The 260,450-nt window shown below is 43.8% G+C and overlaps 16 protein-coding genes across 24 annotated transcripts; 8 read left to right on the top strand and 8 right to left on the bottom strand.

Annotated features, from left to right (window-relative positions):
• The first annotated feature begins 749 nt into the window (after positions 1-749).
• On the top strand, positions 750-22,604 carry LOC103190290 (RAB, member RAS oncogene family like 6). The gene is made up of 15 exons (XM_042337600.1): positions 750-905; positions 3,915-4,049; positions 6,332-6,379; positions 6,796-6,848; positions 7,072-7,163; positions 7,936-8,076; positions 8,494-8,599; positions 9,221-9,324; positions 11,525-11,880; positions 15,849-16,005; positions 17,069-17,266; positions 17,973-18,336; positions 18,899-19,076; positions 20,289-20,353; positions 21,673-22,604. The coding sequence occupies exons 1-15, from the start codon at positions 776-778 to the stop codon at positions 21,880-21,882; spliced, it is 2,337 nt and encodes a 778-aa protein (XP_042193534.1). The 5' UTR covers positions 750-775; the 3' UTR covers positions 21,883-22,604.
• A 14,635-nt stretch (positions 22,605-37,239) lies between these two features.
• Positions 37,240-48,812, top strand: ajm1 (apical junction component 1 homolog). The gene is made up of 2 exons (XM_042337407.1): positions 37,240-37,289; positions 45,757-48,812. Exon 2 carries the CDS (start codon positions 45,815-45,817, stop codon positions 48,785-48,787), a length of 2,973 nt encoding a protein of 990 aa, XP_042193341.1. The 5' UTR covers positions 37,240-37,289; positions 45,757-45,814; the 3' UTR covers positions 48,788-48,812.
• Positions 48,813-52,356: 3,544 nt separating this feature from the next.
• phpt1 (phosphohistidine phosphatase 1) lies at positions 52,357-54,644 on the top strand. The gene is made up of 3 exons (XM_042337697.1): positions 52,357-52,555; positions 54,035-54,159; positions 54,264-54,644. The coding sequence occupies exons 1-3, from the start codon at positions 52,405-52,407 to the stop codon at positions 54,354-54,356; spliced, it is 369 nt and encodes a 122-aa protein (XP_042193631.1). The 5' UTR covers positions 52,357-52,404; the 3' UTR covers positions 54,357-54,644.
• Positions 54,645-62,523: 7,879 nt separating this feature from the next.
• On the top strand, positions 62,524-75,417 carry mamdc4 (MAM domain containing 4). Its single transcript, XM_007900230.2, has 14 exons — positions 62,524-62,808; positions 63,319-63,444; positions 64,149-64,277; positions 65,467-65,594; positions 66,236-66,455; positions 67,019-67,156; positions 67,552-67,676; positions 68,489-68,579; positions 68,791-68,937; positions 70,019-70,147; positions 70,685-70,809; positions 72,275-72,383; positions 73,256-73,461; positions 74,618-75,417. Exons 1-14 carry the CDS (start codon positions 62,754-62,756, stop codon positions 74,666-74,668), a joined length of 1,779 nt encoding a protein of 592 aa, XP_007898421.2. The 5' UTR covers positions 62,524-62,753; the 3' UTR covers positions 74,669-75,417.
• Positions 75,418-77,574: 2,157 nt separating this feature from the next.
• trub2 (TruB pseudouridine (psi) synthase family member 2) lies at positions 77,575-86,049 on the top strand. Of its 2 annotated transcripts, none has more exons than XM_042337630.1 (9): positions 77,575-77,620; positions 78,901-79,160; positions 79,797-79,928; positions 80,348-80,422; positions 80,928-80,989; positions 82,354-82,435; positions 82,940-83,012; positions 84,910-85,046; positions 85,676-86,049. In XM_042337630.1, the coding sequence occupies exons 2-9, from the start codon at positions 79,043-79,045 to the stop codon at positions 85,993-85,995; spliced, it is 999 nt and encodes a 332-aa protein (XP_042193564.1). In that variant the 5' UTR covers positions 77,575-77,620; positions 78,901-79,042; the 3' UTR covers positions 85,996-86,049. The 2 variants fall into 2 exon arrangements, with proteins under 2 accessions (XP_042193564.1, XP_042193565.1); XM_042337631.1 differs by having other exon boundaries at positions 77,601-77,620; positions 79,029-79,160.
• Positions 86,050-86,123: 74 nt separating this feature from the next.
• On the bottom strand, positions 86,124-91,903 carry coq4 (coenzyme Q4 homolog (S. cerevisiae)). The gene is made up of 7 exons (XM_042337401.1): positions 91,753-91,903; positions 90,268-90,435; positions 89,497-89,593; positions 88,782-88,884; positions 88,117-88,246; positions 87,540-87,633; positions 86,124-86,475 (listed from the first exon to the last, which is right to left on the bottom strand). Exons 1-7 carry the CDS (start codon positions 91,901-91,903, stop codon positions 86,307-86,309), a joined length of 912 nt encoding a protein of 303 aa, XP_042193335.1. The 3' UTR covers positions 86,124-86,306.
• A 2,544-nt stretch (positions 91,904-94,447) lies between these two features.
• Positions 94,448-96,492, bottom strand: LOC103183017 (adiponectin-like). The gene is made up of 2 exons (XM_007900233.2): positions 95,756-96,492; positions 94,448-94,967 (listed from the first exon to the last, which is right to left on the bottom strand). Exons 1-2 carry the CDS (start codon positions 95,934-95,936, stop codon positions 94,489-94,491), a joined length of 660 nt encoding a protein of 219 aa, XP_007898424.2. The 5' UTR covers positions 95,937-96,492; the 3' UTR covers positions 94,448-94,488.
• Positions 96,493-101,020: 4,528 nt separating this feature from the next.
• On the bottom strand, positions 101,021-114,096 carry setb (SET nuclear proto-oncogene b). The gene is made up of 8 exons (XM_042337632.1): positions 113,880-114,096; positions 111,655-111,712; positions 109,695-109,837; positions 106,786-106,889; positions 105,992-106,105; positions 105,402-105,572; positions 104,663-104,818; positions 101,021-104,006 (listed from the first exon to the last, which is right to left on the bottom strand). Exons 1-8 carry the CDS (start codon positions 113,950-113,952, stop codon positions 103,983-103,985), a joined length of 843 nt encoding a protein of 280 aa, XP_042193566.1. The 5' UTR covers positions 113,953-114,096; the 3' UTR covers positions 101,021-103,982.
• Positions 114,097-114,750: 654 nt separating this feature from the next.
• Positions 114,751-126,749, top strand: dync2i2 (dynein 2 intermediate chain 2). The gene is made up of 8 exons (XM_042337634.1): positions 114,751-115,167; positions 118,787-118,896; positions 119,500-119,657; positions 120,972-121,081; positions 123,193-123,360; positions 124,715-124,947; positions 125,519-125,676; positions 126,370-126,749. Exons 1-8 carry the CDS (start codon positions 114,784-114,786, stop codon positions 126,603-126,605), a joined length of 1,557 nt encoding a protein of 518 aa, XP_042193568.1. The 5' UTR covers positions 114,751-114,783; the 3' UTR covers positions 126,606-126,749.
• Positions 126,750-127,084: 335 nt separating this feature from the next.
• Positions 127,085-174,696, bottom strand: sptan1 (spectrin alpha, non-erythrocytic 1). Of its 7 annotated transcripts, XM_007900240.2 has the most exons (59): positions 170,414-170,461; positions 166,165-166,241; positions 164,738-164,900; positions 164,383-164,508; positions 162,603-162,743; positions 161,947-162,093; positions 161,281-161,414; positions 160,553-160,697; positions 159,705-159,859; positions 159,160-159,295; positions 158,748-158,849; positions 158,492-158,629; positions 158,277-158,387; positions 158,106-158,183; positions 157,653-157,808; positions 157,018-157,222; positions 156,375-156,556; positions 155,657-155,900; positions 155,201-155,323; positions 154,685-154,902; positions 154,299-154,391; positions 153,941-154,075; positions 153,530-153,678; positions 152,412-152,471; positions 151,734-151,932; positions 151,289-151,390; positions 150,888-150,923; positions 150,438-150,473; positions 148,950-148,997; positions 148,125-148,216; positions 147,725-147,869; positions 147,107-147,288; positions 146,459-146,558; positions 145,791-145,988; positions 145,523-145,669; positions 144,835-144,938; positions 143,842-144,004; positions 143,381-143,395; positions 142,505-142,636; positions 141,701-141,838; positions 141,287-141,391; positions 140,083-140,291; positions 139,361-139,481; positions 138,950-139,071; positions 138,204-138,336; positions 136,975-137,073; positions 136,125-136,284; positions 135,106-135,182; positions 134,707-134,916; positions 134,250-134,546; positions 133,583-133,695; positions 133,233-133,250; positions 132,603-132,665; positions 130,419-130,473; positions 129,666-129,862; positions 128,880-128,933; positions 128,643-128,789; positions 127,676-127,823; positions 127,085-127,406 (listed from the first exon to the last, which is right to left on the bottom strand). In XM_007900240.2, exons 1-59 carry the CDS (start codon positions 170,444-170,446, stop codon positions 127,281-127,283), a joined length of 7,542 nt encoding a protein of 2,513 aa, XP_007898431.1. In that variant the 5' UTR covers positions 170,447-170,461; the 3' UTR covers positions 127,085-127,280. The 7 variants fall into 7 exon arrangements, with proteins under 7 accessions (XP_007898431.1, XP_007898428.1, XP_007898426.1 ...); XM_007900237.2 differs by lacking the exons at positions 132,603-132,665; positions 170,414-170,461 and adding an exon at positions 174,625-174,696; XM_007900235.2 differs by lacking the exon at positions 132,603-132,665.
• A 2,722-nt stretch (positions 174,697-177,418) lies between these two features.
• Positions 177,419-189,499, bottom strand: gle1 (GLE1 RNA export mediator). The gene is made up of 16 exons (XM_007900243.2): positions 189,336-189,499; positions 188,744-188,947; positions 188,539-188,652; positions 187,836-187,984; positions 187,520-187,580; positions 186,883-187,137; positions 186,156-186,372; positions 185,520-185,632; positions 185,282-185,351; positions 184,608-184,750; positions 183,645-183,835; positions 183,324-183,453; positions 181,651-181,755; positions 180,559-180,641; positions 180,245-180,308; positions 177,419-179,469 (listed from the first exon to the last, which is right to left on the bottom strand). Exons 1-16 carry the CDS (start codon positions 189,432-189,434, stop codon positions 179,401-179,403), a joined length of 2,067 nt encoding a protein of 688 aa, XP_007898434.2. The 5' UTR covers positions 189,435-189,499; the 3' UTR covers positions 177,419-179,400.
• An 8,389-nt stretch (positions 189,500-197,888) lies between these two features.
• odf2a (outer dense fiber of sperm tails 2a) lies at positions 197,889-213,363 on the bottom strand. Its single transcript, XM_007900245.2, has 20 exons — positions 213,291-213,363; positions 211,674-211,793; positions 211,157-211,276; positions 210,639-210,809; positions 210,096-210,283; positions 209,442-209,571; positions 208,515-208,646; positions 208,087-208,161; positions 207,271-207,342; positions 206,215-206,331; positions 204,806-204,991; positions 204,382-204,491; positions 203,821-203,956; positions 203,304-203,414; positions 202,701-202,805; positions 201,532-201,690; positions 200,829-200,929; positions 200,318-200,480; positions 200,020-200,145; positions 197,889-199,566 (listed from the first exon to the last, which is right to left on the bottom strand). The coding sequence occupies exons 1-20, from the start codon at positions 213,291-213,293 to the stop codon at positions 199,393-199,395; spliced, it is 2,499 nt and encodes an 832-aa protein (XP_007898436.1). The 5' UTR covers positions 213,294-213,363; the 3' UTR covers positions 197,889-199,392.
• A 917-nt stretch (positions 213,364-214,280) lies between these two features.
• On the bottom strand, positions 214,281-222,965 carry ptgesl (prostaglandin E synthase 2-like). 2 transcript variants are annotated; one of them, XM_042337127.1, is made up of 7 exons: positions 222,693-222,965; positions 220,370-220,564; positions 219,744-219,799; positions 218,808-218,960; positions 218,300-218,500; positions 217,558-217,675; positions 214,281-216,986 (listed from the first exon to the last, which is right to left on the bottom strand). In XM_042337127.1, the coding sequence occupies exons 1-7, from the start codon at positions 222,963-222,965 to the stop codon at positions 216,855-216,857; spliced, it is 1,128 nt and encodes a 375-aa protein (XP_042193061.1). In that variant the 3' UTR covers positions 214,281-216,854.
• Positions 222,966-223,827: 862 nt separating this feature from the next.
• Positions 223,828-227,244, top strand: bbln (bublin coiled coil protein). The gene is made up of 2 exons (XM_007900247.2): positions 223,828-224,211; positions 225,565-227,244. The coding sequence occupies exons 1-2, from the start codon at positions 224,145-224,147 to the stop codon at positions 225,750-225,752; spliced, it is 255 nt and encodes an 84-aa protein (XP_007898438.1). The 5' UTR covers positions 223,828-224,144; the 3' UTR covers positions 225,753-227,244.
• A 1,552-nt stretch (positions 227,245-228,796) lies between these two features.
• Positions 228,797-248,958, bottom strand: LOC103183024 (cip1-interacting zinc finger protein). Its single transcript, XM_007900246.2, has 15 exons — positions 248,822-248,958; positions 246,938-247,071; positions 246,361-246,530; positions 245,232-245,376; positions 243,656-243,764; positions 243,318-243,418; positions 241,884-241,939; positions 241,300-241,479; positions 240,761-240,885; positions 240,487-240,574; positions 239,443-239,556; positions 238,220-238,384; positions 237,618-237,669; positions 235,316-235,437; positions 228,797-232,022 (listed from the first exon to the last, which is right to left on the bottom strand). Exons 1-15 carry the CDS (start codon positions 248,956-248,958, stop codon positions 231,690-231,692), a joined length of 2,031 nt encoding a protein of 676 aa, XP_007898437.2. The 3' UTR covers positions 228,797-231,689.
• Positions 248,959-249,585: 627 nt separating this feature from the next.
• Positions 249,586-256,823, top strand: exosc2 (exosome component 2). The gene is made up of 9 exons (XM_007900249.2): positions 249,586-249,797; positions 251,258-251,359; positions 251,894-251,939; positions 252,705-252,794; positions 253,354-253,419; positions 254,378-254,446; positions 255,175-255,351; positions 255,913-256,041; positions 256,663-256,823. The coding sequence occupies exons 1-9, from the start codon at positions 249,676-249,678 to the stop codon at positions 256,741-256,743; spliced, it is 882 nt and encodes a 293-aa protein (XP_007898440.2). The 5' UTR covers positions 249,586-249,675; the 3' UTR covers positions 256,744-256,823.
• The last annotated feature ends 3,627 nt before the right edge of the window (positions 256,824-260,450 follow it).

The following is a 260,450-nucleotide window of genomic DNA, read 5'->3' as shown; positions in this document are numbered from 1 at the left end:
ATGATGATGATGATGATGGAGTCCTGTAGCTCAGTGGTTAGAGCACTCCCTTTGCAAGCGAGAGACCTGAGTTCAATCCCCGGCAGAGGGCGAAACCTCGGGCAAGTTTCCTTACTCCACACAGAGCCTAATAATAATCCCTCCAAAAAAACAAAACAATAATAAATTAGTCATTTTCAATCCATGACTGTTTGTGGGACATTGCTGTGCGCAATTGGCTGCCGCGTTCGCCCACAAAGATACAGTCAATTCACTTTACAGTGTGTTCTGTGAAGCGCTTCGGGACGTCCTCACGACGTGAAAAGCGCTATATCAAATGCAAAGATTATTATTATTATTATTATTATGATGATGATGATGATGACGACTTAATAAGACAGGGTCACACTTTGGCTCCCAAATGACGTCGGCGGCGTGTGACGTCAGCGCGCTCGGTGCGGGGGGGGGGAGGAGGAGGGGGGAGACACGTCACGGGGCGGCGCCGGCCCGGGGGAGGAGGGGCGAGCTCGGCGCATGCGCGGCGAGGAGATGAGCGGAGCGGCGGCGGCGCCTCTCAGTCACACGGTGGGGGGTTTCGGCCGCTTTCCCGCTTGTCGTCCGGGGTCTCGCCCCGGGGAGGGTCTGCGGTTGCTCGGGTCGGGCGGGTTGACCCCCATGGGCTAAGAGGCCGCGGTTTCCCCCGCCTGCCCCATTGCCAGCCGCTCGGGGCCTCTCAGCCGCCGCCGCCGCGCGGGGCCCCGAAGTCGGGGGAGGCCCGCGTCCGCCCACCGGCAACATGTTCTCGGCGCTGAAGAAGCTGGTGGGCACCGAGCAGCTCCCGGGCAGGGACAAGCTCATCCCGGCCGGACTGCAGTCCATGAACCAGAGCCTCCAGAGGAGGTTCGCCAAGGGGGTGCAGTACAACAGTGAGTGCGGCACCGGCGCCGGGGGGGGCGGCGGGGGGGACAGGCAGCTCCGTGATGGGACACCCACCCACCCACCCACCCTCTGGCACCTGGCAACGCGGACCCCCCCCCTCTCCCCAACCGTGGCACCCGGGAAGCCCCAACCGGTGGTCCCCGGCAACCGGTGGTGCCCCCCCACCCGTGGCACCCGGGAAGCCCCAACCGGTGGCCCCCGGCAACCGGGGTGCCCACCCGTGGCACCCGGGAAGCCCCAACCGGTGGCCCCCGGGAAGCCCCAACCGGTGGAGCCTGGCAACCGGGGTTGCCCTTCAGGTTTGGGGAGAGCGTGGCAGGGGTGGGGTGGTGGGGTGGGTTGGGGTGGGTGCACCCTTAGTCCAGGGATGTTCTCACCCGGCAAGTGGAAGGGTGCCCCCCCCTCCGCCCGCCCGCCCATGTTTCGGCTCGAGTGGCTTCCGCCCGTTTTCAAGCGACGGTCAAAAAGGTCCGTAACGCTTCTCGAAAATAGAAGGGCGTCTTTGCCTGGTATCGCGGCCGCTGTTTAACCCACCGTAGTCTTACGGCCGTTGGTGCGCCTGTGCTGGGCGGCACCACCGATGGTTGGTGTGCAATCTGGTACAAGTTTTTTTAATGTTAAACGGGGTGCCCCGGCCCCACCCCCACCCCCACCCCCGGTTGCCACGAATGGCCAGTGCAGTAGTTGCCAACAAATAAATGGCGAGAGCACTCGCCTCGCAAGCGAGAGGACCCGGGTTCAGTCTCCTTGCTCCACGCTCCTCTGTTTGCCCGGCAGTAAGTAGGAACCTGGTTGGCAGTTGATTGACGGATCACATTTCCGGGGGTAACAATCTAATAATAATATTTTTTTTAAAAAAAACAATCGCTCAATCCACGACTGTTTGCGGGACGCTGCTGTGCGCACTTGGCTGCCGCGTTTCCCTCGCAACATGCACGGCCCACTCACTTTGCAGTATATTTTTGTGAAGCGCTTTGAGACGTCTCGAGGACGTGATAAGGCGTGATATCAAATGCAAGTTTTTTTTAATTATAAATTGGCTTTGCCAGGTGGCAATCACTTTCTCAAAGGGATACCTTTATGGGACTTAGCAAAGAAGATCAAGCTCTTGAAAGGCCATGTCGATTCTTTTACGAGGTTGTTCTTGCTTGTAATGAATCGATCAATTATATTCCCAATTTTCAAGGTTAGGTTAATGGGTCTGTATTTGCGAGGCATGGCTGTTACCTTTATTGAACGTATTTGTCCCAACTGCCTATAAGGAGCTATGCTGGGACACCACTCTCCTTCCTCCTCGATGCACAGAATTCTGGTACAACTCGTATAAAGTTGCCAAACTTAGGAAGGCCATGTAACTGCTCCTTCCGTTTGTCCCCTTTCCTCCTCAATTTCCCGAGAGCTGCTGCTCTGTTTGTTTTGGTGGCTTTGTTTAGTTTGTGACTGAATCGCTGAATGTGCGATATCTACTTGGCAGCAGATCTTCAGTGCCTTGGAATGTACTGGCGGCTCCAGCAAAACGGGCCCGGCGCAGAGAACCTGATTGATACCAACCTCCCGCTCCTCCTCCTCGCTTTATTCAGTTAACACCCAGTTTTGGAATTAATTGTGCAATTAAGCGTTTGTGCAGAACTCTAAACTTGCCTATCGCCTCTTTCACCGTGTGTCCAGCTCATAGAATTCTACAATGACAACCACAAGATTACACTTGTATAGCATTCTACAGCACAGAAGGAGGCCATTCGACCCATCATGTCCATGCCTGCTCTTTGAAAGAGCTATCCAATCAGTCCCACTCTTCTGCTGTTTCCCCATGGCTTTGCAATTTTTTTTCTTTTCAAGTAACTATACAATTCCCTTTTGAAAGTTATTATTGAATCTGTTTCCACTGCCTTTTCAGACAGTGTATTCCAAATCGTAGCAACTCTGCGTTTTAAAAAAAATTTAAAAAAATAAAATTCTCATCTCTTTATTGGCCAATTATCTTAAATCCACCCGCCAGTGGAAACAGCTCTTTAATAACATTAAAAAGTTGATACCTCGAAAGTTCTCGGGCTGAACATTGGAGCAGAGACCAGAACTTCTTTGGACCTGCTGTGGTTGGTTGGGACTGCAGAAGAGCAATCCACAACCCTGCTCACAACAGTGGGGCTTCAGCGCGATTCAGTTCCAAATTGTGCTGCTCAACCCTGATTAATGCTGCACCGTGGAGGTTCCAGTCTCAACACAGCGGACTAGACTGACCCAAATTTGCAGCAAAGTTCCACTTGATTTATTTCGTTTCGACACTGTCACGCTTTTAGTCGAAGTTTGCCGATTTGCTGCTGAATGAAAAATTTATACAGGCGGTACTTTGCAAGCCAGGGACATTTATTTTTTTCAAAAAAAAAATTAGTCTTGGTGGGCATCTCGATGGGTACAGCTCTAACGGTGTTTTATGCAGCTACAGAAGTTAGGAATCTTCGCAATGTGAAACCCACACTTGCCTGGAATGCCATTTGCAGCAAACCTTCCAGCAGTCCAGAGGGAATGTATGTGGATTGACAGAGATAGGAAGGAGTGGAGGGGGAAAAATCGCCTATCAAGTTTGCATTTATAATGTAAGACTAGCACAGGGAATAGAGCGGTATGGGAGAGGGCTTAGGAGGAGTGGAGTACAAACGTTGACACAAGCGAGTTGGGCCAAATGGCCAGTTTCCGGGCGTAAATAATAATATTCAATGTGAAAGGTCGGAACGTGTCATTGCTCTATTTTGGCACCAGATTTCGACTCTTCAGGTGAGGCCGCGATATAAAAGCGGAGCTGGGAAAGATGGTAGTATAGAATCAACACTTAGTGATCTATCGGTAAACCTGGAAGATTAAACGCCATTGTCGCATCGGATTTCACTGCAGGACGGAAAGTGTGGCTGGTTGGAGAGGCAGTAGCAGTGGTAATTGAGGGCGATGCGCTAGGAAAGCATTCTGACAATGAGCCTCTGTGGTACTTTCATTCCTAGTGAAAATACTAATTCGCGGTGACAGGAACACGGGAAAGACAACTCTATGGCACCGACTGCAAGGGAAGAAGTTTGTGGAGCAGTACATCCCAACTCAGGAGATCCAGGTCACCAGCATTCACTGGAACTACAAAAGTAAGTACCTTTGAGCTTGTGATCTGTCCTCGGAAACACACCCGCTCTTTTCTCTCTTTGCTTTATTTCCCTTTTAAAAATTGTCTTCTCTTTTTGGAGAATACTTTCTTTAACAACCACCGTAAAGGCAGATGGAACCTCGGCTTAATAATGCAGGTGGATGGCAACGCAGTATGGTGCTCCCCAAGCGCTGCACTGAAACCGTCAGGGTAGCCTATAATCTCAAAGACTCAAAACGGACTCGTTCTCGAGATAAAATTTGTTTCAGGCCCCTCAAAATGCAATAAAAATACAATCTACGTGTATTTACAGTGCCTTTCAAGTGAGGACATCTCAAAGTGTTTAATAACAACAACAACAAACTGCGTTTGTATCGTGTCTTTCATGTCGGGAGGGCGTCCCAAGATGAAAGAACTGTATAATGGAGTTCCAAAGGCTTGGGGGCACATTGCTTGGAAAAATCTACATTTATGACCCCTCATGAGACCACACAAAAGGCTGGAAACATTTTGCCGCTCTTGGATAGAAATATATGTTGAATCTCTGTAATTTCATGACGGCAGGCTTACAAATGTTTTGTCTGTTGAAGCTTCAGGATGTAATTGTCTTTCACGCTTTCCTTGTATCAGTCTTGTGCAGCCACCCCATCAGCCATGTGACGAAAGGAATGTGACCGTAATGGCTAGTGAAAAGCCAGTCGCATGATTTGAATGAGAACATAATGCTGGCAATTCTTTTTTTAAAAAAAAAATAGCGAGTCTGTTTGAGGCTGTAACACAATCTCCTGGATTGACACTTGAAACTGTCCTTGTGTCATACGTTTGAAAGCTCGGGTTGAAGTGAATTGCAAGGTAATAATAATCCTTGCATTTGATACGGCGCCTATAATGACAAGACGTCGCAAAGCGCTTCTTGAGGAATTGCCATCGGGTGTATTGGGTGTGTACTCTTCAGGTTAATGCAGTTTGCACATAGCTGCAAGTAGTCAGGACTCTGGGAGAGACCCTTTTTTACAACTGGTGTTGTGAGAGCTTTAACATCCATCTCAACAGCCAGGTGGCAGTTCGGTTTAACATCACATCCAAAGGATGGCACCTCTGAAAATGCAGCACTCTCCCAGTTCTGCAGTGGAGAGAAACTCAAGACCCCAAGATCAAGTCCTGGGATCAAGTAAATGTAATAAACCAGCAGTTTCAGACCTTGTCCTACAAAGCTTTAGCAGTTGCCACCGTCCTCTCACCCCTTACACGTTGTGCTTCCAGAGACTCGAAACCCGACAGCAAACTGGAAACCACACCACAATCCAAACCTCTTACAATTTGATCCCAGTTCCCAAATTTGCAGCAAATGACATTCTGCAGAACGTCATTAGAAATGTGTTGGACATTCCTCTTCGACCGCGCTTACGCTCACCTCCCCCGGGCAGGCTCCGTCACTGTCGAGCATTCCAGATATTGTCATGTGAAGGGCGCTGTATGAACGCACGTCGTCGTTGTTGTATTGTGGGGATTTTTCAGCTTCACTATTGTTATTTGAACAGGAACTTTGGAAACCACATTTCTCGGTATGTTGTGTGACCACAAGGACACAATTCGTCTGATGCGAGAGCAACAGGAAGTCAGGCTCCGACCTGTTTTCGCCAAATTTAGAGCCATGAGATGGACGTTTTTCAATTACCTGTAGAAGCAGGCTTGCCTCAGGATCCAAACCCGTCAAAGCAGCACGAGTCCTTTCAAACAGTCTTTTGTATAGTGTACAGTTGGAGCAGGTGTGTTTGGAAGAGACATTGTTCTCTTCTGGTGGACGTGTTTCTGGGCTGTGGATATTCCAATCACGTGATGTGGAGTGCCATTTCCCCACATGATTTTAATTCAACTTAATGTCAGTGAATGTTTATTTCAGTAAATCCTGTGTGTATCAATCCAGCCAGTCTGGATATCCAATCAGTGAACATTGAGCTTTATACTTTAATATACCCTCTAGCTATTTATCTGTTGTGTTCTCCCCCAGTTTTCTCTATACGATGGCGACCTAACTGTTTAAGGTACATTTTTCTTGCTGTAGACAAGTACATTTAATTTCACTCTCCGTCCTTTCTCCCACTGCCCCCTCTCCCCATGCCCCACCCAAGTCTACTTCCATTTTCAGGCACATCTGACTGTTCAGCGCTTTGGGACATCCTCCCAACGTGAAAGGCACTGTACAAATGTAATTTTACTGTTGTTGCTTTTGTGAGCTCTCAGATATTCCTCAGATTGTCCCTTTTGTTACTTTTATTACAGCAACCGATGACATTGTGAAGGTTGAAGTGTGGGATGTAGTGGATAAAGGTAAGTGCTGTCTTGTTACTTTGATCAGAAATCAGTTGTTCCCAAATTCTGTTTAGCGCTGAAGCTTAATGGCTGACGGGGCTGTGTGGGCGACATTCTTACGCATTCAAATGGGTTCTCAAATCCAATGACTTGAGCTGTGTGTAATTTTGCTGGTCGTAAAGACAGGTGGTGGGATAAAGCAGAATGTCACACCGCGGGCTAATGATGGGGAAGAGTGAAGAGAGCTCCATTGACTGGTACGAAAAGGGACCCCACTGTTCGTGCTTTGGGGGGAGGTGGGGGGGAAGACTGCACCTCTGGGTGCATGTGCTAAAAGTGCTGTTATTTTGCACCCCCTCCTCGAGCTTAATGCTTACCTTTCAGGAATAACCGTTTGCTAGCATGTCATTAATCCAATGATGCTTTTTGTCTAGGTAAAAGCCGAAAGAAAGGAGATGGGTTAAAACTGGAGAATGACCCCCAAGAGGTGCGGTAGGATTTTAAGTAACATTTGCCCTTTAATAGCAAGTCTCACAAGTACTTATTTCATAGTAATTATCAAGTTAGGTCTCATTTTTTTTGTAGGCAAGACCTGTTGAATCGTATTCTTCTATGTTTAGTATTATGGCTAGCAATGTTGACACACGTATGACATGGAAGCATGATTTTGTTCCATTGAAACTCCAAAACCGTTTGCCTCTCTGTTTCAGTCTGATGCTGAGCTGGCGCTAGATGCCGAGTTTCTCGATGTCTACAAGAACTGCAATGGCGTTATAATGATGTTTGATATTACCAAGCAGTGGTAAGACAATGCCTTCTCTCTGTTTACTCCATGTCTGGTAGCTCCTGTGTTTGTCCCATGACAAAGTCTGATGATGTGTAACAGTTGAGAACGCTGGAGCTTGAGGCAGCGTCATGGTATCAGGCTTGTCTCTGCCAAACGCCCTAACCTAAATTGAGATTAATCGGTTTATGTCCATTATGTACTCAATATTGGACTTCAAAACTTGGCAGGCAGTCATGATTTCTTATCACACAGAATGGAGTGACAATGGTGATTGGCCAGCCTCCCAAATCGCTAATGAACTTTGACTCGATGTTCATTTGGAACAGTACTTGTTCCAGTCGTGCTGGGATAACCCTGATGCCAACGCCTAGGATGGTCAAGCTGGACTAAATGCAGGAAGCTTACCAATATATTACATTGTTAACTGTACAGTTTTAGCTGGTTCGAATGCAGCGGTCCCCTGCACAACGTTGTGTGCATCCTGTTGAGTTTGGGGCACTGAGTCTCCAGGATTCCTAGTAAATGTATAAGAGAGAGTCGATGCCCTAACACCATCACTTGAGACTTTTTTTTATTACATCATTTCAGTGGGCATCCTGAATAAGATTTACAACCAATGGGAAATTGGAGACATTTGTTTTTTCTTATATCATCTGGCTGTTTCCAATCTGAATTTCCGATGTGTAATACTCCTCTTTATGGTTTGCATTTGTGAAGAATGACATTGATTTTTAGATGAAGATTCAAACAAACAGCTTCTCAGTGACTTTCCCTTGGTTTTCTGTAGGACCTTCAGCTATATTATGAAAGAACTTCCCAAAGTGCCTAACCACATTCCCGTCTGTGTGCTTGGGAATCACCGTGACATGGGAGAGCATCGCGTCATCCTGCCCGATGATGTCCGGGAGTTTATAGAAAGTTTAAATAGGTAAATATGTTTAATGGTTTGTAAAATATCAATTGCATGATATCCCATGCTTTTCTGTTTGACAAAAAGTTTAGTAAGAAATTCAAATGCTCAAAAGATTGAAAGCGTTTACTTCTCTCAGGCAAGGTTTCTTTTCCCATTTTTTTAAACCGGTTTTGTTCTCTACCTCGGGTGGAGGGTTATCACATTTATCACATTTATTTGTCACATTTAGTTAAATCATCATCTGAGCAATTTTGGTTAAGCATTTCTGAATTTGTAAATAACCTGACATGTAGAACGCTACTGAATCCTGTGTCCCTTGATCTCTCCGCACCACTATCAGCAGTCATGCCATCTGCTGCTATACCCCTGACACCCTTCCTCAATTCCTCTGTTTTGACCGTTTCTTGGACATAATATTTTTTTTCTTTTCAGTACGCCCAGATTATCCTACATCCGATATGCAGAGTCTTCAATGAGAAATGGCTTTGGTTTGAAGTATTTGCACAAGTTTTTCAATATTCCTTTTCTTCAGTTGCAGGTGAGTGCTCTGGTCGTGAGTTAGAAACACCGAATGCGATTGCTCTATTGGATAGAATTGTACAAATTGCAGCACAAAAGGAGGTCACTTGCCTCCTCACACAAAATGACCGTGTTGTTAGCAAATAGAATTTTATCGAACAAAGTCTTCAGTCTTCCTTTATAAGTTTTCAGTAATAATTCTGACCTTATGCTCCCTAGCTGCTGATTCAGCAACTAGTGAAAATATTCTGTCACTGGTCACCATTTCATCAGTTTGAACACAAGGAGTCCAGATAAGATGCTTCGGATGAGATGTTAAACTGAGGTCCCGCTTGCTTGTTCGGATGTAAAAAGATCTTTTGTCCACCCACAAAACAGTCACTCTACTTTACAGTAAATCCTGTTAAGGGCTTGCTGACAACAACAATGTGATATCAAATGCAAGGTTAATTATGACACAGTATATTGAACTGCTTGTTACTAGGTAATGATTTACCCATTCCAGCAGTCTACGTCTACAATCTGCTTCTTAGAGTTGATTCAGGGATGCTGAGCTTTGCTCTCTATGGCCAGAGCATGCTTACAGTTCTGTTGGTGCCTTGTTTACTGAAGAGTTCACTCGGTTGGTTCTTTCCTACAGCGGGAAACATTATTGCGGCAACTGGAAACCAACCAACTGGATGTGGACGCTACGTTGGAGGAGCTTTCTATGCAGCACGAAACTGAGGACCAGAACTATGAGCTGTAAGTGCTTAATGTGTTTAATGTTACCAGTGAACGTCAGTGCAATATGCTGTTTAAAGTTAAAATTGTGCTATGTTTGCATGTTGTATAATAATAATAATATTCCCTCCATCATGTAGTGACTGTGTATTTGTAGATGAACGCAGGAGCCAATTTGGATACAGCAATGTCCCACAAACAGCCATGAATCAATGACCAATTTATCTGGGGTGGAGGGAATTGTTGGCCAGCCACCTAAGGAAACTCCCTTTGTGTTTAGTATCAAGGGATCTGTAGGATGGGTGAGGGAATTGGACAACTACAATAACAAATTACATTTGTAGAGTGCCTTTCACGTCAGGAAGACATGCTGGACAGTCAGGGATCTGCACCCGAGCTGGTGGTTGGGATTAGGAGGGGTGGAGGGCGGGGCGGGTAAGGGTAGGAAGGTGACCCAAGGGCACGGTCGAAGTGGAGGGTCTTGAGACGGGTCTTGAAGGAGGCAAAGGAGTATACAAGGAGTGTATGTTAAAGGGAGTATTTCCACAATGTACTATTGTACCAAGTGATTGCAGTTATAGTGTTCCATTTCCTCTGCTCATTCCCCATATCCCTTTACAACTTTGTGCTTTACTTGTATCTCATTTCCTTTCAAACACGATGGCGGATCTGGGACATAGATGTTGTTACACGTGGGCTGTGAGTGCTGTTGCATTTTTACTCTCAGTGGAGCCATCAGAGCATGTGGATGTTATTTTACTCTGCATTTCAAGACGTATAATCTGTTGGCCATTTGTTTATCCGTTAAACATAGTTCTCAAAATCTGCGTCCTCAAATATCAAATAGGATCAAGATGAGTTGCACAGGAATGTGAGAATATTGGTAACCGTATTGAAGATCATGTTTTATGTACTGAGTACATTGATTATTAAAAGGAGTTTTGGGTGGCACTGATGATTCCAGGCTGCTGATCACCTTACCATTGAACTTGAGTGTGTGTGAGCTATAACTTATTTATTTCAAGCCATTGTGATGCTTGAAAAAGGCCCTCTGGCGAAGATCACCTTTCCAAACCATAGGTATCTTTCAGCTCAGCCAGACGTGTTTCCTTCCAGTGCTGTGTGTAGTACAGAGACATTGAGACTCCAGCGCACAGAGATGTGAGTGTGCTGAAGGGAGAAGCTGTGTTGCTTTTTCCACCAGAAACTTTTTTTTAGATTTTAGCAAAGCTCTTGATGCACGAGATTGATCCAACAAAGGCTCGGAATAGGGAGGGAATTTCCAAAGTGCACCGGAAATTGGGTGAATCCTAAGAAGCAACCTGTAGTTGTACACGGAGCTGCATTGGCAGAGAAGGAGGTAATTGGTGAGATGCCTTATAGTTCAGGATAGGGCAGGTAGATGCTATTTACACTGTATATAAATTATTTGCAAGTGGACAGAAGTCAAGATGTCGGTGTGCCGGTATTGCTCTGATGTGGGGTGTTTCAAATAAACTGCAAAAGGCTGGTCAAATACAGAGGGATGTGGTTGATTCGGGAGTTGGTTTGACAAGTGGCAGTACTGTTTAACCGGCATAAATTCAGATTAATAAGATTGGGGATAAATTAGTGGGAATATAAAGTAAAGTACTGCGTTGAAAGAATGAGTGTTGGATGCTGAAATCATTGTCTAAATAGTGTGAAGCAGCAGTAAAGAGAAAGAACAAGATTTGGGGTTCAGAGGTAAAGGGATGGAACATGAAGTGATGATGATGTTGTCTGGCCTCGCTGTGAAACACCGGGATTAGCACATTTCAGTAAGGACACATTGACATTGGTGACTTTGGATTCAATATCCTTATCCTCACTTTCAAAGCCCTCCACAGCCTCAGTCCCCACTGCTCCGGCCACCTTACTGACCTCCAAAGGTCGGGCTCTGAGATGTCCTCCCAACGTGAGAGGCGCTCTATAAATGTCAATTAAATGTTTTGTACAATATAATATGTTTGTTAAAACTTTAACTACATTGGTGCTTTCCCACTGCTTCTCTTGCATGTTTTCATCAATTCAGTTTTGATGATGTTATAGTTTGCTGATATTTGATTGAGACAGAGGTGCAAAGGTGCATTCATTGAATCAATAAATTGTTGTAAAGTCTGACCCCCTACAGGTGTACATTTCCCCCATATCAACCACAGTTAGTGTAACATACATTAAATTCCCCTTCTCTCTGTTGCAGGTTTCTTGAGGTGATGGATACCAAGAGTCGGAGTTGTGCGTCTCCATTAGCAACCAATGGCCAAAGCCCATCACCCGGCTCGCAGTCTCCTGTCGTCCCCCCAAACTCAGCCTCCACAACCAACTCCAGCCCAGGAACTCCTCAAACTCCACTACAGGCTCTTCCTGCGCCGTCGCCATCTCCTCCACCTCCATCAGCGTCCCCCAGCCCCGTGCCGGCCCTCGATCCCCAGCCCACATCCCCGGGCATGCCTTCACCGACCATCCCCAGCCCCGCGGCTGCTCCTCAGAAACGCAGCCTCATGTCCCGGCTCTTTGGCTCATCGTCAACACCCGAGACGCCCACAGCCAAACCGGGTAAGGCACTTGCTAGTTTACAGCATCCAGCCGTTATTCTCTGCTATTCAATGGCATCTGTACAGCCTGTTGCGTACCACAGAGCGCTTCCCACTCACGATCTGGGGTCCGTTTTCCCCCTCTTCCCCCCATTCGCTGTTTCGGGGAGCTTTCTATTACTCAATGCAATTTATGGTGGGGGGGGGGAGAGTGCCAAGTAATTGCATGATGTGCATTTCAGCCTGCATGTGCACAGCATAGTGCAATTCCAGTTGACCTCCTTGACCTGAGCTCTAATGTTTTGTTGGGGTCCAGGTTATGCCCTGTTTTGTTTGGCTCTGCACCCAGTGAGCCAGCAACAGAGCTTTACTGCTCTATTCTTCCATTTAATAATAATAATAATGCTTACATTTGATATAGCGCCTTATCGTGTCTTTAGACGTCTCAAAGCACTTCACAGAATATACTGTGAAATGTAATGATTGTGTATTTATGTGGTGCTCCATCACCTCACAAAATTACTCCCTCTCTTCCCTCCCCTCACCCTGACCATTTCCCCCCTGCTCGGGTCCTGACCCAACTGTACAGCGCCTTGGGACGTCCTCCCGACGTGAAAGGCGCTCAATAAATGGAATCTTGTTGTTGTTGTAAGACGTAGTATAAACTGCCGCTTGCTAAGTTCATGTTGTCCAAATGGATGGCTCATGGTTTCCTTGTCACGGGTGGCTTGTAAGGCTGCTCTTCCTCAATCAGTGTAGGAATGAGCCAGGTTGTTAATGAGGACAAGTTGCTCTTACTGTCTTGAGACATTTTCGGTCTTTGTAATGATGGAGCACTGAGGTGGAATCCTGCAGCTTTCCCCACAAGGAGGATTTCCCTGAAGAAGTGCGACACCGCTCAGTGTTAGTGAGAACATGTGTGGCCGCGACAACAGGTCACAGCCTCTAAGAGAAACCGCAGGGGTTTGGGCGAAGGGGCAGGTAAATTTCATCCACAAAATGCTCAGTTATTCCACTTTACAATATATTCTATGATGCTTTGAGACAATGTGAAAAGCCGCTGTATCAAATGCAACAATTATTATTAGAAATGGGACAGAAAGGATTGCTCTTTAAAAATGCCAGCACGGACCCGATGGGCCAAATGACCTCCTTCTGTGTCTTGCATTTCTATGTTTCTGAGATAAAACATGATATTATTCTTCACAAAAGCATAAAGGCATGATTACCTCTGCTGGACACTACATGGTATTCATTTGCAGCTGAATATGAGCTGAGAAGAGTAGCTAAAAGCATAATTTAGAAGATAGGAACAGAGGAAGGCCATTATCCTTTCGAGCCTGCTTCACCATTTTGTTAGGTCACACAAAACCTTTTAAAACCATTTCCCCGTCTTTTCTCCATATCCCTTAATCTTTTGCACTTCCCAGTTATTTAGCTTTTAAACGTCCCCAATCGATTCTGCGTTTCTTCATCTACGGATGCATCTGAAGTAATGACTGCGTTAATCTTGGCAGGTTTCCCAGTAATTCAGTGAGTGGAATACTGACCAACGTTGGCAAAACATCCTGCCGTAATGTAATGATCCTGCTCCGTGAGGCAGACAATGATTTGTGAATTGCCATTCATTCTTTTTTTGAATGACTTTATAGCCTACTTTACAGTGCCTCAGAGTTGAGCTGACCAGGTTTTGTCCTTGATGGTCGATCCTTCTGGTAGCACTTAACACATATCCTCATCTGCAGGATCTTGTGGAAAAACTAAAATAATAATAATAATTCTTGCATTTGATATAGTGCCGTATCACGTTGTCTCAAAGTGCTTCAAAGAACATACTGTAAAGTGAATCGACTGTATAGAACCTAGGAATACATACGAATAGCCTGGCTCAGTTGGTAACACTCAAATCAGACTGTATCCACATAGTGATTTAATATAATAATCCTTGTATTTGATATAGCGCCTTATCGTATCATCACAGGATATACTGAAGTGGTGTAACTGTGTATTTTTGAATGAGGCTTTCAGCCATTCCTCTTCTGATGCGTTCTGATACAAGAGAGAAAAGATATCCTGGGTTCATCCCAGATACAGATTTATCTTCCGAGGAATCCACTTAAAGGTTTGTCTCTGACTGCTTTGACAGCATTTCTGTGCTGCTAGGCTGATCAGAGGCAGGCTTGAAGCTTGCCTGAAGGGGTTTTCTTCGGAAGAATGGCAACACTAAAGTCTGATATCTCTTTGGTAATTGGAGAATTGAAAAGTAACCAATATCAGTTATTTTGATGAAGCTGTTGTGGTCCAAGAGGAATGAGCTATGAGCAATGGTTAGATAACCTCGGGCTCCTCAGCCTTAAAAAGAGGCATTTCAGAGTGGACCTCAATAGTCTGTAAGATTTATAAATGGGTTTGAGAAAGTAAATCCAGATTATTACGTCAATACAGCAACAAAGAAACAACAACCTGCATTTTTATAGCATCCTTCATGCAGGATAGCGTCTCAGAGCGCTTAATGGTGAATGTCACGTGAACTAATGGGAAGATTGTTCATTCGAGATTAATGGTTCCCTCAAAGATTAATGGGCTACAGGGTCGAAAACGAGATACAAAATTGCATCAAAAACATGACGAGAGGGCAGCCAGGAATGCACGGTCTTAAGGATGGAAAAGGATTACAAAGACTCCTCTTGTTTATTCCATCATCTATGATCCAGAACTCTGTTCTCCTTAGAAGTCTGTCCTTGAAGAAGCTGGAAGCCTGCAGGAAGACCCATCAATCATTATTTTAGTAATCTTCTACTGGATTTTACATGCACGCAAACACACACACACACACACACATGCGCACAACTGAAGCTTTCAGAAAGACGTGTATTGCAACTGAGATAGATAGCATCAGGCATTATTATATATCGGAGAACCGAATGTAATGAAGACAGCTCCAAAAATTACAGGGTGACCAAAAAAAAGTCGTGACACCATTTACTTTAATAATAATTACTTTATTTCTTCAAAGGCAAAAGACTTATTATACATTGTAATGTATCACAGCCTTTTGGTCGCCCTGTACAGCACACAGGATCGGATGAAGCTCTAGAGACATGTTCTAGTCCTGAGGGGGTTCTGTGCCCATTATTCCATTTCAGTAATTAGCTTTTGCAAAACTCGGCTCATTCAGCGAAAACAGGCGTTCCTTCGGGGCATGTTCCTTTCTTTCAGTTAAGGCTCGTGGTGTTTTACCTTCTTAATGGGAGGTGCGAGTGAGCACTTCACAATGAACACAGCATCCATACAGGTTTTACTTTTCAGCTGGTAAAGTGCCACTTCAAATCAGTGTTATACTGGAATGCATCTCTTACACGCAATGTTTTTCAATGCCATTGTTAATCAATCCTGTCAGGTAAACCTGATGATATGCCACGAATACAAAGACAAAGTATTTGTCCTTATTGGAAAGCATATGGCACTGATTTCACTGGTGTAATGGAAATATCACAAATCATTGTTACTGAACATCACAAATCGAAAATAAATAGTTCAAGTGACAGGCTTAAACCCTGGCTGAAAATTAGGATGAGCTTCAAGAAGTGTCATTTTCTTTTAAACATGATCTAAACTTCTCTTAAAGAAACTACCAGTATACATACGTATCACTTTTCAAGCGAGAGGACCCAGGTTCCATACCCTAGTGGGGCGAAACCTTAGGCAAGTTTCCTTTCAGGGTGGCGAGCCACCTGTGGTGGAACTGAGGGTACGGAGGGCAAGTAGCAAGCCGGAGCCAATTGAGCAGAGGTAGTGGATTGGGGAGTAAGCAGGTCGGAGAGGTAGGGAGGTTAGGCTAAAATGCCACCACAGATGTACTATCCCAAATGGCTGCCTTCTATAAATTTCTACTGAGTGTTTGAGAATTAGCTCCCAAACTTGTGTGCAATTCCTTTCTAATACTCTTTGCCTCTCGGAGATTGAGTAACCAAGATCTTGCTTAAATAGATAAAGCAGTGACCGTGACCTCGGAGGGTCAGGAGAAGGTGCAGAGTGTTGATGACTTTGTTCCCGAAGAAGGGTTGGACAAGAGCTTTCTGGAGGACGCACAGTCTCAGAGGGGAAAAGAGAATCCAGAGATTCGAGAGGGACAGGAGAGCGACAGGTAAAGGATTTCGGATTCTAAATATTGAATTAAAGAGGGCCACCATTTAATAGCCGAGAGTGGGAATATAAACACTGCAGGCTTCCAATCCAACTCCACTACAGTGGCTGGTCTCTCAAATGAGAAGTCTGAGTTGAGGTGAAACACAGATACAGGAGGAAGCCATTCAGCCCCTCGAGCCTGTTCCGCTATTCTATAAGATCATGGCTGATCTGTTTCTCAAGTCCAATTACCCACCCTTATCCCTTAATACCCTGATCTAACAAATATAGGTCAGGGTGGGAGGTAGAAACCTAAACACGCATTTAATGGATGACCGCTGGAAAGCTATTTGCTTCTCTGGATCATACTTCCCCTTAATAGGCATTACACTCCATACTCTCTCCGGTCTCCAATGAGCTCCTTAATACACCTGCAAGAACGTAACCAGTTCTTAAGATTTGTAGGTTTCAAGAGGGAAGTAGACCGTTGTATGAAAATTAGAGGCTTGAAAGGTCAGGAGGATAGGGAAAGGCAGTGGGATTGAATGAACAGTTTGCTCTGACAGCCAGTGCAGACTCGATGGGTCAAATGGCTTTCTGTGCTGTAAAGTTTTATGATTCTATCCTTGTAAGCACTCAAACCAGTCCAGGCGCCTTGACTTCCTTTAATGCTTTTAGCCCGGCACACTGTCCCTTTCCAGGAGGACGAGAGTTGGTAGCCATTTCTTTGTGTTTTGGGCACTATCTCTGAGGAGTTGTAACAGTAATCTACCCAAATCTGCTTCTCCTCCAACTGCAACTCTCAGTCCGCTGATGTCCTGTCAGCTTGTTTGACGGACATCAAGACCTGGATGAGCGCAAATATCCTGCAGCTGAATGTTGGCAAGACGGAAGCCATACTCATTGGCTCCCGTCAACGACTTCTCTCCTGCGAGTCTGAACTCCAACCACCCGGGCTCTCCCTCATACTCACCGAACCTGTCCGCAACTTAGACGCTTCCGCGGGTGAAGGGTGCTATATACATGGAAGTTGTTGTTGTTGTAACAATCTGTAAACTTGCCTATTGGTCACTCCCGTGCAGTGATGGAGAGAGACGAGGCAATCCCATGGTTGACCGTTTCCAGGACGACTTGGATTTTGACGACCAGATTCCCGAGAAGCCGAAAGTGAAGTCACAAGTTCCTAGTAAAGATGTAACCTTCTCCAGCGACGAAGAGGACGGTGCGAAGGTTGCCATGATGACGAGCGAAGATATGGATTCGGAAGAAGAAATGAAAAGGTCAGCATTTATAACAAGGTGTCCTTTCACACTTCAATTTACAGTACATTAAGTGAAAATTGTTGTTGATGTTATCAGTGACCAGAAGACATCAATTTAAGGTAGTTAGCGAAGGAGGAGATTGTGAGGAATTTTTTACATAGTTGTTAGGCATATGGAATGCACTGTCTAGTGGTGTTGGTCGAGGCAGAAACCATTGAAGCTTTCACGGGGAAAAAACAGGCTAATGGGACTGAATGGATTGCTCTTTCAAAGCAACTCATACACAACGGAACAAACACCCTTTATTTAATCCTCTTATTTTCTGTGGTTCTGGGTTGACAGGAAAATAAAGAGCATGAAGGATATACACAGTAGTGTTTTCAGACACAACTGCACCTTCGGATAGCAAGTACCTGTGCTGCCTTGGGATCTGGGAGAGTGGCATAAAGGAGACTGGTCCTAACCTGTATGCGTTGCTGAGTGGAAATAATGGCAGGATTACTACGTGGTCATTTTCTAAGATTTCACCCCCAAAAATGTACACTCAATTCACTTCACCTTGTATTCTGTGAGATGCTTTGAGACGTCTCAAAGATGTGAAAAAGCGCTATATCAAATGCAAGGATTATTATTAATATAAGATTCCAGAGTCCAAAAATCCTAAAAACTTTCCTCAATTAAATGTTTTGTTTTGCTAGTTTCAAAATGGTCTCTTTGTTGCCAGGGCTTCCAAAGGTTCATCAAAATCCAAGAATGTCATGGCTTCCACCAAACTCAGTGAACAGAAACCTGGGGTCATGTTACCAAGCCCGATCCAGCCAGAGCCACTCAGCAGCTTAAAGACTGCCTCCCATTTGGCTGCTGACTCCTCCCTGATGCCCACCTCCTGTGTGACCACATCGGCTGCAGTTCCAACGCTCGCTTCAGCTTCCAAAGCGGGCAGCAAAGGTCCGAGCAAGTCCAAAGCGCAGGAGAACAAGGAATCTTCAGAGAGTGACCTCGAGGGCCCGATCGCCACTCAGCTGCTCTCCTTTGTGATGGACGATCCTGATTTTGAAAGTGAAGATTTGGACAAAAAAATAAAGACGGTAAGCTTCACTTCTGGCTCGTTCAGGTTGATTAGATGGTTGTGGATTGGATTAGATGACGGCCAAATGGCTAAATTTCTATGGTTGTAAATGGGCTGAAGGGTTTTCTTCATTCTTATGATCTTGGGTAAATGTAATAGTGTTCAAATATTGGCACCCACCAGAAAACCGACAGCAGTGATTCTTTCCAGTGCTGTATTGTTCACCTACAAAAAACATAGCCACTACACTTTGCAGTGAATCCTGTGAAGTGCTTTGAGACGTCCTCAACAGCACCTATGGTCACCTCCCCCTTCTCCTTTGCCCCGTGTTGAACCCTGCATAGCACTCTGAGACACTAACCTGCATTGAAGGGCACTAAACAATTGCAAATCGGTCTCCAAATGTGAAAGGTGCCATAATCAAGTGCAAGGATCATTTTATAATCCTCAATTCAAAGACTCAGTTTATTTTAGTCTCTTGTGCTCTTTCAATCGGGATTAGAATGAATACTGTTGGTTAAATATCTATCGGGTGCTCCCCTCTGCTCTATAAATGTTCTGTGTTTTGCTTTTCATCGCAGGAAGAGTTTCCCGTACGAGAGGACCCGTCCGAGGTCTCGGAAGATGACCTGACTCCTGTGAAGCTAACAGTTCCGCTGAATCCTCTCAAACATTCGCTAAAGCCGGCCAACGACTTGGATCTGTTTGGGTTGGGCGCCGAGGAAAAGACAGTAGCAGCACTCGAGAACAGCAGTGAAGGTGCCTTGAGGGTTGTGCTGAATAATGTGGAATTCTTAGTAATGAACTAAATGTATTTTGTCTCATGGCAAAACCAAAATCAGGCTAAGGGCCAAAACTAACATTGACTTTATGTTTCATTAAGTGTAATACGGAGTTCATGTTTACACTTCGTAGTCAAAGGAGGAGACACACCCACACACACACACACACTCACCCCACGCACCTACCCACCCAACCAATGTGAATTACTTTGTTCGCTAATCTTTTATTATACAGCTGTGATATTCACTGTGGTGCAGGGTTTGAATCTATTGGCGTCTTGTTTGACCCTCTGCTATCCGTTCTACCCCACATCCGTGCCATGATCCGCTCTGCCTTCCTCCACCTCCGCAACATCGCCCCACTACACCTCCTCGCCCACCCCACCATTGCGGGTTGACCTTCTACCACTCTACCCCACCCTCTGGAACTCCATCCCACAGTTCCTCCGCCTCGCCCCTTCCCTTGCCTCCTTCAAGACCCATCTCAAGACCCTCCTCTTCAACCATACTTTCGATCATCCTCCTTCCCCCCCCACTGCTTCCACTCTCCCTAATCCTGACCCCCAGCTCGCGTCCGAAACACTGACTGTCCAGCGACTTGGGACGTCCTTCCGACGTGAAAAGCGCTAATCAAATATAATTGTGTTGTTGTATTGAGTCACTAACAGGAATCCCAAAGTAGAGTAATGTATTTAAAGAGCCAAGTTATTAAGGAGCCAAATCACTCAAACAGCTCTTTAAATAATTTTATTAAAAATAAAACAAAAAGATTTCTGCTACAAGTTACTATATTGCAAGGAGCCAAGTGGATTTGCTCTTAGCAGTATCAAGGCAGAATTACACTTTCCAAATCGCTTGACAGTCTCCTGCAGTCCTAACACTGTAGTAGAGAGATTATTGACAAATCGTTTAATCCTGACTATTCTCCGCAAAATTACGTTTGAAAGCCTTTAGAACACCAGGGTGAATTTGAACCCTGATATTTCAGTCATCGGTAGCTGGTGAAAACAACTCATTATTTTCCCTCAACACCAACACTGAGCCTCGGATTTCTCCAGTGCTTCTTTCTGGATACAACATCATTCCCATCTCCTGCTCGAGGCCAGAGAGGATAAGAGTATATTTCTACCTTTTTTTTTTAAACCACTTTTACCACATGACAGACTTATCCTTTTCTTCTCCTTTGCAGATAAAACCAGCAAACTCTCCTCAAAAGACAAGAAAAAGAAGAAAAAAGTAAAAGATGTGAAGGAGGTAACGATTTAATTTAAAACTAGTGACGGGATGTAAGAAAGTTAGTCATTCGGTGCGCTCTAGTACACACTCGTTCCAGTTTGAATAACACTAAATGTTTCTTTCCCTTCTTTAGTTGACTGTAAAGCCATGGTGGAATATTCCAAAAATTGGTCAGCCCGTGTAAAGTCAAATGTCACTTACAAATGTTCCTTGACCAATTCCAGCCTGGTTAAGTTGGTAGCACTCTGGCCTCTGTGTCAAAATGTTGGGGTGTTGAAGCCCCACTTTGAGCTTACAGTTCAGGCTGACACTCCAGTGCAGTGTTGTGGGGGGAAGCACTGTACCTCTGGAGATCCGTCCTTTGGATGTGACATGTAAATTGCAGCCGCACTTTCCTCTTGGCCCAGGACATTTCTGTGCAAAAATTGGCTGCTGCGTTTCCTTACAAATGCAGAGTCACTGTTACGTAACAGCAATTACTGTAAGTGCTCGAGACGTTTCGATGTTATGGGCACTCTATAGGGATTATCATTTATTATTTCCATTTATGGCTTCTGGCCCCATTTTTGAGCTGGCTTTGAAGTAATAACCCGTGTTTACCTGCTCCGTGACATTTATTATTTGGTAGATTTACATGATTCCAGAGAGTTAAATCCCTTGTCTGTTTTTGTTGCTTTGTGTATTGCAGCTGGTGATAATTCTTAATGAAAGCTAATGATTAACCCTTTAAGGGTGTTACATTTTGAACCATCTTTCACACCTTCCCTTGCACTAAGATGTGTGCACCATTTATAGAAGACACTAGTCTCCGACAATGCTGTAAATCTTCCTGTACGACACTTGCCTTTATGATATTGAGCCTTTCAGGACTCTTTAGCATGTCAGCCTGGCTCAGTTGGTTGCTCTCTCAACTTTTAGCCAGAACATTGTGAGTTCAAGCCCCACATCGGGACTTGGAACTCATGGGTGGCTGATACTCCAGTGCTGTGGTACATTGTCGGAGGTGCCGTCCTTCGTATGAGACGTTAAACCGAGGTCCTCTCTGTCTGTTCAGGTAAACGCTAAAAATTCCTTGACACTAATCAAAAAGAGAAGAGTTTCTCCTGATGCCCTAACCAACAATGCCCCAATTAAAATTTGTCACTCACTTTCACGGCTGTTTGTGGGACACTTCTATGTGCAAATTGTCTGCTGTGTTTCACCCACATAATATTTTAATTCCACATTACAGGATAGCCTTTGAGGTGTCCTCTTGATGCGAAAAATCCTATATATAATTATGTATATATATTTTATACATCTCTGTCTAATGCAGGCATCATTCTTATTAATTTCAGGAGGAGGAAAAATTGGAAAAAAAGAAACACAGGCACAAGAAAGGCAAAGAGAAGGAGCCAGGTTTAGAGGAGGAGAAGAAGAGGAAGAAGAAACTGAAGAGTAAGGATAAGACTGACGGAGAAGTCGATGATTTGGAAATGTTTCTGGCTGGCAGTGGTGACGGACATAACCCAAGTGGTAGGGGCGCTGGAGACTATGAAGAGCTATAGACTTGTTTCTTTCATTATGTCTGCTGTATTATTTTGCTGTAGTTACTTACCTTGTTGTTTTTACAGTGTATTCCTCAAGGTTTCAAACGTCCCCAAAAGAATATCCCTTTCATTTGTGGTGGAACATTTGTGGTGTTCCTCGTGACATTTACATCCATTTTGTTTCTTTTTTTTTTGTCGTTAAATATTTTGATTGCTTTTCAAGAATGTTACATAGGACCCAGAGGTAACAGTGCGAGAGGGATTTGATGTTTGTTCCTTCTTCTGTTCTACATGAAGAATGGATTGGCTGGCTGGCCGGCAATGGACTTTTTATGAACTATTGATAGGCTTGACAGTTTCTGACTTGAAGTGGTAAAAAATTGTCATTGATTTCTCAAAAAACAGGAAAATTAATTCCCGTTGTTAAATACTGGGACTGGGTAACTTTTTTTTTTAGCCCTTTGAACTCTAAAAGTGACCAGCATCGTCAATTTCGCCGGTAAAACATGCAGTCGATTTACTTCACAGTGTATTCCGTGGAGCGCGTTGAGACATCTAGAAGACGTGGTAAGGTGCTATACCAAATGCAAGGTTTGCTTTGATGAGCATCACAAGCTGTGTGCTCATAGCAGCATCAGCGGCACCCAGGAAGTGGCATCGGTGATGACCTTGTGACTTGCGAGTCGGCCATTTGGTGGCTGAAAAGATTACAAAAAACATTGTGAGTAAAATCCCCCCCCTCCGTAAACGTCAGTATTTCACATGGGAAATTTTAAAATGATAAGAATCGAAAACCGCACAAGCCTAACTATTGATCAGTATAACTGAAAGCTGTAAGCAGCGCAAATCTGAGCTGGAGTCGATGACTTTGCTCGGATCTGCGAACAGATTCTTTCCGAGGAAATCAATCGGCAAGATTCGCTTCAAGTGGGAGCATTGCCGCTGTTCTAAATCCAATCAAGTTTCAGATTATTACGATCGAGTAGCCGAACCATTAGAAATGAACAGATTGACTGAGCTGCAGGCTTCTCTTGGGGCTAACATGCAGAATGTTGGCAGGGAGCCAGGTAGGTTGGCAGGTCCACTCTCCCTCCCACCCACCGCCCACACCGGTGAATTGAGTAAGATTTCCAGCTTTTACAGGGCGTGGTAAGGAGAGAGAGGGAGGATTTAAAGTCACAGGCACCTTGGAGAACCTAACCACCGTTTTCTCGGGGGGTGGGGGGTGGGAGACAGGGGCTTGAACTGGGGGATTCCTTTAAAATTTGCCATTGAAGCACCAAAATGGTTCAATCAGTTAATGTCTGTTCTTCCCCGTCCACTCCTCTCTGAGTGGACTTAATGTGGAACTGAGTCCACATCCTCCCATATTGTGATAGATAGGTTTACAACCCTCCGTCATAAACCACCTTTTGTGTATTGTTGACGGCCTTCTTCCGCCTCTTGTTCCCGGAGGTCCCGCTTTTCCCGGTGGTGCTCTCCTCCTCAGACACCGTGGCTTACCGCTTATTCTTAACAAGTCACCTGCTCCCCACCACGTGCGGCCCCTCTAGAAAACGCACGCTTCCCTATAAGGGCAGCTGCACAACAAATTATTCCACACACGTGACTGAGTCACTGGAGCTAATGAGCAGATCTGTTGCCGCTTCAATTAAATGAAACTTATCTTTTCGATCAGCCAGGTATCTTGACACCCGCGGTAACCCGTCACCTTGCTTTAAGAGTCTCCCGAGCCAAACTATTGAGTGTGGAAGCTGCTTCGCCTCTGGAATAGAGTGCGCATTCTCTTTCCAGAGGGACCTAAAAAATAAAAGAGAGGGGGTGGGGGGGGGGTAACTATTCTGAGTCCAGTGTGCTTCCCCTAGACTTTCCCTTTTAATAAGGCTGTACCAACCACTCCCTGTAGACGCAAGGTTGAAAGTGCAAGTCTCAAACTGGCCTTTTGACGGGTATTTAAAGCTGCTCACGTGAGGTGAAAATTCTGTACTGGGGAGGATGCACCCAGCAAGCAGATCCCAGCGTTTCCTGCCTGAGTTCTAAATCTATTAGAAATGGGTCAGACAGTTTGGAAGAGGGAGGGAGTGCGTGTTTGTGAGACTCGGGGGTTTCTAGCGATTGAGCCTGTTCTGCTGCTGCTCTCAAGGTGACTTCCCATTAAAGAGTGATGATGTGTCTGTGAAGGTACCAGCATGGAAGCAGCTCCTGATTGAACAGGAGATGTCTCATTTATAATGCATCCCGCCCGGGTGAGGAGACGCTGTTTGTTGAACAATGAGCTGTCTGACCCATTCAGTGTCTGATTTGAGAATAGGTCTGCGCTGATGTTTTAGATGCAAACTGTTTATCTCCAGTGTTCGCCTCTCACCTTGAGCATCATTCATTTTCGCCCACAAAATATAGTCAATTCACTTCACAGTATATTCTGTAATGCTCTTTGAGACATCTCAGATACGTGAAAAGGCGCTATATCAATGCAACGATTATTATTATTATTATTATTACATTGATCAGCCTTTGTGCTCATCTCTGCCTTCATCACAAGAGCCAGCCAGCAGCTACCTTTCACTTGTCTCGCATTCGCCCAAGGATTAATTTATTCGCTGGTGCTCTGCTCCGCACTGCAGCTACTCTGCAGAATGCACAGGACATGTGAGAGCAGCCGAGGGAAAGTGCGAATATCATGTAACCGTTCCAAATGGAGAACGGTTTGAAGTTGCAACAGGGCTCTGCAACCTTTTAACCCACAACCGATTTGGCTGCCTGTTTGGCAACGCAGCTTCCCCTCCGATCAGACTCGCAGTTATTACTGGAGAGTTAAATACGGGTTGGCCAGGCCGACGACTTTTGCAGCGGCCGTTAATTTACCCTCGTACCTCTGAAGTGCGAGAAGTCTTGAGGGGCGTGTGTTGAGAGATGGGATGGGGAGTGGGGAGGGCAGCCCCAATGGTGTAGTAGCCGGAGCTGTAGTTTACAGACTATGTAGAGTATAGTACGCTGGTTCGAATCCCAGTGTGCGCTGAGTTTGCTGGACTCAACGGAGAGCTGCACAGGGAGGTCATTTGGCTTCCCAAGGTTGGCCGTGGTTCCTGCGATACTGTAATCCACTTGTGTTTAATCTTGTTCACATTTATGAATCACAATCACCGATGTTGGGTGGGTGAAGGTTAGTGCAACTAAAGCACCACCTTTCTCTTTCACCAGCTTTCTTTTGATCTGCACCGTTCGGTTTGCAGGTCAGTGATCATTTTTAAAGCGTATCATGCATATTATATTTCGCCTATTCACCCACCCCCACGCGTGCACGCAGATAAACATACATACACGCACAAACACACACACGAGCAGCTGTTTAAAGGTTAATGAGATGGTGTGCAACATTGTTTAAAAATGAGACTGACTGCACCTCTATGAAAAAAAATCCCACTTTTTGCTGAAATTGTTTATTTTGGGGTTTCTGAGCTGATGCTCGCAGACTCTGCATTGCTCTCTCTCTCTCTCTCTCTCTCTCTCCATACGTGTAAACAGGTCCATGAGATGGGAGCTTGTTAGCTATGTTTGAGCTCCTTGCACAAATAGTAATAATAATTTGGTCACTTAATCCACGGCTGTCTGTGGGACACTGCTGTGCGCAATTGGTTGCCGCGTTTCGCCCACACAATATACTGTCAATTCACTTTACAGTATATTCTGTGAGGCCATTTGAGACTCTGTGAAGCTCTTTGAGACGTCTCGAAGATGCGATAAGGCGCTATATCAAATGAAAGGATTATTATTAAGGTGCAGCGAGCACCTGCTGTGATCCTGTCAGAAAGTGACTCAGCACAGAGGCAGAGCATGAACACTCCCAGCCAGCTGTTTTAGGACTGGCTCTTGAAACCTCTGGCTTGGGAAGCTTTTTTTAATCCGACTGTGCTGACAATTTAAAACCGCTACAATAGTGCAATACTTTACTAATCCTTTAAACGGAAACCTGGTTTTTATTTTGCCAGTGGGAATAGCCACCTCGTAAACGCTTGTACATATTCCGATTAGACTGTGCTTTGCTGATCGTTCCTCAGTACCCAGCTCGTCTGCCAGCTCCACCAGCATGTTGCGATGTGCATTTTCATTGACCATTTTTCTTGGTTGCTTTGGGAGTCCTGCAGAGTAGTAGTTAGCGCACTTGCCTCGCAAGCAAGAAGACCCGGGTTTGATTCCCGGACAGGGCGAAACCGTGGGCAGGTTTCGTCACTCCACGCGCCTCTGTTTACCAGTAAAAAGTAGGAACACGGTTGTCAGTCGATTGGCGGATTCCTTTCCCAGGGCTAATAATCGCTTCAAAAAAACAAATCGATAAATGATAATAATTTGGTCACTCAATCCACAACTGTTTGTGGGACACTGCTATGCGCAATTGACTGCCGTATTTCACCCACAAAATACATAGTCATGTCTCTACAGTGTATCTTGGGAAGCGATTTGAGACATATCAACGATATAAGGTGTTATATCAAATGCTAGGATTATTATTATTATGTTGGGTTTTGTTCTGGACTAGCGAGGGAATACTGGAGCTCGTCAAATACCATGAAGTCGTTCATTGTAAAATTTCAAAATTTGTGAACTATTCTGTTTTAATACTGTACACCTAAATCCATTTCTGTTCACAATAACTGGAACGTTAAGGAAGACTTTTTTTTCCCCTATCTTCCATACGCTACAGAGATTTGGTCACCTGCTATTATGGCACTTTTATTGGTAGGAACTGTTTGGAAGGTGCTATTTGAAATTGGCTTTCACAGTGCAGTTAATCCCATTGCTTAATGATGCTCCTGTAGCAGGAGATGCCCTGCTTCAGTTGGACTCCTGACTGTTTTGATCTGGGCTCCTAAGAGAAACTGGAATTCTAAAATTGTCCTTAACTGGTTTGAAGTGTCTGTCAGGTAATTCAATAAACCTTTATTTTTTTTTAAAAAACTTACATTATCTTGCATTTGCTGGATGTGAATTTCTGACTGTTGGAATTATTTTTTGTGACTTTTTTTAATTGGACTCGCACTACTATCCAGTATATCTGCTGCATGTTCTTAGTATTTTTTGTTGGGAGTGGGGGCTACGTTTAGCCCACCAAAAATACAGTGATAAATGACGTGATCAGGCGCTATATCAAATGCAAAGATTATTTTTATTATTACCACTAACTGAAATAAAATTGGGGCTGCTAATTTAGTTTGTTTGTTTGCTTGGCTGCATAGAATTAACATTGCTTTACAGTTAAAACTGGAGCAACTGGACTTAAATGCAATATGGTTCCCGAACAGTATCGTTCGATCAAAACTTTCGATGAATGGTTCACATTAGTTTTAAGACGCAACATCTTTTTCAGGTGAGGACAGTTGCTGATAGATAGATAGATAGAGAGAGAGAGAGAGAGCTAGAGCTTTGTCTCCTCTGGCTTCAAAGAGCCACAGTAGCATTTATATTCCCTGTTGATTCACATAATGCTTCAATCTATCCAAACACAATCAGTCATGAGAAGTCTGAAGAATCTGAAAGTATCTGGTCCAGTCCTTTCCATGTGCACTCTGTGTAAACCTGTGTTCAATTATGTATGTCTATTAAAGGCAAAAAGTATTTTCTTCTTAATGGCTTGTCTAATTTTTTTGAGGGTTTTTTTTTTGGTCAACACTGTGCGTGATACACGTGGAAACCCATCACCCTGCTTCGGAGTATTGAAACCAAACAGAGTTCCACGTGTCCCACCGACACCTGGAAATCCCCATGTATTGGAGTGGATGCACCCTCTCTCCTTGGAGGAACGCGTCCTGCTTAGTTAATTCCAAAGAGTATTTGGTGGTGGCTGGAAAGAGTCGAGGCTCGGGGACCTCAGACTGTACGTTGCGGTAACTTCTGGAGTCTATAACCAGCTAAAACCACACAGCTTGCCATTGCAAACACTCTCCCTGGCTCGGTGTCGATCTCTGTCACTGTGTGGAGGCGGCTATATAAAGGCAAGCTGTGAGGATGAGGAGTGTTCAATCGGGAACTGTGGTTGAGGCAGAATCCGTATTAGCTGTTAAGAGACAATTAGATAAATATCTGAAACAGGGAAAAAAGTGTGTGTAGGGGAGGAGGGGTGAAGGTGGGAGAATGGGCCTGAACAGAGCCAACATAGGCACCAATGGGCAGAACAGGCTTCTGTTACTCTGCTGTAAATGCTGACGTTTTGCAAAGGGGTTTCTTCTCGTGTGAAATTTTGGAAAGAAACTCGAATCCCTTTGGGATGGGTTGAGTTGTGCCATAGATCCCAGAGGTCAAAAGGCACCGTCCAAAGCCACAGAATCACCCAGTCGGCCCCCCTCAGCTCAAGTTTCTTCCGCAATGTGTGTTATTTTTTAAAAAATTGTCCTTGTACTTGCAACATCTCTGCCAGGAGATGGCACTCGTCCATTCTTCCAGAATGTTGTGCTCGTTGTTTGGTCCAATATCACCATCTGTTGGTGCAAAAACAGGGGACAAATGCCAGAACAGTGAAGCTTTCGCACACTGACATCGATAAACCTCAATTGTGTCTGTAAAATGAGCTGCAAATAAGTAAAGGGTTATGGAACACAGGGAAGAAAGTCCTGAGTACCACCTTGTGTCCTCTCCCGTGTCACCCTACCTCTGAGACCTTCTCAAACCCTTACCAATCCACCCGCTTCCTCCGCTCAGCGGGCACTGGGCTGCCCTGCCTGCCCGCAGTTGGACTTTCAGCCTATCTGCCTTTGCTTTCTGGAACACTCCCTCCACGGTTGCCTTGTCCCCTTTCCCTCGTTTCCTTCAAGGTCCGTCTCGAGACCTTTCTCTTTTTAGGGAATGAATGAATTTTATTAAACGGACATGACTTCGGACCTGAAATTTCACCCGGAGGATTTTTTTTTCTACCCTCTGTGATCCTTCGCCATTTCAAATTTTATGAGGCAGGGTGCAGGGAATCGCAGCAAACTCGAGTAAGTTACCAACGCTTACAGGTGTCTTGTAGCTTAATGGTTAGCGCGCTCGCAAACGAGAGGACCCGGATTCGATTCCCGGGCGGGGCGAAACCGCAGATAAATTTCCTTAATCCACACGTCTCTGTTTACCCAGCAGTAAGCAGGAACCTCAGTCGAATGGCGGATCGCTTTCTGGGGGTAATAACCCCTTAAAAAAAATGTAATTCGGTCACGCAATCCGTGAGTGTTTGTGGGACACTGCTGTGTGTAATTGGCTGATACGTTTTACCCACAGAATATACCGTCAATCCACTTTACAGTGTGTCCTGTGAAGCGCTTTGAGACGTCTCAACAACGTGATAAGGCGCTATAACAAATGCAAGTATTAATATTACTTTGTGATCAGCGCTACCTATTCAAACAATGCCATACCATAAGCAGAACTGACTGATCAATACTAATAGGCTTATCTCCGCACGTCCCTTTATAAATTGGGCCGCTTCTTAACCCCTTTCCCTCCCGGTCCCTCCTGTTTTTCGGATTGCTTTTGCCAGCTCTGTCACGTCTGCTCCCCGGCCTCCAGCCCCCTCCTAACTCTCTCCACCCCCACTCCACCCCCCCCCTCCCCCCCCACCCCGAAAGAGCAATCACTCCCTCCCGCCCATCACATTAAGTCTCGTCAGGAACAAGTTAAATTACTTAACAGGCCATGTCCGCACCGGATTCATCAGAATTCTAGTTGCTATGCAACTGGCAAAATGGGACAATTTGGTTGCTATATTAAGCCGCCCTCACCGACAGCTCCAGTGAGCTCTGTGCACATCAAACCCAAGCGTTTCACACGCTGTTCTAGTGTTTCACAGGCAGCTTCCACATGCCCTGATGTAGAGAGGACATAACAACACAGAGGGTGCGATCACAGCACGGGTAATGCTTTCCCATGTGGATGATAGGGAACGGTGCATCGTCTCTTGGTCCGTGATATAGAAGTGGAGGTGACGAAGGCGCAGTCAGAGATGTCGAAAAGGGATTTAAAAGAGACGGGGGGGCGGGGGGTGGGGGGGCGGTCAGCCTGGTGTCTTGACACATGCGAGACCCACCGCCATGCTTAAAAAGAGTATCCAAGCCAAGCTGAGAGTACCCTGCAACCCACCTACACATGGAAATTCCAGAGATAGACTGTCGGAATGGAATGCGCCCTCTCTCTCTCTCTCTCTCTCTCGCTCTCCCCCTGGGGGGAGGCTTTCTGCTTACCTAATTCCGGAAAGTATTAGGCACGGGTTCGCAAAAGAGAGCACTTCAGGAGGGAATCAGACTTATCAGGGGCACGTTTGAAAAGAATCATTTTTAAAAGGCTTTAATTGAATCTTATGAAGGGGCCATGGAGAGTCAGTGAGACTCATTGGCTCCCAAATGGTCTGTCCGCACACTCTTGTCTCAGAGCCTCAGCAAAGCCAAACTAAAGCACGTCCGAGACGTCTGAAAACTGACCATTCCCCTCGTCCGAACTGCTTCTGAACTGCTGCAATAGTGAGCCTGAACCATCGAGATGTTATTGCAGCACTAAACACCCTTGGCCTCACCAGCCCCTGCCGTAGAGAGACCGAGCGAGTGGCTCAGCTCATTGTGTACCATGAGACAGCTCATGAGATTTGACAAAAGGTTTGTGTCAATGCAATCTAACAGCAAAGCCATCGGCTCCTGGTTCTGCTACACCAAGAGAATACAAAGGAACGAACAGCAGCCTCCTCCGCAGCTAATGCTCCCCTCCTGCATTATGCTGTGCTTTTCAAACCATTTCATGGGAAGCTATGTAAATATGCTGCTTGCGGAGCAAGAGAGAGAGAGAGAGCACTGTGCTTTCCTCTCCGCTGCAGTAATCACCTGAATTTAACAGGGCTTACTGGTTCCATTACTGGTTTCCTTTATTCTTCCCAGTTCTGAGCCGAGCGGAAGCTAAATCGCGGCTCACCTCGGAAATTACATCCGATCACAAAGTGGAAGGTCACTTCGTGAAAGGTTATGTTGGCAGCCACACCGCTCACAACATGACAGCATTGCGCAGTTTGGTTTGGATTAAAGATTTAATCCTTAACGGGTAACAGCAAACCTTCATAATACTCTTTGCGTTTCCATTTGAAACAGGCACCTCTGGAGGTGGAAACGTCACTGGTTCACGAGATTGATTCGGATGGAGAAGGCCCTTCAGCTCATCTTTCCAGAATATCCCTTCGCCCACAAAATCTCACCCACGAAACATACAGTCGATTCACTTTGCAGTGTATCCTGTGAAGCTCTTTGAGACGTCTCGAAGATGGGGAAAAAATGGGATTGTGTCTAAATATTACCTTTAAGGATGAAAGCATCAGAGACCTGTGGTGAAGCAAAAAAAAAAAAAAATGTTTTAAGAGAAGACTTAATGAATACAAGAAGGAGAAGGGAACATAGATGAATAGCAAGGGTGGGGGAGGGGGGTTGGTTGGTTGGAGTATAAACACTGTCATGGACTAGTTGGGCCAAATGGCCTGTTCCGTGTTCTGTTGTGCTCCGCCACTGTCAAGTGCTCTGGGACCCTGTCCTGCATGAGGGACGCTATATAAATGCAAGTTGTTGTCACTCATTGTAAATTTCCCAGAGGTGAACAGCCTAGGAATGGGAAGAATATACGTTCCTACCTTCTGCCAGGCTGACAGAGCCATACTTACGCAGACCTACTAGCCTGACCTCGATAACTAGCCAACTAACACAACTAATCACTCACAGCGAAAAATAGAAGATTTCCTGTAAGAAAATAACCTAATAAATGAGAGCCAGCCAGTGGGAGACGAGACGAGAGAACATGTTGATACCCACTATTGTAGTTCGCCTTCGGAGAGTAACAGTAACGAGCACACAGATTAATGTCAATCGGCATCAAGGGTAAGACATGGATTAGTACCCGGCGAGAGGAAAGGACGCAGAGGGTAATGTTACAAGGTGCAGAGACAACAGCAGCAAAATTACATATGTACAGCACCTGTCAGGAGGACGTCCTAAGGCACTGGACAGTCAGGGATCTGCACCCGAGCTGGTGGTTGTGATCAGGAGGGGTTGGGGGCGTTGGGCGGAGGGTAGGGGCAGGAGGGTGACCGAAGAGGAAGGTCTTGAGACGGGTCTTGATGTACCCTGAAATGGATAGAACTTGTCAAGCGGACAGTGGAAAGAGACCTGGATGTCCTCCGACTGAACGCCTGGACAATGTGAGGTAGCAATACGCAAGGCAAACAGGAAGCTGGGTTTAATTAGCGAGAGTTCAATTTACCAGAAACAGGTTGAAGATTTACAGCTCACACCCAGAGAGTTGCATTCCCTTCTGGCTGCCAGAACACAAGTGGCCACTCAGGTGACAGAGGAGAGTAACAACAACAACTTGCATTATATAGCGTCCTTCACGACAGACGGCTGTAACACGTCCGATCCCCAGTGTCAGAGAATAGGGTTTTGAGAAACGAATAGATAAGCCATTACTGCTGAGGCGATTTGGCACCCGTTAGAAATCGCCGCATGTTAAACAACAACAACAACCACACCGACTTACAACAACTTGCATTTATGTAGCGCCCTTCACACGGGATAGCCTCCCAGAGTGGTTAAGCTCTTCCTCTCCCAACCTCCACCCCCGCTCCAATATCCGCCTGCAACCTGGTAAAGGCTCCACAAAGCTGTTGATCGAGTAGGAATCCAGCGTTCAAAGGGTCAACATGACGCAGTGCACTGCCTCTAACCTACGCTGTACATGTTGCAACTTGTCCAGCACATCATCCCTCTGAAGGAAAACAAGCATTAGTACCTCCTGAGCTCCTTCCCACCCCTGGCTCCCTGCCTCAGGCTCAGGCCTTGGCTTGTCCGACCTTCAGCTTCATTAATGTTTCCCTCCAGCTTAGAATCGTAGAATCATAGAACATTACAGCGCAGAAGGAGGCCATTCGGCCCATGGTGCCTGTGCTGGCTCTTTGGAAGAGCTGCCCGATCAGTCCCACTCCGAATAGTGCCGTGGGATCTTTGACGTCCACCTCAGCGGCCGGACAGGACCTCGGTTTTAACGATTCGTCCAAAGAACCTCAATTGCAACCAAATGCAGCACAAACCCAGCCTAGACTGTGAGCTCCAGGTTGTGACGTGAACCCAAAACCTTCTGCTTCGGAGGTGAGAGCACCAGCAGCCGAACCGGGCTGACACCAGATTATTGTGTAGTAAAAAGGATTATAATGATGATAATAATAATAATAATAATAATAATTAATAATAACCCTTGCATGTGGTGCAGGGTCTTCTTGCTGCATTGTCGAAATATCTCAAAGCGCTTCACGAGGATTTCAACGTTCAGGTCCACGTGGCGGGATTTCCTCGCAGGGGCCACTGTGACTTGTGTCGCAGAACTCTTTGCGAGGGAGCTGGGCACGGTCAGCCGAGCAGAATGTCTGTGGGTCCATGGTATGGCTCCATAACAAGCGATGCTTCACACATACACACACACGCATATAAACACACAACTCAGGGACATCCCAGCAGCAAGTTTCCCGGAAGCTCCCCCACGCTCTTCCCCCACCCCGCAAGGGTCGTTGGAACAGACCGCACTGCCACTGACGACTGCGATGGCCTCTGATTTCCAAACACGGACTCTGTGTCAACACCTCGCAGAAATTGGACGCTGCTGCAATGCTCTTCTGTCGCCTTCTCTCTCGGCACACTGTCGAGAAGCAGCGGGCGTCCCGCGGCTGTACTTTATTTACGCTTGGGAACTTTTTCATGGTTTGCTCAATCCTATTTCCTCACGGCCGAGGTCAGTGCTGTTCTCCGGCAAGGTCAGCACGAAAAATAAAGGGGAAACGTCATGTCACAGCGGGAGGAGGTTGGGCTCTGAGTCCAGCTATTTCAGGCTCTGGAATGATCTGGAATGTGGTTGGGAACATTAACCCTCTGGGATCCAATTCCATGGGACACTCTGGTGTCACAATCCAAGTCACCTGCGTCAGCCTGGCTCGCGTTCTGGCTGACAATTCGTCAGATAACACCGATCATTCACTGCGTGGCTGTTTGTGGGACATTGCCGCGCGCAAATCGACCCCCCCCCCGACGGACATCTCTACACAGTCACTACACTTTACAGTAAATGAAAAATCACGTGAGGGGCTTTGAGACGTCTCGTCGAGGTGGTAAAGCGTTGCACAGAATGCGGGAATTGTGATTATTATTGGTATTGCTGTTAGTAGAAAGTCAGTGGTGTGGCTACTGGATTGAGGAGGCCTGGGGACAGCCATGTGTTAAACGTGTTGAGAGATTGGTGATGTTCCACCTTTGGGTATTGCAGTAGGAAGATTCCTCACTGCGTGGTGCTGCAGAGACACCCACACAGGCTCTCCATCAGCACATGGCTGTTACAGCAAAGCTTCCCCCTCCTTGTTACCTGGTGTGAACATCGCAGGGGCGAGAACAGAAGTACGCTTCACATTTTGGAATGAAAAATACCGGGAGTGGTTGGGTGGGTTGGGGAGGGGAGGGAGGAAGGACGTCGCCACATTAGAAGCCGTTGACATTGGAGGCAAACGCTAATTGTGGCAAACGATGTTAGATTAGACAATGCTAATTCAACCTCTTTGGAGCTGAGCTGACTCCAGGGTGACACGCTTTGTGACGGAATGTCAGAATCGAGCCAACTCTCTGTGGCGGTCTCCAGTCCGATCCCTGAGCCGGACGAGTCCGCAGTACTCCAGGGCACTGCTGCTGACAGCACAGCCCAGCCTGGCTCGTTGGCAGGACTCGAAGGGGCCGACCGACCACTCACTGGGAGCAGGGAATCCTCCCACTCAGCTCCTGTTAGCCCTGCAAATCAAAGCCCTAGTTAGGGTGATCCAAGCTGTAGGAAGCTTTGGTCAGACATCGGTCACAATGGGAAGTCTGCAGTTTTAACTGGTTAAACTCCCAACGCAAACTCTGGGGTCCCAAAGCCTTGGTTCTCTCAGCCTATCTCCAAACCTACGCCAAACACTTAGGTAAGAAGGACGTATCCATTCTCTGCATAAATAGAAATTCCCAGAGTGCACATTCCGTTCCAGACACGGGAAATCTCCACGTGTAAGTGGTCATACATGTCATACAGGAACTTCTCAGTCTGATTTGGATACCCTATGGGCTGTACAGTGTATATTACACACAGGACACAACACAGTACAGGCTGTGACACTGTAGTTAGACACTCTCAGTGCACACGGTGCACAACTTATTTTGGGGAATTTCTATTTATGCGGAGAATTTGTGGATCATCTGTCATCCTGTTTCCATGGAGACCCAAGTCCTCCACATGAGAAGAAGGAGCTTTGGTTGTGTGGCACTCTCGTGTGCTGACACTTCACTGTGACAGGAGATGAGGTTCAGTCTTGCCATCGCTGAGTCTCGCAGTCTCGGAGACGCTTCACATCCACAGCCATTTCCGTGCCTCTCCTCCCCTCTCTCTCCCTCCCTCCCTCCCACCCACCCTCCCTCCCCCAGCCAGAACCATGTGTAAGTATACCAGTTGCCAGGGGTAACACGATAGATATATGGCAACGGAGAGTGGTGAGTAATAAGGAGAAGAGAGCAAGACTTAAACAGCAATGATACTTCAGGAGAAGCACATTACCGCTGACAGCCTATGATCATTGCTAACAACTGGTTTTCAGATAGACTCCCACGCAATATGGAAAGGCTGAATTCAAACCCTGTTCTTCTGGGCAATTAATGAGAGCACAAGCGCACTAACGAGGCGTCAGTTTTTAACAGTTATGTAACGGGCGAATCGTAGCTTCAAAACTCGTAACCGTTTCACCACCTCACCTGAAGAACTGTAATAATAATAATAATAATACTTACATTTGATATGATGTCCTGATCATCATTGAGATGTCTCGATGTGCAATGACTTGTTGCATTTTTGGAACCAATTCTTGAACAGTGACATCACACAAACAGCCATGAGATGAGTGACCAATTTTATTTATTTTTTTGCTGGGTGGGGGGAGGGGTGGGGGGGGGGAGATTGTCAGTCAAGGTACCAGAGAAACTCCCTTCTTTTTCAAACCTGGGATCCCTTGGTTTTATGTCTCGTCTGGAAGATGGCACCTCCAACGATACAGCCACACACCCCCAGCACTGCACTGGAGTGTCAGCCTCGACGGTGTGAGTTCAAAGTCTGGGGTTGGGGCTTGAACCCGCAACCTTCTGACCCAGAAGCGAGAGCCAGGCTGACATCAATCGAGTCAGACTAAGTTCTAACTATGTGTTGATGTGTGTCAGCCTGGCTCAGTGGTAGCGCTCTCTGAGTCAGAAGGTTGTGGCCCACATTCAAGCCCCTACGTTGGGACTTGGAACCACCTGGTCTAAGTGGATGCTCCGATGCAGTGCTGGGTGGGGGGGGTGGGGTGGGGGGTTGCATTGTCGGAGGTGCCGTCCTCCAGACGAGACGTTAAGCCGAGGTCCCGTCTGCCAGTTCAGGCGGACGTTAAAGATCCCATCGCACTTTTCCGAAAGAGAAGGGACTTTCTCTCTGCCGGCTTCCTGGCCAACGATCCCCCCGAATAAAACCGGTCGCTGACTCCGTGGCCGTTTTGTGGGACGCCGCAGCGCGCAAACCGACTGCCGCACCTCACCCACAAAAACACACGGTCACTCCACTTTACAGTCCAGTATTATCCTTTGAGATGCGACGTGGCTTTGAGACGTCTCGACGACGCGACATGATCAGGGCGCCGCATCAAATGCGAGGATCATTATCATCGTTAGCGGTGGGGGCGGCGGCGGCGGCGGCGACGATGGTGTCGATGGTACCAAACCGTCGCCGATCATCGCCTTTCAAAGTCGGACGTGAAAGCGCAGCTTTGGGGATGCGATGGGGTTCTTTCTTTAAGGCGGGAGGAGGAGGAGGAGGAGGAGGAGGAGAGGGAGGGAGAGGAGAAGGAAGAAAGGAAGGAGGGAGGGAGCTATAAGGCTGTGCAAATGGGAAAGCAGCCACCGGAGGCAGTGCAGTGTGAAAGGGGAATTCTGTCAACCAAAGCAGAGTTGGAGCTGAGCTGCGTCTCACCTCCTGCAAACACATACGCACCCAGAGAGGCAATGGGAGTGATGGAGATGGGAGAAGAGACACCTCTCTGGGGAGAGGAGGGGGGGATTGCAATATAAATATACACAGTGGGACAACTATATAGATGCAGAGATAAGAGATATAGAGATATAAATATATATATATATATATATATATATATGGAGAGAGAGAAAAAGAAAGGGAGCAGTTGTTAAATGGCACCAGGTACCAGGAGACGCCTCAACAGCAACAGGAAAGCAAATGAGAATCGACCAACGAGGATTTATCGCACAGAGAACATAACAGAGGGAGAGCTTTATTAGGGAGGGAGGGAGGGAGGGGAGGGAGAGAAGCTGTGCAGATGAATGTGGGCGAAGGTGAGTGAGAGTGATTTATTTCTCCCTCTCTCCTCTCTCTCTCCTCTCCCTCTCTCTCCTCTCCATCTCTCTCTCCATCCTCCCTCTCTCTAATGCAAGGGAGAGAGAGAGAGAGAGGGGGGGGGGGGGGGAATGGGGTTGGGGGGGGAGAGGGGGAGAGACCCCCTTTTTTTTGCATTAGATTTCAGCCTTTTCTGATGGTGCAAACCTGTGCGTTAGAACCCCAGTTTGTGGCTGTGAATGGTTTTCTGGTCATTTCAGTTAACATATGTGTCATTATTATTATTGTGATGTGTGTCGTGTGTGTGTGTGTGTGTTTGAGACGAATTGCAAAGGGCTTTGGAACACTGATCTGTGGTGTTCATTCATTCGTCTGGTACTGAAATAAGATTTTACTGCTGGAATGTCTGTGTCTGTCTGTCTGTCTGTCTGTATCTCTGTCTGTCTGTCTGTCTCTCTCTCTCTCTGTCTCACACACACACACACACCCATACACACACCCTTTGCGATGTGCCGGTGCTCACGGATCCATTTCGTTCCATGGCTGTGTCATCCATTGGGAATTTCATTGGGGAAAAGGTGTATCCCAGAGTGGGAAGAGCATTGGGGAAAGGACACAGTCAAGAGCGGGAACAGCATTGGGATCGGCACTGCCCAGAGTGGGAATAGCCTTAGAATAAGGCGCAGGGTGGGGAGGGAATGGCATCGGGATAGGCACAGCCCGCAATGGGAATGGCATTGGGATAGGCACAGCCCAGAGTGGGAATCTTGACATTCCCAGGCTCCCGCCGGCTGGTGTATTTGATGTGGATCTTGAATTAGCGATGCTCATACTGTATTTATCTCAAGTGTCGATATCTGTCGGTCATCAGGTATTAACCCAACTCCAGTGGGTTTGAGGATCTCTCCCCCTCTCTCCCTCCCTCCCTCCCGCCCTCCCTCCTTCTCTTTCTCTCTCTCTCCCCCCTCCTTCTCGCTCCCTCTCTCTCTGACGCCCCCCCACTCCCAGGCACCCACGTGCAGATAGATCACAGCCACCTCTGTTCTTGTGGAGCTTGTCTCCTCATCCATGTTGAAAGCCTGCTGATGGCGGGGGTGGTTGGGGGGAATGGGGATGGGGTTCTCTCTCTCTCACTCTCGCTCTCTCTAGTTCACTGTTTGAAGGATGTGGTGTAACAGGTGCGATGTGGTACCTGAGCCCAGTCTCTGTCAGCCTACCCTTTACATTAGCTCTGTGCAATTATATGAACAGCTTAAGCCGGACGCCAGTCAAACCCGGACCCCTGGCCCCGATTCACTTGTGCTCGCCCCCGTTTGAAATAAGATGGTTAATTTGGGCAAAAATTCTGGTTAATCCGTAACAAAATCCCTCGCTGTTCGCCGCTACATATGGTCACTCGCGTCTTCCGTGTCTCGAGCGAACTGTACGTGTTTCATCTACGCACACACACACACGCGCGCGCGCACACACACACACACACACACACACACCAGTCAGACATGGAAGCCCTTAAACCATTGCAATAGCTTGGTTGCGGCCCTGGAAGAGTTAAAGTATTATGTAATTGTGCACAAGCTAATTTGTATTCAGTTGATTTTGAGAGTTAAATGCCTCTCTCCCCCACCCCCCCACACTCCATCTTTCTCTCTCCATCTCTCTCTCCAACACTCTGCAGCCAGATTGGGTGGGTTTTTACTGTACTGTGCGTGAAAAAAACACTTTGGGCGGTTGCCTAACCTTTCATTTTTTTAATTTAATCCTGCAAAACGATTCCCCCCCCCACCCCCCGCCTTCCTCACACAGTTTTAATTTGTAACTTAAATTGGGGCACTCTGCTCCCCATAGGAGGCAAGATTTTGGGCTCGTTCTGGATGGACTTTGGACCACTGAATATGTTTTAATAATCTGGCAAACCCCGAAGCGTGTGCGGTGCGGTGCGGTGTCTGAACAGCGTTTGTCAGGGTTTCTCGTCGGTAAAATGTTGGTGTGTGTGCATGAACCTTTAAAGGAAACCCTTTGCAAACCTTTGAAGGACAAGCATGGTGTTTGGACGATGTGTAAGAGTCCATATTGTGATTAAGATTTCGGAGGCTTGATTCCCAGTAGCAGGCAGAAAGGTTGTCCCTGAAACCAATCAGATTCACGGTAGTGTTTCCTCTCCTGCCCCCATTCCCCCCGCCCCCGAATCCATTACCTTCCTTCCCCCTCAACGCCCCCTCAATCTGAGTCCTGTATTGTTGTGGGTAGAGCACTCGCTTCACAAGAGAGAGGACCTGGATTTGATTCCCGGTCGGGCGAAACCATAGTCAGGTTTCCTTACTCCGCACGTCTCTGTTTACCTCGCAGTGAAGAGGAACCTGGTTGATAGTCGATTGACGAATTGCTTTTCCGGGGGTAATAATTCCTTCCAAAAAAATAAATAAATTGATCACTCAATCTACGACTGTTTGTGGGGCGCTACTGGGCGCAGTTGGCTGCCGCGTTTCGCCCACAAGACATACAGTCAATTCACTTTACAGTGTATCCTGCGAAGCTCTTTGAGACATCTCGACAACGCGATAAGGCGCTGTGCAAGGACATCAGTTGTTGGTGGACCAACCTCCTCCTGGCATTAAGTACTCTCGGGGACACCAGTCTTGTGTTTGGGAAGACCATTTCGGGTGGGTGTTTGGTGGGTGTGCGCGTGTGTGTGGAAAGAGAGGAATTTCCTAAGGGAAAAAGTGTCTGAATTAAGTATTTTTAACCTATCTTCTCCTGCGAATTTAGCCCACAATCTCTACCTCCATCCCCCGCCCTCTCTCCCGCCTCCCCGTGGCTAAGGTAACACTCACATTGCCCACTCCCTGCGCTGCTTGTTTGCAATGTGATCGCACGCTGTCTGGCTGTGACATCTCTAACCTGCAGTTGCTTTTTGAAGGTCAATGTTTTTTTTAAGGAACTCCAATGAAATGGTTCATTAATACCGTTGCTTGTGGTGTGAATTTGACACTGTGCGTATTTGCGGTCGTCTTCACATGGGGCAGATGTTTGCCCCCTCCCTATCCCCTTGGCTCGGCGTCAGACTCCACCACTGCCAAGCGCTCTGGGGCGCTAACCAGGTGAAGGGCGCGATATAAATGCGAGTTGTTGTTGATGTGGAAGAGGAGAGGCAACACCGGGAATCCCAAGTCAGTGGCTATCCACGAGCATTCAGTGCTGCTGTGCATGGTTTGCCCTCCACAGTCTCTCGCTCCTCCCTATCTCTGTGACCTCCTAAAACCCTACCAACCTGTCCACTCCCTCCGCTCGGTGGGCACAGATTTGCTCCATGTCTCCCCCCTGCCCTGCCCGCCCCACCATCAGCGGTGGAGCCTTCAGCCTTTGTGCCACCACCACCCCCCCCCACCCCCCACTCTTTGGAACTCCAACCCGGAGGTATATAGCGGTTGGCAGCCGCGTTTTGCCCACTAAATATAGTCAATTGACTGTAGTTTCTGTGAAGCACTTTGAGACTAATTATTCTCACCCCTCCTACCCTCGTTCAATGCGTTTCCACTACCTTTCCTATGGTACGTCCTTCCCCCCACTTCCCACTCCTCCCACTCCTCCCACCACCAACTGACTATTCTTCAAGGGAAGGCCTGGAAGCTGAGTTTCGACGGGTTGTTCAATCATAGTGGTGGGGGTGGGTGGTTGTTTAATCATAGAGCTGATCCTGTCCTTTCTCTCTTAACGTCCGCGAATAAGGCTCGCTGGAAACGTAATAGGTTCCATCAATAGAACTGCTGCACAATGCATTACACACAGAGAGGCAATCACAAAGGCTAATGGAACGCTGGAATTTATCACAAGAGCTCAGGAATAGAAAAGGCAAGGAAATGCCCTACTCTTGTGGTTATAAAGAATGTTACTTATACTTGAATCCGGAAATTGCTCCCCCTGGTCAGTGCGGGAAACCAGCTCCCAAATCGGCTTTACGGAGATTTCCCGAATTCTCTTATCGTCTGAAATAAGACCCTGGATTTTCAGGCTTGCCTTTTATTTTTTATTTTTTTGGGGTGGGGGGAGGGGGAGGGGGCTTCACTCTTGGCCAACCCCATGTTAGCAACCGTGTACTGAGAGTAAATGCAGTGAAGGTTTGCCAGGAATGGAACCTGGTCCTCGCATTCGAAGCCCTCCATGCCCTTGCTCCACCTTACTCCTGTGACCTGCTAACTCCATACCGACCTGCCCGCTCCCTCCGCTCAGCGGACTCTCCATCTCCCCCTGCCCTTCCCCACCATCGGTAGTCCTTGCTCCACACGCCTCTGTTTGCCGAGCAGTAAGTAGGAACCCGGTTGTTAGTCGATTGGCAGATCGCTTTATGGGGGTAATAATACCTTCTAAATAATTAAAAATAACAATAATTTGGTCACTCAATCCCAACTGTTCGTGGGACACTGCTGTGCGCAATTGCCTGCTGCAGAGTATACAGTCAATTCACTTTGCAGTATATTCTGTGAAGCACTTTGAGACGTCTCGACGACATGTTAAGGCGCAAGGATTATTATTATTCTTATCTTCAGATTCTCTTAGGAACACTGAAGGTTATTTATTCCCATTGACACATGTGAGGTGAGCTGTGGGAATACACGACGTGCAATCGACAAAAATAGGTCCTTACAGTTCAGTTGTGACACACACCAGAACGTGCGTCAGAAGCACATGCAGCAGCTCATTAAGGGAGGAACGACAGGAGCCAGAAAAACATGTTTGTTTCTTCGTTCGCTTTTTTCTCTTCTCACAAACACGTTGACTCGTGTGAAAGTGAGAACCACGAGCTCCAGGTGTCTTATTTGCCTGCGGAGCTTAGTTCATAACACTCTCGCCTCTGGTCAGAAAGTTGTGGATCCCAATGGTCAGGACTTGGGCTCTTAGGCTCTGCTGACGTTCCAGTGTAGTGTTGGGGGAGCGTTAGCTATGTTGCCAGGTGCCATCCTTCAAGCGAGATGTTAACCCAAGCAGCTCCCTGTTCTTCAACGTTAAGGATGTTAAGGATCTCGTGAAACTATTGGAAAAGAGAAGGGAGTTTCTCCTGGTGTCCGGGCAGACAATCCGATGATACTGTTATAGAAGAGAAAAATGATTTTAAAAATCCTTGTGTTTTTNATAGCGCCTTTCATGTCAGGAGGGTGGCACTGTCAAATGTAAGGACCATTAGTTGCAGTTCTGGGATGGTAGTCAAGTCTCTTTTTGTGTTCTGTGCTTTAATAATAATAATCAATCAACCTTTCATTTGACACAACACTTCATCATTGAGACATCTCAAAGTGCTTCACGGCGTACGTTGTAATGTAATGTAATGGCGTATTTTGCAGAACGCGGCAGCCAATTTGCACAGAGCGCTGTGCCCCAAACAGCAGTTTAATATCTCATCCAAAGATGGCATCTCCGACAATGAGACGCACCCTCAGCCCTGTACCGGACCATCAGCCTAGATTATTGGAGTTCAAAGTCCTGACGTGGGTCCTTATAGAAGAGAATCATAGAATATTACAGCACAGAAGGAGGCCATTCGGGTCATCGTGACTGTGTCGGCTCTTTGAAAGAGCTGCCCGATCAGACCCACTCCCCCGCTCTTTGCCCACGTGCTTGCGAGTCTTTCCTTTTCAAGAACCTATGTAATTCCCTTTTGAAAGTTGTTATTGAATCTGTTTGCACCGCCCTTTCCAGGCAGTCTTGAACCAACAACCTTCTGACTCAAGAGGTGAGATTGCTACCAGATGAGCCAGGCTAACAGAAGGCGGTTTCTCCCAGTGACCTGAACAGCAATTGTCGAGAATAGATAAATTGATCACTCACCTCATGTGTGTTTGTCACACATTTGGCTGTTGGGTTTCCCTACAACACGGCAGCTGTAAACCCCAAACCAATGATCAGGATAGCACTTGGAGGCATCTTAATGTATAAAATGCTACCCCTTTCCCTCCTCCGCACAATCCAGTACCCCGCGTAAAGGAAGATTGAAGGTCTTGGGGAAGAATGAATTGCAATCAGAGATGACTTACTCACTCGAACGCACGACTCCGTCTGTGCTGAGAATGTGAGGTTGCGCCGTGACAGGAAGGGCTTCTGTTCTGTTAATGTGCAGGTGGCATGCGATGGCAGAACTGTCAACACTGCTGTGCCCGCCAGTATCCTGGCATCACCCCCACACACTAGCTTCTCCTTGTCCGGGCTGTACACCGAAAAACAACCAGTACTCACTTCCACTTGTGCGTTTGCACCAGCGAGGAGGTGTACTGCGGATGAGGTGGGTGGCCTCAAGATATATAATACATAAGCTGTAAATAATAATAATCCTTGCCTTTGATATAGCGCCTTATCACGTCTTCGAGACATCTCAAAGCGCTTCATAGAATAGAATTAGAAGAATAATGATCCTCGCATTTGATTTGGTGCTTTTCACGTCTTCGAGGCGTCTCAAAGCGCTTCACAGAATATACTATAAAGCGAATTGACTGTATATTTTGTGGGTGAAACGCGGCAGCCAATTGCGCACAGCAGCGTCCCCACAAACAGCCGTGGATTGAGTGACCACATCTTGTTTTCTTTTGAAGGGATTATTATCCCCGGAAAGCGATCCGCCAGTCGACTAACAACCGGGTTCCTACTTACCCCTGAGTAAACCGCCGTGTCATTTACTTTTAATATTTTTTAAAATCAATCCCTTGCTTTCTTCGGCTGAGCGAGCGAGGAAGAGGGGAAGGCGTTGTCGGAACAGCTTGTGACTCCTGCAAAATGGGGCGGGGAAATGTGAAGCGGTGCGAGGTGTGATCTGGATAGACTGTGCGTACTTGAGATGATTTTTTAAAAAAAAGACTCGTTTCACTGAACACAGGAGAAGAGTGTTTTTGCCACAGTTTTAATGCCGGGTTCGAGGCCGTGGGATTTCCTAAGTGGCGAAGGTGAGGATGAAGTAACAGGCCATGCTGGACCATCGCTATGGCGTACAATAATAATAATAATCTGTGCATTTGATGCAGCACTTTTCACAGCTTCCAGACGTCTTAAAGCGCTTCACACAATATAAAGTGAAGTGAATTGACTGTATATTTTGTGGGCAGCATGTGGCAGCCATTTGCGCACAGCAGCGGCCCACAAACAGCCAGTGACCAAATTATTATTTATTTATTTGTCTGTTTTTTTCTTGAGGGATTATTATCGGGCACGCGGACCTGAAGGCACGTGAAGGAAAGTGAAACTGTTATTTACGGAGAAACGTTAGCAATATTATTTTAAAAACGAACAAGGTAATAAATAGCAGGGTGACGCAAGGGGCAACAGGCGATGTGAAACGAGAGCGAATGTAACAGTGGGAAAGAATGTCTACGAGCAGCAATGATGGCAGAACTAAGGCAAATAAGGGCCAAGAGATATTAACGTGGATAAGTGCAAAATAATGCACTTTTCTGAACACAAACGGTAACGTCAGCCGAGGAGGAAAAAAAGGTTTGAGTCTGATTATTTGATTACTCATTGAAGGTTTCTAGTCTGCGTGACTCTAATCAAATACGAAATAAGTTTCACTGCTCTCCCGCAAGGGTTTGTAAGGACTAATGGCGCGGACATATTTGAAGCTTCGAGTGGTTTGGGACAAAATGGCATTCAAAAAGAGGCAAACCATGGTGGTTGAAGTTAAGTTAGACGCCGGTCTCACCGCAAAAGCAATTTGCGTTTACATCGTGTCTTTCTTGCAGAATAGCATCTGCGAGCCCTGCAAGATCACGAGGGGTTTAGATGAAGCCTGGTTCTGAACGTGCGTTTGATGTTGGGGTTGTGTTGGTGGGCTGACGCTCATGAAAGGCGCTGTCGCAAATGTAAGGATCATTATTATTTATCACTACGCCTTGATTTCTGATTGGATTCCTTAACAGCAGAAGGCAGTCTGCTCAGATGCGAGCGAGACTTGGGGGCGTTCCAGTGGTTCAGTGTGGTGAGCAGTCCAGCCCTGCGAAATGTAAAATAATAACATTAATAAATAATAGATAATAAAATAATAACATTGCATTTGCATGTGTCCTGGCCGACAATCCCCCAAATAAAATTAGTCGGTCACTCCATGGCTGTTTGTGGGGTATCTGCCACGTTTGCCTACAAATACACAGTCCCTCCACTTCACAGTAAATCCTGCGAAGCGCTTTGAGACGTCCTTCCGACGTGATCAGGCGCTGTACCAAATGCAAAGATCAGTGCTATTACCGTCAGGCGCGGCACCGTTTCACATCGTCAGTGGCTCAAAGAGCTTCACAGGATTTATTGCGAAGTGGAGCAGTCACTGGGTATTTTGTAGGGGAAAAGCACGATACATTTAGGCCAAGTCGGCTTGGTTGCTTTAAATAACCTTAATCGCAGGCTTTGTTCTAGGCAAAGGCAGGGTTTGAGATGCTACGAAAGGCTGAGAGGGAAACAGACCCCCCGATAAACGTTTGTGGTCTCTCATTGCAGGGTCACCCCGTTTTGCAAGGATCTGAGCGAGTTCAGCAAAGATTACAGTTCCTTTAAAATGACACGGACAGACCCGCCTGACATACTGTTATCTACCGTGCACCGAGATTTGAAAGTCAGCCCGATGCCAGGTGAACCCAAAGCCTACACACCCCAGAGAAAATGTGACCGCCTCACCTCCAGCGCTCTGCAGGACACTCAGCAATACGTTAACAAGCGGCAGTGCAGAAGCTTTGACTTCCTGGATTCGCTGGAACCTCAGCAGGAAGCTGGAAACTCCATGGAGGAACTTCCTTACAGGCAGACGGAGAGGCGGACGGCCAGCCCGGAGACGAGCTGGGATTCCTTGGGAAGGCAGGTCTACCACCGCTCCTCTGCTCCCGATCTGGTGGTCAGTCGCTTGTGCGCTTACAGCGCGGAACACAGGGAGGTCCCCAAACCAGAGCCAAAGAGGAGACTGAGGTCCAGGAGCGCCCCGAGGGTGAAGACCACCTTCAGACCTGTCCAGGTTGCCTCTCCAGAGCTGATGCGCAGAGGCCGTGATGCCCTGCGCATGCCCAGAGAGTCCCAGCGCAGGGTGGACACCTCTCCCAGAAGGGACGCTTATTACACGTCCAAGTACAGGATGAACGAGGTCCATCCCATCAAGCTCCAGCCGCAGAGAGGGGAGGCCAGCCATTACCCACCGCTCTACGTGAGTGAGAACTATGAGAGCTACGAGGAGAACCAAGCGGCCAAGCCTCACGTCAGATACCGAGTAGACATCAAGCCGGACGAGGTCACGACTCACCACCCCCAACCACCGCGGGGTCTGAAGACCCCACAGAGACAGGTCAACGTGTCCAACTGGCACATGCAGCCGGGCAGGAGCTTGACAGTGCCGGCCGGCCGCAGGTTCGTCAAGACGGTCTCGCCGGCCGAGAGTTACGGCGGCGACTACTGGACGCTTTCGACGCAGAGCAACTACTCTCCGCATCGTTACTACAGGGAGGACCGGAGACGGGGGGCCCCACAGGTGGTCCCCCCGCAGCCCGTGTTCAGCGAGTATAACTACCCGGAGGTCAGGAGACCTTGCCGTCAGTACGGCCAACCCAACGTCTACTACACCGAGGACTCCAGCCGGATGTCCCAGCAGAGGTACACCTCGCCCATGCATTTCCACGACTGGTGGGGTACCAATCGGGCAGCCCACCCCCATCAGAGTTACCCCACGCCCCAGATCCTGTCGCACTGGGACGGCAGAGTGGGCTCTCTGTCCCCTCATGGCTCCATGTACGGCATCATGGACCAGCAGCGAATCTGCACAGACACTCGCTCCTACTCCAAATCCTGGGACAACATCCTGTCTCCTGTAGGAGGGGGAGGAGGAGGACACCGGGAGTTCTCGGTGGCTCACGGGCTGAGCTACGAGAACCTGCAGCAGTCCCCCGAGAGGAGGGCTCCCTCGCCAGACGGCAGACGCCAACCCATTGTGGTCAACCTGTCCAGGTCGCCCAAGCGCTACGCCGCCCTGTCGCTGTCGGAGAGCTCCATCATCGAGAAGGTTCACGGCGACGGAGGCAGGAATGCCGTGGGCAGGTCATGGTACATCACGCCCGAGATCACCATCACCGACAACGACATCAGAAGCAACGGCTTGAACAGGGCCAGGTTTCACCCGGGCGGGGGCGAGGCCACCGACGCGGGAAACAGCCTGAGCGCCTCGTTCAACGATCTGCTGTCCTGCAACGCAGACACGGTCAGGGACACGGGCGACAACGTCGCTTACGGCTCTCCGCATCAGCAGCCGCAGCTGGATGACGTCCTGGCCGATCTGGTCATCGACACGTGCAAAACCCCGGCCAGCAGGAGACCCAGCGAGGCGGACACCTTGGTGGACCAGCTGAGGAAACTCATCACCGACAACGACAACCCTGCAGAGCTTGACCTGAGGAAGGGCGTCGTGCACACGACCGAACCCCAAAAGATGAAAGGGTTTCCTTTCACCGGTGGCTTAATCTCGTCGGATCTGGCCCGAGAGATCGGGGGGCACGCTCTAGGCATGCTCCGGAGCCCCAGTTTCCCCATGGCCTCCGACGGTCCCCCTCAAGACCAGAGCTCGGACGACGTGGACACCATGATGTGCTCCAATCTGAAGTGCGGACTGACGGAGACACTGTTCAATGCCCGCCTCTATTTCAAGTCGTGCCACAGCTGCTACACCTACTACTGCTCGAGGAACTGCCGGAAGAAGGACTGGGAGATGCACAAGGAGTGCTGTGTGTATGGTCGGGTCGGAAGCACCTGCAAGCGGGTGTTGCGCATCTGCCGGGAGAACCAGGATGCTCACAAGGCCTTTTCCCGCATTGCTCGGATGGGCTATCTGTCCCGGGGGAAGGGCGTCCTATTCCTCGGTTTTCCCAACCCGGGATCTGCCGAAAATTTCATCCAGTACGGCCTGGAGAGCCTGGTACTGGCCCCGACCTACATGTCCGTCAGGGAGCTCGAAGGCTACGCAGACAACTTGGGAGAGTACTCCAAGGAGATCCAAGACGCGGGCAAGCAGTACGACCCAGAGGAGTGTTTCCTGTTGAACGTGTCGATCGCCCTGGGGCAGAAAGTGCCCGAGAACCCTTCCCCCCGGCTTCAGACGCCGACCGTCCGGAGGTTCGCCAAGATCTCCCTGGCCTCGGCCAGCCCGGAGAAAAAGGTCTTCAAGGACAACGAGATGGAAACGCTGATCCTGACACCTCCGCCCGGCACGGTGGACATCGACAAGGAGGGGGAGGTGGGGAGGAAGGCCAGGGAGGTGTGCTTCATCAACGTGCAGCGGGAGCTTCGCATCCGGGGGGTCTTCCTGCGGCACGAGTACCCCAACATCTACCAGGATCTGTGCGAATTTGTAGAGAGCAACAAAAGGTTCACTCCCACCACCATTTACCCCATTGACAAAAGGACTGGGAAGCAGTTCATGTGCATGATTATGGCTGCCTCCGAGCCATTGACGTTGGACTGGGTGGGCAAACCCAACCTGCTGGAGGACATCATGTGAACGATCGATCGATCGATCGACCGATCGACCGCCCGGGTCTCTCACATCTGTCCCATCACCAGAATCTTTGTTGGAAACTTATTTAATATATTTGTACATATGTATTTTGTTATCGAGGGAAGGCGATTAATATATTGTACACTTTTTGCTGGATATATTATTTTAAAAAATGGCGGAGCCTGCCTTCTTGAGTGTCGGCTTTTTAAACCCGCGTTCTCCCCAGAGCCAGGAGTTTAAAGAATGGTTGTCACCCACTGCAAGAGTGGGAGGGGTGGAGGCGGAGGGGCTGGTTGGGTGGGGAGGGGGGGTGGGGGGGGGGGGCGCGATTCATACAATCAGGAATGGTCTGGGAGAAGTGGTTTTCCTGCCATTATTTTTACAATCAAGTTGATTTCTCTGAGCAGATTCCAAACTATAATCCTCACAATTAACGAACAAAAAGCTTTTCAAACTTGGGCTGACTGCCCTGTTTTATATGCAGTGGCCACTGGACCATATGGATTACACTGCCCTTGAGTTACCGACTGGTTTAGTCTACTTTAAGAAGCCTTCAGTTGTTCCCCCGATTTGGTAGAGACATCTTGTCCCAAGTGATGCCTGGGGATCTCATAGAGAAGTTCTCCTTGGAGCAGAGAAGGTTGCTAAGGGGAGATTCAATCGAGGTGTTCATAATTATGAGGGATTTGGAAACCGTTGCCACTGGCAGGAGGATACCGATTTAAGATAATTGGCAAAAGAACCAGAGGGGAGATGAGGAGACTTTTTTTTTTTTAAACGCAGCAAGTTGTTACGATCTGGAATTCACTGCCTGAAAGAGTGGTGGAAGTAGATTCAATACCTTTCAAAAGGGAATTGGGTATTTATTTGAAAAGAAAAAATGTACAAGGCTATGGGGCAAGAGCGGGCGAGTGGGATTAATTGGTTAGCTCTTTCAAAGAGCTGGCACTGGCACAATGGACCGAATGGCCTCCTTCTGTGCTGTAGGATTCTGTGAGAGTTTTACTCTGCCCCTAACTGTGCTATAAGTATATCTGAGCTGTGAGTGTTTGAAAGAGGGCACTAGACAGAGAGCTTTACTCTACCTATGTTGCGCATGCTTGAGGCTGACACTGATGGACAAAAAAAATAGGAAAAATCTTCCATTTCCCCCCCTGCACTGACATCCCTCCTACAGATATCACAGAGAGATATCACCTAGAGGTAGAGTACACTGCCAATGTCAACCCCTTCACTCTGGGAGCCATCTCCTGAGCACTGTCCAACTCCAGGGATGGGTCCCCAGCGAGAAAATCATTCCCCTGACCAGGTTCCACACAGAATTCCCCAGGACTCCACTAAGTTCTACGCAGATAACCATCTACCCAAATCCCTGCACCCCCAATTGTGTCAATAGAAGTAATCGTTCCCATTCCCAGTGCCACCTGCTCTCATGGTTACAAGGTAGTGGCTGGGCTGGCCTGCCCTCCTTGCCACTCGCAAATGGAGCATGTTCACGAGACCACAGCCAAGACTTGCGTTGATGCTAACTCATAAACAGTTCTGCTTTTATTATTACAAACACCGAGACCCATCGTATCATGGCTGCACGCAGAGAAGGAACAGACCAGTGCGGTAGTTCAGGTGTGTCATACCCCTGTGTCCTGGCCAACAATCCCTCCCCACTCACGATCCACAAAGAAAAGAAAATAACAATGATTGGTCATTCACTTCATGGCTACTTGTAGGGCATAGCTGTGCGCAAATTGGCAACCGCATTCGCCTACAAAATACAGTCACTAAACTTCACAGTGGAATCCTGTGAAGCGCTTTGAGGTGATAAGGCGCTGTATCAAATGCAAGGATTACTACAACACTTGAGACTGTTTCCTTCTCTAATTCTACGTTTACTCTTTAGCTGGTTCAGTTGTGTCAGATGTTGATGATGATGATGGTGATGATGGAACGTGCATACAGTATTTGAAAAAACAATGCAGAGAATGTTTACTGTCCAAGCGAAATGCCTGAAAATAGAACTTTATATTGCGTTGCGAGAGAGGTAAAATTTTGGAAGGGATTGGAGAGTTTAAAACTATCTAGTTTTCCTGGAAATTTAACCTTTTTTAAAAAAAAAAGAAATTTTAAACGAAATTGTGATTACGGTTCTTTAGTACCTGTCTGTTGCTTTGTCAAGACCTTCAGGATTCTTGTAGTTTATGGTTCTGATCAGAAATTAAAAACTCAGTACTGTACTTGCATCCGCGAGTTAATGTGTGTGTATGTGTGCGACACAGTCAGTTTGTGAATTGCGCCCTTCACCCCACCCCCCCCCCACCCCCCCCCGATCCCAAACCCCAGCTCGAGTCCAAATCCCTGACTCACCAGCGCCTTGGGACATCCTCCCGCCGTGAAAGGCGCTGTACAAATGTAATTTGTGTTGCCTCAGTTAGGAGCAATCTTGCCTCCGGAACTGGTAGGTGCCATCCCTCAGATGACATGTTAAACTTGGGTCCCTTCTGCCTATTCAGCCAGTTGCGAAAGATCCCGAGATACTGTTCAAAAAGAGGAATTTGCACATATTATTGGTATTGGCTCGAGAATGGATTCCTCACTAGGGCTTCACCAGCCAAACCCGTCTTCACATAGTTAAACCAAGGTCCCGTCCGTGCCTGTTTGGTGGACATTAAAGGTCCCATGTCACCATTCAAGACGAGAAGGGAGTTTGACCTGATGTCTTAGCCAACAATCCCCAAGCGATAACTAGTCACTGCTCTGTTTAATACCATAAGATGTAGGAGCAGGAGTAGGCCATTCGGCCCCTCGAGCCTGCCCCACCATTCAATAAGATCATGGCTGATCTTCTATTCCATTTACCCGCTCTATCCCCATATCCCTAAATCCCTCTATCCTTTAGAAATCTATCAACTTCAGTCTTGAATATGTTCAAGGACTGAGCATCGCCAGGCTTCTGGGGTAGAGAATTTGCCAACAAAATATACAGTCACTACACGTCACAGTAAATCCGGTGAGGGACTTAGAGACACCCTCTGGACGTGAAAAGCGCTTTATCCATTATTACATTTGTGCAAGTTGTTCCTGATGCCCAATAAACCAATTTCTGGTTCTAAAAGCACTCTTAATAATGGCTTCAAAAATAATAATAATAATAACAATAATTTGATCGCTCAATCCACGACTGTGGGACGCTGCTGCGCGCAATGGGCTGCCGCGTTTCGCTCCCACCAAATAGGCGGTCAATTCACTTTACAGCGTATCCTGTGAAGCGCCTTGAGACGTCCAGACGATGCGACCAGGCGCCGTATGAAATGCGAGGGTTATTATTATTATTATTATTATTAATGACTCGCAAAAAAGTATTTGCAATTTGTTCAAACGTTTAACAGAGCCTTTGTCCTTTAGTAAGGCGCCTGTCCCTTTAGTAAGGCGCCTGTCCCTTTAGTAAGGCGCCTGTCCCTTTAGTAAGGCGCCTGTCCCTTTAGTAAGGCGCCTGTCCCTTTAAAAGGTACCTGCCCCTTTAATAAGGCGCCTGCCCCTTTAATAAAGCGCCTGCCCCTTTTTTTCCCCCCGACGCGGGTTGTGCGCATGCTCCAGGAGGCGGTGTCCGCGCGGGAGCCGGAGTCATGGCAGCGGCCGAGTTGGCGCAGGTCCCGGATGTGGACATCGACGCCGACGGCACCTTCAAATATGTCCTCGTGCGCGTGTGCAGAACCGGCGGCGGCGGCGGCGGCAAGAAGGACATCGTGAGGGGCTGGTCCTGGGCCGAGTATCACGGTAACACCCCCCCCGGGAGGAGGAAGGGGAGATACCGGGGATCGGGCCTAGTGTCGCCGTGACGCCTGGGCCTGTAGTACTCCAGGGATCCGCTCAACATAGCCCGGCACCGCCCCCCCCAGCCCAGCCCCCCCCCCCCCCCCCCCCCAGCCCGGCCCCCCCTCCCCCCCCCCCCCCCCCCCCCCCCCCCCCAGCCCGGCCCCCCCTCCCCCCCCCAGCCCAGCCCGCCCCCCCCCCCAGCCAGGCCCCCCCCCCCAGCCCAGCCCCCCCAGCCCCCCCCCAGCCCAGCCCCCCCCAGCCCAGCCCCCCCCCCCCCAGCCCAGCCCCCCCAGCCCAGCCCAGCCCCTCCCCCCCAGCCCAGCCCCCCCAGCCCAGCCCCCAGCCCAGCCCCCCCAGCCCAGCCTGGCTCATCAGCAGAACCCTGGAAGGACAGACCAGTCACTGGGGGGGGGGGGGGGCGAGACAGGGAATCAGCTCCTAGTAACCCTGCCAACCACAGCCCTGTTGGGTGGGGTGGGATGGGGAGCGGGATATGGCACTCCCGACGAGCTGCGTTCCACGCAAATGGCTGCCCTCACCCCCTCCAAATAAAAACCCCTGACTCTGCGGATGATGTTGAAGTCTTGAGGGGGTGAGCAGCATCACCTCAAGGACTGTGGAGTCCTGTAGCTCAGTGGTTAGAGCACTCGCTTTGCAAGTGAGAGACCTGAGTTCAATTCCAGGCAGAGGGCGAAACCTTGGGCAAGTTTCCTTACTCCACACAGAGCCTAATAATAATCCCTCCAAAACCAAAAACAATAATAAATTGGTCATTTTCAATCTACGACTGTCTGTGGGACATTGCTGTGCGCAATTGGCTGCCGCGTTCGCCCACAAATATACAGTCAATTCACTTTACAGTGTGTTCTGTGAAGCGCTTCGGGACGTCCTCCCGACGTGAAAAGCGCTATATCAAATGCGAGGATTATTATTATTATTATTAGAAGTTACGTTACGTCAGGGCCAGTCTGGGGATTATGATAACCTGTGTCTTGAGCTGTTCTCTTTCTGAAAAGCAAATCGCGTGCCAGCTTACCTTAGATTTACTTGAACTACTTGAACTGTCACCCCCGCAAACTGCTCTGTGGCTGCTGTGTGTAAAAGCCTTTCCTGTCCTAACCTCCCTGTCCTATTCCCAGGCTACCGACAGCATCTCCCTGCATGAGGAACATCTCTCCTATCGGCAGCGCACAGACCCAGTAGGGGGAGCTGTCAAGAGTGGGCCAAACGCAAACTGGCACTGATCTCTCGGCCCAACGTATGTTATGCAGTAATGTGCAGACGCATTTTAGAGGGAAGAATGCCTGTGTTTCCTTTATTGAAAAACATCTAGCGAGTTAATACACTGTTTTGGATAGCGTAACAATGATTCTGGCTCAGGGTTTGCAGGGGTAGTTGGTGTTGGTGTAACATGGGCTTTTGTTTTTTTACCAACCACAGGTGATATATTTGATAAGGTGGTGGATCAGCTTGAGAAAAAGGGAATGAAGTGTGACTGCAAAGGAGGTGGTCGAATACAGCACAACAGCCAAGACAAGACCATCAATGTCTATGGCTATTCTGTGGTAAATATCTTTTCTAGCTAGATTAAAATTACTAGCTATTTACAGTAATTACAGCCTTCCCTCTTAACGATTTGACATACTTTGCTCTTGTTCTTTCTCTGTAGGGCTTTGGTAGAGCGAAACATGAAATCACTACAGAGAAATTGAAAGCCAAGTATCCAGATTACAGTATTTCATGGTCAAATGAGGGTTACTAACATTGCTGCAGTCTGACTGTATGCATAACACTGCACTCCGAGACATCCTCTATGTGAAGTGAGGGATTGATGGTGCATCAGGAGCTGAAATGCCTTTCATTGGCCTCAAGTCTTAAACCCTTTCCTGGAAATGTGCTGTGCGTCTTTCTCTGAGTAATAATGTAATGCTGTATTGTAAATTAAATTATGTCTGGTCCTCCTTGTTCTGTTTAACTGTGGCAGAGCATTTTGTATTGAGCATGAGGGTATTGCTACACATAAACAATGAAGAGACTGTTTCCATGAGAACCCTCTTTGCAAACTTGATGCTTTTTCAGAATTTATTTTGCCTTTGCGCTCTGAATTGGGACAATTCACAAAAGTTTCTATCCCCTGAGAACACGGAGATCAATTATCAATCCCTATCAGTACTTCCACCACTGTGATCAGCTAAAAGGGGATGATTACAAGGGGATGAATCTGGAAACCTTTTCATCTGTCGGTTTAATACCACTGCAGACAATGCATTAACTCACGAGCCATTAGGGAAGCCTGACGATTTCTATTTTAACCTGCTTTCCCTACCCGATGTTTCACCTCAGGTCTCCTGCAGTAGATGCTGCTCTATTGACGTCAGCAACTAACACACTTGAGAGGCTCTGCCAGATATCCTGCAGATCAGTGTTCAGGCTGTGTGCGCCTCCCAGTTATCCATGTGGTTTTGCTTCTGTTGCTGTTGCCATAAGCGTTCAATTCATTCCCAGGCTTTGCCAACCGCTGCCAGTAACGTCACCGTAAGACATCCGAAACATTAGGTTTCTTCATTCCTTTAATCTTTTTAATTGTTCAATGATTTTATTCTTGTATTTAAGCAGAAACTGTTGAATAGTGAGATTCGCTACATGTTAGTGGCAGTGTTGATTCTTTCCAGCAGAAATGCTTTGTGTCTTGTCTCAGGCGGTTGCGGATTTTGCTTTTGAAGTGTTTGAAATCTAGTCCCTATTCATATCACAATATCGTTGAGCATCTTCCTCACAGTGAGCAAGGCAGCAGCGTTCCCTCACTGTTGTCTCCCACACAGTAGAAACCCAAGAGAAGCAATCAGTTGCTTCAAGGACTGGAAAATGGCCACACCTTCCTATGAAATCCAACCCAGCACCAACCAGACCTGCTGAGACCTCTATACATCCCTCTAAATACTTCTCAGACCTACTTACACCCCAACCCACTACCTGGTGCCTCTACTGGACTGGCTCCAGCCTCCTGCTTGTCCCTCCTGCCGTCCATTCCACCATCAGTGACCGTGCTTTCAGCCCCTAAGCCCCGAAACTCTGGAACTCTCCTGCAATCCCTCCGCCTTGCCCCATCCTTCCCCAGCTTCAGGTCACGCCTGTCAACGATCACAGCCATGGTTAAGAGTACAGGTTGTTCACAAAGTCATGTTACCCCCACAGTGCACTGACCAACAACTGAAAACGTGGAAGAATGATGAAAATTGTGTTCAGAAGAACTTAATTGTGTTCAGTACAAGTGTTTTAACTGTTCAGGCGTCCAGAGGATCAGTGTGGGCGTGTGTGAGCACTGTCATTTTCATGGCAGATAATGATCCGTCGCCATGTTTGGCACAACCCGTTCTGTAACATGGATGGAGTGAGGAGGAAGTTACTGGTGTCAAAACATTGTTACGCTCGAGTCATTTGCAACAGAAAATAAAAAGCAATCATTGTAAGAAAAAAACAACAGTGGGGGGTGGTGGGTGGGTATATTGACTTTGTGAACAAACACCCGTATAATAGAACTTCTCCCAAAATGTGTGGAGAGTGAGTGCGTGGTGAGTGAGTGTGGAGGCGACTGTCTGCATGGGAATGAGTGAGTCAGTGAGTGATGAGGTGGAGCATTTTGAGACCACCTACTGTAAAAGGCACTGTATCAAATGCAAGGAACATTATTATTATTAATATTATTAATAATGCGTGGGTTTGACTGAGGGGGTAATGTGCTAGTGTTGAAAGAGAGAGTAGGCATGAAGCTGTGCTGAGGAACTGAGATGGCGAGTTGCTGATGCTGCAGTTAAAAAGTGATGAAGCTTGGTTTCCATTCCCAGTGATGCCCTCTTGACTTTTGATCACCGAAGTCCAAGTCATTATTTTGATTGCTGATAACTAGCTGCAGTTTTATTATCAGACTTGGTGCTCAGTTCAAGGTCAGTTGTTTAAAAAGTCTCCAAAAGTGAATGATTGTTAGAGGATTGGAATGAAACACAAATGCTGGAAACATCGAAGGAGCGTGTCGGCTACTCCTTCTACAACAGTAAATTGCACCTCTATATTTGTATATAAAAACATATAATGTACCACTGTTCGTGAGAAACTGCTGTGCACAATTGCCAGTCATGTTTCGCCTGCAAGTGCACAGTCACTCCACTTTACAATATATTCTGCAAAGAGCTTTGAGATGTCGCATCGAACTGATAAGGCGCTGTATCAAGTGCAAGGATTATTATTATGATTATTATTCACGTCAGGAGGACACCCAAGCATTTGCATTCCGAGCTGGGGGTTGGTGTCCAGAGGGGTGGAGGGGAAGGGAGGCGAGTGTGGGAGAATGACTGAAGCCATGGTCAAAGAGGAAGGTCTAGTGAATGTTTAACCCGGAACATTGATCTGCTTTTCTTTAAGATCCTGAACCACTGGTTTATTTCCAGCAGTCACTGGATTGTGCTTTTTATTCTTTTACTCCACAGTGACCTCACTCAGTCTGCACTGAGCCACTAGTTGACTTTGAAGGCTGAATAGTTTTTGCTTTCTTTTGTTCTCAAACCATTCACCCGCAATATTAGCTGTTTGATGAAGTTGAGCATCAACGTTATGCAAAACAATCAATAAGTATATGACCGCATGACTATAAACAAGGTGTTTCTTGTGTGAATTCTGTCTGATAGCTTCTCTGAATTAAGACTGCACAGGTTTGCTCCGGCTTCTGGTAGCTTAGGTCACTACAGACTCCATCAAAGTAGTTTTGGATGTGGCTGGAATTGCAGACGTTGAAAGTGCATGTTGTTTCAGCATGAATCAATGCAATGCATTCTTACATTTATATAGCATAGCTCCTTCACATCAGGAAGACGTCCCAAGGTGTCTTAGCAGTCCTGTCTTGGCTCCCTAGCTGGGGGTGGGAACCAAGGAGGGCAGGAAGGGCAAAGGATTGAAAGCTCAGTCTGAGTCAAAGAGGCAGGTGTTGAGACGGAATTTGAACAAGGTGATGGAGGTAGGGAGTGAAGGGATTCCAGGATGGAGTTCTAGAGAGTGGAGGCAGGTAGGTTGAACGCCTAACTGCCAATGGTGGAGTGAGTGACCAATTTTATTTGGGGGAATGTTGGCCAGGACACCGGGAGAAACTCACTTCTCTTTTCGAATAGTGCCATGGGATCTCCAACATCCACCTGAACAAGCAGACAGGACCTCGGTTTAACAAAGGTGTGCCTTATAGTGTCAGCTTAGACAATGTGATTCCAAGACCCGATGTGGGGCTTGGACCCACAACCTCCTGACTCCGAGGTGAGAGTGTTACCACTGAGCCAGGCTGACGCACTGTATGTTAGATCAATGTAGGAAGTCAATAAATATACAGAATTGCGACGTGTAGGTTTATTCTTATGGTTCTCTAGTGGTGGTTTGTATTTAGAGGTTAATGATATGGGGCTGCAGTCGTCTCTGAGGCGGTCTTTGTGAGATGAACACTGTTGCTAAGTAACGGCGTCTACTGATCCCACGTGACTTGAAGCGACATCTGCGGAAACATCTGTACGTGCCTGCACTTGCACAAGAAAAGCCTTTTAATCGTGTTGTCTCTCGCTGGTGAGCTCTGCAGAAGCCCATCGTCAATCCCCTTTACAGTATATCCTGTGAAGCGCTTTGAGACGTCTCATCGACGCGATAAGGCGCTATATCAAATGCAAGGATTGTTATTATCATTATTGCCTTTAGATGCTTTCTCCCAACATCAGAAACCTGCAACCGGCCATTCCCTTTCACTAGCTTGACCGCTAGTCTGACTCGGGAACGATGGGCTGGGGTCAGCCTCTGTGGGGCCTGCCCTTAATCCTGTAAATGGAAGATGGGTCATTTATTCCCAGTCATAATGGCTGATGACTTTTGTTATAATAAGGGCTTTGCTGTGCTGGAGTGTAGTGCTGCAGCAATCGCTCTCTCCTCGAGGTCTTGGCGGGAATAGGCTGCTTGATCAAAGCTATTTGTGGCTCAGGAATGGAAGGTCGCTACACTCTGCTGAATGTCTGAGCCGGGCAACAGGCCTGTTAATCTGCCTTCCTTCTTGGCCCGTTTGAAACAGGGGCCCGTAGTTCCTGATGTCAACCATACCAGGGAGGTGGGGAGCAGTGGTGGGTGGATGATGGATGGGGTGGGGGGGGGGAAATACTATGAGAGGGGAGCAGTGGGAGACGAGCAATGAGAGGAAATGTGACGTACGTGCTTTATATGGAATAAAGATGAAATCAGAGGCATCTCACACCCCTCTTTAATAACTGATAATAAGCCCTGCATTTGATGTAACAACAAGAATGCATTGAATTTATATATCTCGTTTCACAGGTGGATGGAATCTTGGTTTAATGTTGCATCTGAAGGACGGCACCTCCAATAATCCAGTGCTCGCTCCCCCGGAGAATATCAGCCTAAGCTGTGAGTTTCAAAATTCTGGCATGGGACGTGCAAATCGCCTACCTTCTGACTCGAGGAGCAAGCGAGACGGCTACTAACCGAGCCAGGTTTGACACCTGAAAGGCTATTTCAAGCAGTGGTTTGACATGTTGCCTTGCCTGCTCCCTGTCCTCCCCAATGCTGGAAACAGTGACGCCACATAGGGGCAGAAGGAAGGGATGGAGATGAAAGCAGATCCCCAGCACTGCTGCTTGACCTTAGCGGATTCCCTCCCCCTCCACCCTTTACCCCTTACCCCCCTCCCTTCCTCTTATTTCAATGTGGACATTGCTGCAGTCAGTAATTGCTTTTAGACTTTGTTTGCTTTGAAGTAATAAGGTTGCACACAATAAACCTCGATAAGCACCTAACCCTCAGCTCCAGCGTACAAAGAATATGTTTCTGATCTGATTGCCAGAGAATGGCTTTTGTAAGTTGTACTTCAGATTTGGATTTTGCTAATATATTTAAAAGGGCATCACGTACCCACAGGAGCGTGACCAAACTGCTTAATGGTGGTTGGGCTGGTTAGAGCAAATCAGTGCTAAATTTGTCTTAGTGTACAAAATTTCGCCCCAGGCAGGGTGAAACCTTAGGCACGTTTCCTTACTCCACACCCATGCCTCTGTTTACCTAGCAGTAAGTAGGAACCTGATTGTTAGTCGATTAGCTGGAGCTTTCCGTGGGTAATAATCCCTTCAAAAGAAAATAATAATAATTTGGTCACTCAACCCACGACTGTTTGTGGGGCACTGCTGTGCACAATTGGCTGTCGCGTTTCGCCCACGAAATACACAGTCGGCCCACTTTTGCAGTATATCCTGTGAAGCACTTTGAGACGTCTCAAAGACGTGATAAGGCGCTATATCAAGTGCAAGGATTATTATTAAAATAGTGTACAAGTCCCATAAAGTCAAAGAAACAGCAAGTGTGGAGGTTGTTCGGTTTGACATGTCTGTGCCATGATAGTTTATTCCCCACTATTAATCTCGCCGATTAATAAATCCCTGACCAGTAGCATGATTAATCCTAAAACGTGCTTCCCAGAATCAGCTAATACCCACAGTAAACTTCAACGTATCAATTAATCTTGATTAAATGCATTAATCTCTGATTGCTCCTGCTCTGCCATTGCTTGATCAAGGTTTCTGAATCTCTGTGTACAGTTACTGGCTGCCGCTCTAAAACCTTGCTGATTCCCACTTTGTTTCTTTTTTCCATTTTTGCTCCGTCTTTGATTTCCTCTTGTTTATTCTTGATCATTTTAATTTCGCTCGTTGCTTGTGGGACGTTACTTTTGCACAGCATGTGCCCACACCTTCACCTAAACAAAACACAGTCACTACACTAACACCAAGTCGCTAAATCACGTGAAGCGTTCACACACACGCTCCTGATATAAAAGGCACTATTATCAAATGTAAGGATTGTTATTATTTGCCTATATAACAACATTGCATCATTTCGAACCAGTCAGCTTTTGTAAAGTGTTTGAGCCTTTTATTTTCTTTAACATCTCTGTGTCAATATCGGTTATTCTTCCCATCACTTGCCCCACTTTCCTAACCTGTCATTCCCACCCACCTACAGTAAGAGCCCTTTCCTGGGTATATCCACTTTTACTAGAGACAGCCTGAGGGAGGCAGTAATGACCGGGAAAGGGGTTGATTCCTTAACTGCATAAAGTTAAATAATTTAAAAATATCCCCCTTTCAGAATGAAGGAAATGGGCTTAAATGTTCATGTTCAATATTACTGCAATAAACCTCTTAAAATAAAACTGGTCATTCAAACTTCATGGTGGTTTGTGGGATATCGCTGTGGTCAAATTGGCTGCCACATTTGCCTACAAAATGCACAGACGCTTCTTTATACAGTATAATAAGTCATAATCCTTGCAATTGATATAGCGCCTTATCACATCGTTGAGACAGAATATATTGTAAAGTGGATTGACTGTGTATTTTGTGGGCGAAACACAGAGCCTATTGTGCATAGCAGTGTCCCACAAACAGTCGTGGATTGAGCAACCAATTTTTTTTAAGGGATTATTATTCCTGGAAAGCGATCTGCCAATCGACTCACAACCGAGTTCCTACTTGCTGCTGGGTAAACAGAGACATGCAGAGTAAGGAAACATGCCTAAGGCTTCAACCCGCCCGGGTATCGAACCAGGGTTCTCTTGTTTGCGAGGAGCGCGCACTTACCACCATGATAAGGGACTCCTCGAGTATATGCTGTGAAGTGGCCCCCAGTACCGCCCTGGAGTGTTTGAGCTCAAATCCAAGTGCTTGAACCCACAACCTTATGCCCCTTCTCTGAACCGAGCCCAACCCGGACAGCAAAGCCCTCAGGTTTCTGCTGAAACGCCATTGCCATAACGCAGCTGCTAATAAAAGATGTTATTGCAAAACAGATCAGTATCTGGAGAATGTTCCATGTGATAACCTTGAAGTACAATCGAGGACAGCGACTATCTCTGTGTTCTCACATACAAGGTTACCCGGGAGCTGCTTCATTTTACCACATCAGTGGAAACACAGAACCATATAACAATAACCCTCGTATTCGATAGAGCGGCTTATCACACCGTCGAGACGTCCCAAAGTGCTTGTCAGGATTTTACCGAAAGCGGCAGTCCCATTTGGTCGTAGCACCGTTCATAACGATCGTCCATGAAGTGAGTGACATAACCACTGAAAATTGCAGCACAGAAGGAGGCCATTCAGCCCATTGTGCCTGTGCTGAGGAGACGTGCAGCTCCATTCTCTTATCCTTTTCCCCAAAACTCTTTTGTTAAATCCCACTCCTTCCCATCACAAGCCAATTCCTGAGATTCGGTCCGATTAACCCACGTTGATCCATTTCCACCATAAGATCTATATAATATATATTATATATATATATATAACTTTCTATAATTTGGTGCTTTAAGAAAATATAATTCCTTTTCTAAGTTGTTGCTGTTTGAGGTTTTGTATCGTAGTTCTGTTAGCTTTGTTTTTTGTTGCTCAAGTTAGGTGATGGTCACGGACAGAACTCATTTATTCTCTGCGGCTGGGGTGGTCCACTCCACAGGTCAGTGCTGATTAATTCAGTGCTTCGCTTGTTACCTGGTTTCTAGGAACTTCGGCTGTTCGTGAGACAAAAAAAATGCTGCGCGTAAATTGGCTGTCACGTTCTCCTACAAGTTACATTGCCCTGTATAGTAAATCCTGTGAAACACTTCGAGACCCGCTCCCTCTGTGAAAGGCGCTATATCAAATTTAACGATTATTGTATTGTAATGCCACCAAACTGCCTCGTGTGAAGGGTACTAGAAAAATGCAAGTTGTTGGTACTGATAATGAGCCTTGCTTTTGAATATAATGCCGTATCACGTCGTTGAGACGCCTCAAGGTGCTTTGCAGAATCTACTGTAAAGTTGTTGTTGTTATTGCTGTACAAAGTTCTTTTAGAAAGGCTCGTACCACAGAGGGTTAAAGGGAAGATGCAGCAGCAAATTCATGTGAGATACATTGCGCCAAGTTCAAGACAATTGGGAAATAGTTTAAACCCATTGATAGCGCGACTGAAGTCCACTCTTTTTTCAATGTGAGGAGCTTTGGCACACACACACACACACTGCGCTTTGTTGTATACTGCCTTTGTCACTGCTTTTATTCCACGGAGCTGATCGCACATCACGGAGGGTTTCCTCATGGGTGTCACTGCTCGTCTCATGCTGTTGCTGCTGGCCTCGCAAAGCCTTGACGGTAACTTTATCAACTTTTGTAAAGTAGCTTTTAAAACCTCGATTCATCCTGTAGCGAAGTACTTAAAGCACTCATCTCACAAGTGAGAGGACCCGGGTTTGATTCCCGGGCGGGTGTTAAACTTCAGGCAAGTTTTCTTATTCCACACGCCTCTGTTTACTTAGGAGTAACTGGGAACCCTGTTGTTTGTCGATTGGCAAATAGTCAGAAGCCCCACAATGATACTTGGAACCCATGTAGTCTATGTTGAAACTCCAATGCAGTGTTGAGGGAGTGGGTGTGGGGTGTATTGTCAGAGGTGCCGTCCTTCAGATGAGATAAAACAAGATCTGCCTATCCAGGTGGACACTGAAGATCCCATTGTACTATACTCTGATATGTTCTACAACAGTGTATGTTCTAGCTCTGTATACTATATATATGCTGTACATCCGATAGACTCTGATATATGGTCTCGCAAAGGAGTTCATGTTTGAAAATTAATAGTATTCTCTTTCCTCATCCTGACAGCAATTTCATGCAATTTTGAGGTGTTAGATTGCGATTGGAAAAACGACACCATGTGGATTCGAGACAATGGGAAAAACCCAAACCTGGCAAAGATTGGCCCCATGTACGATCATACCATAGGCACCGGTAAGATAAACACAGAGGGGCACCTTCTCTCATGACTGATGTAAAGGCTGAGCCAGATTTTGAAGGGTTCAAGCTCCATCCATGTCGAGGACTTTTGAGCTCACAGTCGCGGCTGACTTTTCAGTGCAGTGCTGAAAGGTGGGGAGAGCTGCATTGACAGATGTGCCGTCCTTTGAATTAGGCCTTAATCCAGTGTCTCATCTGTGCCTGTAGATGTTAAAGATTCTGTGACACTATTCCAAAGGAGAAATGTCTCCCTGTGTTGTAACCAACACAATGACCCCCCATCACCCCCCCACCCACCCCCACATATAAAAATGACCTACCTCTGTTTACTGGCAGTAAGTAGGAACGCAGCTGTTAGTCGATTGCTGTATTGGTTTCTGGAAGTATTTATCCCTCATAAAAAACAAATTGGTCGCTCAATTGTCTGACACTTTTCGCCCACAAAATTCACAGTCACTACCTTTACAGTATATTCTTCGAAGCTCTTTCTGACGTTTAAAACGACGTGATTAGGCACTACGTCAAATGTGAATATTATTATTATTATTATTATTAATTCCTGCCAAACACTTTAAGATGATATGCAATGATTGTAATAAGAATATTGTTAGGCCCTACCTCTAGCTGAAGAGCATGTAGTTGCGCATTAAAACCCCAAGTTCTTCCTCTCATTCGGTTTCTGCTTTTTCCTAATTCAGGTCATTACATTGTGGCTTCACAAAACTCTTCAGCTGCTCTCAAGGCTCGGGTGATCACAATCGATCAGGTAGCCACAGTAGCAGATCAGTGCCTTTCCTTCTATTATCACATGTACGGACCTCGGGTTGGTAAGTACAGTCTATGTGTTTCTATTCCCCCACCCCCTCACTCTCGCCATGCGAGAGGAAGAATGAGGAGGGCTGGAGCAAGAAAATACCCCAACGTATTGGTTAGAGGACTCGCCTCACAAGCCATATTACTTTAGTTAAAAAAAACTTATTTAGTGAGCTATTTATTTATAATTTTCTCCCCACGGAGACAAGTGCCTGACATGCACAACAGATGGAAGGACCAGGAGCAGGAACTCTGGCTGTTTTTTCCTCCCTAATCCCGGGAAGGCTGGGGGCCAGTGTAGCCTCCCGTTGATCAGCGCATTGATTCCCTGTAATATGGACTTCTCTATAAATGCGGAGTGCAATAGCGCATTGATTGGAACACTCGCCTCGCAAGCGAGAAGACCCGTCTTCGATTCCCGGGCAGGGCGAAACATTAGGCAAATTTCCTCACCCCACACACCTCTGTTTACCGAGCAGTAAATGGGAAGCTGCTGATTAGTCACTTTTCTGGGGGTGATAATCCCTCCGAATAAAAGAACAATAATAATAATTTGATCACTCAATCCACGACTGCTTGTGGGACCCCGCTGTGTGCTATTGGCTGCCGCATTTCGCCCACAAAATATGCAGTCAATTCACTTTACAGTATATTCTGTGAAGTGCTTTGAGACGTGATAAGGCGCAACATCAAATGCAAGAAATATTACTATTAGTGTTAGTATTATTTTCATCTTTAAGATGCAGCTCTATCCACTGCACCATCAGGGCTGCCCCCTGTAGCTGCTACGGCTACATTTCATTGCTAACAAAATTGATCCTCATCCTCGCCACGAAGGAGATCCCACGGCCTCAAACCCTGTATTAAAACTGTGGGAAAAACACTCTTCTCCTGTGTTCAGTGAAACGAGGAACATTGGCTCTTTTTTACAATCATCTCAAGTACGCACAGTCTATCCAGATCACACCTTGCACCGCTTCACATTTCCCCGCCCCATTTTGCAGGAGTCACAAGCTGTTCCGACAACGCCTTCCCCTCTTCCTCGCTCGCTCGCTCAGCCGAAGAAAGCAAGGGATTGATTTCAAAAAAACGCTAAAGTAAATAACACGGAGGTTTACTCCACGCGCCTCCGTTTTATGAGCCTGTGGAAAGTCGCTGTACAAATGTAATGTGTTGCTGCTGTTGTTGTTGTTCTCCCTGCAGGGACACTGAATCTGATAGTGCAACAGTTGGGGTCTGCCGAGGTGCTGCTGTGGACAAGGACAGGAACTCACGGGAACCACTGGCGCCCTGGATTTCATACAATTCCACCCCAGGCCCAAAGTTTCCAGGTAGGATACTCATGAGGATAGTGCTTGGGATTCGTTTGCAGTATTACACACACAGTGCTTAAGGTCTCTTGACAAACATAACTCGCGGATAATTTGTCACTCGGCTTCCCTGCTGGTTCTTTTGTACTAGTGAGGCACCGAGTCCTGGTCAAAGCACTCTGCTTAGCTCTCCACCCCTCTCGAACCCAACCTCTAGCCTCGGGTGCAAACCCTCGACTGTCCAGCACCTCGGGACGTCCTCCTGACGTGAAAACCGCTGGAGCTCCACTGCCTCGCCCCCTCCCTTCCCTCCTTCAAGGCCCATCTCAAGACCTTCCTCTTTGACCATGCCTTTAGTCAGTCTCGCACCTCCACCCCCGTTTACCCTCCACACTTCTTACTCCAACCGCTTGCTTGGGTGCAACGAACTTCACTGTCCAGTGCCTTGGGACAGCCTCCCGACATGAAAGGCGCTCCATAAATATAATTTGTTGTCGTTGCTGACCTCAGCCAAGCTACTGGTAACGTGGCTGAGGTGAGCAACAAGTCGTGGATTGAGCGACCAAATTTGGGAGTTTTAATAATGATCCCCGAGGAAGCCTTTATTCTAGTACAAAGAGGAAAGGCCGAGAGTTTTGATGGTTTGCGCACTTTGATTGCAGCTGATGTTTGAAGCGAGTTCCAAAGACGGGGCTGGGCACATCGCTCTTGACGACATCACTGTTGTGACGGGCTCCTGCAAGCCTCAGAGATTCTGCACGTTCGAGACAAACACCTGCGGGTTCACCGCAAACAACCTCCCGAACTGGGAGCGGCAGAACGCTGCCGGTGGGAGCATCGCAAGCAAACCACCGGCCGATCACACGTCGGAGACTGCTGAAGGTGAGAAGATGCTGGTTTCTCTTTCGAATCGTGGGTTCTTTCACATCCTCACAGCGTCAATATAAAAGAAAAAAAAGAAAATAACAATAAAAACATTGGGCAAGTTTCCTTACTCCACACGCCTCTGTTTCCCCAGCAGTAAGTAGGAACCCGATTGTAAGCCGATTGGCGGATCGCTTTCCGTGGGTAATAATCCCATCAGAAAAAAAAAAAAAAATAATAATAATAATAATAATAATAATGGTCACTCAATCATTGACTGTTTGCAGGACACTGCTGTGTGCAATTTCTGCCGTGTTTGGGCACACAAAATGCACAGCCAATCCACTTTACAGTATTTTCTGTGAAGCGCTTCGAGACGTCCAAATAATGTGATGAAGTGCTATATCGAATGGAAGGATTATTTTTATTATTATTATTATTAATGATAACCTCTCTTCTGATTATTTTATTAAAACCCCCAGAAAGACAAAACAAAACTCCTTTGATCGGATTGATGCGCCAAGCAGGTACGTTATGTGGCTTTGTTAGAATTTTACTGTCAATACTCTTGTTGTGTTTAGGATACTATATGATGGCGGTCACCGGCGACTACAATGTGCCGAACGGCTTCAAAAAGCTACTGACCTCAAGTCTGCAGGAGCCCACGCCACTGGGAACGTGTCTGCACTTCTGGTTCTACATGAACGGAAAGAATCCAGGTACCAGACTTTACAACAAACTGCGGAGAGTAGCCAAGCCCTCACTTAATGTAGAAAAATGGCTTCGGAATTTAGGAATTGTCCCACGATTCTGTGTGATCTTGAATAATAACTGATGTATAATAAAAATGATTCATTATTAATGATAATAATAATGTGGTCACTCAATCCACGACTGTTTGTGGGACACTGCCGTGCGCATTTGGCTGCCACGTTTTTTTCCGTGAAATATACAGTCGCTCTAAAAATATCTAACAATATATAAAAACATATAAAAATACACTTTACAGTATATGCTGTGAAACGCTTTGAGACGTCTCGAAGATGTGATGAGGCGCTAGATCAAATGCAAGGATTTTTTTTATTATTATTATTGTGGTTGACCATTTTCGCAGGGACTTTGAATGTCTATTTTGAGGAGAACAATCAGAAACGATACAGAATCTGGAGCGAGAGTGTGGGACAGGGAGATGTGTGGCAACTGGGCACAGCAAACATTAAAACGGCCTACAATTGGAAGGTAATCTGGCGCGCAAAGGCTGAAACAGCTCTTAGTCCAGTGAGCAGTTAATTTACTGGATGAGATCCAGTCAAGTATAAGCGCTATAAGTCCTGTAGGAGTCTTTGGGACGTCTTTGGGCGCTTTGGGACGTCCTCCCGACGTGAAAAGCGCTATATCAAATGCAAGGATTATTATTATTATTATTAAGTCTCTAATTATAGATTACGAGTGAGTTAATGAATCTCATTTCAACCAGGAATGTCTCTTCCCGAGACTGTGCCTTTCCTCCATTTCTGACCTAGTTCAGAACTGCGATACTGATGCAGTTTCAACCCACGAGGAGCCGATGGAAACAAACCACTTCCCGACGTGCTCATTGTCTAGGCTGACGCTCTAGTGCAATGCTGGGGGGCGCACGGCATTTTTGGAAGTGCCATCCTTCGGATGAGATATATAATAACATGGTCCTGTCTGCCTGCTCAGGGGCACGTTAAAGATCCCACGGCACTATTGGAAAAGAGAAGGGAGTTTCTCCTGGTGTCCTGGCCAACAATCCCTCAGATAAAATTGGTCATTGACTTCATGTGGGACATTTTTTGTGGGACTTTACTTGTGCGCAAAATGTTCGTTGACAAACGCAGGCACTGTCCTGATCATGAGGTAATGTAAGACCCTCCGAGACATTTCGACGTTACAAGCGCTGTGATCAGATACAAAGGATTATTCTTGTCAGAATGGAAATTGTCGTTTGGGAATGTGTGAGCGCAGCTGGTAATAAATGCTCTGGTGAAGTGCAGTGGACAAGGCTCACTGTCCATCTTGTTCTGTAGGTATTATTTGAGGCGGTTGGCGCAGGATCAGAGGACTCGTACATTGCGCTTGACGATGTGAGGTTCAGTGAAAAGGCCTGTCCCACACCAGGTACCTGACGCTTTACACCTGTACTGTACCCCCACTTCCCACCCTCCCCACCCGCCCAAACAAACAAGTCCATTGCTCATACGTAATCAGCCTCCTCGCCACATCCCTCAATCCTTCCTTCTCCCAAACATGCATCCAGTCGCTGCTCGGACCTATTGACACACTGTGTGCTTCGGTCAGTGAAATGGATTCCATGTTCTATGTGCGGCAGGAGTCTGTGACTTTGAGCAGAATATCTGTAGTTGGCGGAACAAGTTAGACCCTGGCCTGGATCAAGTCGACTGGAACCACAGAAAAAGCGACAGCCACAGCATCTACAAAGGCCCAAACGAGGACCATACGCTGGGGACCAGGGAAGGTACGTATGATTCATAAATCTGTCTTACTACAGATATTATACAGTCTTTACATACATTCGCATGCAGTCACTGGTCGTGTGATCGGTGTGGTTACTGTTGATGCTGTTGCTGTAGTAATAATAATAATAATCCTTGCATTTGATATAACGCCTTAACACGTCGTTAAGACGTCTCAAAGTGCTTCACAGACTGTAAAGTGTAGTGACCGTGCATTGTGTGGGCGAAAACGTGGCAGCCAATTGCGCGCAGAAGCTCAGTGTAGAATTTCCACCTAACAGTGTGTATTATTTGGATCGGTTGACACACACAGGAAAACCCAACACCGTGGTTAAGAGTTCCTCAGCCACCTACACACCTAGGTGTACATATACAGTACTTATTTCCCTGGGTCTAGCATAGAATGGGAAGAGGGATGCACCCTGTTTACCTAAAGCCGGAGGGTATCAGGTGCAGGCTGGCGAATCAATGTGAATTGGTAAACATTGGCAAAAAGGAGTCCTGTAGCTCAGTGGTTAGAGCACTTACCTCGCAAGCGAGAGACTTGGGTTTGATTCCCGGCAAAATGCTGGGCAAGTTTCCTTCCTTCATACTCCTCTGTTTACCCAGCAGTAAATTAGAACCCGATTGTTAGTCGATTAGTGGATCTCTTTTCCGGGGGTAATAATTCCTTCCAGAGAAAAAAAATAATTGGTCACTCAATCCATGACTGCTTGTGGGACGCTGCTGTGCGCATTTGGCTGCTGCGTTTCGCCCAGAAAATATACAATCAATTCACTTCACAGTAGATTCTGTGAAGCGCTTTAAGACGTCTCGAAGACACGATAAGACGCTATATCAAATGTAAGGATTATTATTATAAAAAGGAAAAGCGGGAAGGAAAGAGTTTTTGCGGGCCCCAGCGGTTTGTAGAGTTGCCGGTTTTGAGTTCAGTCTTCACAGATCCGGCCATCCTGGTCAGGCCTGACTGACTTAATAATTATCCCATCACTATAGCGTCCAGGAATTCAGAGCAGCTTGAGGGACGATTGCAAATATCTTGCTCCTCTGACCCCAGCATTTTGCAATGTCTCTTCCCTGCAGGTCATTACATGTTCCTGGACTTCAGTGCCATCAACCGCGAAGAGAAAGCATTGCTGATGAGTGAACACTTCCCACCAACCGAAGGATCCTGCTTTATATTCTCCTACTATGTTGACACCGTCTCTCTGAGTAAGTTCCTTTGTGACTCTGAATCGTCCTTCTTTAAGTAGCGTTTTACTTAACAGTCAAATGTCTTCGCCGCTTCCTCCCTTTCCTCCTTCAAGACCGGTCTCAAGACCTTTCTCTTCGACCGTGCCTTCAGCTCCCCTCTCGACTCTCTACCCCCTCCTCGCTCCCTCCCTCCCTCCCTTCCCTCCCCTCACCCTGAACATTTCCCCCCTGCTCAGGTCCCAACCCAACTGTCCAGCGCTTGGGACATCCTCCCGACGTGAAAGGCGCTCTATAAATGAAATCTTGTTGTTGTTGTTACCATAATCCTCAGCAGACTCCACTGGCTGCCTCATTTCCCAGCGCTATGAGATGTCCTCCTGACATGAAAGGCCCTGCATACATCAATGTAGATTGGATTTTGGAATGACTTTTAAGATCATTGTTCCAACTTGCCCTTGCTCTGCCCTGAAACCTGCTGTAAAATTTATTATAAAAGTTATTTGCTCTTGTAATATTATACGTTTTAACCGTGCATCTTATCTGAATTCCTCGTAGCGGACAGCATGCTCAAAGTGACCTATTACCCAGGAACCACAAATGTCATCTGGAGTGCAGCAAATTCCCGGGGAAATCGATGGGTAACTGTTAGAGCCACAGTCGAGAGCCCAGTGAATTTCCAGGTAATTGCTAACATACTTTAATCACTCGGGCTTAGTAGTTAGGGCTTCATTGCATTAATCGATGATGGATTTCAAGATGCTCACACTCATCTTCAAACCCCTTCATGCCCTGGCACCTCCCTACCTCTCCGACCTGCTTACTACCCAACCCGCTGCCTGCCGCCTCCACTCGACTGGCTCCAACCTCCTGCTTGTCCCTCATGCCCTTCCTCCGTTCCACCATCAGTAACCACTCTTTCAGGCACAGCGCCCCAAAACTCTGGAACGCTCTCCCTCAAACCCTCTGCCTTTCTCCTTCTTCCCCATCTTCAAGTTGCACCTGAAGACCTTTCTCTTCGACCGTGTTTACGGTCACACCCCCACCCCAATCACCCCCTGGCTTGGCGTCCGGCTTCTCCACATTTAAGGGCTCTGAGACGCTATCCTACTTGAGGGGCACTATATAAATGCAAGTTGTTGTTGATCTTTTAAAGCATGCTGTGACTGTATTGATGGTAGCACACAAAATGCCTGATAAAAGGACAATTTCATAGATGTCTCTTCGTGTGGACTAAAATGTACAGGAGTTTCCAGACAGCTCTTTGCTTCCAGTTAAAAACCTCAGAACCTGCTTCATTTAACAATTTGACTGTTGTTCCTGCGCAAGTGTGGCTTTTGTTCAATCCCCCGGTGGCTTAATGGACAAATACCCTGTGTGGCGTGTCTCAGCGACGTGTAGACCTGGAAGATCTATGGTCTGTGCTGATCTCAGCTGAGGGGATACGATTGACCTCAGCAACCCCTTGGCCAGCTGAAGGGAAGTCAGATTGCATTCCTGCTCCTCACTGCCATCTGGTGATCTCTGCTGAAAAGTCCACTTAATAGACATTGGAGGCAAACAGCATCAGTCTCAGGCTGGGTCAGTCTTCAAATAAACTGTTGCTGTCACATTTACATCACGTGATTTGGCACAGAAATTAGCCATTCAGCCCAACTCGTCTATTCCAGTGTTAATACCCCACACAAGCCCCCACCCCTCCCATTCCCCTCTCCAATACCTCTGTACTCCCTTCACCCTCATGTATGCATCAAGCTTTCCCTTCCCTTGCCTCCTTCAAGGCACATCTCCAGACCCTCCTCTTCAACCAGTCACTGCCCCTACCCCTACCTTCCCTGCCCGCCACCCCTCCTGACTACCAATGTAAAGATGTCAAAAAACATTTCCAACGTTTTTTGGGGGGCATGACTTTAGCATCCCTAAATGTTTTTACTGTATCTACATTTGTGCTAAAGGACTGGGCTGTGTGCTTTCACTCGCTGAGCTGAGACTGTGAGATCGTTTCGCCCACAAAATACACAGTCAATCCACTTTACGATATATTCTGGGAAGCGCTTTGAGACATCTCAACGACTTGGTGAAGTGCTGTATCAAACGCAAGGATTATTTATTATCATAATTATTATTATCCTGTGTTTATCGCGATAGATTGTTTTTCATGCCACAAAGTCGGACTTTGAGGGTTTTGTTGCCATTGATGACCTTGAGTATTACCCTGGAATCACCTGTGATGGGGTTTGGACGAATAATGCACACGGTAAGACAATTGGTTATAACTTAATAACAAAAAAAAGATCGTTCCCATGATAAGCATATGACTTTTAATCATCAGTGTAACATAACTCTCGTGGATATTCAGCTGTGACATTTTCGGTGTAAAAACAACTTGTGTTAATGAAACCCTCACGTTAAATGACCCAAGAGATTCTTCATCAAGTGGCAGTAACTTCCAATCCAACGAACCTATCCTGCAGCTTAAATAAACCCAGAGAAATAAACCCACCCATTCTTATCATCTGGAAAGTTAAGTTCTTAATGGAAACTCACTGAGCCCCAAAGGTAATCAGCAATAACACCCTTGGTATACATCTAAGCCCCACATCTTTGCTCTCAGACCTTGTCACCTTCCCTTCATAGGCCACAAACCCTTCCCCTGTCCCTGGATCCATCTATAACTTAAAGAGTGAGGTTGATAGATTTTTGGTAGGTCAGGGTAATACGGGATATGGGGAGAAAGCAGGAAAGTGGAATTGAAAGGATTGAAGTACAGATCATCCACGATCGAATTAAATGGCGGAACAGGCTCGAAGGGCTGAACATCCTCCTCCTGTTCCTATGTTCCTTTATTTTTAAGCTGATTTTACATAGATTCATAGACAGGAAAGGGCAAAAATGCAAGTACTCCTGGGACACTCCCTCTCATTATTATTGAGATCATCCAGACTTGACACACTTTGTCTCGGTCATCTCCTTCCTCCCCCCCCCCCCTCCTGCATTCAGCACTGTGTGAATGGGCTTTAGGATGTCCTACCGACATGAAAGGTGCTGTGTCAATGTAAATCGTCCTGTACGTGGCTTCAGTTAATGGAGGGAAACCAAGTCTGATTGCGGTTTCTTGATTCAATGTAGGTCACAACCATATGGTCGGGGTAGGAACCACGGCTGCCATTTTGATCATTGTCCTGATTGCCGTCATGATCGGGACTATTTACTGGCTAAGGAAAAGAGGGGCCAGCCTCTTAGCAACCAGCCCGAGAACCAGCACCGACACAGGCAGCGCGACTGGCAGTGGCCCCTGTGGATTTGACAACGTGATCTATGAAAATCAGAGCAAGGTAAAGGGGCAGTAAGCCTTGTGGCGTAAGCAGAGGATGCAGTTTGCATTTAGCAGGCACTGAAGCGGGCTGCACAATTGCATTTTAGTTGAAAAACACGTGAGCTGGATGCCTTTGAGTTAGATTAACTTTTCGACCGTGCCTTCGGTCACCCTCCTACCCCTATCTTCCCCGCCCTCTACCCCTCCTGATCCCAACCACCAGCTCGGGTGTGGATCCTTGACTGTCCAGGGCTTTGGAACGTCCTCCTGACATGAGAGGCGCTAAACAAATGTAATTTATTGTTGTTGTTTAACCAGATAAAAGTTTGCCATTGCAACTGATATCAGGCGAATTCCTGCTGCTTGTCCAGCTAATAGGAGCACCCTATAGAGCTTTGGCATGGAACAACATCAACAACTTGCATTTATGCAGCGCCCCTCTCGCAGGGTAGCGTCCCGGAGCGCTTGACAGTGGCAGAGCATGACTCTGAGTCGAGGGGAGAAGGGAGGTGACCGTACGTACGATCAAAAAGGAAGGTCTTCGGAAGAGGGATAGAGGAAGAGAGTTCCAGAGTTTCAGGGGGGCAGTGGCTGATAGCGTGACCACCGATGGTGGAACGGAAGGGACGAGGGGTTAACAGCACCGGTGTGGGGAGGATCCCAACCTCCAGGGATTTATTTGTCCTGACGATAAACCAGGCTGCCTGGATCAGGAACCGGACTACTGCTGCATTGAATCAACTTGTCTACAAGTCAAGACAAACAATACCATCCCAATCGAAGCCCGGCTGTACATTAATGCAATCAGTTGGCACAATAGAATTCAATGTATTGAACTAATTGTAAATATTATCTACAGCCAGGCTTCGTGTGGGAACTGGACGAATCTTGGGTTGAGGTGATGGAGGTAAAAATGTTTAAATGCAGAGACTAGTCACGATATTGCTGCAGTGGCAGAGGGTGAAGACTAATAGCAAAGCAATCTCCCTCCGCAAACAGATCACTTTCGGGCAGCTGGGTCTAGATTTGCTCTCGTTTTCTTAGCTTTCCAGAGTGTCCAGATGAGCTGTGTGGCCATACTATTATGAAGCGCTTTGAAGGTACTTTGACCTTGTAGGTGCCATTAGCAAATGCATGGATTATTAATTTTTATTGCGATTTCTTTTGCCCTCCAGGAGAGAGTCATTGTCGGCACTTTGCCTTCCATTGAACAAACAGCGCCATAGAGACCAGTGCAGCGGAGAGGGAGACTCAAATCACTACCTTGCTAGATCCTGGCGCAAGACAGTTTTTGAATGGTTTTCTCTTCAACACAATTAGCTTCCAAAACACGCAAAAGCAAACACACTGAATTCCCGACGCAGAATAATGACCACCTGTAAACCGTTCGCCCCACAAACCGTTACATTATATACTATACAGATATATACGTAAATGGCATTCCTTCCTTTCTGAAGGGAGCAAAGTGTGTTTTACACGTTCTGACGTCACACCGCATAACAGGAGTTATTTGTCATCATTGCTTTGCAATTTTCATCCACCTCAAGAAGGAATAGCTCTGTTTCAATTTCTGAAGTGCTTCATGAGTTGCCCGGAAGGAACTTCCACGACGACGACAACAACAAATTGCATTTGTATAGCGTCTTTCACGTCGGTAGGATGTTCCAAGGTGCTGGAAATGTCTGCTGGAAACACTTGGACTGACTGTGTTCTGTTATGCTATCATACACTACCTCACTTTATAACAAACCATTTTACAATAGCAAGGCTTCTGATCACACTAGTCACCAAATAGACATCCACCTCCCCCACCCCCTCAAAGAAAGAACAACTGCTCCCCGGACTGCTTTTTTCTCTTAGAATCAAGTGTTATACTATCTGGATTTGTTAAATCTTGATCCTATCCCGTGCTTTGGGAGCCTTGTTTTCTTTTAAATTCTGGTTTACTTTTGTGTTAATAAATTTGAGACTTGTAGATTTGGTTTGTCACAAGTTTAGTGAATGGGGTCAGTCGGGCCAGCGTCAGCACAACTTACAGCAATTTCCCTGCTTTACGTCCTCCGTCCTTCTGTCACGATGGGTGCTGTAGGAAGAGACGGTAGGAGTTTGACTAGGGGTGGGTGGGGTGGGGATGTATATTTAGGCTTCAATCCCCAAGGTCTTCACGTTCGTGTACAAATCACTTCACTCCCTGGCACCTCCCTACCTTCCCCACCTGCTTACGCCCCACTTCTCGACCCGTCCCCTTCGCTCAGCTGGCTCTGAGAACCGACAACTGAAACGCGCGGAAGAATGATGATAATTGTTTTTAGAAATACTTAATTGTATTCAGTACAAGTATTTAATTGTACTTAGGAGTCCAGAGGATCAGTGTTTGTGTGTGTGTGTGTGTGTGTGTGTGTGTGTAAGCTCTATCATTTTAATGGCAGATAATGATACGTTGCCAAGTTTGATGCAACGTCTTCTGTAACACAGATTGAGTGTCCAGGAAGTTACTGGGAACAGACATTGCTGCACTCGACTCAACTGCAACAGCAAATAAAAATACATCGTAAGACAAAAAAACAGGGGTAACAGGACTTCGTGAACACCCTGTCGGTGCATATTAAAGCATGGCTCAGCTGCGGCAGAGGCTAAGTGGGTTCTGACCCCAGCCTTCACTACGACAACAACTTGCACCTATATAGCGCCCATCACGCGGGGTAGCGTCCCAGAGCACTTGCACGCGAGTTTTCCTTGACAGCCTTTTGCTTATGAAATGCACAGTCACTACACTTCATCGTAATTCAAATGAGCTGCTTTGAGATGTCTTGCCGCTCGCACAGCAGGTCAGGTCAGGTCAGGTACGAGCCAAGTTCTCATCAGCATATCCTCGGGGTTCACAGCTGTAAATCTGTTCCTCTGGGTGGAAATACACCAAGCACATTGTGGGGGGCATTGTTATTAATAATTACTAATCCTTGCATTTGATCCGTTAGCCCCTTATCACATCGTCGAGAAGGCTCAAAGCAAAGCACCTCAAATGAATTACAGTGAAGTGTAGTGACTGCGCATTGCATAAGCCAAAGGCTGTCAAAAGGAACACTGAATTGACATGTGCTTGAAGAGGCAACACCGAGTGTATTCATTTGAGAAGAAAAAAGATATTATTGCATTACTCAGATTGACAGTGAAGCACTTTGAGACGTCTTGAAGATGTGATAAGGCACATTATCAAATCCAAGCATTTTATTATTATTATTATTACATTCTTATATATTTATGTTCTTATTATATTTATATTCTTATTATATTCTTATATTATTTTTTATTGTATTATTATTTTATGATTATTAGATTTGCATTGTTTTGACATTATTGTATTCATATTGTTATTCTGTTATTCTGTTATTATAGTTGTATTATTATTATTTTATTATCATTATTATATTTATATGATAATACTGTTATTCTATTATTATAACTATATTATTATTTTATTAGTATTAAACCATTATATTCATATTATTCTATTATTATTAGTTATATTATTATTATCATATCATAATAATTATGTTATAATTATATTATAATTGTTATATTATTATAATTGTGTTATAATTATATAATTATACATAATAATTATAATATTATAATATAATTATTATATTATAATTATTACAATATATAATACTATAATATATTATAATAATAATTTTATTATAATTATTATAATATATATTATAGTATTATATATTGTAATAATTATAATATTATAATAATTATAATAAAATAATTATAATATAATTACAATATAATTATTATATTATAATTATTACAGTATATATTATAATAATTATAATATTATAATACTTATTATAATGATTTTATTATAATGATTTTATGATAATGATTTTATTATTATGTTTATTAGTGTTATTGTTATTATTATTATTGCATTTCCTTCTTGAATTCTCACAATAAGACTGAGTGACCGACTCCAACCCCCTGACCCCCTCTGACTGGTGTTATCTGCCCCACCAGCACTGACCCCCCAACCCCCCCCTCCTCGGCCATGTGTCAGTCACTCCCCCCGGAACCCGGCGGCTGGGAACAGAGATCAGGGGAACGGGCGGCGCCCGGAGCGCAGTCAGTGTGACACCGACACTCACAGGGACTGACTGACTGACTGGAGGAGAGTAAGTGAGAGGGAGTGAGGGGGAGAGGGGGAGAGGGAGTGAGAGGGGGAGAGGGAGTGAGGGGGAGAGAGGGAGTGAGGGGGAGAGGGAGTGAGAGGGGGAGAGGGAGTGAGGGAGTGAGGGGGAGAGGGGGGGGGCGAGGGAATGAGGGGGAGAGGGAGTGAGGGGGGAGGAGTGGGGGAGTGAGGGGGAGAGAGGGAGTGAGGGAGTGAGGGGGAGAGGGAGTGAGGGGGAGAGGGGGGAGGGGGGGGGGGAGGGAGGGGGAGTGAGGGGAGGAGGAGTGAGGGGGGGAGTGAGTGAGAGGGAGAGGGGGGGAGGGAGTGAGGGGAGGAGGGAGTGAGGGAGGGAGTGAGTGAGAGGGAGAGGGGGGGAGGGGGGAGGAGGGGAGAGGGAGTGAAGGGGAGAGAGGGGGGGGGGGGGGAGGGAATGAGGGGGAGAGGGAGTGAGGGGGAGAGGGAGTGGGGGAGTGAGGGGGAGAGAGGGAGTGAGGGAGTGAGGGGGAGGGGGGGGCGAGGGAATGAGGGGGAGGGAGTGAGGGGGGGAGGGAGTGAGTGAGGGGGAGAGGGAGTGAGGGAGTGAGGGGAAGAGAGGGAGTGAGGGGAGAGAGGGGGGGGGGGGGGAGGGAGGGGGGAGTGAGGGGGGAGGAGTGAGGGGGGAGGAGTGAGAGGGAGGGAGGGAGTGTGGGAGGGAGTGAGGGGAGGAGGGAGTGAGGGGGGAGTGAGTGAGAGGGAGAGGGGGAGGAGGGGAGAGGGAGAGGGGGAGAGGGGGGGGGGGGGAGGGAGTGAGGGGAGGGGGAGGGGGGGGAGGGAGTGAGGGGGGGAGGGAGTGAGGGGGGGGGAGGAGGGGAGTGAGAGGGAGAGGGGGGGAGGGGGAGGGGGGAGGGGGTGGAGGGGGGAGAGGGAGAGAGGGGGAGAGGGAGTGAGGGGGGGCAGAGAGGGAGTGAGGGAGTGTTTATCGTGGTCAGGGGTGTGTGTGTGGGGGTCTCTCTGTGCCCTCTATATGGGGAGGGTGTGGGTGTGTGTGTGTGTGGGGGGGGGGGGAATGTGAGGGGGGGGCGGGGGGGGAGGAGTGTGAGTGGGGGAGGCAGTGTGTGTGGGGTGGGGTGTGAGTAAGTGTGAGTGTGTATGTTGTGGGGAGAGTGTGTGTGGGGTGGGGGAGTGTGGGGGGGGAAGAGTGTGTGTGTACGTGGTGAGGGTGTGTGTGTGTGGGGGAGTGTGAGTGTATGTGGGGAGAGTGTGTGTGTGAGCGTAACGTCACCGGTGTTTTTTTTCCCTCCTCAGTCGCTGCTGTAATTCCTCAGGTGAGAGAAGAGAGAGAGAGAGAGAGAGGGGGAGTGTGGGCTATTGAGGAGCAGTTGTCAGGCCCTCACCCTTTTCTTCCCCCCCCTCCCTGCCACCACCCCCCCCAGACCCCGAGGCTGAGATGAGCCGTTCGGCACGCTCCGTGGCCCGGGCTCTCCAGGGATTGTTCTCCGTGTACAAACCACCCGGAGTTCACTGGAAGAGGGTCCGAGACGCGGTGGAGACAAACCTGCTGCAAGGTGGGTCTGCGCCTGTGTCCCAGTGCGAGTGACAATTAGCGACAACAAATCACGTTTATATAGTGCCTCGCTCCCTCTCTCGCCTCCTTCAAGGTCCGTCTCGAGACCCTCCTCTTTGACCGCGCCTTCGGTCACCCTCCTATCCTCAACCTCCCCGCCCTCCACCCCTCCTAGTCCCAACCTCAGCTCGGGTCCAATTCCCTGACTGTCCAACGCCTTGGGACGTCCTCCCGACGTGAAAGGCGCTGTGTAAATGTAATGTGCTGTTGTTGCTCACTTTGGAAGGACGTTCTAAGGCGCTGGGTGGGTTGGAATCAAAAGGGCTGGAGGGTAGTGAGGGTGGGTGTTTGGCTGAAAGAGGAAAGTCCTGAGACGGGCCTTGAAGGAAGCGAGGGAGGGGCTGAGATGGAGGGATTCGGGGATGGAGTTCCAGAGAGTGGAGGCAGAAAAGCTGAAGGCCCTGACCACCAATGGTGGGGTGGGCAGGGGACATGGAGCAGGCCACTGCCCTCAGAATGGAGGGAGCGGACAGGTTGATGAGGTGCTAAGAGGTCGCAGAGGTTGGGAGGAGACCAACGGGACAGGAGGAGGAGGAGGAGGGAATAGAATTCCCCAATTTTTTTTGTTTTCCAATAGAACTGAATTCCCTGAAGCAGCCGGATGCTCGACAGCTGATCCGATTCCTCCCGGTTCACGCAGACGGCGAGAGTGAGACGGAAACCAATCTGACTGTCGTGAAGCTGCCAGCGCTGGCTGATCATCCACTGGGTAAGGGGCACAGAGGCAAACTGACCACAGTGTGGAAACACTTAACACTGGATTGTGACATAACTTTGTACTGTGTTTGTGTGTGTGTGTGTGGTGGTGGGGGGGGGGGGGGGGCCGGGGTGGGAGCGTGATTATCATAATTCCTTACATTTGATTCATCCATAAAATACACAGTCAATTCACCTTACAATACGTTCCGTGAAGCGCTTTGAGATTTAAATGACATTGGTCGCAGATTTCAACCGAACTCGTGCGTTTTCAACTTCGTTTCCCCCTGTTCCTGACCTGAAGCAGGTTCTCGTGTGCTGACTTGGACAGACACACCTGTCGTGCTTTTTAATCGCAAACTCCCAGCAGCAGCTAACTGGTTAATAAAGAACACCCAGCAGTGGAAACTGATCAGTTTTGTTTCCTTTCAGTTAAAGGTCCAGAGTTTGTTCATCTGAAGGTGGGAACTGGTCACCGACTGGATGTGATGTCATCCGGAGTCTTTGGTAGGTGTAGAGATGGCTGTAAAAGCTTGGTTATTATGTGAGGTTTGTGTGTATTTAAGATCGAAGAATAATCAAGGTTCCACTGTAATTCATAGCAATCTAAGCAGAAGAATGAACTTGGGTAAGCATCCAGCAGTGATGTGGGGGTCAAGGAATGACACCTGTGCAAAATACGGAGCTTCACTTTCTACCTGACCCAGAAGTGTTTGATACTCACCAATGTATTTCTCACTAATATGTGATGATCTATAATGGGGGCAGTGTGTGTGTTTATGGGGTGTGTTATGGGGTGGGTGTGTTGTGTCATGGGGTAGGTGTGCGTGTGTGCGTTATGGGGTGGGTGTATGTGTGGGTGTAGGGGGGAATGTTTGTGCGTGTGCCTGTGTGAATCGGAACACATGCTGCGTGATTTCCTTCACTGGCTCATCAGACCTCTTGCTGTTAGCAGCTGCTCAGTCTGGTATTGATTCCAAGTGATGATTCTCTGCTGTGTTGATCTCTGCAGTGCTCGCTTTGGGTCATGGAAACAAACAGCTGCCTGATCTGTACAACTGTCACCTCACAAAGGTAAACCCGACACAACCACAATGGGCTTTGAGGCCGCACTCGTCATGGATTTTTCGTCCGTCTATTTTTACAGTGACCCAAAAGTCGTGATATCTATCCTGTTATTTAAAAAGCAAAAATATTATCATTTCTTTAAGACTTGTCAAACATTGCAATGGTGTCACGATTTTTTGGGGTCACCCTGTACATATATATAATATATGTATATATTAATGCGCTTCTATTCAAATTCTGTTCAAAAAGAGTTGTAAGGGAGTTTCTCTCTCTCAAAAAAATTGATCACTCACTTCATGGCTGCCCCATTCACCTACAAATATAGAGGCACCGCACTTCACAGTAAAATGCTTTGAGACATCTCGATGATGTAATAAGGCAAATATAAATGAAATATAAGGATTATTATTAGTAGTATGTTGTAGAAGTAGCAGTTTAGAAGTCGTTTCTAAGTGGGTACCAGTGATGACTCAGGCAGACCCAATAACACTGCCATGTTACACTTGAATGGATGTTACTTTTCTTGATTATTTGAACTTTCCAAAATAACTACTTTCTGCCGGAGGTGGACATATTAAGCACTGGGTAACTTGTCAAACGATTTCTAAATTGTCTTTACAGTTCCAGTTGCACAACTAATTATAGGAACTGCGCCTGTCTTGTACTGCCACACAAGTCTGCACTTAATTTATAGTTCAACATTCCTCCCACATCTAGATCCTTATTTCATACATTGTAGTCACTTGGAATGACTACATCTATGATACTGCCTGTCCAATCTAGTTTTTTTAATGATGATTTATTATAGATTACCATTCTATCTTTAGGTACTTGTGAATCCCAGATTATAATATTAATAATCCTTGCATTTGATATAGTGCCTTATCACGTCTTCGAGGCGTCTCAAAGCCTCACAGAATATAAAGTGAACTGACTGTATATTTTGTGGACGACAGCCAATTGCGCACAGCAGCGTCCCATGAACAGATGTGGATTGAGAATCCAAATTACTATCGTCTATTTATTTATTATTGTAATGTTATTGCCGGTGTGGGGTTAGCAGGTCACTTTTGCTGGTTGACAAAATCTTATTAAGAGTTGGTCTTTATGTCAATATCGAAGTGTTTACAGATTGTCCAGTGGATATATTTAACTACAATGTGAAATATTCTGAGTGAATTGTTCTCAACATAAGAATAACTGCGTCACGGGAAAGTATCTCTGCAACAATTATGTTGATTCAGGTACTCCAACGGTACCAGGGCGGGACATGACAATTATTATTATTACAGAAGTGCAGTGGTATGCTGTAGCGATTCACCATTTGATTAAGAATAATCTGGGCTGTTTTCCTCTCTTCTGGCTCTCAGGACTACACTGTCAAAGGATTCTTCGGTAAAGCAACCGACGACTTTTCTGACATGGGCAGATTGGTTGAGAAAACCACTTATGGTGAGGAACGGAGCCACTGGTTACATCGCGGGCCAATCTCGGGGAGTGAGAACGTCAATGGAAAATCAGTCAGTGCCGCACTCTTCTGGGTTGGGGTGGCTCTGAATCGATTCCTAGGCGGGACTCAAGCTGCCACCCCAGTTCAGCTCAATCACAAGAAGAACATTACATTTGTAAAGTGCCGGAAGGACGTCCCAAGGCGCCGGACGGTCAGGGATTTGGACCCGAACAGAGGGTTGGGATCAGGGAGGGTGGAGGTTAGGGGAAGGAGGGTCTTGAGATGTGCTTTGAAGGAGGCAAGGGAGAGAGCAAGACGAAGGGACTGTGGGATGGAGTTCCAAAGGATGGCTTAACTGGTAATTGTGGTCAATACAGGCTCCAGCGCTAACTCCTGAGGAACCCCACTCGTCCCCCTCACCCCCCTGTGGATTTGATTGATAGCCAAACAGGATAGCAATGTATAGTGTCAATCTCTCTTTATTCAGACCGTGCATCTTGTTGCAGATCACATCACCCGGGACAAGTTGGAACGCATCGTTGCGGTGATACAAGGCAGCCATCAGAAAGCTCTGCTCACGTATGTACAGTACTTGAAATGGTTAACCTGCCGTTGGCCTCGTGTCCAGCAACAGGTTAAAATCTCGCTGGTCTCAGGATTCGAAATACAATACTTCATAACCAGGTAGAAAGTCACTGATTTTAAATGATGGCCGCCTGGGTATTGTATTGTATGTTACAGTCGTCACTGGGTGCATGATGTGATGTAGGCAACATTGCATATCATTGTACTCTTAGTAATAATGCTTGCATTTGATACGTCAGGAGGACGTCTCAAAGCGCTTCACAAGATTTACTGTAAAGGGCCGTGGACTTATTTTGTAGGCCAAAAAAAAAATCTGCACAGCAAAGTCCCACAAACAGCCGTGAAGCGAATGACCAGTCTTATTTGGGGGATTGTTGGCCAGGACACTGGGAAAGAGAAACTATGCATCTCTTTTCGAATAGCCACGTGGCTTCTTTAATGTGAAATCCAAAGTACAGAACCTCCAAACAATGCGCTGCACTCGAGTGTCAAAAGATCGGATATATTTAATTCACCAGCTGCTAGTGATAGCCTGGCCATGTTGCCCCACATGTGGCTCTGTTCCCGAAACCGTCTCCCAGGCTCCCGATTGATACTCCCCGCTGAGCGCTGCTCTGTTGACTGCTGCATCTTCAGTCTCATTTTGATGCAGTGATTACAGTAATTACACAGTGATTACAGGGCACTCGCTCGTTCTTTTCTGCCTCCCAACAGCACAAAACCGACAGCTCGTTTTTTCTGGTTTGGAGGACTGATCGGAATTAACAGCGAGAAGTAAAAGAGGGAAGAAATTATAATAATCCTTGCATTTGATATAGCGCCTTATCATGTCTCAAGACGCTGCACAGAATATACTGTAAAGACTGTATATTTTATAGACGAAAATTTAAGGTACAAGGGAAGGAATACAGGACAACACTGAAAAGGGTTCACATTTGCAATGGATGAGCAGAAGGGAATAAAAACTGTGAAAGGGTATTTATTTATTTATTTATTAGCCGGAGAGGTTCTGGAGGGCTGAGAATGTCTCACATGCCAGACAATGGCACTCATCATTATCCGACTGACAACACTGCCTGTTGCCTGCTGTGTTCATTTGCCTTATTTCCCAAGACGAGCAGCTGATGAGGAAGCTACTGATGAATCTCATTGACTTCAAACGATTTGTGTTAATTTTGTTTCGCCTACAAACTATACAGTTAATCCACTTTACAGTTTACTGGGTGCAGCGCTTTGAGACGTCTCGAAGACGTGATCAGGTGCTATATCAAACGCGAGGATTATTTTAATTATTATTATTAAGCAACGAAACTACTCTTTACCAAGTGAGAGATTTCTTTTAAAATTTAAATTAATATTTTACTCTGAGAATTTGTGTTGCTGCTAGTTAAGTGATAAAACCCAATGCTTTGTGTGGATCAGGAGCTAATTTGTGGGGTAGGAAGAGGTTCAATGGGCCAGATTGGAATTGATTCAGTGAGAAAGCCTGGCTCAGTTGGCAGCACTCTCGCCTCTGGAATAAGAAGGTTGTAGGTTCAAGCCTTTAAACGTCAGGACTTTGTACTGACAGTCCAGGCTGACACTCCAGTGTAGTGCTGAGGGGAGCACTGAATTTGTCAGTGTTGCTGTCTACTGGATGAGACACTAAACTGAGGTCCTGTCTGTGCCTGTTCAATTAAATATCGAATGGCACTCTTCAATCGAGATGGCAGTTTCTCCTGGTGTCCTGGCCAACAATCCCCCAGTTTACTTAAAAAAAAACTATTGTTACAATATGCAGTGGGAGGATGTGGGCATTTAAGCTGGGGGTTTGTTACCCAGTTGCTGGTCTCACTGCATGCAGATGTTGTATGTTCTAAATTATAAATGTGGTAAATCTGTTTTTCCAAAGATATTCTGGCATTGATTTCAAGACACAAGAGGCGTACGAGCTTGCATCCAGAGGGCTGTTGCGTCCCATGCAGAATTCTCCTCCGATCATCACCGGCCTCCGATGTGTACACTTCTCCCCACCGAACTTTACACTGGGTATGTACGGCTATTTGTTTCTCAGTGTATCTAATAATAATAATAATCCCTGCATTTGACATAGCGCCTTATCACGTCGTTGAGACGTCTCACAGTGCTTCACAGAACATACTATAAAGTGGATCGACTGTATTTTGTGGGGCCGAACACATCAGCCAATTGCAGACAGGTGCGTCCCACAAACAGTCGTGGATCGATTTAAGAAATTATGCGCGAGAGTAGACTTTGATAATCCCAGAGCAATTAAAGAGCGCAGAGATGTTTTGTATATAACGTGTGCCTTCAAACAGTTGGCAATCAAACCAAAACCACAGTTCCACCTGCTTTTTTGGGGGATCAGATGGATGACTGGATAACAAATGTGAATTTTATTGGTTTCTATAACAATGTGAATTTTACGTTTGAGAAACATTTCTTGCCTGTAGACTCCAGGTTGGGTGTTAGCTCCCGGCTTTACCCACAAAATATAGTCACTACATTTTACAGTATATTATGTGAAGCACTTAGAGACGTTTTATAGACAAATATATCAAATGCAAGTATTATTATTATTAGTCCAGGTTAGTGGCAAAATATCTAGTGTTTTCACCCAATTGTTTGGTGTGTGTTTTTTTTCTTGAAACGCACAGAAATCCAGTGTTTGCACGAAACCCAAAAATACCTTCGAAGGATCGTGCATGAAATCGGCCTGGAGCTGAAGTCCACGGCCGTGTGCACTCACGTACGACGGACTCGAGATGGGTTTTTCACACTGCAGGACTCCCTGATCAGAACCCGCTGGGACCTGCAGAGTGTGCAGGATGCCCTGCGAGGACGCGGGTCCAAGGGCAAAGCCACGTTGCTGGAAAGCGGTCTGGAACCCCCAGCTGGAGAGACGGACAGATTACAGGCGAGGGGGCAGCGCACAACTACCGGGACCCTCAGAACAGCACAGACTGGAACTCGCTGAGACACCGCTGCCTGTTAAAAAAATGTGATATGTGAGCTTTCCGTGCAAACGAACCTGCGTTCCAGGACTGACACGAGTCAAACCAGCTCTCCTGTAACAACTGCAATAGGTTCAGCTCTGCAAACTGATGACTTGAGCAACAATAATTCTTTATTCCGATATTAATTTACACGTTTGCGAGCTCCAGCTCAAAAGGTTATGCCCGCGAGAGAGAGAGAGCAGCACATTGTCTTTGATGCCTGTCGTTTATGAATTAATTCACTGAGGTTACCTTAATGGGTTCCTGTATCGGAGGATGGCTTTGCCTCTCCTCACTCCTGCAGCTCAATCTCCGGAGGCAGCAGAATGCCGATCTCCTCCCTCAGCGATTCCAGACTCTGTTCCCACCTTCTCTCGTAGTAAAAGTTCATCATAAACTGGGCGTTGCTCCCGCTTCGCACCGCCCATGGGATCAGGTCCGTTATTGAAACCTGCAGGTTCCTGGGGCAGACAAGAAACCAAAACAGCCTTAACAGAAATCGGTAGCCTGTGACTGGGCCTGCGGGCTTGACTGCTACCAGCGAGTGTAAAAAATCATGCTGAGTTATTTTTGTTGAGATAAGAAAGTATTTAAAAGGCTCGACGAGCAGCTCATTGCTTGTGGTGATCCCCGGCCACAGGTTCTGTTTCTCTAAATAAAACTAGTTTCCCTCCTCGTGATGTCTCATCACTATCATTGTCCCTTGAGATCTCCTGAATTCATGTACTGTACCTCATTACCTTCCTCTTCAACCGTGCCTACATCCACCCACCCCTCTCTCTTTGGCTCATTGTCAAACTCCAGCATTGTTAAGTGCTCCGAGACACAACCACACGTGTGAAGGGTGCTGTGTAAATAATGCAAGGTGTTCTTGTTATAGATAGTACATCAGCTACTGAGCTTTCCCTTGCCTGAAACTGCGTCACCACTTCACGAAATTACCTGCGTTCAGCCTGGGGGTGGAATTGAGGCAAGTGGCCTCGGCACCTTTTCTTTGCTACAGAGCAGTGATGGGGGAAGAGAGCAATCGAACCTGGTTTCTGACTCCTGTTTGCTACCCACTGACATCTGCTGGGAAACGTACGCACCGACACCTCTTGAGAAGAGGTTAGGCCCAACTCTGATTTTTACCTCTCGTCACACTTGCATAGGCTGCTCGTCGTGAGTTCACACACAGTGAGGAGCGTTGTGTTTGGGATGTCTGCACGGGCACCATATGCCGCATAGCTAGAGGAGGGGAAGGTAAACCGAATCCGGGGACACAAAAAAATTTAACTCGCCACCATTTCTGATGCTGGAGAAGCTTGTCGGATTAACGGCTGAATTTCTGTATCTGTTTGAGAATGTTATTGTTCTTGCTCAGTTTGTTGCTGAACTCAAGACGGGGCAAATTTGACCCCAGGGACGCACAAAACCTCACGTGGGGACAGTCCCAAGTAATGAGGGACTTCTGGTCATCTATTCTTTAAGAAAGGCAGTGAGGGCAGCACATTGAGAGGAGAGAGAGAGAAACACTGTCTCTTACCTGGCAGATAGTCGGAGTGGCCCAAAGGCAGCTCCAAGAATACACATGGGCATGCCAGTCTGCACGGCCTCAAACCACTTCACAACCACCTCACCTGTTTCACACACGCACAAAAACAATAGGAGTGGACTTTTTAAAAATGCTACTTACTTAAATTCAGAACATAGAGCAAGCAGCAAGGGTCAGAGCAAAGAGAGAATCTTCACAAAACTGCTGTATCAATGTACAACGTTATATATGCTTATATTTGGACAAGCTATGTGGGTCTGGGTTAGGGTGAAGGGCACAGGGTTCTGCTGCGTCACTGCAGGCACAAGTGAGTTCGGGCTGATTTAGTTGGGAGTTTAACGAGACTTGTTCGGGATACAACAGTCCAGGGGAGTGGGGGGAAAAAGCCCAAACAAGTCTCGGGATCACTCAATCGCAAGAAGTCAAAGCAGCAGACAAGAGAATCTAAACGTGGAGCAGCTCTTAACACTGGAGAACGAACGGAAAGCACAAGTGCTTCCCATCAGCAGCAGGTAACTGCTTACATTGCTATAAAAAAAAGGTGCTTAATGAAGGTTTACCTACTTACCCATCATGTTAGTGGGCATAGCCAATAAAGTGTGCATGAGGTCGTGTACCTCCCGGTATCGTTGCATCACGTACGCGAGTTCTTCATCATCCACGAACTTCACCGGCATCCGTGTGTCAGGGCTGACTCTCTGTGAAACGGAACGGGATTGATCTGTGTGTGAGCTTCCTGTCAGCCACGCACTATCTGCCAGCGACACTGGGGACAAGGAAGGGACTTCTGCCATTTTAATATAATAATCCTTGCATTTGATACAGCGCCTTATCGCATCTTCTAGGCGTCTGAAAGCGCTTCACAGAAAATGCTGTAAAGTGGATTGATTGCATGGTTTGTGGGTGAAGCAGGGCAGCCACTTGCACACGGCAGTGTCCCACAAACAGTCGTGGATTGAGTGACCAAATTATATATTACATATTGTTTTGATTCCCTCCCAAAACAGGGAACCCTGCACACGGCTCCTCGCATTTGATTTTGCACCCGTAATGTCGAAACGTCTCCCAATCAGTAATTACTGTTAGGTGTAGTGACTGTGCACTTGTAGCTGAATGCACCAGTCACTTTGCAAACATCTGGGCTACCCACGACAAGAAATGACCTGGCTTTCTGGTAATTTCTCATTTTGGACCCAGTTGTAACCACATTCGCTGTAAAATGACAAAACTCACATTGACATCAAGGAAGCGGATGTATTCTCGACCGAACGTGCCTTCTGGTAAATCTCTCAGATGGTTCATGTCCAAGGTGGACATCCGGATTCGAGGCCGTTCTCTAAAAAGGGCAGAACACACGGTTACAGCATTCAGAAGCCAGGGTAGAAAAAAAACTTCCCCAGGTGAGATCACTGTTGTTTGACCCCAGCGCGGCAATTTATCTCAGTTGGTCGCACTCTCATCTCTGCTCCTCAATCGAATGCCTTTTGGAAATCTAAATACACTGATTCCCCCCTTATCTAATCTACTTGATATGTCCTCAAAAAAATCTAAAAGGTTTGTTAAGCGTGAATTCCCTTTTGTAAAGGGAACCACGTTACGGTAAATTCTCTGAAGCGCTTTTGAGAACGTCTCAAACGACATCTAAAGGCAACATCAGATACAAGGATTATTATTATTAGCCCATTGAAGTGGACATTAAAGATCCCATTCAAAAGGAGAGGAGAGTTTCTTTTCTCCCAGCGTCCTGGCCCAACAATCCTCCCAATTCATGGCATGCATTCTCACTGGAAAACGGGCTGTTTGCAAACAAATACAGTCACTACACTCAACAACAGTACCTGTGGAATTTAGTCGAGACATACTGACGTTTGTCAAATGGAAAGATCATTATTTTTCCTTAAGCCGTGGATAGATTCCTATAGTGTGAGCAAAAAATCATACCACTTACTCCAGGACCTGGTTTCCCTCAGGGTCGTTTCTCATCCTGTCCCTCATGGATCGGATTGCTAACTCGCCTGTGGTTTCACCCAGAACAGCTACCATGTCTGGAACCGAAACCCAAACAAAATAAATTACAATACAATACAAAATGACATTTGTTTAGCACCTTTCATGTCAGGAGGAAGTCCCAAGGTGCTGGACAGTCAGGGATTTGAACCTGAGCGGGTGTGTGTGTGTGTGTGTGGGGGGGGTGCGAATGGGGGAGAGTGGGGGGGCAGGGGAAGGGTAGGGGAAGGAGAGCGGTCGAAGGCGCGGTTGAAGAGGAGGGTCTTGGAAAGTGCCTTGGAGGAGGCAAGGGAGGGAGCGAGGTGAAGGGAATGTAGGATGGAATTCCAAAGGGTGGGACAATTAGGCACAAATCTAAAACCGCAGCAGGTCCACTGGGTACCAGGGAATAGATGATTCGGTGTCTGTCTTGACCCCTGTCCCCGAGCAGCGCCCCACAAACAGTCGGGGTTTGAGTGACCCAATTATTATTTGAAGGCATTATTGATCCCGCTCAGAAAGCCACAGGTCAATCGTCCAATAACTGGGTCTCCCACTTACTACGTAGGTAAACAGAGGCACGTGTGCGTGGAGTAAGGAAACTTGCCTAAGGTTTTGCCCCGCCCGGGAATCGAACCCGGGTAAACCCTACCGCGCTGAAGAAACCACGAGCAACGAGTCACACCAGAAGGTTCGGTGGGTGGGAGGAGCGTTGAAAAACAGCCGCACTTGCCGTGTCGGTAAGGGTTGGAGATAGCCATGATGGAAGAACCGGCCGCCAGCAGCATTTTCTGCACGAAGTTGGTGGGGATGTGCGAAGGGTACAGACCGTAATGGCCGTCTGCGTCCAAGCCCTCGGCCCCCGCCGCCTGATCAGTGTGCAGCCGCGAGAGACCGCTACCTGTCACAGACAATCTCCGGTGAACACAGGGAGCCACCGCGCGCAAACGCCTTCGTAATAATACTAATAATAATAATAATAATCAGACGGAAAAGTGGATCGTTGGTTTGCACTCGTCAAATGAAAAGATTTATCGTTGTCGTCGTCATAACGTCACAAGAGCAAATCACAGTTGTTTTAAGAAAGGTAAATGATTGAAAATTAAATTAAATTTGTATTAGTGTTTTTTTTGGTTGAGGGTAAGACAGACGCAGATACGGATACGCAGAACACAGACAGGGAGACGGACACAGTGAGGCACAGACAGGGACGCACACAGACACAGACAGGGAGACGGACACAGTGAGGCACAGACAGGGACGCACACAGACACATACAGGGAGACGGACACAGTGAGGCACAGACAGGGACGCACACAGACACAGACAGGGAGACGGACACAGTGAGGCACAGACAGGGACGCACACAGACACAGACAGGGAGACGGACACAGTGAGGCACAGACAGGGACGCACACAGACACAGACCGGGAGACGGACACAGTGAGGCAGAGGCCGTGACACACAGACGGGGAGACAGACACAGACACAGACAGGGAGACGGACACAGAGAGGCACAGACAGGGACGCACACAGACACAGACAAGGAAACGGACACAGACAGGGAGACGGACACAGAAAGGCACAGACAGGGAGACACAGACAGGGAGACACAGACACAGACAGGGAGACACAGACACAGACAGGGAGACACAGACAGGGAGACACAGACACTGGCAGGGACGCACAACAACAACAACTCGCGTTTATACAGCGCCCTTCAGGTGGGACCGCGTCTCAGAGCACTTAAACAGACACAAAGAGACTCAGACAGAGACCCACAGACAGTCAGAGAGAGAGAGAGAGGGTCAGGGATACAAAGAAAGGAAGACACACGGGGACAGACACACACACACACACAGGGACACAGAGGGACAGACACACACAGGGACACACACACACACAGGGACACAGACACACACACACACGGACACACACACACAGGGACACAGACACACACACACACGGACACACACACACAGGGACACACACACACACACACAAGGACACACACACACAGACACACACACAGGGACACACACAGAGACACAGAGGGACACACACACACACACAGGGACACAGACACACACACAGAGGGACACAGACACACACACACAGGGACACACACACAGAGGGACACGGACGGGCCCCGGGCCCCGGGGCTGGTAGTTTGGCGCGGCGGCTGCCCCGGGGCCCGGCGCGGGGGCACTTTGCTGACCTTCTCCCGCTGAGGGGCGCGGGTGGAGGCGGCTCCGGGGGCCGCTGCTGCCTGTGGTCGGGATCCGCGCCGCCCTGAGCCCGAGCCCGAGCCCCGGGGCCCGCACCGCCCGCACCGCCCGGGCCGAGCCCCGCCACCAGCCGCTCGCCATCACCGTCTGCCCCACAGGCCCCGCACCCCCACAGGCCCCCACAGGCCCCGAACAGCCCCACACCCCGAACACCCCCACAGGCCCCACACCCCCAAATACCCCCACAGGCCCCACACCCCCAACACCCCCACAGGCCCCACACCCCCCACAGGCCCCACACCCCCACAGGCCCCGCACCCCCAAATACCCCCACAGGCCCCGCGCCCCCAAATACCCCCACAGGCCCCACACCCCAAATACCCCACAGGCCCCACCCCCAAATACCCCCACAGCCCCACACCCCCAAAATACCCCCACAGGCCCACACCCCGAACACCCCCACAGGCCCCGCGCCCCAAATACCCCCACATAATGCCCCTAAAATAATACCCCCCCAACTTCCCCTAAATAATACCCCAAGTAATAGCCCCAAATCCCTCCAAATAATATCCCAAATAATACCCCGAATAATAGCCCCAAATCCCTCCAAATAATACCCCAAATAATAGCCCCAAATCCCTCCAAATAATACCCCAAATAATAGCCCCAAATCCCTCCAAATAATACCCTAAATAATAGCCCTAAATCCCTCCAAATAATACCCCAAATCCCTCCAAATAATACCCCTGCACCCCCAAAATATTCCCCAAATCATTATCATTAATAATAATCCTTGCATTTGACACAGCACCTTACCACATCGTTGAGACGTCTCAAAGCGCTTCGGGGGATACCCCGTCGAGTGAATTAATTGACTGCGTATTTTGCAGGCGAAAACCATAATACCCGCCTCACCCCAAAATAACACTCACATTCACCCCCCCCCCAAAAAAAAATACCCCCCCTTACTCTAAATATCTCCTTCGCCCCCAAAATACCCACTTCACCCCCAAATTCTGGTGTAATTAAACAAAAATGTGGCCACTCAACCCATGGCTGATTGTGGGATGGGAAGCTGCTGCGCGCAATTAGCTGCTGTGTTTTCGCCCCCAAAGTGCACGGTCAATTCACTTCACCGTGTGAAGTGAATCCAGAAGCGGCCGGGAACACATCAGCAGGTCAGGCAGCATCTATGGAGAGAGGACGTGAGTGAGTCAGCGTCTCAGGTCCATGACCTTGCGTCAGTACGAAGGTCATCGACCCGAAACGTGCATTGTATCAGGCATTGATCGTTAAAGGTACTGATCGGTTAGTTGTTGGAGAATGTAGATTATAAACAATTAATGAAAGAAAGCTCCACTGTATACAGACCATGCCATCTTCAGGCTGTTACACGAGGCTCTCATCACAGGGTGGTGGTGTGGAGCATGTATTTTACTGTACTATATTCGTGTCGTTAGAGCTGTGTTTAACACTATTATCTTGTTTATTTTGCAGGTACTTCGGATCCGATTCAGAGAGACAAATTGCATTAATCAAAGGTCCTAATGATCCAGTTGTATGTGTACGGCTACAAAATAGTCACTACATTTTACAGTGCATCCTGTGAAGCGCTTTGAATCATCTTGACGTGAAAGGTGCTAGTATTCAAATGCAACGATTATTAATTAACTACATAAGTGTTCCCAGCAGCAGAAACGCCACTCCTATAGAAGAGAATATCCATGGAAATAAAGCCCACAGTGTGAGCTATATTTTAGGGCGATGGAGCGATTTTAAACACACTCTCAACTTTAGGAAGGTTGTTTTGGTGGGAACTAGGTTGGACCAGATTGACAGAATAAATAATAATCCTTGCATTTAATATAGCACCTTATCACCTCCAAAAGTCTCGGAAAGTGCTTCACAGGGAATTGCTGTTAAGCACACTGACTTGGATGTGTAGGCAAACCTGGCAGTCAATTTACACACAGTGAAACTCCTGCAAACAGCCATGAATAAGTGAAAGGTCGATTTTATCTGGTGCTGTTGGTTAGAACACCGGGAGGAACGCACTTTGCTTTTCCAATAGCACCATGGGATCTTCAGCATGGAAGCGGAGCAGCAGTCTGAGCTGTGAGCTCAAAGTCCTGGTGTGAAGCTGTGCCTCAGCAGCAACGGAAGGTATGATTTGGTGATTGCCTGTCCCCCATATGTTGGTGACCACCCACTGGTTTGGGCTCACAAGCTTTTGATCTAGAGGCAAAGAGGATACTCGGAAAATCTTTATACTGCTGCGAATATGAAGTAGCTCTAAAGCACCGGTGAGGAAGTACAGCAGAGAAAAGAGCATCAATGCAAAACAAACGAGAGAGATAACCCAATGCAGGATGTAAGGACACAGAGCTTTATTCAAATAGGAGTATGAATTAAAAATCCTGTATAAAAATAGGATTAAAATATGAAAAGGCTTCTATAATTGCACTGTGTTAATGCATTCATCTAATGACATGTTATGAATCGTTCTTCAGAATCTTTGTTAAAAGAAATCTCCTCCCGACATGAAAGGTGCGATATAAATGACGGGAGAATTTAGCATGAAAGCTGCGGTTCTTAAACGGTCTGAGTGACTTAACGTTTAGGGGGTTCATCTTAATTTATAGTATATTATGCAAAACCCTTTTGAGATGTCAAGAGGATGTGATGAGGCACTATATCAAATGCAAGGATTATTATTATTATTATTATTAAGGAAAGTCTGGATACAGAAGGAAGCCGGTGAAAAGGCTGCCAATGGAAATGCCGTCTTGCTCGGTGTTGACTTGTAGCCAGACCGTATCCCCAATCCTCAGGTGCAAAATGGTACCACTGGAGGTTATGGCTGTGTCAGAATTGTTGAGCTTTTGTGAGGTTCTTAACACTGTCCGGCTGTTGTGATACAGGTGTGCCACGACGCCCCTGCCATTCAGTTGGAGCTGGTATGCGAAGTGGTACACGCCGGGGATACGACACACAAATATCCCCGTGTGAGGATTGTAGTGGTCCTGCTCGTTGTAAATTAAGTTGGAAAACCTGATGGGTTTGTTTAAAGGAGGCGTGCCTTTGAAGTTCACTCGGACGGTGAAAGCAGAACGCAACTGCGGCGGGCAGGTGCACCCCGGACCGGCTTCTCCTTTTGCCCCCGGAGGTCCCATCATGCCCACACTCCCGGCTTCGCCCCTCGCACCTTTATGTGGAGAGGAAAGAGAGATTGCAGCTGAGCTCGGAAGTAAAGACGACGACGACAATTTGCGTTTATATCGCGCCCTTCACCCGGAGTACCCTTCATCTCGGAGCGCTTGTCGTTGAGCAATCCCGCGATTAAGAGAACCACCCAAAATCTGACAGACTTGTAGAACAGGCTGAGTGGGCTGAATGGCCACTTCCGATCGGTGCCGGTTTTCCAATGGATTTGGGAAAGGCAAAAAAAACCCAACCAGGATCCCTAGTCCTGACTGCTATCTAGTGGCCGTCCGGTGGAGGTACAACGTGTGGATATTGAACGAGGATAGTATTGTGGCTCAGATTGGGTGCCCCCCACAGGCAATCAATCCGTTATCTCGCCCGAGGGGTGGCACCTCTGACGACGCAGCACTGGGCCGATTGGCCCCTTTCTGCGCTGTAATACTCTTATGATTCCCCAGGCTGGACCGAGAGCTGAAAACCCCGACAGTGAAACTCTGTTCGTAAGACCCTGCGCGCAATAAACCTTTCGTGGCATTTTGTCCCTTCCAAGCGCGGAAAAGCAATCCCCCGAATGAAATTTACTCACTCCACGGCTGTTTGTTTGCTGTGCGCAAACCGGCTGACGCATTTCCTCACGAAGTACAGCGAACCCTTTAACAGTATATCCTGCGAAGCGCTTTTAAGACTTCTCGACGACGTGAAATGCGATTAATCAAACGCAAGGATTGTTATTATTCATTATTATCATCTGCGGTGTAACTGGAAGAAAAAGAAATTTTATATCCTCACCTTTCGGACCTTGTTCTCCATCTTTTCCAACAATTCCATCACGTCCATCCCTGCCCGGGATCCCATTGTAACCTGGGCTTCCAGGCATGCCCAGCGCATCAAAGCCCCCTTTACAGTCTGCCGTTTCTGCTTCACCCCGAGTAAACACCAGCAACAGAGGCAGAAGGCACAAGGTACCCATGTTCAGAAGAGTGCCCTTCAAGCTGGAAGAATACGAGGATATTCTTAAAATACTTGTATCGCCAAAGCTTTCACAGTGCGACTGATGTTTCAACGAGTCTCTCTGACGAATCACTGCTAGTTGTGTATGTCGGGGCTTTTTTAAGCTTTTAACTGCTTCAACAGTCAAAGCTATTTCTCACCCTACTGTCCAGTCTTTGGCATTCAGCTGCTGAACCAATCGAGGAATCCGAAAGTTTGGCTTCGGCCACTTGTCTGATTGAAAAGCAACTCTCGTCTCACGATTGGAAGCCAGATATAAATGCCTGAAGTGATGGTTCCCAATGAACAGTGCACACTGGCCAGGTTTCAAGTATTCAGATATAGTCAGGCGGATTTACACTGGCAGACATTCAGCTGAGCAGCGGATGGATTAATCCTATTTATACGACTGAAAAATGGGGCAAGTTTGATATCAAACAATAACTTCACATCAAATTATATTATTTAAATTGATATAAATATTGCAACTTTGAAGTCCCAGTGTTCCTAACCTTACCACTGACACTGTAATGTCAACCCAATTCAGGCTCTGTTCAATAATAAAATAATCCATGTAATCACACCTTTCACATCAAGGGAAAATGTTCAAGTGCTGTACAAAATTTAATAATATAGCAGTGATTATTTTGTATCCCAACATGTCTTTTGTGGTCCTCTAAAGACCTGAACTTTTTTTTCCACCAATAGTGGGCGTGTATTTATAAGTAAACATGTCTGTCAGCCAAATTTGCAGTGATGGTGTCTCACAAACAGCCACAAAGTGAGTGACCAACTTTATTTGTGTGGTCGTTGGTGTAAATAATGATTAGTAATGGTTGATTATGTTATCTATAATCGTGAATATAAGCGTTGAGTCATACGATTATGGGTAATGTATTCGCTGTTATTTAATAAGGAAAATGGGCAATTGAATGACCTATGAAACCCCTGAAGTCAGCAGTAAATTGAACCTAGCGGTCAGCAGGCTGGTACAAACTGGCTTAGAGCTATCAAAGAAGTTGGACGAAGTTACATTTTCCAGAACAAAGAAACATGTCAGAAAAAAGTTTCAAGGCTAGGACAGGGAGACTGGGACGAGGAGATTAGGAGTCAGGAGAAGAGTCACGAGGGGGAAAAGGAATGCGTGGGAACCCATCACTGAGGGGTACCGATGCAATGAACAGTATGTGCAGAATAAGATGAGTAGATCTGAAGAAGGTAACGGTCCAAAGGTGATGTGACTGTAAGAGTCAGTACTTTTAGAAACTGAGTGAAGCAGATCGAGAAGAGAACAGGGGAGGAGCTCTGTGGTCACCCTTGCGAAGGGCTAACCTCTCCGACCGAAACCTCAGAGACTCAAGATTGAGAACGACTCCTTGGAGGACGAGCAGGAGGGCTGAAGGAGGGAGAACCACACGGACTCCGAGTCAAAACTCAAGAGACCAGAGAGCAGGCAGTCTGCCCAGCTGATCACTGGGTGACTTGGGAGAGCAGGAGGAGGCTGAGAACGTCCGTCAAGACGATTACTTGACCTACCAGAGAAAGGCACCACGCACATTCCAAGAGGGGGAGCTGAGTGAGCCAAGTATCTGAGGGAGAGAGAGAGAGAGATCCTGCCTACAAGAGCTGGGCACCGACAGAGTGCACCCTGCAGCCCGGTCCAAGGCTCGTTGCTGGAATACCCCATCGTGACTCTGCCGAAAGCAGCTGCTAGGTGATGGTATATACTACTGGTAGGTAGTATAGTGATACGCACTCACGCATCCACACATGACACACCTTCCGTCTTGTACCCACTGTGTTAATCTTATATGATTTTATTATTAGTATACTTTTCTTAGATAGTATTTGCGATCGGGATGCTATGATTTCCTCATACATTACTGTTGCGAGCCAGTCAGGGTAATCATGATTACGATAGTCGTCTGCGAACATATTTTCAAGTATATTCGGAAACTTAATAAACTCTGTTGAACAACCATTGGTCTCCCGAGTCTTGAGCGTATCGATTCTAAGCAGCCCTGCGAGAGCTAACATTGACCGGGACACCGGGAGAGATTCCATTCTCTTTGGGATCTTTTAACGTCCACCTGAATAGTTAGATAGGAGCTCTAGTTAAAGTCTCACCTCTTTTAACAACGCATTGTACTGGAGTGCCAACCTGGACTTGTGAGTTCAGAATCCCGTTCTGGGGCTTGAACACACAGTCTTCCTGACTCAGATGTGAGAGTGCTACCAACTGAGCCAGCCTGACACCTGATACAGTAAGGAGAGAAAAGGGTTCACCAAAATTGATGGGCAAAAAGGGATGTCGTCTTAAAGCTCAATGTCGCCTATAATTGTGCTCATATTATCACACTGAATTTTAACACCTGGAGCTGAATTGTAAGGGAGTATTTGGAACAATAATATTCTCAGCCTGCTCCACAAGCCTAGTTTGTCAATCTCGCCACAAACATCTGTCACTGGAACCAATCCCGAATGGGATGCAGTTCCACATTTTTCTTTTAAAGATGGTGCCTGGCTCGTTGAGATGTCCACTTCTGTCAATTGTTTATCACCCAATTCAAAAGGAATGTGTGAAATTTTCTCTGAATGCAACACTTCCTCCGGAAAACGGATAATGTAATCAAATAATGTGTGGGAATTCTCAGGCCAAACAAGTGCATAGTGATCGAGGGAATTGGCCACATCTGGATGTACAACCCATTTTGGTGGGTCCTTTTCTTTAGAAGAAAACTGGCTAAGTAATCTATTTTTCCTACTTTTTACAACACTGATATTTATACAAACACATTGATTGTGACTAGTCAGATTTCCTCTTGCTATTTAATGGCCACCAAACAACAGCTGGACTGGGTGCTCGGATTGAGCTCGGCCCTGTGCGACCACAGCTTTTTGGTGTCTGTTTACACTCAGTTTGAACTCACCGGTTGGAAAACAACAATATTCTTCAACTCGCAAGTAAAATTCACACCAGGAGGACGACAGTTGGGCTTATTTATGAAAGCCATTTGGTTTCAGTTTGGGGTTTGGTTGCACGATGATCATTATCATTATGTATGACTAATTTGTCGCAGTATCATTTCAGTCCAAGGCTACAACCACTTTACTCTCCCTCTTCTGTCGACAAAAAATGATTAATAACTTGTAAATTAAGCAACCTGTAGCCTATTTCAGAACTTGGGTCACATTACAAAAATTACTATTCCGAAATTTTTGAGAACCCCCCCCCCCCCAATAACTCACGCCTAAAAATCGTGAAAATTAAATTTCATTGACAACCTTTTTTTTCTTGGAAACAGTCCTGTTCAAGTGGATGTCAGATACTTTGGCTCTATTCGAAAAAAGGGAGATAAATGCACATGCCACAAGGCACGGTTCCTGCATATCTGAACTCCACTCTGATGTTTAGACCAGAAAAGAACAAGCACGTGCAAACAGAGTGGCAAAAAGAGAGAAGGGCGCAAAGATTGACACACAGGAAAAACAGTGAAATACGTACAGCAATAAAACTTGCAAGGAGATGGGTTGAAGATAAGTGTGAGAGGAAATGAGGCAGATAAAAGCACAAACCACCGTGATGAAGAGATTCATTCACTTACGCCCACTACTAACAGCTTGCACCTACAGATCTTCAATCCGAAGACGAGACCTCCTGCCGATTACCCTTCTTGGGGCGGTCCACTTTACTAGTTAAATATACTGTTTTTTTGCCAGGCTTAGCAACACTATTGGAGCCTCTCAACCATCTGCTGCATAAGTCAGTGCCTATATCCTCATGGCAAGATGAATACTACAGCACATTCTAATTGGATTTCTGATGGAAAGCTCACACAAGCACATCAGATCTTCATCATCTTAGAGAAAACAAGGAGGGAATCTGTAAAGGACTACCAACCATGTTTGGGTCAATGCAGCCACTGGGCAATAATAATCCTTGCATTTGATATAGCGCCTTATCACGTCGTTGAGACTTCTCAAAGCGCTTCACAGAAGTAACTGTCAAGGAGCAAGCCTGATACTGATGTGGAGCAGTCGTATGCACGTAACTTCGGTCAGTTAATGGATAGCGATAGTACTGAACACTACACACCTTTGCACTTGCCTCTTCAGATAAGGTCACTTCATCTTCACCTTCCCAGATGGATGAACAGAGCTTTACACAAGGGATTAACTATCCCTATTACTTTGTCTGATGTCCTCCCATTTCTCTCCCGCTTGCTGGGAATTCTACAACCACTTCCACAAAGATCCTCTTTATTCTCCACGGCTGTCCACCTGCTGAGCCACCAGAAGGCTGAGCTTTCAGACTCCATTGTTGCCCCATCTGTTCAATATTCCACACTCCACAGTTGAGCAGACCAGCGTGCGGTTTATGTAATAAAACTATTTGTGGGCAGTGAAGCACTTAAGTAGAGCTTTCCATATAATTCCATCTTGGGCAAGCCAAGCACAAGGGAATAACTACCAGCACTAAAATTTTGCGCAGAATCCTTTCCTGCAGTTGGATTTCCTGAAAACAAGACTCCCCCGCGGTATCTACAAGCAGAAATGAATTCCTACAATCCAACAAAGACACTGAAGATATATCCCCACTTTTTGATTGAGGTTTCCCCATATTTTATAGTTAACAGTATCTGATCAGTGTTTATTTAGGTATATTGGTATAATGAGCACATTATCAATGTTAATTACTCTTCAGTTCTAAATGCCAGGCAAACTAACAGTTTGTGATGATTACTACAATAATTAAGTCAAGCTCACAAAGCACAAAATCATTTAAATGGTTGACCAAATCATCACAGTTCAAGTAATTGAATACCACGTGCCCGCTCGGATAATGTGCGTTGATCACAGTATGTGGAGTAAGGACGATTGCAACCTGGTGTACCAATGTCAGCTAATGTCAGCGTAAATGGCAATGTGCAGCCCAAGTGCACTCTTCAACTATCAACAAGTGTTCATTTGCCTAAACTGGACTAAACGGTCCAGCACATGGAAATCAATTTCGCACGTGTACTGAGAACACACAGGTAACAGTAATAACAATACACCGAGCACTGTGGCAAAACAGGTATACAAATTTTATTATAGATAACAGACCAAAGTTGGACAGGTTGATGAGAACCGGTTTTAAATGCAAGGTAAAAATCAGGACACCTTAGGCTGCAATTCACATACCCCAGAGCACTCTTAGCAAAAGAGCACAAACCTACATCTCAGAACATTCTGAAATATGGTCTATAGACAACCCTGTTCACAGCAGAACATGTCATTACGTCCCCAGCCAATATTTGCATCAAAGAAATAATAAAAAAAACAGATCCATTTGATAATTTGTGTGGTGGACAAATTTGTCAACATCTTAATTTTTGGCTACAGGTGTTCAATATCTGCAAGTCCATGGAACTGTAGGCGTTCAATTATTTTAAGCAATTCCATAATTAAAGCAAATTGAAAATAAACTCTTGCTCCAAGGGTTAGCATTGAGCACAGAGGGACACGTCGTCACCTTCAGCAGCACTAAACTGATTGTAAAACAAAATCATGCTTCTTCACAAAGAAAGATTGAGTAGAGATGGGATGCACTAGCAAAACGTATACAAATCAGTTTAGGACATTACTCGTGCAACATACTGAACAAGAATTCATGTTACAATATACCACTGTGCTGTACTGATATGTGAAACTCAGGTGAATCAGTTTTCTTTATTCACTATATAAAATAAGTTGGTGACAATTTAGATAATTTTTTGACAGCCGAACTGCAGATTCCCATTGAAAATAATGGGAAGTCAAATGTCAAAAGTGGGAATGAGTTAAGTCAATGAAATACTTTGCCAATAGATGGATTTTGCAATCCAGCTGAAGTCGGGGAGTGGGTGGGGGGGGAAATACAGAGTACAAAACATTGTGATGGGGAAAAAAAAAACATTCTGAGAATTCTTAATACAATTTTGAATCCAGTCAATTAGGATAAAATTGGATCAAGTTATTCATGGAAACATTGTACAATGAAAACTTAAGACAATCCAACAGCATTTCAAACGAGGGCAAAGTTACTGAAACAATACAGTATTAATATAGAAAACTGCCATTTTGTGGAAACAATTTATACAGTTGACTAATGGTGAAAGGCATATACACTAGTAATACTGCATCTAGCTTTTCTTTGGGACAATACACTGGCCCTAAAGAGGTGGGAATGGGGGCAATGGACACACGGAGGCTCCCATGTAGTTCCACAACTGTGCTCCTTTTAAAAAAAAAACTAGAATTAACTAAAATGGTCCTAGCAAATTCTACATTTGTTCCATATTTCTACTACATGTGTAAATAAACTTGTAATCAAGGGTGCAGAGTGTTGGGTCAGATGCAGAGGGAGGACTCCACAAACACTTGTGGGAATGATGTTTGGGATACTAAGAACTATCAAGTTTAGTCTCACAAAAATAACTGGATAGGACCACGCAGGATGTTTTCAGTTTGCAGTCAGTATCCCTGTGGCGATTTATAGCATTTGCCATTCAAATGTAAAACCAGAAGCCACAAGACCCAGTTTACAAAGGGCAAAACAGCCCAAATTTTCCCTTCATATAGCCAATCATATCAGCTGGTATATAGAATAGACATTGATTAGTCATGAGGTTTCTTACACAGATTCCACAGAAATTGGATAAGCCACATAAAATAGAACAAGGTCATTACTTCCAAATCAGTCCTGCCTCCATTACAACTGATTTAGATTAAACAGTTCTAGTTTACATAGATATCAATCCAGAATTCACCAAACAAACAGATTAATGCTCAATCAGGTTCATAAGTGTAAAGTCACTAGAGATCCAATCTTTTTGCACAAGAGTAATGGATTCAGGTGCCAAAACTACAGATAAGTTTAAAATTAAACTGCTATCTATCTCCCAATCCAATTGCATAATGGTAAGGAAATACTCTCACACCTATCCCTCATGTGTACACTATGGTTGGTCCAACTGATTTGCTTAAATGAAAAGCAGAAAAATGACAAGGCAAGAGACTTTATTCAAAGTACCCACATTCTCCAAAACAGCAAGATATCAATAAAAAAACTGCCTCATTTAAATGCTAGCAGCGGCAAGGTAAATTTGAGGTCTATGCATTTTTCTAAGAAGTAAAATACAAGCTCAAAGAAACACGGATCACCTTAGCCAGACACCCACCCTAAGTTAAAAGTAAACTCGCCACACACTTTTCGTGTACACATTTAGTTTTATTGTAACAAAGCAACTTGTACACTTTTAACGTTTAAAACTGAGCAATTTTTCTTTCCGGTGAAACAAAAAATTACATTAGAGAATGTAGATTCCAATAAGATTCTACAGGTTCTGTCGTTCCTCCATCTGCTGTAGGGCTCAAATCGATTAATATTTAAAAGTGTTTGGCTTTGGTTGCATGGATGTTGTAAAAATATACAATGCACCGACATGCTAAGTACAGCCACGTCCTCAAAATACCCAACAAACCCACCCATTAGAACCCAACTGTCTGCATCTACCCCAGGTGTCTCAGTCACACCCCAATTTATTACAAGAGAGAAGGAAACAAGGACTTGATGGTAACTGCTAATTGTCCACATCACATGGAAACACAGTGTAATCTCTGGGCCAGGACAGATAAGGGGAAAAAAAAGCCTATTCAATTTTATCTAAGTCACAGCACAAAGGCAGAAAGAAGCAATTGGGCTTCCAGCAGAGGGAGGCGAGAGGTGGGGTGTGGGGTTTAAAATAAAAATTAAAAAAATACAATCACATCACTACAGAAGATGGTGTGCTGATCAGCCGGCTGGAGGAGAATTTGCATCAGTTCATGGAAAATGGTAGAGATTGCCACTGTAGTTTGCACATGTAACTCATTCCGATTCATATGTGTATAATGGTTTAAGGACCTCAGGAGAACAAGAAAACTGAGCACAAAAAGACAGCAACTTGCTCCCAGGGACTAAAGAAAAAAAAAGTAGGGGAGGTGAACTTCAACACAAGCCTGATCATTCATCCTCTCCTTCCTCCTCCTAAAGACAAAAGCAGGAAATTAGTTGAAGCAAGTTAAAACCAAATTCAGAGCATAGAAACAAGCTGAAAAATCAAGCGCATTGCTCACACCTCTCCCCCCCCCCCCCACCACCACACCAATCCTTTTCCAAAAAAGCAAGTGTTGTGTAAGGTTTCAAAAAGGCACCTCATGTAAAGCCAACATTAACAGTTCTTAGCTGCTAAAAGTAGCCATATAATGCTTATATAATTAGAGACTATTAAAAGGGGAGGCTATTCAAATTATATTGAAAATTAGTTTAAAAGTTTGCAACAATCCTGATCCAGTATCATCTACAAAAAGGAGAATGTTCTCCACCACAAATAGGTAAATCCTGAAGACGATAAAGTATGCATTGCATTTTAAATGGGGGATATCACTTTATTTAGCAAAATCCGATGCTGCAATCTTAACATACCTTGAAAGTTACTATAATAATCATGGCATTTGATATAGTGTCATCGCATCTTCAAGACGTCTCAAAGCTCTTCACAGAATATACTGTAAAGTGTAGTGACTGTATATTTTGTGGGCCAAACACAGTAGCCAATTGCACACAGCAGTATCCCACAAACTGTATTGAGAATAAGCAGCATAACTCTAGCAGAGAAAGGATTTAAAAATGAAAGCTCTTACCTCAGCGTCATCTCCTTCCTCCTCTTCCTCTTCATCATCTTCTTCCCCTTCCTCCTCCTCGTCTCCTTCCTCATCAATATCCTCCAATCCCTCCTCCTCTTCCTCATCCTCTTCATCGTCCTCACCCTCTCCCTCCTCATCTTCCATGTCTGGCACCTGACAATACCCACAGTGATTAGCCATCTTATGAAAGAGCACATTTGTAAACTGATCTCTTTTAAGAAAGATAATTCTGAGTTCTTGGACCAGGGGCACAATCATTTAAGCACCAACGGGCCAATAGCATTCCAACTTCTGTATAACCATCCATTACAAATAAACAAGCAGCTCACCATACAATTTCATAGACTTTCTTGCTTCTTAACTCAAAACCCTCTCCATTTTCAAATCCATTTCTATGGCTGTACGTTCAGCCCCTCCCTCCTCAAAAATCAAACTATCAGTTAGCTTTGTGAAGGGCTAGGAGAAAGACATCTTCCTTACATGAAAGGTACGATATCAGAGGTTGCGTTGGTTTCCTATATACAGAGCCAATTCAACCAACACTATCCAAGAACAAAGCCAGATCCATGCAATCACTAACCTCACAAGCTATCATAAGCATTAAAAAGTAATTTAAAAAATACTCAACTATGACTTAAGTTTTACTGCAACTTTTGTTAAATGTACATTTCCACATACTTAACTATCAAATCAGATGTTCTTCAACAAACACAATATACACAAAAGAAACACTCACTAGGTAGTACTGCAGTGGGTTTGGCCAGATGTCATCCTTGATAACCTCTCCGAGTTCATCTGCACCGGCATCCGAGTGATCAGTGAACCAGGTGAAGAAACTTTCTGGTTCTTCATGCTGTCGCTTCCTCCCCGCTTTATTCTGTGACTGACTGGAGCGCTTTGTCAGGTCCTTCCGGAAAAAAAGGCAACATTTGATATTGTATAAATAGCAATGATCGTTGCACTGAAGTCCAGCTTTAAGTCATGGCATCTAGAAAGCTACTTTGCAAAGTTAACATCTAACAAAGTCACACTGCAAATAAACTTTTTTNCAGTAATTCCATGCATATGCTTATGACATGTGGAAAACCCTAGTCAATTTAGCTACAACCATCAAATAATGCTGCAGGAAATCAGGGGAGCTCCACAAACTTGTATCAAATAAAACGTTTTGTACATTTTAAAAGCTTATTTTAGTTTCTCTCAATAGCTCGTGATTTGCTCAAAGCAACTCTGGGTGTCTTCCCGATATGAAAGGAGCTAAACAAATATAAATTTCTATTGTATTGTAACTTAGAATAAGCAGCCTCAGCATAAACAATGTCTCACTTTTCCTGGTTTCCATTTGATCTCTGTTGATTTTGAAGATGGGTCCCCATTCTCATTCAGATGAAACTCTTTGGAAAGAACTTTGTTGTCGAAGTACGGGTTCTCATCAAAATACTGCAAACAAAATCCACTTATTAGCATTTTTAGAATAGCAGAATAGGCAGAGTTAATAGCTTAAAATTTCAGAGCAAATGAAAATCTTGTGAGAAATGTTAAACACATTTGGGAACTAGACAGGGAGTACACAGGAGTAGAACATAGCAATTTTTTTTAAACATTCACTTGATTTTAAAACATTCATTTGTCATGTTAGCCAAAATAGCTCTTTAAACAAACTAAACATCAATATCTAGTTTTTAAAAAATGTGCGAGGTACACAAATTTCTATGCACCAAAACCATAGGAGACTGAGAAGCTGGACAAAAATTGAGCTCAACTTCACATAAAGCTAACCATTATCCACAGATCCACCAAGGTGCATACTAAACAATTCATAATATACCAGGATAGTTATTAAAACGGTCCCGAGTTTCAACACTGACCAAAATGATGTTATTAAACATTAGTAACTAGTCTCATTTTCCAAGCGCCAAATCTTATTTTTGTAAAGAGGCAAATTTCAACCCTCTAAGAATGAGTACCATTCCTACTGGGGTACTAGGTAACAACACTGGCCTTCAGCTGAGCCAGGCAATAGGTTTGCATTCAGTACCCATCTACAAGGCTTACATACAGGCATTCCATTAATTCATACCTTCAAACCGGAAACAGTTTGATCTCTAACAAATACTTACAAAATCTATTCTGTAGCCTGATTTGATATCTTCAAATTCCGTCACCTCCACTCTAGTCAGATAATGCAATGCCTCCTCGTCTTCCTCTCCCAGAAGCGCAGATACTGGGAATATAATTTAAAATGTTACTTTCCACATGCCATTAGGAAAAGAATTAGGAACTCAGTTGTATAATGAATCGCATGCACCAAACAAGCTGACGAGCAACAAAAGTGCACATAGTGATGGCAGATGAGTCCATAATAACACTGGAGTGTATTAAAAAGAAAAGAGCAGGGTTTAGAATAGACAGCTCTACAAACAGAGAATCATTTAACTGAAATAATTGTTTACAAGATTAAACATTTAGAATCCCAGCTCTTAACAGTTTAAACTTTCTGTCTTGCAACTCCTGAGTTGCACTTTCTCCCACCCTCATTTTTCCTTGGAAAGGCTTTCAGATATTATCTTACATGAAGAACACTATATAAATGCAAGTAGGTATATATTCTCCTGGGCTTGGTACTTCCAGTTTACAATCAACAGAGGAAAGGCCCTGGCACATCAAGAAGAAATACCTCCAGAGAGCACAGAATAACCGTGTTGTTATCTACGAAGAGCAATAAAGGTAGAACCCATCACAATACATCTGTAAAACTGCACTAATAGTCAGTCTGCATTGAAGTGTGGACCCTCACCAGTCTAGCCTCAGAATGAACCCAAACTTGACTATCTGTTCAAACTAAAAGTTTAGATCTTTCCTGAAAGGAACAAGAAGCCTGATCGGATGTGAAATTAGTTAGAAACACTGAGAGATCGTCACCAGACTCCCAATGTTAGTAGTAGTCTCCTGGGCCAGATCATTGAGAATCTCTACTTCATTTCTCACTGTTTGTCCCCCCCCAATGTAATTTACCTGCAGGTCTGGATCAATCTCCATCCTAAGTGCCAGCACAGAGGAATCGAAGCCAAGTACTTGTCCTTTCTAACATTCAAATATTCACTTTACAGTGAGGTACACCAGAACCCATTCAGAAGTAGGAACTCTGGCTAAGATAGCCAGGACTCTCAACTTCAGCTGAAGAACTCCAGTGGCACAAGACATTCATTTCCTTGTCAAGTACAGCTCAGTTGGGATTGCCTGAACTAACAGAACAATTGTGATGAATCTTCCATACTTGATCTACAGTAAATACCAAATCACATTGAAACAAAGCAAATGTCACACACACAATTTTAAAGTGTAGGTTTCTCTGAATAAATTCAGCAAAAACAGGTTTTCAACATAATGCAGTAACACTGGAATGTTACTGCATTATGTAAAGTGCAACATCAGAAACTGGGATACAACCTCCAAACTCTACATCAATAAACAGTTTAGTATCACTAATCTATGCCTTCCTTTCCCCTACAAAGTTCTATTTCCAATGTGAACTAAAGGGCTACCAGCCTGGTATACATTTGCTTGGCTGCAATCTCAGAAGGTTAACAAGGTTGGTTTTCTATATGATCCAAATATTGCACAACGAAAATAATTCAAATTTCACACCTGCCAATTACTAAAAACCATGCTTACAACACAGACCAAATGCTGTAAAGGAAGAGTTGGCTGCCAGTCCATTTTGGAACCTTAAGAACTAATCAAAGACTTTAAGGAGCAGAAAATTACACTATAAAATGGAATACACTGGAATTTTCTAAAAGGTTTTCTCCTTTCCATTTTGGTCTCTTGAGATTCACAATGGCAGTCAAGCCTGGAAAGGGTTGGACGTAGCAAAGCTGCCCCACCAACAATGTACAACAGAATTATATATTTTTTTAAAAATCCTAACCTTAATCTTAAAACTACAAACAGACCACGGCGACTAAAAAAAGTAGAGGTTATGCACAAGCAACACTCATGTGTGCTTCAAAATTGTTACGATTTTTAAGTCAAGAGATGCAAATAATCTAGCAAATAGGTAAACATAATAACCCAAGTACTTTTCTTCGACCGAAAATTTGTAAGAAGTGTACTGATAGAACACAACCCCAGTCACAAACCACTGCGAGACTCGGGTGAATTTCTTACCATCCCATTGAGGAACAAGACTGGCATAGGATTGGGAGGAGACCACCCAGACCTGCAGATCTGCCAACATCAAGCTTCGTTCCCCTCTCGCCACCCACCTCACACGCACAGTTAAATTCAGTTCCAAAGGCACCACCAGCTATTGGTTTTGTGTGCAAGTGGCATTTTTCGTGTGTGTGTGAGCAGATGTAACAACCGATAAGCACTGCAATTTCACATCTGTAAGTTATTGCAAAGTTTGCAGGAAGCTTCAATCAGCCTTGCAGTCATCAATGTACACCTGTAGGGGTCACTGCCTAGAGGTACTATTGCTCATTTTAACTCTTTAAAATGAAACAAAAAATTACAGTGTACTCCTGATAACGTGAACCCGGTTTAATTTGTCACTACCAGTTATCATGCTGTCGATATACCAGCTATATTTATTCATATGTCGATTCATAAGGCTAACTCGCCACTCCAGATAACGAACGCCCTTTTCCCTTGGAGTGACAAGAAGCTATCAGCAGTTTACTGCAGCAGTTTTAAAATATGAATGCATCTAAGATCCTGACAAAAGCTTCTTCAAATTTCTCAAGGTACGAAGTTTTGCTCTCAAATAGCTGGAACTACTGTGATTAAAGATTAGTTGCCTACATAGTACAACATTTCATGAAGTGGACAGCAACAAACGACACCTACAAGAATTTGAAAACGTAGCATATAAACTTCTGCTTCTGGTAACGGAGTAATCAGTATTAATTCAGTAAATATGCACCCTTTCCAAATCGAAGTATTTCTAGTGTTTAAACCGACTAACATCCAACAAATTTTACTGCATCTCATTTGCAGGTTCAAATAACAGGCATACATCTCTTACCTTGTGGGTGGTTGACAAACGTAGTCACCCAGAAGTTGGGGATTTTGGCAATGAGCTCCGACCGCTTCTGGAAATATGGCTGGCGTAGCTTGTTGTATTTTTGTTCTACTTTCAAAATTTCCTCACTCGCCTGTTCATTCAGTCTAAACAGAACACATAAATTTCTAAATCACCAGAAACATCCAACACAAAAAAAGATTTCAGGGCAGAAGAAACTAAATGTACTCAAGGGATTCAATGGTACCAACATAACTAGATATTTGCACCCCAATTCCTGAGTGCCAAACAGCCAATATCTCCCTCAAGGTTGGATTGGCTGGCCAAAGCATACAACAAGCTTTTTCCTTTTCCTGACATGTGGAGAGGCTGTGGCTTCTTTATCTCTATATCTTGGAACGCCAAGTTAATTTGAAGGAATAACTCATTCTAAACATGTCTGCCCATATTATGATAACACAGCACCTTTAATTATCTATGGTTAAGTTTTAAGCATTCTGATCGAACCAATGGAGTGTGAAAAATGGACAATGGTGTGATAATATTCTAGACCTCAGTTAGTCTGCCAGTGGTGGTGCTCGTTCTATAAGTGGTCTTGGGAGTGCCATTCATGATCAACGCCCAGCAGCCCTTACTTGCAGAGGTATATAAATTCTGCGAACAACAAACATGTCTGTCTCCTCTCATCTTCCAATAGACAGGAGACACTGAGACTCAAGAAATAACCCATTGGAACCAGATGCACAGGGGTGACTGTCACTTGAACATTTCCCAGTCACCTCCAGGCAGAGGGCGAAACCTTGGCCAAGTTTCCTTACTCCACACAGAGCCCTAATAATAATCCCTCCAAAACCAAAAATAAATTGGTCATTTTCAATCTATGACTGTTTGTGGGACATTGCTGTGCGCAATTGGCTGCCGCGTTCGCCCACAAATATACAGTCAATTCACTTTACAGTGTGTTCTGTGAAGCGCTTTGGGACGTCCTCCCGACGTGAAAAGCGCTATATCAAATGCGAGGATTATTATTATTATCTATGAGCGGGAAGGGGAACATTTGTCATCCTTGAAAAATGGCACCCAAAGGGAATTAAATCTATTTGACCTGGGGAGAAGCAGGTTCCTTTGCTTTTTTTAAAAAAAATAAAAGGTCCAGGAATGTCCTGTTACTTGCTCCAGCTAAAAGTACATTTATCTAGGAAAGGCATGATGGGAAGCAAAAAGGTACCCTTCCTCTCTTCCCCTGTGCAAAAGCTTGCTGGTCTCACCATCTCAGCTTAAACGTACAAGCAGCAACATTTTTTTTACAATCATTTACAATTACAATCACTTATTCTATATTAAAAAACATACACTGTTGTGCTAGATTTATGTTTGGAAACCAGGTCACAGCAACTAACACTAAAATACTGTAAAGTATCAAAAATAATCCTTACATTTCACATGGCGTCTACATCAAGAACATCTTAAATTACTTCAGTTTGACTAGGAATACCATGTGGCTATCAGTGGCAAACCTCTGACCAGTACTACATATTTCCTCAAATGTAACTAACATATAGGTTCTAATCCTAGACTTGCAAATATTGCACTCAAACATCATGCATATTAATCCAACAGCACTAAATTTGTTAAATACATTTTACTGATCAATTTCAATGTTCAAATATTAATGCTTCGGAACCATTTCCCCAAGGGTATAGTTTATCAATGATAAAAATGAAATATTTATTCCTTGTAGGATGGTGTGATTTTTTTTAAAAAATCCACTATTACTGCATACTAACCCCCCCACCCCCCCAGCAAGGTTATGCAAGACATTTATGAATTTAAAAAATGCTTTAATTACAGTTGGGTGAAATAATGGAAAAAGTTATCATGCTTAACTTAGTATGAAAGTGTAGTGCAGACTGAGTACAGGCAACTGTGAATGCACATTTGCCCACGACTTCCTTTACCTTACCTGTCTATTTCATTCTGTACTTCATCAATGTGTTCAATGGCTTCCTGTTGCTCTTTTTCTGTAAAGGATAAAGTTTTAATTGCTTAAAAAGTAGTGCTTTATAAGCACAATATGTGGACAAAATATACTTTATTACCTCGCACCCCCCACGCATAGCTTTCAAAACTTCGCAACGTACACCTCAAACACGGGAGCAAGTACTGCAATGTCTCACCTTCAGCACCACTACACAAAATGATAACACTTCGAAATGTTTCTCAAATGCACAGCAACGCTGAATTGTCGCAGGAGACAAAAACGGGCTCATTCCAACAAAAAAAAAATCTCACGATGAAAGTTTTTCTCCCCCACCCCACCCCCCCAAAAAAAAGAGACCACAGCTTTCAAAACATTCTGACGCTCAACCACTGCTCGAGGGGGGTTTTGAGAAGATATTTTACTGAATCCGACACTGGCAAAAACTGACAATATCCTACATTGCAGACGTGCAAACAACACAAGCCGCGCAGAACACAAGAGTTACGAAGACTGAACGGTGTAACGAAACAACCACTCTCTGCCACACCTCGAAACTAGAATATTCTCACCTATCGTCTGGAATAACATTTCGTGGGGGTGGGGTGTGTGTGTGTGTGTGTGGGGGTGTGGGGGGGAGGGGGGAAACCAAAGAACTCGTGGTACAGGTCGAATTGAATAAAAACGTTCTGGGTCGCGCACCCCCTTTCCCGACTGCACTGTACTTTATGGTGAAGATGCGGGTCAAACAATTCGTTCTCCAGCCCACGTTTCTGTACCGCTTCCCTTTGTGTTGAATGAGAGCCTCTGCTACAACTACAGGGCCGCGTGGTTCCTTCTCAATAGGAAGTCGCCGCTTCCACCCGAGCGTTTTGTTCGGACGTTCAAACGAAATAAACACAATTTCTTTCTCTCTCTCTCTCTCTCTCTGCCCCCTCCCACCCCCCCCCCAAAAAAAAACCCCCCACGTTTAAAGATCCCTAACGTCGTCATTAGATTTTTCCACGTTTTTATTTTTTTTTACCTCCTCCACCCCCCCCCCCCCTTTTTAAATATTAAATGTACCGACCGACCTGCTTTTGTTTTTTAAAAAAAAAGCAGGTCGGTCGGTACATTTAATATTTAAAACGCTGGGTATTATTATTTCCAAGTAAATTGCAAATTCCAGTGCTTTTCACCTTCGTTTGTTGTGTTGTGTTGTGTGTGTGTGTTGTGTTGTGTGTGTGTGTGTGTTGTGTGTGTGTGTGGAGGGGGTAATTATTCGCGCGGGTCGAAACATTTCAACACAAATCATTACCTTTCTCCCCCACACCCCCCCACACCCCCAAAAAAAAAGACTCTCGACTGCACTCTCAGAAAGACGGGTTCGGGATTCAAACAAACAAACAAACAAGCGACCCCCCCCCCCCCCCCACCGTGTGTGTGTGTGTGTGTGTGTGTGTACAATATGTGAGGTGGGCCCTACTACTACGAATTCCACAGCTCGGAACTAAGAAATTCGCCTTTAACGTCGCGCCCCGACGGCCAAGCGTTTGATCCTTCCCCCTTACAATAAATAATAATAATAATAATAATAATAATAATCCTTTTCCTTCCTTTTCCCAAGCGCTAGGCCGCGTGGTTAGGCCTCGCTGCCCGCCCCAAAACCCGCCCAACCAGCAACCTTGCGCGATTCCTCTTTTTTTTAAAAAAAATAATGCGATCGTTCTCGAAACGTGGTGCTCCCCCGCCTCAAGTGTGTGTGTGTGTGTGTGTTGGGGGGGGGAGAGAGAGAGAGGAGGCCCTCTCACCTCGGGCTGCCAAACAGGCCTCACAGCGGCTCTATTTCGCTTTCCCCCGGTATCAATCATGGCGGCGGCGGCCGCCTCCTTTTAACAGTGAGGCACGACGACGAAGCAGAAGGAGAAGCGAGAGAGAGAGTGAGAGAGAGAGAGAAGAGAGGCTGCACCTCAACCGTGTGGGTTGATCACAACATGGCGCCGGAGTGAGTGGAGTAAAGCAGTTAACCCTCCCGCGCGCTCTTCTCTACCCCCCTCTCCTCTTCTCCTCAGCCTGACCGGGGGGAGGGGGGGGGGGGGGAGAGAGAAGCGTGAGGGGGCCGCCATTCCCCCATCACACACACTACACCACCCGACCCCGGGTTTTTTTTTGTGTGTGTGTGTGTGTGTACACACATATATATATATATAAGGTGCGCGTTATACAATCACCTGAGGTCTCGTCTGCTCCATCATGGTTCGAGTTCACCTCCTTTTTACTCATCTTCGTCGCCGGCACTGACATCTTTTTTTTTGTGTGTGTGTTTTGAAGGCAAAAAAAAAAGGGGGGGAAAAAAAAAAGGACGAGACGAAAGCCCCCTCGACCGACTCCTCGCGCTTTTTTTTCTTCTTCTTCTTCCTCTCCTTTTTTCCCCCCTTCCTCTCGCTCGCGCTCTCCCTCCCTCTGTCTCTCTCTCTCTCCGGGTCTCTCTCGCGCCTCTCTCGGGTAACAGTCAAGAAAAAAAAAGCTCGAGCTCAGTTTCCCCTCCAACACGCTCCCGCTCTCTCCCGCACGTTACGTGCCTGCGGTACGTGTCGACGTCAGCTCGCAAACCCCTACGTAACCCAGGCGCGCACGCACGCACGCGGCCCCAGGCCCGGCCGCCGACCGGAGGCGAGCCCGCGCGCATGCGCAGCGGGCGCCACTCGCCCTGCGGCGCGGAGCCCACTCGCTGTCGGTTAGAGGTCGCGAGAGTGAGTGAGGGGGGGGGGGGGCGGGGGTTGGGGAAGGGGGGAAAGAGAGAGTGAGAGAGCGCGAGAGTGAGGTGGGTGAGTGGGGGGGGGCGGAGAGAGAGAGAGAGAGAGCGAGCGCGAGTGAGGGGGCGCGCGGCGGCGGCGGAGGGGGGGGGTGTGACGTCGGGCGACGCACGGTGACAGTTGGATGGCCGGTCGTCATGGCGACGCGTTGGACATGAGCTCATGCTGCGCGGCGCTTTGGGGGTTTGCTTTGTAACCGTCGTCGTCGTGTATGTGTGTGTGAGTGAGTGTGAGTGAGTGTGTGTGTGAGTGAGTGAGGGGGCGAGACTGCTCCCCCCCTTCCCCCCACCACAAAAAAAAACCACACCAAGCAACGGCCATGTTCGCCGACGAGCAGCTCGAGGCCGTGGCGCTGGAGTCGCGGTGGAGGGAAGCGCCTCAGCTGCGTGACGCAGTTTGCCAGACGGCGGCGGTCCGGCGCGCCGAGGCCTCGGTGCAGGTACGGCGCGTCGCGGAGGTCAGCACGCAGACCGAACAGGTCGAACGGCGACAGCAGGAGGAGGGGGAGGAGCAGCCGCCGCCGCCGCCGCCGCAGCAGTGGCCCTCCGGTCCGAGCCCGCTCGGCTCGGCGGCCATCGACCCGCCGGGTCTGGCCCGCTTTCTCATGCGGGTGGAGGGCCTCGTGATCAAAGAGTTAAATAAAAATGTCCGGAGCCACGCTTTCGACGGCTTTGAAGTCAACTGGGTCGACCACCCTCGAACTGTGAGTTTTCCGGCTCCCTTTGGCCGAAAAAAAGAGAACCACCCCCCACGCACCCCCCCCCCCCACGCACCCCCCCCCCCACGACCACCACCCCCCCCACGACCACCACCCCACCCCCCCCCACCCCCCCAAAACACAACACAACAAACGACGACCACCACACAAAAAAAACACAGCCAAACAAAAAGCCAAACAAACGACGACAACGAACGCAACAAAACAAACGACGACGACGACGACGACAACAACGAACGCAACAAAACAAACGACGACGACGACGACAACCACAAAAACACAGCAAAACAAAAAGCCAAACAAACGACGGCAACACACGCAACAACACCAACAACAACACGACGACGACGACCACAAACGCAACAAAACAAACGACGACAACAAACACAACAAAACAAAAAGCAAAACAAACAACAACAACGACGACACAACGACCATCCCTTTTGCCACTCGCAAAGGCATCCATCCCCCCCTCCCCTCCCCTCCCCGCCGCGGGAGTGTGTGTGTCGTTAAAACAAAAAAAAAGCAGACGACCAAACGTGCAGTTCACTTCACGCTTTGAGGCGCCTCGAAGACGCGATAAGGCGCTGCATCAAATGTGAGGATTGTTGTTGTGGTGGTGATGTTATGTTGTTGCTATTGCAATCCTCGCATGCGATGTAACGCCGCGGCGCCCGTAACGCGTCAAACCGATAATAATGATAATAATAATAATGGATTGGTTTGTGGGGCGGACGCTGCTGTGCGCAGTTGGCCGTGCGCAAATATGCGGCCGATTCACCTTGCAGCGTTTTCTGCGAAGCGCTCGAAGACGTCGAGAGGACGTGGAAAGCGCGACGTCAAATGCAAGGATTATTATTATACTATTAGCGCTAGCAGGAGCAAGAATAATAATCCTTGTATTTTATTTGTCAATTCGTTGAGACATCTCAACAGGATGTAATGTAAAGTGGATTTGCTGTGTATTATTATTATTTTGTGGGTGAAACGCGGCAGCCGGTTTGTGCACAGCAATGTCCCACAAACAGCTCATAAAACAGACCAATTTTATTTTGGGAGGATTGTTGGCCAAGGCCCCGGGAGAAAATAACTTATTCGTTTCGAATAGTGCCATGGGATCTTTAACATCCACAGGCAGATGGGACCTTGGTCTAACGTCTCACTCAAAGGATGACACCTCTGACAATACAGCACCCACTTCCCCCACTCGCAGCACTGCATTAAATTGTCATCTTAGACTATGTGATACCAAATCCCAATGTGGGGTTTTGAACCCACAGCCTTCTTGACACTGAGATGAAATTGCCGCCAATAGACCCAAGCCGGCATCTGTAGATTTATTAGGTTTTCTTTTGAATTGGAAGTGTTTGAGGATCCCTCAATGTGTTTTGCCCACTTTTGCCAATGTTAGCAAGGTCCTGCACTTTTGAAAATACAGCATGACAACAGATGCTATTTGCAGGGAATACCATTCCAGGGACGTTGCACTTACATAGTGCGTTAATGCAGAATAACGTCTGCAATATTGATTGATGGAGCATTTGTACACAGTATTGTAGCCTACAGCATCTTGCATAAGAGGCATGTTTCTTCATATATTTATGTATTGAACATAGGTGGAGTCCTGTAGCTCAGTGGTTAGAGCACTCGCTTTGCAAGTGAGAGACCTGAGTTCAATTCCAGGCAGAGGGCGAAACCTCGGGCAAGTTTCCTTACTCCACACAGAGCCTAATAATAATCCCTCCAAAACCAAAAACAATAATAAATTGGTCATTTTCAATCTACGACTGTTTGTGGGACATTGCTGTGCGCAATTGGCTGCCGCGTTCGCCCACAAATATACAGTCAATTCACTTTACAGTGTGTTCTGTGAAGCGCTTTGGGACGTCCTCCCGACGTGAAAAGCGCTATATCAAATGCAAGGATTATTATTATTATTATTATTATTTATATTTTTGCTCTCCCAACCCAGAGGCTCTCAGGGCAGTTGGAGCATCCTAACTAAAATAATCTAATTCAACTCAGAAATAGATCTGTGTGTTTCAGATCTCTGTGACTTGGTGCTTTTATCTCCTGGTCTACTAGGAAGCCTTGAGCTGGTAACTTTTTATATGTTATATACACAACACAAACTGTCCTGCATCATTATACCTAAGGTCACCCAGGCCTTACACAGTTCTCTTTTGCCAACTTTTTCAATCCCAGCACAGTATTTGGTTTTGCAGATCACTTACAACTGTTTTTTGGCCCAACTCCAAAGATAACTCAAACCAACTGCTACTGTAATTGATCTGCCCCTGTATGTCGGAGCACTGCTCACTCTGCCGATAGGCTTGTGACAGTGCATGCAAGTACACTGTAAATTCTCTTCTCCGTATGTCTGGACTGGACATAACGAAGCCATCGTGGAGTCCTGTAGTTTAGTAGTTAGCACGCTCGCCTCGCAAGCAAGAAAGCTCGAGTTCAATTCCCAGGCAAGTTGAAACCGTAGGCAAGTTTCCTTACTCCACATGGGTCTGCTTACTTTGCGCTGGCACCCAGAGGTACATTGTGCAGCTCACTGGTTTAGAGGGCTTCATTGTAAAGGTGTCTGAGGTCTGGATTTTCCAGCCTTTTTATCCTAAAAAATGTGCATTTCCATTAACAGCATAACTACTCCCATGTTTAAAAGAGGATTTAAAACAGAAAATAAACTGGGACCTGTATCTAACTAAAGCTGACTCGTAAGCAGCGATTTAATTTAAACCTTATTATTTTTAATACTGAATGTACGTGAAACTTGCCAGGAGATGTTTGTGTCTACATTCCCTTGTCTACATTGGCAGTGAATGCTCAAAGAAAGGGTTAATGAAGGATTTGATGGTCTTAAGACAATCACCAAACCCCTTTTTACACAAAGGGCTGGAAAATATACCAACCAATCCTGTTGCATGGGCTAAACGGTGGTGACAATTGTCAGTGCTTTGCCTATGAGCCCAAATCGTTTTCTTTTTGATGCATTGACAAGTATTGTCTGAGCTTGGCAGAATGAATTAAACGCAAGACCGTGTGACATCGGGATTTCTTTTCATACATTTTGCCAAACTAATAGCCCACATTTGACACAGTTGAGCATAACATTCTGATAAAGAAACTGAAGGAGTTCCCAGTGAGTCGACTTCTTTTTACCATAGTCACGCTCGTTCCCACTTAAATGAAAATAAAGCGTCCATCTATAATACCATTCTTGAAAACAAATTGAAAACCATAACAAACTGCAGTTGTAACTGGTGATGTCATATGATTTCATGCCCCTGGCGTTTTCAACACCTAGTTGACTAACATGAATGATGATTGAACAAGTGAAGCCATCCACAAAACCAGTGCTAAGCTATAGGAAGAGCTAGACTGTGTTCATTGTTTTCCCCTTTGCCAATTTTATCCTCCATTTTATTCTCCCTCCCTTGCCTCCTTCAAGGCACGTCTCAAAACCTTCATCTTCGACCGGGCCTTTGGTCACCCTCCTATTCCTACCCTCCCTGCCCTCCACCCCTCCTGATCTCAACACCCTGCTTGGGTCCGAATCGCTAACTGTCTCGCGCTTTATTTTATTTGAATCCTGTAGGTTTCGTGCTTACACACACTCCAATATCCAGAAGCTGTGGAGAGGCAGCTACAGGTTACTGACATCTCGTGGAATGTGACTGGCTCCGTCATCGCCTGTGCATACGGCAGGTACAGTAATTATAGACCAGAGATGCTAGTCTGCTTGTGTAGCAACCACAACTAACTAGCAAGAGGTCTCTGACTCATCCAATAGCTCAGTGGTAAATCCACTATGTAATATGGGTACTGAGCTGGACAGATCAGGAAGGCAAGCGTTCCCCTTGCTTGTCCGGCTAGATCCACACTACAGTGTTACAAGGGTCTCTTTGCCCTCAGTGCTAGGAGTCAAAAATATTTTTTAATTGTATTAATTAATTTGAGAGATGTGAATATATATCTGGATCCCAGTGACACTACATTAACAGGGCAGTGTTACAAGGATGCATATATATATATATATATACACACACACACATGTCTCTGCAAACGCTCTTCAAAAGGAATAGCATTACACTGATAAAACTATTTACAATCAAAATGCAATTATATGAAGATGAAATGTTTCTTCTATAAAACCTAGGGTTATGGAGCCATTAATCTTTATGCTTTGCACCATAACCCCCATCAATTCTGATGGATTAATGGACAAATGCACATCTTTGAAGTACTGTCACTTTTCCGTGTATTGTGATTAGCACTAATTGTTGTGGTCACGCTGTCGTTGTATTGTAGGCTGGATGATGGAGACTGGAGCACCGAGAAATCCTATGTGTGTACATGGAATCTGGACAGGAGAGGACTCAACCCAAAGCTGCCAAATATTGTGATTGACGTTGCTGGTGCTGTCATGTGCTTAGCATTTCATCCAGTGGAACCTTGTTTGATCGCTGGTTTGACTTTCTGAAACTTATTTCTGCAAAACCATGGCAGGCTGGTGGTGGTGTGTGGGGGAGAGGAGAATGCAGCGAGGTTCAATTCCTCGCAGCACATTTCTAATCTGGAGCTCATTGTCTGGAAGAAGTGGAGAAGTAAGGAGAACATTCCTGACTTCTCTCCAATCTTTCGTAATATGTGCTCCCTTTGCATTGCAATGTACTATCCTGCTTGGGAGCACTAGGGGCTGGGATTCTTCTCACTCGGCTCCTGTTAACCCTGCAAGCCAAAGTGTGTAGTCTAGGTAGCATGCGGCTCCATCTGCACAAGCACGAGAAAAGCTTGCCAGACAGGGCTTTCAAGAGCTGTTTTAGCTCCAGCAGTTACCTCAACACACACTCTGGGATTCTCTTGCCAGTCTGCTCCTAATTCTCTCCGGAATTAGGTGAGCAGGATGCGTCTCTCCAGGAGGAGAGCATGCATTCCATTCCAATACACAAGAATTTCATGTGTCGGTGGGATGCATGGAACTTGGGTTTCAATACTCTTAAACGTGGTGATGGGTTTCTACACGTGGAAGACACGATAAGGTGCTATATCAAAAGCAAGGATTATTATTTTATTTGGGGGAAGAATGCAGCAACAGATTAATAATGCGAACCATCTTCACAACTGGAAGGAAAGTTTCTTTTGTCTGATTTTTATTGAAGTTCTAAGCAGATATTTCTATCGTCACTTTTGACAACGGCTGCTTATTAAATTAAATTAAAGAGCTCGGAGTTACTGAGGAAAAGATGCGTGCAGTGCCTTATTACTGCCAGTAGAGGGTGATAGTGTGCCCAGTGTTGCCGAGTTGTAGAATATCCGCACTGCACAAGTGAGCAATAAATGTACCACTGATACACTGATTCCACGTCATTCACACCAAGAGGACGTATGCAAGTGCTTCACAGGACAGGACACAGCTGTAAAGTGTAGTGACTTTGCAAGGTGCAAATTGGAACGATGATAATTTCTGAGTTCCTGATTGAATGCAAGTATCAAAATTACTTCCAACAAAAACATTGCATCTTCCTCACCACCCTCTGGGTGAAGACGCGTCAATGAAGTGATGAGGCGCTATATCAAAAGGATTATTATTATTATGCATATTGGCCCGCTGCACCATCAGTCTCCTTTACATCTTCCAACAAACAATGAAGAGATCCTGTAATCCTCGGCACAACAAGTGCAGAAGAATGTAGTGTCCTGAGAAAGACGCACATGGTTGAATTGTTTGTAGTACAAAATTAATGGAATATAGAAAAATAAGATTTGTTTTTGTTCTATAGGTAGTCTATATAATGGAGAGATTTTAGTTTGGAACACCAGCAAAATGGACGACCCATTAATTGCCAGATCAGGAATGTCTGAAGATACCCATCGCGAACCTGTCTATCAGGTAAGTGATAGATTCTCCAGGTCTGTCACCTTGATGCGATAGTTAGACATGCTGGCTGCCCTCTGTACCTGCAATGTTTTGTATCTTCCCTGCTGCTCTCCTCTTGAATCCTCTTTGCTGCTCTCCTCCTCCTCCTCCACGATGCGGCTCCTTGGCACTGCTAGCCTGTCATCACACTTCTGAGCTTGGAGTGTGTGTGTTCACAGGTTATTCAGCAGACCCTATCCTGCTTGTAATCTTGCGACTGATACAATATCTATAACCTCAAAATGTCTCAGGTTTAGCAATTGTTAGCACGTACAGTGACATTATGCACGCAGCAAGGTCCCACAAACAGCATGAAGTGAATGACCAATTTCAGGTTAGGAAGCCAGAAGAATCTCTCTTCTCTTTTTGAGTAGTATCAGGAGATTATTGTCTACCTGCACAACACATGCACACCTTCAATTCAGATGATTTCCACTCTCTCCCCCCCCCCCACTGTTTGTAGGCAGGGATTCTTCCTATATGGCTCCTGTTAACTCTGGAAGCCAAAGCGCTAATGGGTGGTCCTAATTGGACAAGTAGCAGGAAGGTTGCTAGACAGTGTTCATAATGGAAAGCTGCACAGTTTTAGTGAGTTAAACTCCAGCAGTCCCCTAACTAATGCACTCTCTGGGGTCCCCAAGCCTTGGCTCTTGCAGACATACAACTAATATTTCCTGGGATTGGTTAAGTAGGGTGTGTCCCTCCAAAGGAAAGAGAGAAAGATCACACTCCATTTCAGACAAGGACATTTCTAAGCATATCAGGTTTGGATCCTCTTAAGTGTGGGTTTCAGAATGGCACCTGGCTGACCCCAAACCTCAGAGCTGAGGACACATGAAACTAACACTAACTCCCTGGCTTAAATCAGCTGTCTAGGCACACACCAGGGGCTGAAGCTGCTATTTACCTTCTGTTGTAATAATTGATGGGGAGAAATTCCACCGTGTCTCGATTTATGCTGTTTATGGAGCATTGCAGAGCATCCAGAATTTGACAAGTTGTTAAATACAGTCTTAATTTTCAAGCAAATTTTGTGTAAGTTCACTTAAGAATGGCCTCCTGCACTGTAATATTTTATGATTCTATAACTGCAGAAAAACAACTTCAAAGTCCAATCTGAATTTCTCGCCGCAAACATTTTGAAACAAAATAAAAGCCATAGGGCAAGTGACACAGAGGGAGCAGGTTTCCCTTCTGTAAGAATTGGCCATTTTATGAGCAGAGGAATATTCCTCTATCTCACTGGCAATCTGCCAATCCAATCAGCAGTCCCACCAGTGAACAGCACTGACTGCCTAAGCAGGCCTTTGATGAAACCAATCTTCACATGATATAATTACTATCAGTACTCCTGACATAATGACACCCTTAGTAGAACTGAAGACCATTATTATTTACAGATTAGAGTTTGACTGTTGTGCTTTCACAGCAGTTTCAGCTAAGCAGGTGTGACTGACCTTTAGTAAATTGCTGGCATTTCTAAAGCTGGTTGTAATGAGCTGCTGAGTGGTGTTGAAAGGAATTGGTAAAGGGTTTGGGTGTGTGGATGCTGGGTCCATAGGCACCAACCTGACTTTGTAGTGGCATAAAAGGTTGCACCTCACCTTTTGTTTTATGCTGGCCAAACCAGGAAGGACTATTAGTCTAGCTGGATCTGCTAACCTTGGTTGTAGCAGCAATCCTGGGGCTACAATTGGCCTCAGTGCTTCTGAACTGGGAAAACTCAGGAAGCGTTCCTGCTCCCTATTCAATATTGTTAAGCATCAGCGTGCTTTAAGAGTAGTCAAAAGCTTGAGAGTATCCGATCAATATCAGTTGACCACCTGCTGGGAAAAGTGTGAGTCAGGAAGCTCTTGCCTCTCAAGGTGGAGTAACATGTCACTATCCAGGCAAACATTTGATGAAAGGCCACTTTGGTGAGATGTTGGAGGGTCCTGATGCTTGTGGAGCAAAGCCCAAACGCTATTCACTGCTTTGAGATGAGGATGGAAAATTGGAAGGAAAAATAGGAACAATTTATTTAAAAAAAATAAAATTTTGAGCTCTTCAAGGAAGCACGGACATATTTATTTGTGTGTTTACAGGTGCGATGGATTCCGAGCTCGGGCCGCAACAATCGGGTGCGTGTCCTGAGTGCCAGCACCGACGGGAAGATTCTGATCTGGCAGATGGATGCGCGAGGCAGGCTCACGGTGCAGGACGGATACGCTCTGATTGTCCAGGAGATGCCACGAAACGTGAAGCTAAACAAGGTCAGTGGCGTTTGTACTGTAAATAATTTGTTGTTGTTGCTTTCAAGTCCGTGTATCAGAGGTTCAGTCGCTGCCTCTCCAGCATGTTCCAGGTCCCTATTCGCCTGATACTTTCTTCCCCCCCATCCCCCCCAGTTGGGCCCTAATTATTAACTGTAGCTTAAAAGCAGGTAAAGGTCTAAAGCTTATATTTGTGCAGCAATAGTTTATTCTGAGCATTGGGAACAGCAAGAGAAACGATGGAAAGAACGAGTATCAGAAAGAGAGAGAGGTTTCAGGGATGGGCCTACATGAGAATTGGTCCAGGGAGAAGCCATCTTCTGCTAAGCGCTCTGCGACACTTCCCTGGGTGGCGGCATAGTGCAGGTTGTTGTTGTTAGGCTTGCCAATGATGCCCTTCATGCAGGGGAATATTCTGCCCTTACTCACTGTTTGAGGTCACACACAATGAAAAATTGGGAGTAAGAGTATAGCCCAACATGACATGCCTTTCAGGAGGAATGTGTGCTGTCCAGAGGAACATGTCTTCATCTGGTTACAAACAGAAGAAAAGCCGGTCTCTAACCCACTCAGCTCTTTGTTTTACTGTGACTTCAATACACTCGAGGGTGTCGCCCTGAGCAGCAGCTGTATTCAGCTTCTTTGTGCTCATGTTGTAACCTTTGGGGCTTTTAAATTGTACAATTCTACAATACCCGTGTTTGTAATTTACACTCCCTTAAATTGGGTTACTTTGCTACCTTATTTGTACCCTGACCAACAACCTGAACTTCATCTACTATTATTACAGAGTTTATGCTCTGAGACTGAAAGACTCAGTCCCATAACAGAGCAGTGCAGAGCGTGGTATTGCAGCAGAGAGCAGTGGGATGTGTGTTTGCTTATGTGATTTCCACCCACATTCCTAATCTTTGCCAACTGGATGTTGCCTCGGAGGAGAAATCTGAGTATCATTCAGCTGGTATGCGGCTCTTGTATTTAGTTTAAGAGCAGCTGGGGAAGAGATACTTAGTGGTGGACAAAGTACCTATTAGGGAAAAATAACTTATTAAATTGAGGGCTGGGGTATGAGCAATATCTCTGTCACTGATAATGGTGATCTGGGTTATCTCAATAATTGATGTGGGTTTAACCAATCTGCCCTGTGTTCATCATCCTGCAGAGGCACTTAATCTACTGGATAGGATTGGTTCTGAAATTGGCTACAATCCAACCTCCAACATGTTTCTGTGTAACTGCACAGCTTCAGCAATCCCTCTTCCAAGGAAAGGATTTCACTTTCTGTCTGCATGTGTGTTTTTGTAGAAATTACCTTCATCCTTTCTTTTGTATTTTATCTTTAACTCGCCCACAGGCTCGCGGAGAGACTCCAGTTGGTGTGACCGCTCTCTCTTTCTCTCACTGGGACCAGACCGTATTCGTAGCAGGTGTAGAAGGTGGTTACGTGTTGAAATGTTCGACAGAGGTAGTGACCCATACAGCACTGAGTTCTCTCACCAGTTCTGTCCCACTTAAAGCTCCAGCTCAGTTCACCTTCTCCCCTCACTGTGGTCCTGTGCACGCTGTTGATTGCTCACCATTCCACAGGTCAGTATCAAATACTTTCACTTGATCATAATGCAACACCACTCATGGTGCAGTGGAAGCTTAATGTAAACCGATGTTTGTTTTTAAAGAGCAGTTAAGTTGGAGTCCTGTAGCTCAGTGGTTAGAGCACTCGCCTTGCAAGCGAGACACCTGGGTTCAATTCCAGGCAGAGCGAAACCTTGGGCAAGTTTCCTTACTCCACACACAGCCTAATAATAATGCCTCCAAACAAAGCAACAAAAAAAATAAATTGGTCATTTTCAATGCACAACTGTTTGTGGGACATTGCTGTGCGCAATTGGCTGCCGCGTTTTGCCCACAAATATACAGTCAATTCACTTCACAGTCTATTCTGTGAAGTGCTTTGAGATGTCGAGAAGATGTGAAAAGCGCTGTATCGAATGCAAGGATTATTATTAATCATTGTGGTATTTAAATCTATTTACAACATGACAGACTGAATAATCTGTAATTCTAAGGTTGCACTGATGCGCAAGTTAAATTTAATAGGGATATTGTGACATTTCATGACCGCAAGCTTGTCTAATCCGTGTGGGAACTTATCTTCCAGAAACCTTTTTCTGACAGCGGGGACTGATGGTCACGTCCACCTTTACTCCATGTTACAGGCCGAGCCACTTCTCTCCCTCCAGTTATCCCAAACGTACCTGTTCAGTGTCCGCTGGTCATTGGTGCGTCCTCTGGTCTTTGCTGCAGTGACAGGGGAGGGTAAGTCAATGGATCACCCATCGTGTAGATTTTTGACTGGTTATTGTTTCAGGTTTTGTTTTTTAAAAAAAGATTCAGCTCCTTGTCCATCTCCAGCATTTCTGTTTTGATAAAAGTGGATGTAGAATGGAAAAATTGTTTTTTTCTAACTTACCTTACAAAACGGTTTATGGGTGAAAGTAAATGCTCGTGGAAACAAATCAAAACCTCAAAAAAAGTACATTTTAAAGATCTTTTTATGAAGGTTTTATTTTTCAAAATTTCCTTTCAATCCAGTGATGTTGTCGTCAGGGTGAAGCAGATATTTCCAGAGAGGGGAGGAAGGAAGGAGAGAGACAAAAGGGCAAGGAACACGAAGTGGAGAAAGGGAGGGACATGGGAAGGAGACGGGTTTTACCCAGGAGACGGCGCTCCCATTTTCTCTTGCGCTCTCGCTTTGTCCATTGCCTTATTACAGCTCGCTTCTCCCACCAGCCCGATGCATTATTAAGGAGTGTTTTTAAGTCTAGTGTATCTCCCTCTTTGGCCTTTTCCATCCTTGGCAACCATCGTAAGTCATGTCCCTAATTTAACCTCATATGTTTCCCATTTCTGCCTCGTCCCAAAACACTCAAGGCCACGCCCGCTTCTTACAGGATGAAATTTTAAACCCTGGAGCAGATTGCGGAAACCGATTTGCTTTGATTCCCACAGGAACGGTGTTGATTTTCGACCTTGGACAGAGCTCTCTGCGTCCTGCAGTTTCAATCCAGGGTGCCGAGAGGAAGCCAATGTACTGTTTGGAGTTTAACCCTAAACAACCCCAGCTTCTTGCCGCCGGTAACGCAGAAGGAAGTGTGAAAATCTGGCAGTTGAGTGCGGAACTGACAGAGCAAGGCCCAAGGGAAATGATCCTGCTGGAGAAACTGGCTAATGAAGTGGCTGATTGACAGTAAGGACAGGAAAGATTTGATGGATGAATTAACTAATGTAAATTTCATTTTTTTTTGTTCTATGTTCTACACGACTGGCTTTGTTTTATTTATATGTATATTTAAATATTAATTGCCGAATATAAAGATCAGTTCTTTAAATATTGTCCGTCATTGAAATTAAGTTGCCTTGACATTTATTTCGGAGGGGAAGAGGAGACTGTTCTATTCATTTAGGTTTATACTTACTTTTCATACCAACTTTAAAGTCGTTAGTAATCTGCTGGTTATTAATTTTACTAATAAGGGTATTAAAAACTTAAATGTATTATATAAAAGACCCACATTAAAATAAATGCTGTAATAATGGGAGGAGGGAAAATAACTGCACCTGTAAGATGCAATGCACTAACGCAGGAAATGAAACTCAGCAGTAAAACTGGTCTCCCGGCAGTACTGACCCACTCGTGTCTAACAAAACTGCAAACAAATTCCAGTTCGAGTCAGTAGTGTTTATTTGTTAAGCACACTGCATTACAGATTTTAGCAATAGTAAAAAAACAAATTTCAAGCAGAAGCACAAGCAACCTAGTTCAGTAAAGTTTGACGGAACGTTTTATAGATGCACAGAGATTAGACGCAGACATGCAGAGCTAATGTTAGCAGTTACGCCTAGATTCAAAGCCATTAGCATTAGTTCACGAAGAGTGATCGTGTGAATTCCACATAGTCGAAGGCTGATGGAATCTCTCTGCCCTTGCTGTCCGTGTAGGGCTTCATGTGTGAGATGCAGTAATCTGCCTGCTCCCTCGACAGGTTCTGGAAGGGAACAAAGTCATATGCCATTTTTAGATGAGTTTGAACCTCAGGACTGTAGTCATTCAAGCCAACTTCCACAATGTATGGTGTGCTATTACATAATTATCAATCTTTTAAAATGTAATTGCAGTTTTTATTCTGGAAAGCAAATATTTGTCAAACCTCAGTTGCCATAGGGGTTGTATTTTAAGGTGATGGAAAGAGAACAGAATGGCGAAAGAAACAAATGTTCACGATTTGTATAAAGAGTAAAAGTTATATACACTCACCTGGTAGAGTTCCTCACGTGTGACAAATTGTTTTCCTTCTGAACTCAGAGCACGGAAAGCACTCTCAATCTCCTCACTAGACTTAACGTTCTCTGTTTCCCTGCTGATCATGAACGCCATGTACTCTTGCAGCGACACATATCCATCTCTGAAAACAGAAACATACCATGGTTTTGCTTCCATGTCGTGAGACTTATTAAGCAACCGTTGAACTTGGTGTTAACGAAAATTAAATGGAAAGGCGTTCAGAGAAAGTTCACCCAAATAACTGGAATTTATTCGCTCAATTAGACAGGAGTTTCAGATTAAAGCCATGGGTACCAGAATACAGAGAAAAGTAACATCTGTTGACTCGGCAGCACATCCATAAGGGAGTATGTCACCCATCACTGCAGCTGTCAAACAGTGCTCCAAGTAGCTGATAGTTCATAGTAGCAGCCACATACCAGGATAGACGGTGCCCTTGCCGGCTGGTTTATTTATATTGCCCACAAAATATACAGTATATTCTGTGAAGCACTTTGAGACATTTCAATGACAAGGCACTATATCAAATGACAAGGATTATTATTTAACGGCATTAGCTGCTAATGACAGGAAGGCTATCCACTATTTTTAATAAAAAAACAACTAGCAGCACACTTATGGATGGAAACAGCTTCTAAGGCATAATATACAACAGCACTGTGGGCGCGTGGCTGCCACTCAAGAGCATTCCTGTCAGTGCATGTGGCAGAGTCCCAACCTCTCTGGACTGTGACAACACAATAATAAGAGACAGTGAAAGGTTGGTCACATGTAGGTTCACAGAGGGCTCTGGAGGTATATAAAGATGTATAAAATAATCTTTGACACCTGAACTTGATCAAAATAAAGACTTCCAACTTCTGCACTGCTTATGGGTTACATTTTAAGTTAAGCTAGTTACACGCCCATCAGGTATTCACTGTATTCTCTAGAGTCTTACCGGTTGGGATCAACAGCATCCAGTATAGCCTCAAATTCTGGATCAGGCTCTCCTTCTTCCACCATAGGCAGATCATAACCCAGGGAGCGTAAGCACGATTTGAATTCCTGATGATTTAGCCTTCCTAATTTGTCTTTGTCAAAGTGCCTTGAAAATAGTAAAAACAAAGTAAATGTCTAAATACTTAAATTCACTGAGAACATTCAACAAAATCTTGTTAGATAAACCCACACTCACTTGAACATCATGCTGAATTCTTTAAGTGCCTCCTCAGTTACACCAGTTGTATTCCTGTAAAACAGGGGCAATGCAAACAGACAGTGAGTATCATGTGAAAACAAAAAAGAGAACACATAAAATATAAGTTAGAACATTTCTAAAGATGGTTTGCCAGCCCAATGGTAGTATATTTGTACTCGCATTCCAGAGCATTGGGGGAGGGGGGTTCCTTTTACGATGATTCTCACTCCTCAGCCACCCCTCCCTGCACATATCCAACCTTTTCAACTGGAAATCCAGATTATCCAACCCATCTCTCACAGTACATGATCCACAGCACATCTCGTGCCAAAACTGCTTTTGTGACCTAGAAAGGAACCTTTGACCAGAGCACCTGCCCAAAACATTTTCAATAACAAACTGGATCAAATCTTTAGGACAAAAGACTAGTTTTAGTAGCCTGAGCATTAGGTGTTATGGCTCCCAGTGTTGTTGCCTTTTCTATTCTAACTGGTGCAGAGAACAATAGGTTGGACAAGGAAACTGGAAATCAGGGATTCAGCATTTGGAATAAAAACAGTTTCTCCAACAGAAGCTAAACATTGGCATTCCTTAAATCCAAGACCTCGAGCTTTCAACTAAAAGTTTTTGAAAATGGAAAAATTGTCATCTGTCATTGCAGTCATTGTAGCAACAATTGAAAGGATCAGAAGAGACAGAAGATGGCAGAACCTGATGGCAAATTATCATCGCCTGGGCATTAAATGAGTTACTTTATATCCAGATACTCTTATCACTCATTACCTGGCCTGGATCTGTTGCTCCAGATTGTGTTGCATTCTCATTCCTAGTTGATCCAGCTGGTCCCACTGTTGAGCCAGCCCCACAGTGCTGTGCTCTGTGTACTTATTGTCCAAGATCAACGCTTCCTCCATAGCTGCCCCAAGGTCCTCAATCTTTTTTAACTGGCTTCTCATTGCTCGAATCTCCTGGTGTTTTCTCTGTGAAACAGCAGGCATTTCAGTCAGTCATTAAAACGCACAGTGAACCTACCAACTATTAACATTTTTGTTGATCCCTTATTCACCAGACCCTTCTGCTCAACGACATCAGGATGAAAAGAATGTGTCCAAATGTAATGATTGCTGTCAGTACTTGTACTTATGTCTTCACTAGATAATATATACAGTGTATACTGAATCAGGAGATCATTACTGCCAATGGATCTCCACTTTTAGCCTCCTGGAAATCAATATCAATCGAACTTTCAATCTTGGATCTGTTGGTCCTTAAGACAAGCTGGTCTTGACAAACACCAGATGGTCAGACTGCTCACCCAACAGACCAGAGGGATGCTTTATGTCATAGCAAGAAAATGCTGGGATTAAAAGTTTCAGCTGTATTGAAAAAAAAANGGTGCCCAGGCTCCTCAATCTTTTTCAAATGGCTTCTCATTGAATCACCTGGTATTTTCTGTGTGGAATAGTGGCTCCAGATAGTATGTCAAGCGTCAAAATACACTTTCTAACAAGTAACATACATAGGAACTGTTCTTACTTTGGTTGCCTCGAGCTGCGATTCCAGAGTTCCGGATTCCTCCACCATACAGGACCTGGTAATCGGAGGAAAACAATGAGAAAATGGGCTACACATTTTTTTTTAGTAGTTTTAAAATCACTCTGAAAATCATGTCAAAAGAGAAAATTGCACTCACAGAATATAAAGGGCAGATTTATTATCCCGGTTATATTTCAGAGATCTAGGTTTTTATACTATAAAAACACACACTCAACCAGAAACTCGTGCTTTCCTGATTTAGCAGTACATTTCAGAGGCAGGAACTCTCTTTAATCTCCCATCACAAAGTAAAATAATGCACTCATTACTGGATGGGTGCAGAAAGGGAAAAAGCCTCGCTCGTCAGTTCAGCCATCTAAAGTGAAACAACCGATTCATAAACCAGCTTTAAAAACTCCATTTAATACCTATTAAAGACAAGATAGGGTCATTTGTAGACTATTCTTAATTTCTCGGCAGCAAATGACACTTCAACATGAAACTGAAGGAAACGCTGTCAAAGGACGAGGGAATAAAAGGTAAACACAATGGTTTTGTAGCCACAAAACTCTTTACTGTTACTTTGAAGGACATTTTACTCAGTTTCTCAGCTCAGGGATAACGTTAACTGTAGTACTTATCCGGTCCACCCCACCTGAAAAGCTTCAGAATGCAAGGCATCCATCTATATTTTAAGATTACTGCTAATCTACCTTGGTAGCTTTTTCCACTCAATTTTCTTGAAATCTCACGTCACAAATTTAGCAGGATTATCAACTGCTGATAAAAGCAGTTCATAATTATACAGATAGTAGAGACGGGCAGATTTCCCAATCTCAGGCACGAGACCCAGGGGAGATTATTGAATACGTAACAGCAGCTTGAAGAGGGCACAGAGCACAGCACAGTGTGGGACAAGCTGGATCAACTATGAATGAGAATGCAACACAAATCACAACCACAGGAGGTACTGTATATTTTGGGCTCACTTGCATATCTGAAAGTAATTTTGAAGTCTGCAATATTGTGTTCTCTCCTGCCAACAACGTTGAAGTAGTTTCAACAATCTGAATGAATTGATTTGAGCGCCAAATAAAATAGTTTTCAATTTGGAATAAAACTACAAAATAAATACAAACCAAGATTTAGCTGCGGTTTATATCTGAATAGAGCGACTTGTCTTCACAAGGAAGTGGGGTAGATCTATTTTAAACATCTCTGTGTATCCCCGTTTGTTAACCTATCTTTTGGAAAGAGAATCCCCATGCTAGGCGCCTGGAAACATACTTCTAAAACCCAAAACAGCTGATTATTAAAACCACTTGGTTTAAAACAAAATCGTGAAGGTACACCATCAATCAAGGTTGCTCACCTATTCTCAAGTATCTCCTTTAAGATATCATTGTTCTCTAATAATTAAGATTGCCCACTGATCAACAGTAAAAAGATAATTTAGGATGCTGCACATTGTTAAAATTTGCTGCTCGCTTGGGGATTCAAGCCAAGAATTCAAAAATGAAGGCAATGTCATTTTGTTCAAAAAGTTTTACCTTTTCTTAACCAATTATCCATTTTTAAAAATGAATCCAGAGCTGAGCTGAAATACAACTAACATTTTGAAGCTTAACTACAAAAAGGGATACCACATTCTAGGTTTAGAATAGATTGATCTGAACAAAGTTCTGCACTGGAAAGGTTAAATAAAAGCAATTCAGATCAACGTTAATTGGTTTCCAATGTGGGTGCTGTAATTTGCCCTCAGATTAAGTACGTCAATGAAATTTGGGATGAACAAACCATGGAACACGATATGGCGTTTTATCTAATTTCTAGGGGTTTTAGATCATTTTTAAACCTTGCTCATCTCATCTCAAACATCTCCATGGCACGGATTGATTGTTCACTTATCCTCATTTCTCACACCCAGACAGGAAACCAACTAGAGCCCACTACCACTGCCTTAATTCTAGCAACTGCATGCAAGGCAAGACCCACTTAAAGGCGCTTAGAGGGCCAAGCAAGATGCCACACCGCCAAACCTTTTACACAGAAAGCTTTGCCCCCGGAATAATTTTATGTACTCCGAAGACCATGAGCCTACAGCAGTGATGTTAGTGTGATGAATCACACGCTCTAACTAGTCTGCAAGTGGGTTACAAAACCAGAGGAAGAGGAAAGAAAAACCTTCCAGCCAGATCATCTCCAACTTCATACTGATATACATGAATGACACGACGATATGCTATGCTAATAGGAAAAAGAAAGAGAAATTGGGAAGGAAAGAACACCCAAAAGGCTCAGAATTAGGATTATTTACAAAATAATATCCAGATAGATAGGTAAGAGGAGTAGAATCCCAATAATTCATCTTAATCTCAAACACAGCACCTTGAGAAGATTCCATCCTCTGCACACTTAACCCAGGTCTCAGAGAGATGGCGCTCATTCAAAAGGTGGATTGTGGAGTTTAGAATGAAGTGTCGCCCATTATGATTGCAAAGAAAGGCCATTTTATTCATGACTGAGAAAAAATGGCAGCCTCTTGGGCATGACACCACCTTCTGTGGAATAGTGAAGTATATAAAATAATTTACTAATAGTATGTAGTGGTGGAAAGTGGACGGAGTTAATCTGATATGAAAAAGTCACCCGTAAAAAGGCCACTTTTTCATCGATCACCTTCAACGACACATTCAGTCTCATTCATTTAAGCCTTTTGCATCTCACCATAAATGATGAGAAGGTACACAAAGGAAAGGAGAAGAACAAGCGCGCAGAAATCACAGCAAAGTACATAATAAAAGTAATATTAACCCATCCAGTAGGTATGTCCTGTAGGCAGCGTCCAATCATCAAGCAGCAGGAGAGGAAATCCCAACATAAGCAGGAAAGAAGAAAAACAAAAATGGAATAATCAGCATTAAACTGCAACACTAACAGTGCAGCATTAATAACACGCGCACGGTTTAAAAGAAATGATAATAGCAAACAAAAATATTTATAAAACAGAATTTGATATTTTACAAGTGAATTTAGAATAATCAAAATAAATTCGAGATCCATCTTCAGTAATATATATTCTGAAAAATCCAGTCAGTGTACATCCAGACAGCTCTGATATCTGTCATCACTAACCATTCCAGTATATAATAAGGATACCTCACCTCGTCTCCTGCAACCACTGGTGGAATGCATTTGCATGTTGTGCAAATTCCTGGCGTAATTTATCATTCTCTTCTTGGCGTCTCTGTTCCTTCTGCAGTTCTAGTTCCCGTTCCTGTTAAGTAACAAGGCCAAAATTAACAAATGGTCCAAAAACAAACCAAGGCACCTTTTGTTAATATCCTAATTCATGCACAACACTGATCAAAGCAGAATTCACCAGTTATAATGATGTCCCATTATATTTAATTACTTTCAAATGCTAACAGCAGCAAGCTGGGAGCTCATTTGTAAGTGACACTCTTACGGGCAAGCCTGGAGGTCTGGTGGTGTAACATGGAGGAAGCAATTTTTTGCCACAAAGTTTGTCTGATTGCTTCCCCAACACATCAAATATCCAACCTCAAGCATGGCCACGGTGGTGAGGCAATGGAGGGAGCCAGTCAGGCTGGAGACAGCCAGTCTCCCCAATGCCTCTCTTGGGCACTTTCTGACAACAGGTGAGTAGAATAGAGTGCACAGTACAATGGCAGAAGCACGGCTTGTATTCTCAGTGGAGTATTGAATTACATGGAGGAATTAGGGAAAGGAAAAGAAAAAATGACAGGAGCAAAAGAGATTTTCTTTGATCTCCCCACGTACCAAGGAAAATAAACGGGTTTTATTTACCTTGATGATTTTCTGCAAGTTTCTCCAGGTCTCTTCCAGAGCCTCCATTGTGAACCAGGTGTAGGGGTTTGAGGTCATACGATAGCTCTTGATCTGACGATCGAGCTCAGCCAGTTGGTTAAAGTCAGTCTGAGCCGAACTCAAAGACGAGCGGAAAGCCTCATGGGCCTCGCGCAGGGCCTTGATCTCCTCCAGTGAGTTGCAGCGCACGGGGTCTGTGAGATCCTCCTCGGCATTCTCAAACCAACTGTTAAAGGCTGAGGCTTTCTTAGCAAAGGTCAAGAAAAGATCTTCAAGCTGCGGGGAAGCAAACAAAATAGTGACTAAGTGTAATAAAAGCCAATGATCTATACACTTTAGGGTAGAATAAATGCATTATTCTAATCAATCTGCAACAGTATAAATATAAACTGCTCCCGAGCACGATGCTTAGGAAGCAGAGACTAAAACTGCATACTTTTCTGAAATGTTCCTGGGCTTCAAGCAGTTTCTTCTTTCTAGCATCAGAATTGGCCAACAGCTGGTTCCATCTCTTCATTAATGAAGCGTGGCGTGCTTCAATAGCCTTGGACTGGATGTGCTTGGCTGCCAGTAACTGGTCTTTCAGTGCTGTGATATTAGCAATCCCCTCCTGCTGGAAGGCATGCAGCCCAGCATCAAAAGTCTCCTGTGAAGGAAGAACAGAAACCGGTATTCAGATTCAGTACAACTTCACATGACACATGATCACAGTCCTCTTTGGTGTTTCCCCCGACTAGCAGATGCACTTTACTCCAAGTCACTCTGCTAATAAAGCCCTGCTGACCAGCCGATTTGGCGAGTTGGCAGGGCCTGGAGGGTAGGGATTCTTTCCTACCTGTTTAGTGAGTAGTGTTTGTACAGAGGAGAGATCTCGCCCATAATCATCTGTCTTCAGACTATTCTCTTTCTCACCTGAAGGAAATGAGAAATGAAGAGTTATGTGTATAGCTGAAGGAATGTAAAATATTCCTCACCATCAAATATTCAGTTATCCCTCTTGTGCATCAAAAAACACAAAGGAAATGTCCCTTCTGCTGTTGGGGAGTTAGACAACATTGACTCAAGTGCAGGTTTGCCAACCCCTTACTCACAGGACACATGTTGCGCAGATTTATGAGGTGAGGGAAGGAGTTGTTATAGATTTAATTTTGCTTTAAAAAAAAATTAGAAACCTGAAATTGGTGCCCCTCTGGTTTAGTGGGTAAACTCATCACCATCTGGGTCTCAGGTACATTTACACAGTTTGGGCGAAATTCGTCATTTTGATTCCATTTCCGATGCAACCCAGTTTCCGAATTATCATTTTCTAGAGTTTTCACAATTCAACACAACAAACTGACAGATGTAGAATTCCGTCAAACGTTTTGTCACCCATCATTCTAAAAACTCTTCTAAATAAGGATCAGGCTATGATTACTGCTGAACAGGTGTTTATTTAAACAGCCAACTGCAACAGACAGCTGTAGAAGTGGATTAAGACAATTCTTCACAAAGTCAGTTTCCCACCCAACTAAACTCTTCAGCAGATCTTTATGGCAACATATTTAAAATACAAATAAGGTATAAGCCCAATCAGAAAGCCCTTAATCTTGTAGCCATTCATACAGTATTCAAAGCACATTTGGTGCTCACACATTTAATTGGCAATATTTAAACTCAAAAGGTTGCCATTTTGTTCTGTCCCTGGAATTTCCATATGTAGGTGGTATGCATGGAATTCTCAGTTTGGTTTGGATACTCGGTGATGGGTTTCCGCATGTGTCAGACACCCGGCTGACCCAACCCCCCCCCACCACCAAAAAAAATTAGAATAGTTTACTCCTCAGATTTCTCAGCCAAATTCTAGATACATACCAATCCATGACTCAACTACATCTGCCTTCCAGTTAAACTGCAAGAATGCAGAGTTCTCATCCAGCTTTGCTTTTCTCTGAGCAGCTGCCTTCTCCAGCTCAGTCACCTTGCCTCGCAATCCCTTCATCTTGGCTGAAATATTTTCTACATGGTGATTGTTCTAAAGGCGACACAAAACATTTTCAATACAGATTTTTAGCTTTGCTGCATGGGGCGAACAGAAAAAATAATGTGAAAACATGAACATATCAAACTTCCAGCTGAGCAAGTACAATATTTGCTGTATTATGAATTATTAATGCTCAAGTTACAGCCGATAGTTACATTTATAATTCCTGTCATTTCCGGATTTTGTTCCACACAAGTGCGTGAATATCGGAACAGAAAATTTAGAAAAAAAGCCTCTTCTTATTCCAAAGAAAATCTGCAGATTTTTAATATTAGCACCAACAACTAAACTATATGCTTCACACTCATTAATGAGTTACTTGTGCACATTCAAATTCACTCAAACGTCATTGCTCAACGAGTTTACACTATAAACAACTTGCAAAAGCAACTCAGAATAAGGGCAGAAAATTGAGCAGTTTCACATCCTTAGTAAATGTCTCTTGGCTGAACACAGAAGCCAAAAGCAAATGAAACATGAGGATCTGAATGCTTTAAAAGCAGTGAAAATCCCAATCCCTGTAAATCCAATTACATGAACTATTCTAGACAGTTAGTGAACAAGTTCAATGGCAATTCATATATTTTATATGCATATTATATGGATTGATGCATCTGCCGCTTACAACAACAATAAATTACATTTGTATAGTGCCTTTCGGGAGGATGTCCTAAGACTTACCTTCTTGATTAGTTCCTCTCCATTTACACAAACATCATGCACGCGATCTCTGTGAACTGTGAAATCCGTTTCAAAGGCTTCATGCTTTTTCAGCAATCCCTGCAGTGGAAAATGGAAAAATATTTCAATGGTAATCGCCATGAACATCACCGTTACTTGCGGTTCTGTACACAGACAGCAGTTTCAGGCTAGGGTCGTCTTATCCCTCCACAAATTTATCTTCCCAAAGATTCCTTTGATACCTACCTCAACATCTAATAACCCACAATTCCATTAATTTCCAGGATCTTGCCTAGTTCCCTTTTGAAATCCTACATAATTCCACCATCCGTGCTGACAATTATGCATCCCAATCACCCTTCTACTATTGTGTGTTCTGCACCTCCTATTGCAATACCCACTCACTCTTCCCAGCTACAGGATGATGATTGGAGACGAGGATCTTTAGGGTTAAAGAACACAATGAAATAAATTCCTTCAACAGTCCAGTGGGTAAAGGTACCACTTGGTTTAGTATTAGTTCGTAGAAACCCAAAAGTCATAGGATTGATTTCTGGTCTGTACTGAGTACACTGATCTCAGGCCGGGTCACTGTGGACATTTCAATCAGTATCCACACCCTGGGTTAGGGAAGTGGGGACGGGGTAAGAAGAGAGAAAGAAAACACCTGATGGAAAATGTACTTGTTTTCCTATGAAAAGGTGATCCAAGTTTGGTTGTAGCCTCCACAGTCAACTAATCTACCAACACATGCATTAATAATGATCAGGTCCTAGAGACCTGCCAGAATCTGTGTAACAAGAGTCCGGGCGTTCAAGAGCAACAAAGTGGAAAAATACAGTTACTGGATGTTGTGATAATGCTCGTGGAAATTTAATTAACTAAAACCAGCTGCTCGATTTGAAGCACCTTGAACTGAAACACAATACAATACAAAATTACAGTTCTGAATAACTGGAGGGTTATACATTTCTGAATTATACAGTTCTGAATAACCCTTTGCAGAAAAGTATAAACCTCAGAATGTTTCTGTTTAATCTCTAGTTTCCATCTTGTTCATATGATCCTGAAAGACACAATGCCTCTTGGAAATCCAAAGTAGAAATATTGTCTAACTCTAGATTGTTACTTGCACCAGTACATTGAACTATTCTAGCACAATGATGAACTAACGGTTTAGAATGTGTCATCTCCAACAGTATCTATCATTGTAAACCAATCAGGCTAACCTGTACAGCAGCCAGTGTGTCGCCATAGTCCTCACTTGCCACCAGATTCAACTTCTCATTGATCCAGGCTTCTTCCTCCTCAACATTCGCAACAAATTGCTGGTATTCCAGCGATTCCTCCAGACGCTGTCCCCTGGAACATAACATCCAGTCAGCCTCCATCCCATCCCCATCAAACATATTCACTCAGCAATATTTCAACAAAATTAATGCATACAACATCTCAATTGATCCTTCAATAACCAATGAGCATCATTAAATTTCAAAACGTAACCTGCACACCCAGATGCAATGGATGAAAAGATTCTCATGCCACTAGTGTAGAACTCTGTCAGACATGCTGTGTTAACATGGCTGAATGTCCATCAGCACAAAGGAATGGACTGGGCTTGGGTGCATTAAGCATTAGGTCTCAAATGTGGGATGAGTAATTCACATAGTTGAAATCTAGTAAAGGTTTATTAAATAATTCTTAAGAAGTTTAGTCCGTGCAATTTCCCTTAACAAAATAATTTGGTCACTTATTGTAGGACACTGTAGTGCGCAATTGGCTGCCGTTTTCGTCCACAAAATATACAGTCAATTCACTTTACAGTGTGTTCTGTGAAGCGCTTCGGGACGTCCTCCCGACGTGAAAAGCGCTATATCAAATGCAAGGATTATTATTATTATTATGCTGTGAAGCGCTTTGAGACGTCTTGAAGACATAAGTCACTATATCAAATGCAAGGATTATTATTACTTACCGAGCTGCAGCAAATTCCTTCAGCTCTTTCCAGTGCTCCACAAACTGAGCCAGTCGTTGCTGAATCTCCTCCTTTCCAATGGTATTATCATCAGACAGCTTCTTTCCTGTGTCCAGTACTGACTGTATGAGAGAAAGGTATAACCGTAAGCACAAAAGCATATGAACTCAAAGCTAAACAACTCCTCTCCTTGAAAATGTTGACCCAGATATCAAAACCTTGTATATCTGTGTGTGCTACTGCTCCACTCAGCATCTGTTGACGTTACGATGAGGAATTCAACAAAGGCAATACAGAAGTTTGAATCTATATCCTGTGCGTTGTGGGATAGTGAGTGGTACATGAATGAACATCTACAAATCAGGTCCTTTAGCCAAGAGAAATGCATGGAAGCACATCAGTGATTCAGACCTGAATAGCTGGTTCATGTGCAGCCAACTCTGCTTCCAAACGTTTATGTTTCTTCCGTAGGTTTTGGACGCCAGTCAGGTCACGGCCATAATCTTCTGAACTCACAAGTAATTTCTTCTCTCTGGTGAAAAATAACCCCCCCAAAAGATTAATAACATCAGATATGCTTGAATCAGTTTATGCAGAGCCAGAAATGATGGCTAACAGCAGAAGGACATCTACAGATAGAACAAAAACAATCTTTTAAAAAAAAATTCTTTAAAAATTCAACTGCGGCATTTTTTCGGGTACCCCCTCCCCTCAAATCTAAAAGGCAAGCTGAAGGGAAAGAAAATCAGGGTTCTCACACAGATGACCATCAGTAACTGCTGGAAAGTGCACATGTACGTAAACTTACATCTGCATTGCCCTCTGAATAACCCGTTGATACTCAGTGTTTAAGCTCCATCATTTAAGAACGGGCACTTGGATGAATTAACCGGTTTACGGGTGACTATGGAACCCTAACACACCTTAAATTCAGCAAAAGGTCAGAAATTTGTCAGAAAATTGGCCCTCGTGCAGAAGACAGAAAGCCTCATACACCAGCAATAATACCCTTCAGCTATTACACTGTCTGTTACCATTACAAAAACTTAATTCAACACTAAAGCAGGTGATGCAGAGGATAATAATTTAACAAAATTTGACTTAAGAGGGAAAAAGAACATTTCACTACTCACTTTATCCAGGATTCCTCGTCATCCAAATCACGGAAGAATTGGTGAAGTCTGTGTGACTCGTTCAGTTTAGCACGACGAGACGTAGCCATGTTTTTAATCTTCTGAAATCGTCCGTTTACTAAATTGCGTTTGTCCTTCACCTGAGTGGTGTCGAAGGCATCGCTGGACATGAGGCTGTCAGCCTGGACATTCAGATCTTTCAGACGGTCCTAAAGAACAAACCAAATCAATGATATGAAACCTGCTCGGATCAAAGTAGTGTTACTGAACCTATATGCAAAACTGCTTTCAAGGCATTTCAACGTTTTAAAATTATAAAGTTCAAATTGGCAATTACTGAAAGTATTCATCAGTTCACTTACTGCACACGCTGGAAGCTCCCTGGATTAGTTCAGTGGGTTCCTGACCCTATAAACTAGAATGTCCCCGGTTTGAATCCAGATCTGTGCCAATCAAGCTGATTTCTGCCAGGTGCCATAAGCAATGCTACAAACTTTATTACATTACCACCCCATGTTTTGGAGGAAAAAATCAGCTAAGGTTTCCTGGCATGTATTGCTGTGTCATGAACACATTCCTTTTCCATACAGAAGTGTTTTCCCCCTGCTCCTGCCTGCTTATGTATTGGAGGGACCCAAATGCTTTTGCATTATTTTGTGTCAATGGACACAATTAAGCTGCCAACATCACTCGATGTTTCCAGTTTGATTTTTTTTCTTCCTCAACATGACCATGGAGTAAGCAGAGGATATAATTCGAGAAGACTTAAGTAAATTCTGCAACGTGAACCTGGCTTGACTCTTCAGAAAGCATTTTCATTTGCACTTGAAGTTTGATGGGATCAGCCAGTATATACAAATCTGTGTTTTTTAAAACAAATCCTGACTTTAAAGCTATTGGAGGTCAAGAAAGTTATAAGTCTTGTGTGCTTCATCAACTTCCTACAATCTACTTGGGAAGAATAAAAGAGGGCAACACTTCAATAAATAAAGCTGAAAGGTCACTTTCTTCTCAACTGCAAGCCAAGACCTATTAATTATTTTGTACTTTTTTTTAAAAAAAGGCACAACTACATTAGAGGAAAAAGCAAATTTACTACAACAAGCCTTCCCCATGAACCACAAGAAAACACTAGACTTTTAAAGAACAAATTTGTATTGCACAGTTAGATGCGGAATTCTGACAAAATATCCGGAGTCTTTACCTCATGAGCTGAAACGTCAGCCTCAAGGAGCTGATGTTTCTTCAGGAGGTTGTTCACAGATGCCAAGTCCTTTCCATAATCCTCGGAGGCTAGGAGAGCTTCCACCTGTAACCAAACCAGATTCAGACTTTTCATCCCAGAAAAACCTACAACAATGGAACATTTCAAACTCAGAATGTTTGAGGTTATACCCTTCAGTTTGTATTACCCTAAATTTTAAACAATACAATTTACATTGACGATGAATGACTTTTAAACAGATCCTGAATTTATTACAAATGGTTTACTGCTTCAGTTTTTATTTCCTGATCAACAGCAGTTTGGAGACAGCTATATATATCAACTACGTGGGATTTTTTTCTCCTGAAAATTAATTCCAATAAAACTGGGTCATTAGTACATTAAATCACCTACCTCAGACAGCCAGAAGTCAAAGTCTTTGATTCCTGTATTGAAATTCTGTTGTTTATTGGCTTCTTTCAGTTTCTGGCTCTTTTCTGCAGATTTTCGAACTAAGTACTCCCACTGCTTAGCCAGCTCTGCCAGACGAACCTAAGACAGAACAGTGAACCAGACAGTCTATCAGTCACAATGATATTCTGCGAGTTAATGTTGGAACAAACAATCACAGGAAAAAAAAATGTGCAGAACTCACATTTGCCCTGTTCATTCAATTAATAAAACATATTAATGTGGATGCAGGTTTCTCCCATTTCTTGTTAAGCACTGCGGAACGCTAATTGAATTTTCTAAAATTCTGCACACGCTTAAATGTTAAGCTATTGATTCTTAAGATGAGAACAGTCTCCTGGCTTCCAAGCTCCTAATTGCCTTACTGCTAGAAATACTTCCACACACAGCACCACCTAACGACAAAGGTGGATTACTGCAAAGCTGAACAGTAAGCTGCAAATGTTTCTCTTTGTAGTAGAGTGGCTTGAACAGACTCAATTTTAAATGGATCCGCAAATGTAAATCTTACTCAATGGCACTCACCCCTCTATAAAGAAACATAGAAACGGGAGGAGGCCATTCCAAGCCTCCCAAGCCTGTTCCGCCATTCTATCTGATCATGGCTGATCTGTACCTCAACTCCAATTACTCACCCTTGCCCCATATCCCTTGATACTCCGACCTAACAAATATCTATGCACCTCATTGCAACCTAAACAAATTCAACTCTTCTCTTTCTAAAAATAAATTGAACGGTGTGGTTACCTGGACAGCATCTTCACTCCCAGCACAGGCCCCTCGGTCAATCAGCGATTTCCCCATGTCAATGACACCACGGATTCGATCAGCATTGGCTTGCAACTCAGCTTCAAATGCTTGATGCTTCTGATGTTTGCTCTGTAGCAGGGAAACAACAATTAGCCATGAAACAGTCAAGATTGAAATGTTCCCTCCAAGGCCTTTGATACAGTGACAGAGAGAACGTTTGGGTTCGTCAATCAATCAAATACTGGAAGTATTTTTCACGTTTGGTGGAAAAGAGCCCTTGTCCATACCCATGAACACACTAGTTTCTTTGTAGCTCTGCACAATCTTTCAATTGCATCAACTATAACGAACTACAATTTGTGACAATGAAAAACAAGTCTAAATTATGAAAAAGAAATGATCCCATGAAAATGTAGATCGGATTATTGTTCCCATGTTTCACTCATAAATATACCGAGAACCGTTACACTCAGTCACTATGATGGTCAAGAAGCCTTAGAGGGAAGTGTGGTCAAGAAAGCAACAGGGGTTAATATTGACAAACACCACATAGTAGCAATAAAAAACGACCAACAGATGCCCACAGTTCAACAAGACAAAGTCAAATAAATGCCTTCAATGTTAAGCTGTTATACTGTTAAAACATTATGCAGACATTCCGTGTAAAACAAAAACCACACCCAAAGACACGAGTACTAGAAGCAACATTAAAGCTAAACGTTTTGCAACTTAAAAACTCACAGGACAATTAGATAAACTGCAGGCATTAAATAAACTAAAAGAAAATGAAACGTTTAGAAAACACACTCCAATAAACATTTAGAAAACACAATCTGAGCCTTTATAGACTCACAAGAGCCACTAATAACTCACCAGCAGTTTGGACAGCTAAAAACAGAGCAAGAGAAAATATTAAATACAGATCATTACTGAATGGCAAAGTCAATGATCAGTCAAGGAAACATTCAGAATTAGGCTCCATTTACATTTCTGTTCATTCATCCATTTTTCTAAAGCAAATCATAACAAATTTCTGTTCAAAAATCGAGGGTGGAAGGTCAAGGATTTGTGCTCCTGATCAAACATGCAGAGATCTCCAGCATGAGCCAGGTAGTTTCTCAAATGGATTGAAAAGGAAAGTGAAAAGAAAAGGGGAGCGAGTGTCACACCAGACTCTATAATGCATCTCAGCAGTTACCCCGGCAGCACTGTGCGACAGCGGCTGTCTCACAAGGGAAGGTGCACGACAAATCCCAAAGGGAAGATGGGCACAAAGGAACATCCCTAGAGGGAGTCTCACAATCCAAAATGTTTCCATAAAGGCATTTAATTACCTGAATGTTTGTGGGATCCTTGTAAGATTCATCAGTTGCTGTCTGCAGTTTCTCACTGATCCAGGCCTCAATTTCATCGACATCGCGACTAAATTGCTGGAGGGTCTGCGACTCTCCGAGTTTAGATCTCTTCTCGATCATCTGAGCTTTGAGCCGGCGCCATCTATGAAGGCATAACAGTAAAAACAATTGCAACATCTCTGCTCTGGCATGGTACAGTAAAATATAGTTCACTCGATCCTAAGCCTACAAAATAAGCCCCTTTAAAACTGCATTCTTTCAGAATTTCGCCCCCACCCCCTCTGCAAATGCCAAGGAGATTTCATCAAATTGGGAAAAATGATCAAAGAGATAATGGTCCATTTTGGTTTTGTTACTGAGCCTGTTGGCAAGGTCAAACCCAGACAGTGTGTGCAGAATGCTCAAATGCGGAGGAATGAGCCAACACATTGAAAACATGGCTCTGAATGTTAGTTCTCACATTTAATGCTACGTTACAACTTGAAAATCTTAAAATTTGTTTTTCTTAGGGTGAATTGTGATGCTCTCTCTCTCGTTTCCAGTTGAAATCTCGATGTACATGGTAACTAGGAATACAATTTTTCGCTGAGAGTGGATTTCAACCATGGTGTGGGTCTCGAGAGTTTTTCCTTACAAAATATTGGATATTAAAAGGGATTTTTGGAAAAAAGTTCATTGTAAGAACATTAAGCTCCTATCTCATCCTTTACTATTAGTCACTTAGCCACCCTCTTCTGCAGAGGTGCCCAGCCCTTTATTTGTGAGCATAGTAACAAGGGAGAGGTGCAAGATTTAGGACAGCTCAGTTACTGAACTGGAGCCTTTCAGCTCTTAGCATCATACAGAGATGAAGTCATTCAGCCCATTCCTCTGTGCAGGAAAACTTTGAATCCGAGTGGTAGAGTCAGAACATTCTCAGAATTAAACAAGGCCTTTGGCTTCAACCTGCACAACACACGGACACTTACATACCTGTCTAGCACTTCATTGCGACGGTTTGAAATATCACCCTTGGCATAGTGCTCAGAAGCAATCAGCTGATCAGCAAATGACTGCAGAGCAGCAATCTTCTCCTCCTAGTAAAGGGAAAAAAATCACAAATTAAGATTAATGAATTAAACAACACCCTCTGAAGCATTCCATGGCCAAAATAACTCCATTAAACAACATTTGCAACTGACTGGGATTATCTAGGATTGCCACACCTTGCTAAAACCGGTTTACTCATTCTTAGTGGAATCATTCGTATAAATTTATTGTGTATAATTTGGGTTTGTCATTTGCGTTCACTAGAATTATAATGCAGTAGTTTCTAATTCCAGTTCCTGGACAATGCTGCACAGACACAGTATCCTGCAGTCCTGCACATCAGTGAGAATGGCAAAACTGCACTCTTCGGAAAGTCTATTTCAATCTTGAATATCGCTGTAGTGCTTTTCAGAGCAATAATATGACACTACAGGAACATGACATGCAGCATCATGCAATCAATCCAAAACACTGCAAACCATCAAATTTTAATTAATCTCTTATGCAACTGAACTCATGTGCAATAAGTAATCTGCTTGAGGGATTACATGATGTTACATCAACGCTTAGGCCAAGTAAACCCAAATTAGTCAACAGAATTGTGTAAGACTGGACTCATTAACCATTTTACCTGGACGGTAATAGCTTTATCGAAATCCTCATGTTTCTTGATGAGGGCTTCCACGCTATCCAGTGAATCGCCTTTGTCGTCACTGGCGAGGAACGCCTCACGTGCTGCCATCCAGTTCTCAGCCTGCTCACAATCACGGTTAAACAGCTGCCAAACAAACAAACACATCCAATGTCATCACTTTAATGAAGGTGAGTATTCGATGTTGCAAGCAGACGGGATGCAAAGCTGACAGACATTTTGTCAAGTTATTTCTGTATATGATTACCTGCAGCTCTAGACACTGGTCCAACATCATCCTGCGCTGAATCCAGGCCTTCTCCAGATCTGCCCGCTCCCGCTCCAGGATATCCAGCTTTTCTCGGATTTCTGGGCAAGCATAGTGCCCCCGAGCCAGCAACTGATGCCCAAATTGTTCAAAAGCCTGGAAGGTTCCAGCTCTGGCATCGATTTCAGTGCGATGCTCCTGCAGGAGAAAATGAACAAAGATAGTGAAAAAAGATTTCTCTTTTAGAGATACCTAAAAAAACCTTAGTGCCTTATCAACATCAAGAGGAGAGAATGAATATTGAAAACGTCCGCAATGCTCACTGGCAGTTTCCTACTATGTTAAATGTTCTGAAGTTTAAAACAATCTTATATGAATGACAAAACATCTCTAAATCTCTCTCTCTCTACTCCCCCAGTTTTCTCTTAGAGAGGCCATCCAATATGTGAAAATGAAGAAATTCCTTATTAAAATTATTTCTCCAATTAAAATTAATGAGATGAAAAGTCGATAATTTGGATTAAAATGCAGCAGCAAGCTAGTTAAGATCCATTGCACATAAGATTTCAGATTTACGGACAGATGACCACCTGATAAACTGCCCCCTGCAAATGAGAGCAACCTTGTGAATCAACCATGAAGACAAACGTATCTAATGTCTCATTTACCTGGTGTCTTTCCAGCAGGGCTTCAGCTCCAGTTACATCCTTGGCTAATTCCTCAGAGGACACCAATCCGCGTATTCCATTTATCCAGGACATAAGATCTCTGTAGAAGCAAGTAAAACATCAGGACATTGAAAACTGCCCAGTGTTCCCTCGTAGGAAATGCTCTTGAAATAAAGAACGTGAAAGCTGGATCTCTGAAAAGCATGCAGTTCAGATATTTAGTCCCATTTGTAAGTGAACCACATTTTTAAAATATCAGTTTCAGTCCTCTTATAACCACCATTACAGAATCACCGGTTAAATATCTTCTTTTCCAATAAATACCTTTCAGATCAGTGAGCTACTCACCTTGGTGTTCCCATGCCACCTGGATGTTAGAATCATTTTGTTTGCAATTACTATTTTATCAATATCAACATAGCAAATTGAAAGAAACAAGATAATAATATTAAACATTATTAAAGATAAATTAAACATCATGTAAAGGACAAAATACCGCATTGTTTAGCCCAGGGATGGCCAACTTGCGAATAAGCCTATCACCTCAACTTCACGTATAGGGGTGTTCCTCCATGTGAAACTCCCAAAATAAAAGTTTAACTGGGTGATGGCTGCGTGTGCTAGTTCAGTTGATCCAAAGTTCTGTACCTAAAGTCACTCAGGAAGCGCTGCAGATCGTGAGAGTCGTTCAATTTTTCTTTGCGCTGGTCAGCACGTTCCACGAGGTTAGTCCAGGCCTGATTCAGTTCAGTGCATTTTTCCTGGACATCTTCAACTGATTCAGGATGAGACTGAATCAGACGGTTGGCAGTTTCACCAAGAGAATTCACCTGAAGTCAAACAACACAAGGAACAAATAAGGCAACAAGTCGCAATATATTCAATGCATTAAACACAAGAAATTTGCTGCCTATATTTTTGACCCTCTTTTCTCTCCCACTCTCTTTGGATCCCAACCTCAGCTCAGGAGCCCAACCAGCAGTGTTACGCGTTTTTGAGATTCCCTTCCTACATAAAAATGGATTATTATGAATGTAAATGGTATTGTATTATTTAAATGCTTATTTTTACTTGCATTCCTTGACATGAAGGGCAAGAAGAACCAGGCAGTAATAAATTAGACCAGTTTTGAGGTTTAGCCAACCATTAAATACACATTTTGCCCAAGGAGTGCATCATTGGTAAATTGTCCAAATCTTTAATTTGTTGCAGATGTTTTTTATATAAAAAAGATATTCTACATAGCTGAGAGAAAATGTAGCTCACTTTATCTCCCAGAGCAGCAAGGTCTCGCTCAAATCCCTCATGTTTGCGCTGTAAAGCCTGAACGCTCGCAAGGTCATGTCCATAATTATCAGTGTTCAAAGCTTGATTCTTCTCTTCAATCCATTCCTTTGTCTCATCGGCATCCCTGAACACAAAATAAAACTGGCATTATAGGTCAATCCGAGCCAAATACTGCTACCTGCACAACAGGTTAGCTATAATGATATTGATCAGCATACAAAGAATTCCATTGGTCAACTAGCATTGTTGGAGAAAACTGAAATGCTTCAAGAGATCTCCTCCAATCCTCCTGTATGTGGAGAGTGCTGCAAATTAATAATTCTTGTTCCTTAGTTGTTTCAAGATAGGTGTACCAGCTTCATTTCACTGTAGCACTCACCTGTGGAATCTCTGCACCTCATGTGCACTGCCCAAGATCTGGCTCCGTTCCTCGGCCAGTTTCTGCAGTGACTTCCAGCGTTCATTGAGCTCCTAACAAAGGAAACAAATATATTACACTACCGCCACTGCATATAAAGCATTTGTCTAAAAACGCAATACAACACACTACTGATGTGGTTAAAAGAACAGGATAATTCTGAATTTAGTTTCAATTTAATGAGTTTTATTCCACAGATTTGGCGAAGTTAAAATTTTTCAGTTCAGAAACTAATATGAAGGCTAATCAGTGCCTTCTAAACCTTCTAAAGTATACCACTGTTCACATCTTTTAAACCTTCAACCTTTGAATATCACAGTGGTGCTGTTTTGTTTCTTAAAACTAGCCATTCATAACTCTTATACCTCCTCAATTCTAGTTTTAAAAAATAGAGTTTCCAGAGCTTTATATCTTCATATGCTTCAGGATAACATTCAAAACATACAATAAGGCCCAGTGCTTGAAAGGTTAATTTACAAAAGCCAGGATTTCACTATCAAGTTAAAAATCCCCACTTGGTACTAACTGCTGTAATACATGTCTAAGCTTTTACAGAAACTTCCAAGATTCAAGGCCATTGAATGCAGAAAATGACACAACAGATTTACCAGAGGACACAGAAACATGATGGGCAAAACCATATTGCAACTGATGAGGGATGGACATTTTCACAACATATTTCAATGACAGCCCACTGCAGCAAATGAAAGACATAAGGTAATCTCTGCATGTGAGGTGAGACAGGTGGAAGAGGCAATGACGGACAGAGTATCCATCACTTCTTACCTTGATGGCATTAAAGCTAGCCACTGTTTGTACCGTCATCCGGACAGTCTACCAGTTCCGATCCATCAGTTAGTGAAGAGAAATGTTAAAGTTAGAAATATTCACTTAGGTCTAACTGAACATGGCATGCAAGAAATATCAATCAACACCAAATCATTTAACCATTTACAATCCCCTTTAGGTAGTCTGCGAGGCAGGTGCAAGAATAACAGCAGATAAAGAATGGATTTTAAAGCCTTCGCCGACCACAAAAAGCAAATGACTGTTTAACCAACAAGCACCAGATAATGAGTTTTATTAAGCGAAAAAGACTGTGGCACGTGCGCTCTTCCACAAATATTCTGGGCACAGATGTGACATTATCACCACTTTTCACAATAGTCCCAAATTTTAGCTTCTAAAGGTTGATAATGTGACATAGAAATTGTCACTCACTACACTGGTGCAAACTCAACCACAGAGCTTCCCACTTGCACTCTGGTTTTAACGGTCTGAATAACCAATTGTAGCAAATTATTTTGGGGACGATGGTTGAGAACAGTGTATAACATTCACATCGCTGTTGGAAGAGCCCACAGATTGCCATTCAAAATAAAAGAGGCAGTGTTAAGACAAATGGCCATATTAAGTGCATTTATGTATCTGCATTTGATTTAGCGTGTTAAGGCGCTAAATCAAATGCAAGGATTATTATTATTGTGATAATGGGTATACCAAAGATGCAGAATAAAAATTAAAGTATAAAATTAAGCAAATAGTCACGGAAATGTCATTTCCTTAAAGAAGAAGTACAAGATTTAGCAACACAATGTCATCCTAGCAGCAAGAATTACAATGTACCCCGGGGTGCTGCTAAACATTTAAATGCTTAGCAATAAGTCTTGCTGCAGCACATTTAGTTAAAGAGTTATACAGTTAGAGGTTGTTACTTCCAGAAATTATGACATCTATGATATCGTTCTTCCTCCTCACTACAGATTTCTGAGTCTGCAAAGGCTGACAAAGATCTGACAGACTGCTTGCTGAAGGTTAATGGCACAACCAGTGGGACATGTGCAGACAACATGTTAGCTTGCACCTAACATTCTCCAAATAGTTCCACTAACTTACCAAATAGTTATTTGCAATACATCACGTACCAATATATAATTCTGTGCGATATCAGGATTAAACACCATTGGGGTGGTGGTGGAGTAAATGAACCGAAATGTAGTCCTGCTGCAGTCTGAAGTATCAACATTTTTACTAAATCCATATTAAACAAACAGACTGTAAACAAATGGATTGATCAACAAATTTCTACAGCAAACGAGGGAAGAAAATTCCCTCCTCCTCAAGCTCTGGCATCCATGCTGGATAGTGATCAATAAATAAATGTAAACCGTGACCAATTGAAAAGGAATTTAAAAGTGCCGAAGTTTTATGAGAAACAGAATTGCAGTGTCCTCAGTAAAACAACACAGGACCTTTGAAAATCAGAACTCGTACCTTCCATGGTGACGAGGTCTTGCTGTCAGATTCATCCTATAGAAACAAAACAACAATCACCTTCAGAAAAACACAGAAAAAAATGCATCGAGAAAACAGTTCTACTGAATGCACAGAATTGACCAGTTAGTACTGTAATTGGGTAGACAGCCCATCATTGTATAGACACCAGCAAGGTTTAGTTGGCTTTGAGTGAACAGCTTGGAAATGGACAATTCTATGTAAATCTACAAATGCTCCTTTTGTAGAAATATTTCAAGTGTCGAGTAAAAAGTGAAATAAAACAGTAAAATACCAAACCCAGCTCATCTCTAAAACTAGTTATTTAAATTAGACTGAATGCAACGGTATAAGTTATTTAAACCCATGTAAAATACCTTAAATTTACAACCCTGGCACCGTGCTCAAAAGCTGCAATTCTACTCAGCCGAAAAAAATTAAGATTCAAACCTTGGGAGCTCCAGGGGCAGATCCCAAAAGAGGTTCCTAAAACGAGAAAAGAAATGAAGACATTGAGAGGCAGAAAGAAAAAGCATGAGATGGAACATTACCACAACGGTATTTGCTACTGTATTTCCATCCCCCAGTCACTCCGCCTCACCCCCTCCAAGCCCCGTCTCAAGACCCTCCTCTTTGCCCAGGCCATCGGCCAACCCCCTTCCCCTCTCCTCCCAACCCCAGTTCGGGTCTGAAATGCTGTACTCCGTCCAGCACCTTGGGGCATTCTCCCGACGTGAAAGGCGCTATACAAATGTAATCTTCTTGTTGTTGCTACTGTGTGCGAAACATCATTAAAGACTGCGTTTTTTTTAAAATATCCCAGTAATCACCAGTCTGAAATGGAACGGTACCTGTGATACTTGTTGCACTTCTTCAACCATCAGACCCTCAGACTCCAGATCATTGGCCACTTTGTTGATATCTCGCAGGCGAGACTCATTGGCTTTCAGGTCCTAATGTATACATAAAAAAAATGTTTCAGAGAATAGTTTGAATAAATTTAGTTGAGCATCAACGATGTTTTTTTTTCCCCCAAATTATACAAGAACCATAGCACAGCAGGCATTTCGCTGTTCTAAAATCAAATTGCTTCAAATATTCAATATCCAAGTCCTTTTAGAGTTTAAATCAAACAGCGACCTCAGCAAAGCGGTATCATTTGCACTGCCAAAAAATGAACTTCATAACCTAGTACATAAAAGGACTTTGAAATGTGATTGAAATCCATTTAGGGATACCATAACTTCCCTTGTTAACTGACTTTTCTTCTTGTATCAGAATAGAAACTCTACTTACCTTTTGGAAATCATCGAACTTCTTCTGTAGTACTTCCACCTGCTCCAGATCAGTTCCCACCTCTTCGTTGGTAAGGGTGGTCTCCTTCTCATTGATCCACTGCTGCAGCTCATTGGCTTCACGGAAAAGCATGAACTTCTTACAGCTCTTTTCCAGCATCTCTTTCCGCTTCCTACCCAATTCCAGCAGTGACTGGTACCTGAAAAAGATGCGCACGCACACAGAGTCACCCTAAAGAAACACAATATTAAATGGATCCAAAGAGCATCACTTGCAAAACACAAGACCACTAAGGTGCAGAACAAGGTCAGGATTCGGCTTGAGTAGACAAGCACGTTAAAAATGGCAAAAGGGTGATTCTAGAGAGGCCCTGTAGCCATTTTTAGTATTTTTTGCACATTTGATACGCGTTTCTGCATTTAATGTACATTTTTAATGAGCCAAACCCCAGCGAGTAGAAAACACCTTTAGGAGAGAAGAGAATGGGTGAAAACTGGTGAAGAAAAAAAGTTTAAAATGTCCGTACTTCATTTACATCACATAAGCTCAGCAGGCAGCTCCTTCAATCGAATCAATGTCTTTGATTCAACCAGCGTACACAAGCATTGGTGAGAATGCACTAATAGAAAATGGAGATGCAGAGATCACATGGAGCGAGGAAGGGCTAAGCTTACTCACAATTCCTCCACCTGCTTCATACGGAGCACAACGCTGCCAACCTCCTTAGCTAGCAGAGCCCTGGACAGACAGAGAGAGGGAGCAGAGCACAGCAGGTAACATTAGTAGTTAAAAGCCTTAATTAAAGCAGCAGTTAAAGAAAGTTCAATTAGTAATAAATAAGGGTAGCAGCAAGGACCAGCAAAGACTCAAGATAGTAGGTGAGAGCAGGTCAGCAACATATTAAAAGAGATTGATATTTGGGAGATTAACTAACAGGTTACGTGTCCCTTTCTGATTTTTTTGTTGCCTTGGTACCATCAGCCATTCCATTCTCCATCATCTCTCCTCCACTCATCTGGCTTTTCACCAGTCTGCACACAGTCAGCTGTGATGTTCTTCTTACCTTTCTACTCCTCCCCTCCCCACTCAACTTCAGGCGCATCGTTGAGCCTTCACCTCAAGAAAAAACACTTTCCTCCAATAACAATTGTGCCCACTTGCACTCCCATCTCACCCCAACAGCAGCGGAAAATTTTGTCACGAGATGGCGTCTCTCTCTCTCGCACACACACACCGTTCACACCAGGCTCCGAGAATCCCAGAGAATTGATTTGATGATCTTTGACCTGATCTTTAAAATTCCATCATGGTCCCCTGCAAATTGTAGGCATTAAACTTGCACACTGACGATCATGGAGTCCCGTGATAATCAACGTAGCAACACATTTTCTAGTCTCAGGTATAAAGAATTGCTGTTTGGACAAGGGGTGGTGGCATTCGTCAACCACTCCTCTGCATGAATCATGGATTGTGGCGAGAAAAATATAACTGTTCTCTCTTAACCCTCCCACGTCCCCCAAAAAATAATTTGCCAAATAGCCAGCTATCCAATTTCCTCTTGAAACTGACAATAATCTGATTCCACCTTCCCTAAGAAGTTCTATTCCACATACAGGTCTCTGTAAAAATAAATCAGTACACCTTCTCAGTTTCAATCAGCTGCCCCTTTCCATTCTATTTTCATAAACCAAAAAGGGAGGGAGGAAAGAAATAATTGGTTATACATTTTGAAAGGCTGTCCAACCCAGCAAAAACAAGGTATACAGCTGGGCTGGAATACAGGCTGCCCCACTTACTGGTTGTCAATCTGTTCTTGTCGCATCACAATGCTGCTTGAATCCTCCAACAGATTCTCACGTGAAGTTGACTGTGCTGGGTCCAATTTCTTTACATAGGCAGCGGGAACAAAGCCCTGACGATCATTCACTTCCACTTTCCACCAGTCCTTCAGGGGAAAAAGAAAAACAAGGGAAATATTAAAAGCTACCCACAAAAATGAATAAACTGAGTCAAAATCCTGTCTTCCAATTCTAATCCTCTTTTCCCTGTTAAGAGTTACCTTCTCCTTTAAAATTAAAGCAACAAACAAAGCCCCAGTTAATTATTCAGTGTATTCACCTGTCATTCCAATGCTTTGAAGCGATTGCGACGTCTCGAAGACGTGATAAGGCGCTATATCAAATGCAAGGATTATTATTATTTTTTACCTTGTTGGTGCTGTTTAGCAGGGTAAGAATGTCACCCTTCTTCATGGTCACTTCACGGGGACTCTTCTCCTGATAATCATACAACGCCAAAACCAGTTCTTTTCCAGTTTCATCGTCTGTAGGTGCCACTTGTTGCTGCAGAAGAGAGAAAAAGATGAATATTGTAGAGATGTTAAATAACTGGCTGACTCCTGCAATAGAATACACCCATATGTCACAAAGAGATCAATCATAATGACACATTTGGTTAATTTTTACACATTTATGTATATTTTAACAAAGGGTAAAACATAGTGGCAATGCTGCACATTTTTAACCAGGATGTTTGTTTTAAAAACTGTCATAAGAAATTCATTACCCGACACCCTTGTGCCTGTTCCTTCAGTGCCTGAATGCTGCTTCCGTATGCAATTAGATCAGACATCAGAGCTTCGTGCTTCTTTAGTAAGGCCTGGTGAAGAAAAACTTTGGTTACCAGTGAATTCACATTTACTAAACAAATACTGAATCCCCCTCAGCATTCAAGACATGCCATGGATTCAGGGTGCCGCAGTTTTCAAACGATAAGATGCGTCTGCGCTAAATAACTAGAGTATTATACCTAGTTTGTTATGAAGTGTATTTAACAGGCATTGGACAGCATTTAATAAATCAAATTACAAAAAGTTACAAAAAAAAACTATAAACATTGTTAAGCTAATTAACGGCAAACAAAGAACTGGACAGATATTTAAGAATGCTCACTTCGGCAGAATCTTCATCCTTTCCATAGTCAGGGCTGCCAACAACAGGCTCTTTCTCCCTCATCCACGACTCGGCTTCATTAGCATCAGCAAAGTACTGCTGAGCCTGCAGGGAATCTTCCAAATCCTGGCGCCTCTGCGCAGCCTTGGCTTTCAGCGACTCCCATTTCTGATTCAGGTCGTTCAGTTTGGTCTTCACTTCTTCAGAAGCAAAGTGACCTGAGGATGGATACACAAGGCTATCAGTCTGTCTGTTGAAACTGCTCAAATCTATTCCTTTCTTGGGGTTCTCATAGCTCTAAATGTGATGAGCTGAAACTGTGAAGTAAATGCCTGCATAAATCACCCCAAATGAATTTACAACTACTACTAATTTCTCTGGATTTTCCTTCCTTAAAGTTGGGGCAACTGAATGTCATAATCAGAATATGAATATGCAAACATTAAAGAGGGAGCTTTATAGTTTGCTCGGTTCCTTGCATTATTGTACAAAAGATGATAAGCATTTCAGACCTACCGTCATCAACCATGGCTTGCCCTTTCTGGGCCACTGCTTTGATGCGTGGATCATGACCACCGATTTCAGCCTGCAGTGCCTGGTGTTTCTTCAGTAAATTCTGCACTCCGATCAAATCCTTTCCTAGAATATCAGATTACAACAACATTTAGCATTTATTATAACAACATCCTTATTTATTAAACTAACATATACAATACCCAGCTAGAGTATCATATCAGAGTGACAGGAAAGCTCCTGGTGGAGGGCATATGTATACAAAACCAGCATAATCCATGACCATTAATGTTCTCAGATCTATGTAGTGTACATGGGTGGAAACCATACAGTAAAGTTAGAGCAACTTTCGATTAAAAAAGACTTGCACATTTCTTTTATGGGAGGGGAGGGGGAAAAAAAAAGGTGTAAAGTCTAAAAACAATAATACTAATAACAGCCAACAGAACATTCGCCGACCTCGGTTTGTAGAAGCTGCAATCGGCTCCTTTTCTCGAATCCATGTTTCTTCATCCTCAACGTCACGGAACAGTTGTTGGAGTCGGAGGGAGTCCGCTAGTTTTTGCTTCCGAGCCACCATCGGTTCCTTCAGTGCCTCATAACGACCAACTAACGTTTCCTGCTTCTTCTTGATGTTATCTGCATCAAAGTGTCCAGCTTCCTGGAACTGGCGGGCTTGAATATTAATCCCGTCAATACGGTCCTTCAAAACAAAAGGAGAGAATGGTGTATAAAGCATATTCAATCTAGAATATTAAAAATTTAGAACATCCTTTTTTAAAAATGGCTATCACACAGAATTTACTATAAAAGGTTCTTACAATTTCCAATGATACTTTATGCTCAAATGTTTAAAGTGGGAAATTAATGTAGTGTAATGCTTGGCAGTGTTTGTTTTCCTTTGTCTCACCACATTAGGCTATTTTTTGCTGGATACATCTGCCAAGTCAACTAAATATACAAGATAAATGAACATTCTCAAGCACAAAATTAAAACCATTAAAAAAAACACACAATACTGATTCTCAGGGCCACTAGACATAGGTAAAGGCTTTAGATGTCAAGAGTTAGGTGGGTATTCGTATACAAAACGCGGAGTTCTGCTCATACATACTGTCCTCAAGTCAGAAGGTGGCACATGTACTGGGGTTTACTGACTCTTCGCTTAAGTGCGTACCTGGTGGGCTGCGATATCAGCTTCCAGCAGTGCATGTTTCTTCTGCAGGTTCTGTACACTAGTCAGATCTTTCCCATAATCATCAGAACCCAGGTGGCCTTCAACTTCATACAACCATAGTTCAATGTCTTCCACATTTCGGTTGAATTGTTGCTGTTGGTTTGCTTCACGTAGTTTAATACCTACACATTTGCAGACGGGTCAAGTTAACGAGTATTTTTTACCCAGCACTTTCCTACCTTCATTCTCCCTCTCCAAACTAAGCAAAGCACCGTCCCATAGATTCAAATAAGGAAACACAATAAAGGTGTCCGTCACTGACAATTCCAATAATTCTTCAACCCAAATGGCGAAAGAGATGAACAGCCCATGGCAAAAATAAGAAACCGTTCAAATTTCAGGTCTCTCGCAGACCAAAAACAAATGAGGATACAGCCCTAAGGAACATAGCATGTGACTTTATTGCGGCAGGAGAAAGTGAAAGGACTGAAGACACAGGGACAGATGGGAGTGAAATCATGGAAGTGCAGATGACAGAGAGTACCAAGGAAGAGAAAGTGAAGGAGTTTGGAGTGGTCTGGTGTTGAACAGCGGAGATAGGACAAATTCTTTATGGGAAATGTTAATCTGAACCATTGGCTACCTTTCATTTCTGTGGCCTCCAGCAGCTTTTTCCAGAGAGAAATAACCTCGTTCATGCGAGCAGACACTTCATCTGAGGCATAGTGATTGGCATCAATCAGCTCCTGTCCACCTCTCTGTAAGGTGTCAATGCGACTCTGGTTGGCTGAAAGCTCAGCTTCAAAAGCCTGGTGTTTCTGGACCTTGCCCTGCAAGTTGGAGGGATCCTGAAGAGAGAAAAAGAAATCACTTAATTAGAAAGAAATTCTCCTCTGCAAACTCAATTACGAAGTTATTTTAGAAACAGGTTTGCCTACAAATCATACTTGTTTCAATTGTGCACGTCTACTGGTTGTACTTTGTAAGTTTAATTTAAAAGAGAATGTTAACATTGGATATATTTTAATATCTAATTGGACAACAAACTTAAGTTCTAATTAAATGGATTGGCTATGTAAATATACACCATAAGATGAATGATTTCACAGAGTGAAAAAAAGATCAACTAATGCTAAATAAAGAGCTAGACCAGTGAGGACATCACACCAAACAAGTCAGATTCTACTAAAAGGAGACAATAGGTACAATTTTCTAGCAATAGCACTATGTGTATGACAGTCATACACCACACAAAGACTTGAATGTATAGAATCCTACCTTATGAGCTTCATCGGTGGCTGTTTTCATTTTCTCATTAATCCAGCTCTTGAGTTCATCAGAATCACGGAAGAACTGCTGGAGACTGAAGGAGCTTTCCAGGGCGGTTCTGCGGTGCATGGCACGATCGTGCAGAGCATTGCGACGACTCAGGAGCTATAAACATAAAGCAACACAGCATCTACAGATCAAGCTCTGGATCGGAAAATCATTGGAAATTTTGTTATTGGAAAATCAAGTTTAATTTTTTTTAAAAAGTTTCTTAAATCAATATTATAAACAAGGACTGGAGGAAAATACGGTACATTTGCACAATTTACAAAACAGTTTCCCAAATGTCTGTGTGCATAACTGGATTTTTGCTTATCCTTTTGAATCCGGTTGTAAATTACAACTGAGTGAACATTACATTGACAAGTCAATCTAAACAGTTAAACAAAAATGAAAACCTACCGCATCTCGACGTGCAGCGACATCTTCCTTGGCGTAATGATCACTCTGAATCAATTTGGTGGCAAATTCTTCCAAAGCCTTTCGGAGAAAGAAAGGAAATGCTTAAATATTGTAGAGAGAGAGGAAATGATACTTCAGCGGTCAATTGTATAACAGTGGAGACATCTTTACCGTGATTTTCTCCTCTTGAGCACTAAGGGATTTTTCAAAATCTTCATGCTTTTTCAAGAGGGCTTCCACGCTGTCCAGGGAATCGCCCAAATCTTCATTCAGCAAGAAAGCCTAAGCAAAAACATTTGTTTGAAAAAAAATGGCTTGTCAGATGGAAACAATGGATGTGTAGCAACATTGATGAGCTTTACACCCATGATTCTAGACACACCTACCTCCTGTTTACTCATCCAGTTGTCAACCTGCTCGGTATCACGATAGAATAGCTGGAGATCCATGCACTGCTCATACTGATGTCTCCGCAGCTCCCAGAGCTCGAGCAGAGAAATCTTCTCCTCAGCAAGGACTCCCAACTAGAAATTAAGAATCCGTAGAATATTTACAAACATCATTCTCAATGTTAAAGTTCCAAAGGAGCTCAAAGCTCTATAGGATATAAAAGTAATGACATTCATTCTTGGTGTACGGTACCTTCTCACGGACTTCATCAGAAGCATAGTGGCTTCCTGCGAGCAGGGCTTGCCCGGCTTCATCAGTAGCTTTGAAACTGTCCTCGTGAGCATCAATCTCACCCTGCAAAACAGCACGTTCAGAACTAAAAAAATCTTCTTGAAAACATTTTTAAGACAAATGTACATCAGTGCTATTGGGCATTGCACAAGCTTCAAAAATTTGCCTCTGGGGCTATGTAATTATTTTATTTTCATTTTGTATCTCAAGCAAAGAAATTATTTTCACATGAATTCTGTGTAAAGGAAGCAGCAGTACGCTGGAGTTACCAACACTCTTTGCCTTGTACTTGAGGATCTTCTAACCCTTAGTCAGCATGCCCCCTAACCTGAGCATATGGACATGCAGAATGACATTGGGAGCTCAGGGTCACCTTGTGCTCCTGGTGTCTGTCAAGCAACGCCTCAGCTCCAGCCACATCATTTGCCAGTTCATCAGCATTGATAAGAGCCTTCATCTCTGTCACCCAGCTGGTCAAGTCACGGAAATCAGCCAGAAAACGCTGCAGTCTGTGAAATAAAAATGTGGTGCTCTGAATTCCTCATTAAAAAAAACAAGTTCAAAATTTACAAAAAATAGTGATGACCATTAATTCTTGAACAATAAACTTTCCAATATTAAAATCCCCTTTACCACTTTACAGGTGAATAGAAGTCACCGCCAGAAAAATGACAAACAGATTTTGTCAGCCCAAACTTAAAATTATTGCTATTCCTGCAGTTCCAGAGAAACGAACTGTGCACTGAACCCCATTTATGGTCGCCTTTCAATGAAATAGACCTAAGCTTCAACCCAATATAAGCCTGAAAACAAATATACATGATATGCAAATATACATGCTAGTTTATCCAAGCTCTGTTTACTCCTGTGCAACATGTCTTCATGTGACCAGGTGGTTCCTGGGATTCCCGACCTCACCTGTAAGAGTCATCAAGGCGTGTGTGTCTTTGAGCTGCCAGGGTGCGGATTCGCTCCCAATTTTGGATGAGTTCTTCTCGCTTGACCTGAATCTGGGCTGCACTCTGTGGGTGTGACTGCTGCAGACGGTCTGCCTCAGTACACAGTGCTTTCACCTAGAAAGCAACAAAAAAAGTAAGGCATCACTGCTGATGTAGGTGGTATTCAATTAAAAAGTACAGAATGTAGGTTAGCTTGGCAATGGGCTATTGCAGGTTTAAAAAAAATTCTCAAAAATTAATCTGCTCCTCAGTATTTATAACCAATAGAATAAGTATTCTAAATAATACGACTTGCATTTGATACAGCATCTTAACATGTCACAGCTTAGAGACTACTTCACTATTTGAAGTGGAGCAACTTATTTGGGGAAAAACAGCAACAAAAATGAAATAAAAGTTAATGGGGAGGAGGAGGAGGAAATGGGCTTGTGTAGATTTTTTTGGACCACAGCGACAAGCTGTTAAAAGAGTGTTTTAATTGAAGACTGGAAATTAATAAATTTGTATTTTAGAAGACTCCTCTTTAGAATTGTAATTCTTCCATGAAATCTTAAAATAATGTTCCCTCAAAATAGGTTAAAAAACAGACCAGTGCTACAGAACTCAAAATTTTATGATCAGGTTCCATACTCCATTAGTGCTTTTTTTCCCCACACGTCCACCAAAAATAAATGGCACACCTGTAGAATTTTCAAATCTCTGAATTTGCAGATCAAGTTTCTCCAGAAACCATGAGAACATTTTGAAACCTAGAAGGGCAATACAAACGCAAGGCTGGCTTCAATAATCCTCTTGTGGCTGTATTACCTTATCCTCCAAGGCAGCAAGGTCTCTCTCTAGGCCTTCATGTTTGCGGAGAAGTGTCTGCACACTAGCCAGATCACGTCCAAAATCATCCGAAGCCATCAGCTGCTCCTTCTCCTTAATCCAACTGATGGTTTCATCCACATCTCTACAAAGCACAACTTCCAATTAATATAGAAATACTAGTTTGCTAGAGGTTTTATACAGCACATACAACTCATTTTTGTTTTCTCTTGTATCACGCACCATGCCCAAGCCAACACCCTATTCCCAACAATGTTACTGATGAAAGTCTACCAGCCAGGGGTGCATGGGTGTACTTGTCAATTCAGTGCACCCCCGTCAATAGATTTTCCCTTTCTTCTAATAGAGACTTAACCTTCGTTCATATCCGTTCTGACATACTTCACCTTCAGGAGTACAACAGCTGTAAACAATGACATGGTACAAACAATTGTATCATGTACCAAAGATTTAGTAACAAAAGTTTTGGATAAATATACAGTGGGAAACGGTTAAGACAGACACATCGGGGCCAGCTGTTTGTCCAGTTTAAGCAACATCCAAGGTTAACCGAAGTTCCACAACCTTTTCCCGCCCATTGCCATTCCCACTGAATGGGAAAGGGACTAATTACCGGTGGCTCCGAGTTAAAATCTACACTTTCGTGTCTCCTTCAAGGCATTCATCCAATCCATTGCAATCACAAACATCTCATTTAAGTTACCCACCGATTAAAGCGCTGAACTTCTGCTGCCCCAAAGAGTTTGCCCTGTCGCTGCAGTGCGAGGCCTTTAAGTCGTTGCCAGGCAGCATTCACCTCATCCTGTCGATGGGTGATAAGCACCAACTCGGGGTGGCTCTCCTATAAACAAAAATGGACACGTTAATCTGATTAACTGGAGTGATGATTTTCACATCATTGAAAGATGTTAAATTAAACTGTCCATTTTCTTAGTTTCTCCCATTTCCTTTCCCCTGATTGCATTAATTCCTTCCCGAGATATGTTCCATGGAAACTGGGAGTAATAATAATAATCCTTATATTTAATATCGCACCTCACAGACTATACTGTAAAGTGAACTGATTGTACATACTGTGGGTGCAACTGCGCACGGCAATTTCCCACAAACAGTTGTTGAGTGACCAAATTATTATTACACTTTTTTTAAAAAAGGGATTAGCTCAGAAGAGATCCGCTAATTGACTAACAACCGGGTTCCTCCTTACTGCTCGCTAACCGGGGTGCGGGGGGGGTAAGGAAACTTGCCTAACGTTTCGCCCTGCCTGGGAATCGAACCCAGGTACTCTTGCTTGTGAGGTCAGTGCATTAACCAATACACCACGGGACTCCACATAATGAATACATATCATTGGAAAATTAAAAAAATCTTACCTGGGCAAGTTTTCCAGCCAGCTGATTTACTTCATTCACACGTTCCTCATGAGCTGCAAGATCAGTTTGGAATTCCTCAAATTTCTTCTGCAAAACTTCAACATGCTCCAAGTCCTGGCCAAGTTCCTCCAAAGTCACAATAGCTTCCTAAATATATAGTCATAAACATGCATTTAGTACAACTGACCATTCCCGCACATTAAAATATCAGCAACTCCAACGCCAAGTGTTCTGGCCTCAACCAACTTTCCTGAGAACATGTTGCAGCTGATGTGCGCTAAGAAGCACTGGCCTCACTCTAAACATCCTTCACAACCATGATCCTGTGTCCTCTCCTTCCGTGGCCTTGGTATTCTGTTCCAGGATAACTTTACTACATTAAGCTTTTAAAAACCTCCATAAGCTCTCCTTGGTGAAGTCTCTTTGAGCTTAAAGTGTCTTAATTTCTAGTTGTTTCTCATAGTTTATCCCTCTAACTGGAAACCTTGTTTACATCTGCACTGCCTCTAGTGCCTGGAGGTCGCCAGAAACCAAAACTTTGCATAGCACTCCGAAGAAAGAAGAATGGCGTGTCATGCCATTTCAATCATTTAATACCACTAGCCAGAAGCTAACAGAATTCTCCCCATAGGGAGAAACCATGAACTAAGACTGACCTTATCATTGATCCAGTCCATAGCATCATCACATTCACGCTGGTATTGCACAAGCTTCTGTGTTTGCAGAAGTCTTATCCCCTTCTCCCTCATTTTCTCCAACAGACGCTCCCATAGTTGATGGAGTTCTTCAAGTCGTGCCTTGAGAATAAAAAGATTTAAAGGAACAAAATCTATCACAAGGGTCTGACTTCATCTGGATGCAGGGTTGAGGAACTCAACAGAATACACAACCAAATACAAAGATCTTGAATTGTGCATTTATCAGAGGCTCTGAATGAGGACAAATTCAGTTTTTATTACAGATGAATGGAATATTAAAGGGGAAAGGCATTCTGTTATTAATGGTACTTTACCTCCTCTGAGTCAAAGAGCCTGTTGCGGGTTTTATTAATGCTATTAATCCTAAAAAATGCTGTGGCGAAAGGGAGGAGATGGACATGTTCTACTCAGGGAAACAATGTCAATGAAAAATGCTCCCACATCCTTTCAAAGGAAGTATGTAGTTGTGAAACACAAAGGCAGGAAAAATCTAGGATACTTCCCTGGATCATAGATTAATGCAAATTATGTGATAAATGTTTGTCAACATCTTGCGGAATACAATAATTAAACAGTCTGACGACTTAACTCTGTATTAAAGACCATGCATTGAAGCACACACATACACACAAAAAGGTGTTTCAGGGCTGTTATTGAAAATTGGACAGCGAACACTGAAAGTGAATGCAGGCAATAGATGACACTCATCCAAAAAACAGCTACTATACACTTGAGCATCTCTTCAGTTTCCAGGAAAAGCAGGAACCACTATTCTAAATAAACTAGTCTGAAATTCAAAACGGGCTTGTTTTAATATCCTGCCATAAGGAAACAACTACACTAGGCCAACACGCCAAGTAACAATCTTCCTCCTGCCTTTCCAAAGGTTTCACAAGATTCCATGACTTTTTAGTGGGAACAACGCCAAAAGAAGCAAATGTGTCCATAATGATAAAGACAGCAATAGTGGGCCACAAGATGAAAGTAGCATTAAGAGCCAATAGCTTGACTTTGTTAGTGGTATATTTATGACCTGAAGGAATCAGTTTATATTGGAGTGGAGGGGTTCAAACTGCTTTACTAAAACAAAAGCTATTAAATTTAAATGCTTTCAAGTTTTAAACCCAGGAACAGAATCTGATTATTCTACATGTAAATAGTTACATGTAGATTCTTGTCACCACAACTTCAAACTCCCCAGTGAAAGTTGTCTTTTTCATACTAAATTGATTGGCTCAATATTCCGCATTTTCTGAGTAAACTGCAACTGAAGGTTGTTTAACTGTTAAAAAAAACTTGGATTCACACATTTGATTAATAAACTGTCAAATGTAAAAGGTTAATGGAGCTGGGATCCCATTATAACCTAATCCTTCAAATCCTGTGAATAATCCAATACTGCTTTCAATCAAGTATGATTTGCTCCAGATTGACTTCAATTGTGGAGAAGTGTAAAAGAAAATTGGAAGGATTGAAGATAGTCAATCAAGAAACGCAAGCTGGAAATTCAAAGTATACTTCCAGCTTATCTCAAGAAGAAATATTCACAAAAAACCACACTGCACCACACAGCAATTATACACCTACTTCCATGTAAGATTCCTGCTGAATTGCAGTTACTTTTGGCCTCTGTGTGGTCCGGTATGGCGTGAAGGACTAAATCAACAAGCATGGTTACATTTCGGAAAAAAATAACTTACAGCACACGGAAAAAAGGTAGAACTTAACAGGCACTTACTCGGATAGTTTCGGTTGCAAAATGCCCATCTTGTATCATCTTGTTGCCAAACTCATCAAGTTTAACAATGGCACCAGCATTGGCCTGCACTTCAGCTTCGAATGCCTGATGCTTCTGCAGTTTACCCTTTGAAACAAAAACAAGTCAGACTTAATTGATTGAAGGACTAGTGGACATCCAGTAAGTGTTCTGGACAAGTATATGTGCAGCAGGTAGCTTCAATTTGTTTCTTTCAAAAGTTATGGATCTTAGGGTGTAGTTTCCTCCTTCCCCTTGAACAGGACATCAAGTCACGTTTGCATCACCTAATGTGGCACCAGAAAAATGCAAGTGGCCAACAGCTTCGGTCACACACCTGTAGATTGCTGGGATCCTTGTAACTCTCATCAGATGCAATCTGCAGTTTCTCCAGAATCCATTTCTCCAATTCATCTGCATCCCGGCGAAACGACTGGAAGTTGTAAGAATCATCTAACTTCTGGCGTCTCAGATTAGAGAGCTCTTTGAACCGCCGGTACCTGGGATGAGCAAGTACAGCATATTCTCAGACAAGCACAACATAATCCTTGCACCACTTTCTCTATTCTTCCCTCTATGCTCCACCACTCACTATGGCTGATCCAAAACTATCCACGGGAATTACGTGTGTAAATGTCCCGAGATTAAATATTTAATACCTTCTGTAATGGCAACAAAATTATCTGTACGAAAAAGGGTGGGGAGTGGGATGCAGGTATAAATAATGGGAATTATCCTCCAACCATAAATGATAAGAGAGACTATCTTTGGAATCTCTCTGAAATCAAGCAGAACCAGATCATCTATTCTTCTCATCAAGCAAGAAGTGACAACTTTCTTGTGGGTCACTCAAATCTAGCGTTCTAACAGAACTTAACCTGTGTGGAAAGGTATTTGTTAGGTCAGAGTATGAATGGATACGGGGTAAGGGCAGGTATTTGGATTTAAGATCAGCCATGATGTTGTAGAATGGGGGAACAGGCTTGAGGGGCTGAGTGGCCTACTCCTGTTTCTAACCAACCGAGGAAACACTCCTTGGGAGTGACTGGAAGCCAAAAAAACGAAACCCCCCCACAATTTCTCAGTTTGAATTTTAGAGCCAAGCCACTCAATCTAGCAGTGAGGCCTTTTGTAATAGAATATTTACAACGAATGACAATACATTTTCTTTCCTTATTTTTGCTTTAATTTACCCAGACAAGAAAACCTTGCAAATTAATAATCAACAGATAATTTATACTTCAAGTTCACTTTGATTGCGAATCTGATTCAACTCACGAAGTACTCTAAATGTATATATTTTTTGAGGTTTCATATACAGTAATCCTATTAAAAGGAAGCAAATTAGCAAAAAAAACTGGAACTAATTATTAGTTCTATACCTCTGCTCCAAGTTCTTAATTACACTTTTTCCAAAACAGCACATGCATCCACTAGTGTTCTGTAGTGTAGTTAATGCTCATCTTAGTGGCAACTGCCAAATAGTTAGAATAGGTTTAGCAGAACAAAATATCTTCTGTGTCCCACCCCAAGAGAGAGAGATGACTCAATCTTGGGGCCAAGTACAAAATAATTAAGTTCATCCCGACTACAAACGACGCTAGGTGCAACAGAACCAAATCGCAGAGCTATTACCATTTAGAACAAGATTTAAAATGTTTTTGCTGTTTCACATTTTCAAGAAATCAGCAAGAAGTTACATTTTTTACCTCTAAACAAAACCCTAAATGAAAAGGGCACTTTTCATTAAGAAAAAAAACATACCTGTCCAGCACCTGCTGACGTCTTTCATGGATGTCATCTGCCGAGTCTAGAACCTTTGTTCCAGAGGAATCCATTTTCTGTTGAGAGCGGGCGGGGTCAAAAATACAAAAATGGTTTAATTTCATGCAAACTGATCACTTGCACTGAAAAAGAGCGTAGTCTACACAGTTTACTTCCACTGGTTTCTTATTTAGACATTAGGATAACTAAATCCATCCTAATGGATATGCCCTACATTTAATCTTTGATTTAGCTAATTCAGATTAACACAAATTATGCAGAATAAAGCATGCAATCGTTATCAATATATACAAAATATACGATTAAATCTGCCCAAGTGTGTACCTTTCTGTACAGTTGCTTGCTTCACCAGATTTAAGTAATAATTAAAAACAAGTGTTCAGAATCACATAACAGAATACAAGTACAACTCCTAGAAGGGTGGCTTTAGATTCCATACATTCCAAAGCAGCAAGACCACACCCCAGATATTGCTGCCAACATACAACTGCTTAGTGGCCTTTGAGCTTCCATACTAATTCTACAAATTAGAATAATGTTATATCACACACTTATCAAATTTGATTACTGATGCAACATGACATACTTATCAAAATATTAAATATTTCCCCAGTTGAATTTCAGTCCACACTCCAGTCACCCACATTTGCACGGCTGTACATTTCTTATTCAGAAAAATACAAAAGGCTAATCATTCTGGTTTCAATCTCAGTTCGAAAAGCATTTCTCCATGTAACACTTGCCATAAAAAAGTTCATCACAAACCTCCTTTGCAGCATTATAAATCTGTCTTCCAAAAGCCAATTTACAGATCATAAGAACTGTTGCAGTCATCACTCTCTTCACAAATACACGTCAGCCGCGCTCCTACACACATCGTACAAGAAGTGATGTCGGTAGTAACTTGGCAACCGAGTAGTTAGCAATGTTTTAGCGCAAGAAACTACTTGGTCCATTAGAAGGCATAAAGTTACCAGATCTACATCTACGAAAAAGCAAATCTAGCAAGACGTCAGTGGTAACCTAATGACTTGGAAATTGTCCATATTTTCCTACTCACCACGGTAAGATTCAAAGCATCAGGAACTAATGCAATATCACACACTAATCAAAAATGTGAAACGTTTCCCCAGCTGAATTCTAGTCCACTCCAGAGTCCAGTCACCACATCTATATTTCCACTGCTGTATCCTTCTTACCCAGAAAAATAACACAAAGGCTAATATTCTCGTTTCAACTTTAGTTCCAACAACTTGCATTTAAAACAACAAGGTTACATTTTATAGCGCCTTTCACGTCGAGAGGACGTCCCTCACACAGTCCCAGAGCGCTTCAATGAGCATTTCTCCATGTAATGCCTGCCATAATACACTCATCATTAAACTCCTCTGCAGCATTATAAGTCTCTATACGAAAAAGAAAATCTAATTTAGAAGCAAAAACTAAAAGACAAATATCCCAAACACATTTTACTTCAGTCTTCAGGAATGGTGACAAACAGGTTATGTTTTCAGAACCTTATGTCTGTTTACTTAAGCAGCAAAACCAAACTTGCATCAATATGATGTGGTCAATGACAGTTAGAAGGCAACGGTGCTAGTCTGAGTATTTATAATAATCCTTGCATTTGATATAGCACCTTATCACATCTTTGGAACACCTCAAAGCACTTCACAGAACGTACTGTATATTTTATGGGCGAAACGTAGCAGCCAATTGCACACATCAGTGTCCCACAAATAGTTGTGGATTGCGCGACCAATTTATTATTCATTTATTTCTGAAGGAACATATTTGAAGGCAACCCCCTAACCGTTTTCTTAAACACTCTGAATAAAATTTTTGATCCACGATGCCAAGATTGTCCAAATGTAGAAAGAAAAGCTAATTCAAGTGAAAAACAGTTGGACAACAATCTCTAGCTTTGCAGCTTCGACTCATTCCAGAATATATCACCATTCCAGAATATATCACTGTTATTATGGATGAGATGTTCAGCAAACTAGCACTTTTTATCTAGTGTCCACCACAACAGAAAATCACTCCTCTTTGTTGTTTCTAATCTTCTATCTGAATCCATTCATGACAGCAAAGCCTAGTTGAAAAACAGTAATGCATCACATTAATCACCCTGTTCTGAATTCTATTCATACTGGACCAAGGATAGCTCTTCATAACTTTTCAAACAACATCCTTTAAAAAACACAGCTGCACTCACCCACTCTCATTCCCCATAAAGAGAGACAAATTTCATCAACCAATCTATTGCATCCGTTGGCTCATTCAGCACATCTTAAGCAAACAAGAATATTTTTCCTACACAACCCTAATACGAACTGGAAAATTCCAGATCATTCTGGAGAGACAGCCAGCAATACATTCCAATTGTCCCAAAGGTTTGCTTGTCAGGATTAGACAAATGAGGCTATTATTTATTCCAACGAATCACGGTATCAACTTCATTACTTCATCTTTTGAAAGATTACTTATTTGCCCATTTGCTAGTTAAAATATTTCTTAGTTACTCTTTATTTTAAGTACACTATGCTATGCAGCAGCAGAGTGCAAACAAAATGCTTTATATTTTTCGCAGTTTAAGTAATCAACCTTTTTCATTTGAAGTGTTGAACCCGTCTGTACCAAAGCATTCAGTCAGCATTTCTACTGTGAATCAGCTGATGTAAGCAGTATTTTACTGCATTGGCTACTGCGGAGATGTGACAAAATAAATCTACCAGAATAAAAAAACACAACAACGGCATTTAGCTTTAGTTCAAATATGAAAGATGAAGAGTTTGGTTACTCCCACCATTCCCATTTACAAAACATGTTTGTCCAATTATCTGGTACAGACCAGAAAATTGCAGGTTCAACTCTTGTGCTGAGTTAGCTGATCTCAGCTGAAGCAGTAGTTTGCGCAGGACAATTGGCCACACTGTCCTGCAGTTATCCAGCTTGAAATGTATGTGGATTTCAGATGAGCGTAGGAATGGGCACAATTATGATGCCCACTCCTCACCCCTCATTACGCACACCAATATACAAATAAAATTATCTTTTGGTACAATACTGAATTTGGACGAGTAGAAAATTAAATTACTGCTGATATGGAACACTACGTTCGGTTCACATAACCCTCCACCTTCAATGTCAAAGTAGATCACATACTGATAGAAAGGTTAATGCTGCATTCCAATGTAGTTTGTTCACACTGCCATTTCCTACAGGGCAACAGCAATAAACTGTGCAGCGTACAAAGATCGGCTACTCCCAGTGCAATCTGGCCCAACCTGATAAAACAGCTGCTTGCCAGAATGTTCCACCCAGTATACCAGAAATGAAAGCTCAGAAAGCCAAGATATGTCAAACATTTTCAGAAAAAAACTCTCACCAACAGTGAGGTCTTAATCATGGAGCGAACCTAATAAATATATTCAAACATTTCTCTTCTAAAGACGGTATCTCATACTGGTTCGTCAGGCACTCTCATCCAAGTGGGAATTGTGTAACCGAGATAGTGTGTATGCCAGACTAGTTGACCATTCCTTGCACAGAATATATAGTTTATCCTACCAATGATGCTACATTTCATCTTGAGGGGTGTATAAATACTACGGGTCCTTGAAATTCCCCTTCCCTGACAAATAAAAACAAGCAAAACTCATATTTATCCTATCCAAATCGTTGTTAAGCCCTGACCCTCTTCTCCTCACCCTCTCAGTAGTCATCATTCGCCTACAGGATACACAGTCACTTCACTTTGCAGTATATCCTTGTGAACCAAAGACTCAGCGCTTGTTTGAGGTGAGAAAAATGTCTGTGCTCCGGCAACTCATTGGGTTGCCACAAAGACACCTCCCGCGCAGCATTGCCTTCTGATTACAACTACACAGGAAGTGACGGGCGAGGGGTCACAGGAGAATCGCGCTATAAAAGGGGCAGCACTATAACAAAGTACCTAATGATACACCGGTGTGATTAAATTCCAAGGGTAGTACGATAACAACTTACAAAACAATTTGTGAGCTGGCACAGAAATGAAATTGTTGCTCCAAACCACACAATCTCGATTAGTCACAGCTCACGAAAACCAAACCTTGTCAAACATGCAGCCATGCATCACACAGTGATCGCAACCCAAAACATTCCTATTAAAATGCAGTAGTAGTACACACCAATGCGAAAATGCAGCCGGCTGCATTGCACACGCATCACACATACAAATTACCTGCAACTTGGTTTTGCGGAATGACGACAACATGTTGGGACGATGCTCGCTGTTTAATAAACCAGTTACTATTTTATAGCATATGTCAATATACTAAATTAGAGCATAGTATTTCACAAAACGCATCGAATCTATATACAGACAGCTTTCAGCTTTGTGCTGTAAAAGACCATTTTGCAAATATCATACAATTTTTCCAGTTTTTCCACACCAGTTGCTGAGTTTTCAGATGCATGTTTTCTGTTCATAATTTACAGACAAAAAACAATATGAGGCGCTCCAATCACAACCAGTTTTTTTCATATAAAGAGTTCTTAGTTTCATATGCATCAAAATTCACAATGAGATTCCAGGGCTCTCCTGTGACTAGTCTAATCTATTCTCAGGTTTAAACTATAAATTATAAAAGTATCTTACATTCATTTTTTTTAAAAAACTGCCTTTATATCTTTAAAACAGTTAAAAAAAGGAATGATTATTTCCCGACAGTTTGGTTATAAACACTAATGTTACCCTGACCTTGTTGGGCACTGCCCAATTTTGCAGTGGCGCAGTAGACCTAATAGGTTTACTGCAGCATTCTCTTCCAGCCCACAATAAATTTCTCTTTTTTTTGAAAAAATACAGCTCTTATCCAATCCCATCGAGCCACTATCTTTTAGGCTGCAAGTATATTCCTCCTCAAAAAAAACTCACACTCTAAAACCCTTCCACAATAACCCTTCCATCTTAAAAAATTATACATGCAAAACAAAACAGTCAATTCCTATTAAATGTGGTCGTATTTTGTAATATAAAAAAAACTTAAGGCAAATTATAGTCTATGTTCAAACACCAATTTCATTATAAATTCCAACCATTACTGACTGTGCTATCCTCTTCAAACGACAATATGAATTTGTTCCCGTGTCCTTTTCTCCATTGCACTATATATACCCACTCAAGTATAAAATATTCCCCTCCTCGATTCTTGTAATAACTTGATTACGTATGCAACACATTTATATTAAAAAAGACTGCACATTTTTTATTTTCTTTACACTGCTCCACATTAAATAGAGCAAGGCAATTTATGGTATCCACGCTTTTCAAATTCTTTCCAGTTATGTAAGTCTTCCCAAGGCTTTTATAAATGAAGTTGATGTCATACAAAGCCAAAGTGCAATGATTAAATACATTGAGTGTTCCAAAGTCTTGCATTACCCATTTGCATTAGAGTCAACAGATCCTTATTAAAAATGCTCTTTACTTCTGCAAATTATTATGCCTACAAATAGTTATTATCAATATTTGCTATTCAAGAGGTTTGTTGAATAATGAAATCTCATCAGTTACCTTGTGCATAAATTCTGAGAGAAAAGGACATTAGAATAGATTATGCATTTTTTCAATCCCTTGGACTAAAAGCTGCTCATTTGATTTCGGGGGGAAATAAAATAAAGAATAAATATCTGTCTATTCACGATGGGCCGAATGACCTCCTTCTGTGCTGTATGATTTTATGATTCAGCACAATGATTATTGTTATTTACCTACAATTTGCATTGTAATTTATAACCTGCTGCCCCACCCTGCCATCGCTCTCAATTTTTGTAAAGGACAATAAAGCTTCTTTTTTTAACCTGCTTTAACATTAAATTTAAGCAGAAAAAACGCGATTTAGATTGGATTTTCTAACACAACGCATTTGTAGGGAATATCGCAAAGAAATCACAATCAACAAAATAAGATTTTTTTTCTAACACTAATGCTCTGTGCAACTGTCGCTAGAATCTTTCAAGGATCAGCGCCAATGCAATAATACTGGAATGGGGGGAAAAGGGGCTTGCTCTATTATTTTGCCTTTTTAAGTACTTTCATTAATCTCTATTTCGATCGCTCTCTCCCCCCCTCCATATAACCTTGCAATATTTTGAATAACCTGCTGAAAATTGACAGTCTACAAATGCTCACCATCTTCAGTATCCTTGTTTGGTCGGATTATGGTGGGTTTGGGATTATTATTATTATTCCTTTCACTGTCCACTTCCCCCTCCCTCCCTTTCCCCTGATAATTCTGACTGTCAGCCATTAAAAACGTTTACGCTCAATTTACGTTAGTTTAATGTTAAATCTAACAAATATTTTTTTTTAATTTAGATCGGATTTTTCCAGCACAACACCTTCATATCATAGGCAACTCATCATCTTCAACACAACGAATGATTGCTTCTAACACAAACACTGTGTGCAAAGCAGCTGTTGCTGGAATATTTTCTTCTGGTGCAAAATACCGCATCACCCTTCTCTTCAACCGTGCCTTCAGCTCCCCTCTCGACTCTCCAACCCCCTCCTCGCTCCCCTCTCGACTCTCCAACCCCCTCCTCGCTCCCCTCTCGACTCTCCAACCCCCTCCTCGCTCCCCTCTCGACTCTCCAACCCCCTCCTCGCTCCCCTCTCGACTCTCCAACCCCCTCCTCGCTCCCCTCTCGACTCTCCACCCCCTCCTCGCTCCCCTCTCGACTCTCCAACCCCCTCCTCGCTCCCCTCTCGACTCTCCAACCCCCTCCTCGCTCCCCTCTCGACTCTCCAACTCCCTCCTCGCTCCCCTCTCGACTCTCCAACCCCCTCCTCGCTCCCCACTCGACTCTCTCTACCCCCTCCTTGCTCCCCACTCGACTCTCTCTACCCCCTCCTCGCTCCCTCCCCTCCTCGCTCCCTCCCTTCCCTCCCCTCGCCCTGACCATTTCCCCCCACTGCTCGGGTCCCGACCCAACTGTCCAGCGCCTCTGGACGTCCTCCCGACGTGAAAGGCGCTCTATAAATGCAATCCTGTTGCTGTTGTTGTTGCTGCATTCCTCCCACCCACATCCTGCACCCAGAGAGAGAGAGAGAGAGAGAGAAGAGAAAAAGAAATCTGCCCAAATTCTCCTGTTACAAGTGTGAGTAACTGGGGCGGAGGGAATGAGGAGAAGGAAAGCGAAGAAAGGTTCAGCTGATGCATCGCCACCACCATCTTCCTCTTACCTTCTCTCCCAAACCCAACCCACCCACTCAACAACCCCCACCCACCCCCCACCCTCAAAAAAAGCCCAACATTTTTTTTTGGGGGGGGAGAGAAAACAACAAGATTTTCTCTCAGGAATGCTCTAAAAACGCTGAGAGTTAATGTGTGTGTACACATATATATATGTACACACACATATATATATATAGATATATATATATATGTGTGTGTGTGCATGTTTTGGGGCTCCCTGACTGACCTTGTCGCGGTCAGAGCCGCAGGAAAACCCTCCCCCGCAGCCATTTTAAGGCTCGTTGTGGTCGAGAGAGTGAGAGAGAAAAAAAACACACAACACACACCACGAAAACAAACGGGAGAGGGAGGAGGACCCCCCCCCCCCACCCCCCGACCGACTTATCTCTGACAGAAATATATATAATATATACAAAATAAATAAGGGCATCGAACGCCAATTTCGAGAAGCCCAACCCCCCGCCGTGCAAAGGAAAGGACATTCGCCATCGTTTTACCACCACATTATTTGACCACAACCTGACTTCTTTCTGGCGGTTGGGACACAGAGAAAAAAAGCTCAGGGTTTTTTTTTCTCTCCCCCTTCCCTTCCCTCCCACTTGTCAACTGACAGTTTAAAACGAAGACCTTCAAATCATTATTATTTGTTTAAGTTCTATATTCCTTCACTCCCTCTCTCTCTCTCTCTCCCCCCCTCTCAGTGTAACTGGGCGTCAACGTCCCCCCCCCCCCAAAAAAAAACCCCGAATTTAAACAGATTTAAAAAAAACGGTTTCATTTCTCTCTCTCTCATTATTATTATTTCTTATTCCTCTCTCCCCCCCCACACCCCAAACCCCTCTCCTCGCCCCCCCACCCCCCCCCCCGCCTCCATTTCCTCCCCCAGGGGGGGGAGGGGGGGGAAACCTCTTCAACCCTTTAACAGAAAGAAAAAAAAACCTGAAAAGAGACGACAACGTTAAAAACTTTCTAATCGAATCCTAATCCCCCCTCCCACCGCCCCGGTTTGTTTTTAATTGAACGGGACATTAAAACTAAACCGACCCCCCACAAATTTTTTTAAAATTTTTTTTTGATTAATATAAAAGATGCAGTGATTTTGAACGTAGAATTTACAGTGTCTGACAGTGTAAGTCAAGCCCCCCCCCCCCTCACACACTCCCTCACCCCCTCCCTCAGTGTGAGCACCTACCAGAGGGTGCAGTAGCTTCGCTCTCCGCTGCAGACTCTCCGGGTTCGACTCCCGCCCCGGACCTTTTTCACTGACTGTCGGCGGTGATGTCACCCTCCGCAGCCACCCGAGCGGCGGCTTCGGCACTTTCCGGCGCCGAGCTCCGACGGGAGCTTCGGCACTTTCCGGCGCCGATCAGCCTTCGGCACTTTCCGGCGCCGAGCTCCGACGGGAGCTTCGGCACTTTCCGGCGCCGATCAGCCTTCGGCACTTTCCGGCGCCGAGCTCCGACATGGGCTTCGGCACTTTCCGGCAATCCATTGGCAACACGTCCTTATTTGTGGACTGGGCATGAAAATGACTTGTGCCTAATTTTTAAATTTTTTTTAAACGTAAACCTGCAAAATATATATATATATCTTTTTTTTTTCCTTTTAAGGTCTCTTCTTACGCGGTTTCAGAAGCACTACCCTAAACTGGCCACTCTGTTACCCGTTGGGAGGCAATAATAATAATAATAATAATCCTTGCATTTGATATAGCGCTTTTCACGTCAGGGAGGACGTCCCAAAGTGCTTCACAGAACACACTGTAAAGTGAATTGACTGTATATTTGTGGGCGAACGCGGCAGCCAATTGCGTACAGCAATGTCCCACAAACAGTCGTAGATCGATAATGACCAATTTTAATGTTTTGGTTTTGGAGGGATTATTATTAGGCTCTGTGTGGAGTAAGGAAACTTGCCCAAGGTTTCACCCTCTGCCTGGAATTGAACTCAGGTCTCTCGCTTGCAAAGCGAGTGCTCTAACCACTGACTCCAATGTATGCAATAATAATAATCTTTGCATTTGATACAGCGCTTTATCACGTCGCAAAGTGCTTCACGGAATATCCTGTAATACGGATTGACTGTGTATTTTTAGGCAAATAAGCAGCAGAGTGGCCAACGTAGGTGACATATCACGTATTCCTTCCTGGCCAAAATTTTGGAATGAGTCATTGCCAATCGACATCACTCACACCTCTCCCTCCACTCCATACTCGAACCACTCCAATCCGGTTTTCAGCCTGCCCAGCGCACAGAAACAGGGCCTTTCGCCAACCACCTCTGGCAAATGCAGTCGCATTTATTCCACGCCTGGTAGTTCAGCATCTTGTCAGCAATTACTGTCTTAAGTGTAGGAGTTTCCAGTGTAGGAGAGCGCAGGAGAGAATTTGAATTAAATACTGCATGTGCAGTAAAGTGACTCACCTCTTGGATGAAAATAACTTGCTGTTATTTATTCACTTACTTCAGGTTTGTCTACCACAGCTTTATGGGAATGTGCTTCAGAATATCTCCTTTCTACACTCCCATCGGAGGACTTCAGTCTTTGTGCCCAGTGGTTCTCGATCAATAGCAATCAATGCTTCCCTAGCTATTCTTTCCTGTTTTTTTCCTCCACTCCACTCTCTCATACCCACTCTGGATTCACAACACACATTTGGAAACCTTGCAGTAAAATCTAGATTTTTTTAAAATAGAAAAAAAAATCACAACTTTTTAATGCATTCAACATAAGCAACGTAAATTATCCTTTACATTTTTCTTGAAAAAAAGGTCAACATCCCTCCATCCCATCATGCAATTATTTTCTTCCTTTCCAGTCTCATAGCTGAAAGAGCGAGTGACCTGCCTAGACAACTAATGGGCACAAATCAACATCGCTGAGACTTGGAACTGTGCAATGGGGACATTGTGCTGGTTTGGGTGGAAGGGATGAGGGAAACAGAGACACTGACTTGTTCACCTACATTTCAGTGAATAGTATCTCTGGGCACACTCACTAAACCACTACCTGCTCATTCAGTATTAGGCTGGTATCAGAACCATCTGGTTTACACATGACTTGCTTGGTTGAAGCTGGAGTCACTTGCAGTCAGATCAAGTACTAAAAACAATCTACAATGTAGAAGTAGATGGCTATGAGGCAGAGCTAAATGGGTCACTTCGTTTGCATATTTGTGCCGTTTTCGTCATCACTTTCGATTCGAGACACTTTTACAGAGAAAAACAAACTCAAGTGATCGCAAGTACCAATCTAGTTTGACAATAAGACGGAACTAGACTTCAATCTGAATCTAGAATTTGAGTCACCATGCAAAAAATACAGTATGTACAAATTATTCTGATGCTTTCTAACCTCTGGATAAAATTTAAGAACTGTAGTATATAATTGCTGAATCTTTAAAAGTTATATCAAATGGCATTTAACGTTTTGGTAACCAAAAAATAAAATTTGCACTAATATTTAAAATTTTAGGTCACCTCCCGCTTTTGTTGACAATTCAAATTAGACCGTTGTGACAACCTGTGACTTCCCTTTTGAAATTCTTAAATCTTTATTTAATTGGTAAGTTTGTGAGCTAAGAATAGATGTAATACTATTAATACGTGAGAATGAAGCTCAGTTCCCCTGTTACTGCTACTATTTGGCACTTCTGTGTCATAAGAAATCTACTAATCGCTCTTGCACCATGTTATCTACTGTAAAGCTGTGATATCTCACTATTCCATGTCTTTTCTTTCAACACAGATCAGAAAGCTAAAATGCCTAGGTAAAGAATCCTCAGTTAGGATTAATTTCAAATTGTGTTATTTATTGTTTGATATTTTACCAAGGTTTCAGCCTGAGTACAGAGCAAGAAAGTCTGTGGGATATATTGCACCCCTCTGTGGAATTATCACAGTGACTCAGACTGGTACCATACCCAGTAAATAATGGTGACGTAAATGAACAAAACAGTTTACATATTACACATGTAGCACCAGGCTACTTTGTACACATTTTATTCAATTTAACAGATTACTTTAAACACATAATCAGCCAAGTAAAAACAACTGTTAAAGGAATCAAATAACTCAGCTGTTCTCTGGCTATTTCTGTGGGGTCCACATTGCATCTCCATTACCTGATGCTGCATTGATAAATAGGTTAAATCCACGTTTCCTTAATATTTTCTTATGATATCCATTCACCCTGGGGATAATTCAGAGGGCCAGCACCGCTCGTATGCTTTCCCCCAAGTGGGTGTTCTTCATGTGTGAACCTTGAGTGAGTATTAGCAGGCAAGTCAATCTGTGTGTGTGTATATCCATGCAGAACTAGCTCGATCCTGCTCTCACCCTGCATCCACACACTTTCTAGCACGGGTCACCAGACAGTGATTAGCAACAGGTAACAAACATACTTTTCCTCTCTTGCACCCCAAGAGCACTTGAGACCCAATGGCAGTGCCCCCTCTGGTGTTTCAGCTGAGAAAAGCAAATTCAATCAGGGCTTAAACTAGAGACCATACGTATGTATGAGCCAGGGCCACACCATAAAAAATATTGACCCCAAACTTCTATTTTCTGAAAGTCAAGTTCCTTACCCATCACTGCAAAGTTAACAAACTGCAATGATATATGTATTTTATATATATAATATATAAACCTTATACAATATATAAAACACACACATATATAAACAAAACAGACCAATATGCAGTAACAGGTACAAAATTAAAGGTCATTAAGGAAAGTAGGTACAATACACTAGGGGTTGAAGCTACCCTGATGTATAAATCTTGCTAGCATGCACTTATCATGGGGAAATCCCATTATTCGCGCACACCACCAGGCTTAAACTTCACAGATGAGGAAACATGCGCCCTAGATTTCCTTCTTCAGAGAAAGTTAATAAATTCCACTATTAAATGCTACATTCCTTTGTCGGCCAAGTGAGATTACAACTAGTTGAGAATTGAACATTTCATAAATTAGGTTAGCTTTTAAGGTCACACCCGACACGTTAACTTACCTTTCCCTTACAAATGCTTGTGTTCCAGCACCTTATTCTTATTGTTCAATTAACATCTCCTTCCACCCCCCCACCAATAGACAACTCAAAGCACATCAAATACTGCAGCAAATTCATTTGATGGCTTTTGACAACTTTAAAATGACAATAACACATATTCCAGTCATGAGTACAGCATTTGTTTTTACACCTGTGTCGAACTCAGGGTACAAAGTCACACAAAGTGCACGTTTAATTTCAAAAAACGCCTCGGAAAAACAAATAGCCACCTATAGCTCTCAGTACTGAATGTAAAATGGGGATCCCAATTACCAGTGTCATATGGAGACACCGTCACATAATGAGTCCATGGATATCGCACACTTTCACATGATCAGTTCCATATAACCTGCACAATCTTTGTTCAAAACGTCCTTAAAAAAATACAGTTAATTGGTTTACTTTTGCGTAAGAAATAAGAGATAGCCTGGTACAGCATAAGCAATACTGGGCTACAATAATTTATATATGTTTTTCTGAGTGCATTCATTTTACGCTGTGCACCTTTTGTATTGAGGCAAATCTAAAGACTAAGTTCTGGCCAGTACAGCATCTGGCCTCTTTCCCAGCCCAATATTTAAATGCGGTTACATTAGAGTTTACAAACTGATTTGCACAAAAATAGATATACAGCAAAATTGACCCAGTTTACAATAAATAGATGAGGTTCATCTTCGGGCTCTTACCATTTAAAATAACGTGCTGACACAGCCAGTGCTGAACCTTAAGACAAAAAAAGACTGGAACAGCATGAAGCTTAAAATTGGCAATCACCACAGCTAAAAACAAACAAGCCTTCGACGTCTTCCATGAATCCAACGTTCCCAACACTTAAAACATTATTCTTAATGTCAATAGGAAATGAAGCAGCAGCTCCCATTTCCTAGCCCTGTTCAATCTAATGCGTTCGTTTGCTCATGTTCTCCAGAACGAGGGCTGCAAGTAACCCTTTGGTAAAGGAATTTCTCGGCGATCCAGGCACTTCTGCAATGCAAAGGAAAACCGAGAGAAGTCAACAAGAATTCCAAGGATGGCATTGTTCCCAGTACAAATCTTATTCATAGAATCAAAGAAATTTACAGCACAAATGGAGGCCATTCAACAACAACAACTTGCATTTATATAGTGCCCTTCATGCAGGGTAGCATCCCAGAGCCCATTCAGACTACCGTGACTGTGCTGGTTCTCCAATATAACAAATACACAAATTAAATAAGGTCCAGTTATTAATATAACTTTAAATAGATGGAAGTTAGTTTAGAACTTCTGTCCTTCTCCACCCCCCCTCTCAAAGACCATTGAACCGTGGTGTAAGTAAAGGCTGATGGGGGAGGAACAAGTTTCTGCAGTATTAAAGCAATACCAATCTGCACTTACAAAGTGCCTTTCACAGATGAGAATGTCTTGAAGTCCAGAGATGGAGTGGAAACCCAAGAAGGTAAGGGTAGGGGAGAAGAGCGAGGTTTGAGGGCCATCTCACAGGTCACTTATTGTTTTAGCCTGACAATGTGGAACACTTAGCATCAGATATATAAATTGCATCAAAGTGTATCTCAAAAGCCAGTGGCAGAAATACACCTCATTCTTCATAAGGGTGAATTATTTTGGAAAGATTGATTGGAATCAGGAGAGCAGCTTTGTGCACGCGACTAACACTCGCGTTGGGAATTGGATTCATCATGTTTAATCTCCCCTGCCGTGGGATGTGCAAGAATTAATAATAATATTAATAAGTCACACAAGTGGCAACATGGCTTACCTCCAGGAACTGGCGCAACCTGATTACAGCTCCAATCTGTCCAGACCCTGTAACGGATTCAATCCTGGAAGAAAACAAATCATTAAAAGTAAAGTGAAACTATTGCATCAATACGTTTCTGCCTGCACACAAAACAACTGCTGTGAGGCACACACTGCAGGGAACTCACTGTCATATTATTGCAAAAGTACTGTATAGCATATTACTTTCTCCTCTCCTAAGAATATGGTTGAAAACAATTCAAATGGGGACATTTGCTGAGACATAAATAAAATATGTCTAGACTATAAACTCATTCTTTGCTAGCTCAATACCTAGAGAAGTAATGATCCTTGATCAGGTGAATTTTCTTCCAGAACTGCATCTGATATTGTTTCATCAAGGCATAGCCACAGACCTGGAGGGAAAGCAACCAAGAGGTTAGACCACGGAATCAACCCCCTTCAGAACATCTCAGGATAACATACGAGGCTTGAGAAAGCAATTCCCTTTATTAGGAGCATCAAACCCACTGTACTAAGACAATATGTTTAATCCACTGCTTTCCAGGCCTACAGTAAACATTTCATAGTGATCCCTTGTGGATATCACTTTAATGTATAATACCTTGAATTCGGTGGCTGATGATACCATCGTCTTATTAGGTTGTCATGAGATTATTTATAATACAAATAATACTTGCAAAAACAGAATAATAATTCCTTAATGATCCTTGCATTTGATATAGCACCTTATCACCTTGTTGAGACATTTCAAAACACTTTATAGGATATACTGTAGTGGACTGACTGTATTTTTTAGCCGAAACGTGGCAGTCAGCAGCACACAACAATGGAGTCAGTGAGCAATTTGTGTTTAGGGGGATTGTTGGCCAGGACACCGGGGAAACTCCCTTCTCTTTTCAAATAGTGCCATGAGATCTTTAACATCCACCTGAACAGGCAGGTGGGATCTAGGTTTAATGTCTCATCTGAAAGATGGAATTATTGTTGGATGAGCCCAAATGTTGAGAGGTACAGAATCTAATTTTACTGAACCTATTTTTACACTTGATACTGCACCTATAACGTTGAATTGTCTCAAAGTCCATCACAGGGAATTCATGCTGTGCAGGGAGTGTACATCTGTAGGCAAAGATGGCAGCCAACTAGGTCCCACAAGCAATGGCAAGAATGACCAATCCACGTTCCATTGTTCCATTCCTCCATGTCCCCCCACGCCCCACAATAACATTGGTACATCAAAGCACATTCTACTGAATGCAATCTACTGATCAGCCAGAGTATAAACGAGCCCAAATCAACAGCCACACATCATTGTCGTACATGACACATGTATGCTAAATATCTGTCAGGTAAAGTGCAAGTAACAGAGAATGTTTCACTGTGATGTGAACAACGTTATACCTCTAAGAAGTCAAAGAGTAGGGTTGCTGTAATGTCAGCCAATGGTTCCATGTTTAACATCTGAGCCAGCCAGCGCCAACCATGATTCAGTCCATGAGGATGCACCTGTGCAAATTAATAACAACAACAAGATTACACTTGTATAGCGCCTTTCATTTTGGGAGGATGTCCCAAGGCGCTGGACAATGTACAGCATTTCAGACCCGAGCTAGGATCAGGGGGAGAAGGGAGGGGAGGGGAAGCGGGGTGACCAATGCATGGTCGAAGAGGAGGGTTTTGAGGCAGGTCTTGAAGGAGGCTAAGGAGGGGGCGAGGCGGAGTGATTGGGGGATGGAGTTCCAGAGGTTGGGGGCAGAGTGGTAGAAGGCTCTCCTGCCAAAGGTGGATGGGGTGGGTCAGTCGATATGGAGCAGGCTGGAGCCAGCTGAGCAGAGGGAGCGGGCGGGTTGGTAGGGGGTTAGGAGATCACAGAGATAGGGTGGGGCAAAACCATTGAGAGCTTTGTAGGTGAGGACCATAAATAGCACATAAATACTGCAGTTATGCACAACATTCAATCCACTTACACATCAAACCGTACATATTATGCAAGGCTATCGCAATACAATTTACAACATTCAAGTTTCTTTTTAATTATCTGTTGACACTTGACTGAACTCTTGACAGGCTTTCAAAACAAGCGATTTCTTCTGTAGCAAGCACACAGATTAATCATTACACATACACCACACACACAGACACACATGCACACATTGTAATGTTATGTGCCTCAAAGCTGAAGGACATGGGTTCTCCACACTGGGAGTTCCTAGACTCAGCTGTGCTACCTACAGTCAAATGCAACATTTACCCTATAAGAAGAAAGTCAGTGACAAGCTCACCCCAGGCTCCTATTGAATACCTTCATCATGGAACAGTACTGACATACCAAACACTCCATCATTTATACTTTAGTAACTTCAACAGTCTCACCTACCATTGTACCGATTTAGATTAAGGCAGAAATTCAATCCCCATCGAAAATCAGATCCATTTTGTTTCAGAAAAATGTCTCCATTTTAAACACAAAACCGAATATTGCAACATCGAATTTACGGTCTTTGAATCTCAATTGCTCCAATTTTTCTTTGTTGAAATCAGTGGAACTCAAAGCACAGGCAAATTGTGCTTTTTAAACCCCCTACGGTTGAGATATTAAAATGTAATGTTTGCAGAACCCAATTTAAATTAATCACAATGTAGCCCATTGAACCAGAATGTTACACACCAGAGAATTGGAATTTTTAATGTCTCCAAATTAAAGAGGTTTAAAATAGTACATTTTGCTGGAGCCATGGGATCCAGTCAGTGCTACTCACAGAAAGTGGTGCGTAACTGCAACGTAACAATAATAATAATCCTTGCATTTGATATAGCGCCTTATCGCGTCGTTGAGACGTTTCAATGCGCTTCACAGAATATACGGTAAAGTGAATTGATTGTGGGAGAAACGCAGCAGCCGATTGCGACAGCAGCGTCCCACAAACGGTCGTGGATTGAAATCAAATTTTTTTTGGATTGATCTTGGTCACTGCAAAATGGAGCAGTAGCTTGTTATTCAAAAAAGGATGAGGCAGAATTTTGGTGACCTAATGCCGAGGCAAAGCAGATTCTCTACGAACATTTGTACATACCCCTTGTTTTGATCCATAAGGCCACCTCATCTGTATGATGGCGGCATACAGGCGGACCATCCCTGACATCCGTTTCAAAAAGTTGTCCTGTTGCTCAACACCGTTATCCAGGACTCGATAGCCCAGTAACCTACAGGGAAACCATAATAATACTACTACAAACAATAATAGGCTGAAGCTTAATTGCAAAATGAACATTTTAATCCTAGAAATAAAACCTCTTACCCCAAGCTTTAATAGCAGCAATGCTACAACTGAGCCAGCTGACACAGAATATAGAACGTACAATTCTGACAACAATCACCAATTAGGAAGCTGTACCTCTGATACTCTTCTTTTGGTAATCCCTCCTTCCACCCAGGGAAAAATGGAACCGCATAAGGGCATTTTCGGTGCAAGTGAGCCAAGAAAAGGTCGCCAAACTTTGGATGCAACTCCCAGATCCCAGAAGCCACGACCGCTATGGGAAAGGCAGCCTCGTAGTGAGACGCTACCTCCTCCTCCCCTTGTTTCTGCAAGTGAAGAATTGCCATTAGAGAAGTAAATCGCGTGAGACCAGAACACACCTCACTGTGCTTTGGCTCTTAATCGCAGATGGATTAGATTTTAGACATAAAGCCTTACAACACCTTAATCAGGTAGCAAAATTGTCAGCGACTTAAGATATAATAATAATAATAATCCTTGCGTTTGATATATCCCCGTAAAGTCCTGTCAGTACCTTGATCCTGGAGTTAAACATGTCACAGAGTTGTAGGACATATAAAAAAGATATAGGAAAAAGTCAAGTGAGACTGAGCTCTCTGTCAGGGATTATAAAATTCAGGGATTCTATGACTTAGATCTTTCTCCACAAGGGGGCTGCCTGTTAGGTACATCACATTTCCCAGGACAAAGGGCAATGGAGGAATCAACTGGGAGAAGTCGATTAAGAGATATTTTTGTAAGTATAGGAAGTGGAGTAAGTCAGATGTGCCAGACACGGTGATGGATTCTGACAGTGATCCAGCAATTAGCCCAGTTGCTGTTTAACAGGAGCTCAGACGCTCAAATCAGTGTCCCGCAGTCAATCGATGTAGGCCTTGCTGGATCTCTCTGCTTTCATCTTTTTTAAAAAAAAGTATTGAATAACATTGAGATTGTACTCCAGCTATGCCCTTACATAGTATAGTACATATTTGTCGGTGTTTTTAATTTGTCCTTTAGCTCACACTGTGTGAGCGCCTTGGGCCGTCCTCCCCGACGTGAAAGGCGCTTTATAAATGTAATTTGTTGTTTTCTCACCACAAATTTTTCTGCCAATTTGTAGCAGACAAAGTCCAGGCCTTGTGGGTGCTGTGTGACTGAGACCATCTTCCCACCAGATAGGGTTTGCTTGCCTAAGAGCAGGTTATTAATTTTATCGAAGATTTCACGGAGGTGATACCCTGCAAAAGCAATAGGAAAATGATTGTAATTATTTCTAGATCAATTTACAGTTTATGAATCATAAAATGTAACAATTGCATATCAGTGTATCCTTTAACTGAGCCCAGCTGTGGACTGTAGTGTGTGTTCCTTAAAAAGGGAATAGAAAGATACTTATGAAGAAGGGGTATTAAGCTATGCGGAGAGCGGGAAAGTGCCAGGGAACAAAAATGGGAATAGTAATTAATAACCCTTGCATTTGATATAGCGCCTTTGAAGTTGGGAGGACGCTTCAAAGCACTTCACAGGATTCACTGAAAAGTGTTGCGACTGTGTGTTTGCAGGCAGCTAATTTGCACACAGGAGCGTCCCACAAACAGCCACGAAGGGAATGACTGATTTTATCTGGAGGATTAGCAGCCGGGATACCAGGAGAAACTCTCTTCTCTACTCCCAACAGTGTCAATCAGATGGGACTGCGTGGGATGGAGTGTAGAGTGTATAAATGGACTATAGAGAAGATAAGCTGTCATCAGTTATGCTGCACTCACCTGAAATGGAGGAGATCTGGCCAACAGGAATTGTTGCAGTTTTCTGAAGTTCCATCTTGATTTTTTTGACCTGGAAATGGTAACACGTATATTCTGTTACCCAAGTCAACAACTACTAATTGATAAAAGAGGTTTGCAGTAATATCTGGAATAGTCATGCTAATCGGCTATTCGGCTGAAAAAAACAGCCAGGAGGCAAAGAGGGGGCAGAAGATACAAAACATTATTGAAACTTTACCCTAATGTCCTTGCTGCTGTTGAAATCATCAATCGATGCTGCACATTGGTCACATATATCCTGCAATTGCTGATACCACTGTAAAGTGCCGACATCTGCCCTCATTTGTAGCCCTGCCATTGAAACAAAGGGCATGAAAACAGATTCATCTGAAACTCTTTGCTTGCTGGTTAATGCAGTAGTACAGCTGAGATTTGGAACATCACCCTATTTACATAGATTTAAGGGGAAAATTAGACCAAAGAGAGATGTGAGAATTATTTTTTTAAATTTTTGTACAGAGGATTACTAAGACGTGGAATGCCCAATGCAGAACTGTGGTCAAGGCAGAATCGATTTTAAGAGGGAATTGGCTACATATCTGAAAAGAAGAAATATTAAAGGTCATGGGAGAAGGTAAAAGAATGGGACAAATGGGTAGATCTTTCAGATAGCAAGCACAGGCACAACAGGCCGAATGACGTCCTCCTGGTTTAAACGCCTATAGTACTATATAAAGTTCAGCGGCCTTCCTGACTCAATGTCACTGCATTGGCAGAGCAACTTTTCTTCCAGAATTAGTGATATAACGGCAATAAAATGTGCCAAGAAAAGTGTAGCTACTCAATAGGTAGGTTTCACGAATGCAATAAATACCTTCTTTACGACCACCGGTCTTCTGTTGAGGAGCTGGTGCTGGAATTTCCTTTTGGACTTCCTGTTTTTTCTGAAGCGCTTTCTCCTCTTCTTCCTTTAGCCTTTTCTTTTCCGCTAAGGCGGCAGCAATTTGGTGAAGCATCGCGGCAATCAGATCTCGCATTTGCTGCAGGGCTCGCTCTGCGTTCAGCATGTCCTCCTGAACTGGCAATCCACCCTGCAGGGTGCCCAGGCTACCATTAGGTCCATTAGGCAACAATGGTCTACCTGTACAACTCACTTAGTCCAACATTAAGCAGAATTCACCGCTATTCTTAAATTTTTTCCCCTCATTCTTCTTTTGAGCTCCATTAGCAAACACACTTCTTTGTTTTGACAATCATCAAATTGCAAGAATATCAAGAATTATTCATTTACCCCCCTGCTAAAGGCACTCCAGTTGGTTTACAATTGGGAGCAGGAAGCATAGGAGTAGGCGACTCAGACCCACGAGCCCGCTCTGCCACTCTATTGCATCATGACTGATGTGTACCTCAACTCCATTTACCCACTTTTGCTCCATATTCCTTGTCACACTGTAAAATGGGGGTAAATAAATCAAATTGGAAATGCAATGTAAATTACTCTTCTCTATTTACAGGGATGTCCCAAAGGTCAAGCATCGATTAATGCACCAGAATACACTGGCAGTCAATGTCGAGGGTCGGTCGGGCCGCACTATACAAACCTCTGATGTTGGTTTAATAATTCCTGACACAAGACTGCAAAGCTGATTGCCACGGTTAGTGTACACAGACAGATCCAACCCCACCAGTTCTTTGTGTTTGGAGTTCGGTTCGATCTGCATGTTGAGCTGCAGCACCTCCTCTTGGATGGCGTTGAGACGTCGGAGTCGCTCACGGCCCTCTGCCTGCCTCTGACGTTCCAGCTCCTCCTGTCGCTGCCGCTGCTGCTCAGCTTCCCGGAGTTTCAGGTTCAGATTCTGAATCAAACAAATAATAATAATAATCCTTACATATGATATGGCGCCTTATCACGCTGTTGAGACGTCTCAAAGCGCTTCACAGAATATATTGTAAAGTGAATTGACTGTATATTTGTGGGCGAAATGCGGCAGCCAATTGCGCACAGCAGTGTCCCACAAACAGTCGTGGATTGAATAACAAACTTTTTTTTGAGGGATTATTACCCCTGGAAAGCGATCTGTGAATCAACTAACAACTGGTTTCCTACTTACTGCTAGGTAAACAGAGGCGGGTGGAGTAAGGAAACTTGCTTAAGGGTTTGCCCTGCCTGGGAATCGAACCAGTGTTCTCTTGCTTGTGAGGCAAGCGCACTAACCACTACACTTTCTTGTCACATACCTTAGCCCTGCGTCTATGTTCTTCCTTTAGCTTTTCCTGACGCCCTTGAGCTTCAAGGGACCTAAAGCAGAATTTAAAAAAGAATATCACACTCTACTTTCGGTCTTATTTTCCACACATGAAGGCTCACATGGTGAGTCCATAAAAATTTTAATTGTACACAACGTGCCAGCAATTTTAAGACCTCTGTACATCCAAATAAATAATCGATTCATACACAAACACAAACAACAACTTGAATTTGCATAGCACCCCTCACATAACACCCCTCACAGAGGGTAGCAGCCCAGAGCACCCACACAAACACACTGCCCACCCCTTCTCCATCATGTCCCGCATTGCCTCAAACTCTTGCCGTCGTCTGAGTTCTAGCGATTCTTCGAATCGTTTCTTCTGTTCAGCTGCTATGTTGGAGAATCCCTGGACGGTTTCCTGCTGCAATTCCTGCCGATGCTTCAGCTCAGCCTAGCAAAGAAATCCAAATATCAGCATTATTCAATCTATTGGGCAATATCAAGATTGGATTCTTTTGTTGGCATTTCATTAAAAGGTGTAAATCAGAATTTTGACAGAGTAAGAATACTACATAAGTGTTACTGCTACTCTTCCAATGTTCTCTTTCTATCTCCACTTAGTAATAATAATCCTTGCATTTGATATAGCTCCTTATCACATCTTCGGGACGTCTCAAAGCGCGTCAGAGTATAGTGTAAAGTGAATTCACTGTGCGTGAGTGTGTGCATATGTATATATTATATATTATACAATAACATAGAAGCCCAGTACTAAACCTATACGCATATTTGCAGTTTACTACAATAACCTCACATAATTCGTAAAAGTTGGGACCATACATTTTATATGACTTATGCAAGGTATGACGTGTGAAACTTATAAATAATAGGAAATTCCAACGGGACATGGGCAGATGTACGACTTAGGGAATTATACAATTGATGCAGATGCGAGTTTTATTGTACACTCCCAAACCATAAGTAATATTTATGTTCATATCTGACCTTTCCCCGGATTCTGTGGACCTCCTCGTAAATTTTAACATAACCTTCGATCTTAGTGGCTTTGGGTGAAGACAGCATGAGGGCAGGTTCTGGATTTAACTCCTGTATCGCTTCCTGGAAACAGATTAAAAAGGAACAGGTTGAGAGAAACAACAGTACAAAGCTCTACATAATGGGTACAAGAATTGTGAATAAACAAACAAACCTTTGCCTCAACATCAACTTCCTCTTCTGTGCTGGGGACAGGAGAAGGAATCTGTGCCTCTGGCAGCTTATCATCAGGAGCGAGGCCATAGATCAGAGGTGTTGAACTGTCTGAAGAGGTGGAGCCCTGTAGAGGGAAGTGATCGAGGACCCATGCTGAGGCCATGGAGAGTTTGGGTGAGGATCTGCATTGTTCCAGTACATCCTGAGAAAGAGAAGAGTAAAATAAAAGCCCCTGCCCTACTGTACAATTTCTGTAGGAGAAAAGCAGCTAAAAGCAATACAATTTCACACGTGTTTGGGAAATACTGATCTCTTCCCACCCCATGATGCATATCTCCAACACTTTTCCTACCCCATCCATGACCCATGTCTCAAGACCTCTTCTACCACCCCACCCCCATCCCACACAATCGACATCTTCAAGCCTCTTTCTCTCCGTCTTTTACCTCCACGTCCTGTCCCACACAACACTCCCAAGGTCTAAATAAACCAGTGTTTTCATTATTTGAATGTGTGGGTAGTGTAATGGTGGGTGGGACTGTTGCTAAGTTTACTGTATCTTCTCTCTCTCTCTCTCCAAAACAACTCACGTTTCCTTCTTCCAGCCACTTCCTGTCGTACTGCAGTCGCCCTTTGCTCGAGTTCCTCAGCGCCTCCAGGGTCTCCCATCGCTTGTCCTCGGCCGGCATCTCTCCACAAAGACTGACTGAGGGGTCCAGAGGAGGAGGAGGAGGAGGTGAGGGGCTGAGGGAGATGGAAGGGGAGGAGGTGAGGGGCTGAGGGAGATGGAGGAGGAGGTGAGGGGCTGAGGGAGATGGAAGAGGAGGAGGTGAGGGGCTGAGGGAGATGGAAGAGGAGGTGAGGGGCTGAGGGAGATGGAAGAGGAGGAGGTGAGGGAGACGGAGGAGGAGGTGAGGGGCTGAGGGAGATGGAAGAGGAGGTGAGGGGCTGAGGGAGATGGAAGAGGAGGTGAGGGGCTGAGGGAGATGGAAGAGGAGGAGGTGAGGGAGACGGAGGAGGAGGTGAGGGGCTGAGGGAGATGGAAGAGGAGGTGAGGGGCTGAGGGAGATGGAAGGGGAGGAGGTGAGGGAGACGGAGGAGGAGGTGAGGGGCTGAGGGAGATGGAAGGGGAGGAGGTGAGGGGCTGAGGGAGATGGAGGAGGAGGTGAGGGGCTGAGGGGATGGAGGAGGAGGTGAGGAGGAGGAGGAGGTGAGGGGCTGAGGGGGACAGAGGAAGCGAAACTCCCGCCTGACGCCAATCCTCGTCAACAACCGTCCGCTCCCAACACTTCCGTTTCCGGGTCAAGCGCAAAAAAAGCCCCGCCCACACCCCCCCCACCCCCACACAGGCTCTGTGGTCGCCATAGAAACCGGGCAAAAAGTGGTCCAGACTCACAAATGCTCGGGGTGATGGGGGGTGTTAATGGGGAATCTCAGACACAATGCTCAGCTCCAGCTCATTGTGATTCTTCTGCTATAACAACAAATAAAAACAATAAAAATAATAATAATAACAACGACCCTTCGCATCAGGGCATCAATCTTAATAATAATAATAATCCTTGCATTTGATATAGCGCTTTTCACGTCGGGAGGACGTCCCAAAGCGCTTCACAGAACACACTGTAAAGTGAGTTGACTGTATATTTGTGGGCGAACGCAGCAGCCAATGGCGCACAGCAATGTCCCACAAACAGTCGTAGATTGAAAATGACCAATTTATTATTGTTTTTGGTTTTGGAGGGATTATTATTAGGCTCTGTGTGGAGTAAGGAAACTTGCCCAAGGTTTCGCCCTCTGCCTGGAATTGAACTCAAGCGGCCAAGGGAGTGAGACCCGTTTTATTGGAGCCGGGTTGTTGGGGCGCAGTCAATCCACCCGACGGAAATTTCCTGCGAAGGGCTTTGAGACGTCCGGACGATGTGATAAGGCGCTATGTCAAATGCAAGGATTATTGTTATTTTTATTATTATCATTATTGACATCTCACAGTGCCTTGCAGGAATATTACACTGTAGGGTGACTATAGTTTGTAAGCCAAATGCAAGTCCGCACATATAAATAAATTGAACTCATCCCAATTGCTGACCATAGCACTGAAGACGCTTGTTGGATCAATTGCTATGTTTCTTTGATGAGGGTATCTGTTTTGGAATGTTATTATTCTTGCTCAGTCTGTTGCTTAAACTCAAGACAGGGGCAAATTTGGTCTGAGAGACACAATAGCCCACCCCCCCTCCCAGAAATTGGGGGCGTGTGGTCACCCTACTTTATAATGCAGTGACTGTGCATTTGGCGGCAACCGGGGGTGAGGCAATGCAAATAAATTCAAGTCGTTGAGAGCGAATCCTTGCATTTGATACAGTTCTTTATCGTATCATTGAGAAGTCTCAAAGTGCCTCACAGGATATACTGTAAATGGTGTGACTGTGTATTTTATAGGTGAATGTCTCACAAGTGCCAGCCGTCAGTGAACAGAAGCAATTGACACCCACACATTGATATAATGTTTTATTGATGGTTGGAATATACTTATGCCATTAAGGTAGCTTGGAGTTGATCAATGAAGAGATTACTAAATGCATCGGACCCTGCTGTAGGTACAGAACCACAAGCTCTTTTCTGATTTAAACATTATCTTTCATTCAATTGGGCCCAAAGGGCTGTTTGCAGCCTTCAAATTAGCCACTTGTTCAAGTTATATAATTGGTCTGGAAAATCTCTGAAGCCAATTTATAATAAAGCACAAGCAAAAGTGTTTATGAGACATGTTAATTCACATCACAGACCAAATAAACTACAAATTATAATCTGGTTATATGTCGATGCGGAAATGTTAAGTGCTGTGAAGTCTTCAAGGGGCTAATTTCCTGGTATGCGACGGAGCAAGGCTTTCTTCATTTCAGTCTCGCTCTTTAAATCCATCTCCCCCTTTGACCTGTAATATAAAACTAATTTAATCAACGTCTGAACAAAACACTTTTTAATAAAGAATTTGGCATAATAAAAAGGTAGACATTAGCACTACAATTTTTTTTCGCAGCTCATCAAATGCCTCCATTTACAACAAAATGCGTATGAGCGACTTTGTAGCTTACACTCAGCTAGTCATGTGTCTGCTCTCTTGCTCTGGTAATTGAGCCTCTGTATCAGACGCTTTTTTTCCCCCCACATATCGACTCTAATACTGCTCTATTCATAGGCACCCATTCAATTCAGAAAGCAGGAGAACAATTTGACATCAGAGATGGTCTGTTTATAGTAAACACCATAAACAAAGTCGCTCATTCACAATTTTGTTGTGAGTGAAACATCTGACCGAGATCACACAGACGTGGACACATACTTAAATGCTCAGCTGTTTTCCCTCTTTCAGTTTTTAAGAAAATTGATCCATGAGGTGAATTTGAGAATTTTCAAATTGTCACATTTAACTTAAATAATCTTAAAAAAATGTACTAACCTGAATACGAAATCGTCAACTTTACAGTTGCCTAAAGGAGAGACATTTCAGAGTATTACTGCAGTAATTATGATAATTATTTGTTTCTCTATTCCCCTCCTGCCCCCTGTTGTTCAGACAGTTTTTTTTTAAATGATGTCGACCGAAAAGTGTAGACACCTGACTGAGACATGGATTGTCAACTCCCGTACAGACTAGATTTACTCTCACAGTGAAGCGCTTTGAAACATTATCCTGATGTGAAAGCCGCAGTAACAAATGCAAGAATTATTATTAGTGCTGGAGGAGTATTGCATTGTCAAAGGTGCCATCTTTTGGACAAGACGTTAAGGGAAGGGCTGGGGTGGCTGGCGAACAGGCCATTAGCATAGTCAAGCATGGACATGATGAAAGCGTGGATGAGGGTCCCAGCAGTCTGAGGGAAGAGACAGATAGATACTCATCATTTTACCATCTTGCTGTGGTAGTATATAGCACATCAGATCTGGGATTTCTGCACAATCGATATGCTTCTGGAAGTTCTCCATCACTGCAGGTCTAACAGTCATGTTCTTTCCTGCAGTGCCACAAAGTGAGAAGCCAGTCAGCGGATATAAAAGACACTAAATAGTGTATAATTGGATAAAATAGTACAGTCTTCTAAAGCACGTAAAGAATTAACATGTGCCAGTCAACAGCAAGCTCCAAGGTGATACTATAACTGAACTAACACACTGGTGGCAATGAACCTTTATCGTGGAATGAATGTTCCAGGGTCTCTTCTGTTGTACTTCACCCAGACAGCTTGGGTCGTCAAAATACAGGACATCACGGTCCAACTCAATCTTTGCTTTACCTTCCAGCAGTGATCACTGACTGAGTGAGTGAAAGAGTGAAGCCCTGGTGGATTTCCCCATCCCCAGGTCTCAGGGCACACATTCCAATTCTAACACCTCTACTACCAACGCAGAACACAGAGTGGAAACAAAATCTGGGACATTCTTAGTCTCTCTGGCTCAGTTCCATACCTGTAATGCCTTTAACAACCGAGCCATCAGAGCAGCCTAATTTACAAGATGTTGCAAATGTGGCATGTGGATTTTGAGTATGGATCCTGGAGGAAATCTCTATGATGACTTTATTGGGGACCGATAACTTCTATACAGCATTGTCAGGACTCCTCGATTATGATATATGTTATGTGTTGTTATACAGAAGGTTTCAGGCTCTCTCAGCAATCGGAAATCATCACATTCATCCCAACCCTGATCTAACCAGATCGCCACACAGAATTAATTTTGACACTGGTCGCTTACCAAATAAAATATAGGAGTCGTGGCTACATTTCATGTGCTTGTAATGATGTACTACAGAGTACTCTTCATTAGCAGCTAAAACATTGAATCCTGCGTGATCCTCATCTGTGAAAGCAAAAGGGCATCAGGAAATATTTTAGTGCAAACGTCAGAGGAAAGCTTCTAAGAGTGTAAGGAGGCATACAAAATAATTCGATCAACAAAAACTGCACCGACCTTTCGAAACTGCCATGGAAGAGTTGGAGTGGTTTATCAGTATTCTTGTGCATGTTCCATCCCTGGACGCATTAACCAATTATGAAAACAAAACAGAGTTAGTAACTTGAAGGAATTACTGTAGGGAAATGAAGTGGGCTGGGGCTGGGAGTGATGGGTGGGGGTGTGTGACGGAAATCATTGATTCTGCTTTCACACAATATCCGCATGTGCGTATCTTCCAGCAATGGGTCACTTCCAGTGGTGGTGGTGAGAAGTGGGAATCCTGACTAAATGTTTTCTCCCTTTGAAGCGCTTTGGGACGTCCTCCTGACGTGAAAAGCGCTATATCAAATGCAAGGATTATTATTATTATTAAACAGTCTTGGTTGAGGACAGTTGTTGCAGTTCCTGTCAGTGTACCAGGCGAGATCAAGCACTGCCTCACCAAGTGGGTATCGAACCTGGGACCTTCTCTATCCACATGGCTCAACTACTGACTGAACAAATTGCTACTTAGGGGAACTGAATGTATTTTAAAGGATACTGAACTTTGCACAGGTTTTTTTTTGGTAACTTACCAATCGACCAAAAGGCAGATCGAGTTCTGGTCCTGTACAGAGATCAGGAGACTGTTCAATCCATTAAACGTTTCTCCGGAGTTACTGGCAATGGCGATGGTGTACCACCTCCCGAACGGCTTGAAGAAGAACATGAAAGGGAATCGACAGGGACTGAAACAAACAGGTAGCTCAGAACAGTACAATAAGCTCTCTGCAAAAAAAAAAAAACAACTCCCTTCCAGTTATAACATTGGGATTTCAGCGCATCTGACTGGTATAGTAAATGGAAATATCATACTTGTGCAGTCAGCGGGAATTGAATGTTGGAATCGAGTCAATTCTCTGTGGGGTCTCGGTTGTCCAGTGGCTGAGCCAAACCAGGCAGTGTTCACAATGGCAAGCTGTGTCATTGCTCTCAATAGCACAGCTATTTTTTATGTTTGGTTTGGGTTTGATAATAATCCTTGCATTTGACATAGCGCCATATCACAACTTCAAGATGTCTCAAAGCGCATCACAGGATATACCATAAAGTGAATTGACTGTATATTTTGGGGACGAAACGTTGCAGCCAATTGCACCCAGCAGCGTCCCACAAACAGCCATGGATTGAGTGACCAAATTATTTTTATTTATTTCGAAGGAATTATTACCCCGGAAAAGCGATCCACTGATCGACTGACAACCAGGTTCCTACTTACCGCTAGGTAAACAGCGGGTGGAGTAAGGAAACTTGCCCAACATTTCGCCCTGCTGGGAATTGAACCCAGGTCCTCTCGCTTGCGAGTGCTCTAAACACTAGGCTACAGGGCTCTAGAGAATTTCCAGGTCAATTGGAAGCATTTACCCTCTCTTTTTGCTCAGCGAGGACAAAATGTTTTTTTTTTAAAAAAACAAGACATCTCCCGACTACCCCAGAACAGACCAAATATTCATTCATGTCTGGAGACTGGATGTGCTTCCCAGACCCCTCATGCACTGAAGGATTTCTGCCTTATATCTTCTAGGCTCAAATAAGGAAGGACTTTTAAGAACATAAGACAGTTAAAAGATAATCAATAATCCTTGCAGTTTGAATTTGCACCTTATCACATCATCAAGACATCTCAAAGCACTTCACACGATTTTATTGTAAAGTGTAGTAACTGTGTATTTATAGGCAACAGCGACAGACAATTTGCTCATAGCAATGTCCCACAAATAGCCATGAAGTGAATGACAAATTTTATCTGAGGGATTGTTGGTCAAGACATCAGGAGAAACTCCCTTCTCTTTTTGAATGGGATCTTTAACAACCACTTGAACAGGCAGACGGGACTTAATCTTTTATTTACAGGATAACACCTCCAATAATGCAATGCTCCCCCAGCACTAGATTGGAGTGTCATCTTAGACTGTGAGTTCAAAAGCTTAATTTGGGACATGAAAGTACTGGTCAAAATATTTGTTCGTAGTCACCTTTCCTCGTTAACTGCAGAAAGGATTAAAGCAGCAACAGAGATCATTTGAAGATTAAACAGGTCTTGGAAAGGTAAGACACATGCCAAAAAAAAAACATTTGAATTGTTACACATTGTATATAAAAATATATATATAGCAAATGAGATTCTTAAACTTACCTGAAACAGATTGTGTAAGGATTCATCGATTGGACTTGTTGGGCAGTCAGTGAGTGGTGCAGCTGAAGACATCACTGAAAGCAACAGCACTGGCAAGAACAGTGAGAAGCAGCATCTCGCGTTCCACACTCTACGTACAGTGTACTAATAACGTGATCAAGTTCTACTCTGAGCCAGACCAGGGCACATCATACGGATAGACTGATTACCAACAAGACAAGCCTTTTAAGAACTTCCAACATTCTCCCCCCCACCCACAGAAACAAAAGTACCAAGCTCCTTGGTTGCTTACAATCCCACTCCATCATCACCTGGCAAGAGGTGAGAGCAGCAAAACAGAACATTTACGGATTAAAAGTAACACAAGTATTTACCAGAGCAGAAAGATTTCTGGAGAAGTGACCATTTAGGGTCAAGAATAGGGAAACGTTGTTCTCTTTTGGGACAGGTCCAGGGTGTTGTTCTGAGTTAAGTGGAGAGGGAACTGTAGTTGCAGTTTCACTCAACAGTAGACTGATACACTGCAAAATTACATTTGTACAGCTCCTTTCACGTCGCGAGGAAGTCCCAAGGTCCTGGACAGTCAGGGATTTGAACCTGTGCCGGGGGTTTGGAGGGCAGGAGGGTAGGGGTAGAAGGATGGCTGAAGGCGTGGTCGAAGAGGTGGGTCTTGAGATGTACCTTGAAGGAGGCAAGGGAAGGATGTGAGTGAGTGAAAAATACAGAGCGAGTGAGCAAAGGAATCTAAGTTTGTGAGATAGAGAGACTAAGTCTGTGTGTGTGTCTGTGTGTGAGAGAGTGTGCGCGAGTCCAAGGAAGCAAATAAAAATCTTAAAAAGGAATATATCATTGTATGTAATTAAAACAGAATCAGTTACACAGAAGGCTATTGAAAGAAAATCTAAGTACTGAATATTGTATCTCCAAAAATAATGATATAGCACTTTTCATGTCTTCTAGACGCCTCAAAGTGCTTCACAGAATATACCGTAAAGTGAAGTGACTATATATGTGTGGGCGATAACAACCATATCATAACTGTACTTTTCAGTTGTTGTATAATTCTGTGTGTATACATATTACACAAATATATATGTTTTATTTTCCATGCTTTTTGTTTTCACTTTAACATTTCTGTAATCCATTTGTCATTTAAAGGGACAAGAGAAACCGACCCAAGCCCAGAAACCATACCCAACAGAAGTGATTCTTAGTGGCTCACCGTGGAAAAGAAGCATCAGATTCAACTGATTGAATGAACGATTCATCCAGCAGTGATGTTGGGGTTCCAATTTTATTTCAGAAATACTGCAATAAATCTCAATTAAATATTGCATTTAAGATTCATCCCCAGCAATCAGATATGTGGTGGGTCAAATTATGGTTTCAACTTCTAACATTAGGGCTGATTAATTTTAATAAACACAGCCTGTATCATTTCAGGCTCATTAAATCAGTATTTAAACTCAAATGAAGGAAGCTATTGTCTTCTTTTTAATTCCAGAGTATTTTCTAACCAAACAATATGACGCTGTGTGCAGGAAGCAGCTAATCTTGAGTATTGAATGTACTCCCGCAGAGAGGATTGGGAAGCTGGAGCCAAGACATCAAACAAAAGCTTCCTGTCAGATGAGAGAATACTGCATTAGCCATGTGCTTTTGGCACAATAATTCAAGTATGTTTTATGCTAAATTATGGATTTTTTTGGTTAGTTCAGGAGGGGGTTGGGATGGGGAGAGGGTTAGTAGAATGGTTCTGTTATACTAGGAAACCTATAACAATGCTCAAGAGTAACCAGACCAAAAGATTCAGGTTTACATCTACATTTAGCCATTCAAATCAGAAAGGTTTGAGACCTTTTCCTATGTGAAAGGCATTGCACAATACAAGATGCTGTTCCTTTGCTACTGACCTGCCCGGAAGATAATAAGACTGTTCAACAACTAACAAAAGGTTTCCTGTTGACTACAGGAAATCATCATCTCCCGTCAAAAACACGAGACCATCTGACAAAGCAAAGTACATTTATTAACCTTCAAGTTGTTCGCTTATCAGAGGTATTTATAAAGAAAAAATATTTCTATACAACTGTACAAAACATAAAATTTGTGACATAAAATCAAATGGAATTCAAAAGCATTAAAAAGGTTATAACAAAGCAATATTGAAATGACCCTAGTTTACAATGGGATAAAAAAGGTTAATGCAGGATTATTAAATAAGATTTTATTCCATTATTAAACAGGATATCTTCACCAAGAAGCCATTATGGAATTAAAGTCAGATTATTCTTTTTCTGTTGTGCATGTTTGCAATCTCCCCTCCCAAAATCAATTTGGGAGCTCAACTGCAGTGTGGTCAGTCTTGGTCAAGTGCACCCAGTGTTTTTCCTGCTACCTTTTGGCTGCAATCTCCTCACATGCCAACTGGCTGCCCCACCCTCGATGCCCAGGGCCTTGGGACGTCTTCCTGACGTGAAAGGCGCTATACAAATGTAATTTGTTGTTGTTGCTTATCTACAGCAGCTTTCAGAAAAACAACCGGAGCAGAGAAGCAACTGATTTCAATGCCTCCAATTATTAATTTACAATGAAGCATCACAATTGCATTGCCCTTTTCTACCAAGAGTCCTTTCGCAAGGACAAAAGCAAGGAAATTGCAAGTTGGGCTTGTGCTTCTCGAGGAGTCTCAGAATAGCCAGAGAGCAATGTTATATTTGTAAATAATTTATTTTGAAGGAAGGAGACCTTCAATACATTTCATCCTGAAACCTGTCCCGCACGAGATGCAGGTTCATACGACACTCAGAGCCTCTGCTGAAGCTAAGATTGCAAAGAGTTAAAAAATTCAACAGTACAAAATTGAGCAATGAAACCATTGTATTTTGATGGTGTGTATGTGGGAGGTTGGGGTGGAAAAGGAAGATGGAGGGGTGGGAGGAGGGGAAAGGATGACAGTGGGGTTCACTTCACCACTAGCATGGTGCAAGGTGCACCAAAAGTATATTCACAGTGAAAGACATCTTTCAGTTAGTTCAGGAGCAAAGAACTGATTGAATTGGAGCTCATATAATGAGCTACCTTATTGCTTTTTGGCTGCACAAGTCTCAAAGCCATTTGTGCTATTGGCTTGGTGCTGACAGCGGGTTTCATTATTTTAGAATTAAATACGCCAAACAACGGAGGCTATAAAATTGCAAGGATGTAATTTGCTGATCCCTGCAACTATTTCACTTTAGGATATCCAGGTACCTGCCAGGTACACTTAGGAACCACTTGACAAGTTGGTTAATTTAAGATTACTCGTTTGTTTGAGGCCATAATTTTCACTATTAATGTTTTTTTATAGTTCATATTCATATAATATTAAGAGTTTATCATCATAATGAGGTGGGGTATGTGGTGTCCTGATAAGTATATATATAATACACACACATTATAGATAACATACACACACACACCCGTCCAGTCCCAATATTAGGAATCAAAGTCTTTCAGTCTAGTAAACATTCTCAGAGAGGTGATCGAGGACAGACTGGAGAACTGGTTAACACGGTGTCACCAAACACATTTGCATAGGAGGATTTGAGGAACTGGACATAGTTCTGCATGCTGCGATTGGTGCTCTCTGATTGCTCCAGACGGTCTTTCAGGTCCTGCAGGCGGCTTTGGCAACGTCGCTCTGCCTAAGAGATAATTTTGTGCACATGGGTAAATAGGTTTTATACCACCACCATTTCAAGCAGTATAGTAACTTTATAAATCTGATAACCACCTATTTCTCTATAAATCACATCACATTTCTACATTGATGATTATGTATGAATTCATTCCTTAGACTATCCTCTGTGTGTGTGTGGGGACGGGACATCCCCTTAGACCTCGAATGGTTACAAGGTGCTATACAGTTTTTGGCAACAGAATGTCAGAATAATTAAACTCCAGCAGATGGCTGAGCCTGCATTTTGTATGTCATATATGAAAATTGGGCAAGTATGCACTGAATGATCTGGCGTAACCTGGAAGTGGCACTGTCTGTGGGAGTTGACCCAGACCTGATGTACAATATTAAAATACACATTACACTGTTTACCACTTCCTCTGAAACACATTTCAATCACACAAACAGAACCACGTACATCTTCTTTGCTCCTGCCTAGTTGGGTCAATTCAGTCTTTGTTCTGCTGAGCTGTGTTTCCAGATCCAGAATTTTAGACTGTGTTGCTCGCTCCTTCGATAAAGCCCTGTCCCTGGTTTGGTCCACCTGATGAAAACAAAAATTAATTGGGCGACTTTCCCACTGTACATGGCCGATGATCGGGATGACATTATTTCAATGCTTGAACGAGTAGTACTGGATGTGCGACTGGCAGAATGGTACCAATGCACAAAGACAGGACAGAAGGGCAAAATACCACCTCTACTGTAAAACTGACCTGACACCTGGCCTCGTCCAGTGCAGTCTCCAGCTGTCTGGCCAGGGAGGAGCACTCGCGGGATTTCTCCTCCAGGCGGTGCTGGTTTTGGTGAATCGTCTCTTCCCGTTTAGCCACCACTTGAATCAGTTCCCGGTTCTGTGCTTCTCCATCATCCAACTTCCTGCAATTAGCCAAGTTAGCCCCATTCAGTGCTGAACGTACACCCAATTCAAAATCCTTACCTTTTCTTTCACAAGAAGTGACCCCTCAAATGTTCAAAAAACAAAACTAATTTTTTTATGTTGAAGTTTGATGAACTATTGCTACCACAGTACTCAAAAGCCTGACACTGAGCTCCAGCAACATTGCAATATTTGTATGTTGAGGCTTTGCACCTCCATTATTAAAATAACAACAACAAATTACATTTATACAGCGCCTATCACATTGGAAAGATGTCCCAAGGGGCTGGACAGTTAAGGATTTGCACCTTCTGAAGGTTTTAAAAGCTCTGCACAGCTATACCGACCTTGCCAGAGCGTCCAGCTTCAGCTGAAGGTGACGATTCTCTTCTTGCATGCATTGCCACTTTTCCCTGGCTGTACTCTCCTTGTCACCCTGCTGCTCGATCTTTAGGAGTCAGGAACCACTGAGATTTGAGATACAAAACAAAAAGGAGCCAGCTCACCCGGTCTAACAGCCATCTCCCCTCAGACTTGCCCAGACTACAAATTTTCTTGAGCAGGTGTGTTATATAATTATGGACGATTGGTTGTACGGTATATTTAGTTGCAAACAAAAAACCTGGGTAATTTGCCATACAACAATTCATTCTGAAAAAATTACAAATGCTATAGTTGAAAATTTAAAAGTGAACCTTTAAGTGGCGCCTCTGTACTGTGTGTGAATTCTGTGCCTCAAACCTGTGAAAACCCCTCCCTCATCTGTCAAGTCTGGCCTTAAAACCTACCTCTTCGACTGTGTCTCGGTCCTCTCTTTCCTGCACACCCCCACTTGTTCTGCCTCATTACCAGCGAGTGAGCTTTCAGCCATTTTGCTGTTGCTCTCTTGAACATCCCTCCGCCTCATCTGGTTTCAAAACCCATCTAAATACTCTCCGACTGAGCCTTCAGCTAAACCGTCTCCCCCCCGCAGCTCAGGCTCCCAGTCTGTCTTTGTAAAACACTTTGCCACATTCTCCCTAAATGAGAGGCAAATTGTGAAGCCTTTACCTTCATCCTCAGATCACATATACTGGCCGACTGTTCTGCTGTTTTCCTCTCGTACATGATCAGCTGCTCTTGGCAGTCCTGTAGTTTGTGCTCCGTTAATTTCAATAATTCAGGCACAGGTTCTAAATCGGTCAACCTGCTCTGCATCTGTCTCCTCACCTGAAATATACACAGTGATAAGCTCCCTAACGGACCTTTCAAATATTCACCAGCATAAATTTATAGAAGTTAAGCCAAAGCACCAAAAATACTGGACACAAAATTCTCAACTAGCACACAAGATCCAGAATATTCCAATTAATTAATTTCTTATAATAATACTTGCATTTGACATAGTGCTTTATCACGCCATTGAATATATTAGAGTAGAATGACTATGTATTTTGTGGTGAAACGTCTTACAGTTGCATGGGAGAGAGTGAGGCGTGTGGGGATGGGGGAGGAGAAAGAAAAAATACCAGAGAACCTTTACATTATTGCTAATTGTAAACTTAGGTTTCACAAGTCGATTGTGCAGGAGGATGGATGGAATAGTAACTGATACTGGTTCTGAAGCAGTGACCCTGGGCGTAAACACACACCAGCTTTCTCTCCTGCCCCCTCACACAATTTCCTGTCTGATGAAACAAAACTGAATACAAATGGCAGGACTGGAGTAAAATGAAATGTGCTACGGAAATCATACCCATGCCTGCAAATCATAGAATGTTTACTGCATAGAAGGGAAGCCTTTCCACCCATCACCCAGTTGAGTGGTTCTGGACACATTGCTCAATGAAGCTTGTGCTAGTTTCCTGGTAACTAATGTTAGTTGTCATCAATTAACCATAGCAACTGGATAATGATCAATTATGTCATTCTGTGTGTACATATCCCTAAAGAGCTTCAGCAGGTCTCAGTGTGCACTGCAGGGGCATGCATGCAACAAGCAAGGTAGATTCTCCATTTGGTGACTCCTATCCAAGCTGTCAGGTAGCTTTGAATACAGGTCAGACACTTTCTTCCTCCCAAGGGAGCAGGAGAGAACAAGAACATGCGTTTAAAGGACATCATAGATGGGATGTGCAATTTGCAGCTTGTTCATACTCGTGAGAAAGTGTAGCTTGGTTTGTCTTTACTGGTCAGCTTCTCATTCATTCCAGGCTACAAAAAAGAGTACCAGCATTTACCAGCTCGATTTCCTTATTCACATCTTCTTTCAACATCTTATTCTCCTTCTCCGCCATTACGAGTTTCATACAGAAATCATCAGCCTCCAGCCGAGTCTTCATCACCTGGAAGCATTTCAAACATCGAATCAGTATCTTCCCCAAAGAAAAAGGCAAACCAGCATTTATCATGAAACTGCTGCACTTCAGGAAAGCCACAAATGCTAACATTTTTGTTTTACCTAGAAGGTTCATCAATTAATGATCTGTATATCACTGATTAGCAATCAGGCACTGTTAGAATGGATTTTACAGACAAACAAAAGTTGTTGAAGAGAGTAGAAAATCTGACACTTTGACTGTTTTAAAGACTCCCCCCTTTTCCATTCCCAGATCTATTATGGATCATAACTTAGCCAAGACACCTTGCTCCCTTCAAACCAATTTTGTGAAAAATCAACGGTACTTGATGTTTTATTTTTAAAAAAGAGTGAAATCAGCATTTCTTACACCAGATTTTCTGAAACGGACTCTGATCGATGGAAGAAGTATTTGTACATCTGAAGGTTTGTTGTGCATATACCCAAGGTATACATTCTACAATGGAAATCTGTGAGTAATCACCTGAGCTTTGTAACTATCCACCAGTCCCTCATAGCGCTTGACAGAGAGTTTCAGCTGCTGCATCTCAGCCTGAGCAAATGTCAGCTTCTCCTCCACGGCACACATGCTGGCCTAATTATCAAAATACAGCGGAACACAGATACAGAACAGTATATCAATCAAGTCTTTTTGAGAAGTAAAAGATCGGTTTTCATACTGCTCCCAGTGCAATAAGTAGCAGCAGAGAATACTAAAGATTGCCAATTCCAGAACTAATGATCATATTGCACTAAAATGCTTAAACATAATCGGGATGCACAGAATCCTACGTAGCTTACTCAGTGTTGACCAGGAATCAAACATCCAATCTTCCAGCTGTAAACATTATTGTAATGCAAAAAATATATAATTTTAGAAAATTAAGGTATGCAGGAACTCAAAAACCGGGGTCATTCCATTAGGTTACAAAAACTGCAGTGAGATACGTGGTTTCCTGGTTGGAATTCTCAAAGGGCAGATTGGAAGCATGGTTTGGTACCTTGAGCCTCTCATTCTCCAGTCTAATTGAGGTGCTCTCAGAGGTCATGGCGTGCAGTCTGGTCATCAGTGCCTCCCGCTCGGCTCGAGTCTTGTCCTCCACATGTTGCAACTGGTCCATCAGATCTGTGATGCGTCTACACAAAATAGAGAAATGTTTAAAGAATCCCTCTACTCCCCTCCCTCCCTCCAAATGCATGGACTCTGGGCTGGGATACAGTCCAACACCACTTCGCTCTCTCTGGTACCTCACCCCAATGGCCAATTTGCATGTGTGGAAAAGGCTAATAGTGCATCCAACAGGTTCCAGCAATTACTGGACATCAATCAGCAGCCAATGCTTTCCTCTCCCTCATCCAAGGTCCTTCCTTATGCGGTACATGTATCAGTTCCACTCTGGGCAGTTGTGTCTTTTTAACCAATGGATCTGTTCTGAACCCCCCCAAATTTCTGAGTTTATCTTTTTCTAAATTATGAAATCTAAACCAGAGACATAAAAATCAGTCGTAGCCCCAGAACAGGAGTAGTAAAACTGGCTTATTATAGTTTTCTAGAGTTTTACTTGTTCAGTAAGCTGGTCTCCTTCTCCAGCTGATTTCTCTCCTTTGCCAACTTGTTGTGATGACACTTCCAGGATTCCACGGACGAGAGTGCATCAGCCAACTGCGTCTCCTGCAGATGAATCAAACCAGAGTTGATTTATACCAGAGTTGATTTCAACATCAGGCAATTTCTATGGCGCTTAACTATTATTTCTCAACCGCCATTACATTGAAAAATATTGTGGTCATTTGGCTTCTGCAGTAATATTTCCTAGCTTTTTAATGCTGTACATTAAGCCAACAGACGGATTAAGGTTTTGTATCTTTCCCTTGGATTCAAATCTCAAGTAATTGGTCTACTTCAATTCTAAAATTCCTGCATCTCCCTGTCACATGTTAAGTTCTCAATAAGCGACAAGCTGCTCATTGACTGTGTCATGCTACCTTTTCAAAAAGCTGGACACTGAGATGTTCTGCTGTATCCTCACTCCGTTCTGCTCGCTGTTTCTGAGCTTTTGTGGCTTTCTTTAGGGCCTCTTTGTCTCGATCTCCTTTTGTTTGAAACAGTCTCAGCTGTTCCATTAGATAGTCCATCTCCCCTTTCTGATGAGCAATGGTACGCTCAAAATTCTGGGGAGGGAAAACAATTAAGAAATTGCCTGGTACAGGGTTGATTTAGCTGTTCTCAGCTGGGATGCTGGAATGATAACAACTTTAACTAGAAGACAATTATTTATGATTAAAATAGTTCAATTATAGTTCAGAAAAGGGTCGGACCACCTAGAACTGAAGGTGGCAATCTTTAAAGGTTTGAGAACAGGTAGAAGAGGCCAAGAAAAATAGGACTTTTAAAAAAAAATTGGGAGATTGTGTATAAAGCAATGTAATGTTAACATTGTACAGTTATAAGGTCAGATAAAAAGATGTTATATGTAGCAAATGGTTCTGAATAATTCCCAAATGTTATCGCTAAGCAACAGCAATTGAATCAGTACATTCATCGCACTTCAAGCTACAGTCAACATTGCATAGCTTCCTTATGCTCATTAAGCTCAACAACTGTACACTGCCCTGAACAAAAGAACAAGTCCACACACGCCAAACAACTAACTACAAGTGAATCATTCAATCCAGGGACAGTACAATAGCATAAAGATGTCAAGAGAACAGACATTTGTAGGCAAGGGTTCACACAAATCAGTCTCAGACTACGAGGGCCATTAACAAGATTTTTCCCGTTAGAAGGGTTTTGCCCTCAGTCGTTCTCTGGTAATGTTAACCATCCAGAACTGAGAGGCACAGATTTTGGGATAAAAAAAGTATCTTTGGAAAAAATGATATACATTTAGGTGGAGGAGGGGATTCTTCCCCCTTAGTTTCAATACCAACTATTATTCCTATTAGGGCTCTCTTAAACCACCATTCTGGTACAATGGTGGTTTAAGAGAGCTGTGAAGAAATAAATCGGCGGTCAGTCCAAGAGTAGGAATCACAAACCATTTTAAGATACTTATGGTGTTAATAAAGAAAAGGCAATTTAAAGAAAGAAAAACAAACAGGCAGCAGTGGAAAGGGCTGAATGACCCCCTTCTGGGCAGAAAACTGCATATTTTAAGAACACAATTTTAAATGTTTCACATAAAACATTTTTGAACCAACAATTTTACTTTAGTATACCTAAACCACCAATATCTAAATGTATAGTGGATGTGACTATTGAACTACATATTAAAACAGGCCAATCTAAAGAATAATAACCCTCGACTGAAACTGGGCTACACCACATTTCTTTTGAATCTCAACAACATCATCGTGGTCACCCAGACACAAAGATAGTTGCTAACTGTGATCACCTTGATCTGAATAGCCATGCGGTTGTTTTCTGCCTCCTTGTTGCGAAGCTGGCCCTGGAGATGGGCTCGTGTGGTTTCCACAGTTTTGAACTGCTCTGTTGATGCACGAGCAGTGCTCTAAAAATGGCAACAACAAAAAAAGTGAATAATTTTACAGGTAATAATAGCAGCTCAAACAGGTAAGATCATAGAACTCCCGGTGATGTTATTCAGAAATGGAACTTTTGTAAAGGGTTTGGATATTAAATTATATTAGATAAGATACAGGACTCCACTTTTATACAAAATACATTTAGATAGCACCTTTCACATCAGGTTGTCTTCCCAAAGTGCGTTCACAACAAGATTGCATTTATAGAGAGCCTTTCATGTCGGGAGGACGTCCCAAGGCACTGGACAGTTGGGTCGGGACCCGAGCAGGGGGGAAACGGTCCGGGTGAGGGGGGGGGAAGGGAGGGAGCGAGGAGGGGGTAGAGAGTCGAGAGGGGAGCTGAAGGCACAGTCAGGTGGTTGGGCACCTGAAGTGGAAGGGAGGGGAAAAGATGGCCAAAAGCATAAAGAGGTTTGATTTGACACGTCTTAAATTCACCAAACAGATATAAATCATTATACTATAAAGGAAGACACTTCTTAGCAATGATTACATAAGCATGCTTGTCAGCTTGGCTCGGATGTTAGCACTCTCGCCTCGGAGTCAGAAGGTTGTGAATGGGTTCAGCCACACGTGTAGACTTAGAACTTGTATAGTCTGGGCTGATGCTCCAATATCGTGCTGGATGAGACATTAAACCCAAGACCCATGTGCCTGTTCAAGTGGAAGTTAAAGATCCCGTGGCACTATTTGAAAAGATAAAAATCCACCAATCAAAAATTGGTCACTCACTTCATGGCTGTTTGTGGGACACTGCTGTACACAACTGGGCTGATGAGTTCGCCCACAAAACACAGCCACACCACTTTACAGTCTATACCGTGAAGCTCTTTGGGGCATCCTCCTGACATGAAAGATGGTAGACCAAACATAAGGATTATTAAGATCATATCCTTACTGCTTACCTTTTCAGCTTCACATTGAGAAAGGAGATGTTCAATTTCTTTTTCACTCTCATGCAGTTTCATTGACAAGCGCTGAGAAACAACATAAAAAACAATCATTAAGTAGCTTGGATGGTAGGTTACAAAGTTAATGAAGCAACCTTTGATATCAGGTGATTTTATTAACTGCTCAAATGTTTAAAATATTAAATATTAAAATGTAGCACAAACCCACTGTATCTATGACCAGAAAACTATTTTACTCCATCTATCATCTGAGAAAAGCTATTTCATCTCACATACTTAGAAAATCCTTATTTTACTGAAAGCTAAATTTCTTTCTAAAGCAAGTCTTAAGCCAAGTGTCATTATTTCAATCAATGCTGCCGACAGACACTGCATTATCAAGGTTCCAAATATTGTACTGAAACACGAGACTTCATTTGTGCTGCTCTGTGAATACAGTATACTGTGGAAAAATAGAGTAATGCCAAAACTGAAGTCATGTCTGTCTTTCAAAGAACAATGTTCAATTGAATCAGCTGAGAACCACATGTTGCAAATACTGACATTTAGCCTCTTCTACTTGTAACCTTTCTTTCATAATCTTTCGCCCCGAACAATCTCACTAAGAGACATTTATAATACATATACAGTGGAAGCTGGATGCATCAGGATGGACATTTTGTCTGACATAAGAGGTATTCGAGATTAGCCATCAGATGGTTATTTGCTTTATATTTTATTATAACTCCTATTATAACTTTAATTGCACCACCTCATAAAGCCCTATATTCCGTGAAAGAGAAAGCCCAGGAAAACCTGAGTCCAACTAACCACGTTATGCGCCTCTGACTGCGATAGTTTTTCAAACAGCGTTTCTTTTTGTTCTGCCAGTTTCAGGATATCCGTCTGTTAATAAAAAAAACATACTGCAGTAGTTAACTGCCCTGCTCAACTCATTATCTGAACAGACCATTGTACGTCTTTCCAAACTCTGCATACAGCCTGTGTAAATCTTCCAATTCCCAATATTAGTTTTACAATTGAAACACATTTTGTATATGCACTTCATGGAATGCACATTGTTAATTGTACAGATAGCTATTGAATAATGGCCTGATCAAACAGGCTTTCAGTTCTGCAGGATCTTTTCCCTTTGCTGCTCTCCCTGCCCCCCATTTCCATGTACGTAACCTCTAATAAGATCTGATTCACCGCGAGCAAACCTCAAGAGATAATTAGAATGTTTCTCACACCCTCACCTGCTGACAGTGCTGTTCCTTAAGCATCTTTTGAACCAATCGATTTGATGCACTGAAAGTATTCAGCTTCTGCAATAGCAGCCCCTGCTGTCTTGCCAGGACATTTGCCTCAGAAGCAGAAACAGATTTCTCCTTAAAATACAACGATAAGGAGTTTAAGCTGCTGGAAAAGGCAGGGTTACTCACTGGAAATGCAGTAAAACTGTGCTCTCTGAGTAGAGTAAGCGGTGTATTCATACAGTGAAAAATGTTCCTTACAAAACACATTAAAATTTACTGCTCTTGTCCTTTGAGGAACCTTAAAAATAAGCTAATCAAATAGTTTATTCTATCTCGTCCATGTAAAGAGGAAACTTTTGGCTGAAACTTTCTATACCTCCCCCCAAAACCTTCTCCTTCTTCCCAAAGGCTTTTTTCCTAGGGCTGGTGGGAGGGGGTTAAACATGACTAACATTACAATGTTAGTAAATCTTGGATAAACTTCTTTGAAATGTTGAGTCCACAGAATTCAAGCAATTTTTGTTCCATGAAGAGCAGCTTTTGGGCAGTTAACACCTGTCCCCTCCATCTTATTAATAACACACAGGGTACAAACACAACTCCAATTGACTATAACGATCCTGCTCTTTATAAAAGGGAAGAATAAAGAAATAGAATTAAGGGCATCAAACTAAAAATACTCATGATCTCCTTAAATTGCTGAGGTCATTCTTCAGATGGTCAAGAAAATATGATTTATTAAAGGAAAACTTTACTAAGTTACCCTCGCATTTTCTCATCTGGGAATGTTAAATAGTCAGTTTGGCTCACTCTCCAGCCTGGGTCAGAAGGTTAAGGGTTTGAGCTGCACACCAGTACTCAAGCTCATAGTCCAGCCTGAAGTTCCAATAAAGTTTAAATTAAAGAACAAAGGCAAATGATACTCACGTTGCGCAACTTGCAGATTGTAGAGGACAGAGCAGCGACCTGTTTGCTTACAGCTGCTCCATCCATCTCAACCTCAACAAGTTTCGTCAGCAGCATGTCTTTTTCCTGATGCAAGCGTTTCCTTTCAGAGCTATAATTAAATCAATAGTTCATGGTTAACCACTTTTCCACATACATATTGATCACTACAATCCTACCAAATTAAAAATGTTCTTGGATAAGTGATGCAAGAAAGGGCTGAACAACACACAGCATATTTCTAGATATACTATATGTTATACGTTACATAGCATATAACCTCACAGCACGGATGCCGATCCTTGACGTGTCCAACGTCTTTGGACATCCTCTCGACCTGAAAGGTGCTATACAAACATAATTTGTTGTTGTTGTTGGTCAAAGTGTTGCTTCCAGCATTACTCTTATGATTTTCAATTGGAAAATAGATTAAGCTTCATAATGTACAATTTTAGTTGGATAATAATAATAAGCCTTACATATAAAGCACTTCACAGGATATACTGTAAAGTAGATTAACTGTGTATTTTGTAGGTGCTACAAACGGATTGATGGCAACACCGATGCCCATTGAGAGAGGATGACTGGAAGTAATGAGAATAACGGCAGATGATATGAAAACAAGCAATTTTGTACCAACTAATGTCAGATTCGTCCGTCATCATCTCAATGTTCCTGCGGAGCATCTGGTTCCTTTGCTCTGTAATCGCCAACTCCTTTGTAACCCCGGCCAATTCCATCTCCTTCTCTTCAATCAGTCGCTTGGATTCGTTCAACTCTTCCTCTCGTTGTTCCAACAGGTGACCTTTCTTCTCCAGTTCAATCTAGGAAACATCAGCACAATTAGAACTCTCCCGCTCACTTCTTCACTCGCCAATAATGGTTTCCACAATCTTACTGCCAGTCTCACATATCCATCTCACATATATTTTTCCGCTAAGGATTATTATTATTATTCCTCAACATCCTGACTGCTGATCAAAATATTGCTCAATATTTGTCAATATTAATTTGATTTATTCTGCCACATTATATAGGTGAGTATCTATGTTATTAGAATATTAGACTCAGGATGAAGAAAAACTAAACTAAAACTAAATAACCAAATGATCTTAGACTCCAAACCATTTTAAATTGCTTTCTCTCCCATACTCTGTCCTAATCTACAGTAAAGCTTACTTCGTTTTTCAATGTTCCCACTTCGTTCATAAGACTGCGGATTTTCTTCTCATACTGGTTCATCTTCTCGTGCACAGCATCCTCCTCCTCTGTGGAAAGGTCACTCAGGTGAAGTGTGGAGTGCAATTTTTCACCATCAAGGGGAGTTATTTCTAGGCGATGGGTTGGTCCCTGGGATGTGAGAGGTTTACAAAGGAATTTAAGATACATTTGTGGAATATTCTTACCCTTCTCCCTCTTCTTATCTTAAAGCCGGTCAAGAACTAGGAGCTATGGACAAATATACTGAAAGGTAAACTGACAGCTTCAGGCCCACATTTTAAAGTTGCAATGTCCCCCAAAATTCAATTAGTTATTAAACTCAAGCAATTCTAGATCTCATATTCGGGAGGGGGATGGTCCTCGACATTAGTGCCAACTCAGAAATTATTGTGCTAGTGCATGAAATTTCAGTTTGTTCACAGACGATTTGAAAGTAAATACACCGTAGAATTCTGCTAGAGGAATGTGGTACAAACCTCCCATTTGTAGCCAGATTCTCTCAATGAAGTTTTTCCCGGTGGAATCCATGGGGCCCTCGTCTTTACTTTGGCTGTTGCTCGCAGGTTCCCACATTCAAACGCTCCCTTCAGCTTTTGCTGGAATTAAAAATAAAAAAAATTGTACATTTGGTTATCATTCAAAGCAAGATCGGACAGAATTCCACCAAGAAACACATCTTTAAAAACTGGCATATCAGTTATTGATTTAAATAAAGTAATAACAAGACTTGTATTCGATATAGTACCTCATCACGTTGTTGAAACATCACCATCAACAACAATTTATATTTGTTCAGTGCCTTTCACGTCAGGGGGATGTCACAAGGCGCTGAGGTAGCTCAAATAGCTTCACAGGATTTACTGTACAGGATAGTGACTTTGTATTTTGTAGGTGAAGTGTATTTTAGTGCAGAAATGAAGCTAAAATAGTCATTGAAAACCATATTTAAATGATAAGGAAAAACTTTTCTTAAAAAATAGAAAGTGTGTTTACCTGGACTCTTTTTGTTGGTGATGGCTTTGGACTCTTTTTCACATGAACATGTACAGGAGTGGTTTCATCTACGTGAACATGGAGCAGAGGAGGCGTTCTAGTCTTCATCTCTCTTCTCAGCTACTCCAAAGGGACCCAAAGAGTAAAATTATTCAGAGGTCCCGTTCCAAAGAACAACAACAAATTTACTTTGTATAGCACCTTTCATGTCGGGAGGACGCCCCAAGGCGCTAAAATCGAAACTATTGCATAATAGCAAAAAAAGCTCCAGGTATAAATGTGTAAAGACCGAGGAAAATATAGTAAAACATATCATTGGGTGATGGAATAAGATTTCGCACCACCCCATTTAGAACCTCCAACCCCGCCCCCCCCCACCGACTTTAATGAATTTGTGTTGTCCTCAAGTGATTTTTACATGACAGAGGAAAATAGTCTACTTTCCTTTTCCCTGCCACCCACTATTAGCATTCAAGGTCAGGTACTTGAGTGCTTGGATTCAGAACTAATGCCCAAACAATGAGCGTCAGCTCCACCTTCAGCAGAATATCCCCAACTGCACAAGTACCCACCAACTGCTACAGCCTCTGAGTGAAATTGCCTCTTATTTGGGCTTTTCTTTCTGCTACCTGCCAACCATCGAACAGGCTGAGACGAGCCAAACTTATTTTGCATAAGACCAATCTGATAGCCAACAGCGAAAGACTTTGATCCCAGATAGGACTCGGAGGCAAAAGTGCTACCCGCTGAACCAGGCTCCAACAAGAGGCAAACCCGTAACTCAACTGCTTCCAATAATTCACTCAAGATAAAGGGGAATAAAAATAATAAGATCTGTCTAACGCCAAGTGCAAGAATGACACTAAACACAAGTTGGCCTGCGACACGCCTTCATTGATAACATCACCATCCATTTGAGGTCACAATGAAATCAGAACGAAATCAGAACGTTGTTAGCCTGACTTACCGGCTCGTCCTAAAATAACATGCTTGGTATTTCTCACCGTTATCGAAGGCTTCACGACCGCAAACTCAAAGCGCTCACGTTTCAGGAACACCCCCCCCCCAAAAAAAAGTTGTAACCATAACTTTAACCCTCGGTAAGTTACTGATCGTCCCAACTGCAATCTACCCCCCGCCCCCCCCCACCCTCCCGCCGTTCTCTCCCCCTCACACACACACACAAAAAATATACCTCCTCTCTTTCCCCACAGCTACCCCCTTCCCCCCCCCCTTAAAAATCTGGTCAAGCAATCCACTGTTGTCGGACACCCACCCACTGCCCCTTCGCCCACCCCAACCGCCCCTTCCTCCCCCTTCCGCGCACAACAACAACAACAACTTGCATTTATACAGCGCCCCTCAGGCAGGTTAGGGTCCCAGAGCGCTTTGGGACATACACACACAGAGCTGCACAGATACCGCCCCCCCCCTCACCACCACCACCGCTGCCATCATAACCCCTCCCTCCCTTCACCGTCTCCCACTCAAAGGCTCTCCCCCGTTGAGGACGTTACGAAAGCTTTGCCAAACAGTATCGACCCCCTCAACACACACACACACACACACACACGCGCGCGCTCTCTCTCTCTCTCTCGGCCCCCGGTAGCCCCTCACCATGCGAGACGCCGTGTCCCCCTCTCTGTGCGGGCGGGCGGGCGGCGGCGGTTACCGGGCGGCGAGGAGCGCGAGGCACCGGCCACTGACAAGTCTCGCGGCTCGCACTTCCGGACGCTCCCGCGCCCCGTCCCATTGGCTCATTCAAATCCCTTTAACGGCTCTACTGGCCCCTCCCCCTCGCGCGCTCCCCCCTCCCCCACCCCATTCCCCTCGGCCCATTTCCACTTCCGGGTCACCGCTGTCGGCTGTGACATTGCCATGGAAACCAAACCAGGCCTTGTGCCCCCCCCTCCCTCCCTCCCTCCCTCAACCGGTCTCCTTTCTGCCCACGCCTCACGTCACCCAACAGCAGCAGCAGTAATAACAGTAATAATGATAATAATCCTTGCGTCTTGATGCGGCGCCTCATCGCGTCTTCCGAGACGCGCTCGAACGAAGCGCTTCACGGGTGAAGCGTAGTGACTGTGGGCGGAAGGCGGCAGCCCGGGATGGGAGTGATTTTCCACACGTTGGCCGACGTCGCCCGCTGCCGAATCGCTTTCGAGAGCCGGGCTGGATAATAAGGGTACATTCTGCACCGTAATAATAATACTACGACTAATAATAGTCCTTGCATTTGGTACAGCGGCTTTTATCACGCGGTCGCGACCGCTCGCAGCTCTTCACAGGATCACAGCGGTTGGTGGACTGACTTGCGTAGCTGCCAGAAATGTCCCACACACAGCCACGGACTGAGTGTCCCAATTCTATTTGGGGGAATTCATTGGCCAGATTGTCGTCTACCAGATGGCAATTATCTGCTAACCACAGTCCAAGATGATCCACGCACACAAAAAAAATAATCCGTAGCTTTTAAGAGAGGAGGAGACGGGGAAAATTGTCCCGTTAACTTTGCCTCGGTTCTCCTGCTATATGGGTCTGGATATTTGAGCGCTGGGAAACAGAAATTCCAGTCATGTTAAGCAAAATGCAACAATTAACGAGTAGTAATATTCATAATGCTTTATTAAAACTAATCAATGTTTGTCTAGTAATCAACTAATATTCTAACCACTAAATGTGCGACATTCAAGTATCTCTTGATCTCCTTTGTCCATTAAGTTTCTCCCAAGTTTGCTGCTTTGGAGATCCATTTTCGACACCATTTCCAAGGGGTATTTAAAGGGGGGAAAAAAATCGCCAAACCTTCTTTGATTCTATTGTACTGATTTTACGCTGTAGTGTGGATGCATAGGACAGGCAAAAATATTTACTTTTGAAGTTTGCCTAAAAGTAAGCAAAATGGAAGATACAATGCATGTACAGCATTTTCTTGCATTTTCAAAAGGTCCAACAACACAAAATGCATCAATAACTTTCAAAAAATGGCTACAAGTCTCATTTCATCTTGCCCAAATACATACAAATAATTCAACAGTTGCACAAGTCTCATGTGCTCATTTCATTAGGGGGTCACTTTGACTGCATGTGAACTTGGATAACATTATGATTGGATCCTACACATTAAAAAAAAGTAAATAAATGCATTTTGTAGAGAATAATTGGGTGGTGGGAGATTTGTAACATAACTGAGGGATAGGTGACATCATGCAACTCTCAAGTCTAGATTATAGTTGGCCTGACAATACCTCCCATTTGTCCTGCTGCAAAACACGGAGAGTTGAAAATTTAGTTAAAAGTGATCTTTCACATTTAAATTTCACACTCAGGCACTCTCTCCTGTTAGCACTAGCACGTTTTCCAGTGAGAGAGAACATAAGGACAATCTTTGACATGAAGGTCTGTCATAAAGACAGGAACATATATTGCAAGTAGTTACCACATGAGTTAGGTACTAAATAAGTACAAGCCATTCCATGAATTATTCACTAGGTCAGGACAAAGCTGCTTGTGGTCATAAACATTGGAGATTCACAAATTGGCAGAATGCAAATTCATGCCCCAAGTTTCTCACATCCCGATTGCCCCAGCGATAACAGTTAACTCCACACAGAACAATCATTAAAGCTGGGGCCGTCTGGGGCTACACCACTCTGAGCTAAACAATACATCGGACAGCTGTAGTTATTTACCCAATGGGTTGGTAACCAAAAGCAAAACCATTTCTTAACCTATTCAAAACCGAAATGTTTTATTTTTCCCAAATCCAGATTCTCCCGCGTAAAAAAGTATCTAATAACCTGTGCATTTTAGACAAGAAAAGTAACCAGCAAATCACCTGAAATCAAGAATCTGAAAATGCACAGGCTTGGGAAAATACAAAGGACATTATTATTAACTATAAATGCTATCTATGGCCAAGTGCCTCCTAGTTTTGAGCTGGCCTTCAAGTCCAATTGCCAGTGATACATTGCACTGTGAATTCCACGACCTTCCAACCCGGTGGAACACTGCACAAAGCTACTGGTCTGTAACAGAGTTACTGTAAACTTCAACTTACATGTAAACATTACATAGCAATTTGGGCTGTTACGAGTCTTAGATTGTTGGAAGCTTTAGTAAAATTGCCTTAAAAGTGGAAAAAAAAACATGGCTTTGATGCAATGACAGTGACAGAAAAATAGCAATGTTAAGAGCAGGCGCAGCACATTATTGTAACATCTTTTGAGTAAGATAGATGGTCAAAGTGTCCCACATACAAACAGTATCCAGGTCTTCAAGAGTCGATTAAAAGATCGATTACAAGTTGATATGATATCTGGTCACTTTTAAAAAATGTTACATTCACACATTTCTTTTGCAGAAATAGAAGGGAACCAGTTTTTTTCTTAAATGACTGGCTGTGCAGTCAGCATTGCTTTCCATTAGTGATCTCTTCCAAGGAAGAGAATGAAAGTCAGTGGTATGATTTTCATGGCTCAACAGGTATGAATGTTGGATAGGAACTGGGCAGCATTGCAGATTTTTATTGCAATACGAGATAGAACCGGTGCCTCATACCTGTTGCACATGTTATAACCCCTGGAAAGTGACAAGAGGGATGCAAACCACTCAACCATTATAACATATTTGTATGCATTCCAATATATTTCTAGAAACTGCAGGATTTGCAAAAGGATTTGTGAATATCAAACCCTGATGTTGATACTTCAGCATTCAGCTCAGCCACGACTCCAGGGAAGTCAGAACTGAGATCCCGGGATGTCTGAGGCGAGTTCCAAAGGGTCGGCTGATGGCACATCTGGGTTTATTATTCACTGATGATTTTGCCAATCCTGCAATATGGACCCCACTGGCAAAGAGATTTCTCCAATTCATTCTACAGTAGAAATTTTATGCAATTCCCCTCCCCCGCGAAAAAATTGTGCATTTTGAATGGTGACAGAAAGCCGTTTCAACATTATGCTGTTTACCTGATGAATTTCATACCTAACAGTTCCGAGGCGTATAAGGACCGTTTATTGTTTGTTGTTTATTGTAATCATGCTCGCAGTGACAATCACACCTTCTACTCAAAAGATTATTCCTCGTTCCAATGAAGTGATTTCATTTTCATACTCTAAAACATCAGTATCTTGCACTGTGCAACAGTACAAGAAGATGACATTATCCTGCAGTGATTCAATGTTCAGCTTTCTGTTTCTCCTGAATAATTTCCTCCATTTGCTTATACCATGGCTTGATTTTGGTGTTTATCATCAGATCATTGAAAGCTTCCAGACCTTCCATCACCCGGAGCACCCCATAGACAGCCTGCAATAAAACACAACACTAGAATGCACTGCCTGAAAGGGTGGTGGAAGCAGATTCAATAACAACTTCCAAAAGGGAATTGGATAGTTACTTATAATAATCCCTTGCATTTGATGTAGCGCCTTGTCACATCGTCGAGCGGTCTCAAAGCGCTTCACAGAATATACTGTAAAGTGATTTGACTGTATATTTTGTGGGCAAAATATTTCTTTATCTGTAACTTCTTTACTTGTAAAGAAAAAATGCAAAGCTACAGGGAAAGAGGTGAGGAGTGGGACGAATTGGATAGCTATTTCAAAGAGCCGGCATGGGCACAATGGGCCGCTTTCTGTGCTGTAAGATTCTATGAAAAAGAAAAAGGAGAGGAAAGGTCAGGGGTTCTGTCCAAACCTAAATCCAATATGGTTTGCACTGATATGAGAGCTGATAAATCTCATAAGATTTTTTGAGATTTTATGGACAGCATAGTATCTCAATGAGTGAACTCACAGCAGCAAGTCTATGATGCAAGTTTTAGGGCAGGTAATGAACGAGGAAACAACTTTTAGTGGACAGGGTTAGAATTTCTTACCAGGTCAGCCAGATTTGGCGTGCTTCCTCCCATGAACTTCCTGTGACTGCCCACTGCAGCTACCCATTTATTGGCCGCTTTGTACAGGTCCTCTCGGACATTGTCCTGAAGGTTATGTCTGAAACCAACAAGCATAAAGTTTACACCATGCATCACTAACTCCACCAGTGACCTGACAGGATGAGCAGAATCTGGGTTGACTGTTTCAAACACTTCAGATTCACAACGTCAGGAACAAATCAGGATGGGAAAGAGGGTACACATTGCTGTTTCAGCTTACTGCAAACAAATACACCACGATGCAACTTATAACCGGACCTGCTTCGGGCAAGATGCGCTTATTGCAGTCCTGAAGAAAATAAGGAGTCGATTGGGATTAGGCAAACCTTTTCCTTACATTCGCCTACACGCACACGTTTCTCCACTACATTCATAACCGGTTTCCCTCTCGCAGTTATTCCTCATATTACTTTGGCTAAAGCAGCATGGTGAGCTTGTTAAGCAGCTTTCTCTGCTAGTGTAATACTGCAATTGCCAATTCCATGATGGAATGGAGCTGCTATCAATTAATTGCCAATATTGCCTTGTAACTAGGAATTGGAATGTATTCAGGATGACTCATTTGGAACATTTTACTCCAGCATCTAACAGGGGAAAAAATCACCTCTTCTAGTTCCCCCCGCCCTCCCACCAAAGTGCTGTTGCTCACCATCCAGTCTTAAAAGAATTAAGAACAACTTACCTCGATTTAAGTCTCTTGCTCACAAAGTACATGGCTGCTGCACCAAAATATTTAGCAAAAAATCCTTCAACTTTTCCAAACTTTCCCTCTTGTACTATGTAGTCAAAAGAGGCCAGTGCTTCACTTGGCGTGCGGTACACGTTGGGAGAAATGAGATGAACCAGCCAGTCATCCGCCCACATGCGCCATTTCATTTCTTCTCTGAAAAGCAAGAGGGCCAAAAAAACACTGATCGTTATTTTGTTTGCCTTGAAACATTCCTATAATCTCCAGGAAGGACTTTGAAAGGTTCATCCAATGTGAAAGTCTACTTCAGTGCAAGTTGTTGTAAAATTTAGAATCTTTGAACATGCCTATGGCAAACTCTCTCTCCACTCCCCCGTCGGAAGCACTCCGAGACCCTCCTCTATGTGGACAGCACCCTATAAATGCAAGTTGTTGTTATATAATCAATTTATTTGTGAGATAGGGATGGTATAAATGGGCCCCGTGGACAAAGCCGACTTACTTCCTGGCCTCCTTGTTGGGGTAATACTGAAGGACATCCTGATCCTCCAGCATTACCCAGTACTTGTTGTTGTACTCAGTTATCTCCTTTCCATTCTCATCCTTCGACTTCATCTCTGGGTAGAACGAGACCACCCGCTTTAAGTCTTTGTGCCTTACAGAAAAAAGAACGAAACGATAAGTAAAATGGTAAGCGACACTAAAACAAAGTGCCAATTCTGCAAATTTCACTCCAAATTATCAGTCCTTCAAAAGGCAACGTGGTGGCTTGTGCTGTGGGTGGATTGCAAAAAGTCACGTAAGGGATTCAACAGTAAATCTTATGATCCCCACTATTCTATTGGCAGAAAGACTCAAAGCAGAGAAATCAGGAGGTCACATTAGGATTGAGCGCAAGTGAACTCTCTGCTCTTTTGGGAGGATATTATGCATAGCATGGGGGCAGTGAGGAGTATTGAAGTCCCAATACATTGTGAAGCGACAGGACAGCATGACATAGGCTCGTGGCTGCAATCCCCCACAAACTAGGGTGTTAATATCTCAGGAAGGGGAGGGGGAAATAAATATAAGACAGGTATTTCCCCTCTAAGTAGGAGAAGCAAGAGAACAGAAGGCAAATCAACCCCTGCAGTTTTCATGCAATTGTAATAAAATTATATAGCACCTTTTGTGTCAGAGAAAGGATGCCTCACAACGCTTCACGGGCTATACTGTAAATATGTAGTGACCACGTATTTTGTATGCAACAACAGCAAAATTACATTTATAGAGCGCCTTTCACATCGGGAGGACGTCCGAAAGCGCAAAGGAGATAATTGACCAAGTTACTGTGACCCAAGCCATGGGTTTAGGGTGGAAGATATGAATCTCACCCTCACGAAACAGAACATTTCAGAAACAATGAAAACAAAATTGCTCAATTACTCATTGAACTTACCTGGTTATTAAATAAGTCTTCATAGCACTAATGATAACCGAAGAATCATTGATTTGCTGAAAGATAAATAGATTTATATATATATTTTTTTTAAAATTTGTGTTTCATATACAGTTTATTCCAAATGTGCTTCACATGCTTGTTCTTCCAGAAGATTTTGTATATTATGAGATTTTATATATTAAAAGAAAGTCTTAAACATTTATAATATTTAAACGCAAACAATAAAGCCAAATTCTGTAAATGACTAGCTTGGGTTCAGCTAGCTTTTATCTCAATGAGCTGCCTAGAGCTCCAGAGACAAGCAAGAGGGCAATGATCCCTTTTGTTAGCATGAGTTACAGGAATAGATTAAGTAAACTCTTAAAGGTCTTATCTAATCCTTGAAAGGAGATCTCTCAGAGAGGACCTTGTAGAGAGAGATACAAGAGTCTAAATGGGATTGATAAAGTAAACCCAGAATAAGTTATGACAGCAGAGGTTTAGAGTTTTAAAGAGCAATTTCAGACTTTGGAGGCTTTTGATGCAGTTCTTTACAACCACAACTTGTGTTTATATAGCGCCTTTCACGCGGGGTAGCATCCCGGAGCACTTGACAACTCACCACCTTCACTTTACCAACTCACCATTTTATCCCCAGGCTCAGCCATTAAAATTGGAACCTTCCGATAACTGGAAAATTTTATTTCAGTCCGCATGACCGGGTTGACCTCCACAACCTTGTAGGGCAAGCCATGGAAGTCGAGGAAAGCCCGGACTTTGCTGCAGAAAGGACAGGTCTTGTACTGGTACAGCGTGAGAGATAGGTCATCACTGGAATTCTGAGACAAAAGACACACGTACATGAAACCTTGGCTTGAACACTTGCAGGGAAGGTGATCTTCCACTATCCAGTTACTGTGCTGGGTTGAGGCACCAAAACAGTAAATAGCCTCTCTCCCCCACACCACCACTCACCGTTCAGCCCCACCACTGTCAAGCAGTCAGAGATGTTATCCTACATGATGGACGATGTATGCAATTTAAATACCAACTGGCAAGACTGAAACCCTGTGCCCCAGCAATGATTTAATCAGCAACAACAAAATTACATTCTTATAGCGCCTTTCACATCGGGAGGATGTCTCAAGGCGCTGGACAATCAGTGTTTCGGACCAGAGCTGGGGGTCGGGATTGGGGAGGGTGGAGAGCGGGGCAAAAGAGGGTCACCGAAGGCACGGTCAAAGAGGAGGATTCTGAAGGAGGCAAGGAAGGGGGCTATCCATGTAAATACACAACAGGACACAATGAAACCTAGCTATATAAAACTGTGATTAAGATCTTAACAGTTTATAAAGACAGAGGACTGGTTCCAGTTAGTGGCATCTTATCACCTGAAAACAATCAACAGAAAAATGCCCAATTCTGATTTCAATTTGTCCTCTTCTTTCTATTGGTTTTATCCTTTCTTTCAGTGATGAAAAACTACTTTTTAACACCGTAGCGAGGGCCCAAACGTGCCAGCCTGGATCACCAGAACCACATTTATTTGACTTTCTATCCCATTAATACATCGGGCGGGTTAGAGCTCGCCGGTTAAACTTACTCCATGCAAGAATGATCTCTCGGGGTGATAGAAACAACTCTTATCTCAAGAGATTATTCGGTAAAAGTCACAGAAGAAACGTCTCGTGCGAAAATTGCTGTGCAACTCGAAAGGGTAACGGGTAGATAAGATATCTGCAAAACCAGGCTTGCAGAGCAGTCCCGAAGGTCTCGGAAGGCAATTTGGGAAGAGGGATCTCTCTCTCTCTCTCTGTGTGTGTGTGTGATCTGGGATGACTGACCTTCGCTCCATTTGCATTCTGTGCAGAAATTCCACAAGTGCAGAATTCAGGGCCAGAGCTGCACAAGGAATGCTCGGATTGAAATTTAAACCCAAGGACCACATGGCCCCCGCAAAGCCTGACTTGGCTTTTAAACCACCACAGATTTACTGGCCCTGTAACCTCGATCTTCATTATATACCCCCAACGAAAAGTACGTGCACACACTCACGGATGCACACACACAGAGACACACACACACACACACACACAGAGACACACACACACACACAGATACACACACACACACACACAGAGATACACACACACAGAGACACACACACACAGAGAGACACACACACAGAGATACACACACACAGAGACACACACACACAGAGACACACACACAGAGATACACACACACAGAGACACACACACACACAGAGATACACACACACAGAGACACACACACACAGAGACACACACAGATACACACACACAGACACACACAGATACACACACACACAGAGACACACACACACACACAGAGACACACACACAGATACACACACACACAGCAGTTGTGCAATCTTTTTACTTGAAGCAAGGTCGCAAGTTTAATAATGTTAATAACTTTTTTTTTGGTGGGGGGTGGGGTGGTGGGGTGGGGGTGGGGGTTGTACAAACATTTCACACAATAAATGTAGGTAAGGTCCTGAGCTTCAGCTACGTTAGGATTAGAGGCCACACAAAGAAGTACAAAGGCAAAACACACACTGGTAATCGTTGCTTTTTTTAAAAAAATGCACAGACACACACACACAGGTCCAGCCAACACACTTGCAATGCAGTGAAGGTGGGGTGGGGGGGAAAAAAAAAATGCATTCACAAAAAATAAATCAGCTGCAAAGGACTGAATCCATTTACAGGGGCGACTGAGCAAAGGAGGAGGGGAGGGGGAGGGGGGGAGGGGTGGGAGGGAAAGGGAAAGAAAAGAATCAATGCAGAAAGTTAGTGCAGAAAGCGGTCGGTAACAGAGCCCCAGCGAATGAATGCACAAAAAAAACTGGTGCTTTGCAACCAGAAAACCAGGTGGAGTGAGTGAGTGAGTGAGTGAGTGAGTGAGAGTGAGTGAGTGAGTTACCTGTGTGAGGAGCTGCTGCTGCTCCGCCTGGTGCTGCTGCTGCTGCAGGTACAGCCTGACGGTCTGCCACAGACCCAGGGTGCCCCCCAGCACAAAGGCACAGCTCAGGGCACGACCCCCACCCCCCCCACCACCACCACCCCTCCCCACCCTCAGCCCCCCAGCCAGCAGACCCCTGCCCTGGGTGGAGTGGCTGCCCACAGGCTGCAGAGCCCAGGCTGTTAGCCCTGTGCGGGCTGCTCTGGCGCAGGCTCTCACCCAGGAGGCTGCCATCTGCACCTCACTCTGATGTGTGTGTGTCCCCCACACACACACACAAAAAAAAGAAAGCTCTGAGAGAGAGAGAGAAAAAAAAGGGGAAACCCTTCCCACAGTTCCTCTGAGCTTGAGCTCTTAAAGCTGAGCCACACTGACATCTCCTGCCTGCAATTGAATTGCAGCTGCACACTTTCAGGGCAACTTCATCTGTGCATGCAATGCAATGCAATAATAATAATAATAATAATAATAATCCTTGCATTTGATATGGCGCTTTTCAGGTCGGGAGGACGTGCCAAAGCGCTTCACGCAACGCGCTGTAAAGTGAATTGACTGTATGTTTGTGGGCGAACGCGGCGGCCGATTGCGCACAGCGATGTCCCACAAACAGTCGTGGATTGAAAATGACCAATTTTTATTACTGGTTTTGGATTTGGAGGGGTTATTATCAGGCTCTGTGCGGGTGGAGTAAGGAAACTTGCCCGAGGTTTCGCCCTGACCTGCCTGGGATCGAACTCGGGTCTCTCGCTCTGCAATGCATAATGCTACAGTAATAATAGTAATAATTAGTGGTGAAACAGCTGACGTTCTGACGATAAAATTTCAGTTTTTTGGTAATGCAATGATTCAAGAACGTTTAACAGTTGTTAGAAATAAAGTAGAAATCGCAGTAAAACCAACGATGCTGATTTACTTCCAGTTTAGCTGCTGTGAGGTTTATACAGCAGATACCCACTAGAGGTCTAGGATTATAGCTTTTAAACCTACTCCACCCCCTTGCGTGGGTTGGTGACGGAGCGGGTCCTCTCTTTCTCTGCGCCTGCCTGACAACGCCCCACACCCCCACCCAAAAAAATGTAGATTTCAATCGGATCAAAATGCTTCACAATTTGTTCGTGTTTCACGTGTTAATGTCATGTTAACGTACATCGGCTCAAAGTCTTTGTGTGTGAGTGCGTGTTTTGTGCAGGCGTTTTCTGGACAATCTCAAGTGTGAAAGCCCTGGATCAGCCGAGACTGAGCCTGGGTCATACAGACTGACTGACTTGACCAATCAATCAACCAATCAACCAATCAATCAATCAATCGGGGGAACAACAACAACTTGCATTTACATAGCGCCCTTCAGTCAGACCGACCGACCGATCTGGGAGCACGTTCCTTGCGTCTCGGCCACATCTCAAGTTTGACACAATGTCCGGACCTAACGGGGACCCCAGAGTTAACGTGGAGAGTGAAGAAGAGGACGGAAACTTAGAGGGTAAAAAAAAATGAATACAGTTTATAACAACCTTCGGTGTAGCGCTTTTCATGTCGGGAGGACGTCTCAAAAGCACTTCACAGGTTAAAGTGCAGTGACTACGTAATTTGTAGTCACGAGATAAACTCGTCTCAGATCTTATAATATATAATAATCCTCGCATTTTGATATAGGGCTTTTCACATCTTCGAGGCGTCTCAAAGCGCTTCACAGAACACACTGTAAAGTGAATTGACTGTCAATTACATAATTACAATTACAGTGGTGAGACATCACCTTGTTGACGAGTATCAACAAGATAATAATAATCCCTCCAAAAAAACCAAAAAACAATAATAAAAAAAAATTGGTCATTTTCAATCTACGACTGTTTGTGGGACATTGCTGTGCGCAATTGGCTGCCGCGTTCGCCCACAAATATACAGTCAATTCACTTTACAGTGTTCTGTGAAGCGCTTTGGGATGTCCTCCCGACGTGAAAAGCGCTATATCAAATGCGAGGATTATTATTATTATTATTATAATTTGTGGGCGAACGCGGCAGCTAATTGCTCACAGCAGCGTCCCACAAACAGTCGTGGATTGAAGTGACCGATTTTTATGATTGTTTCTTCTTGAGGGATTATTATCAGGCGTGTGGAGTAAGGAAACTTGCTCAAGGTTTTGCCCTGCCGGGAACTGAACCCAGTTCTCTCACTTGCGAGGCAGTGCTCTAACCACTGAGCCACAGGACTCCACATATCAATCTATCTGACAGGACATTCCACATTCCAACAACTTTACCTCCACGACCTTGCCCCTATTTGACATCCGGTCATTTTGCCTCCACTCCCTGAACTTTTTCCCAAATTCCATTGTTAGTAGTTCCATTTTCATTTAGAAAAAAAAAATCAACTTATTTTAATTTAACCTTTGTTGTTTGTCTGAGATACCATGGACCTGCTTTTCCTTGGCTGCTTCATTGAAATCAATCACAGGAAAGGTCCGACCGGCTCCGGCTTTGTGGGACATTACTGTGTGCGATATTTGCTGCCGCGATCGCCTAAAAATCCATTCCCTGCACTTTACAGTAAAAATACTGTGAATTGCTTTGAGACATTCTGACGATTGACAAAGGTTTTAAAAGCAAAGTATTACAATTATCCAAAAAACATGTTTTATACTGATTTGAATCTCAATTTGTGGGAGATTTGAGAAAAGAATGAAGTATCAATTGCCTACAAATCAATCACTGCATTTTACAGAAACCTTTGTGAAGGACTTGGGAGACATTTTGATGTTAAGCCTCTAAATGGAATTTAAGGATTATTACATTATCTTACGTCAAATGTGATATTTTTGAACCTACCATAGAATATGCAGCCCTCGACCAGATGCTTGACCAGATTAACTCTTGTCTCGACAACCTGGAGGAGAAGAATGATGTCCTCAATGCAAAGCTCAGAGAACTTCTGGAGTCAAATCGCCAAACGCGGGTAGAATTCAGGCAGCAGATTGTTGGAGCAGCCCAGCAGTCGGATGCTAAGTACAAGAACTCTTGACTGTGACATTTCTACATTCTGCTCTGGTATTTTGTGTCCTTCTAGAGAAGAAAAATCCCTTATTTGCTAGTGGTAGAAACTCTCTTCTACAACCCAAAGTGCTGAATACTGTTTCGACTTTCATATTCCTCCCCAATTTTGCCTGATGTGTCTGCTTCTTTATGTGATCTCTTCCATTAAAATCAGGCTCTGGACTTGTAGGCCATGTTAGAGGACGTCTACTTGGAATAGAAGACACAAAGTCCAGTTTCCCACCTGATCAGTTTCATCTGCGAGTGAATGTCAGAAAATCCCAAGTCCCTGTCAATATGTATAAGCAAGAAATGTTCTACAAACTATTGTTAATATTCAGGTAGTATTGCGTTTCCTTTTTGCTCTGTTTAAGAACTTTAACTTACTTATGTGTAATTTAAGTGACTCTCACTTTATGTTCAAGGCGTGTCAGAAACTGCCTATCTCAAGCAAACTTCTTTCAAGAAGTTGGTTGGTTGGATCAATGGCCCACTGTGGATCGAAGCCTTTATTGTTGATAGAAAAGGTTTTAAGTGATCTTATTAAAAGTGAGATGTTACTAGAAATGATATTGAGGACTAAATGCAATGAAAGGATTGAGGGGAGTACTAATGTATTCAATAATGTCCTTTGACTGTTTAGTGGAATCATTAGTGAAGACTTCTACATTCACAATGAAAAACTAACCTGTTCCTACTGTTATAACTGTGTCAATTGCACATTATGCTCATATATGACAACACATGCACAATCACGACACTGCTAAAATCCTGAGAAGCACTTTGAGACACTGGTACAATAACTACATAGATGTGAAGGCACATTACAGTAACTTGGATGCTTGAAGACTAAAATCTTGGAAAGGCCGAGATTTCCACTTGTATCTCGTGTTGAATGTAAATATATTCTGGGATTTGTTGGGTAAATATAAATGTTTCATTCCATCATTGTATTTGTAAAGGTGTGCTCTGCACTGTCTGAAATCCAAATGAAATACAGAAACTTTAATATTAAGTTTTAAGTATTTTAAAGATTTTCGCCCATAAAACACAAGTCACTACAGTATATTCTGTGAAGCGCTTTGAGGCGCATCAACAAAGTGATATCAAATGCTAGTGTTATTAAAATGCATTTTTCAGCATTCCATAGAGGATTTATTTCAATGTTATCCTTTTATATGAACTGCCAGCAACTATTAAAGAAAACGTCATGTTTAAAAAGGGGTTTAAAAAGCTTATTGTTAAATGCCAACAGTTACTATCAATAAACACATTCATTTAAATTGTGAAAGTATGCGAGAGATGATGTGTGGAACTGAACGAGTTTCCTCTTTGTATATACGCTGTACCAATGCTCAATAGAAATCTGATCAAACAGGTTGTTTTAAGAAGTATGTACCCTCAGTAAAGCATGAATAAAAGCCCAGAAGATGCCAGGCTCAATGACCATGCCCTGTGCTCCCTTCAATCCTGTAGTAAGAGCTGCAAAGATCAGAAGGGCAATGTTCTTAGGATGAGCTGTTAAAACTGAGGTCCTGGTAACCTGTTAGATGGATGTGAAAGATCCGGTGACATTCAAAAACAGAAGGGACTTTCTCCCGGTGTGAGGCGCTGCAGGGCAGCTGTGGAAATGTAGCCCAGAGTTAGTGCCTTCAGTGAGACGGCAACCTGGACACAGAAATATACTGCTCTGTAAAATCTAAAAAAACTATTTTCATGTGAAATTATTGCAAATGACCTGCTTCCACGTTGCTGCGAACGGTGCACAGATCACGTGAAGAAATTAACATCCTACTCAAACGTCACCTCGAATAAAGCGAGTAAGTGGAACTTCCTGCCATTTTATCTTCCCCTCCAAAACACACACAGAACTGGGGTAACTGATCAAAAAAGCAGCAGAGCCCAGCAAGTTGAATGTCCAGTCAAAGAGGAAACATTCAATAAGATAGTGATTCAAATTAGAGTCTTCTGTCTTTGGAATTTGTCCTGTCAAAGCCACCTGACCAAATCTTAAATAAAAGGCGACTTCTCGCAGTGATATTCTTGTTAATTTCCTCGCAGCATGTTGGCTGAAACAGTTTTTAAAATATGAAATAAACTTCCAAACAATATAAAGAATATTCAATCACAGCAACTGAAATAAACATCTTTGTTTTCAAACAGCACTGAGGACAGGATTTTATTTAGTTCTCAAGGAAAGATTACAGTACTCACACACATTAAACCAAATGTTTGACTTTTAAAAAAAGTATCCAACATGAAAAGGACTTTCATCTAAAAAAAAAGCAATCTTTTACGTTCCATTATCGTTTATACACCAAACATTTGCTCCTTCACTTCAAAGATTCCTTTCCTACAATTACAATTTTGCATTTTCTAGACCGTTGGTAAGGAATGAAGAGTTAACTGCTGACGATGCATTTATTGCAGTACTTTACATTTCAGCTTAAACAATGTGCGTTGGGTTTCACTTCAATCCAGAAAGCTGTGGGAGGGGTGATGAGCAAACAAGAAACATAAAGCTACCTAGATGGTATGAGATATTGGACGTGGTAGACTTTGGTTGCTCCAACAATCCCCGTTTTCTTTGAATTAGAATAGCCTGATCATAACCAGAGGAAGTCCACGTGGTGCAATACCTGTTAAAAGCTGGATCACAAGCTGAAGAAGGCACATTACAGTCGACTCTCTTCCCCCTTCTCGCTCCCTCCCATCCCTCCCCTCACCCTGACCATTTCCCCCCTCCTCGCTCCCTCCCCTCCCCTCACCCTGACCATTTCCCCCCTGCTCGGGTCATGACCCAACTGTGCAGCGCCTTGGGACGTCCTCCTGACGTGAAAGGCGCTTTATAAATGGAATCTTGTTGTTGAAGAACGATTCACAAATCGAGACATATCCACGCATTTATTCTGGTTGCAAAGGCCAACACAGCACTAAGTGTTGCAGAAATACTGAGACAAAATTAAAGGACATGGACCGTTGTTCACCACTAAACCTCATCACATCACTGGTGTCCCTGTGATCAGCTGATAGAGAGCCGTGCCTTCCTAGGCAAGAGGGTACATGGAGGTGAGAGTCTATGTGGTGTTGGTTGGGCAAAAATACACAATAAGTTAAATATTTACATAGAATTTCTCTCTTTACCCCATCCAATCCCACACTGAATTATATCAAATTTGGCCAACAATAACCTTTCTTTTAATGCCTCTTGTTACAGTAGGTGTTGATAAATGTGATTTAGATAGGAGCATTCCTTTCCTAGCCAAGAGCACGTTAACCCCATCTAAAACAATCTGTGATGAATTATCAGTCCAATAAAATCTCAAGATCCTGAACCTGGTCAGACAAAATATTTGTTGGCTGCTTAAATCAGACTGCAATATATCACAAATGACATTTATATTTTGTTCTTTATGTCGGGAGGATGTCCCAATGACGCTGGACAAATGAGGGTTTGCACTGAGCTGTGGGTTGGATTTGGGGCAAAAGATGACCGAAGGCACGGTCAAAGAAGGACCTTGAAGGCGTGGGAAAGGGCAAGGCGAAGGGACTCCGATACATGTATTTGCTTCAGATTGCAGATTATTAAAATGGGAGAAAACTATATTTAATTAAAGCTGTACACAATTAAAGTGGGAATTTGTGACTTCTATTTGGTCAAATGAAAATGGCAAACCATGGCTAATTGAAAGTTAAGAACCTAGAATACGATCTTGTAAACCACCAGGCAGCGAAGTTCAACAAATTCTGTGGGACTCTATAAAAAAGTGAAACCTGAAGGCTGAATTTGTACTGGGAACTAAGCAGAGCCTGGAAGGGGGAATATATCAAGAAATAAATGCCAAAATCTCAAAGGGCAAAAAGGATTTACTCAATAATGAATCAGTAGTTGATGACTCAGCCAATGCAAGGATTAGCACATTCCAGTTGATTTTTTAAGCCCCGCTTAGTCACTAAAGTATGTCCGTGAGAACAGGAGGGGCAGATTTGCTGCTATGGGTGCAGCAGGCATTATTTAGCATGCTGCAGTTTAAATTTGAGGGCTGTAAGTTGAACTTCTTAACAGTTTAGTACTCTACAGAAGCTAAATTAGTCACCAGCTGCCCAGTACCTAAGTACTTTTGAAATGAGGTAAACAGCAGAGGGGCCCAAAGTTTCAAACTTAAGATGCAGTACACAAAACCCCAGGACACAGTGCTGGGTTACACAGTGAGGGAACTCAGACCTGTAGAGGTTGAATGTCAGTATGTTCCAAGCTGCTGGGTGATTTTGACGATTACCACCAATGGTAATAATGATAATAATTCTTGCATTTGACAGAGCACCTTGTCACGTCGTTGAGACGCCTCAGTGGTAGCCAAGCTGTGGCAGGAAGTGGCCCCCTCAACATTCGCACGAGTCTAAATAAGTCTGTGTTCGATCAATCTACTACAATACGAGTGGTTGTGGGAAGGGCTTTTAAAGGACATTGTTGAGTGTCACTGGAACGAGGGCTACGATGGTAACAGTGAACCAGCACAGCCCACAGCATCCCAGGCGAGTAAAATAAAAGTTGAAACTGTTTCACAAAAGTCATGTACCGAGTACAAATTTCTGCCATCAATGCCGGGGGCTGCATGCAGCCCTGAGCCTCAATCCCAGCCCCATGTATAAAATTAAAGGCCTGTATATGGGTGTTTGTTTTGGTGAGTTTTGGTGCCCTAATATTATGGTAAATTACTTTCTTAAAAAATAAATCTGGTCCACACATTGCCTCCGGAAAGAAAATCCTTTACCGTCAAGTGTGCAACATGCATCAAGTAATTTTTAGGGCTGTACCAGGGAGATGTAGAGAGCAGTTCTTAATGGTAGCACTTATTTTAGGTTCTGTAAGTTTTCTACTTTACAGCCAGTAACAAAAGCAGGTCCAAGGTCAGATGCAACAAACAGTTCCACTAAAACTAACATCACACGATACCTAAAATACCAAATTCAAAAGCAACCCCTTAATGCATCAAACCTTTCACTTTCTCCCACTGTGGACACAGACTGCAAATTTAGCTGTATCTGAAAGCAACTTTCTGCCTGAACTGAGCGTCCCAATTGATTTCACTTAGCATCCCTGGTCCCAGAGGTAAAACGGGAAGTGCTCAAACAGGTTGGGCCACCCTGGTGTAAATACATAGCACATCATTAACGATATCACATTCATAAAATAAAATGCAGGGGGATGGTGCAGTCTGGTTCGGAGTGAATCACATTTCGTGAAATCTTTGGATACAGGCCACCTCCAACTTAAAACTCCTCTTTGTCCCTGTCTACTTCAGCTACAAGTGAATCCAAAAAAAAAAGACTGTGTTAGGACACTACAATTAGTTATCAACAGACTCGCACATAATTCTTCCTCACATGGGTGAGAGAAAATACATAACTAGCTCTCACTCACCATGGATCGATCTAACAGGGACACACATGTACCTCATTCATGGCGAGTGAACCAGATTCAACCAGACCCCACCCCCCCCGCACTGTTTCGTTACTCTAGAACGCCGTTGGATTTTTATTTATTTATTCTTCCTTCGTAAAGAGCAGCGACGGCCTTTGACTGCTCTCCCATATCTGGTTTTTGGTGGGCTGCTATCCAGGTCGTCATCATTTTCTTCACTTTTCACTTCGGGCTCCTCGTACTGCTTTTCCACTCCTCTGCTCAGCTGTCCTACCTGACCATCCTCTTTTTCACTGCACTTTTCAATTTTCTTGGAGCTCGGCTCGAGCTCTTCGTGCTTGTTGGCTTCACCCGTCACTGGACTCCCAGGAGCGGCGTTCAGTTCACGTGTGTTGGGCTCAGCGAGCGGACGCGTGTTCTTCAATTCAACTGGAGTCACTGCTGTTTCATCGTACAACAAAGAGTCATCCATCTCTTCATCAGCTAACTCTGAACTGCCATCTAAACCCCCAGATCAATATCTTCATCGATATCTTCATGGCTCGAGTTCGCTGGCTTGGCGTCCTCTGAGTGGCTAGTTGTGACGTCTTCCTTGCTTCCAGCACTGACATTAGGACTGACGGTCTGAGCGGATTGTGTCACCTCAGGCTTGGGATTCATCCCCTTGGTCTCAAGCTTGCTCATATTGGGGCTCTGAGATGTTTGATCAGCCTCCTTTTGCTTACCACCTGTTGGCTTCAAATCATCTGCAGACACTTGACCGCTCATCCCAGAAGCAGTTGGCTCTTGACCGGATGTCAGCAAACTTTCTTGGCTTCTTTGTTCTTTGTAATTCTGTTTCAATAAAACAAAAGCATAGAAAACGATGAAATGGCAAAAACCTTCAGAGTCACTTGAGCAACTGCACATTTGTGATTAAAGAGGCATCATCCTTGTGTTGACATCAGCATCAACAGCACATTCTCTTCCCTCTCAGGGACGTGGGTGCTGTTAGTCTTTCCCGAGTGAAAATATGGTAGACTCAAGCCTTCCGTTATGCTGCCCTATAACTGGCACTAAGAGGAACATGGAGAACATCAACTCATTTCCCTTGTAAAGAAATACCAGTTTTGTACCTGGCATTGGAATGCAGATATCACAATTTTCCATGACAAGAACTCTTATTGCACAATTATTAACCCGAACCAATAAGGCAAATGCATTTGCCCAAACAAATTAAGGAATGCATCTCTTTATTACAGATGTTAAACTTGAGTCCCTGTCTGTCTGGTCAGGTGCACGTTAAAGATCCCATGGAACTATTGAAAAAGAGAAGGGAGTTTCTTTCTGGTATCCTGGCAAGCAAAACCCCAAGATAAAAAAAATTGGTTCATTTCCTTCATAGCTCTTTGTGGGACATTGTTGAGTGCAAATTGGCTGCTGTGTTCGCTTGCAGCAGTCACTGCACTTTAAGGTATATCCTGTGAAGTGCTTTGGTACTCCCTCCTGATGTGAAAGCTGCTATTCCAAGTGTAAATATTATTATTGCACATTGAAGCATATTTTAGTATGTTCCAAACATAACCTTTTCAAACACTGCCAAGTCCTTTTCTGAGAATTGTGAGGACTCAGCTCTGAGCCGGTGCCTTCAACAAGATCTGCAGGACAGATCGACAGCAGATCATGCAGAAGTCTGTTCAGAGCTAAGACCAATGACCTGCTTCTTTGTGCGTACGTAATCATTTAAAATATTCTTTAAACTCCTTCCTATTGCGTAGTTTTCTTGACTATTAATCCTATTAATGGACTTTTGCAGTTCAATCAATCTGATGAAGGACCATACTTGAAATGTTATCGTTCCTAGCAAAGAAAATGCTCCAGTTTCTCTCCCCAACCCCCAGCAATCTCCCCCCCACCGCCCCTCGTCTTCCTCCTCTCAAGTCAAACATTTTGCTGGAGTATGATTCCACCTCTGATACCTCACCAAGGCAAGAGCTATGTGACCACGGTTGGGAAGGTAGGAAAAAGAGAGAGGGCTCGGTATCACAGCTGAGTTTATCTTAGATTCATCTGACATCCGCTGAGTTATACTTTCCGAATATGTAAATCCTATATATTCACTTTCTCCAATAAACACAGAAACATTTTAGACGGAATATGAATGAATGAAGAGGACTGCTTGCTTGCTTGAAGATAAGCTTCCGCAGGGATTATGTCAGGTTGATAAGTTCCCAATCTTACAAAGATGCTGAGATCAGAAAAGGCCAGGATCCTTTTCTCTAGTCAGGGACAGAAATTCAGACTGAAACACTTATGCATACAGAAAAGACTGGAGAATCAAGAAAGGAGCAAACACCACTGCATGAGATTAAAACAGTGTCCAACCACACTGTCTTACGGATTACGTAGCCAGTGTACTGATATTGAACACTTCAATAGCAACGAGAAACTGTAATAATCTATCTCACATGGATCTAAATAATGAATTCATGGTCGATTCCTTTTTAGGTTTATTAATCTGAAATAACAGAATTATGGCTAATGTATCGATCGATCTGTAATCTTTTGCTGCCAAAAAATTTCCAGTGTATCTTTAAGATCTTGAAACCAAACAACTAATCACATTCGTCAAGGAATGGATCAAGCCTTGTATCTAATAGTAGGTGTCAGGGAAGATCACATTCAAATGTTATAAGCTGGTGGTTACATTTTCAAAACTCAAATTTATATATATATATGTATCACAAACAATAATTTCCACATGCTGTGGTCAGCGATGGGAGCAAAAATTAGCCTGATCTGGTGATTCCACTCTTTGATCAGTGGATGAAATATATAATTGACAATCCAACTTCTAGCTTTATAGTTTCAACAGAGCTGTTGCTAACATGCCAGAGAGATTGGTTGCAAATGCTACGTTGCAAGAAAGAGAAATGCAATATCACACAAATTAGCAGGTACCAATGTGGCTACGGAGCTCAGTAGCTACACATATTGTGAAGGACAAACAGGTGGACAGAAAATATTCAAATGGAAGATGGAGCAAAATGGGAGGGATAACCAGACTAGAGGAATGTTCTCAAACACCTCAATATGAAGCAAAGACAGAAAAGCACAACGTACACTAACACTAACAAAACAGTTCAGTCGAGATGAATGTAGAAGTCACAAACTTGCTCGAATGTTCCTTCAAAAGTAACAACAGAATTTCTTCACTACAATTTTTCTGAGCGAGAGGACAGTCCCAGATATTTGAATACTTGGATTTGTCAGTCGTGTGAAGGTCATATACAGCAAGATGGACAAACAGACTTTGCCCAGTGTACGTAACCCCCAACTCAAATGATCTCTACATCAATGTAAATGTTCTATTCTGCTCCTACAACCTTTCTGTGCAATGCCACGATTTTAGTGTCAAATCAAAGAATAGTTATGCATTGTTAACTCATTACTATAGTTGCACTGTTGACTCAGTTGTAGTTGATATTCACGGTCGATCCATTACTTAATAATAGTACTTATTGGCCTTTAACTACTTGGCTGCTTGCAGGACATTGCTGTGTGCAAACTAGCTGCCGCAATTGCCTACAGAATACAGTCACTACAATTTAAGGTAAATCCTGTGAAGTGCCTTTGAGACGTCCTCCTGACGTGAAAGGTGTCAAAGATAAGCATTATTACTGTTATTAAAAAGAACTGAAGTCAAACCACTTCAACTGATTCACTAAGGTGCTATAATGCCTCTCGTTTGTTAGGTATTTGAATCTAGTCAAGTTTGATGTTACCTATCAAATTAGCCAGATATTGATTCCCATACTGTCGCTTTAGCCACTTATTAAGATGCACAGGGAACAAAGCACAATAACCAAGCAATTGCTGACCTAATGTGGACAAGTTCGGTTCAAATTGTAGCACTGGGAAGACTAAACGTTCATTAAAACAATTTTTTAATTTTTGTTATTGGAAGATTTCTAGTTGATCCGGCAAATGCTTGAACTGAAGGGACATCAAAACAAGTTTGAGACAATAGAATCAGAGAGAGAAATAATGCACACAGAAATGGGGAACGGAATGAGAGAAGAGAGAGAGAGAGAGAGAGAGAGAGAGAGAGAATGAAACATAGCCACATCACGAAACAACCATCTAACCTGAAGGTTCTGAAAATGCATCAGTGACTTGCAGTGGGTAAACCTGGCAGTGGACTCTGAATGGTAGAATTTGTGACACAACTTGCAGAGGAAACCGGTCACAGGGACCACAAATTCCTGGCCTGTGGAGGGGAGGGGAACCAAGATGATCACTGTATGTAACATTGAATGTGACCTCATCATTAAACACATAAAACAAGAAATAAATCAAAACTGGAAAAAGCAAACGCATACAAGATTGTTTTTTTCAAAAAAATAATCAGTTGTACAATAAGAGTTCTGATCAAACAGAGACAGGCACTCGGCCTCAGCCAGAACATTAAACTTTTGGTTAAAGCTTGATGGTTTGCTATGACAAAAATCAAGAAACCACCTTTCCACACTTCACAGATAAAATGTATACATGCGTGAGACGAAAGGTCTGTGATATTGTGATGGAATGAGCACAGCAATGGGTCTAGATGTACAAAGTTAGAAGAATGCTATAAGAATTAGTCTATTCATCTGTGCTAAACAGATGGAAACCAGATACTCAGAGAGTAATCTAAGCAGCAAGATGTTTCTCACACTGAGCAACAAGCATATGTTGCTTCTATAAGAATGTTTCTGTATAATAAGCAGGCATCTGCCAAGGAATTTAAACAAACTCTCAGATAAAGCTGAAAATGTCATAAGGGCACCAACTGTGATCATTAAGCAATTATTTCAGAACTCCCACCTAACTGTAGCTCACTGCTCTTTTCTCAACAGAGTTCCACATTCAGTGTATTTTTATTTTCTTGCGGTGAGGTATGCTCTCCCTCCAATACTCCTCCCCCAAGTGACTGTTCTTCATGAGTAACCTCGACCACAAGGGCAGGTCAGATCTTTGGTGTGTGAACGGGTCTGGGTTCTGCTGTCTTGTCCCCAGATCTTTGATCTCACTGGGGACAAAACAGCAGAACCCAGACCCGTTCACACACCCGTACTTTCCAGCAGGACTCAGGGAGCAGAAGCCCTCACTGAATTATTCCCCCTTCCCTATCCCGGGAGATGCCAAGAGCAACTCCTGCAGCCAAACTGCTCAATTGTCTGTGAACAGCTAATTCAGAACAGACCAGAATGTAGCACCCAAACTACTACCTCGCTGGTTTCTCCACTATGTGGCTCAGTAATAGCAGACAATGTAGAGAGTCACAAATAGATTTGTAAAACAATCATACAGATGACATGAACAGTTGGAAATAGTTACAAGTATCCTCCTGTATAATACAATTCCTCGTCATTGAATTGAAAGGAAGAATTCTAACAGATGAGAACAAAACACTACAACAGATGGATTCCCTCAGGTGCTGTCCAATGTTGGGCCATACTATCTAAATTAATTTGGTTAACTGCAGACACAAGCACAGGAAAGACAACAGGTTGAGGTGCAAAACACAGTGGAAACAATTGGCAGATCTACTCCAAACCTACACCAAGTAGGAAATACAATCGCCATCCAGCTTCTGTTTAATGGGCTGCTCAATGAGTGGTGAGTTTTTGAGCCTCCTATTGTATTTAGGGTGAGGGAGGACAGTGAAAAGAAATAAGACTTTCTCTTACTTTGCACACTTTAGAAAGCATCAAGCATTCCAGGTCAGGTACACCATAGACAGATGGAATAGACTTCTCTTCGAATTACAGTGTCACACCTATAAGTTACAACATTTCTAGGTTTTGAATTAACACCATTAATATACAACTCAGAAAGCAGTTGTACAAGAAGTTCTCCTTTCTATTTGGTATGAGGTTCAATCCAAAGTCCTTCTGCTTAGGCATTAAGAGGTGTTGGAAGTATGTTCATCCTGGATTCATTAAGCCAACTACAGAGATAAAACATACTAGTTCTGACTCAAGCCACAGTATACGTTTCAATTTCAGCATGATATTTTATTTAGGAAAGAAATCAAGCTAGAATGAACAGAAGAACTAATTTCTAGCCATTGACGTTAGCTGTAGTGCCCATCGGTCTTCAGAAGTACAGTAAAGAACCTAATTTAAAGAATGAATGAATATTTTAACACCTGGGGCTACAGGGAGCCAAGCACTGCAGAAATGTATCGAGGAATGCTCAAAGCCGATTAATTTAACCTAGTTCAAAATATGTCCATTTTGAAATATGTTTGGACGTTTGGATAATGATGCTTGCCTTGCAAACGTAAATATCCTAAACCCTGAACAAGGAAAGCATTACATTCATTTGTATTGTCCTTTTAAGAGACGTTAATGATAAGAAGGCTGATTAAATGCAAGGAAATGCACCAGTGTCTTATGTACTCACCATACACAGCCTCCGAATCATGTGGTTCTTTCTCAAAATCTGACAGCGAGGCCTAAATGTACAAAGCACAAGTTCACCTTTTTTTATATAAACCATCGTGTTTCATATTTAGTCCCCTCAAAAACAGCACAACTCCTTGCTCCTTTAGGAAGGGAAAATAAACCATAGACCATTCTACATCTCTGATACAAGAATAAAAGTAATGCAATGTATGTTAACATATCATTTCTGTTACACATGTGTTTTCAGAAGGCATTGAATAATTCTCTCACAGAGCGAAAAAGAGGAACTACCCACGCAAAAAAGGGTGGGGGGGGGAGAGAGAAAAAGGAAGAGCAGCTATGATTAGAACATGAACATATAAAGAGTCCAGAATTTCAAGGTCATCACTCAATGAAAGTTCAGAAGGCTGAAGGCAGTTTAAAAGAGTATAATGATAATGACATTGTTAAAAAAATCCACAAAGATTTGTGTGGCCTTTAACATAATTTTTTTGAAAATAGCAGATTACAACATCCATCCTTTTGGCAACTATTTAGATTTGACTTTTGAAATGGTATGTAATCCCTGCATTTATATTAGACGGTAGTTTAATCACGAACCTGCTGAGATTCCCTTTCACTTAAACAATCAGATAGGCTCTCACACTCCGCTTCACTCATCCCATCTTCATCATCTTCATCAAAACAGCCAACAGCATCAACAGTGATCATGTCCTCTGGGTCATCTGGTCCAGCCTGCTCTTGGGCACTTCGCTGTAGCTTGACCTGAAACAGATGCAATTCAGTTACAAGGGGCAATTCAGTTACACAGGTTTATAACGGAAGCACAGCCACAAACATTGGCACTTTGTCCCAATTTCAAATGCACAAACAATAGCGTCCAGTCAGCCAGTGCTTGCATCGAACTGGATGCTCCAGAGTTCTCTCAATTACCAACCACTTGGTTTGTTGGCTTAGTTCCCTCAATGTTCAGTTGGGAAGCAGGATGAATCATTGCCTTGTAATGAGATGTTCAGTATTAGATCAAGGGGGGAAAAAAATAATTGTTTCAAAGTCTGGGTGGAATTAGCTCCCTAGCATATAATAATCCTTGCATTTGATACAGCGCTTTTCACATCTTCGAGACGTCTCAAAGCACTTCACAGAATATACTGTAAAGTGAATTGACTGTATATTTGTGGGCGAACATACTGTTTGTTCTGCACTCCTAGCCACAGCAAGTAACCCAGGGAGGCGCTTGCACAAGAGGAAAATAGAAAGGGAATCAAAAACCATCTCCAATCCGTCGATCTAAAAAAAAGAGAATTCGAGACATTGGGATCCAACTGGCCAATTGTTGGATCTTTCAATTTGGATTACAAAATCATAGAAACAAAAAGACTACTATCAGCAAACTGGCCATCATAAAGTCTAGCTGCAAATTGTTCTCTCAGGTGGTAAGGAAAACAGGTCAAAACAAAGCTTGAACTCCCTGAGATTCCCCTAAATTAATAATAATCCTTGCATTTGATATAATAATCCTTGCATTTGATATAGCACCTTATCACGTCTTCAAGAATATACTGTTAAGTGAATGGACTGTATATTTTGTGGGTGAAAGGCGGCAGCCAATTGCGCACAACAGTATCCCACAAACAGGCGTGGATTGAGTGACCAATTTATTATTATTTAGCATTTGATACAACACCTTTTTATGTCGGGTGGTCACCTTAACATGCATCGCTGGATTTAGTGTAGTTAGTAACTTCTTTTTTTTTTGGAGATAAACAATGGCGGCCAACATTTTGATATCAAGTGAAGGCGCCTGGAAAAGCTTCACATACCTCTACCACTTTCTGCTTGTGCTCGGATGACTTCATGTGCTCCACAAACTTGCGAGGGGTTTTGAAGTATCGGCTGCAGACGGTGCAGAAAGGCCGTAGAGAGTACTTTGCAAGCTGGTAAAGAACGGAGAGCATAGTGACACAACGAATAGAATGGATTTGGGTTGTGGTCTCCAACCAATCAACCCTCCAAGGACCAGCTTGTCTGAGCTTTTAGTTAAGTCTAGGGACTGTGTATTTGTAGGTGAATATTTTAAGTCTCCCTGACATGATGGTTACTTTGTCCAATAGATCAGACGCTCCATTACAAAGAACATCTGATCTATTCTTTCTATCCATATCCACCTGTTGACGAGGTAAATACAAAAGATGATTTGGTGAATTGTCAACAAGGGGGCATAAACTGAAGATTAAATTGGCCAAGTTGTTTCTACGCAGGGATACTAGAACAATGAACACGTTACTGCCAATGGCTATTGAAGCTGACTCAATTACAAGATATAAGAAGGAATTAATTAGATAAGCATTAAGTGTGTAAAATGGTAAGGGAATAGTGCAGAGCACAGGATTAAGAAGATAGTGCTAGTGGGCTCGTGCTAGCTCGAAAGGTCCATTTGCCTAGGTCCTGTTCCGACTCTGCCATTCCTTGTAAATTAGATTTCTAACTTCAGCAACTTTCCCTTCTCTTAAGCAGTAGAGTCATAGAAAGAAACATAGCGCTGTAACTATAAGGCAGAAGAGTGAAACACTAAGAGTCTCATATTAACAGCTTGTCTCACTTTCTGGGACGCTTCCTGCTTACCATACAAATACTTAAGTCATTTCATACATCCGCTACACATACCAATACCCACTCACCCAATTCACATGTTCAGACCTCCCCAAACAACAAAACCTTTATTTGTGGGGTGACATAAACTCGTTCACAAAAAAGGACAATCCTGTCATTACAGAAAAAAAGCAGAACATTTGCTGTACATTTGTACCCCACAATGTGCTGCGACATTTTATTCATTATACCATGTTAAACATTTCCTCCCTTACTTTGTGTCTCCGTGTCCTGCGGTGTTCAATGACATTCCCTCTGAAATGGGCCTGACAGGTGCTGCACCATCTCTGCTGCTTGTTGTCACTGTAAAACACGACTGAGATTACTTGCTGGTCGCAAACCCTTTAGTCTCAAATGTGAGCTTGAGGGATGCTTGAGACTGAATTCAGCCAACACAGGTTAGGCTCACAGGCCAAATGTAATGATTCCTCCACAACGAAAAGTGAAACAGGTACAATTTACATTTTTAACTTTGCAATGCACACCCACCTATCTTTGTCTACACCTTTGTTCTGTGCTTTTCCCTCCTCAGGACCCAGACACGCAATACTCATTTGCTGAATTTCAAGCAGCCGTTGATGGTGTCGTGTCCCATTCATGTGGTTCTGAAAGTTCTTTGAGAGCGAAGAAAGTATTACACGCAAGATTTTTAAGGTTAGACTAAACCAAGGGGATGTCAAAGAATATTTTGTGAGTGAACGTACAAGTTCAGCATTCGCCCATCAGATAATAACTGCAAGTGTTCAGATCATGCAGGAGAGGCAGCACTAATGTGCTAAACATGGGCTGGACTCTTCAAGAAATGCAAGGCGGTACCCACACACGCAACCATTACCACACAAGCATTTCCAGTAGCCACTGATGGGAATACGGTGACCATTAAATTTATCAAAACAGTCAAAGATACAGCAAACGTCCTATGTCTCGACTTTTTAAAAAAATTTAAGTAAGTTATTTTTTCTCCTGACCTTAGAATTTCTCTCTCACTCAGTATTCAATCAACTTCCAAGATCACAATTCTCCTTTACCTGTTGATTGTGGCAGTTGGAGTTGCAGATGTAACAGATGAATTTGTCCGAGAGAGACTTCAGATCCTCCACAGTCTCCTCGCTGCCCTTGGCCCCGGAGTCTGGTGCTGATGTACTGATAGCTCGGCTCTCACTACTCTGCTGGATTGTTACTTTCAGTGTACTGACTGTGTTCAGCACCTGTAAGGCACACAATTTACTCGTCATCCAAAGTAAAAAAAGCAGAATCTTATTTTGAAGGGGAATGCAATCATTTTGGGAGAGGAAAGAGCCTGGAAGAATTGAACACCAGTTTTGTCATTGCCATCGTGTGCATCATACACGAATGTCCACACCAGGGGAAACAGGATGGTCAATAATGTTACAGGGTGACACAGACAGACTTGGGCACGTTTTCTTCCTTCACGTCCCGGCTTCTTGCAGTTGTCCTCTTCAATAGTTTCCATGAATCCCGAACACCCATATGTATCTCACCCGATGCATTGATTGAAACATCTTAATTGTTTGTCACTGTTAAACAACAAAAACTTAGCATCTACATAGCACCCTTCACGAAGGGTAGCATCTCATCAATCTGCACTCACCTCAGTATTTTGCTCTACATTTTCTGAAGTCCCACAGTTTTCACGTTCATTGGTTTCTGTGAATAGATGCAAAGAAATGTTAAAAAGACATGAGTAAGTGGGTATTCAACCAGATACAGGTGTCAGTTAGCCTGACTAATTTAATTTCAAGATCTTCACACTCATTTACAAATCACCTCATGCTGCCACCTTCCTATTTCTCCAACCTGCTTACAACCCCACCGTCTCCCCTCAGTTGGCTCCAGACTCCTGCACATCCCTCATCCCCTCCACCATTGGCAGCCGAGCCTTCAACCACTATGCCATGAAACTATGCAACTCTCTTCCTCAATCCCTTGCTTCTTCCTTCTCAAGTCTTCAGATCACGCCTGAAGACCTTCCTCTTCAACTGTGCTAACAGTCACCTCCCTCCTCTCCCGGCTTGGCATCAAGCATTTAGAGACGATACCCCAAGTGAAAAGCGCTATATAAATGAAAATTGTTGTCTCTGGATCAGAAGGTTGCAGGTTCAAGCAGCATGTCAGGCTTTTGAGCTCATATCCAAGGCCGACACCTGTGCAGTATTAGGAAGCACCGCATTGTCAGACTATCCCCCTACCTACCTGCCCGTACCCTCCGTTCCTCTGGCTCCGGTCTGCTCCACATCCCCCGCCCCAACCGCCCTACCATCGGTGGCCGAGCCTTCAGCCTCTCAGCCCCTAGGCTCTGGAACTCTATCCCCCAATGCCTTCGCCTTGCCTCCTCCCTTTCCTCCTTCAAGACCTTTCTCTTTGACCGTGCCTTCAGCTCCCCTCTCGACTCTCTACCCTCTCCTCGCTCCCTCCCTTCCCTCCCCTCACTCTGACCATTTCCCCCCTGCTCGGATCCTGACCCAACTGTACAGTGCCTTGGGACGTCCTCCCGACGTGAAAGGCGCTCTATAAATGGAATCTTGTTGTTGTTGTTGTTGAGATGTTAAAATGAGATCCCATCTGCCTGTTCAGGTGTTTTCTAAAGCCCCCCATGACACCGTTCAAGAAGAGAAGGGAATTTCTCCCGGTGTCCAACTAACCTTCCCACTGATAAACTGGCACTCACTTTATGGTTGCTTGTGGGACATTGTTGTATGTAAATTGGCTTCCACATTCGTCTGCTAACACACAACAACTACACTTTACAGCAATTACTTGTAAAGCAGTTTAGGACATTTAGAATATCATATGCCATAGGATTATTATTTTTTCATGTAGATCGAGCCCCAGGAGTACCGAGCTCACCAGCTTCTGTTGAAGCAAATTCTTTGAAGCATTTTGACGTAAAAAGCACTGTATCAAATGTAAGGATTTTATAAGGCGATTTGCATGACGTATATTCTTAGTAAATCTTTATAAGGCTTTTCTTTCCCCTGGATTGTCGAGTTTACTCAGGAACGGGTGTTAAACATATCAACCGTACCTTCACCTTGCGGCTCATTGCTCACATCCTCTTCTGGTGCTGTGATGTTTGAAGTCACTGGGTCAGCAGCATCAGAGTGTTCAGGATTATCACTTTCCCCGCTGTTAGAACAAACAAAATAACATACTGAATGTTATGGCACAATAACAAACACGTCTACTACCCCAGATTCAGTTTTCTTGGAGTAACTGGGTGGAATACATAAGCACAAAGCATTCTGCACTGAAACACAAAAGGTACCAGCAAGAGTTTGATACAAAATATGCATTAAAGAGGTATTTTTAAATATTTTGTGGTTGTAGTGGTGGGAAAGAGTAGAAAATCTAAATTTCAAACACCTTCCAAGTCTTCTCCTTTTTACTTGTGGCTCATCTACAGCTTTCGAAACACCTTCAGTTTCCAGAGGTATTGAATTAGATGCATTTTCAGGGTCAGCAGGTTTGTTATCTGACAAAAAAAACCACATTATGAGTAATTTCATCGCCTGCTCTTCTTCTGTTTTTCTCATTCATAACCAGAAATACATATAGATGTGGTTCTGTTGCTGCTCAGGGTGACTGAACACACCAGAAGCTGGAAATTCCACTTTGTCTTATCCTATAAGACCATTTGTTCTTAAAAATAAGATTGTGCAGAATTGTTTTGCCCAGTTAAAACAAATTCGGAAAAAATGTTAAAGGTTCAATATTAAAATGGAGGCGATTTTTTAAAGAACCTTGGAAAACTGAAATCAGGAATTTTAATTAAGAAGTTTAATTCAGAATTTTACACAAATTTTGCACATTCTTCAATCTTTTAAGGCAAAATGTTCCTGCGGGTTAAGATTAGTTTCAGGCCTCGGATGTCATTTCAGCTGCAATGCTCCAAACACAATATGTTCGAGGAAATGGATGTTGAGTTCAAGCTAACCTCATGTGAGCAAGTTTGTGCTCAGACTTCCTGCAGCTTGGGAGCTCAGTTTGGTGGATCCTTACAAAGAAACTAAATGAAGCGGTAAGGAGGCAAACGAGACAACTAAAAAGGTCATTTTAGTCAGAAAGGCAACGACTCCTCACTGAGAGCACCGGGCTAATTAGTAAAGATCTGCGAGCTTGGGAATGGTACGAGGAGCCAAGAGAAAGCGGCAAAGCTCTTCAGGAAGTGGTAGCCCATTGACCTAAATATTCGTCTGTGAAGTTAATCATTTCTAACATTACATCTGTGTGAACAAGTGCTCCTTTTGAATGAACCTGACTGCAATCAAATGCAAATATTTGAACACAACATTAGCATTGTGAACCAACAGCGAAGGAGTTAAGACAAATGAGTTCACGGGTACAAACAACAAATGACAAAGTTCAGTAAAGAGGTCCTACATAAAAGATGGATTAAATTGAAGCAAATCAACACGTGCTAGAGATATGAAAAGCACACATACGTTTTAACAGTTGATGGGTTCGAAGGTATCATTAACTACAAGCATAAACTTGGAGATGGTGCAATTCACTATAATTCACTAGTTATTTTACACCGAGGGATTAGTGTTCTGCACACATCATGACAGGGTTTGAACTGTGTTAACTACGTGATTGGGAGGTTGCTGGGACAGCTGGCAGAATGAGGAAGGAAAGAGAGCAACGGTGGTTAAAGTTAAACATTTGATTTACTTGAAGGAAAAAGACTGAGATCAGGAAGTTATCTCTTCCCTGTCTCATACAACCTCATCTTAAAAGTGAATTCATCAAACCTTTTGGGGAAAAAAAAACCCACAAACAATTTCAGGGAAACAATGTTAATCAAAAAATAAGATTACAAGAAGCAACAATAAAAGGATTAGATTTCTGACCCTCCCATCATCTTGGTTAATTTGCCTCAAGTTATCAAGGCTTTCAATTTCACGGTGAGGGATTAATGTACAAATTGCACATTTATTACCTGTTTTCTCTTGTGCTGTGGAGTCTGTGTTGGTTTCACCTGTGCCCGTTTTTGTGCCTGTTTTCGCTGTTTCATTGACTTTTGTCCGTGATTGATCCTTGTAATGAAAACGCTCCCTCCGGAGATCCTGCATTCTCCTAAACTCCTGCACATCAGAAAATCCCATCATTTACTATAATAAATATGCAATGGTTGAAGCTGAATGTTCAGTGGAATGTTACAGATCAAGTAGAGCCATGCTCTCATTGCAGAACATTGCTCAGATGGTAAGATAAAATGAAAGTAGTAAGAAGTGTTGCAGTTGCCCACAATAGATACTTCAGAGAACTGGGCAGAAGATAAAGAAAGTGAGTGAAATGATCCCATTTAACAAATGAACTCTGCTTGTAGAATCCTCATCTTCACAAGATTCGCACAGATAATCAAGATTATATTCATTATTTTGCCACACCATCAGTCAATAATGAACTGAATTATTTGAGTGGAATAAAACATGCAAGTCGCTGAAGACTATGACAAAACATTTCTTTTTGATTAGTACCGATAGGAATGGACATGTTAGTTTGGGCTATTAGACTAATTATAAATCTTTGCAACCTGACTTTATATCGATAAACGTTGAAGAGGAAATTTGGTGCATACATGAGGGAGAAGGGAAGAGGGTGATATAATCGGGGAATAGGAGGTGTGGAGGGTTGTGTGGAATATAAACATCGACATGGACGACGTGCTAAATGGCTCAATTCCGTTCTGCATCATTCTATGCAGAAGAACATAAGAATTCGCTCAGCGAAAGAAGACCAAGGTCCATCCAGTTCACTTTCCACCATCCTGGTAGTCATATTACATGTTATGTCCCAAACTATATATTGTATACCAAGATATTATTTTCATTCCATTTCTATTTTATTCATATTTTCACAAGGAGCGATTAGATAAACTGGCCATGTTCACACTAGAGAAGAAAAGGTTGAGGGGCAAAATGATTGCGGTCTTTAAGATTCTGAAGGGAATAGATAATGTAAACCATGGTAAGCTGTTTTATCTTGCACTGAACTGTAAAACCAGAGGACCCCATTTCCTACCCCAGAGTCCCAAAAAAAGGGGACAAAACTGCCCTTTCTCTTACTTTGTTGATTGCTCGGCTCTGCTGCTGGAAGATGTGGTTCCCAAATCCAATGGGATGAGGTGGCTGCATCTGGATGCCGAGCGGGGCAGGTCCAAGGATTGATGCTCTGGTTGCTGGTGAGAAAAATGGCTGGATGCCTGTTGTGGTCATGCTGTAGCCACAAAAACTGCCTGAGAAATGAAAAAGTTGTGAGACTCAGAAAAACACTTGGAAACATTTGATCTGTTGTCAATACGGGGGAGGAAAGAGCCAACTGCAATAGCACAAGCTATAGTGCTGATCCCCTGGATCGCTGTCTCTGACATAACAGTAATTTGTACATTTAAGTCATTGAGACACCTCAAAGCGCTTCACAGAAAATACTGTAAAGTGAATTGACTGTATTTGGTGGGCAAAATTTGGCAGCCAATTGCCCACTAGTCTCGCGAGAGGGCACAGCGACACGTTAAGCAGGTTTCCTTACTCCACACACCTCGATTTACTTAGAGGTAAGTAGAATTCTGACTATTAGTCGACTGCCGGATTGCTTGTTGACAAACAGTAGACAGTAAATGGTAAACTGACAGGATTACTGTACCTTGCATCTGCTGAATTAACAAGGCTCTCTGCAACATAGAATTAGGATTAAGGATTGTTCCCTGATTAGCTGGATGTAGGACTTGCTGCTGCTGCTGCTGTTGTTGTTGGTGGTGATGGTGTTGCTGTTGCAGGCTGTTGTGAGGAAAATGACATATTAAATGCTGTGAAACATACTATTCTCCAAGACAACTAGTTTCCTTTCAAGAGAAAGAACCTAAAACATCAAGGCTTTGAAATGCATAATGCAATTTATCAACATCTAGGAACCTTTAAAGGCCTGATTTGACACCAAGCAAGGGATAAAGGGGAAGTGATTGTAGGTATGGTTGAATAAGAAAGTATTCGGGTGTGATCTGAAGAAGGGCAAAGAGGGGGCAAGGCCACGGGATTGAAGCAGTGTCAAAGCAAATCTGTGAAGCGCTTTGAGACACCTTAACAACATGATATCAAAACAAGTGTTTCCACGTGTCCATTAAACCAGTTATTAGAATATGATTTTTTGCGCTCTCAACAATATAGGATGAATTTTTTAATGTGAATAGAATATTTTCCCGGTGTGTGTGTGTGTGTGTGTAATAGGAGCGACACAGTTACCCCATCATTCACACAGCGCCAGGAGAACTCCACAATGAGTATGGCGTGCTAAACAAAAGCTGGTGCCTCTTTAACTTGAGAAGCAGGCGGCAGGGGGAGGTTAAAAAGAGAGCGGAAACGGTCACAGCTAGACGGTACCTGGCATTCGAGTGAGGCACCAGGAACAATAGAAACAAAGAGAGCGAATCTCCCTGCAAAATTGGAATTTTTTTTTGAAAAAAAAAGGATGGCAATGGATACCTATCCAGTGGGTCGGGGATGTGTGCGTGGGGGGGCGGGGGGTGGGAAGCAACACGGGCTTAAATAATACACTTGCCATTAACCAAGTCAGGTCTGGAGACGAGTGCGTGCGGTCTGGTGTGGATTGCACCAGTTTCGTGTCCAGCGCGTGCTTCCACACCGCCCCCCCCCCCCCTCCTCACACAAACACTGTTTGTGGGTTCCACCCCAGCAACGACATCAAACGCAGGGATTATCATCATCATCATCACCACCACCACCATCATCATCATTTTCGCCCGCAAAATATTCAGCGGATTAATATCCGGTGAGAAGCGCTTTGAGACGCCTCGAGGACGTGACCGGGCGCTGCATCAAACCCAAGGAGTGTCGTGATTGAAAAGGGAGCTTCGCGAACGCCAAACCCGGCAACGCGGCAGCTTTCTTCCACCACCACCACCACCACAGCAACAACAACAACAATTTACATTTGTATACAGTAGCTGCTCTTACTTGAGGGGCGACTTGTTACTTCAATCCCCCCCATCTCTCTCCCTCCCTCCCTCCATCTATCCTTCTCCCTCCCTCTATCCCTCTCCCTCCCTCCCTCCCTCCTTCTCTCTCCCTCCCTCCATCTCTCTTCTCTCCCTCCCTCCATCCCTCCTTCTCTCTCTCCCTCCCTCCATCTCTCTCTCCCTCCTTCCATCTCTCTCTCTCCCTCCATCCATCCCTCCTTCTCCCTCCCTCTATCCCTCTCCCTCCCTCCCTCTTCCTCTCCCTCCCTCCCTCTTCCTCTCCCTCCCTCCCTCCATCTCTCTCCTTCCCTCCCTCCATCCATCCCTCCTTCTCCCTCCCTCTTCCTCTCTCTCTCCCTCCCTCCCTCCATCTCTCTCCCTCCCTCCATCCTCTCCTCCCTCCCTCCATCCATCCCTCCCTCTCCCTCCATCCATCCCTCCCTCCATCTCTCTCTCTCCCCCTCCCTCTCCCTCCCTCCCTCCCTGCCCTCGGGTCTCTGTGTCGAGCGAGGAGGCCGAGTGGCTCATCCTCGGTCTGGCGTAGACTGCCTTACCGGACGGGGCCCGCCTGGCCAGGCGGCTGCTGGGGAGGGGGCGGGGGGGGAGGAGGGTGTTGGTGCTGCCGCTGCTGCCGAATGAGCTGGTGGAGCTGTACCAGCTGCTGCTGGAAATGCTGCTGCTGAGGGAACATCGTGCGGCCCCTGAGGCGGCGCTGAAGCGAGCGCTCGGGTCGAGGTTTCAGTCGGTCCTCTGACCGCCTCACGAGCTGCGACCGTTGGGGGGGGGGGGGGAGCGCGAGGAGAAGAGCAACGAGCACCACAGCGCCGCCCAGCGGCCCCAAAGACGGGTCAGCGCGGCGCCACCCAGCGGCACCAGCGGGGGGGTATCGCTGCCTGGCGCCTCGTCTCTTTCGCGCCGTTTCAGATCGCGTTGGATTTTTCGTTGGCAGCTCCCAGGAGGCGACTCCGACTGCGCAGCGGCTCTGCCAGCACCAAACATGGCGGGCGGCCAGGTCAAGGAAGAGGCTTTGTGTGTGTGTGTGTGCGCGTGTTGTTGCCAGCATCAAACATGGCGGGCGGCCAGGTCAAGGAAGAGGCTTTGTGTGTGTGTGTGTGTGTGCGCGCGTGTTGTTGCCAGCATCAAACATGGCGGGCGGCCAGGTCAAAGGAAGAGGCTTTGTGTGTGTGCGTGCGTGCGTTGTTGCCAGCATCAAACATGGCGGGCGGCCAGGTCAAAGGAAGGGGCTTTGTGTGTGTGCGTGCGTGCGTTGTTGCCAGCATCAAACATGGCGGGCGGCCAGGTCAAAGGAAGGGGCTTTGTGTGTGTGCGCGCGCGTGTTGTTGCCAGCATCAAACATGGCGGACATCCAGTTTAAAGCGGGCGGGAAGCGGCTGTGTCGGCATCAAACATGGCGGTGGACATTCGGTTACCCACGGCTCGGAAACGCGGCTCTTCGGGGCTGGCAGCGGAGGGCAGTAAACACCTGGTGGCGCCGGGAGACATCATCACCACCGACACCGGCTTCATGAGGTGAACGTGAAGAGCTTTAAAAATGAAGGGGGAGTGAGGGGCTGAGATTCCCGGCCTCTAAACCCGGGGTTGGGCCTCTGTGGCGGTTTTTTTTCTTCTCGCGCGTCCGGAGGTTTGAGAGGTTTTCTTCGCCGTTAAGTTTGTTTTGTTTGTTTTGTTTTGTTTGTTTGTGGGCGGCGCTGAAGGTTACTCTGTCAGGAGAAGCCGAGATCCGAGAGCGTCGGGAGTGTATTGGTACCAGAACAGGTGGAGAGGTATCGCCCCCCAAACAGAGCACTCAGTCACCACACTTTACAGTGCATTAATAATAATAATAATAATAATAATCCTCGCATTTGATATAGTGCTTTTCACATCGGGAGGACGTCCCGAAGCGCTTCACAGAACACACTGTAAAGTGAATTGACTGTATATTTGTGGGCGAATGCGGCAGCCAATTGCGCACAGCAATGTCCCACAAACAGTCGTAGATTGAAAATGACCAATTTATTATTGTTTTTGGTTTTGGAGGATTATTATTAGGCTCTGTGTGGAGTAAGGAAACTTGCCCGAGGTTTCGCCCTCTGCCTGGAATTGAACTCAGGTCTCTCACTTGCAAAGCGAGTGCTCTAACCACTGAGCTACAGGACCACGTATTCCTGTGAAGCGCTTTGAGACGTCTCGACGACGTGATAAGGCGCTGTATGGAAGGCAGGGATTATTGTTTATTAGCAAATGCTCACTGAGGTCTGCCCGGCCTTAACTTAGCGCTCATTCTGTTTTGCTCAGCGGTCAGCAGGAACCCGTCCGGCTGTCGGACGGTCGGTCAGCGGATCGCTTTTCCGGGGGTAATAAATCCCTCAGCGCCATAAATGATAATCCGGTCACTCCAATCCACGGCTGTTTGTGGGGACGCCGCTGCGCGCAATCGGCTGCCGCGTTTCACCCACAAACTATACAGTCGGTCGGCTTGACAGTCTGTCCTGTGCAGCGCTTCGAGACCTCTCGACGACGTGACAAGGCGCCGTATCAAATTTAAGGATTATTTATTATTAGGATGCAATCCCGCAGCGAGTCAACTTTTAAAGGAGAAAGATTGGGGGGCGTGATTATTATTATTAATAATAGTAATGATCTTTACACTTGCATTGGATACGTAACTGCTGTCGAAGTGACTTGTTTGTTTGTAGGCAAACCCAGCAGCCGATTTTCTTGCAGCAAAGTCCTACAAACAGCCGATGAAGTGACTACCGTTTATCCGGTTGGATTGATGGCGAGGACAACCGGGAGAAGTGGCAAACTGCACAGTTTCAGCTGATAAAACTTAAGCAGGGAGAAGTTGGGGGTAACCAAGAAAAGGGGAACACTTTACTGGATCTCGAATTATGTGCATTCCTGATTTAAAAACATTATTTATCAAGGGCGCAATTATCCTTTTCTCCCAATTCTCACCTATCCTTAAATTTTCTTTTCCCCCCCAGAGGCCATGGTACGTACATGGAAGATGAGAAGCTCATAGCATCAGTGGCTGGAGCTGTGGAAAGGGTAAACAAGCTTATATGTGTCCAACCACTTCAAACTAGGCAAGTCTTCATTATCATTACTGTAAAATGCATGGTTCCGGTAAAGCATAAACTTCCCCATAATGAACACTTCCAGTTCAGCACCTACTGTTTTGAATGTCCTGCACAGTTATCAATTCATTTGCTTGATACTTTATGCACCGTTTTGCACTGTACTTGTATAGCATTGACTAAGAATACTGCAAAACATACAGAAATACAGAATTGTATGATCCAACCTCTTGATACAGTACTTTTTAAGAAAGTATTGTGTACTGTCGTACTATGTAGTATTATGTGCTATTTAGGAGTATGGGTGAAATCTTGCAGTACAGTCACCACATCTTACAGTAAATTCTGTGAAACGCTTTAAGATGTTTTGATGTGATGAAGCGCTATATCAAATGCAACGATTATTAACTGCAATAATGTTATCATTTTTGCCCACAAAAATACATTCAATTCACTTTACAGTATATTCTGTGAAGCGCTTTGAGAAGTCTCAAAGATGTGATAAGGCGCTATATCAATTTCAAGGATTATTATTTTTTTCAGGTACAATGGAGAAGTTGGAGATGTGGTTGTAGGCAGAATCACAGAGGTAATGTGTCTTGAATATTTAAGTTATATGTTCCAGAGTTTAATGAGACTCACTAACAATTTCAAGTTTACAAATATCACAACAAAATTACATTTGTATAATGCCTTTCATTTTGGGAGGACATCCCAAGGCACTGGAAATATAAATAATAACGTAGTTACAATATCAGACAGAATAAGATCATTCTAGCTTACCCATCTAATTTCTCCCATGATTCTTTCAATGTGTCTCAACTGTATATTGAATAACTCTGTCCTTTCAGTTGTTGACAGGATCAATTGGCTGGTAATACATTCCCTAATCCCTAATCTCATTTCCTTTTGTAATAAACTTTATTGGTTTAATTAATGGTAGAAATATTATACAGGTATTAGGTAATCCCATTGGTACAGTGGATAGAGCTGCAGTTTACAGACTGGAGCTCACTGGTTTGTGGTGATCTTGCTGGGCACAACTAGGGCTGCAGGGGGAAGCTTAACCTGCCATGGCCGACCCAGGGTTAGGGAGGGGGAAACCAGCCAGGATTCCTATTCCCCGACAGTACCAACTAATGGTGGTGTGGGTCCTGTGTGAGGAGAGATCAGGCTTGGCTTGTGACTCCCTCTATAGTCAAATGAACACATCAACAAACCCTCCTGGTTCAGCCATGTCCTTTTGCTGTGGTAACATACGGAATGTGTGGTTCTGCAGTTGTTGGGAGACACACAGGGCTGGATCGAAATGTCACTAATGTGTAATTCAGTAATTTTCTCTGAACATGTGCAGGTGCAGCAGAAGCGTTGGAAAGTGGAGACCAACTCCAGACTGGATTCTGTACTGCTTCTCTCCTCTGTCAACTTGCCGGGAGGGGAACTGGTGAGTTATAGCCTAAACTGTAAATCATAGAACCATAAAATAATAATCCTTTGATTTGGTAAAGCGCCCTTCAAGTCAGCAGAACGTCCCAAAGTGCTTCACAGGAATATACTGTGAAGTGGAGTGACTTTTTTGTGAGCTAATGTAGCAGCCAATTTCGAACAACACCATAGGATCTTTAACATCCACCTGAACGGGCAGACAGGGCCTCGGTTTAACATCTATCCAAAGGATACAGATCCCAACCCCCCATAGCACTAGAGTATTATCTTAGACTTTTGAATTCTTAAGTCCCAATATAGGGCTTGAACCCACAAGCTTCTGACTTGGAGGCAAGAGTGCGACCAACGGAGCCAGGCTGACACATCAATGTTAACAGCATAGAAGGCAATGCTTGTATTTTACTCCACATGAGTCACCCGATCGAATTCTCCTCTCCTGCTCGCTCCCTTTATTTGTTGTTGCTTTTTCCCCTCAAAATGTTGAATTCACTTTTAAAATTGGTTTGTATGCCCAAATCCCTGGGGTGGTATGAACATTGTGTGTTCTCTGATTACAGAGAAGAAGGTCTGCTGAAGATGAGCTGATGATGAGAGACTATCTGCAAGAAGGAGACCTGATCAGTGTATCCTTTCACTCTGGTAATATACTGAACATCTACTCTGACACAAGAACTTACAACTAAGCATTGACAACGTTCCTTTACTTTCGGATGAGGAAGATTTTGATAGAAGGAATATGGGTTTTAAAGAAAGAATAATTTGTTAAATCAAAAGTGACGTTGATTCTTTCTACTGCCCCTTTGGTCCCCAAATTCCTTCTATGGGGCCACAGGAATTTGCAAGAATGCTTGTGGTCCCAAAGAAACATATGAAAACTCTATGCAACTAACTATGAAACTAACTCTGTGAAAGAGCTATCTCTTTAGTCCCATTCTGCCTCTCCCCACAACAACTTACAAGTGCCTTTCACATCGGGAGGATTTCCAAAGGATTTGGACCCGAACGGGGGTTGGGATCAGGAGGGGCGTAGGGCAGGGAGACTAGAAGATGCGGTGGAGGAGGGTCTTGAGACAGGCCTTGAAAGAGGCAAGGGAGGGGGCGAAGCGAAGGCACTTTTGGATGGAGTTCCAAAGGGTGGCGTCGGAAAGGCCTGACTGCTCACACACCCTTTATATATCTCCTTTTCAGATTTTTATCTAATTCCCTTTTGAAAGCTAATACACAGCAGTTCCAGACACAGGTAGTATTTCAAATCTGAACAAACCTCTAAGTGTTTTAAAAAAAATAACCTCTCCCTTTTGATGATTACCTTAAATCTATACCCTCTTGTTACTCACTCACCAACCAGTGGGAAGTAAATTTAGTCTTTTCCCCAAGTGTTAAATAGCAAGTAGCCTTCTGACAGACAGCAACATCTGAAATCTGTGTGTGGCAAAGCAGATATTCAGGGATAATTCCACAATTGGTTTTCACTCGGTTAGTGTTGAAGGTTAATCAATCACATTTTAAATAAAAGTAATTTGAACATCTTGCTTGCAAGCCAGTTTGGCTGAAGTTTTTTTTTCCTGAACGTACTGGCAGGCAGAGGTACAGGCAGTGTTTGCTGACGGAGCTCTCTCCCTGCACACCAGGAGCCTCAAGTATGGGAAGGTAAGAGCCATTGAGGCAGAGGAAGGTTTAAAACCTGAACAATTTGTGTGACTGAGATCCAGGTTCAATGGGGGCAAGTGTGTCCCTGGGCTAGGAAGTGACAAAACAACCAGAGTCCCCCAGCCTCTTAATCTAAGAGGTTCCAGGAACTCTTTCCCCTCCCTTTCTGATCGTTGGACAAACGCCATTTTAAAAATGACTACGTACTCACAAATGTCGCTGCAGTTAAGAGGTTGCCACAGTTTCAGTTCCCTGGTCAGGCCGTGTCTCATTCGCCGCTGCAGGTTTCCAGTTTCTGCTTCAACAAGTTTCTGTGTGCAAACACTGCCTTTGTGTCTGATATATTAAAGCTGCCAGCCTCTATAATTTGAAGTTCAAGAGTGTTCATTTTCACATGTTTGTTACTGGTTGTTCATGCTGCGTTGCAGAACAACCTCCAAGTAAAGTAAGGCAGCGGGGAAGTCAATTAAATCCAAGAGTGACTTTAGTTACAGGCTGCTTTGCCAGTTGAAAACAAAAGTGAGGATTTAAATACAACTGAAATAGATATCACTGAGAGCTCATTAAGAAAGCATTGAATAGTTTGACTACAGGTTTAGTTAAACCTCTTGTGACATAAGCCAGTATTTAAAGTGTAGTTAGATTTTTCAGGTTGTATTGATATTGCATTGCTTTCCCTGCCTGTTTTTTTTTTATCTCTGCGACAACATTTTCTTCTCTTTTTGCAGCTTGGGCAGGGAAGCCTGGTCCAAGTCTCTCCTTCCCTCGTAAAACGACGCAAGACTCACTTTCACAATCTGCCCTGCGGGGCCTCCATCATCCTTGGGAACAATGGTTACATCTGGATTTATCCGTTCGCAGAGCAGAAAGAGGATGAAGCGGGAGGGTTTGTGACTAACCTTGAGGTGAGAAGTCAGGCGCTGGCTGTGTGAGAGGGGCTCCCAACACAGTGCAGAGGGATTAGTGTCGCAAACTTTCTCCCCCAAAAGGTTGTGGTTGCTGGATCCATTCACATCTTCAGGACTGAGGTGGATAGATATTTGCTTCACGTCCCCTGCCTCGCACGCCCCACTCTTGGCGGGCCTTCTGGCACTCTGCCCCCACCCTCTGGAACTCCATCCCGCAGTCCCTTCACTGCGCCCCCTCCCTTGCCTCTTTCAAGACCCATCTCAAGTCCTGCCTCTTCAACCGTGCTTTCGATCACTCTGCTTCCACCCCCCCCGCCCGCCCTCCACCTTCCCCAATCCTGACTCTCAGCTCAAGTCCAAAACTCTTAACTGTCCAAAACTCTTAACTGTCCAGCGCCTTAGAACGTCCTCCTGACATGAAAGGCACTATACAAATGTAATTTTGTTGTTGATTTGTATTTCTTGCTAAGACTGGCTTTTTAGCAGGCATAGTTGAACTCAATTCATTCATCGCTATTCATTGCAGTAATACACGTCATAAATTTGTTTTATTTTCAGCCTGTGCCGTCTTCCGATCGCGAAGTCATCTCACGACTCCGGAATTGTGTTATCGCCCTGAATGTTCACAAGATGCTACTGTACGATACTAGTGTCCTGTATTGTTACGAAACTTCACTCCAGCATCAGGTAGTATCTGTTTGATTTGGATAATCTTTAAGAGTTGTGATTAGTTTCGGTAGGGTAGCTACAGAAGGGAATCTCTTCCTTTGGTGGGGGAATCCAGAACAAGGGGGCATAGTCTTAAAATTAGAGCCACGCCTTAACTGAGCGAAATTAGGAGGTATTTTTTCACACAAAGGGATTGTGGAAATCTAGAACTCTGTCCCAAAAGGCCGTGGATGCTGTATCCTTTCAAATTTAAGACTGAGGTGGATAGATTTCTGTTAGGTAAGGGTATCAAGGGATACGGGGCAAGGGTGGGTAATTGGAGTTGATGCACAGATCAGCCAGGATCTTATAGAATGGTGGAACAGGCTCAATGGCCTGTTCCTATGTTTGCAGGTAAGCGAGTCTGCAATTGTATGTGAATTCCCTGAATTGAGGCCAGGTGGAATTCAGGATGTGCTGAATCAAAACAAAACAAAAAATATCCTGAATAAAAATGGCAAATTCGGGTTTTAAAAAAATTGAATTGTAGTAAATCCTTTTTGACTCTTTTTTCACTGAAAAAAAAGGTATTTAAGCAAAAAATGACTTTAATGGCCCTTCAATATAAATGACACTTGTATTTTTCCCCCCCTATTGTAGATTAAAGAGATCCTGAAACCAGAAGTAATGGAGGAAATAGTGATGGAAACACGACAACGACTTATTGATCAAGAAGGATAATTGCAGTGACAGTCTTAAGGCTTTGGCATTTTCTGATGTTAAATAGAATCTGAATTAAATGGTCATTTTCACAAGCAAAATAAGGATTGGATTGTGACTTGTTAAACATTATGCACAATAAGAGGCTGATCTGTGCTGCAGTCAGATGTTTCCTTCAGCCATTTGATAAGTACTTGAGGTTTTTGAATGAAAAAAGCAAAGGCACCTTCAAGTACATAAACACAAATTGTATTTAACCAGAAAAATTAACATTGCACCATAGGTGTTACAGAAACGAGAGAGAAAACATATTTACATGTAAAAAGGAATACATGAATCACCCTACAAAACACTGGTAATACCAAGATAAAAATCAAAGATATAGTGGCACAATATGCTGTCCAAAAACAAAACAGTACCTTGGCAAAAAGAGATCCGGTTATTACAAAATAAAAGGCAGCTTGCGTGTTTCTTCAATTCCATCTCACAGCAGTCAGTAAGGGCGAGAGTGATGTAAGGTCACCAATGGTCTAATACTCAAGTGATTTTTTTAAATTAAAAGCTACAAAGAAGGCAAAGAAACCAAGACGGTTAAAATGATGTGGCATAATCTAATCACTGAAGGTCTTTACTTTGGGGTTAATTGCACTATTAAGTGTCCTGAATGTTGGGTTGGATTATGTGAGTGTGCCTATGTTTTTAAAGGTCAGTATGGGTTTTATCTGTTCAAGTCCTGGTGTCTGGGTATCAAATGTGCCATTTAGTCTTGCTTTTATAACGTCCTGGGCAAGGTCCCTGTAAACATTGTTAATGGATGCAGTAATCATTTGGGCTCGTCTTTCTTTCTGAATGGCGTAAACGTTGGCCGTTGTGTGCTTTCAACAGGTTTTACCTCAATATGGGTAGAGCTTTGGAGGTACTGAGATGTGTGTACTGAACTAAGCTAAAGAGGGTTGTGTGACCTATGGTGAAGTGATTCACAAAGCAATTTCACATAACAGTTCTAAAATTGGAGACTTTTTCATTCCTTCAACCACAGATATAGTTTATGGGATATTGCATTTGGTAATAACATTGAAATAATGTTTAGAACACATTGGATTTTACTTTACAGATAGTCTGAGAAATAATTCTTTGAATGGATTCAAATAGGCTGCGGTGGTAATCTCACCTTCTCCAGGATTGACCTTTCATATGTGTAGAAAACTAAATGCAAATGAACACTTCACAACTTTGAAACATTTGTATTTCAGGACGAAAGAGCGATTGCAGATTTGTTTTTTTTAAAAAAAAAGGCAGGAGGCACGCACTCACACATCTTGCCAACAATGACATGTCCAGCTTTACTTCATTCATATGAAAGGCCATCAAACCCGGACTTGCAGCTACCGCACTTGTGATAGCGCCATAAACACCTTGCGCTTATTTCCACCCAAATTAGATAAACGTCTAATGAATACAAGTAAAAAAAAATAAAAATTGCTTAATGCAGTCTGAAATAACAGGATACTCTTACAGCTCAACTGCTGTGGCTAGCGGCACACTTTCTCACATTGTTGCGGTCACAGGATCAAGGCTGCATTGGCGATGCTTAAAACTGTCTGCCAATACGCATTAGTCTGATTAACTCTCAAATGGATGCCAGCTTGGCTTTGGTGTTCTCATGGAAATCTACCAACCAACCTAGTTCAGAACAATGCTCCTGTTTGTCACATCGCAGATACAGGGACCGAGTATACAGAGTGTACGAGTGGATGTGTTAAAAGTGAGCAACAATCGGGAAGAATGGGAATGAAGAACTAAACAAAAACCTGTGGAAAACCTGAGTCAAATAAATAAATAAATAAAGGGCAAACCCATTATGCTCACTCTACACACCTACCTTTGCTAGTTTGATCCCTATTTCAATCTGAGCCACAGACAATCTTAAGAGTACAGGAGGCCACTAAACATCAAACACTCAAATGAGCGACCTGACTAAAGCCGACAAAGAGCTTTCCCCTCTCTGGGCTGAAACAGCAGGAGTCACAGGGAATTAAGTGTTCAGTAAAATACCCTCGAAGCTGCATTTATTCTCATTACCACAGAAGTGAGATCAACTTTAATTATTTAAAAATATACTTTCAATTATTTCGCATCAGTTCATTTCTGTAGAAAAGGAAGCACACACGTACACACACACAGAAGATGTGGAGGGTTGAGATCACATCTGAATTAATTTGCCAGGCTACACACACTCCAGGGACGAGTCATATTCATCAGATCCTAGGCCACATTCATGGTATAAACATAACAATGTGAAAGCACATTTTTTTTTTGCACCATACTGAAGTCCATATGCTTTGCAGGGCCAGGCTATAGAAAGCTATTCTTGATCAAATGCACATCTTTAATCTCAAGTGCTCTAAATGTTAAAACATTTTAACCATTACAATACATACAAATCTTATGTAACAATATTTCACACATTTGTATATTCAATTTGTTAGCTGTAGCCTCCATGTTTTACTTGAAATATTAGATTCTATTCATCGGATGATATGTCGGTTTCCTGGTCTGCAGTTGGACCACTGTTACCCACCCTTAAGTCTTAAAACTTTCACACTCTCTCTTTCCAATGTGCTACTCTGTCAATCGCAAAGCAGCCACTAATTCACAGTTTTAAATCGGATTCTGAGAATATAAATGACTGGTGATAAATGCGTACCTGATCCAAGTACAGAAAGTACCAAATTAACATGCCATTCACTCCCAATATCTTGAATTCCCATTCTGCTTTAAACCAGGCAACATTATTGTCATTGAAGCACAATTTAATCTGCAGAAAATTAATTGCGGTTCTTCAGTTCACTTGTGCTAACGCTACTGCATTCCCTTGTGTTCAGTTTCTAAAAAGGAAACCCAAGCACAATCATCTGACTTGGAGAAAATGGTAGTTTCTTTTAAAGGGGCTTCAGTAAGCAGCAAAGGACCTGACTTCATGCACCCAAGTAGCATTCAGACAGTGACCCTGCTGTGGGATATTAAGCTGCTGCTCAGACGTGAATGATTATAAACAAGACTATATATACACACTCTCTCAGAGATCTCACTGAACACTGAGCTTCCTACACCAGAATACAAAATTATTTCTTTTTTTAAAAAAAGACCTGTGCTCTGGGTTTTTGTGCATTCTCACAATTGCTAAAACTCAGTAAAATCTGATAAATGTGTCACTTTGCAGTAGTACAATGTCTGTACTTTTCTTTTTAAAAAGAGGAAGGCAACATTAGCAAGTTTCAGGTTTTCCCAATATTTGTGTTCGTGTTCTAGACAATAATACTAAACCTTGCACCCTACTGAAGTCTTATCAAGTCTTCAAAACTTCATCAAAGCGCTTCACAGGATATACTGACAAGTGGTTGACTGTGTATTTTGTGGCTTAAAACTCCATCGGATTAGATTTCTAAACGCACTGCACAATGAATAGTTCCGTGCTGAGGGAGCTGCTGATCTTGGCTACAATGTCCGGGAGGTGCTGAGCTGAATTAACATTTCCCGGGGAAGAAAACACTTGTGGTGGTTGTGGGGGAGAGAGGAGAATGAGTCCACTAAGACTCATTTCCTAGTGGTAAAGCCAAGAGAATTGCCGGAGCTCTGTGCTGCTTCTCCTGTTGGCTGGGGAACGGATGTGAGGGTTGGAGAGCAAAAAAGATACGCCAATTCATCCCTCCCCAAAATCCTCTCCC

Source organism: Callorhinchus milii, unplaced genomic scaffold (assembly GCF_018977255.1).
Source record: "Callorhinchus milii isolate IMCB2004 unplaced genomic scaffold, IMCB_Cmil_1.0 Scaffold8, whole genome shotgun sequence".
NCBI classification, from domain to species: Eukaryota; Metazoa; Chordata; class Chondrichthyes; order Chimaeriformes; family Callorhinchidae; genus Callorhinchus; species Callorhinchus milii.
This window is presented reverse-complemented; position numbering and strand designations above follow the sequence as displayed.

What these genes read in the sequence shown, in the direction of transcription:
- exosc2 (XM_007900249.2), top strand. Translation starts at nt 249,676, where the DNA reads ATGGCGGTGGACATTCGGTTACCCACGGCTCGGAAACGCGGCTCTTCG. An exon ending in AAGAAGGAGACCTGATCAGT is followed by an intron (nt 253,420 to 254,377) that starts GTATCCTTTCAC and finishes ACGTACTGGCAG; the next exon opens with GCAGAGGTACAGGCAGTGTT. An exon ending in GGAGCCTCAAGTATGGGAAG is followed by an intron (nt 254,447 to 255,174) that starts GTAAGAGCCATT and finishes CTCTTTTTGCAG; the next exon opens with CTTGGGCAGGGAAGCCTGGT.
- mamdc4 (XM_007900230.2), top strand. Translation starts at nt 62,754, where the DNA reads ATGGGTGTCACTGCTCGTCTCATGCTGTTGCTGCTGGCCTCGCAAAGC. An exon ending in CATGTACGGACCTCGGGTTG is followed by an intron (nt 64,278 to 65,466) that starts GTAAGTACAGTC and finishes TTCTCCCTGCAG; the next exon opens with GGACACTGAATCTGATAGTG. An exon ending in CATGAACGGAAAGAATCCAG is followed by an intron (nt 67,157 to 67,551) that starts GTACCAGACTTT and finishes CCATTTTCGCAG; the next exon opens with GGACTTTGAATGTCTATTTT.
- LOC103183024 (XM_007900246.2), bottom strand. Translation starts at nt 248,958, where the DNA reads ATGTTCCCTCAGCAGCAGCATTTCCAGCAGCAGCTGGTACAGCTCCAC. An exon ending in GGCCAGGCGGGCCCCGTCCG is followed by an intron (nt 247,072 to 248,821) that starts GTAAGGCAGTCT and finishes TCCTCACAACAG; the next exon opens with CCTGCAACAGCAACACCATC. An exon ending in CAATGAGCCGCAAGGTGAAG is followed by an intron (nt 241,940 to 243,317) that starts GTACGGTTGATA and finishes ATCTATTCACAG; the next exon opens with AAACCAATGAACGTGAAAAC.
- sptan1 (XM_007900240.2), bottom strand. Translation starts at nt 170,446, where the DNA reads ATGTTGTCGTCATTCCGCAAAACCAAGTTGCAG. An exon ending in TCGCTGCACGTCGAGATGCG is followed by an intron (nt 157,809 to 158,105) that starts GTAGGTTTTCAT and finishes TTATGTTTATAG; the next exon opens with CTCCTGAGTCGTCGCAATGC. An exon ending in AGACCTCGTCACCATGGAAG is followed by an intron (nt 148,998 to 150,437) that starts GTACGAGTTCTG and finishes CGGAACTGGTAG; the next exon opens with ACTGTCCGGATGACGGTACA.
- ptgesl (XM_042337127.1), bottom strand. Translation starts at nt 222,965, where the DNA reads ATGGCAGCCTCCTGGGTGAGAGCCTGCGCCAGAGCAGCCCGCACAGGG. An exon ending in CTGAGCCTGGGGATAAAATG is followed by an intron (nt 219,800 to 220,369) that starts GTGAGTTGGTAA and finishes TTTATCTTTCAG; the next exon opens with CAAATCAATGATTCTTCGGT. An exon ending in AGCAAGAGACTTAAATCGAG is followed by an intron (nt 217,676 to 218,299) that starts GTAAGTTGTTCT and finishes TGTTGGTTTCAG; the next exon opens with ACATAACCTTCAGGACAATG.
- coq4 (XM_042337401.1), bottom strand. Translation starts at nt 91,903, where the DNA reads ATGGCGAGCGGCTGGTGGCGGGGCTCGGCCCGGGCGGTGCGGGCGGTG. An exon ending in GCGCCCCTCAGCGGGAGAAG is followed by an intron (nt 90,436 to 91,752) that starts GTCAGCAAAGTG and finishes TGTCTGTGACAG; the next exon opens with GTAGCGGTCTCTCGCGGCTG. An exon ending in GAGGGAAACCAGGTCCTGGA is followed by an intron (nt 88,885 to 89,496) that starts GTAAGTGGTATG and finishes TGCCCTTTTTAG; the next exon opens with AGAACGGCCTCGAATCCGGA.
- setb (XM_042337632.1), bottom strand. Translation starts at nt 113,952, where the DNA reads ATGTCAGTGCCGGCGACGAAGATGAGTAAAAAGGAGGTGAACTCGAAC. An exon ending in TGGAGCAGACGAGACCTCAG is followed by an intron (nt 111,713 to 113,879) that starts GTGATTGTATAA and finishes TATCCTTTACAG; the next exon opens with AAAAAGAGCAACAGGAAGCC. An exon ending in ACCCACTGCAGTACTACCTA is followed by an intron (nt 104,819 to 105,401) that starts GTGAGTGTTTCT and finishes GGGTATTGTCAG; the next exon opens with GTGCCAGACATGGAAGATGA.
- odf2a (XM_007900245.2), bottom strand. An exon ending in TGGAGAATGAGAGGCTCAAG is followed by an intron (nt 203,415 to 203,820) that starts GTACCAAACCAT and finishes TTTGATAATTAG; the next exon opens with GCCAGCATGTGTGCCGTGGA. An exon ending in TGAATAAGGAAATCGAGCTG is followed by an intron (nt 201,691 to 202,700) that starts GTAAATGCTGGT and finishes TGTATATTTCAG; the next exon opens with GTGAGGAGACAGATGCAGAG.
- phpt1 (XM_042337697.1), top strand. Translation starts at nt 52,405, where the DNA reads ATGGCAGCGGCCGAGTTGGCGCAGGTCCCGGATGTGGACATCGACGCC. An exon ending in GTCCTGGGCCGAGTATCACG is followed by an intron (nt 52,556 to 54,034) that starts GTAACACCCCCC and finishes TACCAACCACAG; the next exon opens with GTGATATATTTGATAAGGTG. An exon ending in ATGTCTATGGCTATTCTGTG is followed by an intron (nt 54,160 to 54,263) that starts GTAAATATCTTT and finishes CTTTCTCTGTAG; the next exon opens with GGCTTTGGTAGAGCGAAACA.
- trub2 (XM_042337630.1), top strand. Translation starts at nt 79,043, where the DNA reads ATGAGCCGTTCGGCACGCTCCGTGGCCCGGGCTCTCCAGGGATTGTTC. An exon ending in GGAGACAAACCTGCTGCAAG is followed by an intron (nt 79,161 to 79,796) that starts GTGGGTCTGCGC and finishes GTTTTCCAATAG; the next exon opens with AACTGAATTCCCTGAAGCAG. An exon ending in GATGTCATCCGGAGTCTTTG is followed by an intron (nt 80,423 to 80,927) that starts GTAGGTGTAGAG and finishes TGATCTCTGCAG; the next exon opens with TGCTCGCTTTGGGTCATGGA.
- LOC103183017 (XM_007900233.2), bottom strand. Translation starts at nt 95,936, where the DNA reads ATGGGTACCTTGTGCCTTCTGCCTCTGTTGCTGGTGTTTACTCGGGGT. An exon ending in TGGAGAACAAGGTCCGAAAG is followed by an intron (nt 94,968 to 95,755) that starts GTGAGGATATAA and finishes CTCCACATAAAG; the next exon opens with GTGCGAGGGGCGAAGCCGGG.
- gle1 (XM_007900243.2), bottom strand. Translation starts at nt 189,434, where the DNA reads ATGCCGGCCGAGGACAAGCGATGGGAGACCCTGGAGGCGCTGAGGAAC. An exon ending in TCCACAGAATCCGGGGAAAG is followed by an intron (nt 187,985 to 188,538) that starts GTCAGATATGAA and finishes TTTCTTTGCTAG; the next exon opens with GCTGAGCTGAAGCATCGGCA. An exon ending in AATTGGCAGAAAAATTTGTG is followed by an intron (nt 183,836 to 184,607) that starts GTGAGAAAACAA and finishes CTTCACTTGCAG; the next exon opens with AAACAAGGGGAGGAGGAGGT.
- bbln (XM_007900247.2), top strand. Translation starts at nt 224,145, where the DNA reads ATGTCCGGACCTAACGGGGACCCCAGAGTTAACGTGGAGAGTGAAGAA. An exon ending in AGAGGACGGAAACTTAGAGG is followed by an intron (nt 224,212 to 225,564) that starts GTAAAAAAAAAT and finishes AACCTACCATAG; the next exon opens with AATATGCAGCCCTCGACCAG.
- LOC103190290 (XM_042337600.1), top strand. Translation starts at nt 776, where the DNA reads ATGTTCTCGGCGCTGAAGAAGCTGGTGGGCACCGAGCAGCTCCCGGGC. An exon ending in TTTGATATTACCAAGCAGTG is followed by an intron (nt 7,164 to 7,935) that starts GTAAGACAATGC and finishes GGTTTTCTGTAG; the next exon opens with GACCTTCAGCTATATTATGA. An exon ending in TGGACAAAAAAATAAAGACG is followed by an intron (nt 18,337 to 18,898) that starts GTAAGCTTCACT and finishes TTTTCATCGCAG; the next exon opens with GAAGAGTTTCCCGTACGAGA.
- ajm1 (XM_042337407.1), top strand. Translation starts at nt 45,815, where the DNA reads ATGACACGGACAGACCCGCCTGACATACTGTTATCTACCGTGCACCGA.
- dync2i2 (XM_042337634.1), top strand. Translation starts at nt 114,784, where the DNA reads ATGTTCGCCGACGAGCAGCTCGAGGCCGTGGCGCTGGAGTCGCGGTGG. An exon ending in GGAACCTTGTTTGATCGCTG is followed by an intron (nt 119,658 to 120,971) that starts GTTTGACTTTCT and finishes TTTGTTCTATAG; the next exon opens with GTAGTCTATATAATGGAGAG. An exon ending in TGCTGCAGTGACAGGGGAGG is followed by an intron (nt 125,677 to 126,369) that starts GTAAGTCAATGG and finishes TGATTCCCACAG; the next exon opens with GAACGGTGTTGATTTTCGAC.